The following is a 243,793-nucleotide window of genomic DNA, read 5'->3' as shown; positions in this document are numbered from 1 at the left end:
CAGGACCCTACATCATCTGCTCACTCCACCACCACTATAATCGCATCCCCTATTCTCCTACTGTCTCATTCATTCTCTTCCAGCCAGACATGTACCCAATTTAGGGTTCTTGCACCAGCTATTTCGTCTTCCTGGAAGGCTCCTTGCCATAGCCACAGTTGTAACACGTCCATCAAGGCTTGGCTCAAAAAAAAAAAAAAAAAAAAAGACTTGGCTCAAATATCACCCGCTCAACCAGGCCTACCCTGATTGCCCTGTAGTTAAATTTAGAAAAAAAAGCATGACCCGTGGTGGTGCAGTGGATAAAGCCTGAACCTGGAATGCTGAGCTTGCCAGTTTCAAATCCCAGGCTTGCCCAGTCAAGACACATAGGAGAAACAACTACTACGAGTTGATTCTTCCCACTCCTACTAGCTTTCTCTATCTCCTTTCTCTAAAATCAATAAATAAAAATATTTTAAATTACAATTTTTTTTTTAATTATCCTCTCCCGCTCCCTCAACTGTTCTGTTTTTTATGGTAGCACTTACACTTTCTAACACACTATATAATTTTATTACATTGCTGTTTGTCTCTCTTCCTGCAGGAATGCAAGCTCCAAAAGACAGAAATTTTTGTCTTGTGCCTAGCATATAATAAATATATAGGCATATAATAAATATTTGCTGACTGTATGAATGCAGGTTTTTTGTTTGTTTGTTTGTTTGTTTGTATTTTTCTGAAGTTGGAAACAGGGAGGCAGTCAGACTCCCGCATGCGACTGACTGGGATCCACCCGGCACGCCCACCAGGGGGCAATGCTCTGCCCATCTGGGGTGTTGCTCTGTTGCATCCAGAGCCATTCTAGAGCCTGAGGCAGAGGCCATAGAGCCATCCTCAGCGCCCAGGCCAACTTTGCTCCAATGGAGCCTTGGCTGCGGGAGGGGAAGAGAGAGACAGAGAGGAAGGAGAGAGGAGGGGTGGAGAAACAGATGGGCGCTTCTCCTGTGTGCCCTGGCCAGGAATCGAACCCGGGGACTTCTGCACACCAGGCTGACGCTCTACCGAGCCAACCGGCCAGGGCTGAATGCAGGGTTTGCAGTTAGATGACCTGGCTCTCCTTGTTCTGCTAGTTGCTAGCTGTGTCTTCTTAGGAAGTGGTTTCTCCTTGCTGACCCTGTTTCTCTTTCCTTATCTGTAAAATGGGGTAATAGTATCCACATTCTAGAGTTGTTATGAGGATTATGAGAGAGATGTGTTAACACTGAACACAGTACCTGAAATGTAGGAGGAAGTTACTACAAATGTTAGCTTCTTTTATTATACATCCATTCAACACTTAATTTGAGCAATTGTACTATATCAGTAAATATTTTTTTAATGAATGAGCTTAAACCTACAGCAGGTGTTTCTATCTTTACCCTTTGCACTTGGCCAAGTTAGAAATCTCTGTATTTTGTTTTAAAGCCTTCTAGAGCCTTTGATTATGAGCCTGTTGAGAGAGATGCTAGAGTTGATTACTGCTAAGATCCCCTTTTCATGACAAGGTATTACTGCAGGCTCAGCATTGTGCTAGGTACTTTATGCACATTATAGCTGTTAATCTTTGCAACAATCCCCTGAGGAGGCAGTTTTAATATTTCCGTCTTATCGATGAAAAAATTCAGAAAGGTTCGATAATTTGCCTAAGTCCCTGAGCTAATGAATGATGACTTCAGAACTGAAATCTAGGAGCACATCCAAAGCCCACAAACCTCACTATGCTACCAGGCATCCCCAAACTACGGCCCGCGGGCCGCATGAGGCCCCTTGAGGCCATTTATCCGGCCCCCCGCCGCACTTCCAGAAGGGGCACCTCTTTCATTGGTGGTCAGTGAGAGGAGCACTGTATGTGGTGGCCCTCCAATGGTCTGAGGGACAGTGAACTGGCCCTTTGTGTAAAAAGTTTGGGGACCCCTGCAAGTCCCTTCCAAACCCTGAGACTGTCTCCTTCTAAACACACTTTTCCAAGGATATTTATACTCACAGGTACCTTCCCAAGGACATCCTGGCTCTGATGATATAAATATTATCTCTGGCCCTGGCCAGTTGGCTCAGTGGTAGAGCGTCGGCCTGGCGTGCGGAAATCCCGGGTTCGATTCCCGGCCAGGGCACACAGGAGAAGTGCCCATCTGCTTCTCTGCCCCTCCCCCTCTTCTTCCTCTCTGTCTCTCTTCCTCTCCCGTAGCCAAGGCTCCATTGGAGCAAAAGTTTGCCCGGGCGCTGAGGATGGCTCTGTGCCCTCTGCCTCAGGTGCTAGAGTGGCTCTGGTCGCGACAGAGCGACGCCCTGGATGGGCAGAGCATTGCCCCCTGGTGGGCATGCGGGTGGATCCCGGTTGGGCGCATGCGGGAGTCTGTCTGCTTCCCCGTTTCCAGCTTCAGAAAAATACAAAAAACAAACAAACAAAAAATATTATCTCTAATTGTAGTACATCAATATAATGTAACACCATGGAACCATTAAAAAATGATGCAGATCTGTATTTATTGACAGGGAAAATACTCAGAGTACACTTGAGTGAAGAAGCAAATTATAAGGAATTGTACCATATCCATTTCTATAAATAAATAAACCCAACATGGGCTGAAGAATAAACCATGTAATTATCTTCGGGTGAGGTTGTTGAAGGTAATTTTCACTTCTAAACTCACTGGGAAATGAACTCAACCCTTGAATATAACATGGGGCTTTTCTAGGGCCATTCCAAACAAGAAAACTGAAGCCAGGACTCAAGGAGGAAGAGAGCTGTCTAGGAAGCTCCTGAGGAGGTCGGGGTGGGGTTAGGGGGTAGGAAGGGGAAGTGGGGCCGGAGCAGGACTGAGGTTCTGGCTGACAAGAGCAAGGAGGCCTGTAAATATGAACATGACCACCAGGGGGCAGTTGAGACCAGTCGCCAACTGCTAGTCCACCCCATTTAGCTGGGAGGGTTCTACACCCAAGGTGTTGTGCCAGCAAGTGGGGGTGGGGGTGTCTGGTCAATGCAGGAACACAGGCAGAGGCAAGCCTTGGGTTCATACTTCCTGTCTTTGCACTCAGATTGCCTTCTGAATGTTCCTTCTTCTCTCTGAACTTCTTTCCCGATCTGCAAATGAGTGTAAAACCACTCACGGGCCCATGTGAGGATGCCCTTGGGGAATCCAGGGCAAAACTGGTAGTGCAGGCCCTGACCCAGGCAGGGCCCAATAAGGCTGCTCCTCCAGCCTCCCCTTAGCAACACTCATGCAGGGAGCCAGGAGGACCTGCGCTCACAGACAAGTGTCTTGTAGGGCGGACATCCCATCCTCAGGGCATTTTGCTAAAGGGAACATGGATGTGAGTGTGGGAGGGTTTGGTCTCTCTTGCGGGACTAAGTTGTTATCTCAGGCCACAAAGAAAAGAAAGGCACTAGCACAGGTCAAAATAATGGCAAACTTTATTGGCATAAATCACAGGAATTGAAATGGGGAAAAGCCAGGTTAAAAGTTTACAGAGAAAAAAAATTAAAATAACATCATCAAATAACCACTGACCCAGAGGGTGGGCCTCGGAAACCCATCCATCCCTCTAGGGGAGGGCCAGGGGCAGGTCACTGTAAACAGAGCAATAAGGCCTGTGGGTGGAAGTGGAGACCTCCGGGAGGGGTCTGGCTGACCTCCTCACACCTGGCTGCTCCCAGCCTTGCCACAAAGGTGGGACCCTCACCTGGGACCCCAGCACATTCAGCCTCTGCTATGAAGCTCACAGAGTGGTCTGGATCTTCCTCACTTTAGAACCCACCAGGGCCCCTCTCTGCTGACCAGGAACCCCGGGCCTGCTTGTTCCTGTTTCATCCTTGGGGGAGAAAGCCCAGGGACTTTCCATGGGTTCAGCAGGATCCTGGCCCTCTTCCCAGAATCAGGCGCCTTTGAAACAACCTGGGCCCTTTTCCCCAGACCGCCAGCTTCCAAGGAGGGCAGGAAATCTGGGGAAGTGATGCACCCAGTTCAATCAACAAGACCAATGGTCAATATCAGACGCCAGCTTTCCTGAGGAGGCAGGAGGAGCCCCAGAGAAGCAATGAGGAAGCAGAGAATGTTTGGTGGGTTCTTTTTGACGCCAAAGAGTTCACAGGGGAGCGGATGCTCCTAATGGCTTAGACAGGAAACAGCACTCCCAAAGTATACTTTCCCCTCCTCCTCCCTCAGGAACAGGATGGATGAGGTTCAGAATCCTAGGCCCGAAAGGGCAAGACACCCTTAGGCCAATGTCGGTTAAGAGCTTGCTGGCCTGGGTAGTAAGTAAGGGTTTTCAAAATACAGCAGTTTATAAAACAGTCCTGGTGAGCCATGAAGTTAAAGAAGGGGAGTCTCAGAGCTGCTCCCACTTCACCTGCTTATGCTAAGAAAAAAGAAAATACAAATGGCTTCTTCACACTAAGCCCTCAGTACAAGGCAAACCCTGTCCCACAGCCACTGTCACCCTCAGGGTCAGCGGCGGTGGACAAGGAGGAGAGTACAAAAGGGGATGTCTTTAAAATCTCTTCAAAATCATTTTGTATAGAGGACTAAAAGCAACTCAGACAATATGAATTCAAACCTCAGTGTAGAAATCTATCAAAGTCGGTACAGTGTCCAGGCACGAGGTGAAACGCCGTACCTCCCGCCGAGCCCGGAGACGGAGGCAGTGACTATAAAACATTATTGCTGGAGAGGCCTTTCTCAGTAGAATCAGAGCAGTGATGGGGGCTGGGAGCAGTCGCCCAGGCCTGGAGAGACTAGGAGGGCATGAAGGGCACAAGGAAAACCTTCCATAGCCCCTGGGCACTTTGACCCTTGGATGGATGGATGGGTTTATGCTGGCATTGTCTGGAGGGAGCAGGTGTCCTCCAGTACTCTCAGAACAAGGAAAGTTCAGTCAGAGAGAAATAAAGATAAAAAGAGACCCCACCTGACCCTGCCTGCTCTCCCCTGGCTCCACTGCTGAAACATGAGTAAGAGATGGCTCCAGTGTGGGGTGCTGGCCAGGCCAGGCAGTCCGCGGGCGGGCCCTCCAGCACCCTCTGTCCCCGGGGGCAGGAAGAGCAGCCCAGAGGCTCAGGCAGAGGGAAGGAGAGCAGGCAAGGCCTTGAGGCCCTCCTGCCAAACGCACAGCCCAAGACGCGGGTTCCAGTTTCAGTGGGGCTTGGCCCTTCAGCGCTGGGCAAGGCCTCAGGGTCACAGTAGCAGGTGGGGAGGCTGGGCCAGGGCACGCCAGCCAGAGGGACGAGGGCACCTAGCAGAAGAGCTTGAGGAAGCAGTTCTGACAGTAGGGCTTGTCATTCTGCTCCTTGAAGGTGCCCTTGTTGAGCTGCTTGAGGCAGAAGGCGCAGACGAAGTGCTCTGGGTGGAACTTCTTGGCCATGGCGGTGATGCAGCGGCCAGTGATGGGCTTCTGGCAGCCAGAGCACAGCGAGCCGCGCCGCTCGTGGTAGTGCACCTCACAGTAGGGCTGCCCGTCATGCTCGAAGAAGCTGCCGTTGACAAATGGCGTGAAGCACTCCTGCCAGGCGGAAGAAAGAGGGTTCAGCCTGGGGTGGGGGTGGGGCTGAGGCCACTCCCAGGCCGATGGGCGGGAGACAGAGTTGTCACACTCCCCACTCGCTAAGGATTTCCGATGGTGTGCCTAGTGTGGTGCTAAACACAACTAAATTCTCCCAACTGAGGCATGGAAGTTAAGTGGCTTGCCCGAGGTCATACAGCTACTAAGTTGCACAGCCTGGATTAAACATAGGTCTGACTCCTGGGCTCTTAGCTGGGAGGCTGTAAGAATGTGTCCCAAACCTGATGCTGAAAAAAGGGTTTCCCGGTCAAACTCTGCATCTTAGATTGCTGTCTAGTGATTCAGATGCGCACTTAGGTATAAAAGGCCCTGAGAAGTCCTGCAATGAACAGTGTTTCCCAAACTTAATCTGTCAAAGGACCCTTGCTGGATCCCCAGTAATATCTGTGGGCCCCCCATGACCTCCAGACTGCAGTTTGAAAACCAACGGCCAATTCCACGGAGGCTGTGAAATGCTTGCATTATCTCGTTTAATTCTCACATGCCCTTATCCTGAACGTGATGGGTGCCACACAGGACAAGGTTGGAGACATTTCTGCCTTGCGGTTGGTTTCTCCCAGCCTCAGTACAAGCCCTGGCCCACAACTCACTGGACCTGAGGAGGTGGACTCTCTCTTCCTGTTCATCCATTAATAACCACAAACAAGGCCTCCAAGTTGTGTCCAGAGAACAAAGAGAGGGAGGCCCTTCTCACCCGGCTGCCCGGTGCCCTTCAGATGCGGGGACAGGGGACGTCTTACCCGGCACACAAAGCACTCCGGATGCCAGAGGGTATTGAGGGCCGAGATGTAGTTCTCCAGGATGGCCCGGGCACAGCCGCCACACTTAGGCGCGAACATGTCGAAGTAATCCTTCCGGCAGTAGGCCTTGCCGTCTTTCTCGTGGAACCCTGAGGGGCGTGGTTTGGGGGACAGAATTAGGGCCTCCAGGGGTGGAGCCCCCAACTCCAACATCAGCAAAGCCCCCGCAACCCAGCGCTCCCTGGGGTAGTGAGCCAGTCTGTCAGTCAGTACCTTCAGGACCGAAGAAGGCGCCACACTGGGCACAGAAGAAGTGCTCGGGGTGCCACGTCCGGTCAAGAGCTGTCACCACTTTCTGTAGAAGCGAAGCACAGGGTCAGAGCCGAACAGCTGCCCCAGTGGGCAGACCCACCACTGAGGCTCACAGGCAAGGCTGTCCTCCCTAGCCCACCCAGCCCTGCACCCAGCCCAGGCAAGACCAAACGCTGCCAAGATGGGGTCTCTCCTAGCTGTGCTCTGAACACACCAAGAATTAGAACTTATTGACGGAGGTGACATGCCACTCTCTCTTTAACCCTTACCTGCAGTCAAGGTCACAGGTTCTATGGTGACTCTCATTTTATCAATGAAGAAACTTAAGCTCAGAGAGGCTAGGCATTTCCCTAACATCACACAGTGAGAGAGGGAGCCAGCAATTCACCCACTGATTGGGCAGGTCTCCTAACCTCTGAGTCTCCACAGAAGGGCATCTGGGATGGGAGGTGGGTGGGAGGCAAGCAGCCTGACTTGCATCAGGCCTGGGTTTGAATCCCAGCCCCACCATTTACTAGCTTCACGAGCTCAGGACCTGTGACGACCTAAGACGGCACCACCTGACCCCCCCCCCCCCACCAGGGTGATGTGAGCTGCTGCTGCCCCGCCCCACCACGCTCGGGAACTCACATCTAGGATGGGACCATTGCAGTAGTAGCAGCGCGGGGAGAAGAGGGTGTGATAGTCCTTTTCACAGTAGGGCTGTCCGTCCCGTTCAAAGAAGTTCCGGGACCCGATCTCCTCCTGGCAGTGGGTGCAGACGAAGTGCTCGGGGTGCCATGTCTTTCCCATGGCTGTCACGACCTGAGGAGGGGGCAGGCTGTGGCTCACGGCCCTGGCCGCCATGAAGCACTTTTCCCAGAGGAGCACAGGTCGCCGTGCCCACCACCCCCACCGCTCATCACCTGCCCAGCGATGGGCTTCTTGCAGGCCCCGCAGACCCCTTTGGCAACTGTGGCGACTCCCAGTTTGTTGAGATCAGACTGGAGGCTCCCCAGCATGCTGTCCAGCTGGCTCCCGGGCTTCGGTGGCCCCCTCGGGGGAGAGCTGCTCCCCGCCTTCCCCTGGGCCATGAACTGTGGAGACAAGAGAGAGGCAGGTCAGGATGGGGGGCTTTTCTCCCTCCTGGACACATGGGCTGATGGAGGCAAGAAGCGCAGCCTCCTCCAGGGGCCTCAAGAGCCCTCGAGGTGGGAGTGATGTTGCAAGACATTCTGGGGGTTGGAGGGGCTCAGGGCACCGCCTTGGCCTGCCCGAGGCCCGGGAAACATGGCAAGCAGGACGCTGAGCCCCAGCCTGGCACTGACCCCTCCCTCGTCCTGCCCTTCGGGACCGCTCTGCCCGCTGTTCGGAGGCCAGCCAGCCGCCCAGCACAGCTCTCCGTCCGCTCTGTGTTCCAGGCCTTGGATCTTAAATAGGGGAGAAAACGAGGGTGAGAATATTTTTTAAATAAGGAAGAAATATAAAGAGACCTTGTTAATGGACCATTTCACAAAAAGGAATTTAAAATAAGAGGACTTTCCCCTACTGGCAGTACCAAAACAAGGAGAAACAGTCTAGAGCATCCCAAGGAGAGGAGAGAGAGAGGCAAGTGAGCTGACCAAAGGCGGGGGGCCTGGCGAGAAAGGGGACTGAGGCCAGAGAGCAGGGGCTGCCCAGGTACCGGCCTGGGGGCTGCAGGAGGAGGAACAGGATTCGGTTTCCCTCTGCAACTGGCTTCTTCAGATGAAGCCTGAGGCGGGACCGAGGGACAGCAGGAAGGGGCAGGCAGAAGGAAGCCCCATGGGCAAGCAAGTGGACAGCTGGCTCCGGGGGAGGGGGCGATCTTAGAACATCAGGTTAAGTGAGGGTCCAGGTTAAGGCAAGGTCTAGGAAGGGCTAGGGTACTGTGCTGGGTTTGTGGATGAAGGGAGATAGAGTGTGTGCGCACGTGCAGGTAGGGCTCACACTGGGACCCCAGGGCCTGCCTGCATCGGGGGGAAGGCAGGGTCCTCGTCGGTCTGGCAGCCCACGGACCTCACGGTGTGGGGCGCAGGAGGGGGAGAGGTGGGCCCCTGCACATCTTCTTCCTGTGGCCCTGCCCCAGCATTCTGAGCCCCAGGAGACCCCCAGGGGAGCGCTGAGGGCCCCAGGGTGGAGGGGGCAGGCAGGCCCAGTGGAGGAGCAGAGCTGCTGGCTGTGGCATCTCTGAGATGCTGGAGCAAAGGGACAGGAGGAGGAGGAGAAGGCAGAACAGAGAAGGTTCTTCTCAGGGGAATGGGGGAGCCGGGAGGAAAAATCACCTGGAGAGAAGGAAGGAAGGAGACAGGTGAAGAGGATGGAGGAAACAGCAGCTCAGCAAGTCAGGGCGTGGAGAGGCAACATCCCCAGGCTCCCCGGCCTTCCCACTCTGACCAGCCTCTCCAGGCCACAAGACACAGGACCAGCCCTGGCTGTCTGCCCGCTACCTTCTCTACCAGCTGCCCCTCAGCCCGCCTCCCTCGAGGCTGCACAGTGATGACGACACCCTCGGTCATCCAGTCCTCGGTGGAGGCCCCCGCCGCCCCTGCAGCCTCCTCTGCCTCCGGCTGGATACCCAGCCGGCCCTGCAGCTCTGCGATGAGCCTCTCCTGGGATGGGTTCCTGCTCAGGGTGGCGGGGTCCAGCCGGCGGCGAGGGGAGGGCTCCCGGGACATGGGGTGCGCGTGGCCCGTCTCCCGGCTCCTCCTGATCACTGAGCGGATCTGAGGGGGGAGGGGGAAGCTGTCATGGCCCCACTCTGGGCTCTGCCAATGCCGCCCAGTCCACACTCGGGTGGGCAAGGGGCACTGGACAACACTGCCAGAGAAGACCCAAGCTGAGGTGGGGTGGAGCCAGGGGCAGAGCAAACTCCCAGCACTCGACTCCAAGTCGGCCCTGACCTTGGGCAAGACACCTCACTCCCAGGGGCCTCAGCTCCTCTGTCTCTGAAATGGGGTTGCAGTATTTTCTTGGCTGCCTTACAGGGTGATTATGAGAATTACTGGAGAAGGTGTAAGTGGGCATTCTTAAAAAAGTATAAGGCTTTTCCTTTCTTTTTTGATTTATAATAAAAAATAGTCTTTCCTTCTAAATCTTTTAACCTCTTTCATTTCATGTTTATATTATAACCTGCTGGTTTGCAGTGGTTTGGGTTTTTTGCTTTGTTTTTGGAAAGGGTATGAGGTGGGGGTTTTTTTGTTTTTATTTTGGGGGGGGGGTATGAGGTTTTAATGAAGCAAGAAGCAAATACTAACAGTAACACCAGCCAGGACTTATGCAAGACCATGTGCTGTATTCTAAGCATGTTCCAGGCACGATCGCCTTTGATCCTCTGGACAACCTTGGGGGGAATGGTCTATTGTCACCCCCATTTTTAAGATGAGAAACTGAGACTGGTTGGGGTTGCCCAAGGTCACACAGGTAGCAAGTGATGGAGGCGGGGTCTGCATTCAGTTCTATCTGGTCTCGAAGCCCATGCTTTTAACCATGTCACAAACATCACCTAAGGATCCCAGGGGGGATTCAGCTAAAGGAAAAACCTTAAACAAGCAAGAATTGGGTTTTCACTAAGATTTCCAGGCCCAGGGAGTTCCACTAGCCCCACAGAGCCCAGTATTAAGAGCTGGTCAGGGTCCCAGGCCACAGTATCGCAGGATTTGCCGCCCAAGCAGACATGCACAGAGCGGGAGGCTGCATGCAGGTAGCCAGGAGCGGCCCACACTCAGGCTTGGCGAGAGCCAGGCCCAGCAGCCGTGCAAGCTTGCGCCTGCCTGGCCGGAGGTGGAAATCCTCTGGGTGGTGTCGGGCGTGTCCGTGACCACGGCCTGTGGAAGCTCCGGCTGCTCCCTCTTGGCCTCAGCAACAGCCTTGGTGGTGCCCTCTGGCCTCCTGGGTGTCTCGGGTCCCTGGGTTGGCCTGACCAGGCTTCCCCTCATGGGCGTCTCTCCACCTAACTGCTCCTCGTCAACTGGAGCAGGGCAGTTGCTCTCCGGCCCCGCTGGCTCTGGCCTTGCCCTCGCCTTCAGCTGTCCATGTTCCTTCGTGAGACTCCAGGTATCTGGGAAGGTGACCTGACGGTCTACGGCCATGACAGTGGGCTCAGTCGCTTCCTGGAAGCTGGGCGTAGCTCCGCGGGGAGCCTCAGACCTGAGTGCCTTCAAAGCCCATGACTGCTCCCATGTGGCAGCCAAGGCCTCCTCTGGGTACACAGGGTTGGCTGACAGCCCCTGGGGGTCTCCAGGCTCCTGGGGACCTGCACACCCAGCTTGGGGTAGAGTGTGGCCTGGGGAAGCCCTGGAGAACTCACTCGTAAGGTTTAGAACGTCCCTGCAAGCTCGAGCCTGGCTCTCTGCACCACATGGCCCCGGAGAACCCTCTGCACAGGGAGACTTTGAGTTGGGGATGTCAGGTGTCACCTCTAAACCAGGTGTCACCCCAAGGCCAGCCAAGTCAAGCCAGCTTGGGGCTATGGGAGGTAAAAGGCCCTGTCTGTTATCACTGTCCTCAGCGCAGAGGCCCTCTGAGGTGTGACTGAGGCCTTGAGGGGAGGGCTTAGTGGTGGATGGCAAGAACATAGAGGGCCCCGGAGGAGAAGGAAGTGTGTGGAGTGAAGACGGAGCTGAGGCGGGCAGCAGCCCCAGGGAGTTCAGGGCCACAGCAGAGGAGCTCGTCTGGTGGAGGAGGAAGACAAAAGGCAGAGGGAGAAGAAAAAGAAATAGGAGAGGTGAGGAAAGACGCTCACAGCGCGGGGTGGGCTTGACCTTAGGGCTCTGAGAGCTACCATCTCTACTGACCAGGGTGGCCGCAAAGCTGAAGCGTGAGGACGGGCCCTCACAGAAGACCTGGACGCCCAAGGTTTCCCTGGGCAACATGTCCTTGGCCCCCATCAAACCCAGGCAGCAGGAAGCAGCCTCTGAGCAAAGCCTGTGGAGCCACCCCAGTCAGAGCAGGTAAGAGGGAGAAAAGGCAAAGGGGAGATGGACATGGAAGACAGGTGACCAGGGAGGTCAGCCCAGGCACCATTAAGGGAAAGGCAGCCTCAGGCAGCCACTTGGACTCCTCCTACCCAGATTCGATGTTCGGCTCCGCCTGTCCCAGACAAACCCGGCTTCCCCATGTCTTATCCCCTGTGGACTTGCCCTAGGCCCCAGCTAGAACCAGCACAGCTTCCCATGGGGCAGCATGATGCCGGCTCTCAGACAGCAACATCCTTCTAAAGGAATCGAGGGCAGGGCTTCCTTAAGCCAGTGCCTGGGTCCAACAGACTTGCTCCTAACCTTGGCTGTTCAGAACTGCCAGCAGCTCGCCAACCCCTCCCAGCCCCACTCCCATCCCCCACCATAAAACCCCAGCTGAAGGGAGGTTTAGAGGCACCATCGGGCCCGAGATCGCGTAGATCACTCACTTCCCTTCTCAGATTCCCTAAGTCAAGCGCCAAAGGACGACCCACATGGAGAAGCGCAGTCAGCAACTATTGGAGAATTCGGTCAATATCAGTCCCTGTGGAGGCACCACATCTTCTCAACAAAGCACCTCAGGCCAGGCAGGCCTGGGGAGGCCTGGGGAGGCCTGGAGAGGCCGGGCGCCACCTGCAGGAATGGCCCGGTAGCCTGATGGGTTAGGTTTCCCACAGACAGAACTTGTGGGATTCAGAGGCCCAGAAAGGAAGAGGGGGCAGGAGAGGAGGCTGGCAAAGGAGGCCTGTGGATTCAGAAGCCAGAGGCAGAAAGAAAGAAGACGTGTGGAGGACAGTGTGCGCGTGGGAGACGGGCTTCAGGGCAAATGACCTTTCAGGCACAGGATCTCAAGTCCCACACGGCCCAGCAAAGAATGCCCTCCCCCATCAAGTGCAGCCATCAACACAGGGCCCTTTGTCCTGGCCTCCTGATCCCCGCCCTGGGTGGCTAGGAGCTGGGAGCACCCGAGAGGAAGGACTGTCCCTGCTGAGCACTTCTTTGCCTGCAGCAGCCTGGCCTGACCCTCCCTCCCCCAGACCCTGGCAAGGCCGGGGCACTGTGGGTCCCTAGCTCAGGAAAAGGCACCCAAACTGAGGGCTGAGTCCAGCTACTCACACAGTGAGAGGAGGAGAAGGGAGAGGAGACATGGGGCAGGGAAAAACTGGGGACTCGGGGCACCTTAAAGTCCGACAGGGAGGCCATCAGCTCGTCCAGCTCCCTGGTGGCAGAGGAGGCCGAGATTCGCGTCTGCTGCTGGCTGGAGGTGACTCGCTGGGGGCTGCTCATCTCGCCCTGGTTCACAGTGATGGCGGGGCTGCAGGGCAGGCATGACATCAGTGGGAAACCCAGAGTCCAGCCCTGAGCTCGCCAAGAGTGGCCCTTCCCTCCTCAGGAGATCCACAAGTCAGCTCTGACATTGGGGTCTCACCATCCCCAACCCTGGGGAGTCCGCCAGCTCCTGATCTCCTCTGGGGGAGGAGGCTACTGTCAGCCAGAGGGACAGAGCTCTGAGGTGAGCCGACGTGGGAGAAGAGAGGGGCTCAAATGGCAACCTTCCCAGAAGGACACCTCTAGTCCTCCAGCCCAGGTTCAAGCTAGCCTATTAAATAAGCCCGAGCACTGTGCATGCTCCTCAGCGCTGTATGTCCATGTGTGACTGTTCCAACATGGTCACAGCGAGAAGAGCTAACACTCAAAAGCATTCACCATGTACAACACCTGCTATGAGCCAGAAACCATTCCCTGTGCCTTACATGTATGATTGGGTCTCACTCCTATGGAGGCAGGTGGCCTTATCCCCATTATCCCACATCCTCTAATCTCATTTTACAGATAGAAAAACTAAGGCTTGAGAGCCACTTAGAAAGGCAGAGCCAAGGTCTGAACCCCACTGTGTGGCTCCAATTCCTATGCCAACAGCCACTGAGCTACAGGTGCCCTTGGAGTGCACGATGTCTACCTATTCTGATGGATAGTGTGGCTCAGGAAGGCAGGAATGGGGTCTGTGTGACTCATAACTATCCCCAGTGCCTGGTCAGACATCGGAGCATGGGCACCGGCAGAGTGAGACCTCCTGCCGGGTGAGCCCAGGCGGCACTCACACGGGGCTGGGCACGGAGCTCTCCAGCTCGTCCAGGAGACTCTCCACACTGGGCCGCACGTCCTCTAGGCCCCGGGCCCCATTCCGCTTGGGCTTCTCCTTCATTGGGGGCCCAGCTTTGACCCCCAGCAGGCTGTTATTCTCCGGGATGCCATAGTGAGGGCTCAGAGCTCCAGGCAGCGGGGGGCTTGAGTTGGCCTCGTCTTGGGGAGAGGGAGAAAGGAAGACTGCTCAACCCTGAGACCCAGGGCTACCAGCAGGTAGGCCTGGGGGTCCGGAAGGCCCTGGCCCAGGGGCAGTCTTACCTGCAGGGAAGCCCGGGGGGTTATGCTGCACAGCATTCAGTTCCAGAAGGAGGCGGTCAAGTTCTGAAAGGTTGCTGCCCAGGGAGGAGCTCATCACGGTGGGTGAGGGCTCAGCTGACTTTTGCTTGTTGGGGAAGCTTTGAGAGACAAAGGGACATCCACACTGAGAGACACTCCCCAGCTTCAGCAAGCCCCAGATTCTCCAGAATAAGGCAGAAGGGATCCGAGGTCTCCCACAGCAGCGAGAGGACTAAGAGTGGGACGGGAGGTGGTGAGAGGAGGGAAAAAGGAAGCCCTTCTCAGCTCCTTCACTACGTGGGTGACATGACAGCAGAAGAATGTATGCAGTGGCAGCAGATGGCAGTGATAAGGCCACCAGGCCAGTCAAGAGGCATTATGAGCTGGCCAAGAGCGTTGGGCCTTCTGAAGTTTAGCCCACTGACCCATCAGAACCCTCACGGGGCTGTGGCCATGCCTGATCCCTGGCCTCAGCTGCCCCCATCCCTGGCCGGCCCCCAGGACCTCCAATCAGGAAGGGAAGGTGCGCAGGCAGGAGCTGGGCAGTACCTGTAGACGTGGTCCTCTTCACTAGCTCGGGGACACGGAGGGCCGCCGCCGTCCTGGGGGACAGAGGCACCGGAGGCTTTGGCACTGGAGCTGTACACGGGTGGCGAGGACTGAGGCTGCAGGAAGGAGAATGCTCAGAGCCTCCCCAGGGCAGAAAACGGAACAGTCCGAGTCACCCCCTGGAGGCTGCTGCTCACAGCCAGTCTCACCAGGGAATTTCCACGTTCTGGCTAGAGACAGGTGATTAACACTTGGTCACTGCCCCCCTCACGTGGCGTCTGGTGGGCAGAGCTGGGCGTTTCCTGGCCCCTCTCCTCTTTCCCTGAGCCCGTTCCTCTCCTGGCACCAGAAGCCGCTGCCAGACAAGCTCCTTTACCCCAAAGCCTCTGGCAGCTTCAGTCCCTGTGCTCACTTACCTGCTGGTGGATGAATCGGGAGGCGCTGGGCTGCCACTGGTCTAAGGGGTCAAGGAGCGCGCCATTGAGGGCCTCGCTGGATGGGGGTGGAGGGACAGGGGGTGGCACAGCAATCTCTTGGTATGTGTGGTTTCCAGTTGGGTAGGAGTAAGGGGTCTCCTCGGACAGGAACACCGGCCGTTTAGAGATGTGGGAGGTGGTGGACTCCAAGTCCTCCAGCAGGGCGTCTGCAGAGAGAAGGCACGCGAGTGGGCTTCGAGAAGCAAGGATCCTAGGATCTAACTCTCCAATGACAGTGACCTCCCTTCCTGCACCCAGGAGTTATGATATAAGCAACTGCCCCACCCATGAGAGAAATGACTAGCCTCAGGTCAGGAAGATACCAGCTCAGCCCAACCTGGCCAAGAGCCAGGTCCCAAAGCTGCTCTCTTTACCCCAGCCCCAGACGGAAGCACTCAGGATATTCCCGGGGCTGCCCTTGAGGCTCTCCTACATCTGGGAGTCAGGCACCTGCGTTCCCTCCAGACTGGGTTAGGCAGCTGGCTGGCTGCGAATCAGAAATGCCTGCCTAGAACTCAGTGCTCTGACTCCGCCAGGCAAAGCAGAGAGAATGGGTGGGAGGGGCCCTACGTCATGGGGAGGGGCCCGGGCAGTGACCAGTCCCACTTAATTTCTAAGAGCCTAAGCTTTCTGAGCCCCCACCCACATCAGAGGGGCCTCTGGGGTGGGACCTGTATTCCTGACCATCTAGAAGCAGAATCCCAGACTCCAAGTTCCTCTGAGGCTACAGGTGAGGTGTGTGGGGAGGTGGGGGCTGAAACCAGGCTGGTGCAGTGTTCCCTACCCCCTTGGAAGAGCCAGGGGCGGGGGGGGGGGGAGGGGGGAGGGGGGACTGCTTCGTAGGCTGTTTCTGCAGAAGCCTGGCAAGCAGCCTGGCCCCGGAGGCTCCAGGGCCCCACAACCCTGCCTCTACCAGTAGCAAGGGAGCCACACTGGCCCTCGAGTGCGAGCTTCATTACTCTGGCTCCGGGCAGACAACAGAGGGGCCCTGAATCTCCTCAGTCTCCAGACTCTGGGATAGCAGGAGAGGCAGGAGTAAGAACTGCTGATCCCCTCACACCCACCCCAAGGACCTTCACCAGCCCCATGTGCCACACCCTCATTCCTGCCTTACTCTGGGACTTGCTCACATTCACCTCTCTGGTGACTTACTGGGGACTCAGTCCCTGGCCTCTGGGATAAAAACCATGAGAAAGCAGTGGCGGCACTGTTACCATTTACTAGAGACAGGCACAGTGCTAGGCTCGTCACATTCATGACCTCAGTTAGTCCTCCTACTACCCCTTAAGGTGGAATTCTGAACCTTCCTTTGCAGATGGGGAAACCAGCTTCGAGAACTGGTGGGCTCACCCTCTAGATCACAAAACCAGTGAGTGACAGGATGACCTGACCCCTCAGAAGCTTCAAAGCCCCAAAATCTGGCCTGCAAGGGGCTACTGTGATCACCAAAAGATGACATATTTAAACGGTACATCTTTCTGAAGAACTCGAAGTTCAGGGTTGCCAGTCTGATCCCCCCCTTGTGGCCCTGTCTCTAAGACCATCCTGACTTAAGAGAAAGTAAGAGGGAAGAAATGCCCGTACCAGGGCCTTGGTCTGTGGGCCCACTCCTTCTCCCAGCTGCCTGCCCGGGTCTCCTTCCCCCAAGGCCAGCCACACACACCTACCCCTGCTCCGACCCAGTGATTCAGAGGGGAAGCCTGTTCCAAGCCCCAGGATCCCAGACCCACGGCCCAGCACAGGTCTCCTGACGCCTGAGGAAGGTCAGTTTCTGCAGCCTCCTCCCACTCCAGGCCCTTTGGAAAAGATCTGGCTTCCTGTTTCTAGCAAACCGGAACTAGACTGAGTCAATGTGTGTCTAGGTAACAGCAGAAAAGGAACCAGCGGCCAGGGCCAATCCCAGTGGCCTCTCCACAGCCACACCTGCTGCCCTGGCTTCATGCAGAGTCCCCACTTCCTCTGGGCCCAATCCAGCAAGGGTGGGGTTCCTCCCCCTTCATCATGGGCAAAGCCAGCTGGGAAACTCCAGAGCAGGCAACAAGTTCCACCCCATAGGAGTAACAGGAGCAGCTGCCATGCTTAAACACCCAAATGTGCCAAGAGCTTCACCTGTGTCACCTCCCTCACAATACACAAGTTCAGATGGTAAAACTGAAGCTCAGAGGTGGAGTCACAACCCTACATTGCCAAAGCCAGCTAAAGGGACATAGCTGGGATAAAAAACTTGGGTTTCTTGGACCCCAAACACTCAATAAAAGACAGGTGGTTAACTTTCCCTGTCAAACCTTCTGAATCAGAGATGCCACTGCCCTCTGCATCAAACACTCTCTTGTGTCACACATGGTATGACTCCAAGTCTTGCTTATTGGTTTACGGACTGGATTCTGTTTTATGCTTTCAATGGGCTCTTTCAACACAGATACATCTGTTGGTCGGAAGGCGCAGGCCTGGAGTACAGAGTCAGAAGATCTTCAGTTCTGGAGTCGAGCCAGAGCTGAGTTCAAGTTCCAGCTGCTTTCTCCATTATCCATGGCCACACAGAAAATCACTTCGCTTCCCTGAGCCTCAGTTTCCTCAGTCAGCTGGGGTGGTTTATAAGAGATGCTATCGTCCACACAGGAAGCTGCGAACATCAGATCTTACTGCTTTGTGAAATTCAGAAAAAGATCTTCCTTCAAGGAAATCAGGGTAAGGTGCAATGTCCTGACTTCTCCTAAGTCTTCTATGGGCAGAATCTGGGCAAAACATTTTGAAAGGATGATCCCGAAGAGAAAAGCCAAGTAATAAAGCAGCATTCAGGCCCTGGCCGATTGGCTCAGTGGTAGAGCGTCGGCCTGGCGTGCGGGAGTCCCGGGTTCGATTCCTGGCCAGGGCGCACAGGAGAAGCGCCCATCTGCTTCTCCACCCCTCCCCCTCTCCTTCCTCTCTGTCTCTCTCTTCCCCTCCCGCAGCCAAGGCTCCAATGGAGCAAAGTTTGCCCGGGCGCTGAGGATGGCTCTGTGGCCTCTGCTTTAGGCGCTAGAATGGCTCTGATTGCAGCAGAGCGGCACCCCAGATGGGCAGAGCATTGCCCCCTGGTGGGTGTGCCGGGTGGATCCCGGTCGGGCGCATGCGGGAGTCTGTCTGACTGCCTCCCCGTTTCCAGCTTCAGAAAAATACAAAAAAATAATAATAAATAAATAAAGCAGCATTCAGACTGAAACATGTCTGCATGTCAGGGAGACGGCACATCATTTTCCAAACTTCTGAATGAAAGAGAGGAACCCCCCTCCCCCCAAAAAAAGAAAGAGAGGAACCCCAGTGAGGACACACACAGTCACAGGGTCTATGGTGTAGCTTCCTCCTTGTTCTCCAACCGTAGTCTTTGTTCAGTGACTACAGCAGGGGGTCTCAAACTCGCGGCCCGCGGGCCGCATGCAGCCCGCTGAACAATTTTGTGCGGCCCGCAGACTAGTCCACGAAGTTCAAAATATATTGGATAAAATTAAGTAAGCCTAGGGGCCTACTTGTATTTTTCATTTCTCTAGCATCCTAGCTAGATATTAGCTTAGTTAACAGCAGTTGTGATGCGAACTACAGTTTCTGGTCGTTTTGTGACACTGAGTAAACTGCATGTACAATTGTGCTTGTTGTACTGTGTTTTTTTTTGTTTTCAACTGCAGTGAGAAAAGTGTTGTGTAACAGTTGCCTTTTGTAGACCTAGTGTGGCCCGCCGAACGGCTGTGATCTTGCTCTGCGGCCCACATGCTGAGTTGAGTTTGAGACCCCTGGACTACAGGGCTTGGTGTCACTGTCCCCCAAAACCCTCTACAAATGCCTCAGGAAAAAGAACCAGGAATATGTGTGTGTGTGTGTGTGTGTGTGTGCGCGCGCGCATATAAACATATATATTTATACATTTTTAAATATATATTTTTATATATTTATATATATATATATTTTTTTCCTTAGAGAGACACGGACAGACAGACAGGAAAGAAGAGATATGAGGAGCATCAACTCGTAGTTGCAGCACTTTAATTGTTCACTGTTTCTCATATGTGCCTTGACGGGGGGGGGGGGGGGGGGGGCACCGCCAGCCAAGCTAATGATCCCTTGCTCAAGCCAGAGAGCCAGGAATACAGAAGGCAGCCATGTAGTACACTCTAACCACTGCAGTGAACTCCTATGGGTGAAGGAGTCTGCTATCTCCCCATGGCGGCACACTGATTACAGGACAAAGTTTTCTTACAAGTTTGGCACACTCCTCCCCTACTTGAGTAAACAGAGGTGGCTGCGGGAGGGTTGCACAGAGGAGTCTCCCTGCAGGCAGTGCCCCATAGGGAGGGGTCTCCCAGTTTCCAGCTACAGCTACTACCTAGCATCCAGCTCTAAATACCCCTGGGGTAGTCTCAGAGGTTCCTTTTCTTCATAGCCCAAAGAAAGTGCCAGCTGGAACACAGAATGGAAGCAGTCAAGGCTCACTCGCTGAGGCTGAGGAAGGCTCAAACTTCCTCAGCATCTCTCCAGGCCTGAGACCCTCCCAACAAGTCAGAGCCACCAGGATCCCCCCCGCCCCCCAGTCACACTGTGCAAAGGAACCTCTCCCAGGGGCTTCCCAGCCCCTTTCTGGAGGAAACTACCCTAGATTCTGAAAGCCTTTTGCCTCTCTGGGCCAACTGAAGCAGGCCCTGGCACTTCCCTTCCAACATGTGTGTGGAGGGAAAGTTTCTCTTCTTCGAACTGGGGGTCAAGAGGGGCAAGGGTGTAGAGTGCCAAGTCTCCAACAGGACAAAGGCCCCTCAGCTACACCCTGGTGACGAAAGGGTGTAGACCTTACACCGCTTCCCGCCAGAGGGCGCCTTTGGCCCACAGGCTCCTTGCTGTGGTGAGTAACCGAAGGTAATAGTAACTTCGTGCAATCACAGAATTGGGGGTGGAGGAAGACTCAGGGGCACCCTGCCACCCGTGCACAGGGTAACTTTCAATGCTGGGAACCTCGGCTGAGTTGAAGCAACAGAGCAGGTTCCAAAGAGGAGCATGAGGCAGCCTGGGTGGCCAGCCTCCAGCCCATATCTGGTGCACACTTTTATTTGAAGGTACGCCCCAAGAGTGATGTTGCCCATGGGGGCTCTGGAGATCCACAGGACCCAATGCCCTGGCTGCCAGCTTCCCCTCCGTACATCGGGGTGCCCCAGATTCCATCCTGTAGCCATGCCTGTGCCAGAGCAATGCTCAGAGCAGCAGCGGCTTCAGGCAGGGAGGCGGGTGGCTGGGCGGCAGAGAGCACCTGGGCCAGGCCCAGACGAAGAGGTCTTACCCCCACCACTGTGCCAAGAAGCATAATCCTGACAGGACCTGTTAGGAGCCACTGGATCTGCAGCCCCAAAGGGGTTAAGACACAGGTGTTGGTCTCACTGCCCCTGGAAGGAGGAGGCCAAGGGGCCAGTCTGCCCACATTCCAGGACCAATCAGCCCAAAGGTACAAGACAGAGGAGGAAGCCCAGGGGCCCCCTCATCCTCCCAAGGTAAGGGATGCCCCCCATATTGGGGCTCTGAGGATTTAGGCTGACCTACTGACACATGACAACCAGTAAGTTAGAGAATAAACCCTCTCCACCTCTAACCCCAACTAGTATATAAAAATAAGTCAGCATTCCTTCACAAAACTGCTTCCTCCTCTTACCCAAGCCCCAGGCACTTCTCAGTCTGCGATAAAGGCTATGGAGATGCCTACAACTAAACAGACCCAAGACAGTGAGATAAAGAGAGGTCCAACCAGGATCCCTCCAGTGTGTGTGTGGGTGGGGGTGGGGGCTGAGCCATTCCCTCCCCAGGCTCTGAGCACACTCTAGCTGTCACAACTCACACAGCAAGGGATTCTGAGTCACGAACTCTGCTCTGGGGCTGAGCTGCCCAGCCAGGCTGCTTGCTGTCCCTGTGCCTCGGTTTTCTTGTCTGTCCGATGGGAATTGCACCCCTTACTCAGAGGAATAAGGGCTATAAGAGAAAATGGATGCGCAGTGCTTGCCTAGCATAGTCCTGGGATAGGGCACATGCTCAGTACACGGGAATTACTAAGCAGACGGGAGCTCCCTTCCTGAGAGGTGGTTAGCCCTGAAGGGGAAAGAGAAAGGCCCACCCCATCCCATTCCATTGCTGGGACAAAGGATGCTGCAACCCCGGGTCAGTAGTAAGGGGCACCATTCTGGGGAAACCACGGTCACCTTGGAGAAGCCTGCCCAACAGGTCTCCAGAGATGGGACAAGTAAATGTGTGGCGTCGTTAGGTCCCAGAGTCTACGCTGCCATGCGTGCCCCAGAGCTGGGCTCCTTGACACTCCTCCACCCGGCAGTCCCACGTAGAACTAGAAGAGATGGGGCCCTCTGGAACCTGGCTGGTTAGCTCAGTTGGTCAGAGCATCATCCTGAAAACACCAATCTCCAGCCAGGGCACATATGGGTAGCAACCAATGAGTATACAACTAAGTGCAACAACAAATGAATGCTTCTATCTATCTATCTATCTATCTATCTATCTATCTATCTATCTATCTCTTCCCCTCTCTCCCTTGTCTCTCTAAAATCAATAAAAAATAAAATCAAATAAAAGAGAGATGGGGTCCTCTGGCCATCAGGAAGATCCCACCTCGACAGGCCTAGGAGAGGTCCACAGTGAGAACAAGATTATTTTCAAGACTCAGTCACTCATCTTTCTACAGGTCAGCTTCCCCTAGCTCTCATCACCCCTGGCAGGGGCTGGCAAGGTGTCCCCAGGAGCTGCCTGTGGAGGAAGGATCAGCCACAGCCTCCTGAGGGCTGTGGCACAGGCTGCAGAGCACTGCCAGAGCCCAAGGGCCTCCCAACAGCCCAGGCCAGCTGTCTGAACCTGACTGCCGCCTACCAGACTCCCAGGAAGACAGCACCAGCTTGGCAAGTCCTGGCCCCAGGTCCTGGAGAGGCCCAGCCTTCTGACCTATCTTGCTAGGCTCAAAACTCTAAGCAAGGGAGGTTTGGGGCTCCCAGCTAAGCACCTGCTGGGCCTTGGTGGCCTCAAGTGTTGGAGAAGCTGCCCAGCCTCCTTGCAGCTGCCTGAGCTCAGGGACATAAGCAGTGAGCAGGGCTGGGCCCTTCCTAAGGAAGAAGCTATGTAAACAGCAGGACCAGGGCTTACAGATGGTCTCATTTCAGCCCCTTTCCTGAAACTCTTCCACATTAGGAAGGAGAGCTGAAGGAAAGGGCGGGTCTCCCCTCCCCCAGCCCTGAGCACTGGAGCAGGCAGAGTAGAGGTAACTTAACCCGCAGAAGTGGGGTACTTCTGTTCAGTGAATAACTCCCCAGGAATGGGGAGCTGGGTATATTTATCCTGATCACTGTCCCAGGAGCAAAGGCAGATCTGTGACCAGGAAGAGCCAATCCACAATTAGGCCAGATCTGCTCTCCCTGACCCCAACCCCAGATGCAGGGCCTGGACACTGACTAGGAACTTAATCTCCTGGAGGGGCCTTTCCTGCCAATCTTGTCAACTTCCTCTCCAAGAACTCAACTCTAGAGAGCAGAGGCCTTGTCTTGCTCCAGGCCACATCCCAGCAGCTCGAATGAACCACTCACTGACAGAGGGACACTGAGGAGAAGGAAGACAGGGAGGGGCAGTGGGCACACGGAACAGCCAGTGAGAGTCACAGACAGGAGGCTACAGTTGCAGGCCCAGCCCACTGGGTGTCTGTCAACAGGTTGCACCACCTCTCTGGGTCGTCTTCTTTGTCTAAAATGGGCAGAACCCGACTTGTCCCCATTGCTGGTAGCAAGTTCTGAGGAGGAGATAATGCAATTTCGGGTGAGATTTATGTATAGAGTCCCTTTGGGCTCTTCAGAGTCTTTCTAAATCCAAAATACTGCTATCCCAGACAGGGACCGCTCCCCCTAAGGAGCTGGGTGAGAACCCATCAATGCTTTAGTCACTAAAGTTTAGTGTCATCTAAATATTTAATAACTGTGCCTGGAGGTTATGAAGTCTCAGCCACCATTCTTCTTGGCTGACTCATGCTTCACTCAACAGGAACTGCCATTCTGCTCTCCCGGCCCTAAAGGAAGTGTGTGCTGGGGTGACACACAGGAAACCAGGGGAGATGGCTGAGTCTTCCAATCTGCTGCCGGGAGCGGTGGGAGGTGGCCCTTTCTTCCCTGGGCTTCCCGCAGGCCGTGGGAGGGTGGCTTCCTGTCACTGAGGAGCCCTTCCTTGCACAGCTGACACAACTCCGAGTGTACAGGCAAGCTGGCTTTCTCTACTGACTGCCCAGCTTGTGCCTAAGGTCACAGAGCACAAGTAACCAGAGACTCAAGAGAATAGGGCAGCGAGGCAACTGCAGACACCACCCTGAGCAGCAGGCAGAAGGCGGGCCACACCAGGCCCATCTGCACCAGGCACCCACCCAGGGCCCCCCAGCAATCATCTTTCCCAATCTGATGGGGTTCCGGGAGGTTAAGCAGCAGCAGGTGGTGGGAGCTGCCCAGGTTTACACTTCCCACCTCCACCTCCCTCCCCACAGGCACAGGAGCAGGTCTGGCCTGGCAGGACAGCAGTCTCTATTGTAAATACCTCCTCTCTCTAACCAGGCTCAGTGAGCCCCACCCCCAGAAGTTCCAGAACACCGTGAACACGTTTCATTGGTCAGATTTCATCCATCTCTTTAGGTCACCCTGAGACTCCAGACTTTTTAAGGTCAAGTCTAGGGCACATCGCACACAGTTCCTGCAATGGGTAAAGGGCGGCTTTACATACAAAAAAAACAGCCTAGAACCCAGCAGGCTCAAGTGCTGGACACTTTCTCAGCTCCTGCAAATCCATCGAATCCAGCCCTGCAGTCCGGGCTCCTCCAGGCAAGTGAGCCCGTGGCAGAGCAAGCAGGGAGCTCCTGGGCCTCTCGCCTCAGCTAATCACCAACAGAGGTTTGGAGGGGCTCAGGAGTGAGTCATCCGCCTTCCAGAGACCCAAAGAGGAGCTGAAAAGTTTGCCTGTTCCAGGAATGAACTATAGTCTTTTCACAATAGTTGTCAATTTCATAGCACTAGTTACCCACTCGTCCAGGCAGGTTCTGACAAATGATCACAGCCCACGGTGGCCACAGAACAAGGTCAGTGTTCCTAGCCGCAGGCAGCTGGCTCAGTTCCCTCACTCGGCTCTCTCTTGCAGGCCCTTCCCAGCTCTCTTAGAGAACCCCTAATCACATCAATTCTTCCTTCATGAGGCCTCTCCCCATTACTTTCCACCCTGCCTTTTCCTAACAGGTGGGCAACAACCTGGACTGGCACAGCATCCACACTCGGCCCCTTCTCGAGCTCGCTGGTGGCTGCACCAAGCTCTCGCCCCCCCCACTCCGATCCTCTAAGGGGACACCCACAGTCTGAACATCTGGGAAGCCCAACGTTTTCGCATGCGTCTACCACACATCACTCTCGCCTCCCCCAGTAGACTGCACGCCCTCTGTGGACAGGGACCTCCCTCCCGCTCACCGGGTCCCCAGCACAAACACCCTCACAGACCTCTCATACAGCGAATGGCTGTGTGCCAAGCAAGGAAGAGTCACAATACTCAGCCACCGATGGCCCGCACTGCCCACAGGATAAGATGGGAACACCTGAGGCTGGCATTCTGGTCTGGAGCTTCTCAGAATATGGCCCCAAACTAGCCGTTAACTCTTCCTCAAGTCCCCTCACTGCAACCAAACTGGGCTCCCTCTTTCCGTTTCTGGCTCTGTGCCTTTATTTGCAATACCGATTGCCCCACCCCACCATCTACTACCAGGATATCCATACCCCATACCCCTCGAGGACAAGTAGGAGCCAGCGGCACAGGAACCACCTCAGGATAAACCCACCATACTTTCTGAGGATCAAATTTACTCAGGAGTGAGTAATTTAAACCATTGCCTTAAATTAAGATAAGCAAGGCTAAATTTATTAAATCAAAACAAGCAAGGTTATGGAAGTCAAATGCAAAATGCAAATGAATTGTCAGATAACAAGTGAGGCTTCAACAAGACCTTTTTTACACACGCACTTGGGGACTTTGGTGAACAATTTTAAACAGCATCACAAAGCCGCCCCTGTCCATACCACAGATTTGGCTGTTTTGGTGGCATTGGGAACTGGGACAGTGACATAGCTATATACCATTCTGCATCCCAGCCTGCATGGCAGTGTGGTAAAGTGGAAAGAACCAGCCTCCAAGTAGTAAGGCAGACAAGTTCAAGTCCATCACTCACTAGCCTGGGTGGCAATTTACTAGCCCATTCCGGGCTTGTGTTACCCAGAAACCTCATAGAGCCACAAAAGTGTTTGAAAGCCACTGTGATGGCTGGGGAGAGCCTCTGCTGCCCTCCCACTGTGACACAGAGGAAACACTGGGTAAATAAATCTTATCACTGATATTCATCTCCCTTAAGGACAGGAGCAGGAGGAGGTGGAGCCAGGGACTGAGGCCAAAACTCTTGGGAGCTATGACAGGCTCGTCACTAACTTGGGCCTCTTTTCTGAGCAAACCACTGACCTCACTCCTCCCTGCCTCGGGTTCATTCCAAGTCCTCCTTGGAGAACTCAGCTGAGTCCAGAAGCCTCCAACTCATCCTTAGCAAGGACAGGGAAGACAGAGGTGTTAGGACTCCCACGTACCCCCAGCCCCGCTCCAGCTCTGCTTCCCACCAGGAAGTCACAGCTGTCCAAGAGCCCTGTGGCTTTGAACTTGGACTCAGAACAATTGGAGGAGCTGCCCAAGCTCCACAGAAGCTCTGGGCCTCTGTTCCTGCCACGGGGGCTCCGAGTCCAGCAACGTGCTATAAAGGGAACCAAAGACAGAGTTGCATGGCCAGAGAGCTCCCGCAGGGGGAGAAGAGAAGAGTGAAGTAACCCTTACTGAGCATCTACCAGGGTCGTGGCAGGCACACCCCCATTGTATAGGGTAGGACAAGCGCTCAAAGATGTCCACTGAATGCACTCTGCAGGCAGGAGTCCCCCACAAGGACGGCTCTGCCTGGCTGCACAGCCCTTTACTTTCCTTCCATGACACCCCACAGGGAGAGGCTGTCAACAGCCATCCCTCATTCTGCCTGTCACCACACTCAAGCTTTCAAATCACCAGTCCCTGGAGTCCCTAGAGCAATCCCAAAAGGCTGACCACTGAGGTGCCCTTCCACCACTACCCCAGAGGCCCTGCTTCTCATGGCCCTTCTCTTTCCCACTTCCTCTCTTCTTCAACCTCTGTCTGAGGCAGGGTCCTGACCCACAGATGAACCCCTGGTGGTGGCAGGCGAACTCAAAATTCAGAGAAGGCTGGAGCTCCAAGTTCTAGGCTAACTTGCCACTGCACAGATCGACTTGCATGAGTGTTTCCTTCAGGTGTCACATGGCCTACAGCCCAGCCTCATCTAAGCAGCATGATGCAAGATGCGGCTGCCCCAGGCACTGACCTTTACCCCCTCCTACTGCCAGGCAGCTTTCTTATGTGGACAGGGGAGGAGCCTGGGCTCAGAGGGGCAAAGGGACTCTTAGCCAGATGTGCTAATCAGCCTCAGGTATGCCACCTGTTCTTAGCTAACAATCATAACCGCTTGTACGTAATTGCTTATAATTTTTTAACTTATTGATTGATTTTAGAGAAAGGAGAAAGAGAGGGAAATGTTGATTTTTGTTCCATTCATTTATGCATTCATTGGTTGATTCTTGTATGTGCCCTAACCAGGGATCAAGCCCAAAACCTTGGCGTACCTGGACAACATTCTAACCAACTGAGCTGCCCAGCCAGGGCTCCTTTTATTTTTAGAAAATAGACAGAAGCAGGTTCAAAATTACCCCATGACCATCAGCCTCAGCCACAAGTGTTCAGTATGCTTTCTTTTTTTTTTTTTAATTTCTTTTTTTTTTTTTTTATTTATTCATTTTAGAAAAGAGAGAGAAGAGAGAGAGAGAGAGAAGGGGGGGGAGGAGCTGGAAGCATCAACTCCCATATGTGCCTTGACCAGGCAAGCCCAGGATTTCGAACCGGCGACCTCAGCATTTCCAGGTAGATGCTTTATCCACTGTGCCACCACAGGTCAGCTCAGTATGCTTTCTAAGAGAAAGAATTCAGAAGTGCCCTCAAGATGGATGGACAGCACACAATCCTTTTCTGTCATGAGTGTCATCTGTAGAGTATGTCATTGCAGAACACAAATTAGAACCACTATCCACAATAGTCAAGAGCTCTGAGAAGGGCAGACAGAGGAACAGAACCAGGGCCGGCTGACCCCAGCTTCCCGCAGCTGACCCTCCATGACACCGCCACTTCCCCAGAGGCATCGACACTACCCAGCCCAGCTGACCCTCCATGATACCGCCACTTCCCTATAGGCATCGACACCACCCAGCCCTGGTCTTCTCGGTCTCACAAGTTTTGGAAGTCATCTGCTCAGTTCTGGGCAAGATGAGAGTTGGTGTCAGGACTGTCGGCACCTCCAGAGAAAGGGGTGGTCTAGGCCCAGGAAGGGCCCATCATATGACAGGAGCCTTCTCTCGGTCCCTCCAAGCTCCCTAAGCTCATTCCCCATGCTGGCAGGCAGCAGGCCTGACTGACCCGACACCCTGGTAGGATGGTGCCACTGATCCACAAAGGAGGGATGCCTACAGCCACTGTGCTGAGGACACAGATTTTTCCCAAAGCCCAGATCCTTGCCAATTCTCCACATTAGGAAACTGGCCTCTTGCTAGACGGGGGAAAGCAGATGGAAGCCACAGTCCTCATTGCCTGGCTAACCAGAGTCACACTACTAAACCACAAGGGGAAAAAAAGGAGAAAAGAGAGACTTTTCTGAAACAAAAAGCATCCAGAGAGATCTGGGCTGTCAGTGTCGCCAGCAGGGATCACACGGAGGGCCATCACAGTGTAGAGGAGGACTGGGTGGGAATAGAACCAAAATAAGACCCTGTAGTTGCCTGCAGGACACCCCCAGCCCCAGGGCTGAGGCAGTGAGCTGAAAGACAGCAAGGCTCAGACAGTAAGCCTCCTGGGAGAACTGAATGGGCAGCCTATGCCTGGGGCTCACGCGACAGACAGGGTCCTCAGGCTCCAGCTTAGCGTGGCATGGCTGGCCTTCCTCCGCCAGGGCCAGCTGGTTACACCAGGAGACTGATGGGGACAGTGGAGGTACCCACCTCAGTCCTGATTTGGATTTTACTGGCAGAGTCACAAGCTCTGGAAACTCACTTCCATAGAGCCAGGGCAGATGGCAAGAGCAGTGCCCAGCCGTAATGCCAAAATCATCACAGAGAAAGTTCCCAACGTATACACACAAAATGTTCCAAAAATCTGTTTGGAAGTTAGATTTTGAATAGCAGGGACTGTCTTCTAACAGAAGCAATGCTCTGAGAGGGATATCTGGGTGACTCCACCGGACCCTAGGTTCTGTGCAGTGTTTGCACGGAATGCTCTCGCACTCTGAGGGGCCCAGGAGGGCCACACACGGCAGGGGCAGGCCAGTGTAAGACAGCAGCACTGACCCCAATGATCTGCACCGCAGCACCTGCTCTGTGCCCGGTGTGCTGTGGCTGGGCCATACAGCTGCCTTGGACACTGCTGGTCCACACTTCCCAAGGACGAACAGGATTAGAAATCCTGTGCTTCCGTCCCAAACAACTGTACAGAGTGAGGGAGCTTTGTGGTTAACTCAGTAACCTCTGATCTGAACAAAACTGCCAGTTGGGGCTGCTGCCCGCCTCCAGCCAGGAAGTGGTCACCAAGGAAGCCAGAGAGCTGACTGAGCGCCACCAGCTACTGCCCTCTCCGACACCACATTTTTCTCTTTTTCATAAAAGTCCCTGTCCACCCCTCCCTGCTGTGCCCAAACTCTGATGTCGTCTTCTGTAGGCACTGCCCCTTGAGAGGCGTTGCCTACAGGCAAAGAGGGTGCCTGGCGCCCTCCACTGTCCTATCCTACACCTAGGTGAGGCAGGCACTGGGACAGCGGACTCAAAGCTTACTGATGAGGAATAGTGACTCCTGGGGACAAATTTCAAAATGCAGGCACAAAGGAGCTGTCACGCACTCTCCCTGAGTGACCAGGTCCCCCGAGGGAAGATTCCAGGGGCTGTGTGCCACCCTTAGTGCAAGGGCAGCTCAGTGTGCAGCGGCAGACAGCAGGAAGTCCTGCAGGCTCTCGAGCTGTGCCCAGGGAGCTGTGGCAGAGCCCGACTGCTCAGGCCCGTGAGCAGCAATAGCCGAGTACACATTTCATCCTCCCTCCTGCCTGATTCTGCAGTTCCTTAATTTCCCACCCTACCTATCTTTCTGTGCAACAGAAATTATAAATGGTTATGGGTTGGCCCAGATAAATCTTCCAAGATCTCTTTCAGCAATGAACTGTGGTTCTCTTCCTTCCAGAACGGATCTACAGGCAGCAGGACCCAGGTGGGGGTAGGTAACAGAGAATATGAAAGAGGTCACCAGCCTGGCCTGTGGTGGCACAGTGGATAAAGCATTGACCTGGAATGCTGAGGCCGCTGGTTCAAAACCCCTGGCTTGCCGGTCAAGGCACATAGTGCCTACCTCACCAGCTGACACCAGGTAAGTCGCTGACTACCCCACCTGAGCAGGTGTAAAGGAGCACCCAGCACAAGCCTCGAGCTAGTGCAGAGAAAGTTCTCTGAAAGGTATCAGAGGGCAGCAGAACTCTGCCACTCTGCCCCCTGACCCCCTTGGTTAATATAACAGCACCTTGTCACTGGTTTCTGCTCACAAGGAATGTGTGGGTAAAAAGCTGACAGGCTTGTGCAGGACCCAACCAAAACTGACCTCTCTCCCTGCTTCAAAGCCATCCCCAAGTTCAAAGACTTGCCAAGCGGAAGTGTCCAGAGGTCCCTGTGCTCAGGGTGCGGGGAGCTGTATACACAAAGCCAATGGGAGGAAGGGCACTGCTGGTCCTCCTAGGAGTCCAGTCCAAAGGCCAACCTCCCAGCCCCATAGTGCCATCTGCTCTGGCAATCCAAGCTCTGAGGAAGGTGTCTAGCAACAGGCCAAGGCCGTCCCTGCTGCACAGGATCTCCGATTCCTAACTCTGCCGGAGGCATCAGCCTTTGGGGCAGTACTGACACAGGCCACCCTAGACTTATTCCAGAGGCTCTGAGTGTCAGACATGACAGGCACCTGCTTGCACCTGGCCAAGCAATCTCTCGCCCTCTGCTGATTCAGTTGAGTCCCCACCTTTGGGCAAAAGGATTCCTCATCCCCCTTTCCAGAGCAAGAGAGGCAGAAAGCAAAGAAGCTCAACCTTACACCAGAGGTCTGAACCTGGCATTCACGGATGACCCTCTAGGGCCTGTGTGGGCCACTTGATAGGTCACACCAAACAGTGTGTGCATGTCCCTACAGCACTGCTCTGGGAAGGTGGTGCACAGTGGTCGTGGTCCAGAGGGACTGGGAATCTGCAGAGGGGAACCACTGCCCAGGACGGCAGCTAACAGAGCTGGGAACCGCCCTCACCTCTCAACTCACTGATGGGCCCCACTGGAGACAGGTCTGATCACTCAGGGCTGAAGCAGCCGCAGCTCTGCCCCGCTCCCAAGTGACTGGAACTTCTATAGCACCCAGGTAGCACACACACTCCTCTCCAGCCAAGCCCCCACCATGCCAAATGCACAGAGTGGCGGGCACCGCTTCACCTGGGTATCTAAGGCCAACATAGAAAAAAGGAGCACATCCACATGCCTGTCCCTGTCCCTGTTCCACCTGCCTCCTCCAGCCCTTCCTCTCTCTGCCAGTGGCGGCCCCGAGAGCACTGGGCACAGGAGCAGTGTCTTCCCCAGGAAGCACTAACTCGGGAGACTGCCATACCCTGGGCAGGGGACAGGAAAGGAGGGGCCTTCCGGGCAGAGGAAGGAGCAGGGACAGAGGTGAGAAGCAGCCTGGCAGACAGAGGGGGGGCTGGAGTACAGGGTACAAGTCCCAGCTTGGTGGAAGAGGAGTCAAGGACGAGGGCCAGCTGCGGAGTCTGGACTTAAAAGGGCAAGCCCCAAAAGCTGCTGGCGGCAGGACCAGGCTTGTGTGTTAGATCACGCAGGCAGTCTGTGCAGGGGAGACCGGAGAGAGGCGGGGCTCGGCCAGAGGAAGACCAAGAGTCACAATGCTCTAAATAAAACTAGTAAAATTGCCCTAGTTAGGTAGCTCGCCTGGTTGGAGCATCGTCTCAATGCACACCAGGGATGCAGGTTTGATCCTCGGTCAGGCCGCATGATGAGTTAGCCAGTGAGTGCATGAGAGAGTAGAATGACAACTTGCTATCTCTCTCTCTCCCCCCTCTGCCCCCCAAAAATCAATAAAACACTGATATATATATTTTATTGTTACAGGCCCTGGCCAGGTAGCACAGTTGGTTAGAGCATCATCCCGATACATCAAGATTGCAAGTTCGATCCCCAGTCAGGGCACATACAAGAATCAACCAATGGTCTGACCTGTGGTGGTACACTTGGAATGGTGAGGTTACCAGTTCGAAACGCCACGCTTACCCAGTCAAGGCACAGACTAGAAGCAACTGCTATGAGTTGATGCTTCTCACTCCTCCCAACCTTTCTCTCTCTCCTCTCTCTAAAAATCAATAAATAAAATCTTTGTAAAACAGAACCAACCAGTGAGATAAGCAAAGGGAAGAAGAGCTGGCTTTTCCTTTCCCTTTCCCTTCCACCACCACCTCCTTCAAGCCATCACTTTGCCCATGGCCCTCAGCAATGCTGACACGCAAAAACTGAGTACGCCTAGATGGCTTTTATTGAACAAGAAGCCAATAAAAAAGCAGAAGAAATAGATGCAAAAGCAGAAGAGTTCAACACTAAGAAGGGTGATCTTGCCTGACCTGTGGTGGCGCAGTGGATAAAGTGAACACCTGGAAATGCTAAAGTCGCCGGTTCAAAACCCTGGGCTTGCCTGGTCAAGGCATATACAGGAGTTGATGCTTCCAGCTCCTCCCCCCTTCTCTCTCTCTGTCTCTCTCTCCTCTCTCTCCCTCTCTGTCTCTCTCTCTCCTCTCTAAAAATGAATAAAAAAAAAATAAATAAAAAAAAACTTTAAAAAAAAAAAAAAAAAAAAAAAAAAGAAGGGTGATCTTGTGCAAACCCAGAGACTGGAGATTATGGAATACAATGAGAAGAAAAGCAGATAGAGCAACAGAAAAAAATTCAGACGTCCAATCCGATGAATCAAGCAAGATTCAGAGTCCTCCAAGTGAGAGGGGACCTTATTACAGACCTACTAGATGAAGCAAAATGGAGACTCTGCAAGGCAGTAAAAGATACAACCGGTGCTGCTGGACGGCCCGGTCTCCCAGGGTCTGTAGCCAGTTATCGGAGTCCCGGATGACTGTTGACTGCTAGAAACAGGATTTCCCTCTGGGAAACGCTGCAGTGCAAAAAGCAATCCCTATGTACAAAATTGCCACCATAACAGAGGTTGATATTCAAACTGATCAGGAGGCCCGCCTGCCTGAGGAGATCGCTGGTAGAGCTAAGACCTCTGTTGGGAATCATAAAATAAAGGTTTCCCATACCCTAGAAAGCCAACTGGATCTCAGAGCTCAGCAGATGATGCCAGAAGTACGGGGAAATTTATCTGGTACAAATGCCAACAGGAAGTTTCGGGACTAAGTAAGCCTATGGGATGTAGAAGTTTCTGATATTTGAAGAAACAAGATTATCTATGTAGCTTCCACTCTGCTGTTCTAATATTCTGTATTTATCAGTGGATATCATTCTGTACTAATGCCCTTAGTCTAGCTGTTAACAATGGGAGAGAGTTCCATTTAATATGATCAGGAAATCTACCTTTAGGTTATCTCCCTGGTCGGCAAACTGCGGCTCGCGAGCCACATGCAGCTCTTTGGCCCCTTGAGTGTGGCTCTTCCACAAAATACCACGTGCGGGCACTACCTCGATAAGGAACGTACCTACCTATATAGTTTAAGTTTAAAAAAATTTGGCTCTCAAAAGAAATTTCAATCATTGTACTGTTAATATTTGGCTCTGTTGACTAATGAGTTTGCTGACCACTGGGTTATCTGAAAGTAACACAACTTTCAGCTGGTTCTGCAGCATGAAGGTGAAGAAATCAGGTGCTAGTTGCATGGAGCTCACCTACTTTTCTGCTTTTCCTCTGCAGCTAGTTATCAAGTCGAGAGGTTACATGTCTGGTGTTCTCTGCACTTTAGGCTTAACATACATGTGGGGCATGTGTTCCTTCTAGCAGTTAAGAGCTTACCTGCTACCTGTTTGAGCCTACAAGTGCTCCTTGTCTGTCCATGTGACTTAAAATCTAAGCCATGATGCTTTATTAAAACAAAAGGTTTATGTGAAAAATAAATCAACCGACGTATGCATAAACAAGTGGAACAGATCAACGTTTCTCTCTCTCTCTCTACCCCTTCTCACTTCCTCGTTCATTAAAGTCAATTTTAAAAAGATTAAAATACATATCTATATATAGAGAGACATATCTTTATTAAAAAAAGAAAAACTAGGCAAAATCAATAAGACCTAGTAACTGAGTGGCTGTGGAGAAAGAGGGCAGAGTGCAGGATGCCTCCCTCGTGTTTCCTGTGAGAGGCTGGAAAACGCACCAGATGCAACAGGGAAGGCTGCAGGGGAGCAGGAAAGAAGGGGCAAAGGAGGGTCAGGGTGACAAGGGCAGTGAGCGAGGTCAGGCAGAACCACAGGATTACACAAGCCTGAGACCCCTCTTCTTTCCTCCTGGCCACAACACCTGTGAATCTCTCAGGGGCCCAGAGAGCAGAGGTTTGGGAAATGACACAGAGTTGCCACTCCAGATCCACTCTTTCTGACAACAGCAGTTCTCACAGCCTGACCTTGGGGAAGCTGTAAAGTGCACACTGCCAGCCCCAGGAATCCTCAGAATGCCCGGCATTACCATGAGTTACCCCCTCTGCTCCCTCAGGCTCGGTGCTGACATCTGCCAATCCCCTAACCAGCCCCCTCCAGAAGAAGGGTTAGGCCAAGCCCATTATCAAAGAAACCAGGTTCTTCCTGCCACATGAGCAGAGGGGCTCACCACTGGACCCGGTGGGCCCAAGACACAATCCCAGGCCCCAAACTCTCATGGAAATGCCCTTCAGAACTGGCCCAGGGTCCCAACCAACCACGCTGAGCTCAGGGAGAGTTTGCACAGACGGAGCTCAGCATCTGAGGATAACAGAAGTCCCAGCTGGCCCCACCTCAGCTGTCACACCGAAGCCACCCCCCAGGTCATTCCACTAAAGAAGCAAAGGCTAGCGATTGTCCTTGGCCTTGTAGCTCATGCTGAGAGTTTGTAAAATCCAAATGGAAGGACATAAGGAAATAAATCATAGCCAATGAACTTACTGGCACACACACATCCAAAAACCTCCTTCTTTCAGGCCTTCGCACATACTGTTCCCTCTGTCTAGACCACCTTCCTGTCTTCTTTCCGAGGCCAAGTCCTTTCTTATCCCTTGAAACTCATTACATTTCAGTTTCCTCTTCTGCAATATAAGGATAAAAAGATCCGCCTTGCCTATCTAAAAAAAAGGAAAGTGTAATTTTTATGCTGGGGACCTCTTCTGTAAGAGAATCCCAAATCTTAGTAGGGAAATCCTTATTTCATATATAGGATGATATAAAGGATGAAGGTTTAGGATTTTCTCTAAATGTCAAGATTCTAGTTAAGATGTACAACAGAGAGCCAGTTTAGGGTACCACTTCCTCCAGGAGGCCCTCCCTGACCAGGTTCCCTGCACAAGGTTGAAGACCCGTCTCCTTTGAGTTCCCAAAGTACTGTGCACTTCCCCTGAGAGCACCTATCAAACTGGTAGGAATTGTCTGCCTAAGTGTCTATGACCCAGCCTGTGACAGCTCAGCAAGGGCAAGGAGTGTGGCTTTATTATCTATCTTTACCTCCTCACATAGGGCAGTGCGTACACCGATGCTCCTGGACAACTACTGAATATGACCCCGCCAAACCCATGTGCTACAGAGATCTGCCCCACCACTTCAGCACGCTACTTCTGGTCTCCGTGAGTGCTCACCACATGCAGAGTACAACAGAGGACAGCAGTGCAGTTGTATGAACAAACAGTACCCAAGCCCTCCCTGCCCCTCTAACCCAGGAAAGAAACTCCCCTCTGCTGTGAGCTGGTTACCACCACCCCTCCCCAGCCTACACCACTCCTAGCCTTAAAAAAAATACCCAAAAATATATATATATATATATATCAAAGGAACACTCCACAACACTTTGTGGCCACAGCACAGCAGCCCCTTGTGGGTACTTAAGGTTTAAACTCACTGTGTGGCCTGTCTGGCTTCCTCTGTGGGTGGGGGAGGGCAAGTCCATGAGGTGGGCTAAGCTCACAGGAGTGAGGCACTGGGAGGGAGTTGGGGTCCCAGGCAGAGTCAGGACAGGGGAGTGGGTGGCATTTTCAGCTAGTGCTGGAGGAGGGAAAAGAGCCAGCCCAGTGCCCTGCAATCTCATCATGTCGCACCTCTCTGCAAGGGGCAGAGGAGGCGGGAGAGACGTAAACTGGAATGTGCCGATGCTCCTGAAACGTGCCTCACCGGAATGTGTTAGCAACACCAGCCACGGGCTCTGTAGCTGGGGGTGGTAGACAGCATCATCGATTATCACGACTAAGCCACAGATGAGATGAAGAATGCACTGAGGACTGGCGATGCTGAGAGAGGCTCCTTGGGAAGGGAAAACTAGCCAGATTTTGGAAGAGAAACTGAAAGGGAGAAGAAGGAAGCAAACTTCTTTTGCTCATTTCTTTAGACTTTGTTCCTTTGTAAAAAAAAAAAAAGTGTTAATATGGTCTGCCTGACCGGTGGTGGCACAGTGGGTAGAATGTTGACCCAGAACACTGAGGTCCTCAGTTTGAAATCTCAAAGTCACTGGCTTGAGCACGGGCTCATCGACACGATCCAAAGGTCACTGGCTCAGTTAGAGCCCCCTAGTCAAGGCACGTGTAAGGAGTAATCAATAAACAACTAAAGTGATGCAATTAGGAGTTGATGCTTCTCATCTCTCCCCCTTCCCTTCTCTCTGTCCTTCACAAAAAAATAATAAAAAATAAATAAAGCAGTCTCTGGATTCCAGTCCTGGCTCAGCCACTTACCAGCAACTCACCTCGGGCAAGTCATGAATCTTTAGCACCTGCATCTATAAGAATACCTACTTCCAAGGTCGTTGTAAGGAAAAAATAAGGTAATGCAGTGAGACACCTAGAATGGTGCCTAGCGCCGAGTACATTATGTTAATGCTAGCAGTTATCCCAATTATGGAAATACATGTGCACTGAAAAGATTTTACAGAGCCTGACCAGGCGCTGGTGCAGTGAATAGAGCGTCGGACTGGGATGCAGAGGAGCCAGGTTCGAGACCCCGAGGTCGCGAGTTTGAGCGCGGGCTCATCTGGCTTGAGAAAAAAAAAAAGCTCACCAGCTTGGACCCAAGGTCGCTGGCTCGAGCAAGGGGTTACTCAGTCTGCTGAAGGCCCACGGTCAAGGCACATATGAGAAAGCAATCAATGAACAAATAAGGTGTTGCAATGAAAAACTGATGATTGATGTTTCTCATCTCTCTCCGTTCCTGTCTGTCTGTCCCTATTTACCCTCTCTCTGACTCTCTCTCGGTCCCTGTAAAAAAAAAAAAAAAAAGATTTTACAGAAATACATTAAAATATTAATTGTGGTTATGGCTGAATAAGTATCTCTAAGAGTTTTTTATAATTTCCTTCTTTGTGTATCTCTGTAGTTTTTATTATTTTCTTTTTTTTGTATTTTTCTGAAGTTGGACACTGGGAGGCAGTCAGACTCCTGCATGCGCCCGACCGGGATGCGCCTGACCGGGATCCACCCGGCATGCCCACCAGGGGGCGATGCTCTGTTGTAACCAGAGCCATTCTAGCACCTGAGGCAGAGGCCACAGAGCCATCCTCAGCACCCGGGCCAACTTTGCTCCAATGGAGCCTTGGCTGCGGGAGGGGAAGAGAGAGACAGAGAGGAAGGAGAGGGGGAGGGGTGGAGCCAACCGGCCAGGGCCTGTAGTTTTGAAATTTTTGACAATGAACATGTATAACATCGGTATCAGTAAAAAAAAAAAGTTAAACCTTAAAGGGGACATGAGCCTAACCAGGCAGTGGCGCAGTGGATAGAACGTCAGATTGGGATGCAGAGGACCCAGGTTCAAAACTCTGAGGTTGCTGGCTTGAGCACAGGCTCACCAGCTGTGTTCGGGGTTGCTGGCTTGAGCATGGGATCATAGACATGACCCCATGATCGCTAACTTGAGCCCAAAGATGCTGGCTTAAGCAAGGTGTCACTCGCTCTACTGTAGCCCCCCCATCAAGGCACATAGGAGAAAGAAATAAACGAACAACTAAGAGGCTGCAACAAAGAATTGATGCTTCTCATCTCTCTCCCTTCCTGTCTGTCTGTCCCTATCTGTCCCTCTCTGTCTCTCTGTCACACACACAAAAAAGCGAACATGAATATAATTAGTTTTAATAGACATGTATAACATAGAAAACTTTAAAAATAATGAAAAGAGCCTGACCAGGCGGTGGCGCAGTGGATAGAGCATCAGACTGCGATGCAAAGGACCCGGGTTCGGGACCCCGAGGTCGCCAGCTTGAATGCGGGCTCATCTGGTTTGAGGAAAAAACCCACCAGCTTGAACCCAGGGTCGCTGGCTCCAGCAAGGGGTTACTCGGTCTGCTGAAGGCCCGTGGTCAAGGCACATGTGAGAGGCACATGTAAGGTGTTGCAACGCGCAATGAAAAACTAATGATTGATGCTTCTCATCTCTCTCCGTTCCTGTTTGTTCCTGTCTATCCCTATCCCTCTCTCTGACTCACTCTCTGTCTCTGTAAAAAATAAATAAAAATTTAAAAAAAAAAGAAAAAGAAAAGAGGCTGACCAGGCGGTGGCGCAGTGGATAGAGCGTCGGACTGGGATGCCGAGGACCCAGGTTCGAGACCCCGAGGTCGCCAGCTTGAGCGCGGGCTCATCTAGTTTGAGCAAGGCTCACAAGCTTGAGCCCAAGGTCGCTGGCTCAAGCAAGGTGTTACTTGGTCTGCTGTGGACCCCCCCACCCACCCGTCAAGGCACATATGAGAAATCAATGAACAACTAAGGAGCTGCAACAAAGAATTGGTGTTTCTCATCTCTCTCCCTTCCTGTCTGTCTATCCCTATCTGTCCCTCTCTCTAACTCTGTCTCTGCCACACACACTCAAAAAAAGATACAAACCCAATAATTAAAAACAGGTATTCAAATAAAAGTTTAAACATGAATGTTCACAGTGTACTGGTCCTCACAGCCGAAAGTAGAAACAACCAAATGTCTATCAACAGATGAATGGATAAACAAAATGTGGTCTATCCCTACAAGGAAATATTATTCAGCCATTAACAAGGATTAAATAATGATACATACTAAAACATGGATGAACCTCAAAAACATTATAACTGAAAGAAGCCAGTCACAAAACCCCACATACTATATGATTCAATTTATATAAAATATCCAAAATAGGCAAATCCATAGAGACAGGAAGCTAATTAGTGGTTGCCAGAGCCTGAGGGAAGGAGCAAGGGTAAGAGACTGCTTACTGGGTATAAGGTGGTGATGAAAATGTTCTGGAACTAGATAGAAGTGACAGCCACACAAACTGTGAATGTACTAAATGCCACTGAATTGTACACTTTAAAATGGTTCACTATATGCTATGTGTAACAAACGGTTGGAAAAGATACACACTGCCTGACCAGGTGGTGGCGCAATGGATAGAGCGTCGGACTGGGATGCGGAAGGACCCAGGTTCGAGACCCCGAGGTCGCCAGCTTGAGCGCGGGCTCATCTGGCTTGAGCAAAAAAGCTCACCAGCTTGGACCCAAGGTCTCTGGCTCCAGCAAGGGGTTACTCAGTCTGCTGAAGGCCCGCGGTCAAGGCACATATGAGAAAGCAATCAATGAACAACTAAGAAGTCGCAACGCGCAACAAAAAACGAATGATTGATGCTTCTCATCTCTCTCTGTTTCTGTCTGTCTGTCCCTGTCCATCTCTGCCTCTGTAAAAAAAAAAAAAAAAGATACACACTATTAGCAATAGTTACCCCTGGGGGAAAGAAGAAAGGACTTTTACTTTTATGCCTTTTTTTTTCTTACAATAAACAAGTATCTATCTTCGCTGACACAAAGACTTTAACAAGCCCTGGCCGGTTGGCTCAGCGGTAGAGCGTCGGCCTGGCGTGCGGGGGACCCGGGTTCGATTCCCAGCCAGGGCACATAGGAGAAGTGCCCATTTGCTTCTCCACCCCCACCCCCTCCTCCCTCTCTGTCTCTCTCTCCCCACCCCCCCCTGCAGCGGAGGCTCCATTGGAGCAAAGATGGCTCAGGCACTGGGGATGGCTCCTTGGCCTCTGCCCCAGGCACTAGAGTGGCTCTGGTCACGGCAGAGCGATGCCCCGGAGGGGCAGAGCATCGCCCCCTGGTGGGCAGAGCGTTGTCCCTGGTGGGCGTGCCGGGTGGATCCCGGTCGGGTGCATGCGCGAGTCTGTCTGACTGTCTCTCCCCGTTTCCAGCTTCAGAAAAAAAAAAAAAAAAAAAGAAAAAAAAAAAAAGACTTTAACAAAAGTAAATAACATCAGATACAAAATGGCACGAAAGCTCTCTAGGAAAAGAAACAAGGCTTGAGGCTACACTGTGGCAGACATGTAGTTCTAGAAATGAAGAAAACTAGAACCCCAGATATCCCCCACAAAGGGCTAGAGAGAGAGAAGAGCCTGGGCCTGCTCTGCCACTAAGTGTCCTGGGCAAGTGCTTTCTCCTCAGAGGGACTTAAATGGTCCCATAAAACAGGTGGGTCGACGTCCCAAGTGATTTCCAGATGTTCTTACATCTTTTATTTTCAGTCTTTTAAAAAGCCACAAAATCCCTTTTGCAATTGTAATCTTCAACGGAAGCCAAACGTGTAAGTAGATAAACAGTGAGCAGCTCTGACTAAAGAAGGTGATGTTTGGAACCCCACCCACCACCACAAGGGTAGATGACACCCTAAAAAGCTCCTTTAAGCTCTAGAAGTGTAGGGGTCTAAGAAAGACTGAATCAGACCAGAACCACAGAGAGGGGAGCGTTGACTGATCACACCCAACAGACTATTCCGAGGAAAACTCTCCCTGGCAGTAGAAGCAGGGAAAAGAGGAAGGGCACAGCTGGGGTAAAACGGGGGCCGATGACACCAAAAGGAGCTGCCACCAGCAGCTTTCCTTTTGGGAAAAAGCCTTTACTGGAGAAGCCCAGGCAGGGTGGAGGACTCTGGTGAGGTTGGTGATGTTTAATTTTTAGGTGTAAGGTTCTCTCAGCAGCTCCTGGCAGCTCTCAGATGCAGAAGAGACATGAGCTGCTGAGACCTCTAGGATCAGTATAATGAGATGATGATGATAATGATTCTATCAAACAGTTAGAGGTTTACTGCTTTACTAGGTGGCAGGTGCTGTTTTAAGATCTTTCCATACAGTCTCTCATTTCATTGGACACAGGCAGGTCTTAAAGTTGCATGAATTGTACTCGACGTCTATTGCAATGCAGCAATAGCCAGTGACCAGGAAGTCAGGGGTCCCAGGGGCAGGTGGACTGTGACAGCCCAGGCCCCCCACACCTCTGTCAAGGTCAGGCAAATAACAGCTGTCTCTGGATCTAGTGTTCCTGCTGCTCTAGGGGCACAAACAGGATGTTTGGAAGCAGATGACCAGAAGTGACCACAGGAAGCCGTGACAACCGCCTCCAGGTAATACTCCCCTTCTCCCTCCAGCTTTGTTTCCAGCATAGCTGTCTCAGCACACCAGGCAAAAAGACTTCAAGTGCCAACTCCCAAAGAGGGAGAAGGGGCAGGAATTCTTGGAAAGTTCAGGACACAGCAGAAGAAGCCATCCTAGGTGGTGAGGCAGGGAGGAAACAAGGCCACCCAGCCATCCCGACAGCAACCTAGCCTGAAAGATGCAGCCTGGCTGACACCATATGATTTGGAAACTCTACAACCACTCATGAGCACAGAGAACTTTCCAAGATGGACAGCATGTGACCGAATGAGCCCAGGAAGGCGACCAGGCTGGGTCTCCGAGGCGCACGGGGCATAGTATAGATTCCCGGGCACAGCCATCCCTCCACACCCACCTCCAGGAGCCAGCCCAACTCACCTGTCCTGGAGCTCACCAGCAATGAGAAACCACCCCAGGGGGCCAGCCAAGCCTGGAGTCCATGGGGAAGTGGCAAATCCAGAGGAAGCCAGATGCTGTGGGACACTCCCATTGCCAACTAAGGAAAAGGAACGTCCCTGGAAACTGAGCGAGGAAAAGCCTGGCCAGGTAACAACAAAAGGAAAGGCTTGGCCTGGCCTGTGGTGGTGCAGTAGATAAAGTGTCAGCCTGGAACACTGAGGTCGCCGGTTAGAAATTCTAGGCTTGTCTGGTCAAGGCACATATGGGAGTTGATGCTTCTGCTCTCTCTCTCTCTCTCTCTCTCTCTTTCTCTCCTCTCTAAAATAAATAAATTTTAAAAATTAAAAAGAAAAGAAAAGGAAGGCTTGGCCAGGACTCCCCGAGCTACTTCAAACCCCTAATGGAGCACAGGACTGACCCAACAGATCTGTTGCCCCTAGAAAGGTACAGAGGTGGCAGGGCAGCTCATCACTGGGTGGGCTTCTGCTAATGGCTTTGCCTACTCAACTGACAAAAACCACAGTTCATGGTCCATAAAACCAGTCTCTCCCTTTTTCTACTCCTGTCAGGAGCCTCGCTGGTCTAGACCCATCTCATGAGACTTCATGGATGTCATGGAGCAGCCTTCACAACCTGCCTTGACCACAGGAGGCCTGAGGGCTCTGGGAGAAGACCAGCGCTCCAGTGGAAGCAGATCCCACATGGCCCGCGTGGCAGCTCCAATGTTAGTGTTAGATGAGCGATTAGTATAAACCAAGCCACCAAACAACCTCCTCCCCAGCCACTTCCGCATCAAAGCCACCAAAGAGGCCCAGGGGAAAGGAAACATCATAAAACCAAAACCCAACTAACACCACTGTGCTGGGTTATGAGCCTTTCACCTGCACATCAGAGCCTCCAGCATGCCCAAATCGCATTCTCCCACAAGACAACCAAAGGCGATTCCTTCCCCAGACCCAAGTGCACAGCCAACCAGGTTCACATGCATTAGATGCCCACCACCAAGGCCACAAAACATAAGCAGTGGGTCCATAAAGTGAAGAGGTGAAAGAGGAAGCCAAACTCCCAGAGCAGTATCTAGACCAGTGGTAGTCAACCTGGTCCCTACCACCCACTAGTGGGCGTTCCAGCTTTCATGGTGGGCAGTAGCGGAGCAACCAAAGTATAAATGAAAAGATAGATTTAACTATAGTAAGTTGTTTTATAAAGATTTATTCTGCCAGCCTGACCAGGCGGTGGTGCAGGGGATAGAGTGTCAGACTGGGATGCAGAGGACCCGGGTTCAAGACCCCGAGGTTGTCAGCTTGCACTCATCTGGTTTGAGCAAAAGCCCACCAGCTTGAACCCAAGGTCACTGGCTCCAGCAAGGGGTTACTTGGTCTACTGAAGGCCCACGGTCAAGGCACATATGAGAAAGCAATCAATGAACAACTAAGGTGTTGCAATGCGCAATGAAAAACTAATGATTAGGCCCTGGCCGGTTTGCTCAGTGGTAGAGCATCGGCCTGGCGTGCAGGAGTCCCGGGTTCGATTCCCGGCCAGGGCACACAGGAGAAGCGCCCATTTGCTTCTCCACCCCTCCGCCGCGCCTTCCTCTCTGTCTCTCTCTTCCCCTCCTGCAGCCGAGGCTCCATTGGAGCAAAGATGGCCCGGGCGCTGGGGATGGCTCTGTGGCCTCTGCCTCAGGCGCTAGAGTGGCTCTGGTCACGACATGGCGACGCCCAGGATGGGCAGAGCGTTGCCCTTGGTGGGCGTGCCGGGTGGATCCCGGTTGGGCGCATGCGGGAGTCTGTCTGACTGTCTCTCCCTGTTTCCAGCTTCAGAAAAATGAAAAAAAAAAAAAATTTATAAAGTAAAGTTACTTCCCTACTTTATAAATCACCATTACTGTGGAGCCGGTGGGCGGTTAGAAAATTTTACTACTAACAGAGATACAAAAGTGGGCAGTAAGTATAAAAAGGTTGACCATCCCTGATCTAGATTATTCCAAGGATGCATAATAATGATAACTGTCACCTTTTATTGTGCACTTTACAGCATTTCAGGAACTACACCTGTTTCGAAAATCAGGGGACTGAGTCTCAGCATGTAAGGTCACGTGCCAAAGTCACACAGTCAGCAAGGGGCAGCAGTGACACAGACCCAGAAGTGCTGACAGCAGAGCCTGTGTTCTGTTCAGGGCACCCCGCTGCTTCCTCACCCACCTGGAACCCGGGGGGTTTCCCACTCAGATTCTCCAGCGGAAGAAGTGGTTTGCTGGAGGTTGGGCATCACAGTGGGTGCCCCAGTTCATATTCATTTAATCATCAACTACCATCAAATATTTATGAAGCAACTGCAGAGAGAAGAGAGCCACACTTGGTGGCAAGAGACACTCGAAAGGCAGATAATGTCCCTGTCTTTTAATGGGCTTACAGGGCTGGGGAGAGACAAAAGTAAAGAAGTCTGATTTATATAAATCTGTGAAGTATTACCAAAGTAGGAGAACCATGAGATCGGGGGTTTTAACTGGAAAAGAGTCTCCTGCAGAAGTAAGCTGCATCCCAGACCGTAAAGGCGGAGGGTGAAGGGAGGTGGACAGGGAAAGACTATTGCCTGCAACGAGGACAAAAATCCCCACTCCAGGCAGAGGTAAGCGCTCTGTGCAGTCAGAAGTCAAAGCTAACTCAGAGGATACAGTTCAAGAAATCCTCAGACTTGGCAACTGTGTTTCTGCTGTAAATATAGGGCAGAAAAGAGAGCATTCTTAGACCCTCCCAAATCAGGGCCAGGTAGGAATATGCTCCAGGGAGCTGGGCCCTCTACAGGCAGCAGAGAGCCAATGTGAGGGCTGGACCCATGGAGGTCAATGAAGTGGTACCATGGAAGACAGATATCCAGGGTACCCAACTCTGACTTTTCAAAAGAAATGACCTATGGATTTTGTAGGTGTGATCTCCTGATGCTTTAAACATTTGGAATATTTTTAAATACCATGAAGGTGAAGCAACAAAGGTCTGCAGGCCAACCAGTGATTTCCCATCTCTGCCTAAAGTTATCCAGTATGGGCCCTGGCCGGGTAGTTCAGTTGGTTAGAGTATCATCCCAATATGCCAAGGTTGTGAGTTCAATCCCCAGTCAGGGGACATACAAGAATCAACTGAGTGTGTAAACAAGTGGAACAACAAATTGATGTTTCTCTCTCTCTTTCTCTCTCCCTTCCTCTCTCTTTCTAAAAATCATTAGTTTTTTTTAAGTATCTAGTATGAGCCTGACCAGGCGGTGGCGCAATGGATAGAGCGTCAGACTGGGATGCCGAGGACCCAGGTTCAAGACCCCGAGGTCGCCAGCTTGAGCGCGGGCTCATCTGATTTGAGCAAAGCTCACCAGCTTGAGCCCAAAGTCAATGGCTCGAGCAAGTGGTCACTCAGTCTGCTGTAGCCCCCCAGTCAAGGCACATATGAGAAAACAATCAATGAACAACGAAGGAGCCGCAACAAAGAATTGATGTTTCACAAAAAAAAAAAGAATTGATGTTTCTCATCTCTCTCCCTTCCTGTCTGTCCCTATCTGTCCCTCTCTCTGATTCTCTCTGTCTCTGTCATAAATAAATAAATAAATAAATAAATAAATATATCCAAGATAAAGAACCAAAAAGATAATGGGTTGGGCACCACAAGAACTAAGATCAAGTGCTTGCATCATCATCTGTGGTGACACTGGGCATGTTCCCTTCCTCTGAGTCCCCTGGGTTTCAGTTTTTCTTCCTTATCTATGAAATGGGGAAAACTACCATCTGCCCCAAAGGATTGTTGTCAGAATCATGCAAAAGAATGATAAAGCATATGAAAATGTTGCCTAAACCAGAAGTGCCGCCTATGTGGCCACGAGTTTCCACAGGCCAAAGAAGAAAGGGGACAGCAGCAGAGGGAGCAGAAGTAGATGGGGCTGTGGGGAGAGAGTGAGAAGGAAATGAGTTGGGTCTTTGCTGGCGTGCAGACCGGAAGAATCTGGACAATGGAATCCACGTCAGGGGTGGAAACATAAACTTGAGAGTCGCCAACACACAGGGAGAAAAGAGGTCATGCAAGTAGATACACTGAGCGAGGTGCCCAGGAGAAAACCAGGGAGCCAAGCGAACGCCTTTGGGAAACCGCAAAGGCAGCGGATCTTAAGGAAGGGTGGGGAAGTATGGCCACTGAGGAGTGGGAGGTGTGCCTAGCAAAAGAGAATAATGGCCCAGGCTCTGTTAAAACCTGAAAAAGGAGCGAACGAAAGAAGTTAGGAAGGGCAGAAAGGTAAAAAGAGAGGACCAGAAGAGAAGAGATCAAGGTAAACCTGCAGATGGACTGATGGGAGATATGGGTGGGCGGGCACTGGGAGTTACAAAAGGTGTTGGGGTGGGAAAGACATGTGGGGGGATGAAGTACTAATCGACATAAAAAGGGCCTCATGGAGGGTCTGTCTGCTGTGTGCCAAGCGCCTTCATGTCACCTCATGGGGCTCCCCAACCTCGCAGAAGGCAGAATTCAGGCCCATTTTACAGCCTGCTTTCAACACGATTTTTCTATTGTTGCAAGAGGCCCAATTCTCCATGGCTAGTTCAAGAAGATATACGAACTGGGGGCCAGAGGAGAACCAAGCCACCTGAGGATCCCTGAGCCAACTGAAAGGAGCTCCCTGAAGGCTCCTGCCCACCTTGCTCTTGCTCCGCTGGGTTCTATTGTTCCACACAGCTGGAAATGTGTGCCCCGCTCTTCCCAATAAGAAAACAGAACAGAACATGGCTGATTCTGCCAAGTGGAGTTCTGAATAAGCTGCATTCCATTTCATTAAAACAATTACCTGAGTCCCAGCCAAGAATTACATAAAGCTTCCTCCCAGCACCACCCCTCCCCCCATAAAACACACATCACGCTGCTTTTCAAACAGGCAGAGTGAGTCCATGACACACCACGCTGAGACCACACTAGGAAGATCCCATGATCCCTACCAAGTGACCAGCATCTGTGTCCTGGCACGCTGACAGGCAGATGTGAGGCTCAGAAGACCTGCCCATGAAGCACTCTCCTTACAAGGGCCTCCTGGCTGCCCAAAATGTTTCTGGTAGGCAGCAGGGCCCTCCAAGCCAAGGGGGCCACTGCAGTTGGAATCCAGCTACTCCTCTCAATCGACGGGAGGCCCAAGTGGCCCAGCTTTGAGTCAACACAACACCAGACCAAAGAACCTAGGAGCAGGTATTCCGGGAGAGGGAGCCTGAAGTCTAGAGAACTAGAGGCCGCCAGATCTCAGCTGTAAGCCAGATCCTGGGGCCACTCTGGCCCATGCTGCCCACAGGCTTATGGCGTTCCTTGGGCCACAGATAAGAGGTTCATGACGTAGACTGAATGGCATCTCATCCCCGCCCACAGGCTCCATCTCATGCCCAGAGGCTGTTCTCTGCCTTTTGTAAAGCCTGGTTCTTCATCCCGCCCAGGCAACCCCTTTAAACTCCAACATCTCCCCTGTCTGGACCCTGGTCGCCACACCCAAAATAATCCCCACACCCAAAATAACCCCAGAGTCAGCCTCCAAACACTGGGAGCTCTCTGGCCATGGCTGGCCCTCTCTTTTTTCTGCACAGGTCATGGTGGCTGTGTGCCCATATCTCCAGCTGACAGTCACCCGTCACAAGCACACCAGGCCCACTTGGCTCCTGTCTCTGCCCACCTAGTGTTCACACCACCGCACGGAGTCACAGGAGGCTGAGAGTCATTGAAGTCAACCACAGGCAGACACTTAAGAGCAACCCTGGCTGAATGACGCTGAGTCCACTACAGAAAAGCAAGCGTTTCTTGCTTCTTCCAACTTTTTATAATGAAAATATCTAAACACATTTAAAGAAGTTGAAAAACATTACAATGAGTATTCACATACCTTCCACCTACAATAGTTTCAACGGTTACCATTTTGCATAAAAACTATAAGTGCACCCTTCCCTGTATATACAGGGCTGGGCAAAAGTAGGTTTAGTCATGAATATATAAAATAGCTTATTCTTATATTATTATTTATTAATTATTGTATTATTTTCCATATGAACAACTATAAACCTAATTTTGCCCCACCCTGTGTACACACACATACACACACATACACAGCTCCTTTTTTAAACTATATTATTTAAAACTTAGTCACAGATGCTCTGTTGGATAGTTCAGTTGGTTAGTGCGTCCTCCTGAAGCGCAAAGGTTGCCAGTTCGATTCTCGGTCAGGGCACCTACAAAAACAGAGCAATGTTCCTGTCTCTCTCTCTCCCTTCCTCTCTCGCTAAAGTCAATAAATAATTTTTTTTTAAATTTAAAACTTAGTCGCAGACACCATGACATTTTACTCCCAAATACTTCAGTCCGCACCTAACAATAACAATGTTTTCCCGTAAAACCACAATACCACAATCACACAAGAAATAAGCATTAAGAGGCCATCTTTAAGGGGAAAATTGGCCACCAGGGTTCTCCCGAGCCTGGCCAACCACACATTCTGCCTGCCACTGGCCCAGCGTCCAAGGCCTCCCTGGAGAGGCCGGCCCCAAGCCCCACTGGTTAGGCAATCAATTCGTTAGCTGGAAGACCTATTAGGATGCGAATGCATGCTTGAGGCCAGATGGGAGACTCCCAACAAGACCACAACTGACCAGGCAACGTGAGCCTGGGAAGCAGTGGAGGCTCCGTGCCCATCGCAGGTGAGATGATCCTGATGCCCCTTCCAATCAGCTGCTTTGTCAAGATTTCTGGGAAAAGTCAGCTTCCTAATTCTTCCTCTCCCTCTCTTCCTCCCACAGGACATCCTCAAGTCTCCACCTGAATAGTTGTCAACAACTTCCTCCTCGAAAAGGGAGCCATCCCTTTCCATGTACAGACACATGGACAAAGACAGGAGCGTGCCTATATGGGGCAGGGGCACAGAGGCATCTGATTCCACCCAGCAGGAGGGGAAGAGGGACCTCGGAGGCCTGCCCCACGGGCTCCTGCTGTGTGTGGTAAGCTCACAGCTCTGTCTCAAGGGTAACAGGTGACTAAATTGGTGACAGGTAAAGAAGTGGGGTCCTCCACTGAGCAAGAAAAACTGCTACAGGTGCCCAGCATCCCATCCGGAGTCCTCAAAATAGAACAAGGAGGAGAAGGAAGAAACCACAGAGAAGAGGAAAAGAACAGATATGGGAAATTGCACGGAGAATGGAAAACAATCACATCAATCAGCAACCAAGACCAGACCCAGTATCATGAACTGAAACGTAAAGAATGGTTACAAACCCAACTCTGCATTGAAATCCCAGGCCTGGGTTTAATCCCAGCCCTTCCACTCACTAGTTAAGCAACCTGGCAAGTGAGCTCACCGTCTCTGTGCCTATTTCATCTATAAGGGGAGGAGTAGCAATAAAACCCACGCCTTGGCCCTGGCCGGTTGGCTCAGTGGTAGAGCGTCGGCCTGGCATGCAGGAGTCCCAGGTTCGATTCCCGGCCAGGGCACACAGGAGAAGCGCCCATCTGCTTCTCCACCCCTCCCCCTCTCCTTCCTCTCTGTCTCTCTCTTCCCCTCCCACAGCTGAGGCTCCATTGGAGCAAAGTTGGCCCAGGCGCTGAGGATGGCTCCATGGCCTTTGCCTCAGGCACTAGAATGGCTCTGGTTGCAGCAGAGCAACGCCCCAGATGGGCAGAGCATCGCCCCCTGGTGGGCATGCCAGGTAGATCCTGGTCGGGCACATGCGGGAGTCTGTCTGACTGACTCCCCATTTCCAGCTTCAGAAAAATACAAAAAAACAAACAAACAAAAAAAAACCCTGCGCCTTTCATGGTCCATGTGATTCAATGAAACAATGTATGTAAGGCACCCAGCAGAGTGCCCGCATATAGTAAATGCTCAGTAAATATTATGGAAAAGAGTTCTGTAAACCCTGTAAAAGTGAAAAGTGTTCTACAGAGCTTTGTTATTATTAATGGAGGCAATGAGACTAGACAGCCCCGGGGAGGGCTGGAATGAGAGTGAAGCCAAGAGCAAGTTTTTTCAACATCCTGATCTTGGAACAAGGTAAGGGCCCAAGGGAAACTTTGGAGGGCCAACACACTTCATGCGTGAGGGCTAAATGGAGGAGGAGGGCTGGCTGCTCAGCGCATAAACGGTAACTCTAGTCTTTCCTCAGCCCCTCCGGCTAAGGGCCCACCCACCTCGCCAATGCATGGCGGTCTGGGGAAACTGAGAGACAGGAAGACTGAGATGTTCCCTCGGAAGACTGCAAACCCATAGTGGTGGGGTCCCGGCCCCCAGAAGCCCAAACCTTTCCACACGAAGCCGTGGCTGTCCAGATAACTGACAGCTTCACACAGCAGGAAGGGCACCTGCTAAGAATCACGGATATCAGCTCTGCCCCTGACTAGCGTACAGCCCAGGAGAAGTCCTGGCACCAACGCGGAGACCACGAGGAGCGCACATCACTCCAAGGCTGCCTCTGCCACAGGCCCAGCAGCTGGGTGCCCTGGCCTAACACACAGAGGCTCCACAGACAGGCAAGCTCCAAGTCCAGACTTTCCATGGAAACAGGGAGGCTCCAGAGCCCCAAATGCCCCAGGCAACTCCCCTACCCCCCCAGTACCCCTCCAAGGACAATGAAGCACTGTTTTCCAGAGGGTCAAGTCTGCTGAGAAGCTGAAAGAAGATTCCAGAGGCAACTGGGCATTGCCAACAGCTGGCTGTTCCCCCTGGGAGAGGGGAAGGCTGAGCGCTATCAAGGCCTGAAATGTACTCACCCCACCCTCTGTCAGAGAGGCCCTGTCCTGGGTATGGTCCCCAGGGCAGAAATTTTAAAGGTAACTAGTAACCACTCGGCAGGCCCCATTGCTCATCCCTCTGGTTGGTCTCCGATCACTATTACCTTATGATTAAAATGAGCAGATCCAGAATTGGATCAGTCTGGGTTCCAATCCCAGCTTCGCCAGTGAACTTTCCAGAGCTCAGGTTTCCACATCTGCAAAGCGGAGATAAAACACCTCCCTCTCGGAATGGTGGTGATAAAACTCATAAAGCACTGATTCCGGTGCCTGTCTCCCATCAAGCAGGAGTGATCATCTGTGGACCACAACTGTGTTCACAGGCCCCCCAAGCACACTAGGAATGGGAACAAGGGGAGAGCAAGGAGTCGGGTCAAGAAATGTAATTGGAGTACACCTCCGTGCTGCAGGAACTCTGTCCAGGAAAGTCCGGCCAGAGAACAGGGCGAACTCCCAGCCAAACCAGCATCTACAGTAAAATGAGAAAAGCCACCAGCAGCCACCCCACAGCACAAAGCAGAGAAAACAGACAAGGAAAGGCTGTGTTTATGTTTTTCTGCCCAAAGAGCTATAAATTAGTAACTTATTAAATAGCACATGGTGAGTCTGTCACTTGCAGCTCTGGGAAGGGGAGAGTTCCCCAATTTTTTTTTAACACCAAAAAACAAAGTCATTGTAGAGACTTCTGGCCCCCGCCCCAGCCTTGTCACAGGACAAATCGTAAGGGCCCCGTTTCAGGGACCAGGAGGCTCACAGCTGAGGGCACTCCCAGGAGAAAAATAAAAACAAGAGGCCTGGCTTTTGTGTCTACCCTAACTAAGGAAAACAGCTGACAGGCACGGTGCTGAGCAGTCAGCCAGACAGCTGATGGGGCCTGAGCAGAGGCAAATTCCTCTCCCCTCCTGCACGCCCCATTCCTCCCACCCACCCCAGGCTCCGGTCAGCCAGGCGTGGCTGGCCTCCTGGGAGCTTAGGCCAAGGAAGTTGGGCAGCCAGGATCCAAACAACTGCGGAGCTTGTGGTGGAAGGCAGCAGAGATTACAGGTGGCAGCCATCACCCTGCTGTGACCCTTCCTTCATGTGCAGCTCACCACCTCCTCAGAAAGAAAGGCCTCTGGGTACATAGGAGCAGCAGATGTAGAAGTAAGGGACTGGGTTTCTAGTCCTCGTTTTGTCATTTTGAGGCTGTGCAGCCCTGGGCAAGTGCATCAACCTCTCTTAGTCTCAGTTTTCTCAATTTATAAAAGACAAGTAGTAATGACAACAGTGGGCGTAAGGGGCTCTTATAAAGGGTTGCTGTGAGGACAGGACCAGTTGAAGTACAGAGAAGAACTCTATAAACTACAAATTTAAAGTCCTACAATCCCCTCTGCCAGTCCACTCTCTTTCCCTGCAGAGACTAACTTGTTTCCTGGCCCCACATGGAAGACTGTCAGAAGACAGGAATTCAGGACTTTAACTGAAAACTCAACAAAGACTTTCTTAGTCCTTCAAACAGCACAGGGACTGTGTAGAAGCAACAAAACCACATCAGCACCTTAGAAACTGTAACTGCTGCTCGGTTACCACTAGGAAAGCCTTGAGACATTCAGATCCTGATTTTAAAAATATCCCCCAGCCTCCTTTAAAGCTTACTTATTTTTATGTGAAAAAAAAAAAAAAAAAAAAACCTGCCTGGAAGCCATGCCAACCTTGAGTGTGTTGGAAAAATAGGTGCCAAGCCTGACCCAAGGGCAGAACTATGCTTGGCAGACATTGCACTCTGCAAAACAGGCATGATCGTACACCATCCCCAGCTCCAGGTTGGGGTGGGTGCATATGATCCCAAAAGAAGTTGCCAGGAAGCAGTGAAGTCCCAGCCCTCCTCCCCGCGCCCTTGCAAGTCCAGTGCCTACATATATTGCCAGTCTTAGCTTACAGCGCCCTGTGCACTTGAGAAAGGTTCATCAGTTCAGGAAGGCATGAATCCACTGCTCAGAGCCTGGGACAGAGAAAGCATCAGTGGCCACACAAGGCACGCACAGTCCAAAGAGGGAAGACACGGCACCTACAGAGAAGAAACTTTTCCCCGTTCTCACCTTCTCAGCTCAGAGGCCCTCCACCTACAGGCACAAAGGGGAGAAAGAGCGAATCCTCCCACTTCAGGGTTCATGCCACTCAAGGCATTCCTAGAACCCTGGCACCAACCCTCTTGGGTTCAGTATCTGGTTCCGGGAGACGCTCTCCCCTGCCCTAACAGCAAATCAAGGCCAGAGTGAAAAGAGTAGTTCTGGAGCTCCAATAACATGAAAACAGTACAACTCCTGTTCCGGGCATCCTGTCCTCCTTTCCTGTGTGGCTTCCAGCAAGGTCTGATGCTGAGGGTGGGTGGGGGTGGGTGGAGGGACTCTGCCAGCCAGGACAAGTTCAAAGATGGCCATACCTTGAGGCCCACTTCCCTCCTCATTCCCCTGGCCTTTCACCAGCGTCTGGGAGTGGAGTGAGAATCCTGTCTCCTCAGCTTACTCTTCTAACATTTGATTAGTCCAGAGACGGGCGAGGGCAGTCAGTGGAATGCAGTGACCGGTTCATGAAACAGGGTGCCCAGACCTGAAGTGGGGGGTTAGTGGGTGGGGCACATGGGAAACTTGTCTTTGTAGCAGCGGTGAGGCTCATCCCTAACTTGTGAATCTGACCAGTGACAAAAACGGGGTGGCCTCGGAGAGGCTATCCCCCTGAAGGGGGAGCGGTCTTCAAGGGGGTGGGAGCACGTCCTGGAAAAAGCAGCTGCTCCCCGAACCCGGCGTCCGATCTGTGAGGTGGGGGGGGGGGGGGCTGGGGAGCGGTCTGTGAAGTGAGGGCCCCATCGCTGGGGGGCCGGTCTGGGCCAGGCACTGAGAGACCTGCCGCTGAAGCGGACGGGGCGGGTCCCTGAGGTGCGAGCTGGTCCCCGGGGCTGTTCTGGGAAACCGGGGTGGCTCCCCAAGGTCGGGGGTCCGGAGGTGGGGCCGTCCCCGAGCCCTGGAGTGGCGGCTGTGAGAGCAGCAGCAGAGCCAACCTGCTCCGGGACTCAGGCCCGGCCTCGGGATCCAAGCCTCGAGTAGCCCCGGCCGGCAGGGACCAGAGAAGGGTCCCAGGCCACCGAGGGTGGGATCCCGCGGCCGCCGCCGCTCGCTCGCGCCCGCCCGGCCTGGGGCCGCGCGCCCTCCGCTGCCTCCTTCCTCGGCCTCCCACTCACTCACCAAGGTCGTCCATGGCGGGACCGCAGGGGCCGGGAACCGGCTGGACGTCGCACTCGCTGCCCGTCCCGGGGCCGCTCCTCTCCGCCCCGCAACTTTTCCGCCGTGAGCCTCGGCCCAGAACGGAACGCGCCGCCGCCGCGCGCGCCCGCGCCAGCCGCGCGCCCCGCCCCCGGCCGTCCCGGGAGCACGCGCGCCCCGCCCGCGGTCGCTCCCGCGAGCATGCTGGCCCCGCCCGCTGCGCACGCTAGCCCCGCCCCCTGCACCGCCCGCAAAAGCGCTCCCAGCCCAGTTGGTGGGCAACTCTGGGCAGGGCGGCGGCGCCCCCTCGCGGCCCGCGGGGAGGTGGGCGGCTCCCAGGCCAACAGGCCTTCTGCTCAGTCTATTTTTTTTTCTTTCTTTTTTTTTTTTTTTTACAGGGACAGAGAGAGTCATAGAGAGGGATAGACAGACAGGAATGGAGAGATGAGAAGCATCAATCATCAGTTTTTCGTTGCGACACCTTAGTTGTTCATTGATTGCTTTCTCATATGTGCCTTGACCGTGGGTCTTACTGAGTAACCCCTTTAACCTCTTGCTCGAGCCAGCGACCTTGGGTCCAACCAAGCTGGTGAGCTTTTTGCTCAAGCCAGATGAGCCCGTGCCCAAGCTGGCGACCTCAGGGTCTCGAACCCGGGTCTTTCTGCATCCCAGTCCGACGCTCTATCCACTGCGCCACCACCTGGTCAGGCACTCAGTCTATTTTCTATTTTTTTCTTCCTGAAGTTGGAAACCGGGAGGCAGTCAGACAGACTCCCGCATATGCCCGGGGTCCACCCGGTACGCCCACCAGGGGGCGATGCTCTGCCCATCTGGGGCGTCGCTCTGTTGCAACCAGAGCCATTCTAGCACCTGAGGCAGAGGCCACAGAGCCATCCTCAGCGCCTGGGCCAAGTTTGCTCCAATGGAGCCTTGGCTGCAGGAGGGGAAGAGAGAGACAGAGAGGAAGGAGAGGGGGAGGGGTGGAGAAGCAGATGGGCACTTCTCCTGTGTGCCCTGGCTGGGAATCGAACCCGGGACTCCTGCACGCCAAGCCGACGCTCTACCACTGAGCAAACCGGCCAGGGCCTGCTCAGTCTATTTTCAAAGTCACATGCCTGACCATCTGTGACAGATCCATCTGCCTGTCTTTTTTTTCTTTTTTTTGTGACAGAGTCAGAGTCAGAGAGAAGGATAGATAGACAAGAAGGGAGAGAGATGAGAAACATCAATTCTTCATTGTGGCTCCTTAGTTGTTCATTGATTGATTTCTCATATGTGCCTTGATGGGGGGGGGGCTACAGCCTGGCAAGAGAACCGAGTGACCCCCTTGCTCAAGCCAGCAACCTTGGGCTCAAGCTGGTAAGCCTTGCTCAAACCAGATGAGCTGGTGCTCAAGCTGGCGACCTCGGGGTCTCGAACCTGGGTCTTCCACATCCCAGTCCCACGCTCTATCCACTGCACCAACACCTGGTCAGGCCATCCTCTCTTGATACCTCAGTCTGACCTGTGTCTGTCCATCCATCAGTCACTTACTCATCGCATGCCTGTTTACCAGAGAATCAGTTTGTCTGCGTGTCTGTCTCCCAGTAGGTCATCCCCCAGGAGAACCCTAAATCAATACCAGGCAAGGCCAGGAAACTTTGGAGAACCTTTCCTGAGGTACCCTCTAGGCCCATGGCAGTGTAAATCGCAGCCCAGCCTTTGGAGCCAGATTTAGTAGTTTTTGGGGGGGGGTTTCTGTATTTTTCTGAAGCTGGATACAGGGAGGCAGTCAGACAGACTCCCGCATGCATCCGACCGGAATCCACCTGGCATGCCCACCGGGTGGCGATGCTCTGCCAATCCGGGGGGTCACTCTGTTGTGACCAGAGCCACTCTAGCACCTGGGGCAGAGGCCATGGAGTCATCCCCAGCGCCCGGGCCATCTTTTGCTCCAATGGAGCCTCAGCTGTGGGAGGGGAAGAGAGAGACAGAGAGGAAAGAGAGGGGGAGGAGTGGAGAAGCAGATGGGCGCCTCTCCTGTGTGCCCTGGCCGGGAATCGAACCCGGGACTTCCACACGCCAGGCCGACGATCTACCACTGAGCCAACCGGCCAGGGCCCAGATTTAGTATTTTATTTTATTATTTTATTTTTTTGTAGTTTTCTGAAGCTGGAAACGGGGAGAGACAGTCAGACAGACTCCCGCATGCGCCCGACCGGGATCCACCCGGCACGCCCACCAGGGGCGACGCTCTGCCCACCAGGGGGCGATGCTCTGCCCCTCCGGGGCGTCGCCCTGCTGCAACCAGAGCCACTCTAGCACCTGGGGCAGAGGCCATGGAGCCATCCCCAGCGCCCAGGCCATCTTTGCTCCAATGGAGCCTCGGCTGCGGGAGGGGAAGAGAGAGACAGAGAGGAAGGAGAGGGGGAGGGGTGGAGAAGCAGATGGGCGCTTCTCCTGTGTGCCCTGGCCAGGAATCGAACCCGGGACCTCTGCACGCCAGGCTGACGCTCTACCACTGAGCCAACTGGCCAGGGCCCTGATTTAGTATTTTAAAGGTATGTATCCCTTAATCTTCCAAATGTCCACCCACCGGAGACTTTCAAAACTTTGCATGGAGCAGAAGGGACTCCCACCTTAGACATTAAAAGAAAGACTACAGGGAAGTTACACCCTGTGCTGGGCACATTCCACTACCACTCACACCCCAGAGGGCTCTGCTCGCACAGACTCAGAAGTCAGGTTATAACAGCTATCATGTATTAAGTGTCAGATACTATATAGCTATTATCTAAATCAATTCTTCATAGAGGTAGTTATTACTATCAGCCCTTCCCCACAGTTTGGAATGGACCGTGGCAGTTTGTCAATTTTATGGAAAAATGCTCGGTAAACCCAGCTTTAAGCTCCCCTTTCCACCAGAATCTGACCTCCAAACCCTCTGTGTTAGGCCAGGTCCTCCAGGAAGGAGACGTTGAGATAGAGTTGCGGTAAGGCCTGTGAAAGAGAAAGGGGAAGAAGCAGTCTAGGAAAGGAGAGACTCAGATATGATGAAGATAGGCCAACCCACTGGGAGCCCCCCAAAAAATTCATTAGAGGAGTCCCATTGGACAGAGTGTCCAGGCCCCAATTCCTTACCATGTTCTGGGGACACCCAGGAAGAGAAAGGCCTTGGGAAGCTGTCCTTCCTTGAGCTAGATAACAAGCTCTTTTTTGAAGGCAGAACCAAGAGATTCACCTCTGTGGCTGCCACCTCCTCCTATACTAAAATTCAAACCTGACCTGTGGTGGCGCAGTGGATGGAACGCTGACCTGGAATGCTGAGGTCACCAGGTCAAGGCACATACAAAAAGCAACTACTACGAGTTTTTGCTTCCCACTCCTTTGCCCTTTCTCTTTCTCTCTCTCCTCTCCTAAAATCAAAAAATAAAATCTTTATTTAAAAAAGAAAGAAAGAAAGAAAGAAAGAAAGAAAGAAAGAAGAAAGAAAGAAAGAAAGAAAGAAAGAAAGAAAGAAAGAAAGAAAGAAAGAAAGAAAGAAAGAAAGAAAGAAAGAAAGAAAGAAAGAAAGAGGCTCTGGCCGGCTGGCTCAGTGGTAGAGCTTCGGCCCGGCATGTGGAAGTCCTGTGTTCAATTCCCGGACAGGGCACACAGGAGAGGTGCCCATCTGCTTCTCCACCCTTCCCCCTCTCCTTTCTCTCTATCTCTTTCTTCCCCTCCTGCAGCCAAGGCTCCACTGGAACAAAGTTGGCCTGGGTGTTGAGGATGACTCCACGGACCTCAGGCACTAGAATGGCTCCTGTTGCAATGAAACAAAACCCCAGATGGGCAGAACATCGCTCCCTGGTGGGCTTGCCAGGTGGATCCTGGTGGGGCACATGCTGGAATCTGTCTCTTTGCCTCCCTGCTTCTCACTTCAGAAAAATACCAATAAAAAGAAAAAGAAAGAAAAAAGGCCTAACCTGTGGTGGCACAGTGGATAAAGCGTCGACCTGGAATGCTGAGGTTGCCGGTTCGAAACCCTGGGCTTGCCCAGTCAAGGCACATATGGGAGTTGATGCTTCCTGCTCCTCCCCCCTTCTCTCCCCCTTCTCTCTCTCTCTCTCTCTCTCTCTCTTTCTCCCCCCTTCTCTAAAATGAATAAATAAAATCTTAAAAAAAAAAAAAAGGAAAGAAAAAAAAAGAAAGAAAAAGCCCTGGCCAGATAGCTCAGTTGGTTAGAGCATCGTCCCGAAGTGCGGAGGTTGCCGGTTCAATAACCAGTCAGGGCACATACAGGAGCAGATTAATGATGTTCCTGTCTCTATCTCTCCCTCTCTCTCTAAAATCAATACAATAAACAATAAAAGGAAAGAAAGAAAGTTAAAAGTGTTCATAATCTAAAAAAAGTGAGTGCCTAGTTGTATAGTCTTCTAGACTATTCTTTCTTTTTTTTTTTTAGACTTTTATTCATTCATTTTAGAGAGAAGAGAGAGAGGGAAGGAGGGAGGAGCAGGAAGCATCAACTCCCATATGTGCCTTGACCAGGTAAGTCCAGGGTTTTGAACCAGCAACCTCAGTGTTCCAGGTTGATGCTTCATCCACTGCACCACCACAGGTCAGGCTAGACCATTCTTTTCTTTTTTTATTTTATTTTATTTTTTTACAGAGACAGATAGAGAGTCAGAGAGAGGGATAGATAGGGACAGACAGACAGGAACAGAGAGAGATGAGAAGCATCAATCAACAGTTTTTCGTTGCGACACCTTAGTTGTTCACTGATTGCTTTCTCATATGTGCCTTGACCGTGGGGCTACAGCTAACCAAGTAACCCACTGATCGAGCCAGCAACCCTGGGCTCAAGCTGGTGAGCTTTTTTTTTTTTTTGCTCAAACCAGATGAGCCTGTGCCTTAGCTGGCGACCTCGGGGCCTTGAACCTGGGTCCTCCGCATCCCAGTTCAATGCTCTATCCACTGCGCCACCGCCTGGTCAGGCTAGACCATTCTTTTACACACATGCACACATATATAAATATCTATATCACATATAGAAAATGTTTAAATATGCGTTTTTATATTCATGCACACTGCTTTGAAACCTTTTTTTTTTTTCCACTTAATACTATTTTGTAAACAACTTTTCATGGCATTCAATATTTTTCTAAAACATCATTTTGGGGGGCAAAATAGCATTCTGTCATATAACTCCTACCAATGTTTACCAGTTCCCTCATTAAATTTTATTATTTTCAAGATTTCACTATAATTAGCAATGCTGAGAAGAACATCATTATAGTTAAATCTTGGAGCATGTCCTTAATTATTTCCTGAAGATCAATTCCTAGAAGTGGAAGTGCTGTATCAGGGGTTAAAAGCACTGTCGTTAGTCTTTTTGCTGGGTGCTGACAAAGTGCTGTCCATAACTACTATGTCTAGATAAATATATAATAGATGTTCTATGCACATCAATTTGCACATAATACTTTAGAATTCCCCCAAATGTGGTACAGTGCTACCAGGGAAATAAGAGACATGTAAATGGTACATGGACAAAAATTTCTTATTTTAATAGTTATGGGTCCTGGCCGGTTAGATCAATCAGAGCATTGTCCCAAAACACCAAGATTGTGGGTTTGATCCTTGGTCAGGGCACATACAGAAAGTGACCAATGAATGCACAACTAAGTGGAATAACAAATGAATGTGCTCTCTCTCTCTCTCTCTCTCTCTCTCACTTCCACTCTTGTGTCTCTAACAATAAATCAATAAAAAATAATTATGAATTAGCTCTGGCCTGTTGGCTCAACAGTAGAGCATCGGCCCGGCGTGTAGAACTCCGGGTTCAAATCCCAGCCAGGGCACACAGGAGAAGCAACTATCTGCTTCTCTACCCTTCCCCCTTCCTTTCTCTTTATCTCTCTTCCCCTCCCGCAGCCAAGGCTCCATTAGAGCAAAGTTGGCCTGGGTGCTGAGGACAGCTCCATGGCCTCTGCCTTAGGTGCTAGAATGGCTCCTGAGGCAGCAGGAGCAATGCCCCAGATGGGCAGAGCATCGTCCCCTGGTGGGCATGCCAGGTGGATCTCAGTCGGGTGCATGTGGGAGTCTGTCTGCCTCCCCACTTCTCACTTCAGAAAGATACAAAAAATAATAATAATAATTATATATTTATGTACATTAGAAAAATGCCTAATTAGTACATGAACCAATATATAGTTTAGGATGAGATTAAGTAAAAGAAATAAAAAGGAGAGTTGTTTACAGAAAAAACATTAAGCTATATAGTGCAGGTGGGTTCTTTTTTTTTTTTTAACTTTTTTTTTAATTTTTATTTATTTATTCATTTTAGAGGAGAGATAGAGAGATTGAGAGAGAGAGAGAGAGAGAGAGAGAGAGAGAAGGGGGGAGGAGCAGGAAGCTTCAACTCCCATATGTGCCTTGACCGGGCAAGCCCAGGGTTTTGAACCGGCAACCTCAGCATTCCAGGTCAACGCTTTATTCACTGCGCCACCACAGGTCAGGCAGGTGGGTTCTTAGTTACAGCAAAAACCATGACTGCAATCTGAGATACCTCCTGATGTGTGATCACTCCCCAAACGTATTGTGTAGTTGAAGAAGTTAAGCTGGAACCCTGGCTGGATAGCTTGTTTGGTTAGAGCACCGTCCCAAAGTGCAGAGGTTGCCAGTTCGATCCCTGGTCCGGGCACATACAGGAACAGATAGATGTTTCTGTCTCGGTCCTGCTCTCCCCTTTCCCTTCTCTAAAAATTAATAAAAGGCCCTGGCCGGTTGGCTCAGTGCTAGAGCGTCGGCCTGGCGTGCGGAAGTCCTGGGTTTGATTCTCGGCCAGGGCACACAGGAGAGGCGCCCATCTGCTTCTCCCCCCCTCCCCCTCTCCTTCCTCTCTGTCTCTCTCTTCCCCTCCCACAGCCAAGGCTCCATTGGAGCAAAGATGGCCCGGGCTCTGGGGATGGCTCTGTGGCCTCTGCCTCAGGCGCTAGACTAGCTCTGGTCACAACAGAGCGACATCCCGGGTGGGCAGAGCATCGCCCCCTGGTGGGCGTGCCGGGTGGATCCCGGTCGGGCGCATGCGGGAGTCTGTCTGACTGCTTCCCAGTTCCAGCTTCAGAAAAAATACAATAAATAAATAAATAAATAAAAATCAATAAAATAAACATTTAAAAAGAAGTTAAGCTGGAGCAGAGGAACACTCACGAAAAACTAAAGAACATAGCAACATAGCAGAAAATGAGAGCTGAGCTGGAATCCCAGCTTTCCTCAGTTGCCAGCCAGAGGAGTCCAATTATCCCAATGCTGACGATTTTTCTCAATGACTGACATTCCATACCTGCCTGGTAAGGGAGGGCTTATACACAATTGTTGGGGCCCTCCTCTTTTTTTTTTTTTTTTAATCAACTTATTGTTCCATTTTATTCATGCTGTCATTGGTTGATTCTTTTATGTGCCCTGACCGGGGATCGAACCCTCAACATCAGCATGTAGGGATGACTCTCTAACCAACCGAGTCACCCTGTCAAGGCAAACTGTTGGGTCAGTAGAGATCACGAGAGATTATCCAGTCCTTCTGGGGGTGAAGGGAGCTGGATTTCCCTCCACAGCTGCTCCACCCTCAGTCTCCCCTAGGTAGTTAAGGGCCCCACATACCAACTATGTGCACATCTGGCTGTCATCCCCGAGTCCTCCCTGTCTTCACCCTCCATAGTCTGTCCTGCCAACCAACCTGCTATGTATAACCTGCAACCCCTCCCCCCATTTTCACCACCCTATTATCTCTCTACTCAGTCAAGCCATCAATCATCAGTTTTTTGTTGCGAGACTTTAGTTGTTCATTGATTGCTTTCTCATATGTGCCTTGACTGTGAGCCTTCAGCAGACTGAGTAACCCCTTGCTCAAGCCAGCGACCTTGCGTCCAGGCTGGTGAGCTTTGCTCAAACCAGATGAGCCTGTGCTAAAGCTGGCGACCTCAAGGTCTCGAACCTGGGTCTTCCACATCCCAGTCCGACGCTCTACCCATTGCGCCACCACCTGGTCAGGCGCCAATGTTGTCTTTTTTTTTTTTTCCTGAAGCTGGAAACGGGGAGAGACAGTCAGATAGATTCCCGCATGCGCCCGACTGGGATCCACCTGGCACGCCCACCAGGGGCGATGCTCTGCCCACCAGGGGGCGATGCTCTGCCCCTCTGGGGCGTCGCTCTGCAGCGACCAGAGCCACTCTAGTGCCTGGGGCAGAGGCCAAGGAGCCATCCCCAGTGCCCGGGCCATCTTTGCTCCAATGGAGCCTTGGCTGCGGGAGGGGAAGAGAGAGACAGAGAGGAAGGAGGGGGTGGGGGTGGAGAAGCAAATGGGCGCTTCTCCTGTGTGCTCTGGCCGGGAATCGAACCCGGGTCCCCCGCACGCCAGGCCGACGCTCTACCGCTGAGCCAACCGGCCAGGGCTAATGTTGTCTTTTTAAAAGACTATTTATTCAATTCTTTTTTCAGAGAGGAGAGAAAGAGAGAGGGAGGGAGAGAGAGAGAGAGAGAGAGAGAATGGGGAGGAGCAGGAAGCATCAACTCCCATATGTGCCTTGACTGGGCGAGCCCAGGGTTTTGAACCAGCGACCTCAGTGTTCCAGGTCGACGCTTTAACCTACTGCGCCACCACAGGTCAGGCCAATGTTGTCTTTTTTAAAAATCAACTTTATTGAAATACAATTTACATCCAGTAAAATGCACCATTCAAGTAGACTAGTTTGGTGAGCTTTGACAGATGTGTATCTGCATGTAATACAACTTCAGTCAAAATAAAGAACATTCCATCATTCCTCCATGCTCCTTAAAGTTGATTTCCCCACCACAAGGGTCCCAAGTAACCACCTATTTGATTTCTGTCTCTATAGATTACTTTACACTTATATAAATGGAATCATACAGTATGTATTTTTCTTTCTTCTTTTTTCTTTTTCTTTTTTTTCAAGGCATGGGGTGGTCTGGCTTCTTTAGATTGGCATGTTCATGAGATTCATCTGTGTTGTTTGAATCAAGAATTGACCCTTTTTTGGCCTGACCTGTAGTGGCGCAGTGGGTAAAAGCGTCAACCTGGAACGCTGAGGTCACCAGTTCAAATCCTCGGGCTTGCCTGGTCAAGGCACATATGGGAGTTGATGCTTTCTACTCCTCCCCCCTTCTCTCTCTCTGTCTCCTCTCTCTAAAAAAAAAAAAAAAAAAAAATTAAAAAAGAATTCACCCTTTTTGACTGACCAGGCAGTAGCACAGTGGATAGTGTCAGACTGGGATGCGGAGGACCCAGGTTTGAAATCCCGAGCTCTCCAGCTTGAGTGTGGACTTACCAGCTTGAATGCGGGGTCACTGGCTTGACATAGGATCATAGACATGACCCCATGGTCGCTGGCTTGAGCCCAAAGGTCACTGGCTTGAGCAAGGGGCCACTTACTCTGCTGTAGCCCCCCCCCCGCCCCTGTCAAGGCACATATGAGAAAGCAATCAATGAACAACTATGGTGCCACAACGAAGAAATGATGCTTCTCATCTCTCTCCCTTCCTGTCCATCTGTCCCTCTCTCTGATTCTCTGTCTCTGTCAAAAAAAAAAAAAAAAAAAAGGCCCTGGCCAGTTGGCTCAGTGGTAGAGCGTTGGCCTAGCGTGCGGAGGACCCGGGTTCGATTCTCGGCCAGGGCACACAGGAGAAGCGCCCATTTGCTTCTCCACCCCTCCGCCGCGCTTTCCTCTCTGTCTCTCTCTTCCCCTCCCGCAGCCAAGGCTCCATTGGAGCAAAGATGGCCCGGGCGCTGGGGATGGCTCCTTGGCCTCTGCCCCAGGCGCTAGAGTGGCTCTGGTCGCAATATGGCAACGCCCAGGATGGGCAGAGCATCGCCCCCTGGTGGGCAGAGCGTCGCCCCATGGTGGGCGTGCCGGGTGGATCCCGGTCGGGCGCATGCGGGAGTCTGTCTGACTGTCTCTCCCTGTTTCCAGCTTCATAAAAATTAAAAAAAAAAAAAAAAAAAAAAAAAGAATTCACCTTTTTCGTGGATGAGTTGTACTCCATTGTATGAATGTACCACTGCTTGCTTCTCCATTGTCCTGCTGATGGATATATAGTTTATTTCTCCAGCATTGGCCACTAAGAATGAAGCTTCCATCACCATTCACATGGAAGTCTTTGTGTGGCCATATGTTTTATTTCTCTTAGATACATACGTAAAGAGTAGAATGGCAGGGTCACATGTAATGTTTTAAAAATGTATACTAAGTCTCATCCTCATTCCCCTGCTTAAACATTCCAGTGGTTTCTTGTTGTCCTTGGAATAAAATCCAGACTCTCCACAAGGATCTCTGAGGCCACGCCTTGGGTTTTGTCTTCTTCCTTCCTCCCCTAGTCATTACATTCCGGCCACACTGGCCTTCAGTATGTCCCTCGAGTACAGCAAGCTAGTTCTGACTTCGGAGCCTTCACAGCTCTGAGCCCCTTTCTGGAATGTTCTTCCCAGATCTTGGCACGGCTGTTCCTGATCATCACCAAGGTCTCAGTTCACGCATCACCTCTGCAGGTCCTGAACATTTTATCTAAACTCTTCCATCCCCCCATCAGGTCCTATCCCCTTAACCTGATTGAATTTATTTACTTTCACCTGCTGGGGATACCCCAATGTACAAAGAGATGCGTGGGCTGGACTGTGCAGTTAGTTGTAGGATCAAGATGAGAACCCTAGTATCCTGGCACCCAGCCCAATCCTCTCTCTTCTAATATATATATTTAGATTTTATCTATTCATTTTTAGAGAGAAAGGAGAGAAAGAGGGAGAGAGGGAGAGAGAGAGAGAGAGAGAGAGAGAGAGAGAAAGAGAGAGAGAGAAAGAGAGAGGGGAAGAGCAGGAAGTATCAACTCCCATATGTGCCTTGACCAGGCAAGCCCAGGGATTTGAACCAGTGACCTCAGCATTCCAGGTTGACACTTTATCCACTGCACCACCCCAGGTCAGGCCCCAATCCTCTCTCTTCTATCACAGGCCATCCACAGACCATTTTTTCTTCTTCTTCTTCTTCTTTTTTTCTAATTGATTTTAGGGAGACAGAGAGGGGAAGGAAGAGAGAGAAACATTCATTTGTTGTTCCCCTTCATTGGTCCTGTATGTGTCTTGACCAGGGATTGAACATGCAACCTTGGTGTTTTGGGACAATACAGTACTCTGACTGAGCTAACTGGCCAGGACTCACAGAGCTTTCTAGGATGCCAAGACTCAAGCACAGACTTAGCTGCAGTGCTGTTTTTAAGAGCAAAGAACCGGCCTGACCTGTGGTGGCGCAGTGGATAAAGCGTCAACCTGGAAACGCTGAGGTTGCTGGTTCAAAACCCTGGGCTTGCCTGGTCAAGGCATATATGGGAGTTGATGCTTCCTGCTCCTCCCCCCTTCTCTCTCTCTCTCTCTCCCCTCTCTATAATGAATAAATAAAATCTTTAAAAAAAAAAAAAAGAGCAAAGAACTGGAAACAACCCAAATATCCATCAATAGGTGATTGGTTAAATAAATTACATGTAGTTCTGCCATGGAAAACTATGTAGCCACAGAAGAGATGGAGGAAGTTACTTACCTACTGATATGAAACAGATCTAAGATTTAAAAATAATAAAACTGAAACAGTGTGTGTAAATGTGTATCTGTGTAGAGAAAAGTGGGAAACAATGTATCTCTTTATGAGACGCTTATACTTGCTGGAGCATCTCTGGGAATAAACTCTAGCGTCTCCTGGCAAGTGAGGGGGGTGGGTGGGGGAACAGGGTGCCTGGGGGCTGGAAGGGGAAGGAGATTTTATTAATTACATTTTGGAATATTTTGAATTTTGAATCACATATGCAATTTCACCTATTCCCAGAATTAATTTATATTTTCAAAATAAAATATAACTGCACCTGGCCGGGTAGCTCAGTGGGTTACAGTGTTGTCCCAGTACACCAAGGTTGTAGCTTCAACCTCCGGTCAGGGCACATAAAAGAATCAACCAATGAATGCATAAATAAGTGGAACAACAAACCAATGTTTCTCTCTCTACATTCCTCTCTCTCTAAATTCAGTAAATAAAAAAATTTAAATTATATTAAAATTATTTTCAACATGTAGCTGCATTGTAAAATGACATGCAGACATTAACCTGAATCAACTGCCTAGAAATGATTCAAATGAGGCTTGGCTTGGAAAATGGAATTTATTTTTTTGCTGAAGAAGAGCCAACTCTGACCTGATTTTGGAGGACAGGAGGCCGTGGGAAGGGCACTCCAGAAGGAGGAGTTGGTGTTCAGAAAAGTATGTCGAGGGCCCAGAATATGGGCAGCAAAACAGAAAGGTTCCAGCCTCCCCTGCTCATGTCAAGGATGAGCCAGGTGACCCAGAAAGTGGCTCCTAGCAGACACTCCAACCCTCTGGGGAAAACCCTTTAGGGTCCAGAGGTCCAGACAAGGGTTCAAATCCCAGCTCTGCCATCTGTCAACTGTGCAGTCTTGGGCATGATACTTCATCTTTCTGAGCCTTGGTTTTTTCATCAGTACAATGGGCATACGGTTTTGCAGGTTTGATACTTAGCTGGGTGATTTGGGGAAAGTGGCTTAAACACACTTAGACTCAGGTGCCTTAATTGTAAAATCTGGATAATAAAACATTTATCTATCAAGGTTGTTATAGGGATTCAACAACCACCAAAATGCAGGAGAAGGGCTAAGAAACTGTAGCTATAATTCTCATGGGAGAACCCAAGTGAAACTTTAGGGCTAGGACAGCAAAGGATAGATTTGGCTATTTATGCAGCCACCAAAGGGTTGCACAGTCAAGGTCATGAATATTATTAGTAATATTAATAATCATTACATAATTATCATATTAGAATAATCTTTTACATTATTATCTCATTTCAGTCTTGCAAAGAGCCAGTGGAGGTTTATGCCTCTTTCACAGGCTAGGCAGCTGAGACTCATACATAAAGTCACCTGCCCAAAGCCACACCCGTGCAAAGTAGCAAAGTCAGGATTCAAACCCAGGACTGTTTGACTCATTCACGAAGGGGAGCATGGGGGTTGTTTCAGAGCCCCTTGGCAAGTTCAAGTTCCCTAGCTGTCTTGGAGACAATGCCTTGAAAAAAATTACTGCTTCCAAACTTGGTGGTGGTGGTGGTGGGGTTCTGATCTAGGTCACTCATTGCCCTGCTTAAAACTTTCATGATGCCAGAATAAAGCACAGTGGCCTGACCAGGCAGTGGCGCACTGGATAGAGTGTCAGACTAGGACACGGATAACCCAGGTTTGAAACCCTGAGGTCGCCAGCTTGAGTTCAGGCTCATCTGATTTGAGCAAGGCTCACCAGCTTGAGCCCAAGGTCACCGGCTTGAGCAAGGTGTTACTCAGTCTGCTGTAGCCCCACGGTCGAGGCACATATGAGAAAGCAATCAATGAACAACTAAGGTGCCACAACGAAGAATTGATGCTTCTCATCTCTCTCCCTTCCTGTCTGTCTGTCCCTATCTGTCCCCCTCTCTCTCTCTCTGTCACAAAAAAAGAAAGAAAAAAAAAGCACCATTATTTTCCATGACCTCTGACCTCACTAGAGGACCCCCAGTGTGATGTGCCTTCTCCCCAGCTCTCCCTCTTTCCTTTCTCAGTTCCAGTCACAGGCAATACCTTTCAATTCCTTCAAGAGGCCACATCTTCTCGACTTCAGACCCCTGCAGGTGCTGTTGCTCCTGCTAAAATGCATCCTGTCCTTTTTTTGCCTCTCCTCCTTCAGTTTACAGTTCAGCTACCCCCTCCTCCAGGAAGCCTTCCCTGACCACCTCCCAGGCTTGGATAAATTGGTCCCACAACCCCCACCAAAGCATTTAACACTGTGTCAGATACCACCGGAAGCACTTTTTTTTTTATTATTAAAGACTTAATTTATTCATTTTAGAAAGGAGAGAGAGAGAGAGAAGGGAGGAGCAGGAAGCATCAACTCCCATATGTGCCTTGACCAGGCAAGCCCAGGGTTTTGAACCAGCGACCTCAGTATTCCAGGTCGACGCTTTATCCACTGCGCCACCACAGGTCAGGCTGGAAGCACTTTTATTATATTATCTCATTTAACATCTACAAAATCTCTACGGCAATGAGCCTCTTTCTTGGTGGCACATGAAGCCATCTAGAAAGATTTAAAATATATAATATTTTTGTTGTTTTGTGCCCAGGACTAACTTTCAGAAATTCTGATTTAATTGGCCTGAAATACAGCCTGGGCATCAGAATTTTTAAAAGCGCCCCAGGTGATTCTCGTGCACAGCCAGGGTGGACACCCATGGCCCCTCAGGTAGATACAATCCTGACATTTCTTTTACAACCAGAGGCACAGAAAAGTTAAGTAGATAGCCTAGGGTCACACAGCTAGTGAATAGTGGAGTGAGGATTTTTTTTATTATATATTTTTACATGGACAGAGAGAGAGTCAGAGAGAGGGATAGACAGGGACAGACAGACAGGAACGGAGAGAGATGAGAAGCATCAATCATCAGTTTTTTGTTGCGAGACCTTAGTTGTTCATTGATTGCTTTCTCATATGTGCCTTGACCGCGGGCCTTCAGCAGACTGAGTAACCCCTTACTCAAGCCAGCGACCTTGGGTCCAAGCTGGTGAGCTTTTGCTCAAACCAGATGAGCCCGCGCTCAAGCTGGCGACCTCGGGATCTCGAACCTGGGTCCTCTGCATTCCAGTCCAACACTCTATCCACTGCGCCACCGCCTGGTCAGGAGAGTGAGGATTTGAACCCAGAAAGTCTGACTTTAAAGCTTCACAGGGGGCCCTGGCCGGTTGGCTCAGCGGTAGAACGTCGGTCTGGCGTGCAGGGGACCCGGGTTCGATTCCCTGCCAGGGCACACAGGAGAAGCGCCCATTTGCTTCTCCACCCCCCCCCACCCCCTCCTTCCTCTCTGTCTCTCTCTTCCCCTCCCGCAGCCGAGGCTCCTCCATTGGAGCAAAGATGGCCCGGGCGCTGGGGATGGCTCCTTGGCCTCTGCCCCAGGCCTTAGAGTGGCTCTGGTCGCAACATGGCGACGCCCAGGATGGGCAGAGCATCGCCCCCTGGTGGGCAGAGCGTTGCCCCTGGTGGGCGTGCCGGGTGGATCCCCGTCGGGCGCATGCGGGAGTCTGTCTGACTGTCTCTCCCCGTTTCCAGCTTCAGAAAAAAGAAAAACAAAACAAAACAAAAAAAAGCTTCACAGGAGAGGGGAGGGAGCAATGGGCCTCAGTTAATTTTCCCGGTGATAGCAAGCTGTGAGCCAGCTCTCTTCTGGATGGACACTGAGGGCCCCTCGGGCATGGGCTATTTTTAACCTATAGAAGCTAGTGATTCTTGCAGACAATCCTGTAGTGACTGGACCGCTGAGAAGATTGTTTGGGGGCTGGTGTACCCTTTCCCTGATGAAATAGTCCTTACGGTCCCCCTTTTCCATCTCCCAGAGCAAGTGGGGTCCAGACTGGCTTGGGCTATCAGGTGGGAGGGCTGGGAGGGGATCAACTCCATCAGGGGCTAATGTTTTCTTTTTTTTTTTTTTTTTTTTTAATTTTTATTTATTTATTCATTTTAGAGGAGAGAGAGAGAGAGATTGAGAGAGAGAGAGAGAGAGAGAGAGAGAGAAGGGGGGAGGAGCAGGAAGCTTCAACTTCCATATGTGCCTTGACCAGGCAAGCCCAGGGTTTTGAACTGGCGACCTCAGCATTCCAGGTCGACGCTTTATCCACTGCGCCACCACAGGTCAGGCAGGGGCTAATGTTTTCAAGGATATTTCTTTACATGGAGGAGGGGGGAAAGGGTCAGGATTACCTCACCCAGCTCAGCCCCTTTTGCCTGACTGCCTGGGAAGGAGCTGGAGAACAAACAAGCATTAGAACTGGATGTGGTCTGGCGTGACCAGGCGGTGGCACAGTGGATAGAGCATCGGACAGGGATGCGGAGGACCCAGGGTTCAAGACCCCGAGCTCACTAGCTTGAGTGCAGGCTCATCTGGTTTGAGCAATGCTCACCAACTTGGACTCAAGGTCGCTGGCTCAAGCAAGCGGTTACTCGGTCTGCTGAAGGCCCACAGTCAAGGCACATGTGAGAAAGCAATCAATGAACAACTAAGGTGTTGCAACAAAAAAAAACAATGATTGATGCTTCTCATCTCTCTCTGTTCCTGTCTGTCTGTCCCTATATATCCCTCTCTCTGCCTCTCTCTCTGTCCCTGGGGGGGAAAAAAAATCCTTCACCTCTTTCTTTCTCCCAGTCCCTCAATCCCCTTCTCGATCAATCTGTTCTCAAAAAATATGTATAAAACACTTTGCCCTGGCTGGATAGCTCAGTTGGTTAGAGTGTCGTCCAGAGTGCAGAGGTTGCCAGCTTGTTTCCCGGTCAGGGCACATACAGAAACAGATCGATGTGCTTCTCTCTCTCTCTCTCTCTCTCTCTCTCCCTCTCTTCCTTCCTCTCTTTCTAAAATGATTATATAAAATAATTAAAATATGTAGAATGCTTCACAAATTTGCATGTCAAGAGCCATGCTGATCTTCTCTGTATTGTTTCCATTTTAGTATGTGTTGTGGAAATGAGTATAAGGGAACCACCTCTTAAAATGCAAAATATGTATGGCTTTTGTGCAGGCAATATGACCTATAAAACATTTTCCCTAGAAATACCCCACAAATAGGCAGAAATGCACATCTGAGGATGTTCATCATAGCATTGCTTACAAGGGGGGGGGGGGGGCTGTGAACACACACACAAACTAGAAACAACCTAAATGTTCATCAATAGGGAATTGGTTAGCTGTAGTGGAATATAGCCCTATGGGAAGAGGAAAGCTGTGTGCCGACATGGGATATATGTCCATAACATACTGTTCAGCCGAAATAAAAAGAAAGTAGTAGAACTGTATGTAGAGTATAACCCAATGCTGATTCATAATTATGTTGACATGAACATGTAGACAAAAAAGGGATTCTAAAAAAAAGGGGGGGTTCTATGGAAAGTAACCTACCAGGGTAATCTGATCATAAATTCATAATCGGGAAGGTCATGGTGGCTAGTCACACCCCAGGCCTATAACTTCTTTAGAGTGAGAGAGAAAGAAAGAGAGGAACATCAATTTGTTGTTCCACTCATCCATGCATTCATAGTTGACTCTTGTATGTCTGACCAGGGCTCAAATATGTAACCTGGGTCTATTAGGACAATGAGCTATCCAACTAAGCCACCCAAACAGGGTCCTTTGTGTAATCTTCCTTACTTCTCTCCTTAATCTCAAATGCATAAAAAGAAGCTACAAAACTGTTATTCTCTGGCCTGACCTGTGGTGGCGCAGTGGATAAAGCGTCGACCTGGAAATGCTGAGGTCACCGGTTCGAAACCCTGGGCTTGCCTGGTCAAGGCACATATGGGAGTTGATGCTTCCAGCTCCTCCCCCTTCTCTCTCTCTGTCTCTCCTCTCTCTCTCTCTGTCTCTCCCTCTCCTTTCTAAAATGAATTTTTAAAAAAAGCAAAAAACAAAAACAAAAACAAAACCCTGTTATTCTCTGGAGCATCTGAGATCTTGCTTACCAGCATATATAATCAGTTTGGCTCAAATAAACTCTTATAAAAATTCTCTACAGGTTTGGACGTTTCTTACACCAACAAATAGAACAATTTGGAGGAATAATCTTCCCTACCTGAGGCTATCTCCTCTAGCAATGGAGGTGGGATTATGGAGGGGGCTTCATCACTTCTTCACATATGCAATGTTTAGATTTTATATACAAACATTCAGTAATTTTGTAACCAGAAAAAAATTAGGTTGTGGAACAAACCAATACTATGCAAAAATCACACAAATCCACTTTAAAATGATTAATTTTATATTATGTGAATTTCACTTCAATTAAAAGTAAGTCATTGGCCCTGGCCAGGAGGCTCAGTGATTAGTGTGGAGGTCATGGGTTCGATCCCCAGTCAGGGCACATAGGAGAGGCAACCAATGAGTGCACAACTAAATGGAACAACTAAGTGGAAGAACGAGTTGGTGCTTCTCTCTCCACCCCCATCCCCATCCCCATCTCTCAAATTACTGTAATGGTAAAAACAGTCATTAGAACTCAACTACCTAGCCAAAGGGAGATTCCAGTAGAAATGAGAGCTCGGCACACAGTAAGTGCTCAATAGTTGTTGCTGTAGGAACTTGGTTGGTTTCCTGCATGGCTCCATCACATCACCCTGTTTGTTTTTTTTATAACACTGAAATAATCTGTAAGTATCTAGTTTATATGTTTGTTTACTTACTTGAGGTCTCTCTGGAGACTGTGAGGTGCCTGAAGCAGGAACAGGGCCAAGTGGTTTCCCCAGTGCTACTTTGAACCAATGGATTTGCCCGACCACCACCTTAGTGACCACATCCTTTCCCTCTTGGGCCAAAGCAGTATTTGATGGGTGGTGGCCTAAGCAGGTCTTGCTGAATCTGCCATGCCCGTGACTAGAACTCCTGAGGACTTCTGTATGGGAACACTTCTGATCTTCCCGGTGTAGGAAAGGTGCGCGGAGGAACTTCGAAGAATGAAAACCACGCATATCCTCTGAAGAATTCACCATGACGGACTCCCTTCGCTCGTCAGTTCTAGCCAAATAACGAAACATTACCCAAACCAAAAAAACCTTTAAAACCTCTTCTTAAAACAATTGAATGTTCAGTCTCCGTAGAGACTGTCAAAAATTGCCAATGCCGACTGTATTTCAAGTCGTCATGGCGGGGTATTGGGAAAAGTTTTCAATTAGCAATAATCGCGCCTCGGATAAACCTCATTGGCTACGATACTGCCACTGCGCAAAGCTGGAGGTTTGGTATAGAAACTACACTCTCCGACGGATGACAACAGCTTTTTCACTGAGGGTGAGCGACTGTCAGCGAGTTCGTGGATCTGACGCGTTCTCTTTCGAGCAGTTTTATTTAAGGCCAGTTTGCATGGGAGACTACTTGTTGTTGCACCATCCCTTGTAGAACATTCAGATTTTAGAAATGAGAGTACATTCGCTGGGGATGCTGGGGAACTTTATGCAAATCACCATAACGTCACAGAGACTGATGGTATTGACTTGAATTTTGAGTGAGATACGGAGGCAGGAAAACAGCGAAATCGAGAGATAGAGAGCATTTTCAGTAAGTTAAACCTCAGATGTTTGAGAGCATGCATCGGGGACAAAAGAGAACAGGAAAACCACTGTACGTAGATAGACTTGGAAAGTAGAGCAAGTCTACTAACTGATTTATAACCACGGAAAAAACAAAGCACAGTACACGTTTACACAAGAAAGTTATCTTACTTTTATTAACCAAATTATTCAGTCTCCGTAGAGACCGTCAAAAATTGCCAATGCCGACTATATTTCAAGTCGTCACGGCGGGGTATTGGGAAAAGTTTTCAATTAGCAATAATCGCGCCTCGGATAAACCTCATTGGCTACGATACTGCCACTGCGCAAAGCTAACAAGTAAGCATACAACTCATCATTCCCAATAAGCAGGGTTCCTATTTCAAAAAGGAGAATTTGAGTAGTATAGAAAAACCTCCCATTATTATTTGGATGACAATTATACAACCATACTAAGATCCCTTGGAAATGCACACGCTGTTTCTGAAGATATGCTTTATTTCACTGAACTAGTTTTTCGTAGAGCATAGAGCAAGGCATTATGGGAAAGGACATGCTAATTACCTAATGCAAAATTTGAATTGGGGAGGATGAGAAATAGGGTTCACTTGACTCCGCAATTCACAGTGTAACTATCCTCTCAGAAATAATTTTTTACTGTGGCAAAATATACATAACTTAAAATTTAACATTTTAACGATTTTTAAGCGTACAGTTCAGTAGCATCATGTATAGTTAGTTACATTGTTTGCAACCATCTCAAGAACCTTTTCATGATCCCAAACTGAAACTCGATACCCATTAATCACTAGCTCTCCATTGCCCCTTCCTCCAGCCCCTGGCAACCTCTATTGTACTTTCCGTTTCTATGAATTTGATTATTCTGAGCACCTTATGAGTAGAATCATTCAATATTTGCCCCTTTGTGTCTGGCTTATTTCATAACATATTTTTAGGGTCTATCTATGTTGTAATATATTTCAGAATGTCATTCCTTTTTATGACTGACTAGTATTCTATTGTATAGAATTTTGTAATCCATTTATTCTACAATGGACATGTATTGCTCCTACCTTTCAGCTATTATGAATAATGATCCTATGAATACTCTGGCATACAAGTATCAGTTTGAGTTCTTGTTTTCAATTCTTTTGTGTATATCCCTAGAAGTGGAATTTCTGGATCATATTCTAATTCTATGTTTAATACAAAAGAGTTTTCTGTGGGCATCTTAATTTAGAGGAGGGATGCTGAAAGAAAGTAGCTATTTCCACAGAAATGTTCACAGTTCATGAAGTTTGAAGTAACTTCTACTCTGTTTTCCCTCTGCAAGTGGAAAGCTGTTAAAAACCGCTGCCTGGATTTGTTTTCTCCTTGAAACATGTTCTTCAAAAATACTTTTGGTTTTTGCTACTCATTAAGATGCAGATAGGCCCTGGCCAGAGCAGTGAATACATACAGTGTCATCCTGGAGGTTTCGGGTTTGATCCCCATCAGGACACATAAGAGAAGCAACCAATAAGTGCACAGCGAGTTGATGCTTCTCTCTCTCTCTCTCAAATCAATGGGAAATTAAAAAAAAAAAAATGCAAATAGCCCTGGCCAGATAGCTCTGTTGGTTAGAGCATCAGTCTGAAGCACGGAGGTTGCCGGTTTGATCCCCAGTCTGAACACATACAGGAATGGATTGATGTTCCTGTCTCTATTGTGCTTTCCCTTCCTCTCTAGCTAAAATCAATCAATAAATTTTAAAAAGAAAAGAAAAAGATGCAATTAGTCTTTGAGAAAGTGACATTCCTAACACTTTATTATACAAAATTTTCAAATGAAACATTTAAAGTATTGCTCAGTGAATATTCATGTAGTCAGTATCTAGATGCAAAAATGAACATTTTTTTTTTTTACAGAGACAGAAACAGAGAGAGATGAGAAGCATCAATCATCAGTTTTTCGTTGCGACACCTTAGTTGTTTATTGATTGCTTTCTCATATGTGCCTTGACCATGGGCCTTCAGCAGACCAAGTAACCCCTTGCTCAAGCCAGTGACCTTGGGTCCAAGCTGGTGAGCTTTGCTCAAGCCAGATGAGCCCGCGCTCAAATTGGCGACCTTGGGGTCTTGAACCCGGAGTCCTTTGCATCCCAGTCCGATGCTCTGTCCACTGCACCCCTGCCTGGTCAGGCCAAAAATGAATATCTTTAAAAGACCTATATAATGCTAATGTGTAGTTAATTTTTTTCCTAGCTATGAGTGCCAAGGTAAGAAAAATCAGCAGAAAAAAACCAAAAAACAAAAAAACTCGGCCCTGGCTGGTTGGCTCAGCGGTAGAGCCTCGACCTGGCGTGTGAGGGACCCGGGTTCGATTTCTGGCCAGGGCACATAGGAGAAGCACCCATTTGCTTCTCCACCCCCCCCTCCTTCCTCTCTGTCTCTCTCTTCCCCTCCCGCAGCCAAGGCTCCATTGGAGCAAGGATGGCCCGGGCGCTGGGGATGGCTCCTTGGCCTCTGCCCCAGGCGCTAGAGTGGCTCTGGTCGCAGCAGAGCGACGCCCCGGAGGGGCAGAGCATCGCCCCCTGGTGGGCAGAGCATCGCCCCTGGTGGGCGTGCCGGGTGGATCCCGGTCGGGCCCATGCGGGAGTCTGTCTGACTGTCTCTCCCCGTTTCCAGCTTCAGAAAACAAACAAACAAACAAAAACAAAACAAAAAAAAACTCCACTAACAATCTGTTTGATTTACTTTGACACAATCGAGGACTTAGTTATTTATTCCTAATGTGGTAGAGTTGTGAGAAATACAAAGACTAGGGTTATTCAAATAACTTAGCTCTCAACTGAGAATGTCTTGATTGGGTGGCTCGGCTCATTGCATCCTGTCAGTAGCTATCAAGGGACATTCTGTTTCATTCAAGGGACATACATACCTTGAATGACCTCTTCATCCTTCACTGACGACTTTCCAGCACTATGAGAAAAATGGGAAACTCAGCTTTTTCCCAGAATGTGAGATTCTTTGAGGCCCAAAAGCACAAAAGTTATGTATTCCTAGTGAGTCTCTATTAATAATGCTCATTCTACTTGGAGAACTGAAAAATAGCATGAGTTGGAAATCTTTCATAATAAAATTTGGCTGCGGGCTCTGGCCGGTTGGCTCAGTGGTAGAGTCTGGGGTTCAATTCCTGGCCAGGGCACACAGGAGAGGCGCCCATCTGCTTCTTCACCCCTCCCCCTCTCCTTCCTCTCTGTCTCTCTCTTCCCCTCCTGCAGCCGAGGCTCCATTGGAGCAAAGTTGGCCTGGGCGCTGAGGATGGCTCCATGGCCTCTGCCTCAGGCACTAGAATGGCTCTGGTTGCAACAAAGCGACGCCCTAGATGGGCAGAGCATCGCCCCCCTGGTGGGCATGCCGGGTGGATCCTGGTCGGGTGCTTGCGGATGTCTGTCTGACTGCCTCCCCGTTTCCAACTTCAGAAAAATACAAAAAAAAAAAAAAAAAAAAAATGGCTGCGGTGGGAGGAATGTCACATTTTGGGCATTTCCATGGTTTTAATCAAATACCCATGTGTGCAGAAAACATTCTGGATTACAATTGTTTTGACTTAGTAAAAATTTCCAGTCTCTATTTTGGTCCTTTCTTTCAGCTGGTGTGGTAACAAAAGGCTGTCATGTCAGATGATTCTTCCAGCTTTGTCGTGACCTCTCTGAGCTGTTGCTAGAGGCACTGCTCCCAAACTACTTAGCTCCGTTACTTTACCAACATTTACCTCCATATATTTAATGAGAGGACCAGAAGTCAAACTGTGACTCCCACTTCTATACTGTTCCTCTGAGCTTCAGTTCATCTTAAACTGAGGAAGTGGTTTCTTAGGTGGTCTTCATAGTCCCTGCTAGCTGTTCTTTGATTATGTTCTTTTCTTTTTTAATACTTTATTTATTGGTTTTACAGAGACAGGAGAGAAAGGGGGGCATGGAATGGGAAGTATCAACTCATAGTTGCTTCATGTTAGTTGTTCATTGCTTCCTTGTTGTATGTGCCTTGACCAGGGAAGCCCAGGGTTTCAGACTGGCAACCTTGGCATTCCAGGCCGAAGGTTTATCCACTGAGCCACCACAGGCCGGGCTGATTATGTTCTAAAACACAAATTGATTCATGTCTTATTTAGGTGATGCTATAGAGCAGCGGTTCTAATAGGCTACATATTTGAAACAACTGGGAAATCTGTAAACCAATTTGATGCCCATGCGTTTCCCTAGACCAATTAAATCAATCTCTGGGAGTGAAAACCAGGCACTGTGTTGGTTAATTTAATTAAAACACAAGATAGAAAATAAAATTGGAGAAGCCAAGTGGGTAAACACATTAGTCCCTGTATATTAGATTTGGCTTTAATTTTCGTTAATATGTAAAAACATCAATTTTTCAGGTACTTATGGACGTACTTCTTGACAACCCACAGCAAGGTGGTAACTTGATTCTGTCACGGTGAGTGGAAAGGATCATAAACACTTAAGTTGGGGGTGAATCAAATATAAAAGAACCATTATTAAGGCTTCTATCTTAAGAGAGAATGAATTACTAAGTTAGCGCTGTTTGGATGTACAATTTTGCACACAGGACATTGGTGTGACGCTCTACTTGTCAGAGAAGACAGTGTATTGCCTGCCTTATGTGTGAGCAACACATCGCGGACCGAGATTCAAAACCTCTGACCGGGAAGAGCAGACCCAGAAACCGACCAATCTGGCTATCTCAACTGTGAATCCTAGAGCATTGTGGGACTTGTAGTTTTTCTTGCATTATTTAAGCTTCGTAAACTACATTTCCCAAAATGCAAATATAGCCAGTCAGTCCCACTGTCGGACTTGAAGTGTTCCCCTAAGGTTGTGAAAGGTAAGTGTTCTCTGGAAGGGTTGCAGTTTCTAGAAGTTGTGGATTTCTTGTAAGGAATTTAATTTCTCCTCTTTGCCCTTTGGTGGGACCTGGGAGAGCACTTGTTCTAATTAAGCGCATTTTCAGCGAGGTTTCCTAAGCCCTTAGGTCTCGGAATTAGGACTCTGTGTTTGTTTAGCTGTTCACATGGAATGTTAAGGAGAAGTCGGGGTCCTGAATGCAGATCTGGAAATCCAAGCATAAAATAATGTTTACAGGCCTTGGCTGGTTGGCTCAGTGGCAGAGCGTTGGCCTGGCGTGCAGAAGTCCCGGGTTCGATTCCCGGCCAGGGCACACAGGAGAAGCGCCCACATCTGCTTCTCCACCCCTCCCCCTCCCCTTCCTCTCTGTCTCTCTCTTCCCCTCCCGCAGCTAAGGCTCCATTGGAGCAAAGATGGCCCGGGTGCTGGGGATGGCTCTGTGGCCTCTGCCTCAGGCGCTAGAGTGGCTCTGGTCGCAACATAGCGACGCCCAGGATGGGCAGAGCATCGCCCCCTGGTGGGCAGAGCATCACCCCTGGTGGGCGGGCTGGGTGGATCCTGGTCGGGCGCATGCGGGAGTCTGACTGTCTCTCCCCATTTCCAGCTTCAGAAAAAAAAAAAAAAAAAAAAAAAAATAATAATAATGTTTACATATGCCATGCACATCACTAAAGAATGTCTGCTTTCTATCAAATAATGCCAAATTCTACCCTGGCCTGGTAGCTTAGTTGGTTAGAGAGCATGGTCCCTATACGCCAAGCTGTGGGTTCAATCCTCTGTCAGAGCACATATAAGAAACAACCAATGATGCATCAGTATGTGGAACAACAAATTGATGTTTCTCTCTCTCAAAAAAAAAGTTTTAAAACTATAAAAAAAGGAAACAACTGAAAAAATAAATAAACAATACCCCCACCCCCAAGATCATAGAGAACAGATAGGTGGTTGCCAAAGGCCAGGATAGGGTGGGGGGGGAAATGGGTAAAAGGCAGTCATAAGTTATAGAACTCCAGTTATGAAATAAATGTCATGGGGGTGGGGATCTAATGTACTGCATGGTGATTACAGTTAACAATACTATATTGCATATTTGAAAGTTGCTAAGAGAATAGATCTTAAAATTCTTCATCACAAGAAAAATGTTTTTTAACTGTGTGGTGACAGACATAACTAAATTTATTGTGCTGGTCATTTCACAATGTATACAAATATATATACATATGTTTTTATCTTTTATTTATTGATTTTAGAAAGAGGGAGTGCCTGACCTGTGGTGGTACAGCGGATAAAGTGTCAACCTGGAATGCTGAGGTTGCTGGTTTGAAACCCTGGGCTTGCCTGGTCAAGGCACATATAGGAATTGATGCTTCCTGCTCCTCTTGCTCTCTCCCCACTCTATAAAATGAGTAAATAAAGTCTTTAATTTTTTTTTATTCATTTCAGAGAGGAGAGAGAGAGAGAGAGAGAGAGAAGGTGGGGAGGAACAGGAAGCATCAACTCCCATATGTGCCTTGACCAGGCAAGCCCAGGGTTTCAAACCAGCAACCTCAGTGTTCCAGGTCGATGCTTTTATCCACTGCGCCACCACAGGTCAGGCTAAATAAAGTCTTTTTTTAAAAAAGAAAGAAAGGGAAAGAGAGACAGGAACATTGATCCATTCCTACATGTGCCTTGACCGGGGATCAAACTGGCAACCTCTGCATTTCAGGACAATACTCCAATCATCATGTTGCACACCTGAAACCAATGTTATATGTCAATTATACATAAAAAAATACATACATTGGTTTTTTACATAAGTTTCTTTCTCTAGAAGGAGGATGAACTTTCGGCTGCCTTTCAGGGCAGCGAAAGGCTGCTGGATGGTGAACCACAGCCAGCACTGTTCACATGGATCCATTGGGTTATTTGTGCCACAAAGTCCTCCCGTGGACCCTGAGAAAGTCAAAGAGTTACAGCGCTTCATCACCCTTTCCAAGAGACTCCTGGTGATGACCGGGGCAGGAATCTCCACTGAGTCAGGTATCCCAGACTACAGGTCAGAAAAGGTGGGACTTTATGCCCGAACTGACCGTAGGCCCATCCAACATGTGGATTTTGTAAGGAGTGCTCGAATCCGCCAGCGGTACTGGGCGAGAAACTTTGTGGGCTGGCCTCTGTTCTCCTCTCATCAGCCTAACCCTGCACACTGGGCTTTGAGCAACTGGGAGAGACTCGGAAAGCTGCACTGGTTGGTGACCCAAAACGTGGATGCCTTGCACACCAAGGCGGGGAGTCAGCGCTTAACAGAGCTTCACGGATGCATGCACAGGTGCAGAAAGCTCTAAATGGTTTGAATGAAGAAATGTGTGCTCTGTAAGGGCAGGGGCCTTGGGCTTCTTTATCACCACTGTCTTCCTTAGACTTTGAGAAAAGGATTCGGGAGCAAGTTGTCTCATTTGGAATTGATCCCAGCAAACTCAGTGAGGGAGTAGGGAAATGGAGAAGGGAGGAAAGGCAAAAAGGGTACGTTAATGTATGGGATACTGCTTTAGGAAGCTGGAGCTCTGTCCAGTGGGGGGCCCTCTGACTGTATCTAGAGCAAGCTTCAGAATTCTCACTGAAAGTCAGAGATCACTCTTGGGGAATTAACTCCCTAACATTGACTCTGCTCCTCCAGAGAAGACTTCCTCGGCCACAGGAAGTTGCTTAAAAGAGAACTATGTGCAGTGACCTCTAGCTGTCCTGAGGGGACTATGAGCATATGCTACAAACTGCTCCATCTCTGGTGCCTAGACACGTAGAATGCAAGTATATAATCAGAACCCAGACACACAGAATGCAGTATAGCCTGGCATATAGTCAGAACTGAATAAATCAACACATGCAGCCCTGGCAGTAACAAGCTAATTGGAGACCACTACCTTATCTTTAAGCCCCAGAGATCCTCCAGCCAATCATAAAATATTTATTGGGTGCCTACAATGTGTGGTGTGTATTGGTGTGCTGTTTGGTGTGTGATCAAAACCAAAGTGTAAAACTTGGTCTACTTTACACGTGAGAACTTTGTGATCTGCTTGGGCGAGGCCAAAAAAAAACATATTTAACGACAAACACTTCCACACATGATTGTTAAATTGTGTGGTCCCTGATAGACCTGCTTTACAAGTTTAGAGAAACAGATTTAGTAAAGATTGGAGAAATCAGGAAAGCTTTTATGGGTGAAGTGGGGCTTGAGACTGGCTCAGATTTGACTAGGCAAAGGAGGGGAAAGAGCTTTCTAACTGAAAGGAATTTGCAGAGTCCAGAAGAGATTAGTCTGGCCTCTGGGGAGACTAGTATGAAATCAGATGTCTGGGAAGTCTAGACCCAACTCATGGGTGCATATGAAAATCATGTAGTGCAATTTGGGTCTGTTGTGAGACCGAAGGGAACTATTAGTGGTTTCTGAGCAAGAAAGCAACATGATAAAAATAACATTTGAGGAAGGCTAGACAGGATTAGAAAGAGTAGCTCAGGGTCAGCCTGAAGGACCCAGACTAAGGTGATTGGCAGGGGAATGAGAGGACTAATGATGACTATGGATCTATTTAAAAAGCTTGTTTTTCCAAAATTCAAACATCCACAAAAGAGAATAAATAGTACAATGAACTTCCATATACCATTACCCAGATTCAAAGATTTTATCATGTCTACTTTATCTCTTCCTATCTCTTCTGAAATATTATAAAATATATTCATTGCAGAGGGGACCTTTTAAATTAAAAAAAAAAAATCAACATAATCTGATGGTTGAGGCCCTGGCCAGTGGCTCAGTGGTAGAGCATTGGCCCAGCACATAGACATCCCAGGTTCGATTCTCAGTCAGGGCACACATGAGAAGTGACCATTTGCTTCTCCCCCGCCTTCTCTCCCGCTTCCCCTCCCACAGCCAGTGCCTTGATTAGTTCCAGCATGGTCCTGGGCACTGAGGATAGCTGGGTTAGTCCGAGCACACTAGCCTCAGGCACTAAAAATAGCTCAGTACTCGAGCATCAGCCCAAGATGGGGTTGCAGGGTGGATCCCAGGTCAGGGTGGGTGCATGTGGGAGTCTGTCTCACTCTCCCCACCTCTCAACTAAACAAACAAACAAACAAAAACAACTGATGGTTGACTAGATAGAATAAAAGGAATAACAAGTTTTTCCCAAGGGTTTCAGCCCAAGTAACTGGACAAATGATGGTGATGGAGAAGTTGGGAGCTAGCAGGTTAAGCAGGAGTGTTTAGTAAGGAAAGAGATGTACATTACTTGTCCTAGAAGGTTGGCAGTGGAAGAAAGGTAAGACAGGTGATAGCTAAAGAGGTCATGGGAAGATATGCCTAAAACTGGGTGATAGGTGGCCTGACCTTTGGTGGCGCAGTGGATAAAGCATTGACCTGGAATGCTGAGGTCACTGGTTCAAAACCCTGTACTTGTCTGGTCAAGGCACATATGGGAGTTGATGCTTCCTGCTCCTCCCCCCTTCCTCTCTCTCTTCTCTAATAAATAAATTAAAAAAAAAACAAAACCCAAAACTGGGTGATAGGAACAGGACGCAACAGAGGAGCTAAAAATAGTTGGTAGTTGCGTGCCTCCCCAGGACAGACCGCTGTTCACTCAGCCTCCTCTTTGTTTCCAGGGTCCTCTGCTTGCATTGTGGTGAACGGACTCCCCGCGGGGTGCTGCAGGAGCGTTTTGAAGTCCTGAACCCCACCTGGGGCGCTGAAGCCCATGGCCTGGCTCCTGATGGCGACGTCTTCCTCACAGAGGAGCAGGTACAGAGCTTTCAGGTCCCATCCTGTGCTCGATGTGGAGGCCCCCTCAAACCGGATGTAGTCTTCTTCGGGGACACAGTGAACCCCAGCAAGGTCGACTTTGTGCACAGGCTCGTCAGAGAAGCCGACTCTCTCTTGGTAGTGGGATCATCTTTACAGGTATCTGAGTCGGTCAGGGTGGAAACCGCTCCTTTTGTGAGCCTCTCCAGGGCTCCCTACTTCTCTCTTCCTGAATCTAAAGATCTCTCACCTGTGACTTCTCCTCGTACAGGTGTACTCTGGTTACAGGTTTATCCTCACTGCCCGGGAGAAGAAATTACCAATTGCAATATTGAACATTGGGCCCACTCGGTCAGATAACTTGGCGTGTCTGAAACTGGATTCTCGTTGTGGGGAGTTGCTGCCTTTAATAGACCCACACTGATCACAGACGAAGTTCCTGAACCAGAAGCTCGGACTTTCACTTGTATCCTGCTGCTAATGGTAAATGCCTTCTCAGACACCAGATTCCGGTCCCATTCACCGGGGAGCACTGACAAAATATAGAAGGTTCTAGGCTTCTTAATGTATGGCCATTCTTAATTCATTTCCTAATGTACATTAAGCTATACTGTTGAAAAGACTATGATTTTCAAATTCTAGTCACATATCTAAAATCTGCCATAACTTTTTTCCATTAAAAAAAATTAACAGCTTTATTGAGATGTGTCACACACCATAAAGTTCACCCTTTAAAAGTATACAATTGGCCTGACCTGTGGTGGCGCAGTGGATAAAGCGTCGACCTGGAAATGCTGAGGTTGCCGGTTTGAAACCCTGGGCTTGCCTGGTCAAGGCACATATGGGAGTTGATGCTTCCAGCTCCTCCCCCCCCCCCTTCTCTCTCTCTCTGTCTCTCCTCTCTCTCTGTCTCTCCCTCTCCTCTCAAAAAAAAATGAATAAATAAATTAAAAAAAAAAAGTATACAATTGGCCTGACCTGTGGTGGTGCAGAGGGATAAAGTGTTGACCTGGAATGCTGAGGTCGCCGGTTCGAAACCTTGGGCTTGCCTGGTCAAGGCACATATGGGAGTTGATGCTTCCTGCTCCTCCCCCTTCTCTCTCTCTCTCACACACTCCTCTCTCTCTCTCTCTGAAAATCAATCAATAAAAATATATATATATAAAACATTAAAAAAAATAAAAGTATACAATTGTTTTTAGTACACTCACAAAGCTGTGTGCATCACCACTATCTAATTTCAGAACATTTCATCATCCCAAGAAGAAATCTTGTTCCCGTTACTAGTCATTCTCCATGTCCCTGCACCTCCCTCCCACCCTCTCACCCCCACCTAAGTTCCTGGCAAAAACTAATCTTTCTGTTTCTGCCTATTGTAGACCTTTCATATAGTATGTAGCCTTTTGTGTTTGGATGTTTTCAAGGTTCATTCTTTTCACAGCATGTGCAAGTACTTTATATCTATTTTAATCTGTGAGTACAACCCCTTAAAAATATAAACAGCTTTATTGAGACATAATTCACATATCACAGCTCGCTCAATGTGTACAATTCATTTTTAGTCTGTTCCTAGAAGAGTACAACCAGTTCTTTAAAAATAGACTTTTTTTTAGAGCAGATTTAGGTCCATGGAATTGAGCAGAAAACGAGGAGTTCCCATATTCTCCCTGCCCCATACACTCACACAGTTTCTTTATCATGCACCTACTGAAGGGTGTCTTTGTTGCTTCCAAGTTTTTGTCAATTATAAATAAAGCTGCTATAAACGTGTGTGCAGGCTTTGGCGTGGACATAAATTTTCAACTAATATGGGTAAATACTAAGCATCGAGACTGGTGGATCATATGCTAAAAATGAGTTTAATTTTGCCTGACCTGTGGTGGTGCAGTGGAGAAGCGTTGACCTGGAACGCTGAGGTCGCCTGTTAGAAATCCTGGGCTTGCGTGGTCAAGGCACATACAAGAAGCAACTATGAGCTGATGCTTCCTGCTCCCCCTCTCACCTTTCTCTCCTTCTCTCTCTAAAATCAGTAAATAAAAAAAAAATTTTTTTACAGAGACAGAGAGAGGGATAGACAGACAGGAACGGAGAGATGAGAAGCATCAATTATTAGTTTTTCTTTGCGCATTGTGACTCCTTAGTTGTTCATTGATTGCTTTCTCATATGTGCCTTGACCGCGGGCCTTCAGAAGACCGAGTAACCCCTTGCTCGAGCCAGTGACCTTGGGTTGAAGCTGGTGAGCTTTTGCTCAAACCAGATGAGCCTGTGCTGAAGCTGGCGACCTCGGGGTCTCAAACCTGGGTCCTCCGCATCCCAGTCTGACGCTCTATCCACTGCGCCACCACCTGGCCAGGCAGTAAATAAAATATTTTTAAAAACAGTTTTGCTTGGCCTGACCAGGCAGTGGCACAGTGGATAGAGCCTTGGACTGGGACGTGGAGGACCCAGGTTCAAAACCTCCAGGTCGCTGGCTAAGCGTGGGCTCATTTGCCTTGAGCATAGGGTTGCTGGCTTGAGCTTGGGATCATAGACATGACCCCATGGTCACTGGCTTGATTGAGCAAGGGGTCACTTGTTCTGCTGTAGCCCCTCTGGTCAGGCACATATGAGAAAGCAATCAATGAACAACTAAGATGCCACACGAAGAATTGATACTTCTCATCTCTCTCCCTTACTGTCCATCTGTCCCTCTCTCTGACTCCGTCTGTCAAAAAAACAAACAAAACTAGTTTCACCTGACCTGTGGTGGCACAGTGGATATATCCTCAACCTGGAATGCTGAGGTTGCTGTTTTGAAATGGTAGGCTTGCCAGTCAAGGCACATACAACAAAGAACCAATGAAATACTTAAGTGAAGCAACTATGAGCTGATACTTCTCGCTCCCTCCACCCTCTCCTCTCTTTGTAAAATCAATAAAATAAACTGAAAAAAAAGTTTCATTTTGTAAGAAACTGCCAAACTGTCTTTCCCACCAGTGGTTGTACCACTTACATTCCCACCAGCAATGGATGAGAGTTCCTATAACCACCACTTTTCAAAACTGTTTTGATTGAACTATACATACAAAGAAGTACACATATTGTAAATGGGCAGCTTGATGAAGACCTGCCGCATCTACATCAAGGAACAGATCATTACTAGTACCCAAGAAGTCCTCTTTTTTTTTTTTTCTTTTAAAAAAAGACTTTATGTATTTATTTTAGAGAGGAGAAAGAGAGAGAGGGGGGAGGGGGAAGAGCAGGAAGCATTAACTCCCATCTGTGCCTTGACCAGGCAAGTCCGGGGTTCGAGCTGGCAACCTCAGCATTCCAGGTTGGTGCTTTATCCACTGCGCCACCACAGGTCAGGCCCCAAGAAGTCCTCTTAGCACAAGCACTTTGTAACTAGCTCCTTATTACTAGAATACATATTTATTGTAGAAGTTTAGATGAGGCACTTAAGAGTTTAATACAAATTAGCCATAATCCCCCCAAAATTTAACATTCTGGTATAACTAAATCTGTTTTTACAAATATTGAATCAGTGTTTTATTATATCCTATTATACTGGCTGTATTTACATATCCTAGCTATAATTTTTTGAATGGTGGACAGATGTTCTCATTTTCCTCACCCCCCTCTTGGCTTATTTCCACATTAATTTGTTTCCTTTCTTTTCAGATCCCTTAGGATTCATCCTTCTTCTTCTAACTAATCGAAGCGCTCCAAGTGCAGCCGGAAGAGGGCAGCAAACCAACATCTCTCTGCCAGCTCATCTCAGAACTGGGCAGATTTCAGAGCCAAGGAGTTGAGATCTTCAGGCTGATGAGATGAGGCTCCCGAAGAAGGACTTTTTCAAAGCAGCAGCTTCTCTTGATAGGGAAAAATTCTTTCACTTCCTTTTTATCTCATCAGGCAGAAGAAATGGCCCAAGAAACATGTAGGTCAGAATGGTCTCTGGAGTTCTAACCCAAGGATCTCGCTCTTGTGTGTGTGGTGGGAAAGGGAGGGGATGGGGGAGTAATGGGAGTGGGAAATGAATTAATTTATGATTCTAAATAGATAAATGTCTTTAACTGAACCATTTTAGCATTTTTTTTTTTGAAAAGATGAACTATGCTATGAATTAATTTTTCATTAACTAAGGAAAAAAGGAATCATTTTCAAAATAGCACACCAGGTATGTGAGCTGTCATTTATATTTTTTAATCAACTAAAAGCAAATGGGACTTTAGGACATGGTTCTCTAAGGATTTCTGCTTCATTTCAGCCAGAATGAGGCACCTGCCTTGAACCTGGTCTGTAGAGAGGAAACAGTGAATCCCCAAGTGGGATCTTAAATTGATTTGTTTCTGCCGGGTCGAGCAGCAAGACTTGTTTGATTACTGCGTTAGCCAGAAAGAATCATTGTACTATGCTAAAGCTTTCTGCACAATCTCATCAAAAAGTGAAGTGGATGAAAGAATCACAGCCTATTCTGGGTAGTCTTTTGCCTCCAGTTAGGGCAAGCAATACATGTTCATCCTGCACCTGCCCAGGAAGCAAATTTCAGTTAACTGGGATAATCCAAGATCTTGAAAACACAGAGTTCTTTTCACCTGCACAACTGTAGGTGTGCTCATAGCCATTATTAATTCTGAAGAGGTGTAAGGTTGTTGTAAATCTTATTACAGCCTTTTTTGCAGGTATTTTGAACCAGATTTGCTCAATTATCCAAAGTCAGTACCTATAACTACTACCAATAATTGTATTGGATCTGGGGCTTTTGAATCTTAAGCCATTCTTATCTGCAAATCTCAAATGGTTACTGATAGATACTATTAATATAGTGTCTATAAGGTACTAAAGCTACAAAGATACAACCTCTTGCCCTCAAATGACTCATGGAGGATGTGCTATTTCCCCCACACTTATGCTCTACCAGAAAATAACAGGCCTGCATGGAATGACAGAATGAGAAAATTTAGTCCATTCCCATTCCTTTTTTTTTTTTTTTGGCATTTTTTTGGGGCATTTTTCCAGAGCTGGAAACGGGGAGGCAGTCAGAAGTCAGACAGACTTCCACATGCGCCCAACCAGGATCCACCCGGCATGCCCACCAGGGGGCGATGCTCTGCCTCTCTGGGGCGTCGCTCTGTTGCATCCAGAGCCATCCTAGCGCCTTAGGCAGAGGCCACAGAGCCATCCTCAGCGCCCTGGCTACTTTGCTCCAATGGAGCCTCGACTGCGGGAGGGGAAGAGAGAGACAGAGAGGAAGGAGAGGGGGAGGGGTGGAGAAGCAGATGGGCGCTTCTCCTGTGCGCCCTGGCCGGGAATCGAACCCGGGACTCTTGCACGCCAGGCCGACACTCTACCACTGAGCCAACCAGCCAGGGCCCCCATTCCTTTTTTAAAAAAAATTTATTTATTCATTTTTATTATTTTTTTTGTTGTTTGTTTTTGTTTTTTTGTATTTTTCTGAAGTTGGAAATGGGGAGACAGTCAGACAGACTCCTGAATGCGCCCGACCGGGATTCACCTGGCATGCCCACCAGGGGCGATGCTTTGCCCATCCTGGGCGTCACCATGTTGCGACCAGAGCCACTCTAGCACCTGAGGCAGAGGCCACAGAGCCATCCCCAGCGCCCGGGCCTTCTTTGCTCCAATGGAGCCTTGGCTGCGGGAGGGGAAGAGAGAGACAGAGAGGAAGGCGCGGCGGAGTGGTGGAGAAGCAAATGGGCGCTTCTCCTGTGTGCCCTGGCCGGGAATCAAACCCGGGTCCTCCGCACGCTAGGCCGACGCTCTACCGCTGAGCCAACCGGTCAGGGCCCCCATTCCTTTTTGAGGGAATTTAATATCCAGACTTACAGACTTAATCTAAGGCCACAGTACATAGTTTTAGAGCCAGGACTAGAATCTAAGTAGATTTTCCTCCCAGTTTTCTTTTTAAACAACAATGCATCTGAAGATCATAGTTAGAAAGAAGTTAACCTGAAGTAGGAGCAGAAGCCAGCAGTACACCTGGCCAAGGAGACTAGGAACAGTTAAATATAGGCAGTGGAGCCTGACCTGCGGTGGCGCAGTGGTTAAACCGTCGACCTGGAATGCTGAGGTCACCAGTTCGAAACTCTGGGCTTGCTTGGTCAAGGCACATATGGGAGTTGATGCTTCCCATTCCACCCCCTTTTCTCTCTCTCTTTCTCTCTGCCTCATCTCTCTAAAATGAATAAACTAAAACAAAAAAATCTTTAAAAAAAATTTAAATATAGGCAGTGGAGAGTTGGTGAGGTTGCCAGGGGGAGAAGTCCAGCTCTTTCACTACCTAATGTTGGCACAATTCATGAAATCAAGTCTTTAGGGCCTTAGGAATGTTCCTTTTCATATTTCCTCTTGAAATGGCATTCTTTCCAAATAATTTGTCTCAAGAGCAACTTGACACCTCCCTTGAACCTGTTCTTGAACTTGATAATTCCTGAAGCTGATGGTTCTCATGTCTCTTTATATCTTTAGCTTTCTACCAGCACAGCAGTTCCTATCCCACTATAAATGCCCTCAGTTGGAATAACAAACATGGTTACATGGTTCTAACTGCGTAAGCCCAGCTTTGGACATGTCTCAAAGTCATGCTTTCCCTCCACTGCTTCCATAGTTCTGCTCTGCTTTCATAGTTTCGGTAAGTAGGAGTCACAAAGGCAAACAGGTATATAACACACAAAACCTCCTTCCCACTAGCTCATATTTTCTTTCTTTTAAAAATTTTTTTCAGCCCTGGCCGGTTGGCTCAGTGGTAGAGTCGGCCTGGCGTGCAGAAGTCCAGGGTTCGATTCCCGGCCAGGGCACACAGAAGAAGCGCCTATCTGCTTCTCCACCCTCCCCCTCTCCTTCCTCTCTGTCTCTCTCTTCCCCTCCCACAGCCAAGGCTCCATTGGAGCAAAGTTGGCCTGGGCACTGAGGATGGCTCTGTGGCCTCTGCCTCAGGTGCTAGAATGGTCCTGGTTGCAACAGAGCAATGCCCCAGATGGGCGGAGCATCGCCCCCTGGTGGGCATGCGGGTGGATCCCAGTCAGGCACATGTGGGAGTCTGACTGCCTCCCCGTTTCCAACTTTAGAAAAATACAAAAAATAATAATTTTTTTTCTATTGATTTGAGAGGATGTGGGGGGAAGGGAAAGAAGGAAAGGGAGAGAGAGAGGCATCAACTCATTTCACTTAGTTATTCCACTTGGCTGTGTACTCTTTGCTTCTTATAGGTGCTTTGACCAGGGGTCAAACCTGTGACCTCTGGCACACTGGGTCGACGTTTTATCCACTGACTCACCCAGCCAGGGCTGTATTTTCTTTTCTATATTGTCACAATCTGAATATCCTTCTCTCCTCTCTCCCTTAAATAATAGCATTACTGAGTACACTTTACATATCACAAGCACCGAGTGAAAGCACTTTACAACACATCAGCTCAGTAAGAATTAACAAGAGATGCTTGGGCATGAATAAAGGCCAGTCTTCAGTGAATACTGAAATTTTCCTGAGAAGATCAAAGGAAGGATGGATAAGAAATTCAACACTCCTAGGTCAGGTGAACAGCTGTCCCAGATTGCCCCGTACTGAGGGGCTTGCTGAGATGCAGGGCCTGTGGTGCTCAAATCACGATGCATTGGGGGTCATCCTGCTGCTAGGTATATAATAACCAAGGTTGCCAACAGATATTAGTTAATTCCAGAAATATCCCTGTTGAGATTCAAAATGGTGCTCCAGGATCCAGATTTTTTTTTTCTCACAGAACAGATAAATTCCACTTCATGATGAAAAAATTAAACTCATCCCACAAAGGAGAGGTTTTTTTCTCAATTTATTGGAAAAAATATATAGCGTGGAATTGAAACTTTTAGGCTACAGACTTGGATTTCCATCTGTTTCTCCCTACATACTAGTTAGGTGAACTTGGGCAAGTTGTTTTTATCTAATCTTCAGTCTTTTTATAAGTGAGACTAATAGTAGCTACTTCACGGGGTTGTTACGAGGATTAAGCAGGGTAACGATTCGATTCATGAGAAGCTCACAGCAGTGCCTGGCACACAGTAAACAAATGCTCAGCCATTGAAAACAGGATGGGGGGGGGGGCAGGATGGTGGAAAGGGAAGCTGTCCTACCTGCCAAACTGTTGGGTCCAACCTATTTACTCTTTTAACTAGACTCACGGGACTCTTCCTCAAAACCACATTTCCTTTTTGTGTACCTGCTTTTTTTTTTTTTTTTTTTTTTTTTTTTTTGTATTTTTCTGAAGCTGGAAACGGGGAGAGTCAGTCAGACAGACTCCCGCATGCGCCCGACCGGGATCCACCGGGCACACCCACCAGGGGTGAAGCTCTGCCCACCAGGGGGCAATGCTCTGCCCCTCCGGGGCGTCGCTCTGCCACGACCAGAGCCACTCTAGCGCCTGGGGCAGAGGCCAAGGAGCCATCCCCAGCGCCTGGGCCATCCTTGCTCCAATGGAGCCTTGGCTGCGGGAGGGGAAGAGAGAGACAGAGAGGAAGGGGGGGGGGTAGAGAAGCAAATGGGCGCGTCTCCTATGTGCCCTGGCCGGGAATCGAACCTGGGTCCCCCGCACGCCAGGCCGACGCTCTACCGCTGACCCAACCGGCCAGGGCCCTGCTTATTTTTTAAACATTACAAAAGTCTTGTCTGATGTAGTAAATCCTTTCTAAAGAAAATAAAAAGTGAGCCTGACCTATGGTGGCGCAGTGGATAAAGCTTCGACTTGGAACACTGAGGTTGCAGGTTCAAAACCCTGGGCTTACCCGGTCAAGGCACATAAGGGAGTTGATGCTTCCTGCTCCTCCCACCTTGTGTCTCCCTTCTCTCTCTCTCAAATGAGTAAGTAAAATCTTATTTTAAATTTTTTCTTTATTTTTTATTTATTCATTTTAGACAGGAGAGGGAGAGACAGAGAGAGAGGAGAGAGAGACAGAGAGAAGGGGGGAGGAGCTGGAAGCATCAACTCCCATATGTGCCTTGACCAGGTAAGCCCAGGGTTTCGAACCGGCAACATCAGCATTTCCAGGTCGATGCTTTATCCACTGTGCCACCACAGGTCAGGCAGTAAAATCTTATTTTAAAAAGTCATTAATTTCATAGCTGAAAAAAATAAAAAGTGAATAGCCTTTCTTCATTCCCTTGGGAAAATATTTATTAAACATTTACTACACAACAAACACACCAACTCACCTAATTCCTCCAACTAACCCTACCTGCGACCCTACGCAGTTTCTTTTGAAAGTTGACGGCCCTGAAGCTTACATAACTTGCCCAAACGTCACCTAGGATGACCAGGTCTGTCCAGGTCTGAGCTCGCTCTCCTTCACCAATGCTGCAGACACTTGGGGTGGGGGGTAACTGAGCAACTGTACTTTGGGAGGGAAGTAAAGTAAGGCTCAAGACACTTCCAGAAGTGACCCAAATTAAGTCCTACAAGATGAGTAAGCATTCCCTAGGCGGCAAAAAGAGAAGCTTCCCAAACAGAAAGGACAACAAATGCAAAAGCATAGAGTTCAAACCTGCAAACCCCTTCACCTTTTTATTTTATTTTATTTACTTTTAATTTATTCATTTTTTAGAGAGGAGAGGGAGAGAGAGAGAGAGAGGAGAGACAGAGAGAGAGAAGGGGGGAGGAGCTGGAAGCATCAACTCCCATATGTGCCTTGACCAGGCAAGCCCAGGGTTTCAAACCGGTGACCTCAGCATTTCCAGGTCGACGCTTTATCCCACTGCGCCACCACAGGTCAGGCCCCTTCACCTTTTTATTTTTTTTTAATTTTTATTTATTTATTCATTTTAGGGGGGGAGAGGGGGAGAGAGAGAGAGAGAGAAGAGGGAGGAGCAGGAAGCATCAACTCCCATATGTGCCTTGACCAGGCAAGCCAGGGTTTTGAACCGGTAACCTCAGTGTTCCCAGGTTGACGCTTTATCCACTGCGCCACCACAGGTCAGGCCCCTTCACCTTTTTAAAAGAACTCGAGAAGATGGGGGCGGTGATTCAGTGGCACTATAAAGCTCCAGAGGCCCTTGGCTCCGCTCAAAATTCATTCGCCTTTCTACTTGGCCATTTTTCCGTTCTCGCCCCTTTGATTCCCAACACCCTACTTTCCCTCCCGACCCCCAGACCCCTCCCGGGATGAAAGCGTTACCAAACGGAAACTGGCAAGGAGCGTGCGCGCAAGGGATGAAGAACCCACAGAGAGACCAACACGGCAGGAAAGTGGGACCGAATGTGACATCTACGTGTCTTCGCTTTCTTTTCATTCTCAACCCGCCCACTCTGTCCTTCCGGAGCCTCACTTCACTCAGACACCACCTCCGGCAACCATTACCACTCAATGCGCCTGCGCCGGCGCGCGTCCCGCACCAAGAGGCGGGGCCTGAGTTTGGGAGGGGCGGAGGAAAGAAAAACGGAGAGCCACGTGTCCACAAGATGCCCAATCATATTTTTTGCTCTGAAATCTCTCCAGCCCTGGAGAGTGGCGGGTGGATTGATAGGGTTGGGCACGGAGGGGCACGTGGTTAGAAAAGGTAAATACGGCCACGTGGGGTATTTTTACCCTCGACTGGGACAAACCAGCGCACCGCACTGTATTTTTATTAAATAATTAACTGAGGTCCTGGCCAGGTGGCTCAGTTATAGCGGTTGGATCCCCACCAATGAATGCATAAATAAGTGGAACAGCAAATGGATGTTTCTCTTTCTCCCCTCTTCCCCTCTCTCTGAAATCAATTTTTTTTTCTGAAATCAATTTTAAAAAATTATTTAATGAGCGTGGGAAATGTGCTAGGCACTGTGGCTCCTATCTAACACAATGATATAATCCTGACTTCACATTACTCTGTCCAGTATATTTAATTATTTATTCATTTAAATCACATCAGCCATTGTGCTAGGGTTTCCTATTGCGTTCCGTGTAATGAGCAACCAGCAGATGCTCATTAAAAGACTGTTAAAGGAATTTGTTCTCTCCCTCCCCCTAACCCTTGGGATAATGGAAAAGAGGAAGGTGTTTACGTCAGAGGATATTTTTAGAGCCCAGCTTGAGTACTCAGGTGACTCTGTTCTCTCTCTTGTTTGTTCTATTATCTGGTGGGGGTGGGGGTGGGGAGGAATGGGAATACGCAGGTCTCCTAACAAATGGGGAGGGGAGGCTTGCAGTTTCTTTCTATTGAAGAAAGACATTTAACATTTACAGTTCGTTGAAGGCCGAGGCCAGGTTTAACTTAACTTTTTCATCCCTTGCAATCCTACTTTAACATACTGTGCACAGAATGGCCATCAATCTAAGTTTGTTGAAATTGAAAATATTCAAGTTATACGCTAGGGTGGTGCAATGTATAAAGCTTGGATCTGGAATGCTGACGTTGCTGGTTCAGAGCCTCCCACCCCGCCGCCCCGCTTGCCTGGTCAAAGCACATACAAGAAGCTTCCTGCCCCACCCCCCCGCCTCTCTCTCTCTCTCTCTCTCTCTCTCTCTCCTCTCTGTAAAATCAATAAATAAAATCTTATAAAAAGAAAGAAAGAAAATAGTCCCATTCTCGCCAATGAAGAGATCCTGAATGCTAATAACCAACACTTCATTAAGCATTTAGCAATTATTTATTTAGTGCCCCCAATGTGTCAAGTACAGTATTAGGCAGGTAGGGACACATCTCACTCTGGCTTCAGCGAGTTCACAGTGTGATTGCACTTGTACTCTAAGTTATCCAGATTTGGTTTCCAGTATCTATGCCACCTATGAGTGAGTGACCTTTGACAAATCGCTTGCCTCTTTGAGCCAGTTTTCTCATCGGTAAAATGAGGTTATAATTATGCCTGTAACTATAGAGCTGTTGTGAGGATGATGCTATAACTGTTCAAAGTGCACGGTACAGTCTGGAGCAAGGGTCCCCAAAGTACGGCCAGCTGCCGCATGCAGCCCCCTGAGGCCATTTATCCGCCCCCGGCCGCACTTCCGGAAGGGGCACCTCTTTCATTAGTGGTCAGTGAGAGGAGCATAGTTCCCATTGAAATACTGGTCAGTTTGTTGATTTAAATTTATTTGTTCTTTTTTTTTTTTTAATATTGTATTTGTTCCCATTTTGTTTTTTTACTTTAAAATAAGATATGTGCAGTGTGCACAGTTATTTGTTCATAGTTTTTTTTATAGTCCGGCCCTCCAACAGTCTGAGGGACATTGAACTGGCCCCCTGTGTAAAAAGTTTGGGGACCCCTGGTCTGGAGCATAAAGTATACGTGGCGTATATAATATAGAATACTCCAGTTTGAAGAGCAAGAAAGAAAGTCTCAAAAGATTCAACTGCAGGCAGCTACTAACAATAAATCATTATGTTGAGGCCAGCCCCAAATACATTGTATCCTCAGCATTTTGTACAGTGTCTGGCTCAGAATGAGTGTTTAATAAATAGTCATTGAACGGATGAATGAAATGAGGGGAAAACTGGGTCAAAAGACAAATCCACACACACTTCTTTGCTGCGCATCAGACACCCAGCAGCTGCTACTGTTCTGGCCGTGGTTAAAAACTGGGCAGTGGCTTCTCATAGCCCTGTCTCATCTTTGCTTTTCTAATTCCGTTCTCTTCTCTTTCCCTCCCCACTCTCTCTGGTGAATGTCAGGCCAGGGTAGTAGTCATAAATCCTAGTAGAGAAACGTGGCCAAGTAACTTCGTGGTTAAGATCTCAGACATTGCCATAAGGCAGATCTAGTCAAATCCTGACTCTGCCATTTGTGTGATCATAGGTAAGGGGCTTCTCTGAGTTTTTAGTTTATCCTCCATAAAATGGAGTAACAATATCAACGTCAGAGAGCTGGTTTGGCTGTTTAATGAGGTGAGAGGTGAAAGCCCTTAGCACAGAGTGATATGCAGTAGATGCTCAAAAAGTAGAAGCTGTTATTTTTTTTTACTATATTTGTTGACCGCAATGTAAAAGTCAGCTTGTAGAGTGTAGTGAAATCTTTGAAAGGTGTAGCAAAGAAAAGGGTGGTAGAGAAATGGGTTGACAGAGTTGGAAATGGAGGCAGAGACATGAGCGGAGGAGAGATCTGGCTTAAACTGAAACAAGAGCCCACTACTTTGGGCAGGGTGGGTAGTGGTTAAGAGCGTGTGTTCTGTTGGGTTCAGATCCCTTCTTTGCTACTTACTGGATGCATAGCACCAAGCAAGTGACCTCTCCTATGAGCCTCAGCTTAGAAAAAAGTAGGATTTGCTAATGGTGCCAAAACCTCCTGGGGTTGCCCAGAGAATTCTGCGATACACAGTCCTGGCACAGAGTCAATAATCAGTGGTTGTTAATCACTATTCAGGTCTCAGGGTGCTCACTTCCTGGAAATATCTGTGTGATTCAACTTCCAAGTCTGGAAGGAACAATGCTCACAAAGGACGGACAGAGAATAAAACAATCTCCAAATGCGAGGCCTTTCAACAAGGTGCTTTACTAGAGGGCACAGTGTAAGGTGAAGGCCATCGGGACAATGCGTTACAGAGGCGGAGGCAATACTGAGGCCTAACAGAACTTCTCGGTGTCCAGATTCTTGTGCTCCTTGTTGTATGGAGCCTTTGAGAAGCAGATGGCAGCCTCGCGGTCACAGTTGCAGATGAAGGCCTGGCAGTCTTTGTTTTTGCCTGGAAAAGAGCAAGAAGAGGGGACTGAGCCAAGATGGACCCTGTTTTATACAACACAGGGGCAGGGAAAATTAACTGGAATGATTCGGTAGCCATTCCATCGGTGCAAATTTAGGGTGGACAAATGAAGCAATTAAAATACCAGAATTTCAGATAAACAGTAAATGCAGTGTTTGGGACATAGACTAAAAAGTTGTTTATTGTCTGGTTTTGTGGGGTTTTTTAGATATTATTTATTGATTTTAGAGAGAAGAGAAAGTGTGGGGAGAGAGGAATGGGAAGCACCAACTCACAGTTTCTTTTCGTATGTGCCTTGACCAGGCAAGCCACAACAAGGTCTTGAACCACAACATCAGCATTCCAGGTCGACTCTTTATCCACTGCGCCACCACAGGTCAGGCTTGTTGTCTATCTTAAAGTCAAATTTAACTGGGCAGCCTGTGTTTTATCTGGCAATCCTAGGTGTGAGGGCTGCCCTTTGGCAAGTCTTGTCTATTTTGAACCCTTATATGAGCTCCCTACTTTGAAAACCCATATAGTACCACAACCCCCCCGCCAAAAAAAAAACCCATATAGCTACAAATCTCTGATAACATAGGCAAGCAATTATAAACCATGTGGAAAACACAAAAGCATACACTTCAGGAAGCAAACTATTTTACATTCAATTTAGTGAAGTTTAGTAAGCCAATTTTTCTACTTTAAAGCACATATTTTAAAAATAATAGGACATTATACAGACATTTAAACCTGACCAGGTGGTGGCACAGTGGATAGAGCGTTGGACTGGGATGCCGAAGACCCATGTTCGAGACCCCGAAGTTGCCATCTTGAGCGTGGGCTCATGTGGTTTGAGCAAAGCTCACCAGCTTGGACCCAAGGTCGCTGGCTCGAGCAAGGGGTTACTCGGTCTGCTGTAGCCCCACGGTCAAGGCACATATGAGAAAGCAATCAATGAACAACTAAAGTGCCACAATGTAAAACTGATGATGCTTCTCATCTCTCTCCGTTCCTGTCTGTCTGTCCCTATCTATTCCTCTCTCTGACTCTGTAAAAAAAAAAAAAAAAAGAATTAAGTATGTCTATATGTGGAAATGTTTCCAAGATATTTTGTTAAAGGAAAAAATAACTAGTAAATGCAAAAATTTTAAAGGGATATGTAGCTGACTGGTTATCTGTGGCTAATAGGATTATAGGTGCCTTCTATCTGGGACAAATATTTTTGTAGAGTCTGAAATCACATTACTTTGGCCTTGTTTGTTTTGTAACCAAAAGAAACAGCACAGTTAACATTTAAAATGCATTTCAATTTTATTATTCACAATTTAACTCTCTCTGCTATCTTCAAAATCTTGTTAAAGTTTTGTTTCTCTCTGTTCCTTTCTTTAAAAAACCATAAATGTTTGCCTTGCCCAGTGAACATCCATTAAAGCATCAATTAGCAATTAGAGTATAAAGTGCACAATGAGGTCATTATTTAGCGAGTTATTGTTAATTAATATGAATAAAAACCCTAAAATGCAGGCTTCTTGACCTGGTTAGAAGGGGAGGGCAGCTGTATTAAAAATAAATCATTTGCAAAAGTGTGTGTGTGTCTTTCCTCTGGGGAGAGGCTCCATAACTTCTGTCAGATTTGTAAAGGAGTCTGGGATCCATAGCAAGGAAATACCTAAATATATTATGTTGGTAAATTTTGTGGAAAAAACAAAGCTGAGAGAGAAGATAGAGAATGATGGAGAAATGGAGGGAATATGTACATGATTTAAAAGAATGCAGTGAAGGAAGACTTCAATGTGAAAGTGACATCTGAAGAATGACCTGGCCTGACCTGTGGTGGCGCAGTGGATAAAGCGTCAACCTGGAAACGCTGAGGTCGCTGGTTCAAAACCCTGGGCTTGCCTGGTCAAGGCACATGTGGGAGTTGATGCTTTCTGCTCCTCCCTCCTTCTCTCTCTCCCCTCCCTAAAAATGAATAAAGGCTTACAAAAGTTAAAAAAAAAAAAGAAAAAAAGAATGACCTGGAATGAGGGGGTGACCCACTGGTAGGAAGTGTTTCATGCAGAAGGAACAAAAGGCTTAGGGTTAGGGTTAGGGGCATATGCCTAGTCATGATTCAAATGAAATAAGCCTCATTCCAAGGGGAAGGGCAACAAGGAACATGGAGGCATGAAGCTGTTTATTTCTTACAGTGGTGGGATTCTGGATAACTTTTTTTCTTGGCATTTGTGGCCTTGAATTATGGTCGTGCTGATGTTGTTTGTACTGTAGTGACAATCCCTTTCACGTCTCTGAATTGTCTACTTTTAAAATATTATTTAGTTATTTATTTTAGAGAGGAGAGAGACAGAGAGAGAGAGAGAGAGAAGGGGGGAGGAGCAGGAAACAACTCCCATATGTGCCTTGACCAGGCAGCTCCATAGTTTCGAACTGGCAACCTCAGTGTTTCCAGGTCAACATTTGATCCACACTGCGCCACCACAGGTCAGGCTGAATTGTCTACTTTTTAGAACTGCCTTCGTGGAGGAACACATTTCACTATGAGTGCTGCTTGACTTACTGCTTAAAACCAGAGACTATGGAGTAAGAAGCAACTGAGTTCAAATGCCAGCCCTGTCCCTCCTTAGCTGTGTGATTTGGGGCAAGTGATTATTTTTGAGCCTGAGCTTCCATACCTATAAAATGGGATTTAATAAAACTTACCTCGCATACACACCTCAGCTAGTACCTGGCATGTAGTAAGGGCCTAATAAATGCTAGTTGTGATCTCTTTTTATGAAATAATTAACCAGTATAACATGGCAGTTAAGAGCAGAGGCTTTGGAGTCAGGCAGACCTGTGTTAAAAAACCAAACACCACCATCTATGAGTTTTATGCCTTTGGGCAAATGACTTAGCCTTCTGCACCTTAGTGTCTTTATCTGTAAAGTGGAGATAATAATGGTACACTTTCTGGCATCAAAAAATGATCAGTAGTCTGACTAGGTAGTGGCACAGTAGATAGAGTATTGGCCTGGAATGCTGAGGACCCAGGTTGGAAACCCTAAGGTTGCCAGCTTGAGCATGGACTCTTGTATGTGACCCCATGGTCGCTGGATTGAGCCCAAAGGTCACTGGCTTGAAAGCTTCTTGACTTGACCCCAAGGTCGCTGGCTTGAGCAAGGGGTCACTGGCTTGGCTTAAGCCCCATGGTCAAGGCACATATGAGAAAGTAATCAATAAACAACTAAAGTGCCACAACAAAAAACTGATGATTGATGCTTCTCATCTCTCTCTCTTCCTGTCTGTGTGTCCCTGTCTGTCTCCTCACATTCCCTCTTGCTAAAAGAAAAAAAAAATCATTAAATGGTAGCTATTATTACTATTATGTCCCCACATGCCTACTGAGCGCCTACAAGCCAGCAAGGGGGTAAACATACTGCTGCAGGTGATCTCTGAGCCAGAGCATGAGTATGAGTAGATTTTGGTGTAGGGGTTGTCCAGGAGGAATCTGCAGCTGTCTCGCTTCTTGGCTTGGCTGTAGCAGTGGTCATGTACCTGACAGCACCTGGGAGGAAGGGGAGGACAGAAACAGAAGGGGGCGTTTTAGCTGACATGCTCCAGGAGATTTTGGTTTTGTGGCTTGAAAAATGTTTAAGTCCTTTTATCATGTTTGTTGAAGGCGGTTTTTAAAAATGGTTGCAGGAATACAGTATGAAAAATATCCTGAGGATGACCATTTAGTCGTTGCTGGGATATTTTGTGTTACAAAGTCCTGCCACTAGAGGGCAGCAGCATCGACTACCTCACATCGACGTTCCTCTCTTCGTCCCCGATAGGGAGCGTTGAATTCAGGGTCCTCTTGAAACGTATTTTACATGACAAGAGGTGAACATTTGTTATCCTTAGCAAATATGCAAAACCTCTTTGTGTGCATCCTGGGGAGATCATTGGCTTGTACCCTCCCCAGACCCCACTCTCCCTGCACATCAGTCACTCACGCGTCCAGTTCATCCACAGGGGTACCGGATCCGCCAAGGCCACAGTAGCATCCGTAGTTGTTGTAATCTTTCAAGGGGTCGCTGTCAGGGATCGTGCACTTGATCATGTTGCGGAACTGCCACACTGCCCGCGGGCTGAGGCCGCTTCCCGCGGCGCCCACTGCACGAAGACACAGCCAGAGTTCAAATTCGTCCTGGTTGTCTCTGCCAGCGTCCCAGGGGCCGAACGGCCTGCCTGCTCCGCCAGACGCCACGCTGGCCCCCTGACAGCTGATAGCCTAGCCGAACAAACTGGCCATTTACAGCCAGATACAGAAGGCCACTTCACTAGAGATAACATCTAGGCCTCAGTTGTATGTCAGCTCCAGGCCCAGAAAGCAGCAAAACCAGGCGGGCACAGGACTCTCAAAATCACCTGGACTCCTCTGACCGGGTGGTGGCACAGTGGATAGAGCATCGGACTGGGATGCAGAAGACCCAGGTTCGAGACCCCAAGCTCGCCAGCTTGAGCCAGGACTCATCTGGTTTGAACAAAAGCTCACCAGCTTGAGCCCAGGGTCGCTGGCTCAAGCAAGGGGTTACTCGGGTTTTCTGAAGGCCCGCGGTCAAGGCATGTATAAGAAAGCAATCAATGAACAATTAAGGTGTTGCAATGTGCAATGAAAAACTAATGATTGATGCTTATCATCTCTCCGTTCCTGTCTGTCTGTCCCTGTCTATCCCTCTCTCTGACTCACTCTCTGTCTCTGTTAAAAAAAAAAAATCACCTGGACTTGTGTGGTGAAATCTTCCCTACAGGTAGTCAAGAACTACCGGCCAGCCCTACACAGGTCCGTTCAGGTTCAAGTCCCCTCTCCAGTGACAGAATCATACCATATGTGACCTTTTGTGACTGGGGGGTGGGGGGGGGAGTGAGACGGGAAAGGAATAGTGAGTAGGCCTTTGTGGCCTCCCATTCTCAACAGGTCAACCTCTTTTTCTGCCTCAGGGCCCACTCCTCTACAGTTCCCCCTGCCTGGCACACTTGTCATCTCACTTTTCAGAAGGCTGGAAGATCTTGATTTAAAAGCCACCTCCTCAAAAAGGCCCTCCTGACCGCCTGACCACCAACCTCAGTGGTTCCTCTGCTGTCACTTTTCTTTTTTTTAAAACCTTTATTTATTTTTAAGACTTATTTTATTCATTTTAGAGAGGAGAGAGAGAGAGAAAGGGGGAGGAAAAGGAAGCATCAACTCCCATATGTGCCTTGACCAGGTAAGCCCAGGGTTTTGAATCCGCGACCTCAGTGTTCTAGGTCAATGCTTTATCCACTGTGCCACCACAGGTCAGGCTCACTTCTTTCTTTTTTTTTTTTTGGTATTTTTGTATTTTTCTGAAGCTGGAAACGGGGAGAGACAGTCAGACAGACTCCCACATGCGCCCGACCGGGATCCACCCGGCACGCCCACCAGGGGTGATGCTCTGCCCACCAGGGGCTATGCTCTGCCCCTCCGGGGGGTCGCTCTGCCGCTACCAGAGCCACTCTAGCGCCTGGGGCAGAGGCCAAGGAGCCATCCCCAGCGCCCAGGCCATCTTTGCTCCAATGGAACCTTGGCTGCTGGAGGGGAAGAGAGAGACAGAGAGGAAGGAGGGGGGAGTGGAGAAGCAAATAGGCGCTTCTCCTATGTGCCCTGGCCGGGAATCGAACCCGGGTCCCCCGCACGCCAGACCGACGCTCTACCGCTGAGCCAACCGGCCAGGGCCCAGGCTCACTTTTTTATGTTCTTGGTTTCATAGTACTTCCCACAACCTGTATCCATCTGTTTATTCAATGCCTGGTTTCCGAGGCCCATCTTCAGACCCCACTCCTACTTCCCTGTTTCTCTCTCTGTGATCCCACCAGCTCTGCCTTTGTAGAGGCCAGACCTGCATAAAACTACTGTGTGTGTGTGTGTGTGTGTGTGTGTGTGTGTGTGTGTGTGTGTGTGTTTCTCATACAGGAAGCATGGCTCATTCATCTCAGTCCTCAGTCTTGACCCAGAGCCTGATACCATCAATGTTGAATGAATGAATGAATGATGGATGAATGAATGAGGTGGGCTTTGAATCCCAATGTATCTGATTCCATTTATTCATTCAATCAACGGTGCAAACAGCATTATCTCTGCTCTCATAGAGCTATGTGGGTGGGTGTGGGGTTAAAAAAAAAAAAAGAAGCAACAGGATACATATTGCAAGCCAAGAACGCTGGTGGGAAGATGGGACCTTGCACCAAGAGAAAAAGGAGAGGGGTCTGTCTTAGCCTGGATGGGTGGGCCCTGTGGAGGAGGGTTATCTGAGTTCAGACCTGAAGGTTGAGAGGTGCCAGATGGAAGGAGAGGGGATTAGAGGGAATCCCCAATATGGGAGCTCTTAAGCACTGCAGGGAGCCCTGAATAAAGACTCAAGGTCTGGCCAGGCCTGTGAGCTGTGGCCCCCATTTCAGAATGAGATCTTAGCCCAAGAAGTCAGTAGAACTGGAAAGACTCACCTACCTGTGAGCAGAGCGGCCAGCACAAGTAGTTTCATCCTGCTTTGAAGCTGGTGAACAGAAAGGAATGACACTGCCTAAATTCCCCTCCTTATACTTGCTCTGAGGCCCCAAGATAAGGCTGTAGTGTTTGCTTTGCTCCCTGCTAACTTTAGGTTGTCCTTGAATCTGTCTGTTTTGGGTGACCAATAAGTAAGTCCTGCTGGGAAGAGGTCGTGGAAGTAGTGTATGTATTGGTCATTAGCACTTTTGTGTGTGTGTGTGTGTGTGTGTGTGTGTGTGTGACAGAGACAGAGAGAGACAGAGAGAGACAGAGAGAGGAACAGACAGACTGGAATGTAGAGAGATGAGAAGCATCAATTCTTTGTTGCGGCACCTTAGTTTCTCAGTGTGATTGCTTTCTCATATGTGCCTTCACCAGGGGCTACAGCAGACCGAGTGACCCCTTTCTCAAGCCACCGACCTTGAGTTCAAGCTGGTGAGCCTTGCTAAAACCAGATGATCCCACATTCAAACTGGCAACCTCGGGATTTTGAACCTGGGTCCTCTGCGTCCCAGTCCGATACTCTCACCACTGCACCACCACCTGCTCAGGCAGCACTTTTTTTTTAAATTATTTTTTTCTTAAGTGAGAAGTGGGGAGGCAGAGAGACAGACTCCCCCATGTGCCCTGACAGGGATCCACTCTGCAAGCCCACTGGGGGCAATGCTCTGCCTATCTGGGGCTGTTGCTCCATTGCAAGGGGAGCCATTTTCTAGCGCCTGAGGCAGAGGCCATGGAGCCATTCTCAAAGCCTGAGGCCAACTCACTTGAGCCAATCGAGCCATTGCTGTGGGAGGGGAAGAGAGAGAAAGAGAGAGAGAGAAAAGGGGAATCAAACCTAGGACATCCACAAGCCAGCTGATGCTCCACCACTGAGCAAACCGGTCAGGGCCTCTTTTCCCCCCACTATACCAATTTCCCACTCATTTCCCACTGTGGGTTTGTAAGAAAACCCCCAAAGAAAAACCCCAAAAGACTTTTAGAATATAAAATGGTTTTAGGATTGTTGTATCAAATATCTATATAACATTTTGGGGGGCAAAATTCACATAGCATAAAATGAACCATTTCAGTTTTAAAGCAAGCAATTTACTGGCATTTTAGTACATTCACAGTGTGGGGCAACCATCATCTCCATCTAATTCCAGAATTTTCCATTCTCCCCAAAGGAAACCCTGGACCCATTAGCAGCCACTCTCTCTCAGCCCCAGGCAACTGCAATCTGCTTTTTATCTCTACGGACTTACTTATTCTGGATATTTCACACAATATGTGATGTTCTACAATTGGTTTAATTTGTGTTTTCCCATTGAGTGCCCATGTAATGTCTGCAACCCCCTGTGTTTTTATTTTATTTATCTATTCATTTACTTATATTTCTTCAGCAGAGTTTCCATAGACCCTCCAGCCCTCCCTTCCTCATCCTCTCTCATGGTTTCGACTATTATTATTAACAACTTCTCCTAGTAAAGTACATTTCTTATGATTAATGAACCAGTATTGATATATTAGTACTATCCAATATAGCATTCTTTTTATTTATTTATTTATTTTTCTTTCTGAAGCTGGAAATGGGGAGAGACAGTCAGACAGACTCCCGCATGCGCCCGACCAGGATCCGCCCGACCAGGATCCACCCGGCACGCCCACCAGGGGCGACGCTCTGCCCACCAGGGGGCGATGCTCTGCCCCTCCGGGGCGTCGCTCTGCTGCGACCAGAGCCACTCTAGCGCCTGGGGCAGAGGCCAAGGAGCCATCCCCAGCGCCCAGGCCATCTTTGCTCCAATGGAGCCTTGGCTGCGGGAGGGGAAGAGAGAGACAGAGAGGAAGGAGGGGGTGGGGGTGGAGAAGCAGATGGGCGCTTCTCCTATGTGCCCTGGCCGGGAATCGAACCTGGGTCCCCCGCACGCCAGGCCGACGCTCTACCACTGAGCCAACCAGCCAGGGCCTCCAATATAGCATTCTTAAACTCAACCCATAGCTTATTTACATTTTCTGAGTCTTTACCAAATGTCTTTGTTCTGTTCTAGAGTCCAGTCCAAGACAGCACATTATCTTAAGTTGTTGCATTTCCTTAGGCCCCTCTCAACTGTGGTTGCTTCTCAGATTCTCTCTCTCTCTCTTTTTTTTTAATTTACGGAGACAGAGAGAGAGTCAGAGAGAGGGATAGATAGGGACAGACAGACAGGAACGCAGAAAGATGAGAAGCATCAATCATTAGTTTTTCATTGCGACACCTTAGTTGTTCATTGATTGCTTTCTCATATGTGCCTTGACCGTGGGGCTACAGCAGACCGAGTAACCCCTTGCTGGAGCCAGCAACCTTGGGTCCAAGCTGGTGAGTTTTGCTCAAACCAGATGAGCCTGCGCTCAAGCTGGCAACCTCAGGGTCTCGAGCCTGGTCCTCTGCATCCCAGTCCGATGCTCTATCCACTGCGCTACCGCCTGGTCAGGCTTAGATTCTCTTGTTGATGACCTACCTTGACAGTCTGAGGACTGCTGGTCAGGTATATCACCTGAGGCCCCTCTATTGCACTGGGTCTGATGTTTGACTTATGATGAAGCTGGGGGTGGCTATGAGTTTGGGGGAGGAAGGTCACAGAGCCTGTCTCGGTGCCAGACCAGAGGTGGGTAGGGGCTGTGAGAGTTATTGGAAGGAGAGTAGGGTTAGCTCAGAACCCCACATTGGCCTTATGGTTCTGCCTCTTCAGCCTCCAGAATGAGTGAATGCTGCCTGAGGGCAGGGAAGGCTTGGCCAGCAAAATGCTAAGTCCCTCTTAAGTGGGTTCTTTAGGGTCATAATGAAACAGAGGATTAGGCACTGCTCCTGTACCATTTTACTGAGCTCTCTGTTCTAGGTCCCATGTTAGGAACTTGGCACAAACCTCTGAGGTGGCTCCAATTACAAACTCCATTTCACAGAGAAGATCGCTGAGGCTGAGAGAGGTTAAGGAACTGCCCCAATGTCACATAGCAGGACCAACACATGAGTTGGATCTGGTGCTGATACCACAATATCAGCTCATGACAGGGAATGTGTAGCAGTGAGTGGGAGTGTGGAAAGCCCCGAGAGGCCAGGAGGTTTATTCCTGCCTCCTCTCCCCCTCCTCCACTAGCTGGAGGCTTTCCACAAAGACAGGCTGCACTAATTCCCAAGTGCAATTCATGCTGTGGCTTGGGCAGGGCACTGGGTGGGGGAGGGGTCAGGCTGCTACTAGGACCTTCTCTGTCTGGAAAGAGATCTGCTAAATGTGACAATCCAAACCTCTGCAGGGGGCACAGAGGTGGTGGAAGATTGGACCCAGCAGGTCACTGGGAAGCCCACCAAGCCCCTACACTCTTTGTACCATGACCTTATGCTGCCGCAGATCCACACACAGGTGTTTACACCACGGCTTCTCCCAGCCTGGGAAAAACACATCCTCCAGTGGAAAAAAACAGCCAAGGATAGCTTCTCGGCTCCTTCAGGTGATGGTATACCCACACTCCAGCAAGGTCACACCAGCCCAGCCCATACAAGACAAGGCTCCTGCTTCCAGGAAATCCTTAAAAGCAGCTCCCATTTGGCGAGTGCTTCTGTATATGCCTGGCACCGTGCTAAGGGCTTTCTATACATTGTTTTCAACCTAAACACAGCTTCCAGCATAGCTATTATATATTATTTCATCATCTCCCCCTTTTCACAGATGCTAGAACAGGTGCAGAGAACTTAAGGAACTTGCTTAAAGTCACACAGCTTGAACTTGTTGGAAATAGGATTTGAGCCTGTGTGTACCTGCCTCTTAGCTCAGGGCTCTCTTTAATAGTAATAGTAATAGTAATAGTAATGATGATGACGATAGTAACAACAGCAAACATCCCTTGTGCCAGGAAAGATACTAAGAGCTTTACACATGTTAGCCTATGAGCAAATGCTATTACAGATGAGCAACTCGAGGCAGTACTCCACAGTACCCAAAGCCACCATCCTCGGCATCTGGATTTTTAGGACAGTCTCCTAACTTCTCTAGTGGCATCTATTCTCTCTACCTCCCTTATCCATTCAGAGAAAGAGTTCTTTAGATATCCTGGACATCAACCTCTTCTCAGACAGATAATTTGCAAATATTTCCTCCTATTCCATAGGTTGCCTTTCACTTTGTTGTGTCCTTTGATGCACAAAAGTTTTTTATTTATTTATTTTTTATTCATTTTTAGAGAGGAGAGAGAGAGAAGGAGAGAGAGAGACAGAGAGGGAGAGAGAGGAGAGAGAGACAGAGAGAGAAGGGGGGGAGGAGCGGGAAGCATCAACTCCCATATGTGCCTTGACCAAGCAAGCCCAGGGTTTCGAACTGGCGACCTCAGCATTTCCAGGTCGACGCTTTATCCACTGTGCCACCACAGGTCAGGCACAAAAGTTTTTAAATTCAATGCAATCCCACATGTCTATTTTTGCTTTTGTTGCCTGTGCTTTTTGATGTCCTTTCCAAGGAATTATTGCCAACTTCTATGCCATGAAGCTTTCCTCCTATGTTTTCTTCTAGGAGTTTTATAGTTTCCGGTCTTATATTTAGGCCTTTAATTCATCTGAGCTTATTTTTTTGTAGATGGTGTAAGGTACCCTTACCTCATTCGTTTGCATATAGATATCAAGTTTTCCTGACACTATTTGTTGGAGACTATCCTTTCCACGTTGAGTGCCCTTGGCACCCTTACCAAAGATCATTTGCCCATATTAGTGAGGGTTTATTTGAGTTCTCTATTCTGTTCTGTTGACTTGTTTCTCTGTGTGCCAATACCTCACTGCTTCGATTGCTATAGCTTTTGTAACATAGTTTGAAATAAAAACGTGTGAATCTGCCATGGCCGGATAGCTTGGTTGGTTGGAGCATTGTCCTGTAGCACAGAGGTTGCTGGTTTGATCCCCAGTCAGGGCACACACAAACACAGCGTCGACCTGGAAATGCTGAGGTCGCCAGTTCGAAACCCTGGGCTTGCTTGGTCAAGGCCCATATGGGAGTTGATGCTTCCCGCTCCTCCCCCCCTTCTCTCTCTGTCTCTCTCTCCTCTCTCTCCCTCTCTCTCTCTCTCTCCCTCTTTCTCTCTCCTGCTCTCTTCCTCTCTCTAAAATCAGTAACATAAACTTTTTTTTTTTTTGTATTTTTCTGAAGCTGGAAACGGGGAGGCAGTCAGACTCCCACATGCGCCCGACCGGGATTCACCTGGCACGCCCATCAGGGGGTGATGCTCTGCCCATCCGGGGCGTCGCTCTGTCATGACCAGAGCCACTCCAGCGCCTGGGGCAGAGGCCAAGGAGCCATCCCCAGCGCCCGGGCCATCCCTTGCTCCAGTGGAGCCTTGGCTGCGAGAGGGGAAGAGAGAGACAGAGAGGAAGGGGGGGGGTAGAGAAGCAGATGGGCGCTTCTCCTGTGTGCCCTGGCCGGAAATCGAACCCAGGACTTCCGCATGCCAGGCCGACACTCTACCACTGAGCCAACCGGCCAGGGCCAAACATTTTTTTAAAAAAGTGTGAATACACCAACTTTTTAAAATTGTTTGGATTATTTGGGGCTCCTTGAGATATTCTATATGAATTTTAATATGAATTTTTAGATTTCTGCTAAAAATGCCATTGGGGTTTGAATGGGTATTGCACTAAATCTGCAGATCACTTTGGGCAGTACGGACATCTCAACAATATTAAGTCTAATCCAGGAACATAGGATGGATGTGTCTTTTTCCATTTATTTCAACATTATTTTGTAGTTTTCATCATACAAGTCTTTTCACCTCCTTGCTTAAGTTTTATACAATTGCACATAGAATTATTTTCTTAATTTCCTTGTCTGATAGTTCATTGTTGATATGTAGAAACAATTGATTTTTCTGTGATTTTGTACCCTGCAACTTTGCTGAATTCTTTTATTCTCACAGGTTTTTACTTTTGGTGGAATCTTTACGGTTTTTTGTCTTCTTTTTTTAACATGTAAGATCATTCATGTCATCTGCAGAGAGATCATTTTACTGCCTTTCCAATTTGGATGACTTTTATTTCTTTTTTCTTGCTTAATTGCTTTGGATAGGACTTCTAAGACTATGTTGAATAGAAATGGCCAGATTGGGCATCCTTGCCTTGCTCCTGATCTGAGAAAAAGCTTTCAGTAGGAATTTTTTAAAAACATAATTACAGCCCTGGCCGGTTGGCTCAGTGGTAGTGTTGGCCTGGCGTGTGGAAGTCCCGGGTTTGATTCCCGGCCAGGATACACAGGAGAAGCGCCTATCTGCTTCTCCACCCCTCCCCCTCTCCTTCCTCTCTGTCTCTCTCTTCCCCTCCTGCAGCCAAGGCTCCATTGGAGCAAAGATGGCCTGGGCGCTGGGGATGGCTCCATGGCCTCTGCCTCAAGCGCTAGACTGGCTCTGGTCACAGCAGAGTGACGCCCGGGATAGGCAGAGCATTGCCCCCTGGTGGGCATGCCGGGTGGATCCCGATCGGGCGCATGCGGGAGTCTGACTGCCTCCCCGTTTCCAGCTTCAGAAAAATACAAAACAAAACAAAAAAAACATAACTACAACATCATGACTACACTTAACAAAAATAAGACCATTGTCAGAGGCCTTTGTCTCAAAATATCTTTATAGTTTTTCCAAACCATATCCAAACAAGCTAGTTTCCCTTTTCTTTTTCTTTCTTTCTTTTAAATGTATTTATTGAATTTATAGAGAGAGAAAAAGAGAAACAGAAACATCAATCTGTTTCTGTATGTGTCTGACCTGTGGTGGCGCAGTGGATAAAGCGTTGACCTGGAAATGCTGAGGTCGCCGGTTTGAAACCTGGGCTTGCCTGGTCAAGGCACATATGGGAGTTGATGCTTCCAGCTCCTCCCTCCTTCTCTCTCTCCTCTCTCTCCCTTTCTGTTTCTCTCTCCTCTCTAAAAATGAATAAATAAAATAAAAATAAAATTAAAAAAAAAAAAAAAAAAAAATGTTTACTGTTTCTGTATGTGCCCTGAACTGAGGATCAAACCCACAACTTCTGCATGTCAGACGATGCTCCAAGCAACCGAGCTATTGTTGGACCAGAAAACACGTTTTCTTTTTTCTTTTTTTTTTTTAATGAAAATGTCCATGTTTATTTATTTTTTACTTATTTTTTTGTATTTTTCTGAAGCTGGAAACGGGGAGGCAGTCAGATAGACTCCCGCATGCGCCCGACCGGGATCCACCCGGCACGCCCACCAGGGGGCGATGATCTGCCCATCCGGGGCGTCCCTCTGTCGCGACTAGAGCCACTCTAGCACCTGGGGCAGAGGCCAAGGAGCCATCCCCAGCGCCCGGGCCGTCTTTTTGCTCCAATGGAGCCTCGGCTGCGGGAGGGGAAGAGAGAGACAGAGAGGAAGGAGGGGGGGTGGAGAAGCAGATGGGCGCCTCTCCTGTGTGCCCTGGCCGGGAATCGAACCCGGGACTTCCGCACGCCAGGCCGACGCTCTACCACTGAGCCAACCAGCCAGGGCCAAGAAAACACGTTTTCTTATGTGTGAATCAAATATTGTTTCAGGAGGAAAATAAGAGAAGGGAAGGCAAAAGAGGATGTCACTGGGGTACCTAGATCTGAATGCACAGACACACAAAACACTCCCAAGCCTAGCACCGTTTTCAAATAATTTATTAGGAATTTAAAACTGAAAATAAAACCTGGGAAAAGAAGTTACAGATGTGGAGAGAAGAGACACCGGAGGGTGGTAACTTGCTGGCTTCAAAACACCGTGTAACATCTTTTAAAAAAATTCCCCAAACAAATCAGAAAACGGAATTCCAGGACCCTGAGCCCATGGGTGGGCCCAGTGGGGTGGGGGTGGGGGTGGGCCACAGGAAGGGAGTAGGGGGAAGCTAAGTCTCTCATGACTCAGCTCAGATGTGTAGAAAATTAAAAATAAAAACCAATAAAATTCAGCTTCTGTTTTATTAGGAAACATTTAAAAAAAAGAAAAAAAGAAAAAAAACGAACAGCCGCGCATCTCAGTAACAAAGATTATTGCTTTGTGTTCTCAGGGCTAATAGGTTAAGCACCTCACACAATTAACTCTCCCAAGGGGGTTTTAAGGGTGGGGGATAGGGAAGGGAGCTTAGGTCCCCAGCCTCAGACCTGGGGGAGAGGGACATAGAGGGGTTGACAGGTGGGCCTCAACCCTGCCACACCAACCAGGTCACTTGCTGTTCATGAAGTCAGACTGTGAGCCTCTTTTTCCGTTGAAGGGGGCTCAGGGGTTAGGGGTTGCCAAGGGGGCTCTGGCCATTGGACCATCCTGGTGGGATACTTCAGTGAGAGAATATGGGGGTTCCCTGAGAAGCCCTTTGCTTTCCCCTGGGGTCTGCCCCTTCCCAAGTGCCCCCTGATGCCCACTCATTGGGGGAGGGAGGGTGCTCAGAGCAGAAACCATGAAGGCCTGACCTGGGTAGGGGGCAGGAGACCTTTGGAGAGTTAATTCATTTCCAGCGGTGGCTCCGGGTAAGCCCTTCTCTTCCCTCACCCCTTGTTCCCACGCTGGGTTTCGGGGTGGGCAGGCCCAAGGCCTTGACCCCTAGGGGCCTGAGAGAGTGGGCCTGCCTGGGCCACAGATGAGGCCTGCAAGCTTACAGTAACGGTGTCTGAGGACGGGACAGGAACACTGAGGGAGACCGCCGGGAAGGGCCAGGCGCCACCCTCACCCCGAGGGGCCTTAAAGGGGGTGGGGGCTTCACCTCACAGTATTTACATATGATACAGGACGGGAAGGTTCCAGGGGCTCGGCCTGGCCTACGCAGCCCGGTCCCCCTCTCCAGGGCTGGAGGGAGGTGGCCAGGGGCTCACACCCACATAGACATTTTGTTCTCAGCTGGTGGGGGGGCACCTGGCCCCTTGCCCTCTGCGGCCTGGGGCTTCACATTCACAAACCTAGAAATAGTTTAAAAAACAGTTTCTTTAAAAAAAAAAAAAAAAAAGGAAAGAGAAAAGGAGGGGAAAATCAGGATAAAAAACCCGGGTCACGGCTGCAGCCTGGAGCAAGCCCCCTCTGCCCTCACACTAGCTATGCACAAATACAAAAGCCTTCTCGGGGAGGGTCCTAGGGGGGCGCGGCAGAGGGGGAGGGGCGCAGACCCGAGAGGGAAGAGTAGGGGCGGTGGGGGCAACCGGCTAATCCAAAATAAATAAAAGTGGGCAGGGGGAGGGGGCCAGGGCGGAAGACGGGGAGGTTAGTAGGGGAGCCAGACGTTGTCCAGGGGCAGCAGGGCAGGGGCCGGCGCCCCGGGACTGGAGGGCAGGCAGTAGCGGTCCGAGTCGCGGCGGGGGAGGGGCGGCGGCTGCGGCGGAGGTGTCCCCGCCCCCTGGCTGGCTCACTTATGGTCCTCAGTCAGCTGCAGGCTGGGGCGCTGCAACACAGTGGGAGGTTATGGGTTATGGGTGCCCCAGAGGCATCCTGCCACCGTAACCCTCTGCCCCCCCCCCCCCACTCTTTGGGGCCGCCAGAAACCAGGTATTCCCCATGAATAGGCCTCTATCCCTAATCCCCTCCTAAGGTGACCTTTGTTCACATGCTTTGCATGTTTGGTCCCCATTTGGAAAGCTCTTTCTCTTAATTTTTGATTAAAAATTAAAATATAGCCCCTGGCCGGTTGGCTCAGTGGTAGAGCGTCGGCCTGGCGTGCAGAAGTCCCGGGTTCGATTCCCGGCCAGGGCACACAGGAGAAGCGCCCATCTGCTTCTCCACCCCTCCCCCTCTCCTTCCTCTCTGTCTCTCTCTTCCCCTCCCACAGCAAGGCTCCATTGGAGCAAAGATGGCCTGGGCGCTGGGGATGGCTCCTTGGCCTCTGCCTCAGGCGCTAGAATGGCTCCGGTCGCAACAGAGTGACGCCCTGGAGGGGCAGAGCATCGCCCCCTGGTGGGCAGAGCATCACCCCCTGGTGGGTGGGCCGGGTGGATCTCGGTTGGGCGCATGCGGGAGTCTGTCTGACTGTCTCTCCCCGTTTCCAGCTTCAGAAAAATACAAAAAAAAAACCACACAAAAAAACTCCAAAAAACAAAGAAGCACATGCCTTAAATTAAAAAAAAAAATTAAATTAAAATATATTGATTGATTTTAGGGAGCGAGGATGGGAGAGAAAAGGAGAGGGAGAGAAACATCAATTGTTGTTCCACTTATTTATGAATTCCTTGTATGTGTCCTGATTGGGGATTGAACCCACAACCTTGGTGTATCAGGACCACACTCTCTAGCCAAATGGGCTACCTAGCCAGGGCTGCTTCCCTAGATTTTAAATGACTGGATTTATATAAATATCACCTTCTCAGAGACACCTTCTCTGAATCCCTACAGTAGCCCCCTCATACTTGAGAATGATCTCACTTGACCTTTGTTTGTAGTATGAGAGGAACCTTCTGTCGTATACATCCCCCTTTCCTGGGATACTGCTCAACAAAGTGGCTTGAATGAATGAATAAAAAAGTGAAAGGTCACTGGTTCACGTGGGTCCCCACCTGTCTCGCTCCACACTGCCTGATGACTGTGTGTACAGAGTTCTCCTCTCTCTGTATAAGTACACATGTCAACAGTCATCTGCTTTTTTTTTTTTTATTGTTTTATTTTTTTAAAATATTTATCTATTTTTTTAAGATTTTATTTATTCATTTTAGAGAGAGGAGACAGAGAGAGAGAGAGAGAAGGGAGGGAGGAGCAGAAAGCATCAACTCCCATATGTGCCTTGAGCAGGGAAGCCCTGGGTTTTGAACCAGCGACCTCAGTGTTCCAGGTCAAGGCTTTTACCCAGTGCACCACCGCAGGTCAGGCTTTAACAGCTGTGTAATATTCCATTATATGCACACACTCTCACATATTTAACCACTCTCCTTTTGATGGGCAATTCAGTTATTTGCAGTTTTAAAAATAAATGCCCAGAAGTGGACTCGCTGGGTCAAGGGGATGAATGTTTAAAGTCTGGGCAAACCCTGCCAGACTGGCTTTTGGAAACCCTGAGCCTATTTGCACAGTTTCTCCTACATCCTCATCACTGCTCAACATCAGCGATCTTTAAAAAAATCCTTGCCTGATAGGTGGGACGTGCTGCCTTACTGTTCTCATTTACATTTTTTAGGTAGCAGGTTGAGCAGCTTTTCATGTTCATTGACCATTGTTGGTATGAAGGTCTGGCCCTCCACTGGGCAATGGGTCCATGAAGGCAGGGACAAGGTCCGTGACTCAGACTGGGCTCCCAGTCTCCCCAGTGTCACCCCCACTCCAACACCCCTGCCCACCTTCTCACCTCCTGCCACCTGTCTCCTGCTTCAGTGGTACCCATTGGTGAAAGCTGTGGCAATCAAGGGGCCCTGGAAAGAAAAAAAATTGTCTCCTCGATTCCTGGGGGCGCGGTGGGGGGGGGGCAGAGAAAGCCAGTGGCTCCTTTTCTCTTGCAGGAACCCTGAGGTGAGGCACAGACACTGCTCTGGCCCTGCTCATGTCACTCCCACTGCAGACACACTGAAAGATTCTCCATGGTAGAGCAGGGCACCTGCATATAACCAGCAAAGTAGTCCCTGCCCCAAGCTAGATCTAGCCTCCATGGGGGCGGAGATGGTGAGTCTCATTTGCACAATATCCCCAGAGTCCACCTAGTGCCTGGCACACAGCAGGCAATCACTAAACACCTACTGAATGAATAAGGACTCCTGTCCTCCCCCCCCCCCCCGCCCCCGTGACACTCTTTCTCCATTCATTATCCTTCGCCTCCCTCTGCACCTGCAGACAGACAAGGTCTTTCCCTCTTCCAACTTCAGGGGTCCTCCAGGACCAGCCACTCACCCCAAGACTGTGGCCAAAGCCGGTGCTGGGGGCGGGGCTGGCAGCACTGATGTAACTGCTGACCCCTGAGTCCTGGTTGGCTGCCCCATAGAGCTCAGCCATGGGGCCGGGGCTGGTGGTCCCCAGAAAGCCCCCCGTGCGGCTGGGAGTCGAACCTGGAGGGGGAGCCATCGTCCAGGGGTGAGAGCCTGGCAACCCAGAAAGAAGAGGGTAATAGCCCCGGCGCCTTCACATCTGTCCCACCCACCCTGACCTTGACTCCCCTACCCAGCTTCACCCCATCGAAGTCTGTGAGTCCGCCTCCTGGCGATCCTTCCCAGTCCATCCACCCCTCCAGCCCTGGCCCAGGCCCCCATCTCTGTCTGACACTCAGCAGCCTTCTCACTGAGCTCCAGCCCCATCCTGAGCCCTTCATACCTTTCCCCATGCTGCAGCTGTGTGCATTTTCTAAAACCCACATCCCTCCGCTGCTTAAAATGTTCAGTGTCTCCCCAAGACCTGGTTCTTCCTACCTCTTTCTCCCCAGCCCGTTCCTGTACTGCACCCATACCAACTAACTGCCAAACCTTTGCACATGCTATGCCCTCTTCCTCTGCCTTCAAATTGAAAATGAAGTCCTTCCTCCTGGATGCCTTCCCTAGAGGCCTGTGAGCTCCTCTGGTACCTGACTTCCCCCGAGGAGCAGTATCATCCTTCAGAATTATTGCCTTTTTAACACCTGGTGCCCCCACCAGCCTTTAAGCTCTGGAGGGCAGGGACCTGTCTCCTGCCTGCTGGCTCTCCAGGTGCTCAGCTAACACTTGCTGAGTGAATGAATACATAAGTCCCTCTGGAAAGGGGTAGTGGTGGCTACCCCCTCCCCTCTAGACTTCTCTGACCCCTGCATCCCCTCACTTCTTGCACCCCAGAAGGTCTCACCTGTCCCCCGAACCACAGCCGCTGCTGCTGCTGCTGCTGCCATTGGTCCGTAAGCGGTGAGAGGAATGGCTGAAAGGAAAGATACAGGTACTTCAGTGTGACAGGTGAGGGGGCAGAGATGGATGATGGAGGCCCGCAACGGGCAGAGTCTCACCCCACCGCAGAGGAGCCAGTGTGGCCCCAGGGTCAAGGAAGAAAGAGCTCCCTTAGGTGCCATCTGTGCCCCAACAGGTAGGAAGGTGGATGGCTTCCCAGTGACCAGCTCAGCCTTGGTTTCTCCCCTGGACTCAAGGGACACACCTGAATAACCCAAAACTCATAGGTGGTGACAGTGGGGCATCTTACCCGGAGCTGCAAAGAGCATTGCTCACAGTTGTCCCCTACTTCAGAGAGTGCCCTTGGCCCAACAGGGGCCACCTAGCCAGAAGTAATGGGAGGTTATGTCCCTCTTCCCAACCCTAGTCAACTGGAGCCAGTGACCTGTCGGTTTTTGACATGGGGTCCATAAACCAGGCTCTTTGCCTCAAGGTACACCCGACTGTGAGGTACAGTCCCCAGAGCTCCCTGTGTGACCCGGCCGAAGCCAGACTGCAGTTGAGGCTGTAATTCTGCTTTGCTCCTTCTGCTGCCTGGCCTGCTCCCCTCCCTCCCTTTTGGAGAGCATGTCCTTAATAATTAAATAATTTGTTTAAAAAATTGTGTGCATCCAATGCCCTGCCTCAGTCTCCCATCCCTACCCCAACAACAGCCAGCCAGAAATGACCACATCCTCCTCTAAGTCTTCTCAGCTCCTTTTCTCTGACCTCCACAGAGTCTAGCATCCTGCCCGGTACAAAGGACGTGTTTAATATCTGCTAAAGGAGTAGAAGGGACCTTTGCTTAGAATGATAACAGGTTGGCTCAAGCCTGGAGCTTCCTTGGGCTGGGCGCCCTCTCCTGTTCAACTCTGCCACTGCAGCCCCCAAGAGGCTACAACTCTGCCCAGAGCCAGGGTCTGCAGAGTTGGCACGTGCCCTCAGGAACATTAGTCTCCCACCCTAAGATGCACTCTTTGGGGCTGTTTGAGTCACCCTGATCCTGAACTGGAGCTAGGGACCTCAGAAAAGGCCCCTGAAAATCCTCAGCATGGCCATTGGGCTGGGGATTAAAGTCTAGGACAAAGCGGTTCCCGCTCAGTAGGGGAGCCTTGCTGAAGAGCCTCATATAGTTGGCTTCTTCTCACTCAGATGTCACCTCCTCTGAGAAGCCTTCCCTGACCACTCTCACTAAGGCATCCCTCTACCTTCAACTCGAACGCCTCATCACACCTCCGTTTTATTTTCCTCATGGAATTTCTCACTCTCTCAAAGTATTTTGTTTGTTTATTTGCTTATTACTGTCTCCCTCCATTAGAATATCGGCTCCAGGAGGGCAGGGACCTTCCCTATCTCACTCTCTGATGTACCTCTATTGCTCGGAACTGCATTGGATATGCTATCTATTAAATGCGTGACGGAAACACCCAGGTCTCCTGAAGGCCAGAGAAAAGTTCAGACCCAGACCTCTAGGATAGACCTCCTCCCCTGCCAAGACATCTGCAGGGGGCACATTTCTTCCCTTAACTCTTTAAGGGCAGGGGCTGAGCTCTGAGGTCTGTTGTTAGGCATTTCCACAAGGCAAAGTCAGCATGGCCACTCTGAGCACATGCTTGTCACAACTGTAAGGGATTACTTATTTGTGTAACAGGTATTTGTTTCCCTCTCTAGACTGCAAGTTCTGTGACAGCAGGGCCTGGCAGAGTGCCCCACACAGCAGGTCCTCAGCGCAGAGTTCTTCAATGAGTAGAAAAGACCCCGCTGTCTGTCTCTCTCGTTGCTGGTCCAACCCTCACTCTACTCAGGGAAGAACCCCTATCACCCTCACCTCTAGGACTCTCTACTCCCTCCTCTTTCTTCACCCCATGTTTCTCTTCTCCCTTCTCCACTTTGAGGGACCCCTGACACCCCTTGGAAGGAAGGTCTCATCCAAAGCAGCATCCATCCTCCACACACGGCCAGGTTGGGAGGAGAGTCTAAGGGTGGGTGGGGGGGAAGCAGGTTGACAGAGAGACCCCTTGCAGCCCACCTCATCTGTACGCACCCTTCTGCTCCCCTTGGCCTCAGCCCCAGCTCAGAGCTGAGCCGACTGGCCCAGGTGAAAGCTCCGGCTGGAGAAATGGCAGCAGTGGCCAAGTGCCTCCATCCCACTTGCCCAGAAGTCCCAAACAGGCAGCCAGAGGGCTGCATTTGCCACTCAAATAGGTCTCATTTGGCCTGCAGTGGTTACAAAATTAGGACTTTGTTGCCAACTCTTGAAAATCATTATAAAATTCATTTAAAAGCAAAAGCTGGGTTTTTGGCATCTCTTGGAAAATGAGATCTGAACGTACTGGGTCTGCATCCCCTCCTGGCAAGGGTCAGCTCTGGCATGGCGTGCAGGCATGCCCACTCCGGCATGCCAAAGTCCCCACCTGGCCCACTCTGCCCTGAGTTTGGAAACCCCTGGCTTCACCACTGGGTCCTGGAGCCTACATGGCGCGTGGCACATGGGAAGTGCTAGATAAATATTTGTCAAATGGATGAATGCGTGACTTTGCCTCCATCTGCTGGGCTTGGCCGTATGCCCCACCTAAGGGCCATGGAGCTAAGGGCCATGGAGCACAGACTGGCCAGTGCCCAGGCAGAGCCTGCTGCATCCATCCCCACAGCTGTAGGACTGGCAGGCAGGGGAAAGGAGTCCCACTAACTTTCCCCCGGGGAAGGTCCCTGAGTCATTCTCTTTCTCCCCATGTGGCCTGTGAGGTGTATGAAATCCGAGCGACTGACCTGTAAGCTCGGGGAGGACTGGGGCGCTCGGGAGAGGGGTCCGCTCTACACGGAATTCTAAAATGAAACGTAAAACAGCTTAGGAAAATGCAGGGGAGGCCCCTCAGGCATGGCCCGCGGAGGACAAATGCACCCACAGGCCATGCACAAGACCCAAGAGCTGGGGATAGGGAGAGCATGGTCCCCAGCAGGCAAGGGTTAGGAAGAAGACACAGACACAGAGAGGTGAGACAGACAGACAGACAGACAGACAGAGGAAGAGTGAGCAGAGCTGCCACCTATACCCTGGGCATGGGCAAAGCTGGAGCTACCATTCCCAGTGTTTCTTAAAACGCTTGAGAGTGCACCAAAACATTTCCCAGAATCCTTCTCTTCTTTTTTTTGCAGGGGAAGGAGGAGCTGGGGAAGCAGCCTCGGTGAGAAATGATGACCCTAGAGCAGGTCAGGCTCGCATTGGGCTCCTGGCTCCAGCACTTTCTAGTTGAGTCACCTTAGCAAGTGACTTCTTCCCTTCCCTTGGAGCCCACTTCCTCACCTATAAAATGGGGATCATCAGTCCCCCCACCCCGTAAGATTGTTGTCTGGATCCAACAACATAATGTGTGCACAAGATTCTAAGCTGTCCAGCCTAAGGGGCAAAAGGTGCACATTCTTAGGGACCCTCTAAAAAATAAGACAAAAAAAAAATAAGTCTTGCAAAAATTTGATATTTGATATTTCAAAGAAAACATCATTGAATAGTCATCACGGGAGAGTTCAAAACTTTTTTGGGCTCCCTGCCACTTATTTGAAGGACTACTGTTATTTTTATTTTGAATTACAAATGAGGGTGGTGATCATCATGCTTTTAAATTGTTTTTCAGCATCAAGGTCTCAAATGGTTTTGTGGGCCTTGAAAGGCTCAGCGTAGCATGTGGTCACTATACATCATGTGTCCAGAAAGACACACGAATGTGCCCTCCGCCACCAGCCCAGTGCCCTCTTTGGTGGAAGTGGCAACTCTGGAGTGGGGTGGGGGACACAGAGAGACAGGAGGAAGACAGCGATTGGCCGGGGAGAAAATGGTGCCATGCAGGGCTACGCTGGAGCTCCCGCCCCCAGCTTCTGGAGGAGGAGGTGAGGAGGGGATGGGTGGGGAGAGGCACTCCTTCCTCAGACATGCCCTTTCTTCTAAGCCTCCAGCAGGCAGAGCCCCTCATCCCCACCCTGGCCCCAGCCATGCACCCCCAGACACCGCCCTGAGCAGTTAGACTGTCTGGGAACCAGGGACATGCTAGCAGCAGAGAGACACCGAACAGAACTTACCGGGGAACTGGTAGGTGTAGCCAGGGGCGAGGCCTGTATAACTCCGGCTGGCGTAGGTTGTGGCTTGGAAACCGGGGTAACCTGATGGGGCAAAGGGGCTAGTGTCAGGTGCCTCACCCACAGTTTGGACCCTGATCCATGGGGAACTCTGAGCCACTTATTTCCATCCTCACCCGTCTCACGAGTAACAGTCAGTCACACGTACCAAATACCTCCCGCATGCCAAGCCCTGTGCTAAGCATACTGCGCAATTTATTTTCTCTTTAAACCTCACAAGAATCCTTAGTGATTATTAATATTAGGAGACCTATTTTACAGATCAGAAAACTGAGGCTCAGAGAGACACTTATTTGCTAAGGATAATCCAACCCCTTGCCAAGGCCCTTCATGCTCTGGCTCCTGCCTCTCCCCCATCCTCATCTACCCTTTGCCCCTGGTCACTCTGCTCCAGACACATTGGCCTTCTGCTGTTTCTCAAGTTCACCAAGCTTCTTTCTACCTCAGGGCCTTTGCACATGCTGTTCCTGCTGCCTGGAACACTCATTCCCCCAGGTTTTCACATGACTGGGTCCTTTTCATTGTGTAAGGCTCAGCTTGAATGTCACCTCCTCAGAGAGGTCATCCCACAAGAGTCCTCCCTCCCATTAGTTACAATTTATTGTATCACCCTGGTTTCTCCCTTTCATGAGCATTATCTGAATTTATTGCAGGATTTCTTTCAGTGCTGATTTTGTTTTCCTCATCTTTTATTTCTGTGTCTCCAGAATCAGCATGGTGCCTGCTACTTAGTATGCATCTAATGGGTATTTGTATCTGTGAATAAAAATCATATAGTGAGGCCCTGGCTGGTTGGCTCAGTGGTAGAGTGTCGGCCTGGCGTGCAGAAGTCCCGGGTTCGATTCCCGGCCAGGGCACCTAGGACAAGCGCGCATTTGCTTCTCCACCCCTCCCCCTCTCCTTCCTCTCTGTCTCTCTCTTCCCCTCCCACAGCAAGGCTCCATTGGAGCAAAGATGGCCCGGGCGCTGGGGATGGCTCTGTGGCCTCTGCCTCAGGCGCTAGAGTGGCTCTGGTTGCAACATAGCGACACCCCAGATGGGCAGAGCATCGCCCCCTGGTGGGCAGAGTGTCGCCCCCTGGTGGGCGTGCCAGGTGGATCCCGGTCGGGTGCATGCGGGAGTCTGTCTGACTGTCTCTCCCCGTTTCCAGCTTCAGAAAAATACAAAAAAAAAAAAAAAAAATCATATAGTGAGAAATAATAGTGCAAATGGGATCAAATCCCGATCTGACCAGCTCCCAGTCACTTGACCGCCATTCTCACTATTTGTTAGAGGATTTCTATTCTGTTTTCACTCTTTAAATGGGGTGAAAAGTGAATCACCTTGAAAACTTTCTCAATGTTCCAGGTCAGAAGAGGCTAACGAGACGGGACAACTAAATGTAAGATTCTAGCCTGGCTCTTGTTCTGGAGGGCAAAAATAGGCTATAACGAACATTACTGGGTTAACCGATAAAATCAGAAATAGATTAAAATATTGTATCAACATAAATGTATAAAGTTGACCATTATTATGTGGTTTCATGAAAGAATATTATTAATCTTAGGAAATACACAGTGAAGAATTTAAGGGTAAAGAGTCATAATGCATGTAATTTACCCTCAAATGATCCAGGGGAAAAAATCACAAGTGTATTGTGTGTATGTGTGTACACACATGTATGTACATATACATATACCTGCAGAGAGAGAGAAAATGATAAAGCAAGTGGGATATAATGTTAATAATAGGTGAATCTGGTAACGGGTATATGGATGTTCTATGTGCTAGTTTATTTTTCCAACTCTTCTGAAAGTTGGAAGTTACTTCCAAATAAAAAGTCAACTTCCCCCCAAAACTTCAAGAGATCATGTGCCATTGGAGGGTGCTGTCCTCACCCACCCTGTCTGTGATCCAAGTCTGTGACCCTCTAGCCCACATTACACTCCCCTCCTCTGCATTCCTAAAGCACCCTGCCCCCACCCCATCATAATGACCCCCTTGTACTACACTCTTTCTGTGTGTACACATCTTGTCTCTCCAAGGAGACTGTGAGCTTCCTGGGGGCCAGGCTTAGATTCTCCACCCTCGATCATGGGCCCCAAATACTGCCATTACTGTTCAACCTCCAAGGCTCGTGGCAGCCTTCACCTCCTCCAGGGGGCCTCCCCGACACCCAGGCGGCTTTAGGTTCCTCCTAGGGCTCCAGAGTCTCCAATCCCACTGTGGTGACACTGCTGATATACTCCTGCCTCCCACCGATGAGGAGCCCAGTGAGGGCAAGTTCTGCCTCTCAGAACCTGCTCCATCAATATTAGTTGCACGAACAAGAAGCAGACTTCTTTTTGCCTTTCCAGAGGCCTTTGAGTTTTTGTAAATGCTATTCTCTCTGCCTGGAACACTTTTCCCTTCCCTTTCCCCCTGACCTCCCATAACTGGCTCCTTCTCAATCCACAGATGCAGCTTAAATGTCGCAGCTTAAATTTATCTTCCTTTCTGGCTTCTTCAGGTCTTGCTTGAAGTTCCCATGCTTCCTTGGCACCCTATAGTCCTCCATCCTAAAACTATTTATTTATGTTCTTACTTGTTTTCCATGCCAGATCATAAAGGTCCAAGAAAAGTCACTGTTGTACTTCTTGGCACAGTTCCTGGTATTTATAGTTGCTCAATAACTACTGGATGAATGAATGGATGGATGGACAGAAGGAACAATCAATGAGGAGCTGGACCATTCTTTTGGCCACCGCCAGAGGGCAGTACCCCACAACAAAACTGCCCCACCTTTGGTCAGCCTGCCAGACCTGAGATCCTCAGTCCCCACTCTCGCCCAATGATTCAGATAGGAGGGGAGACCACAGAGGAGATACAACACCCACGCAGCCCCTGGTAGCCCTGGGAGCAGCTCTGGGCAGGAAGAAACTGCAGGTGTAGACCTGGCACATACCCAGCATGCCGATGCCCAGCATGAAGGCGTCCATTCCATAGGGCATGACTCGAGACCTTCCCCGGGCTGAGCCCGTCGGTGACATCACCTCTTTTGGCTGAGCTTTCTTACATTCCACCTGCAATGAGACTTGGCGGTCAGTTCCTCCAACAGTCCTAGGATCACCAGCCCTCCTGTTGCCCGGCAGGCCTCTTTATTGTTCATTTCGTAGTTACCATTTACAGAATGCTCACTATGTGCTAGCCACTATGTAAGCGGCTTTGCAGGCAAAGTTCATGAATGCTTACACAAATCTAATGAGGAAGGTGCTACAGTCACTCCTATTTTATGGATGAGGAAACTGAGGCTTAAAGAGGGGAAATCATTTGCCTAATGACTAGACTAGCAAGTTGTACAATAAGGATTTTGACCCATACTTTTTTTTTTTTGAAAGAGAGAGAAGGGAGAGAAATAAGAAGCATCAATTCATACTTGCTTTTCATACATGCCTTGACGGGGGGGGGGGGGGGGGGGGGGACTCCAGTTGAGCCAGTGACCACTTGCTCAAGCCAGCGACCTTGGGCTCAAGCCAGCAACCTTGGGCTTGAAGCCAGTGACCTTTGGGCTTCAAGCCAGTGACCATAGGATCATGTCGATGATCCCACATTCAAGCCAGCAAACACACTGAAGCTGTTGAGCCTGTGCTCAAGCCAGATGAGCCCACACTCAACCTCGGGGTTTTGACCTGGAATCTCAGTATCCCAGGTCCATGCTCTATCTATACTGACACCACCAGTCAGGCCCAACCCATATTTTTTAACTGCCACAGGACACTGCCTTGCTATCCAGATTTTAGGGTGTGGGAGAGGTGGCTCTACTGCTCTCAGAGCTCCCTCTGCAAGGTCCAGAACCTCTGAGCACCCCTGAATGGCTCAGCCGGGAGCCTCAGTCTCTCTCTGCAATTCCACCCCATCCAACCCCAGCTCACCATTTTGTTGTTGATTTCATGGAAATGGATTTCACACACTTTCTCCACAATGTCTTCGCTCTCAAACGTGACAAACCCGAACCCTAGAGCACAAACGCAGGGTCAGAACTGGATTTGTGGTCAAAACTCAGTCCTGAGTCATACCATGACTACCATTCCTCTCTCACAGGTGTCTGAGAATGAACAAAAGGCTCTGCCCACAGCCCAGGTTCCAAATTACGGATGTGAAAACCGAGGCTCAGGAAAGTAAAAAGACTTGCTCGAGATCACACAGCAAGTTAGAAAGCGGCAGAGCTATGATGAAATTTCACTTCACGTGCTTTTTATCTTCCTCCGCCACTTTCCAAAGAGGGAAGAATGAACACACACAAACACTTACTTAACCTTACACTAAGCTGTACGCACCCAAATATATGTCTGTACACAGTCACAATCATATATGCAGACACACACACATATATACAGGTACCCATATATCACACACACACTCACCAGTGCTCCCCAAAACATGGAGACCCCTATAGACATGTACACGGTCACCCTGATACAACACACATACACAAATATTCAGATATTGACACCTTCACATGCAGATATACACACACAACAGCACATACCCCACTCCCAGTACAGGCTAAAGGGCCCAAAGGCCTGAAGCAACTGGAGATATAGCCCTGCCTCCTCCTGGGTGTGCCCCAGGGACTGGAATGGGATTCTAGAAGGCAAGGCCCTTGGGAGAAAAACAACCAGGCTGTGCAAACACTGTGGCCCAGATGCTCACAGGTTCAGGGGCAAGGGGGTGGGGTGCGGTGGGGGGTGGAGGGCAAGGCAGGAGCAGACTGCCTGGGGCTTTGAGTCAGCAAGTCAGCCTGACCCTGGGGCGGCCTGGCCTGAGCTCTGGTTACCAGGGACAAGGTAAACCCCAGCACAGACACTGGCTGGGCAGACACTGGGCCCGGTGGGGGTGGAGGGCTCAGTTAGGGGGGAATCTGCTCCTCTCGGGTGTCTGCAATTCTGCAAGTTTCTAGCACAGGAAACGGCGGGACAAAAGCCTTCTGTAAGGCCAGGCCCTGGAGAGGATGCAGATCCTCAGGGATAGGATGTCAGGAGGAGAGATGAAGGGGCAGCTGTGACCTACAGCCCCCGGCTGACCACAGGCCCCCCAGCCTGGCTGGGTCGGGGGAGGGGCCACACTCACCTCGGTGCCGGTTGGTGGTTTTGTCAAACATCAGCATGGCATCATCCACCTGAAATGGAGCCATTTTGTCTTTGGAGGACCCACCAGATAGCAGGGGACCCACCCCAACCCAGAAGCAGGGGCTCCCACACTTTCTCCCCTATTTCCTAGCCCAGGTTTTATCTTAAACCTGCTCCCCGTGCTGGGACCACTTTCTACCTGCAACCTCAAATGGATTCTCAGTGGACCAGCCTACAAATAGTAAGTGCCAAATGTGTGCCTGGCACTTTGTCCCATCATCCTCCCCACATGCTCTGCATGGTGAGATCCTCATTTTGTAGATAAGGAAATGGGCTCAGAGAGGTGAAGTCACCTGCCCAACGTCACACAGCAAATCCCAGATCAAGTCTGGGAGGAGGAGGCTGTGCTGAGTGGGTGCAAGAGGAGGAAATATGAGCTCAAGACCTGAGACGGGGAAGCAAAAGCCTCTTCCTTTTCTTTTACAAAAGGCCAGGAGGACAGCAGCCACTCCAGCCAGTCTCAACTCCCCTCTCCCGGTACAGATCTTTTCCTCTAATTGAGGTTTCCTTTTGCTAGAGGCTGTAATTAAAGCAAGTAGAGTTCAGTGCCTGGGCTGCTTGCCTCCCACTGATTGGGGGAGGGGACAGGGCTGAGGAAAGGGAAGGGTCTACACTATCCCCCCTCCCATGGACTCCAGACTTCTTGCTACTCCCTCAAGGCATCCCCTTGCACACATGGACAGCCAAAGGCCTTAGCTTCCCTCCCACGGTCCCACCTCCTTCCCTTTGCCTACATCTGGTATGTCCTCCTGGCCCTCTTAATTCTTCAGCCAATGTCAGCTAACTCATGGGGTAAAGCTAAGGTCTGATTCATTCTTGTTAGAAACCAAGTGTTGACTATGATACCCCTCCATTGCACTCCAGCTACTGACCCTCCCACCAACGGTCAGACACCCAAGGGATGAAGGGAAACTTCCTGAAGCCTTTAGGCACAGCTTCTCCCCCACTCTCCTTTGCTCTCTTTCCAGGCCTGTCATCCGCCTCCTTGAAGGAAAGGGCAACCCCTGAACAGGGTGGTCCTCCAGCTCTGCTGGGCGCCAAGCAGAACAGGGCCTCTGACTTACCCCTGGGAGAACCAGGACCCCACTCAGCCAGGAGGCAGCTGGGTCCCAGAGAATCTGAGAAGGAAATGACATCTTCCTCCCCAAGAAGCTTCCTGCCCCAGGGTCCTGAAGGAGTGTATCACTCTCATTCCCATCCTGAAGGACCCATAATGAGTCCTAATCCCAAATCTGCTTGACTCCCCAAACAAGACAGACACTTCAGGATCAGCAAAGCTTCTCCACCCCCTTGACCAATGGAAAGAGAAACCCATAAAGGAGGGTTGTGACAAAAGCACAGGCTTTTAATTGAAATCCTAGGTCCTGAGTTTGCTGGTGGGTAATCTTGAGCAAGTGACTGTGTCTCCATGACTCAGGTTACTCATCTGTAAAATGGGTGTAAGAGTTTCTTATAGGGAGGAGTTCAATGAGATGCTGTATGTAACACTCTTAACTCATAATACCTGGGATACAGTAAGTGCTTAATAAGGACTATTCTCATTACATTATAAAGGGGCTTGCCCACAGTCACATGGGGGAGAGGGGCAAAGCTGGAGACAGCAGCCCAACAACATTGCCTATGAAGGTTTCATGAGCACAGTGCCTGTATCAGCTATTACCATAACCAACTTATTGGAGCACCCTGACTTATGCTCGATAATTATTTTTTGAATGAATGAATGAACTAAGAACCAGCTTCCTCCCTAATCCTATAGCTTTGAGTTCCTGCCTGGCCCACAAATTGATTTCAGCCCAAATCCATAGCCCTTTCCGCCTTCCTCTACCCAACCTTCCAATCCACCATCCCTGGCCCCCCAGACCCTTCAACCCGGGCACTGGATTGGACAGACCCCTAGCGGGACAGTGGGGTTGAGGCCAGGGCAAAGAGCAAGGAAAGTGGCTGGGGATCCAGGGGACCCCCACCGGTGTCCCCTCCTGGGGCCAGCTGAGGGGAGGGAGGCTCCCAGCCGGGTGTCCTTAATAGGCTTTGGTCTCCATGGGAACCTGAGGGCAGGGGGGATCGGGCGGGGGGAGGGGAGGCGGTCGGGGCCTGCTGACCAGTGGGAGCCGCCAAGTTCGGCGGCCTCTAAGCCTGAGTGGCAGCCATGGCGGCTGACCATTGTTCCCCCTTCGGCGGCGGCCCCTCGATCCGGGCGGGGGGCCCCCCGCCGCAGGGCCCTTGGCATTCCCGGCTGTCCCCCTCGCTCCCTGGCAGCCTATTCTCCGGCTCCCCCTGGCCTCCCCGGGCCGGTTTCACATGCCAACGCCGATTTAGGCCCGAACAAAAGACGCGGCCGCTGACGGCTTCTCCTGGGGCCCGGTTGCCATGGCAACGCCGGCCCCGGGGGCAGGCGGCCTCCAATCACAGCTGCTGGATCAGATTAGTGCGAGCTCTAATGCTCGGCGCTCAGACACAAAGACACCCCGCCGGAGCAAGCGGGGCCTGCTGCTTCCCAGGAGCGTCCTTCCCTCTGGGGCCTAGGCCGCCGACCTGCCCTCCGTCCTGGACTCAGGTCCCCATGGAGGCGCCTGGGCCTTGGCCTCTGGCCCCCAAGCCGCCAGCATCCGCTGGCCAAGGGACCTCCCATCCTCTCCCCTTCTACCCTAGAGACAGGGCGCTGGGAACCCACCCAGTGGCCAACTCACATCCCATTTCCCAAGCCACCTTCTTTGCCCTTTGCCTTACACGGGACGGATGGAAACGCCTCGATGGGAGAGTAGAGACCCAACCTGCAGCCTGGTGTGGCCCAGGCACCCGAGCACTAAGCACAGCAGCCCTACTTCATCCTCAGATTAAAACTTGGTCCCCTCTTTGCCATCTCTCCATGGAACCTTGATGTTGACAATGCTCACCTTTCTGGGGACATCCTATTGTCTGATGACGCCACATCTCCTACTTCACCAACAGCCCAGACATTAAAACCTGGATGCACCTCTGAGCTGAGAGCCAATCCTCTGGGCCTGATTTTCAGCCCCACCCCCAAAAAGGTAGGGAGGGGATCAGATCAGCCCTCACCCCCTAAGCTCCCACCTGTGCAAGCAGGGTGCTCAGTGCAATTGGGAGTCCTATTTATTACCTCCTTATCATCCTCACCAGGAAGGAGTGGGGGAAGGTACAACCGCCCATGGCTCGGACAGGTGCAAACTCCCAGGAGGCCAAGGGGGTGACTGGATTGAACTGGCTACAGGAGAGTAACCTCCCTCGGGAGAATGAAGATAAGCAAGAGAAAAACACAGGGGCAGGGCAACAACAGAGACAGCTACTGTGTGGCTTCTGTCCCTGGGGATGTGTCCAGAGTGTGAGGCCCATAGACAGGCCAGAAGCCTGAACGGTGGGTTGGCCTTGCCTCACCCACAGAAGGACCCACCCCTCTTTCACCTTTTGCAGGAACTGGAATGACCTGGCTGGACTCCGCTAGCTACTGACCAGTTCTACAGGCTACTCACACCCCCAGCAAGCCCCCTAGATTTGACCCACCTTTCCAAACTGCTCAAAATATTGCTTCACGTCCTCCACCGTGGTATTCACTGATAGCCCCCCTACAAAGATCTTCTTCGTTCGAGTCACCATCTGTTAGGGAGAAGAATGAGAAAGTAGGCATCTGAGTCCTGTGGCCTACTGCCACCAGCAGGGGCTCCTGCTAGGGCGCCAGCTGACAAGCTCTCTGTGGCCCCAGCTACTCGGATGCCCTCCCCCTGAGCTCCTCGTTGGACCTGTGCCTCGAGGCCTGTCACAGGCAGCTGTGCACCCCACACCCTGGCTGACTCCAGTGTGCCTCCCTCCTGCCTCCCTCCCTGGGGTCTGTGTGGGGAAAATGTCTTCCCTAAAGACCACCACAGAGAAGGGGGAGGGTTAGTGATCCAGACTGACAGCCTAACTTAAAGACGTCATCAGTTTTCCCCTGGGAGAGGCCAACGCTCATCACAGGGTCCCCCTGAACTCCATGCTGACATTTTCCTCATCAACGTCCTCCCAACCCAACCTCTGGCAGTCCTGTGGCCCCAGCCCCGTTTTAGGAAAAACACATGGTCCTAATTACCCCAGGAGCGCATGGCTAATCCACGGCAATTCCCAGCCCCATCCTAACACTAAAGCACCTTCTGTCACCAAACTGCTTAATGGAATTAACCCAATTCCGACCACGTGCTCCCTGGTGCAGCTTCCTTCGAATACCTGCTCTGTAATTGCTTTCAGGCCCTCTGCTGGACCCTTTCAGAGATACCCCTTTCCTGTCTCTTATAAGTTGCCCCTCTCCCTTCACTGTGGTAGGAGGTGGGCACCATGGTCCAAAATCCTAAAGCATCTTAGTTCCCACCAATGCCTTTGCAAAGGGAAAACTAAGATCACCTGGAGAGGGACCTAGTCTTAGGATACTTCATAAGTCGGCAGACACAGGGGTCTTGCTCCCTGTTCTGTAATCAGCCTTTCTGTCTGTCCTTGCTTAAAAATTAAGATCTGGCTAGTTGCCCTGGGACCTGGAATAGAATCTTAGGCCTCTGCCTTGGACCCAACGTTTTGAGTGCTATATAGTTCAACTGCTCAGAAATTGGGTTTCTCTACAACCAGAAAAATTTGCCACAGCACCAGGGAAAGAGAGCACTTGGGAGGACAGCCATAGTCACCCAAGTTGAAAGACAACAGGTGACAGACAGACTCCATGGTCCCCCCTCCCCCACCAAGGCCAACACATTGCACTTATGAGCTCCCTGGCCTAACTCTGGCTCAGCCTCTGGGGGTAAGTCTGTCCTGGATTTGACCCCCAGCGTCACTGGGCACAGAGGCTGTGATCTCTGAGGTCAGAATTCAACTCAGGATCCAAACCATACCGGCTTCAAATATAGGGCAATAAGTCCCCTGAGGGGTTCCCCTTCTCCCAACACATGCAGCCCTCTCCCTGGTCTACCCCAGAGCACAGATGGGAAGATGATACAAGATGTCTTCACAGAGCAGGGATATGAGGATCCTCCCTTCCCCCACCTCAGTTCATACAGAGGGTCCAGAAGCATCTGTCATAGAAAGGTATGCTGGGAATATCACTGCCCTTTGTAACAGCCCCTTCCAGACAGAACATACCTACCTTAGGCTGTGCTCGCCGAGGAAATGCCACCTTGGGATCAATCTGAAAGAGAAGGGGCGTTGGTTATCACACTTCCGATGGGGGATCACACAGCCTTCATCCTTGAAGACCTCTCTCATCCCAGGACACAGCCTCTAGCAGGAAAGGATAGTGGTTAAGCATTTAGGCCCTTGAGCCAGGTTTCTGGGTTTGAATTCCACTTAGACTGTTTCCCAGCTGTGAGACCTTAGGCAAGTTACTTAAACTCTCTGAACCTCAGGGTCAAGCTCACCTGCGAAATGGGCAAATCGTAGCATTCCCCTCAAAGGGTCATCTGCAGATATTATAAGATAATACTTACAAAGCACTTGGCATAGTGTCTACCTGACAGTGAGAACCCCCCAAAATAAACAGTCTTATTCCTTTAAGCACCTGGTATATGGAGAGCCTTCCCAGCTTCACTGACTTCACACAGATACCTGTCTAGGTGAGGCATGCAATTCAGACTTTTGAAGCCTTGCGAATGGAAACTCTTTGCTTCAAGATAAGAGTTCATAAACCACCAGGAATGGACTCAGTTCTGTTTCCCCGATATTATCAACCTCTAACAGCTCTCCTTGTGGGTGCAAACAAACAGCTTCCTGAGAATGCAGTTAGGCTTGGGGTAAAGCAGAGCCCAGGCTTTGGTGACGTGCAAGGGCATGGGACTTGGAGTCAGAAATTCTGGGCCCCTGGCCAAGCTTGTGATCTTGGGAACTTGCCTGGCCCCTCTGAGCCTCAGTTCCCTCATCTGCAAACTGGGGGCACCCACTTTTCACAGGGGCAGCTGGAAGAAATCAAAAGAGATAATGTGGGTGAAAGCGGTCCTTTTTGAACTGCCCTTCATTGGACAAACAAAGGACTACCTTTGCCCTTGGCTATGAACAACTAGAAGGGAAAAGCACATGCACCTGGATATTCTACCTGCACTTAGAAACAGCAAAAAGCAGGGCATGAAACACTGTGATCAATGCAGGACCTATGTGGCCCAGTCATTCCAGAGTTTCTTGACACACACATGGGTGGACACCACTCAGAAGTTCACCAGCCAATCATGGGCAAGATCTATCTTTTCCCAAAGTTCCTTCCATTCAAACCTCAGCCTCATTCTAGGCGACTGCTCTGGCCCCTCTCTGCCTGAATGACATAAACCAAGGACCAGCTTCCTCCACATTCCCCCACTGGAATTGCCCACAGAGAAGAAACCTCCAAAATCCATGCTTGGCCAGTGCCTCCTCTCTCCCAAAGTCCCACTTGGCCCCAGGGAAAGTCGCAGTTCTCCATTTTCCCTGTCTGAAGGTATGATTCTGTACATCTGTGGACATTTTGATGCTTCCATTTCTCTTGGAAGCAGCCTCCTGTCCACCAGAGCACACCTCAGACAGTCCCCCTGTGCAGACCCTGACGGGGAGGTGGTACCCAAGCCATGTCCTGCAGACTCACGTGCACCCCATGCCTGACACGCCCCACCTCCACTCTGACTCACAGCTGGCAACATAAATAAACCCAACAAGTAAATAAAAGGTGAAAGTCAGAACCTAAAATAGACTCCCCACAATAAACCTCCCTCCTACCACCCCTAACTCAGAGAATGTCAAACACAAAGCCCTCACCCTTGAGTTCGAAATCTCAAAAGGATACCCATCTCGCTCTCCTTCCTCCCCTCTTCTTTGCCTTATCAATCTTCCATTCCCTACCCCCCAGCCCTAGCCCCTAAATCTCAGCTTCCTGAGCGCTGCAGAAGCCATCAGTGCATTCTGAGGACAGGGGATGGTAGGAGAACAGGCAGCTTGATGGTAGATAATCACCAAAAACAATAGGCCACTGTCTTTCCATTCCCAGCTTGGGTCACTCAGTCTGAGCCAAGAAGATCCTTTCAGAGCCCGCAAAGTTGAGGCCTGGCCTCATTTGCTCATTACTGGGAGCAGGAGTGGGAGCCACTGGGCAGAGATAACAGGAGCTGGGGACAGGCGGTAATTTAACAAATTCTTGGGCACAACCAGCTATTGTTGCAGGTAAACAGGAGCCAGTGACTAACCCAAGCAGGGAGGCCCAGGGCTGGAGGAGAGTGGGGGAGTGTGGAGAGAGATCACACAGTCCCAGCCCCTTGGCAAATGGTCTCCCCAATCATAGGTCACCGCCATCACGGAGTACCCCTCCTATGACTTTCTCCGTTTCCCTCTCCCCTTGAGCCAGGGCCTGGGCCAGCGCCCCCTGCAGGGCCCAAGACACTGGGGAGCAGTGGGACAACAGCAAAATGTTCCAGGAGTTTGAATACCAAACAAGCAGCTAAGATCTAGCCCTCAGAAGGGTTTTTCCAGACAAGATAGCTCCCTTCTCCATAAATCCCTTCCCAGGCAAAGCAGGTCTGGATCTTCTACACAAAGCAAGGAGCTCATTGACCAAAAGTCAGGGGAGGGTGGGGGGGGTGTGGTTCAGTGACGCTTTGCCATTGATCTGGAATGAGGGGGTGTCGCAGAGCCAAATACTAGTTACAGTTCAGAGAAGCCACGGGGTGGGTCACTGCAGCCTTGACTCACTCAATATGGGTTAGGGGAGGTACCGAGCTCCACCCCAACCTCCTCTCTGAGGCATTAAGATTAGCACGTATGGGGAGGGGGTGGTAGCTGATTCTTCCCTCACCATTACTGGAGGGGTTGGGAGATGTAGCATCTCACGGCAGGCCTGGGCTTTTTTTCCTCTCTTTCCCCTCAACTCCAGTGACAAAGTTTCTGAGCCTGGCAACCCTTCTCAGAAAATTACCTCCTTCCTTGAGGACCCCATTCAACTGTCCCCTGTGGAGTCCTGACCCTCTTCTCCGGCAGCTTCCCTCTCCCATAGGACCCCCGAAGCCCCGAGGGTCACTCACTGTTTTGGAGTCGAGCTCGTGCCGCGATTGCGCCAGCACTTTATCCACCCCCGCCTGGTCCATGAAAGTGACGAAGCCGAAACCCCTGCGCGCCGTAGTGAGGGAGAGGCAGATGGTTACAAGGCAGTGAGTGGCGGTAGAGGGGGGGCGAGCCAGGAGCAGGAGGAGGGGGTGAGGGGCTCACCTGGATCTCTTGGTCAGGGGGTCCCGCATCACCAGACACTCCTTCACCTCCCCGAACTGGCCGAAGTATTCGCGCAGCCCTTCTGTAACCACACACCCGCCTTCGGACCAGCTCGGGCCCCGCGCCCTTCCCCCCTCCCGCGTCCTTTGCCCCCGGTGACCCCAGCGCGGACCCGCCGCCCCCGCGCCAAGCAGCTTGAGCGCTCTCTACTGTCCCCCCCAACCTTCAGCCCTCACCCAGCTCGCGTGTAGCCTCCTGGCGCCCACGGGGGCCCCAGGAAGCCGAGGGCCGAGCTTGGCTGGAGGGGGGACGGCTCCGGCCGGGTTCCCGCCGCTCCGGGAGCTGCCTCACAAAAGTTTGAGCCGCAGGTGCGAGCGGAGTTGGCGCTGCCGCTGGCGGGTCCCGGGGGCCCAGCTCACCCCCAGATGCCCCCTGAACCCCTCATCTCCTCCCCTCCACCCGCTGGGCCGTGCGCACTCGCCGATCGCCCTGCACTCTCGGGGTCCCCGGGCGGGGCGCGAAAGAGAGCGCAGAGGCGCCCGGGGTCAGTAGGGCGCAGGGCCGGGCTGGGGTGTCCGGTTCCGGGGCGCCGGGGGGTCCAGGGTGCCCTGCCGGACCGGCGGGCGCTCCCAGGCTCGCTCACCCTGCGTAGTCTGCCAACTGAGTCCCCCGATGAACATCTTGCTGCGGGAGGAGGAGAGACACAAAGGGCCCGCGTGAGCGCCGGGAGCCGGGGCGCAGGGGGCGCGGGCCCGGGCCCCGGGGAGGCCCGGCCCGACCCGAATCGGCCATGTTGGCGGGGCCGGGCCGGGCCGGGCGCGGGCCGGGCAGGCCGGGCCGGGCCGGGCCGGGCCGTACCAGGGGTCGTGCGGCGAGTCCGGGGAGGCGAGGCCGGGCTGGGGCGCGTCAGTCTCCATCGGGAGCCGCGGGCGGCGCGGGCAGCGGAGCGGCGGCGGCGGCGGCGGCGGCAGCGCTCGGCGCGGGGCAGATGAGGTGCGCGGCGAAGGGGGCCGGACGGACAGGCCATGCTGCCCCCTCCCCCGACCCCGCTCGGGCGGGCGGGCGGGGACGGCCGAGGGGAGGGCCCGCCGGGGGCCGACCTGCCGGCTCCTCCCCCCGCCGCCCTGCGCGCATAAAGCCCCGCGCTCGCGGACGCGTCCGGGCGCCCGCGGAGGCGGCGGCGCCGGGACCCTGTTCCCGCTGAGCTCCCGGGTCCCCGAGGGTGAGAGGACCCCGAATCCCGATGCGGGCCAGGACCAAGGCTTGGCCGCAACCCCCACCCACCCCAGCGCGGGGGCCGGGCCACGGGACCGCCCTCCCGGAACGAAGCGCTTCCCGGTGCCTTCAAGGTAGCTTGGTTCCGGATCGGGGACCAGTCCACCCTCTCAGACCCCCGCTACCCAAAATCTGAGAGACCCCTGATCTCCCTGGGTCGGGAGGGAGATATATATCCTCATGCTTCCCAACCCCCTCACTGTTCCAACTGCTGAGAATCCCTTCATTCTCCCAGTTGGAGCGAGAAACCGCTTTCCAACCCCCCAATTGTTTCGGAACCTAATTTAGGGTTCCCAGTGTCCCATATCCCCCATATCCAATTTGGGGAACCCTCTCAGTGCCTCGCGTCCCGAGTGGGGAGCCTCCATCAGTACCCCAGTAGAAACAGTATCAGTTTCCGCAATCCCTCCTCAGCCCTTGCTGTCCCGAATGAGAATCCCCCTCAGCTTTCCCAGATCCTTTCCGTTCACAGAAGCCCCCCTGTCCCAAGACTGTGTTCCCAGTTTGCTACCACCTCCGATGGTAAGAACCCGATGGCTCAGCTGTGCACCTTCCCCCTCCGGATGACCCCCTTCTAAGCTCCACCCCGTCGGACTGGAAGAACCTAACTGCCTACCCACTGCGTTTGGAGTTCCTCCTCTCAGTTCGTTTCAATTTGAGATACAGCCCAGGAAGGCGAACGCCTTCAATTCCCGTTACTCCTCCCCATGTCCCTATCTTCTGGGTCTCTAAGATCCCCCAGAACGTTCACTGAAGGCTCCCGGGGCCGTCTCACCTACCCGAAAGCTTCCTCCTTCCAGCCTGGGAACCCTAAGAAAGTCCATGCTGGCTTCCACTTTGGAAGCCAGAGGCGGACCTCCCTATCCATATCCTCTCCTTAATTTCCCAACCCAGGAAGGGTTAAATTAGGAGGCTAAAGCATCCAGCCACTCCATCCCTCCCCTAAATTCCCATCCCTGCTGGGGGTCTCAGCGCCACAACAAGCCCCTCCCTCCCAACTCACCTCCCATTCCTTCCCCTGCTCTCTACCTTAAATCTACCCCGTGAAACCCAGCGGCAACTCTCGATGGCATCCCTTTACTTCTCACCTTGATATTCGTCCTCCAGACAGTCACCTTTTATTAATCTATGCAGCAGCTCTGGTCATCATAACCCTGACCTCTGGAAGGTGCCCATCCCCCTCCTCTTAGTATATTCCCCCCCACACACACACACACCCTACCACCACACTTAGAAGAACGTGAGAGACGCAAGTTAATGGTTTCCTCCGGACCTTCTGGGAACACTCAGCAGGTTTATCCTGCCACCCTGTGTGTATAACACAAGAAACCAACTCCCCCTTTCCTGTTTTTATCCTCCTACTGGCTCCACAGTTTCTCAGACTCCTCTGAACCATGGTTGTGGGGCACCCCATACAAGGCGTTTCTCACTATTTCAATACAAACTGGAACATCAGTGGTGTTCTGGAAGAGATACAGATGGAGATCAGTAGGTAGCACCTTGCATGTTATCCCTAGATCTAAACTTCAAGTTCCTTGTGTGTTAAATGGGACCAATGGGAGAGGTGAAGGGAGGGGAGAACCCCAAGTGTCCATGAGCATTGATTTGTGTGCTGGTGCTGTTGGGCAGGTGGCTTGGAGGGTAGGAAGTAGGCAAGGGTCCTTGGTCAGAGCCAGCCAAGCCTATGTGAGTAGTGGATTGAGATAGGACCTGTTTATTAGCATTCTCATTCAGGAGCTGAGGAGGAAGTGTGTCCTTATCACTCACTGGTGTGAAGTCCAGTAATGTGTAGGGTGGACTTATAGAAGTCACCTCTTACTGCAGGTTTATCTCAGCATCACTGCTTCAGTCCATTTTATGCACAATAGGGCAAGGAGTCCTCCTAGGAGTAGCCCTCACAGGACAATGCAGCTATAAATGCACGATCCTCATTGTAAATTGAGGATCTCAGCGGTATTAAGGAAAAATGATCTTCAGAGCAACTGGCCCAGACTCCAGAATTAGGAGATTAGAGGATGTGGTTCCAGCTTTCTCTCTCTCTCTCTCTAGTACTACACACACTGAGCATCACTCAGAGAATTAAAGAATAATTTGCTTTATAGTGTTTTTTTTAAATCCTTTCAAGAAAGACAGAGGGCAAATGACATAATGCCTAAGCACTAAGAGGCAACTTGGCACATTCATTCCCTCCACAAATATTTACTGAACACCTGCTACCCAGCAGATACGGTCTTAAGCGCTATATTCCTAGCACCTAATTTTGTGAAGCTTGCTTTCTAGAGACAGGAGTCAGATGATGATAGATAGATGAGATAGATAGATGATAGATAGATAGATAGATAGATAGATAAGATGTCAGATATTGGTATATGCTATGGAGAAGGGAGAGAGGGAGGGTGGGAGGTGTGGAGAAGAGGGTAATGTACAATTTTAAATCAGAAAAGTTTTCATAGGGAGGGGTGGTGTTTTAGCAAAGACTTGAAGGAAATGAGGTACATTGATCTACGGTATTATCCAGAACTCTCTCTCACTTATGCAGAATGTCTACATCTCTTGAGTGCAATGCTAATTGATATTCACAATTTGACTTTCACTGCTCTAAAACAATGATTCCCAGACCTTCATGTGCTTAAAATGTCACCCAGTGATTTTCAGCAGACACAGGGTCGATGGGGGCTCTGAAAACTGCCTTTTTAAACAAACATCTCAATCAGATGATGCTGATAGCTGAGGTTTTCCTTGGGCCACTCTTAAAGAAACATTGCTCTAAAATAAACTAAAGAGTCTTCTAGAATGACAACAACAAAATTAAAGATTAAATTATAGTCTGTGTGGTTTTAGTGTTGAGAGTATTTCACTGTGTTCTCATTCTTTGAAAATGCAATACCCAAACAAAACTCCGGATTACCCAGAACATCCCATCTCTTGTCCAAGCAGGAGAAGGGAAAATTTTTTATCATAAGCTGGTTAGGAGCCAAACATTTATAACTGGTCTGTTTTCACCCTCTCCCCTTTTTTTTGCCCTAATTTTTTCTTTCTCTTTCTATATTTTTTCCTTCCCAAATATCTTGACTCAGCCAGCAGGTGACTGGCTAGGATAATGAGAGTACTTGACCAAGAGTCAAAAGATTCACAGGTGGCTCCTGGAACCACCACTGTTTCTGGTTGAGTATAGGGATGTACCACTCAGCTTTCTGAGCTTCCATTTACTCTGAGTTACTGCTAGACGTGAGTAAGATCTTGAAAGCACCTTAAAATCTCTAAGGTACTATGGAAAGGGAAAGAACTTCTGTGACTGTGCATTCACAGATCCTGTTAATTTGGTCCAGTTCAAGCTCAGTTACCTTCAAGACAGTGTGGTACTGGCATAAAGATATACCTATATCAACAGAATCGAATTGAGACTCCAAAAATAAACCAGTCTCTTCAACAAATGGTGCCGGGACAACTGGATATCCCTATGCAAAAGAATGAAGTTGTACCTCTACCTCACACCATATACAGACACCAATTGAAAATAGATCAAAGAGCTAAAACTATAAAAAAATTGACCAATCGCACATTATTAAAATAAAAAACTTTGTGCTTCAAGGGATACTATCAAGAAAGTGAAAAATAACCCACAGAGTAGGAGAAAAAATTTTGCAAAGCATATATTTGATAAGGGAGTGTATCTAGAACATATAAAGAAGTCACACAACTCAATAGTAAAAAAGATAAATTATCTGATTAAAAATGGGCAAAGGATCTGAAAAGACATTTCTCCAAAGGAGACATACAAATGGCCAAGAAACACATGAAAAAATGCCCAACATTATTAGCCAAAACAAAGTGAAAATAAAAACCACAATGAGATACTATTCTACACCTACTAGGATGGCTATGTTATAATAAAAAATACAGATGATAACAAATGTTGGTAAGGATGTATAGAAATTGGAACCTTTGTACATGGCTGGTGGTGTGTAAAGTGGTGCAGCCACTGTGGAAAAGTCTGAAAAAGCAGGTCTTCAAAAGGTTAAACATAGCCTGACCTGTGGTGGCGCAGTGGATAAAGTGTCAACCTGGAAACGCTGAGGTTGTCGGTTCAAAACCCTGGGCTTGCCTGGTTAAGGCACATATGGGAGTTGATGCTTCCTGCTCCTCCCCACTTCTCTCTCTCTCTCTCTCTCTCTCTCTCTCTTTCTCTCTCTTACTCTCTCTCCCCTCTCTATAATGAATAAATAAAAAAAAGGAAAAAAAAAGTTAAACATAGATTTACTATATAATGTAGTAATTCTACTCCTAGGTATATACTCCTCTCCAGAGAAATGAAATCATATGTCCACACAAAAACTTGTACATTAGTCATAATTGCCAAAAAGTAGAAACAACCCAAATGTGCATATACAACAGAATATTATTTGGCCATAAAAAAGAATGATGTGCTCATATGATACATGCTACAACACAGATAAACTTTGTAAACATTATGCTAAGTGAGCCCTGGTCAGATAGCTTGGTTGGTTAGAGCATCGTCCTGAAGCACAGAGGTTGTCAGTTTGGTTCTCAGTCAGGGCACATACAGGAACAGATTGATGTTCCTGTCTCTCCCTTTCTCCCTTCCTCTCTCTAAAATCAATAAAATAAACATTAACTAAGTGAAAGAAGCCAGAAACAAAAAGTCACATATTGTATGATTCCATTTACATGAGATATCCACAGTAGGCAAATCCACAGAAACATGAAGTAAACTGGTGGTTGCCTAGGGCTTGAGGGTGGGGTATTTGGGGGAGATCTGGGATAAATGGGTACAAATTTCTATTTGAAGTGATGAAAATATTCTAAAACTGATTATGACGATGGTTGCACAATTCTGTGAATATACTAAAAACTGTCGAAGTATAGGCCCTGGCAGGATAGTTCAGTTGGTTAGAGTGTCATCTGGGTACATCAAGGTTCCATCCCTGGTCAGGGCTCATACAAGACTCAACCAATGACCTGACCAGCTGGTGGCGCAGTGAATAGAGCATCGGACTGGAACGTGGAGGACCGAGGTTCGAGACCTCAAGGTTGCCAGTTTGAGCGCGGGCTCATCTGGTTTGAGCAAGGCTCACCAGTTTGAGCCCAAAGTCACTGGCTTGAGCAAGGGGTCACTCGGTCTGCTGTGGCCCCCGGGTCAAAGCACGTATGAGAAAGCAATCAATGAACAACTAAGACGCCGTGATGAAGAATTGATGCTTCTCATCTCTCTCCCTTCATGACTGTTTGTCCCTATCTGTCCCTCTGTCTGACTCTCTCTGTCTCTGTCACACACAAAAAAAGAATCAACCAATGAATGCATAAATAAGTGGAACAACAAATCAGTGTTTCTCTCTTTTTATTGTCTCTCTCTAAAATCAATAAAAATAAATTAAAAATTTTAAACTATGTAAAAAACTATTGAAGTATACACTTTAAATGAGTAAAGTGTGTGGTATATGAATTACAGGCAGTTCCTAGGTTACAAATGGGATAGGTTCTGTAGGTTTGTTCTTAAGTAGAATTTTTTTTAAAGACTTTTTTATTTATTCATTATAGAGAGGGGAGAGAGAGAGAGAAGGGGGGAGGAGCAGGAAGCATCAACTCCCGTATGTGCCTTGACCAGGCAAGCCCAGGGTTTTGAACCGGCAACCTCAGCGTTTCCAGGTTGACGCTTTATCCACTGCGCCACCACAGGTCAGGCCTCTTAAGTAGAATTTGTATGTAAATTGGAACAGGTACATTTACCTATTAAATACTACTTAGACAGATGTTTGTCTTAACATAGTATTTATTTTTACCTTTCTGTGCATTTAAGTACTTAAACATTTTCAATCTAAAGAACCTATCTCATTCATAACCCGGGGACTACCTGTACATCTCAATCAACTTGTTAGCGAAAATATCACTTACCTGTTATAAAATTTTTTCTGATTCCAGTGCTTATTCATCAAAATAAGTTTACTTTTGCACTGGCCAGGTAGCTCAGTTGGTTGGGGAGAGTCCTCCAATACACCAAGGTTGTGGATTTAACCCCTGGCCCAAGCATATACAAGAATCAACTAATAAATGCATAGACAGGTGGAGCAACAAATCAATGTTCCCCCCTCTCTTTCTCCCCCTTCCTCTCTTTTTTAAGTCAATAAAAATTTTTTAAACAAAATAAATTTACTTTCTTTTCTCTTATAGCACTCATGTTTAACTGTATACACATGATCATCTATTGTAGAACTTGTTAAGTACTTTCTGTATACCAGACACTGTGCCAAACTCTTCTCAGCGATTTTCCCATTTTATTCCCCCAGTAATTTTTCAGGGTAGAAACTTTTATTTTACTGACCAGGGAAACAAGTCTTAAGGAAGATTAGTAATTTGCCTAAAGTCACATAGTAAATGAGAAAAGTAATAGCTAAGATTTACTGAACAATTACTATGTTCCAGGCACTATCCTAAGCACTGCTTTGGGAAACTCATTCAATTCTTACAACCCTATGACGTAGGTCCCTATTTTCCACACCTGGAAATAGAAGCATTGAGTGATAAACTTGCTAATAAAGATCAGAATGGTAGCAAGTGGGGAAGCTGAGATTTGAACTCAAGTCTGACGCCAGAATCTCCACTGTGAACCACTACATAACCTAGTCTACCTATTTAATGCATCACAACTCACTCATTATTATAGATGGTTCTGGACTCTCATGCTGGAATGAGAGCTATTTAAGGGCAAGGTCCCTGTACTAAGCCTCTTTGTCATATCCTCCACCACCACCCCTATCCTCAAAACCATATCTCACACTAAGTGCTCAATAGTTGCTTCTTAGGTGCTTGTCTGGAACCAGTCCCTGTGCTAGGACTGGAGGATGCAGTGGTGAATGAGACAGACAGCCCTCCCTACTCTCACAGTCTAGAGACAAATATTCACAAGAGTTTTATATACATCTTTTTAACCTTTTTAACCAAGTCATTTTAATCACTTCAATAATCCAATGTAATAGGTTTTATTACTATACCTGTTTACAGATGAAGAAACTGAGACTCAGTCATCTGAAATGACATGCCCAAGGTCATGCAGCTAGCAAGTGTGTGGGGCCAGTCTAAGAACCCAGCTTTACCTGATTCAAACATTATGCTACATTGTCTCCACTTTGCCCCCTGACTTGACTCCCTGCCAGGGCAGGGAGGGAATTAAATAAACTATTCTGCTAGCCCAGCTGAGAACACCCACAGTCTGTTCAGACCTGCTGACTCTCCCACTTTCTCACTGTCGCTTCCAATGACAGCCAGAGTCGGTTTGATATGTTGGTGAAAGGGGGATGCTTTCGGAGTTTTACGGTTTCAGCATCTGAAGTCGCCTCTCGGCTGTAATTAACTATTTGATTTAGTCTGGTCAGTTAATAACGCCACAATTCTGGGGCTGAAAACAAAGATGCTAAGAGCACGCCTCCTTTATGTTTTATTATTTTTTTTAAAATGTTTATTTTGGGAAACTGAAACTGCAGACCTGGAGAACAGAAACCGCAAGTCTGACAGTGGTGACTGTGGGGGAGGGGATGCCAGGCTGTTGGCAGGGGCTTTTCGTCACACTCAGGCAGGTCATAAAGCTGAGGGACTGGTTAGAGGAGGGTCCCATCTCTGAGCCCTGTCTAGGAGACAAAACACCCTCTGCCTAGAGACGAGGTTTTCAGGGATCTCAGGGAAATCATTTTTTGGAGTCAGTGAATGGAGTAGAAAAAAACATTAGACAGGGAGTCAGGAGCCTGGGGCTCCATCTCTGACCTTGAAGCAGGCTCTTCCCCTCTCTGAGCCCTAGTTTATTCATCAGCAAAATGGAAAGTGGCCAGGCTATTTCAGAGATGGGAAATTGGTTTCAGTTTTTCTACTGATTAGTGGTGACTAGGGCTGAGCAAGGATAGAAAACTGTGATTGATTAGCAATGTCTGCCATGGATACAGGTAATCAGGGAATACTAAAAGGAGCCCCATAATATTTACCCTCCCTAGACTATCCCTACATCTTTTCCTGTTTTGGTCTTCTAGAGACTTTAGAACAAGACAGGCAAGGATCGAGAGCTATGTAGCCATCCCTAGGGGTCAGACAGCCAAGGGAGGAACCACATTATTAATAAAACCATAAGTAATAGTTTTATTAATAATGATAACACATGATTATGTATATGGGAAAAAAAGGTGTGAAAAATGTACATTAAAACCATAAAGCATTAATATCAAACCATTAACATGGTGGAGGTAGGTGTATATTGTGGGTGTTAATATGGATGTGGATTTTTTCTGTAATGATTTATCTTAATAATCAAACATATAATAAAAATTGCCTTGGCTGGATAGCTTGGTTGGTTGGAGCTTCGTCCCAAAGGGAAGCTAGAGCTTGCTGGTTCGATCCCCAGTCAAGGCACATACAGAAACAGATTGATGTTTCTCTCTCTCTCTCTCATTCTCTCTCTCAAATCAATGGATAGAAATTAAAAAAAAAATTTTTTTAATCATAGAAAAAATAATTAGAATGAGAATATTTTAAAGATTTTTTTCAAGAACCACAAAGCATTATTCATAGTAGAAATTGGAAACAATCCGAATGTCTATCAACAGGAGAATGGATAAACTATGATATGGTTATACAATGGAACACTACCCAGAAATAAAAAGGAACATATGACTGACACCCGAATGAATTTCAAAAATATTATGTTGAGCAAAGGAAGCCAGATACCAAAAAACACATACCGTATGATTTTATTTATTGACATTCTAGAACAGGCAAAAATAATCTACAGGGAAAGAAGTCAGAGTATTGTTTATCTTTGGGGGGGGGGGAAGGAGCAGATACTGACTGGGAAGCAAGAGAGAATTTCCTGGAGGATAAACATGTTCTCTCCCAGCACTGTCCAATAGAAGTCAGGTGCAATCCGCAGCTGCGAATCACATATGTAACCTAAAATTTTCAAGTAGCCACATTAAAAAAAAAAGTAAAAGGAAACAGGTAAAATTTGTTAGTTGTATATTCAAAATAATAGATTTTAACATGTAATCATTATAATGTTATTAATTCTTTTTTTTTTTTTTTTGTATTTTTTTGTATTTTTCTGAAGCTGGAAACGGGGAGAGACAGTCAGACAGACTCCCGCATGCGCCCGACCGGGATCCACCCAGCACGCCCACCAGGGGCGACGCTCTGCTCACCAGGGGGCGATGCTCTGCCCCTCCGGGGCGTCGCTCTGCCGCGACCAGAGCCACTCTAGCGCCTGGGGCAGAGGCCAAGGAGCCATCCCCAGCGCCTGGGCCATCTTTGCTCCAATGGAGCCTTGGCTGCGGGAGGGGAAGAGAGAGACAGAGAGGAAGGAGGGGGGGGGGGTGGAGAAGCAAATGGGCGCTTCTCCTGTGTGCCCTGGCTGGGAATCGAACCCAGGACCTCTGCACGCCAGGCCGACGCTCTACCGCTGAGCTAACCGGCCAGGGCCTCTTTTTTTTTTTTTTACTTTCATTGGTATCCAATGTATATTTTGTACTTATGAGACTTCTTAGGTTGGACTGGCCACATTTCAAGTGTTTGGTAGTCACACATCAGAGGTCTGTATCTTACTTAATCTCAGTTGTTGTTAAATATAAAAATTCATTAAGTTGTACACTTAAAATGTGTGCATTTTACTTATGTAAATTATAGTTTAATAAATAAAAGAAGAATATTTTACTAAAAAGGCAAAATAATTTTTTTTTTTTTTTTGAGAGAGAGACAGGGACATTGAGGTGCTCCTGTATGTGCCCTGACCAGGGATTGAACTGGCAATCTCTGTGCTCCTCTCAGGGACGACACTCCAGAAAATAAAAATTTAAAAGGGAGATGGGATGAAAGAGTGGAGAGAGAGTAGCCAGGCAAAGAAAAGAAGCTACATTCATAAATCTATTGACCATCTTAGCAGGGAAATCTGTCCGCACTCAGGGCTCCCAAGACGGGGCTAGAAAACCATGGAAGATCCACTTTGGTGGAAGCTAATCAAGAACTTAGTTTTCAGTTTTCATCATTCTATTATTCTCTGACATGGTACATGTGACATGTCGCTAATAACAGTAAAAAGTAGATACTGACAACTTTACTGACCCTTGCCATTTGCTCAAGACAGTGCTAAGAACTTCCCTACACAATCACATTTATTTATTCATTTTTTTTAGAGAGGACAGGGAGAGAGAGAGAGAGAGAGAGAGAGAGAGAGAGAGAGAGAGGAGAGACAGAGAGAGAAGGGGGTTTGGAGCTAGAAGCATCAACTCCCATATGTGCCTTGACCAGGCAAGCCCAGGGTTTCGAACTGGCGACCTCAGCATTTCCAGGTTGACGCTTTATCCACTGCACCACCACAGGTCAGTTAATCCTCTGAGGTTGGTCCTATTATGAGCCTCCAATTTTACAGACCTGGAAACTAAGGTTCAGTAACTTGGCCAAGGTTGCTCCACTCAGAAGTGGGAAAGGGGATTTTCAACACGGGTCTCCTTGGTGGCTTTGGGCCTGGTATTCTTAACCCCTACCTCTACTGCTCGAAATGTTTTTATTTGCTTTAAAAATAAATAAATAAGTGAAGAAGAAAAAGAAATAAACAAATGAGGAAAAGAGTGGATTCAAGGTTATGTTTATAAATAACATCACTTGCTCCCTGGCCTTCAGACACGCTTTCCTGACTGGGGAGAGGAGAGCTGGGGTTATACAGAGCTTCAGGCTATCTTATCTGAATGCCCATGGAAGCGTGCGTCACATGGGAATGTCATTCCATCAGGAGTGTCCCAATTTCAAAAAGGTTGAGAACAGCTGCCATAGAGAGCCTCTGATGTCCCCTTCTTGCTTTACAGATGGAGAAACTTAAGAGATCCAAAGAGAGAGGTGTCTTGTCCGAGGTCACACAGCTAGTCCTTGGTGACTCCATCTTTGCATGACTCAGATATGCCTTTTCCATCATGTCAGGTACTTTGGCAGAGTCTAAACTTGAATAAGACTTGCTGCCAGTTCTTGGGGAGTTTCTGATCCAGTAAAGGGACAAAGTATATCAAGTCAGGTGTGTGGACCTTAAGAAGCTTTTGAAGGTTCAAGGAAGGGAGCACATCAGGTTGGATAGGAAAGGGAAGACTGAAATGCCATTTTAGCTGGATCAGAAAGCAGAAATAGAGGAGTGGGCACTCCCCAAAAGAAGAGCTGGTGGGCAACCGTGTCAGCTGAATTGTGTATTTTCCATCTGCCCAACTATTGCCCTACCTCTATTGTCCTGCATGATGTTGGGTCTACATTAAGGCTCAACCGTTGTTGATTGACTGACACAGGATGGAACCCATTCATCAAAATAGAAAGAGAGCCCTGACAGGTTAGCTCAGTTGGTTAAAGCATCATTTTGTAACATCAAGGTGGTGGGTTCAATCCCTGGTCAGGGCACATGCAAGAGTAACCAATGAATGCATAAATGAGCTGAACAACAAATCAATATTTTTTTTTCTTTCTCTCTCTCTAAAATCAATTTTAAAACATGTTAAGCCCTGGCCAGATAGCTTGGCTTATTAGAGCATCATCTCCATATGCAAAGTGTATGGTTTGATCCCCAGTCAGGGCATATACAGAGATCGATTGCTGTTTCTCTCTCTCTCCCTCTCTCTCTCTCTCTCTCTCAAATCAATAAAATAAAAAAATTTTTTTTTTAAGAAATGGAAAGAAAAAGGTGCATTCATTCACTCAACAAATATTTACTAAATGTTTATTATGTTTCATGAATAGCACTAAATGCTTTACCTGGGACTTGAGTCAAATGCAGTAATTGTCACCAAGTCCACCTCTCTCTACCTGACATAATAGAACAATAACAGTAGGAGTAGGAGCTATAATTACCATTTACTGCATGTTTACAATATGCCAGGTGCTTTGCTAAGCAATTTACATTAATTGACTCATTTGGTCTTCTCCTCCAAACTGATCTGAGTTACATTTATTATATTTGATAGAAGAGAAAATTCAGACAGAAGGACAGGTAACATCCTAAGGCCACACAACCAAGAACTAGGAAGGTGGGATTTGGACAGGTAAGTTCTAAATCATTATGGGGTTCAATCATTTATTTTCACCTTCTTGTCCACTATATAAATCTAGGTTTCATCTCTTTAGCAATATGTGTATAATAACATAGCCGATCTTCCAAGAGCTGCTGTTGCCCTCTGGCCTAGATAATAACCTTGCAGTGACTTCCCTGCTCTGGTAGAACAAAGTCCAGACCCTAACAGGGGCCTACAGAGCCCTACATGACCTGGTCCCTGCTTCTCTAGCCTCATCTCCCCACACCAACCTCCCTTCTTCCCTCAGATCGACTGGCCTTTCAGGTACTGGACATTAACATGCTCTTTCTCAGCTGGGGGCCTTTGAACAGGCTTTCTCTAGCCTGAATGACCATCCTGCAGCTTGGAACAGCACCCTTCCCTCTGCCTGGAACATTCCTCTTCAGTCTGGGGCACCCTGCCCAGCCTGTAGCCCCTTTGCTTATCCTGCCCAGCCTGTAGCCCCATTTGCTTATCCTGGAGCACCTTCACCTTAGCCTGGGCACCGGTCCCCAGCCTGATCATGCTTCCCTGGCTGACACAATCCGACTGTCCCTTCTGTGCCTAGTCACTTCCTTATCATTCAGATTTCAGCATCAATTTCACTTCCCTATGAGACTGTCCCTGATCTTTTATTCCTTTGCTTTTTCATGTATTTTCACTCGTAGCAATTGCTACCACGTGTATTTATGTGTATTAGCAGAGGTATGTGTATCTCTACGTCATAAGCTTCTTGAAAGTAAGGACCGTTTTCTTCTTGTTTCTCGTTGTATGAGCAGCACATGGTAGGCACTTTATAGATCTTGGTGGGATGAACAAATAGATAAATAATGTGGCAGACACATTAGGGCCTCAACTAATAATAATAATCACTGTTGTTTATGGAGTTTTATTGCAGGGCAAGCACTTCTTTACTATTTCAGTTACTCATTAGATAACGCTATGATACGCATATAATTATTATCTTCATTTTACAGATGAGGACTTTGAGGTTCAGAGAAGTGTTACCACTCAGCCAAGATCATACGGCTGATTAGAGTAAGAGCGGGGCTTCACCCCAGGCTTCCCTCTGCACTCCAGGCATGTCTCACCCATCAGGCCTTGTCCTGCCTCTCAGAGGGCAGGACCAGCTCATCCTCCCAGCTCCTCTCCTGTCCCTTTCTCCAATTTCTCCATGGAGCGGTTCTGGCCTTGGATCCTTTAGCTAACAGCCGATCACAAGATCTGACAGGACCTGGCTCCTTAATACAGTAATTGTGATCATTGTTATTGTTTACTGAGAGATTACCAGGTTCCAGGTATTATACTCACTCCTATCACCTCACCAAGCCCGCGCCACCCCCCTATGAAGTAAGGACTATGGTCTGAGGCTCAGAAAGGCAAAGCCGCTCACCTGAGGTGACACAACTAGGAATTAGAGCCAGGGTTCAAACATGTCCTTCTGACATCAGACTTTGTGACCCAGGAGAGGAAAATCAGACCAGACCTGCAGAGTTCACTCCCATGCTCCACAGCCACAGTCCTGGCTGTCCTTTTAGAAGGAATACTGGTCCTAGCTGGGCAGCTCTGTTAGGTGGAGTTTCATTCTGAAGCACAGAGGTTGCCAGTTCAACCCCCAATCAGGGCACATACAGGAACAGCTTATGTTGCTGTCTCTCTCTCTCTTCCTCTCTTGTGGCAATTAAAAAAATAAAATAAAATAAATGAAGGACCTTGCTTTGCTATCAGGATTAGCAGGCCCCAAGAGGTCAAGAGCCCTGGGAACACTCAAGCTGATGTACCAGGGTAAGACCAGACCTTCTAGATGTATTTTTTCTATTTCATCCTCTAAAAATTTCTTGTGTATATATTTTATAACAAAGATATTATTATAGTATAATTGTATATATATATATTATGAGTAAGTAAATTGACATATATTAGAGATATGGCCTCAAAGATTGTTTCCTCTTATGAATGTATGACCACAGAAATCTGGAGCTCATTGATTAAGACAGTAAGGACAAAGACAAAAACAATTATTACAGATTATCTACATACAAAAGAGTGAAGTTAGGCCCCTGCCTCACATCATATTCAAAAATTAACTCAACATAGATCAAAGACTTAAAACTATAAAACTCTTAGTAGAACACAGAGGAGTTAATCTTCATGACTTTGGGTCTGGCAATGGATTCTTAATTACATCACCAGGGCACAAACAATTAAAGATAAAGGGGACTAGCCTGACCAGGCGGTGGCACAGTAGATAGAGCGTCGGACTGGGATGCGGAGGACCCAGGGTTGAGACCCCAAGGTCGCCAGCTTGAGCGCGGGCTCATCTGGTTTGAGCAAGGCTCACCAGCTTGAGCCCAATGTCGCTGGCTCGAGCAAGGGGTCACTCGGTCTGCTGTAGCCCCCCTCCCCCAGTCAAGGCACATAGGAGAAATTAATCAATGAACAACTAAGGAATCACAATGAAGAATTGATGTTTCTCATCTCCCTCCTTTCCTATCTGTCCGTCCCTCTCTCTGACTCTGTCTCTGCCACACACAAAAAAGGAATAAATGAAGTACTTATACATGCTACAACATAGATGAACTTCAAATACATGCTAAGTGAAAGAAGCCAGACACAAGGGTCACATATTTTATAATTCAATTTATACAAAATACTCAGAATAGGCAAATCCAAAGAGACAGAAAGAAGGTTAGTGGTTGCTAGGGGTCAGGGAAAGAAGGAGTGGGAAGTAACTGCGCAATGAATATGGGGTTTGTTTTGGGGGTGATGAAAATGTTTTGGAACTAGATAGACGTGATAGTTGCATAACATTGTGAGTGTACTAACTGTAACTGAATTGTACACTTTAAAATGGTTAAGTTGCAGCTCTCCCTCCTGGGAGCATGTTGGCACCTTCCCCCCTCTCCTCTCTGCCCCCCCCCCCAGGCATGTTACCTTTCCTCTTTTCTCTTCTAAGCTCCACGGGCCCCTTCTTTTGCTTCTGCAACTTATCTTCTTTTTTTTATTTATTTATTTATTTATTTATTTATTTATTTATTTATTTATTTATTCATTCATTTTAGAGAGGAGAGAGAGTTAGAGTGGAAGAGAGAGAGAGAGAGAGAGAGAGAAAGGGGGGAGGAGCAGGAAGCATCAACTCCCATATGTGCCTTTACCAGGCAAGCCCAGGGTTTTGAACTGGTGACCTCAGCATTCCAGGTCAATGCTTTATCCACTGCGCCACCACAGGTCAGGCTGCAACTTATCTTCTAAAGCCCATTTCTTCTACCTCTGTGACTGCTAAATAAACTTTCTCTTATAAAAAATTGTTAAGTTAAACTCAACAAAACAAAATTAATTATAAAAGAAATTTATGATTGTGGTAAGAAACTTTTTTCCAAACAGCACAGAGTGGTACTAAGTGATCTCTTCTCACTCCCCACTTCCACTACCCAAAGGAAATAAACAGATATACAATTTATTATGTATTCTTCTTTGAATGTTTTCTGTCCATGTGAATGTGCAGTATGCATACCTGTGTGTTTGTGTGTTGGTACTTCTTTTTTCATGATACTTTCCTTTTACATGAATGGGATTGTATTACACCCAGTGTATTGCCTTTTTTTCTCTTGGCAATATATCAATGACCATTCCATAGCAATATATTCTTCTTAATGGCTCCTTTAGATGGAAGTCCCATATCTTCTCCATCTCTCCATCCTCAGAGTCCTGAGTTCCAACTCCTATTCTGTCACAGACTTGTCTGTGACTTTGACCTCAATTGTTGCTTCTTTACATGGCAAGGTGAGGAGTCTCTAATACACAGCAGGTGCCTGGCCCCTTGGGCATTCTGAAAATGACAGCTATTCACTCTGCCCTATTCTAGGACCAACTGAGGGTACTGAAGAATAATGCTCAAGAGTCTAGACTACCCCTCTTACTAGCTGTGTGACCCCAGGCAAGTTCCCGTAACCTCTCTGAGCCACAGTTACCTCCCTTGCATTGAGGATAGTAACAGTTTTCCAGGATGCTGCACGTGAAGCTCTGAGCACAGGGCCCAGTTCAGAGCCAGCTGACGTCATGTGATCTTTCCGGAAGAAAAGGTAGGCTGAGCCCTGGGTCTGTGGCCACCAGCCTTTGGGTACAGCTCTAATGTGGGGTGCTAAGGTGGGAAGGTGAGGCCGTGCTGGGCGGCCCTGGGAACCCGGGAAGGAGGCGAGGCTGGAGTGGAAACGATTAGAATGAGAACAAACTGGCTCCTGAATAGAAGCTTTTATTACTGCCGGAGAGGGCTTTGTTCCCCAAACACGTGATACACAAAAGCCTCTACTTGAATTCAGGAACCCTAATTGGTTCTCAGGTGGGGGAGGAGAGGGGTGTCCGGATTTAAGGATTCCTTAAAGGGACAATACTATGGAGAGCTGGGCTCAAGGTTCATTCTTATTGTCAGGGGGAGGGGCTGGAGTGGGGTGGAGGGTTGGGGAGAGCTGGATCAGTGGGACTGGGGCAGCTGTTCAGAAAGGAAGGGGAGGGGAGAAGAGGGGACTAGGGAAGAGAAGGAGAAGCAGGGTGAGACTCACAGGCCCTGAGCCCCTGGATCGGTGCCTGGAAAATAGTAGGCACAAGGGATGGGAGGGAGAGAAGGAGGGATAAAAGAAGGAAGGAAGGAAGGAAGGAAGGAAGGAAGGGAAGAAGGAAGGAAGGAAGGAAGGAAGGAAGGAAGGAAGGAAGGAAGGAAGGAAGGAAGGGAGGGGAAGGCAAGGAAATTCACACTTTTTTTTTTTTTTGTATATTTCTGAAGCTGGAAACAGGGAGGCAGTCAGACAGACTCCCGCATGCACCCGACCAGGATCCACCCGGCATGCCCACCAGGGGGTGATGCTCTGCCCATCTGAGGGGTTGTTCTGTTGCAACCAGGGCCATTCTAGCACCTGAGGCAGAGGCCATGGAGCCGTCCTCAGCGCCTAGGCCAACTTTGCTCCAAGGGAGCCTTAGCTGCGGGAGGGGAAGAGAGAGACAGAGAGGAAGGAGAGGGGGAGGGGTGGAGAAGCAGATGGGTGCTTTTCCTATGTGCCCTGGCCGGGAATCGAACCCGGGACTCCCGCACGCCAGGCTGACGCTTTACCACTGAGCCAACCAGCCAGGGCCAAAATTCACATTCTTACTAGTTGCCCTAAAGCCCTGACTGGTTAGGGCCCTTCTTCCCTTTCTAACCTCTTCCTATCCTCTCTCCCAGTGCTCCATCCAGCTGCACTGGCTGCTTTTCGGTCCTCAGATATACCAAGCTGGATCCTGCCCCAGGGTCTTTGCATTTGCTCTTCCTTCTACGTTGTATGCTTTCCTGCCCCCATCTCATCTTCTCAAGGATCACTTCTTCAAGAGAAGCCTTCTTGGACCCTCACCACTCTAGTCTGTCACCCTGTTCTGCTGTCTTCAAGGCATTTATCACTCACAGGAATCACTTGACTGTTGTCAGATTCCAACTCCAAGAGAGCAGAACAACAGCCGATCTTGTGCTCAGCAGTATTCCTAGTGCTCAGGATAATGCGGAACACACAGGACATGATCAAAAGTCCTGAGACTGGCTGGCTGAGTGGGAAGGGGTAGAGATAGCAATAACACCTGTCACTTCCTGGCACCTGGAGCCATTGTTTTTAGGGTCAGCTGGGCTCATGCTTCCCCTTGAAACTTTCTAGCTGAGTGGCCTTGGGCAAGTTACTTTGCCTAACTGACTTCACTGTCCTCTTCTTCAAAAAGTACTGAGCCCACCTTGCAGGGGTGTTACAGGGGTTGAAGAGAGAATTTGAACGGTGAGTGCAGACTGGCATATAATGGGCACCTGATAAACAACAGGCACATGGATAGTAATGCAGCAGATGTTTCTAAAGAAGGCGGAGAAGGGACTCCCATACTCTGAGCCCCAGCAGTGTGACAGGCACTCCCATACAATAATTTTTTTTTAATAAGATTGTAGTTTGTTTTTTTTAAAGATATTATTTATTCATTATAGAGAGGAGAGAGAGAGAGAGAGAGAGAGAGAGAGAGAGAGAGAGAGAAGGGGGGAGGAGCAGGAAGCATCAACTCCCATATGTGCCTTTTTTTTTTTTTCCCATATGTGCCTTGACCAGGCAAGCCCAGGGTTTTGAACCGGCAACCTCAGCGTTTCCAGGTTGACGCTTTATCCACTGTGCCACCACAGGTCAGGCCACAATAATGTTTTTTTTTTGTTTTGTTTTTGTTTTGTGGCAGAGAGAGTCAGAGAGAGGGACAGATAGGGACAGACAGACAGGAAGGGAGAGAGATGAGAAACATCAATTCTTCATTGCAGTTCCTTAGTTGTTCATTGATTGATTTCTCATATGTGCCTGATGGGGGGTGGGGGGGCTACAGCAGACCGCGTAACCCCTTGCTCAAGCTAGAGACCTTGGGCTCAAGCTGGTGAGTCTTGCTCAAACTGGATGAGCCAGAGCTCAAGCTGGCGACCTCGGGGTCTCGAACCTGGGTCCTCCACGTCCCAGTTCGACGCTCTATCCACTGAGCCACCACCTGGTCAGGCTTAAAGCAGGTTTTTATTGTCCCCATTTTACATATGAGAAAACTGAGCCTCAGAGTGGCTAAAAGACTTGCCCAAGATCATACGGGTAATAACAAGCAACAAAATTGGGATTCAAACCCAGCTCTCTTGCTATGCTATGTCCATTCTAACCCATGTGCCCTCCTTTGGCTTATGGTGTTAGGAGGCTGAAAAGGCAAGGAGGAGTTCGGGACCCTGGGGGTGGGAATGGGCAGGAGTATCCTTAGGGACCTGCAAAGATGAGGCTGCCTCAGTGTCTTCCATTAGTACCCCACCTCGGCCTTATTATGCCTGTGGCTACAGTCTTGATTTCTGGAGCCACAGGCTCCGTGCTTCAGTTAGTTATTTGAGCACCTGCTCTGTGCCAAGCACCAGGATACAGTTATGAACAGGACATATCCTACAGTGTATGAATGGGGCCTAGGACGATAGAAATAGAAAGCGCGGTGAAATCCCTGGTGAGGAGAGTCATTTTCCCTATGGCCCCGGGGTGTTGACATTCACACTTTGTCAACGCTGAAGGTATTGCTAGGCCCCTTTCCTTTTCCCAGCTCCACCCTGGGCCCTAGGTGCTGAAGCCCTTTAAGAAGATCGTGTCCCCACCCCTGCTCCCCCCCCCCCCCCCATAATTAGCCGGCTAAAGAAAGAGCTGGCTTGAAATGGGATTGTGCAGACCTAGCTTTGGGCCCCGAGGATGCTGGATCCGGGATTGTTATGCTAATCGCCTGAGATCAGCAGTTCCCGTGCCCTTCAGATAGCAGGTAGTGATGCCGGGCTCTGCCCAGCGGCTTTAGCTGCAGTTCTGAAAGGGGGCCGGGCTTTTCCCCCTGCTTCCTCCTTTGCCCCCACCCCCACCCCCCATCCCTACCCTGTCAGACTCGCCCTGCCTGTCCTCCCACCTGCCCGTGGCTGTGAGGCTTGGCCTCCCCTAGGAATGCTCAGCCCAGTTCCTTCCATTTTCCAAAGAGAAACCAGGTCCCTAGCCTGCTGCTTGCCGTTGGGTTGGGTGCTGCGGGGGGGGACAACACAGAGGCAGGAAGGAGAAGGCACCCAGCTCCTCCCTATAGCCCGCTCTCATTTCCAGGCACGAGCCTCAATCTTTCTGGGTTCCTCCTGGGCCCCCAGCTCTGGCAACCACACTGGATGGTAGCTTTGCCACTTACTAACTACGCCATGATGAGCAAATGACTTTGCCTCCCAGGGCTTCAGTTTCTTCATCAGGAAAACAGGTTGATAATAACAGGACCTACTTCAAAGGTTTAAAATGAAGATGGAATGAGAGCAGACATCTAAACTGCCCAGCTCACCGATCGCTACTGTCAGTCCAGGGCTTGATAGTAACTCTCGTGTGGAGCATCCATGACATGCCAGACCTGTGTTGAACCCCTTCATACAGCCTTACCCCAGTTTGCCTTTCAGCCATCCTGTGAGGTAATAATGAGTATCAGCACTCCTATATTACAGATGAAGAAACCATGGCTCAAAGGGTTTAACTCACCCAGATTCCACCCCGAGCTGGCTTTTTCTCTTAACTTCTATTCTGCATTTGGCATTGGCCGTGCAGAAAGTGAGTTTAGTTGATATGAAGATGCTTGCACAAGCATGTGTAATAGTTACTGTATTTTTTGCTCCAAAAGACGCACTTTCCCCCACCCCACCAAAGTGGAGGGGAAAATGCCCGTGTGTCTTATGGAGCAAAAAATACGGTATTTTATTAAATATTTTAACACACCATTTGGTTCAGAATATTTTTTTTCTTATTTTCCTCCTTAAAACCCTAGGTGTGTCTTATGGTCAGATGTGTCTTATGGAGCAAAAAATACGGTACATATTCAATGTGCAGGAGAAAAAAAGTAAAACTAACATTTCTTGTTTAAAATTTTTATGTGTTTATTTTTAGAGAGAGAGAGAGAGAGAGACATTGATTTGTTGTTCCACTTATTTATATATTCATTGGTTGATTGTTGTATGTGCTCTGACCAGAGATCGAACCCACAACCTTGGCCTATCAGGATAATGCTCTAACCAACTGAGACACCTGGCCAGGGCTAAAACGGGCATTTCAAGTTTATAAATCCACAAATAGTATCGCTTAGGTTAAATATATTGAAGTCCATACAACTAGTACAAGTCTGATCCTAGCAGCTTTGTTCACAGTAGCCAAAAACTAGAAACAGCTGAGACATCCATCAAGGAGAGAATGGATGCTCAAACTGTGGTCCCACCGTACAATGGGACTCTCCTCAGCTGGCAGTGAAAGGGAGCAAACTACTGATCCAAGCCACAGCGTGGGCAAATCTCACAGACATAACCCTGAGTGAAAGAAGCCAGACTCAAGAGAGCAAATACTAGCTTTGGGCCCCATAGGATTCCATTTATGTGAAGTTCAAGAGAAACTAAAACAAATCTATGGTGGCAGGAGTCAGAATAGTGGTAGCCATTGAGGCAGAGACCTGACAGGGAAATCATCTAAGGGAAACTTCTGAGGTGATGGGACGAAAAATCTTTTTTAATTTTTCCATTGATTTGAGAGAGAGAGAGAGAGAGAGAGAGAGAGAGAGAAAGAAAAGCATCAACTTGTTCCACTTAATTTTTCCATTTAGTTGTGCACTCATTGGTCACTTCTTATATGTGCTCTGACCTTCCAGGATGACACTGTATCCACTGAGCCACCCAGCCAGGGCCAGGACTATTCTATATCTTGACCTGGGTGCACATGGGTGTCATTTAGGTAAAAATGCATCCAGAGATACATTTAATATTTGTTCAAGTGAATGTGTGTAATGTATACATCAGTAAATCACTAATAATTTAAGTTAAAAAATAAATTTATTTCAAGAAAAACACTATTGGCCTGGCCTGTGGTGGCGCAGTGGCTAAAGCATCAACCTGGGACGCTGACGTCGCCAGTTTGAAACCCCGAGTTTGCCAGGAAAAAAAAACAAACTTCAGTGATGAAGTTGGGAGAAGCAGCAGCATAAGTGAACTGCATAAGGGGAAATGAACTTTATTTGGCTTTCCTTCTTGTAGGGTGCTAGATAAAATACAAGACTCCTAGTTAAACTTGAATTTCAGATTAAAAAAAGAAAGCCAAATACTTTTTTAGTATAAATATGTCCCATGCAATATTTGGGACATACTTACACTTAAATTTTTTTTTGCTTTTATTCGTTGTTTTTCAGCAATTCAAATTTAATTGGGCGTCCTGTACTTTTATTTGCTAAATCTGGCAATCCTACCCTCTGGGGACCCCGCCCGGTCTCGGTCTCGGTCTCGGTCTAGATGCCCGGTGCCCACCGCAGGCGGGAGCGCCCTGCGCGGTGCAGTCATGCCGGGCGCAGCCTGGCAACGCGGCCACAAAGGGAGCCCAGGAGGCGGAATCTTTCCACATGCCTGATCAATGGGGGCGCAGAGACGGCGGCGCAAACAGGCCTGAGACAGCCGCACAAAGAGGAGGCCCCTCTGCGGCTCCCGCCTTCCATTGATCCTGGTCCTTTGTGGCTCGGACAACGGGGGCTCCGGAGACACCTCGCAGGGACTTGGCCCATTCTTACCAGGGGTAGAAGGTCCGGGAGACCCCCCTCCCGCCAGTCTACCCTACCATTCTCTCTCCAGTGGTCTGCAGGTCTCAGGTCTGGGGTGCCCAGGTCCCTTCAGGGGGACAGGGTGGGGTAGGACCAGGCCGGGAAGGACCCTGTATTCCAGAAAGGTGTGGAGTCTGCCGCTGGGGCCAGCCACCCAGATCCCTCCTTCGTCTGCCCTGGTGGGCCTCTTCTATCCCCCTCGTTACAGTCAAGCCTTGCACTGTCCCTTTAAAAAAATTTTTTTTATTGAGCATTTGCCCCAAGCTGGTCCCACCCTCTTCTGCCCCCATGGTCACTTTAACTGGCCAATTCCTCCTCCAAATATCTCTGGGAAAGGATCCTTGACCAGTCTCCACCTCCTGGCCAGTTGGGTAGGGAGCCCCTCTGTATGTATGTGTGTATGCCCCTTCCCCCCAGCTCCCTACTCTTCAATTGTGACAAAACAGCTAACAATTATTGAACACTTATTCTACACCTATGCATGTGGTGCTGAGCATGTGACATTCTGGTCTTCTTTCATTCTCACAACAGTCCTCTAGGCTGGAGCTACTATGATTTCCATTTTCCAGAGGTGGAAACTGAAGCTTTGTATGTTAAAGGTGGTCACCCAAGATCATGCGGCTAGCACGTGGCAGAGTGGGCATTTGAGCACCAGAGACCCTCACCGTCTCAAGTTTCCCAGCTCTTTGCAGGATTCTTTACTGTGTCTGCTGAGCAGGTGCACAGCTGATGGCTCAGTTACCCCATCAGAAGGTTCACTACACTGTATCATTGTGTCTGCTTGCCCATTTCCTTCTGTTTTCCCCACCGGACTGATCGTTCTATGACCTCAGCACCAACACAAAGAAGGTGCCCGGGGTATATTTGTTGATCTGAACTACTAGGTTTGAGAATATTTTGCTCGGTTCTGGGCTTTTGGAAGTTGGGGGAGGACCTAAAGATGAATCTGACACAGTGTCTGCCCACTAATGAGCTTGAAATCAGACACTCAAATAATATAAGAAGGGTTGCAGGGTTCTGGAGTCCAAAGCCCAGTTTTCCCTCCCTCTTTTTAAAAGTCAACTTCATTGGGATATAATTTACATGCAATGAAATGCACCCATTTTAAGTGTTCAATGAGCATTGACAAATGAATGCACCCGTGTAACTAGCATCACTGTCAGATATAAAACATTTCCATCTCCCCCAAAAGTTCCCCTCTGCCCCTTCGCAGTCAATGCCCGCCATCCCTCCCGGTTCCCAGGCAACCACTGATCTGCTTTCTGTCACTATAGGTTAGTTTGCATTTTTCTAGGATTTCATATAAATGAAATCAAACAATGTGTACTTTTCTGTGTCTGGCTTTTTCTGCTAAACATTCAAGTTTGGAGATTCATTCATGCTGTTGACACCTTCATTTCAAATCCCTTCTCTACTCCTGACCTTGATCTTCAACCTCTTTATAAAACAGGGGTGAATGCTATGAGTTTAGTGGAGAGAATGTCTACAGCATATACAGGGCCTGCACCCAACAGGCATACAATAAATGTTGTAGATTAGAATAACTTTTGTGATAGACTGCAAACTCCATGATGTGATAGGCACAAGATTGGCACACAGTAGGCACTCAGTAAATGCTCTTGATTAGCATAACCTCTCTACTAGACTGTAAGCTCCAAGAGGACAGAGACCTTACCTGTTTTGTTCACTACTCTCGACTAATGGCAGTGACTACCGTTTATTACAGATGGTGAATCCAGAGGCTCAGAGAGGTACAGCAACTTGCCCAAGATCACACAGTAAGAAGCAGAGTTGGGTTTGAATCCAGGCAGCCTAGTCCTGGGGTCCTTACTTTTTTTAAATGACTATTATGGCAAAATATATGTGTCTCTACTCTTAATCACTATACTAAACTGCCTTACAAGTCATTTTCTCCTTTCCCACAATCTCCTTGAACCTTCTCTTTTTATTGCCCTTATCCTTTATTTATTTATTTATTATTAATTTTAATGGGGGGGTGACATTGATAAATCAGGGTACATATGTTCAGAGAAAACATCCCCAGGTTATTTTGACATTTGATTATGTTGCATACCCATCACCCAAAGTCTAATTGTTTTCCGTCACCTTCTATCTGGTTTTCTTTGTACCCCTCCCCTCCCCCTTCTCCCCCCCCCCATAACCACCACCCTCTTGTCCATGTCTCTGAGTCTCATTTTTATGTTCCACCTATTTATGGAATCATATAGTTCTTATTTTTTTCTGATTTACTTATTTCACTCAGTATGATGTTATCAAGGTCCATCCATGTGGTTGTAAATGATGCCCTTATCCTTTAGTGACCTCTCCACAGAGGCAGCATAATGTACAAAATGACAACTATACTATTGCTAATACATTTTTTGTTTGTTTGTTTTTTTATTTTTTTATTTATAGAGAGAGGGATAGATAGGGACAGACAGACAGGAACGGAGAGAGATGAGAAGCATCAATCATCAGTTTTTTGTTGCGACACCTTAGTTGTTCATTGATTGCTTTCTCATGTGTGCCTTGACCGTGGGGCTACAGCAGACCGAGTAACCCCTTGCTCGAGCCAGCGACCTTGGGTCCAAGCTGGTGAGCTTTTTTTGCTCAAGCCAGATGAGCCCGCACTCAAGCTGGCGACCTCGGGGTCTCGAACCTGGGTCCTTCTGCGTCCCAGTCCAATGCTCTATCCACTGCGCCACCGCCTGGTCAGGCATGTTTGTTTGTTTTTTGACTTTGGTGCCAGGCAGCATTCTAAGCACTTTGCAGTATTAATTCATGTACTGCCCCAATCACGTTGTAAGGTAGGTTCTATGTTTTTCCCCATTTTACAGGTGAGGAAATTGTAAGGTAGCTGAGAGGCTGTGGCTCTGGAATCAGGACATCTTCCTTCTGGAGCCCAGGTTGGCCACACTCTCCATGGGGCTTCAGGAAGTGTGCTCCCCTCTTCTGCCATTTTTCCGGACACTTCTCTTCTCTGACCCCTCGGCAGAGTTTTCCCTTCCTGCCCGTGCTAAGTATCTTTCCTCAGTCCCTCTCCAGGCTTTGGCAGGCCCAGGCTACAATTTCCAAAGGAGTTGAGTTCCTTCTGGAAAGGCGCTGGGACCGAGCCCCTCCCCTCCTGTCTCTTCCCATAAATACCCCCTGTGTGCAGCGCCCAGGGGCCCTGGGGAGCCAGGCGGCTGACCTGTAATTAGAAACTTTTCTCCCTTCCCCAACAAGGAGGAGGGAGCTCTGGTTTGAGCCAGCCATTTTGTTTGTCATGAATTATTCAGGAGAGGGGAACTTAAGTTGAGAGGGCCCCTCTGCTGACCAGACATCTCATGCCCTGCCCAAAGCAGCCTAGCCCACCCAGCTGTGTCCCTTTCACCCTTTCAGACCTGAGAATAAACAACCCGTGGGCCAGGCTTGTGTACAGAGGAGGCTTTCATCCAACCTTGTGAGGGGCGTGTGTTCTTCAGCTGAGGACAGTGGCAGGGACTTACCCACGGTCACAGTGCTAGGAAGAGGACAGCTGAGCTAGGATTCTAACCCAAGAGCCAGGCTGGACAGAGGAGGAGGAGGGGAAGAGAACTCAACAGCTGGCCAGGAGAGGAGAAGGGTGCTTTCTTTTCTTCCCTAGCTGTGCCCCTTGCTAAATTTCTGGGGTGAGAAGAGGGATAATGTGGAGAAAACTAACTTCTTGAATGGCAAGCAGGCATTATTTTGCATGTAGTGCCATCCTCACAGCTGTTTGAGGAAGCTGTTATGCCCATTTTGTGGCTGTGAAACTGAGGCATTAAGGGAGGTTATTAGAAGGCACGTACATCTGGCTAGGGGCAGAACAGAGGTTCGCTTTTTTGCCAACACTCCTGATGGGTAGGAAGGCTGAGGCACCATGGAATCCAGGCTCTTAAGTCCACAACAGTCCTTGGATTGGACTCCCCTTGTCAAACCTCTCAGTGTCCACACAGCCCAGGGCCCATGGCACCACCCCAGGCAAACCCTCTGAGAAACACGCAATCTGCCATCCCACACTGGGTAATTTTTGCAAGGTAGCCCTTTAGAAGGCTCAGAGCTTTCTCTGTGGCACAAAACTGGAAATTCTGAGACCAGCTCTAAACATAGTTCCCAGAGAAGCCAAGAACACAGGATTTGTGGTTTCACTCCTTACTATCTGTATGATCTTGGACTAGTTCTTAAATACTGTAAGCATCAGTTTGCCCATTGGTGAAGTTAGATGATGATGAAGAATAATATGAGGACTAAATAAGATAATGCATATAGAGCATTTAGTGCATAATGCCTGGCTCATAGTGAGTGCTCAATAAGAGTTAGGTGTTATCATTGTGATTTATCATCATCATCATCATTATTATTGTTGGTATTCCTGATGACAGCTTCTTCTTAAGCTTGGTTAAAAAAGGTAGGAACTTCCAGCTGGTGAACATATGTTTTCTTCTGAACTCTCCCTCCACCAATATCAGTATTCTACCTTGGATGGAGCTTACTCCACTCTTGTGATCCAGCCTGGCCACAGGATTGGTTGAAATATGGGCATGTGACCCAATGAGAGCCAATCAGAGGTAACCCTGAGATTTTAGCTGGGTAGAGGCAATCTCTTTTCCACTCTGAGAAGAAAGCAAGATTGGAGTTTTCAAGGGCCATCTTGTCAGCCTGGCAGGGAGTGTGTCTGCCTGAGAATGAAGCCACAGAAGAAGCAGAGCCAAGACATGGCAGGACACGGGTTTAAATCTTTGAATGCCTGGATCCAGTCATGAGCCACTAAGTAATAATTATTAACAACTATTAATTTTTTATTTGCATTCATTTGAGTTGAGTTTTCTGTTGCTTACAACCAAAAATTCTAACTAAATATGTCAATGATATTTTCTCTCTCTCTTTATGTACATATATAAATATATGCATATACATATGTGCATATATATTTTTGATTAAAATGACAGCATGCATTGAAGACTTACTTCTAATTATTACTTTTGCTTTACAAACTTAGGTCAAGAGAGAATGTCCAGTAAGACTTTAAGATTCACAACACCTAGGTACAAATTATGGGCTTTTTGACTCACTAAACTTATACCATCATGGAGTCACAGACTTAGAGTCATGGCTTGGCTTCAACCATGGTTTTCCTTTCTGCTTTCAGAAAAACATTTAATTTCCACTCTGGGCGTAGTCTATCCCAGCTTCCTTGTGGTGCGCTGTTTCTGTCTGCCTTTTGTCTGTGTGCTGGTGGTGTCAGAGCCGGTAACTATCTGTTTACAGTTTCAGAGAGAAGCATTAATTGCCTTTTGAACCTCCCATTTTCCTCTAAGAGCTCCCTACTCGACTGTCTCAACTGTCTCACTTGGGTTTCTTTCTTAGTCGTGTTTCTTCCTGCACAAAGAAGAACGCCTTTTTTAAAACCTAAGCTCTGACCACCTGCAAATCCTTCCATATTCTCTTGTGAGTAGGCAACATGAGAGGAAAACAAGAAGGCAGCAAAGGTACAACAGAGTTTATAAGACAAGTTGTCACACTCACAAGTTTCTAGGCCAAACAAGGAAGCAGCTGTGGGGTTGTAGGAAGAGCACTGGAATTATAGTGAGACCGACATTGAAAATCTGGTTTTGTCACTCACTTGCTGTGGGACCTGGGGCAAGTTACTTTATCTTGCTGAGCCTCAGTTTCCTCATCTATAAAATGGGCACATTAGCATCTGCTTCACAGGGTTGGATAACATAGCTACCCGACAAAAGCACTTTCCTCTGGAAAAGCACTTTCTCTGCCCTTTACTTATATAGTGAGGTTTCAAAATAATAATAAAACTAGCATTTATTGAGGACTTAGTGCAGGCTCAGCATTATTTCAAGTGGTATTTGACCTTGCAACAAACCCTCTGAAGGAATTTCTATTATTAGACACCCACTTTACAGGGGAGAAAGTAGAGGATCAGAGAGGATAAGTTGCTGAAGGCACTAAGCTAAGAGTCTAAGCTGGGATTCAAACTCCATAGCTTCACTCCACAGCCTTCTCTCACCCATAACTACATGGCCCCCACTGAGGTGATAGTTACCAGCCACCTGTACTGGAGGTCAGGCTGGGCGAAAGACTGTGATTGTTGTTTTTGATGCAAACCAATCATTCTCTGTCTTTCCTGCCCAGTTTACCAAGTCTATTCCACAAAGGGCTTAACAGTCCAACAGTTCAGACCCTGCCTACTTTGGGGAGGCATGGTGGGGATAAGGAAATGGCAATCCAGCTTTGGAATCCAAATCCTGCCCTCTCCTTGATCCCATACACATGCTCACGACTCCTGAAGGCGAAAGCAGAGAAACCAGGGAGATGGGTCCCCTAGGAATCTAAGCGTGGTCTCCATGGGCACATCCTTCCCCACAAGCTTAGCTTGGTCACCCTCATGCCAGCAGAGCACATGCTTACATGGGCATGCACCTGTGCCTATACAGTGAAAGCACAGGCACATGTGTGCACATGTGTGCACATGTGTGGCCCCCCACTCACACCTCCACCCACCCACCTCTGGGGTGAATTCCTGGGCTTGGTCTGAACCTCATTAGGCAGTGTATGTAATAATGTTCAAGTGCACAGACCATAATCAATAATATCTGGTTCCTGACTGCTGAGTTTGATTCCTGGTTCTGCCACAGGCCATTTGTATGACTTTGGGAAAATCCTCTCACCATTCTGTGCCTCAATTATCTCCTCTGCAAATGGGGTAATAAATAGTATCTACTCCCTGAGAGCCTTGTCAAGAATTATATATACAGCCTGACCTGTGGTGGCGCAGTGGATAAAGTGTTGACCTGGGAACACTGAGGTCTCCAGTTCAAAACCCAGGGCTTACCTGGTCAAGGCACATATGGGAGTTGATGCTTCCTACTCTTCTCGCCTTCTCTCTGTCTCTGTCTCTCCTCTCTTTCTAAAAATGAATAAATAAAAATCTAAAAGAAAAAATATATATATACAGGGGGTCCTTGGGTTACAACACAGTTCCGTTCCTACAAGAGTGACATAACCCGAATTTTGGTGTAAGTTGAAACATACCCTAGCCTAAGTCACTTATCTATCCTAACACAGTTGTAAAGTCATAATCTAGAACATAAAAACACAACTAAGCCACAGAAAAAGGAAAAGGACATAAATATACTGTACTATAGTAACAGAAAAAATAAGTGTAAAAAAATTCTTACCTTTATTCTTGTGGTTGGCTTGCACACTGGAAGGGGCATTGCAAGATGAGAGAGAGTGACTTATGAGGAAGAGGAAGCTGGAGAGGCAGGAGAACTCGCTGGAGATACTGGGTCAGGGGAGTCAGGATTGCTTAAGGAACATGCAGGAGATGATGGAGATGATTCTCCCTGTACTACAGGTGTTTCACCTCAAGAAGCAGCTGATGTAGAGGGTACAGGATCTGTTGCAGGCCTCTCTACCTTCTTTTTTTTTTAGGCCTCTCTACCTTCTTAAAGAATTGTTCCAGGCTAGTCTGAAAGGTTGATGACGTCTCTTCCAAAATCTTCCAAATCGTGACTGAATCTTAAGTCACGAGATTAAGGAAATATAATCGAGGCATCTATAACAGCTCTGTAGACTTTACTGAATCTGTCATCGCTGGGGTCCTCAGCCTGAAATTTTGCCAACCCATCCTCTACCACAGAAAAACCTTGGTAGTAAATCTCTTGGGTTCTGGGGTTTCTATCACTTTCTCTTCAATCAGATTCTTCTCCATCTGAATGAGATCCTCAGCAGACAGCTCCTCTCCATGTGATGCCAGTAGCTCTGTGACAGCCATCATGATGGCTTTCCTCTTCTTTGGAGCACTACCATCTGAAGACTCTGACTTTCATTTAGAAGCCATGATAAGGGCCAAAAATTTGCCAAACAAACAAAATACCTGCATTTTTAACAGTCCAAAATGGCATCAGTAAGCATACTGGGGGACACCAACTCTCTCACTCATATATGGTGTTACTACGTATTCTTCCGCCTCATGCAACCAAACTAATTCACCCACATAGTCCGTAAGTACGACACTAATGGTGTAAGCCAAAACACTCACATCTTAATTTTTTAAAGTTTATATGGGAGTGAGCATCATAAACTTGAAACATCGTATGTCGAGACTGTGGTAACCTGAGGACCTATTGTATATGGCACATGTGAACAGCCTTTAAGAGATGTATCTTTTCCCAACAAGTCAGATTCTATTATTGAGCAATAAAAAAGAATAAAAGCTTGCCATTTGCAACAATATGGATGGACCTAGGGAGTATTATCCTAAGTGAAATAAGAGAAAGATAAATACTGTATGATCTCTCATGTGGAATCTAAAAACAAGACAAAAGAACAAACAAAACCACACAGAAACAGACTAAAAAAGAAAAGAAACAGACTTATAGATTCAGAAAACAAACTGGTGGGGGGAAAAAGGAAGAAAAAAACCCCAAATTGATGGTTGCCAGAGGAGAGGTGGAAGAGGGGGTGGGTGAATAAAGTGAAAGGGAATAAGAGGTATAAAATTCCAGTTATAAAATATATAAGTCACTTGTCCTGGCCAGATGGCTCAGTTGATTAGAGCTCCTCTCGATGCACAGAGGTTGTGGGTTTGATTGCCGGTTGGGGCATGTGCAGGAACAGATTGGTGTTACTGTCTATCTCTCTCTTTCCTTTTCTTACTCTCTAAAATCAATCAATTAAAAAAATTTGCCTGACCAGGCGGTGGCACAGTGGATAGAGCGTCGGACTGGGATACGGAAGACCCAGGTTCAAGACCCCGAGGTCGCCAGCTTGAGCGCAGGCTCATCTGGTTTGAGGAAAAAGCCCACCAGCTTGAACCCAAGGTCGCTGGCTCCAGCAAGGGGTTACTCGGTCTGCTGAAGGCCCGTGGTCAAGGCACATATGAGAAAACAATCAATGAACAACTAAGGTGTTGCAACGCGCAATGAAAAACTAATGATTGATGCTTCTCATCTCTCTCCGTTCCTGTCTGTCTGTCCCTGTCTATCCTTCTCTCTGACTCACTCTCTGTCTCTGTAAAAAATAAAAAAAATTTAAAAAAAATTTAAGCTTTAAAAAATAAAAATAATCTTAAATCACGAGATTAAGGAAATATAATCGATAATATCATAATAACTTTGTACCATGAACCATGACAGATGGTTATTAGACTTCCATAGTGACTGCATAGTAAGGTAGAGAAATGTTGAGTCACTATGTTGTGCACTTGAAACTGATATAATAATGTATGTCAGCTATATTTAAACAAATCAAAACAAAAACATCAGGTTCTCTAGAAATCAGATACAGAGGTGGAGAACAGCATGCGGACCTTTATAAGGAGGTGTTCTTGGGGTCAACCCCTGTGGAAAGGAAGGGAAGGAAGCAGGAGTGGGTAAGGGGAAGAGCTGGGTTGTGACGGAGCCTCAGTGGCCTCAGCCAAGCTCACTTCACCGGGAGCTCTGAAGCTGAGCTGGTCCGGCAGCACTGCCCTGAGTTAGTATGAGAGGGCTGAGTATAGTCCCTTATGTTGACCAGTCTAAAGATATGAGGCATGCCTCTGAGAAGAGGCATGGCCTTGGTGCCATGGTTTCCTTTATCTGTGGGAAAGCCACAGACAGGGTCTCAGCTGTGAGCTGTCAACCCCTCTGACAGCTAAGGAAATGCATGCCTCTGTCCTAAAGGGCGATCAGGGCAGTGCACCATGACATTCGCTAACAGCCCCCCAGACCACAGCCGGGGATCCATTCTCCTCTTCTCTCATCTCTGGACTCTGAACAAGGAACCCAGAAACAGTGAATCAAGGAACAGGAGCCTCAACACTCCCTGACTTGGGCCTCAGACCAAGCTGTTCACTTTTGCTTCTATTTCACAGTATCTTATGCAAACCTCAAAACCCCCTTTAGTACCTCCTTAAATAATAAGTACTCAATAGATATGATTGAGTTCTAAGTACTTTAAATGGATTAACTCATTTAACAAAACAACATTGTGAGGTGGATACAATATTGTTATGTGTACTTTATAGAGGAGGAAATGAAGACACAGAGAGGTTAGGTAATTTGCCTAAGGTCACACAGTCTGTACTTGGTGGAAACAGGATCTAACTTGAAGAGCCTTGTTCCAGACTCAGTCTTAACCAGCATGTTCCTGTGGTTAGTGGTTAGGGGTTAGTATTAATGTAGATAATGGATATACATGGATAGACAGAAGGATGAGTAGATGGGTAGATGGGTAGATGGAGAGAAAGATTAGCAAATGAATGGACAAATTGATGGCTATATGGATGGATGGATGGATGGATGGATGGATGGATGGATGGATGGATGGACAGATGGATTCCTTGTGTCCTAGCCTTCTTGAAATTTTCCATCCTACTACTATAGTTACCTCCTATTCTTGGCTGTATCCACACAAACAGGGAACATGGCCCAGCTCCAAGCAAGGAAGACAGACCTAGATTTTCACCTTTTGGCTCTCACCTTCAGCCAAGAGATGATGGGACAATGTAACAGAAAGAGACCTCAGAAGCAAGGGTAGAATCCCAAGCCTGCTAGTTTAGTGGTCTGGGGATAGCCGTTCTCTCTCTCTCTCTCTCTCTCTCTCTCTCTCTTTCTCCCTCTCTGAGGCCTCTCCAGCCGCCACACCTATAAAATGCAGGGTCCGGAACTTGTAGGCCAGACACCCTACAATTCTTTGAAGTGGAAACTCAGGCTAGGGCATTTGTTCCTCTTTCACCTCTGGGGACCAGCTGACTCCCAGTTCGGGTCTTCCAGGCATCATCTCCTTCTCCACCGCTTCTTTGTACAGCCTTCCCCCACAATGTTATCGTACTTTGGGCATTTTTCTTCTCCACTCTCACTGTGTTTCCGTACATCTTAATGCTTCATACTCCGAACCATGGAGTAGCCATGGCTGAACATGTACTGGGGCTGCCCGATTTCCTCCCTGTCTGGGCATGTGAGTGCTTAACTGCTATTTCCTTTTTTTTTTAATGCCGGACAGGCAGCACCCAGCCCTGGAGGGGAGACGCACAGCTGAGCTGTGGTTCTGAGAGACTCTGAGTCTTGGAACCCAAAGCCCTACAGGAAGGCTTTCTAAGGCAAAGAATTTTGGAGCTCCTACAGTCCCAACTCCCTGGATTAGCAGCCTGGGACCAGACAATGCAGCACAGTGGGAACGATTCCAGCAGTCTGGGCTAGGCTTTTTCTCTGACTGTGGGTAAGTCACATCCCTTTTCCGCCTTAAATTTTCTCTCTGGAGAATGAGAGCTCAACCAGTTCATACATTCATGCAAAGGGAATCAGATTGCCTGGTTCATATCTCAGCTGCGCCACTTACCAGAAAAGACACTTACTTCTCGATCCATCGACCTCTGGGTTATGGGCCCAGCACGCTTCCGCTGCACCACTCTACACTTAAACTTCTCTAAGACTCAATATTCTCATCTGTAAAATGGGGATGATAAAACCAGCCACTTCACAGGGCTCTTTTAAGATGTAAATGAGATCATGTCTGGAAAGTGCAAAGTACCAAGTAAAAGCTCAGTGATTATTGGTGTTACTGCAATGTTAGAAAAGAGAAAGAAAGGGGAGAGCTGACAGCAGATGGGCAGAGGTATATATTCAAAATTTCCAGGTGTTCCTACCCAGTCTGGCTAAGCTGAACCCTCCCTTCGCATCTTTTCTCCTTCTCCAGAATGCCTGTGCCCAGCACACGGAATGAAATGGACAGGACATCTTACAGACTGCGGGTAGGGATATAAAGAGGGCCAACACTTGAGAAATGACTTGACAATGCTTTTTAAAAGTCTTAAAAATAGGTATACCCTTTAGCCTTAATAACACCACAGCTGAGATAGGAGGACAGTGTCTGATACAGAGAAAAAGATATAAGTATAAAGTGTTCATCTGAGTTGTTTGTAATCACAAAAGCTTGGAAATGGCTTAGCAGTAATTAAGAGGGGAATGTTTGCCTGGCCAGGCGGTGGCGCAGTGGATAGAGCGTCGGACTGGGATACGGAAGACCCAGGTTCAAGACCCCGAGGTCGCCAACTTGAGCGTGGGCTCATCCGGTTTGAGCAAAGCTCACCAGCTTGAATCCAAGGTCGCTGGCTCGAGCAAGGGGTTACTTGGTCTGCTGAGGGCCCATGGTCAAGGCACATATGAGAAAGCAATCAATGAACAACTAAGGTATCGCAATTAAAAACTGATGATTGATGTGTCTCATCTCTCTTCGTTTCTGTCTGTCTGTCCCTATCTATCCCCCTCTCTGACTCTCTCTCTGTCTCTGTAAAAAAAAAGGGAGGGGGGGTGAATGTTTGAGTGGAGGTTTTTTAGTTTATTTGCAAGTCGTTTATAATAACAGGGAAAGGCGTAAGAAAATAAGCAAATGAATAAAAAGAAAAAATATATTTACATATATAGAAAGAATGGTGTAAAAAAAACCAACTCCCCCAAGAAAACACTGCAGAGAAGCAAAGTTTATATGCTAAAATGTAAAAAGTGTTTATATCTGAATCGTAGGGTTTGAGTGGTATTTATTTTCTAACTTTTCTACAAGTATAACATTTGTGTATATTTTTTGTTAGTATATTTCTAAGTTAAAAATATATTTAGAAATAGCCTGACCTGTGGTGGTGCAGTGGATAAAGCATCAACCAGGAATGCTGATTGTCGGTTCGAGATCCCAGGCTTGCACAGTGGAGGCACAGACGATATGAGAAGCAACTATGAGTTGATGCTTCCCTCTCCTCCCCCCTCCCTTTCTCTCTGGCTCCCTCCTCTCTAGAAGCAATCAATAAAAATTTAAATATATATGTATTTAGAAATAAAACTAGAAGGAAGTAAACCAAAATGTTAGCAGCAATTGTCTTTGGATGGTATAGGGATTATATTTTCTTTCATCAATACTGTATTTCTTTAATAGATTTAGTGTTTACTTACTGAACATTGTATTTTTCTTTAATGAACATATATTAGAAGTATATGTAGCTTAAATACATTATTATTGGCTAGTTTTAAAAAATCACAAATATAACATGCTCACATTAAAACAATTCAATCTGTATACAAAGGTATAAGATGAAAAGTAAGTTTTTAAAAAATGTATTTATTGATTTTAGAGAAATACCAATTTGTTGTTCCACTTATTCATACACTCATTGGTTGATTCTTTTTTTTTTTTTTTTTTTTTTTTTTTTACAGAGACAGAGAGAGAGTCAGAGAGAAGGATAGACAGGGACAGACAGACAGGAACAAAGAGATGAGAAGCATCAATCATCAGTTTTTCATTGCGCATTGCGACACTTTAGTTGTTCATTGATTGCTTTCTCATATGTGCCTTGACCGTGGGCCTTCAGTAGACTGAGCAACCCCTTGCTCGAGCCAGTGACCTTGGGTCCAAGCTGGTGAGCTTTTGCTCAAACCAGATGAGCCCACACTCAAGCTGGCGACCTCGGGGTCTCGAACCTGGGTCCTCCGCGTCCCAGTCCGAAGCTCCGAAGCTCCATTCACTGCGCCACAGCCTGGTCAGGCTCATTGGTTGATTCTTGTGTGTGCTCTCAAACTTGAAACTTTGGTGTATTGGGATGATGCTCTAACCAATTCAGCTACCTGGCCAGGACCAAAAAATAAAGATTTTTGACTCGTTTTTACCCCTTAGTGTCCTTCCCCAAAGTAACTGCTACCAGTTTCATCTGTGTCTTTCCAGAAATTTTCTGTGCATATACACTTAGTTATGATTATCCATGTGTGTATATATGTATCCATATGTGTGTGTGTGTATATGATATATATATATATATATATATATATATATATATATATATATGGAGAGAGAGAGAGAGATTCACACACAAAAAAATGATCCTAAAACTTGCTTTGTTATTCAATGACTTTTGGGTATTTTTGCGTATATTATACTCTTTATATGCTATAATTACTGAAAAATGTTTCCACTGTAATATCACATGATGATTTTTTTATTTTTTTTTATTTTTTTACAGAGGCAGAGAGTGAGTCAGAGAGAGGGATAGACAGGGACAGACAGACAGGAACAGAGAGAGATGAGACGCATCAATCATCAGTTTTTCATTGCGACACCTTAGTTGTTCATTGATTGCCTTCTAATTTTCTTTTTTATTTATTCATTTTAGAGAGGAGAGAGAGGGAGAGAGAGAGAGACAGAGAGAGAGAGTAGAGAGAGAGAGACAGGGGGGAGGAGCTGGAAGCATCGACTCCCATATGTGCCTTGACCAGGCAAGCCCAGGGTTTTGAACCGGCGACCTCAGCATTTCCAGGTCGATGCTTTATCCACTGCGCCACCACAGGTCAGGCCTGATTGCCTTCTCATATGTGCCTTGACTGCAGGCCTTCAGCAGACCGAGTAACCCCTTGTTGGAGCCAGCGACCTTGGGTCCAAGCTGGTGGGCTTTTGCTCAAACCAGATGAGCCCGCGCTCAAGCTGGCGACCTCGAGGTCTCGAACCTGGATCCTCTGCATCCCAGTCCGACGCTCTTTCCACTGTGCCACTGCCTGGTCAGGCACATGATGATTTATTTAATCTTTTACTGTTGACCATCAAGGTGGGTGATGAACATCAAGGTTGTTGCTAGCTTTTGTTTTGATAAACACTGCTGCAATGAACATATTTATTTTTACTATATTACCTTTTCACATTAATGTCAGTATACTTGTGGAATAGAATTTTACTTTATTTACTTATTATTTTTTATTAATTAATTTTAAAGAGACACACAGAGAGAGGGAAGCATTCATTTGTTGTTCTACTTAGTTGTGTGTTCATTAGTCCCTTCCTGCATGTGCCCTGACTGGGGATCAAACCCAAAACCTTGGCATGTAGGGGCAACGCTGTAACCAACTAGGCTACCTGGCCAGGGCAGGGTGGTTTTATACTTTATTTTCTCAGTGTTTTACGTTGAGTATGAATTTCTTTTCTATTCAGAAAACAATGTTACAGATATTGTGAAAAAAATATTTTTTAATTACAAAAGGCAGTACACAGACATTGTAATTAGTAAAAAAATAAAATTTATACAATAATGTAAATAATGTCCCTCTCCCCCAAATTCAATCTCTTAGGTAAACAATTTTCAAGGTCAGATGAGACTATTTCCATACTTTTTTCTGAAGCCTGTTATTTTTACAACGGAAAAGAATGAGCAAAAGACCTTTTTAAGAAAAGTTTTTGTTATTGTTAATTTAAAGACTCCCCTGGCCCTTTGGCAAGCCATCCGTCCCTACCTCCCACTCTACCAAGCTGTTTGCTCTCTTTCCACGTCCAAACATCTTGCCCTCAAAGAAACCCACTTGGGGCTCTGCTCCTGGGAGGCACCTGCGTCTGTGCCTTGGCCCAGATTCACAGAAATCAAGGCCAGGCCTAGGCAGCGCCCACCCCAAACCAGCCCCAGCCCCAGCGGGACGGGGCCCGGGAGAGCCAGCGCGCCCCGGCCGGGAGCGAGGGGCCCAGGGCCGGCCAGGCGCGGGGCTCCCAGAGAGGCCTCCCTCCAGCGGGGTGGAGTCTGAGCCCGCTTTCTCCCGCCCCCCGGCTTTCACTAGGAGTAATTAAGAGTGAAATCCTCCTCCTGGTGACCCCGGTGCTCCTAGCCCGGGCTGATTTACACATGAAAGGTCTACGGAGGGCCTGGGCTTTCTCCTTTTCACATTCACAATGAGGAGGGGCCTATAAATAAAACCTCTCTGAGAAACAAGAGGCTTCAAAAATGTGTGTGTGTGTGTGTGTGTGTGTGTGTGTGTGTGTGTGTGTGTGTGTGTGTGTGTGTGTGACCTAAGAGGGTGAGGGAGAGCAAGGAAGCAGAGGGAGCCAGGGAGGGCCTGAGAGCAGCTGGTGTTGACTGAGCGCTTATTACTGTGTGCTAGGCGGCAACCTTGTGAGGGAGACGCGATGATCCCTATTTTATAGGTGAAGAAACTGAGGTTCAGGGAGGGGAAGGCCTGCCCAAGGTCCCACAGAGAATTATAGACTCAGAAAATGGATGAGTGTAAGATGCAAATGATGATCTATGTCTCTATGAAGATAGTGGTTACAGGGCTGTGCATGTATTTGTCATAGGACTGTAGAGCTATAATCTAAAAAGGGAGACTTTTACTCTATGTAAAGTATCTTGCAATAAACTTGACTTTAAAAAGGTAAAATATTATAAAATACATTTTTTTAAAAAACTGAGACACCAATGGGCTCTGAGTGGCCCATTTCCTTGGTGTTTTTTCCTCCAGCAAGGCTGTCTCCTTATTCACCTCGTATCCATGAGCTTGGGGCCTCATCCTGAAATGTTTGCTTACATAAATGAATGAATGAGCTAAATAATCCTCTCCAGACCTATTTCTCCATCCATTAAATGAAAAACTGATGAAACACTAAGGCAAATTCCTCCCAATAAGCTCAGAAGTCAACTCCTCCAGGAAGCCTTACAGATCCCCTTCTACTTCCACATTGGATCAGAAGCCTCTTCTGGGCCCCCAGAGCCAAGTTGCATTCCCAACCCTGCACTGATCATAATGTATAGTATTTGTCTGGTTCTGCAATTTCCTCACGTGAATATTCAAGTTCTCTGCAGTAGGACCTGCATCTGTTTTGCTCATCTCTGGACTACCAGTGCCTGGCACATAAAAGGTGGAATAGCTGGTGAATAATAAATTAATGCATTTATTAGTTCTGGTCTGAGGTTCAAAACCGAATCATGCTGATATTGGCCAGAGCTAGGCAAGGGTCTGAAGGAGCAGAAACGGACCAGGGGACAGAACCAGAAAACCCTTATGCAGCAGAGATGAGTTGAAAGGCCTGACTTCTAGAGCATGAAGAAAACAATCCTGCTGTGACCTCTGCAGGAAATCCAAGCACCCTCCTACTCAGGGCAGCCCCCCCCCCCCTGGCCGCCCCAGGAGAATAGCCAGACTCTTGAGGGCAGATGGTTTGGGGAAAGGAGGTGGCAGGCAGCACTGGGAGCTGGCAATCTGCCAGTATCTATTTGTGGCTGGGGATGGGGTGAGACATGTGGGGTACAGGGATGTGGTCAGGTCCCAGCTCTTCTACTACTCAGCTGTCATTCAGCCTCACCAAGCCTCAATCTCCATATCTGTGAAGTGGGTATGAATGTAATTATACATACCTCAACACGTTTTTTAGGAGGGCAAGGGGACATGTGAAGTCAGAGTGCCTGTATTATGTAGCAACTCAGGAAAAGTTTAACCTACTTAACATCTTTTCCCTTTTCTCCTGTTTTTCGTCCTAATTAGAGTTGTCACTCTTGAGTTCCTAATAATAATATTAACCATTCCTCATGCTTACTGGGCGCCTGCTATGTGTCAGGCACTGTCCTGTGCACTTTACAGAGAGATGTATGTGATTTTTCCAGAGAGGAAACAGGTTCAGCAAGATGCAGTGACTTATCCAAGAGCACACAGCCTCTAAGTAGTAAAAAGGGAGCACCGCAATCCCTTGGAGGGCTTGCTCAAATGAAGATTACTGGGCAACTTTCTGATGCCCCAAGTGTCCAAGTGTGAGGCAAGCCTGGGAATTTGCATTTCTAACAAGTTCCCAGGTGATGTTGCTGCTGCTGGCCCTGGAGCACACTTGGAGAATCATGGCCTAATACCAAGATTTCTCCACTGTGATTATCCCAATTAGGCATGTTATGTCACGTCCAGCCTATTACAATAGACTCAATTCAAAGAATTTGAAGTCTCGTATAATTCATTTAGCACTTGGCACATATACTTTCGTCCATTTTAAAGGTGCAAAAAATAACTAGAAATTATAAATGAAACGAAAGAAACTATAAGTGAGCAGAAAGAAGGACAGAATTAGTTCTGGTCTCACCAGTTACTCAGAGAGATGTCTTTTTGTTAGATGTAATTATGTAGCAGAAGCTCTCTGAATTAACTAACTCACTGGATTAAGAAATCAATGGAGCTGCTTACTGGATTTACCAACACTTGCCTTGCCTACTGTAAAACCCCAGAAAGTTGTAATGCCCACAGCAGTTGGTGGACCCAGCTCTATGGAATGAGTGTCTACTAAGTCCTCCTGCTGACTTAGTGATGTGACTGAGTGTTCACCAAGAGTCCATTGGGTTAGTTTTCTAATCAGTTGCTTTTGTTATTAAATCATATAATTGTATATGACAAACCAATGACATAGGAGTGGGAAAAGAAAACCAATGTTTCTATCAATGCAGCTGAATGCTTTGGAAAGACTCTTAAAAAGTGAGTTGGTATGTGTCCTCATAAATTTGTCCCATAGTACGGACACCAAGAGTGAACCCTCCTGTGATCGATGGACTTGGGGTGATAATGATGTGTTAATGTGATTCCTTCACTGTAACAAATGTAGCACTCTGGTGGGGGGTGTTGAGAATGGGGAAGGCTATGCATATGTGAGGGTGCAATGTATATGAGAAATCTTGGTGCCTCTTGTTAATGTTGCTGTGAATCTAAAACTCCTCTAAAAAGTCAATTGAAATGAAAGAGAGAGAGAGAAAGGAAGAAGGAAGGAAGGAAGGAAGGAAGGAAGGAAGGAAGGAAGGAAGGAAGGAAGGAAGGGAGGGAGGGAGGGAGGGAGGAAGGAAGGAAGGAAGGAAGGAAGGAAGGAAGGAAGGAAGGAAGGAAGGAAGGAAGGAAGGAAAAGAAATGGTGAGGGAGCAAAGCCCCCACATGACCCATGATGGCCATACTGTATGAGCCAAGGTAAACTTTTGTCATAAGCCACTGGGAGTGGGAGGAGTTAGTGGCCTAGACATCTAAAGCCTATTGAGTAAGAATGAAGGTGAAATTCTAATAATCTGAATGACTAGGGCCTTCAGATCTACATCAACTTTTAAGAAGCCCGAACTGAAACTCAGGGAAGTGGTTCATGCAAGAAAGATGTGGGGGAACGCCAACCAGCTGACTCAGATCAGGCTCAGAGAAAAGGCTTTGGCCCTACATCAAACGATTGGTGAATTAATATACAGTATAGCAATGGGTTTTTAAGTTAAAATAGAATATTTAGATCCTTTTGTAGTTCATAAGGGTGATGATTGGGTGTTCACGTTCTTATGTGAGATGAGCCTCCCTCATCCCTTGTTAGGACATCAACACATTACCTGCCTAATATGAAAAAAAAAGAAAAAAATAGAATATTTAAAGGTTGTGTTTTAAAAAATTATTTTCTGTTTCAATGGATTTTTTTATAAACTTACCAACTACCCTTCTGATTAGATGAGATAAAAAAAGCCCCTACCCTAGATTGTTATAAAAATTGAAAACAAGGAGGGGATGGGGCAGTTCTTATTTATTGATTTCTATTTCATCTCTCTCCAGCCAATTATGTCTAATTTTAGCCCAGTACTTTACAGTTTATAAAGCACTTTCAAATCTATTTATTTCCATCCACTCGTAACTCTGGGCAGCAGGCATTATCATTACCCTTGTTCTCCAGGTTGGGAAACTGAGGCTCAGAGGAAGAAAATACAGGGGGCCCTTGAGTTACGACACAGTTCAGTTCCTACTACACTGACGTAACGTGAATTTTGGTGTAAGTCAAAACACACCCTAGCCTAAATCACTTAGCCTAACATAGTTGTAAAATCATACTCTAGAACATAAAAAACAAAACATGCCTTGTTACTGCATATTCTTCTGCCACACATAACCAAACTAGTTTGCCCACGTAGTCTGTAAGTAAGATGCTAATAGTGTAAGCTGAAACACTCACGTCTCAATTTTTAAAAGTTTTTATGGGGGTGAGCATTGTTAACTCAAAATGCCATATGTCAAGAATGTCATAACCTGAGGACCCCCCTGTAAAGGCTTCAAGTAAAGAAAGCTACCAGTAAGGCATCCTACTGGAGCAAGAACCTTGATTTACTTGATGAAGTGCCCAACTGCCCCCAGGGCATCGTGTTAACAAAGGAATGAGAATAAAAAACACAAACTCTTACCAGTTGAGGAGGAGGTGCCTCGGGATAGGAATTAGGAAGTAAGGAATAAAGACTAAGACGTGACTGTGTCTGGTTCATCTCTGGATCCTGGCATACAGAAAGTAGGAAGTCAGGAAATAGTTGGTGCCTGGTAGATGAAACGAGGAGTGAATGAACACATCAATGAATGCAGTGAGAAACTTGGAGCCAGGCCCCCTTCTCTCTCTGGATTCAGTTTCCCCATAGTTAAGTAGTTGAAAGCTAACATTGTCCTTCTCGGAGAAGAGGACAGACAGCCCTGGCCCGATGGTTCGGTTGGTTAGAGCGTCATCCCGATCCGCAAAAGTTGCTCATTTGATCCTTGATCCAGGCACATACAGGAACAGATCAATGTTTCTGTCTTCCTCTCTCTCTTTCCCTTCCTCTCTCTCGAAAAATCAATAAACTTAAAAAAAAGAAAATGGACATACATAATTTTATATTCTATTTCTGGATGCTCATAGACCACCTTTTGAACACCCACTATAGATTCTGTAGCAGAGAGGGATCCATGGGACCCTGAGTCTTGGAGATTCTTCAAATTCAGGGATCTAAGGTCTCTTCCAGCTCTGATGTTAATAGTTGTAATGCTAACAATAATGACAATAATAGGATCCAAAAGGTTTTGGATGTTGACTCTAGCACCAGGCACTATGCTACGAACTTGACCTCATTTAATATTGTCACAGCCCTATGATGCAGCCTTTATTATTATCATCTCTGTTTTGCAAATGAAGAAATTGTGGCTTACAGCGACTAAACTTGCTCAGGTCACACAGCCAGAAAGTAGGGTCCTTGGTTTCTGATCGAGCCCTGTGATACCAGAGCTCTGATACTCCCCGCTCTATTCCAGGGAAGTATAATCTTATGACCGGTATGTGGCTTTTTCAAGACCAAACTCAAGTTGCTGTGTTTGGAGAACATATTGTAATGCTGGCAACCATTTGTTCATTCGAACATTTATTCAATAATCATGTTTGAACATCTCTTATGTGCCAGGCACAGATTGGCTAATGGAGACTCATGGTGATTGTGGTCCTTTCCTTCAAGCAGCTCCATTTATGGTCTTGTTCCTCTGATGCCTTCCACACCAGATTCATGGTGTGAGCAGTCACAGTGCAGATTCTCAGGCCCTACGCCAGATGTAGAATCAGGCTCTCTGAAGTTGGAGCCTGGAAACCTGCCTCTTACACGCTCCCCGTGTGTCTTACAGACACTGAGGTGTGGGAATCCCTGGATAGAGGGTGAGGCGACCTAGACGAGCAAACAAAACAATTGTTACACAGAGAAAAGTGTTTGATACAGATAATGGGGGTTGCCAGGGAAGGCTTCTTGGAGGAAGTGACCTTTAAAGTGAGACCTCTGAGATGAGTAGGAGTGAACAGACCGAGAAGAAGGGAAAGAGATACAGCCTGGACTGCCCTAGGGATGCTCACAGTAGGGGAAGTGGGGGCTGGAGGGAAGCAGGGGAGGGGGGGGGGGAAGAGCACCAAATCAGAACGATGTGCCCAGGGGGCTGTGGGAAGCTGTGAAGAGTTTTCCAGTGCTTTCCCAGATACAAGCTTCTACTTCATGCCACCCTTTTTTAAAAATTGATTTGAGAGAGAGAAACATTGATTTGTTGTTCCACTTATTTATGCATTCATTGGTTGCTTCCTGTATGTGCCCTGACCAGAGATCCAAACCCACAACCTTAGTGTATCAGGATGATGCTCTAACCAACTGAGCTACCCGGCCAGGGCTTTGTGCCATCTTGGATGAAGAGAATAGGTGTGGAAGGGAATCAGGGCTGGCTGGGAGGAGATGTGGTCTCCCAGGATGTTAAAAGCCTCTTATCTGCCGACTAATGGTGGGCGGAAGCCCAATCCTCCCTCCTTTAATCTGAATGCTGTTTTCACCTCCATTGTCAATGCTAAGCCTTTGTTTGTTTGAACTAAGTCCTTCTATCTAGAGTCCTTAGTGCCAGCAGTAAATGGTGACATTTGAATAAGTGAAGGAGAATTCCTTTGTAATGGGACCCGGAGAACACCTGCTTCTTAGATCCACCGTGTCACAGAGGAATCGCAGGAGCTCTTCCTTCTTGGAGTAACCCTCAGCCATCCAGGTGACTCATGATTAGGTGGCAGTAGGACTCTGGCCTTGGCCAGCCTGGGTTCACATTCCCTCCTAGCCACTTTCTGTCCCTTCCAATGCCTCAATTTCCTCCTCTGACCAAAAAAAAAAAAAAAAGCTAAAAATAGTACCTACTACTGTATATCCAAAGCAGCACTGTTTTGAGAATGGAAAGAATTTTCCTGTGAAATGCCTAGAAGAGTGCCTGGAACACAGTAGGACTTCAGAAAATAGTGGCTATGACCACCTGACTCCCTTCCATAGGTTGGCCGCCCCCCAGGTCGAGCTGGTTGAATATCTCTTTGAAAGACCCCCTCAAGCATGACAGAGGACTTTGAGGGGCCCGTCTGCATCCCCCCCCCCACCCCGTGTCTGGCTTTAGCCTGAACCTTTCTCTGCATCCACTCGGCAGCCTTTTAACCACCCTGGAGCCCTCTCCTATACATTGGATCAAATGGAAACAATAAAGCTTTATGCAGGAAAGGAAAGGAAAGGAAAGGAAAGGAAAGGAAGGGAAGGGAAGGGAAGGGAAGGGAAGGGAAGGGAAGGGAAGGGAAGGGAAGGGAAGGGAAGGGAAGGGAAAGGAAAGGAAAGGAAAGGAAAGGAAAGGAAAGGAAAGGAAAGGAAAGGAAAGGAAACAAAGAAGAAAGAAGGAAAGGAAGGAAGAAAATGTTGAGTATTATTCAGGCCCCAGGAAGAGTGCAAAGTGTTGGAGATACAGCAAAAAGAAGTTAAATGTTCTCATGGAACTTATACTTTAATGAGAGATGATTAACACAATAAAGGGAAACAACACAGATTGTGATTTGTGCTATTAAAAAATAAAATACTTGTGGCCCTGGCCGGGTAGCTCAGTTGGTTAGAGCATCATCTCGCTACACTAAGATTGTAGGTTCGATCCCTGGTCAGGGCACATACTAGAATCAACCTCTGAATGAATAAATAAGTGGAACAACAAACTAATATTTCTCTCTCTCTCCCTTCCTTTCTCTCTAAAATTGGTAAAATATAGTTGGATCACCCTGGCTGTTGTGCGGAGAATAGACTGGAGATGGGGAAGCTGTAAGGAGAGAGACCAGCCCGGAAGCTACTGCAGTCAGCTGGGGAGAGAGAACAGTTACCATGACTGAATAGGGATGGAGAAGATTAGAGAGACATTTTAATGTAAAATCCACTTGGTTGTTGATTGTGAGAAAGAAAGAGGAGACAATGAGAAAAACTGACTCCTAGTTTGTTAGCTTAGGGACTGGGTGGATGGTGGCACCATTATAAGCTACCCACCCAATGATAAGAGACACCTGAAATTAATAATCTCATAGGGAGAGCCAGGCATGGAGACAATGGTCCATCTCACACAGTGCCATGAGATGTACTAAAACAGAGATGCCAGGCCTGACCGGGCAGTGGCACAGTGGATAGAGCATCGGACTGGGATGTGGATGACCCAGGTTTGAGACTTTGAGGTCGCCAGCTTGAGTGTGGCTCACCAGCTTAAGCCCAAGGTTGCTGGCTTGAGCAAGGGGTCACTCAGTCTGCTGTAGCCCCCCGGTCAAGGCACATATAAGAAATCAATCAAGGCCCTGGCCGGTTGGCTCAGTGGTAGAGCGTTGGCCTGGCGTGCAGAAGTCCCGGGTTCGATTCCCGGCCAGGGCACACAGGAGAAGCGCCCATCTGCTTCTCCACCCCTCCCCCTCTCCTTCCTCTCTGTGTCTCTCTTCCCCTCCCGCAACCGAGGCTCCATTGGAGCAAAGATGGCCTGGGCGCTGGGGATGGCTCTGTGGCCTCTGCCTCAGGCGCTGGAGTGGGTCTGGTCGCAATGGAGCAACGCCCCGGAGGGGCAGAGCATTGCCCCCTGGTGGGCAGAGCGTCGCCACCTGGTGGGCGTGCCGGGTGGATCCCGGTTGGGCGCATGCGGGAGTCTGACTGTCTCTCCCCGTTTCCAGCTTCAGAAAAATACAAAAAAAATACAAAAAAAAAAAAACTAAAAAGAAGAAAAAAAAAAGAAATCAATCAATGAACAACTAAGGAACCGCAAGGAAGAATTGATGTTTCTCATCTCTCTCCCTTCCTGTCTGTCTGTCCCTATCTGTTCCTCTCTCTGACTCTCTCTCTGTCTCTCCCATAAGAAAAAAAAACCCCAAAAAACAGAGATGCCAGCAAGGCCTTTGGGACAGAGAGGGGGAGGGGTAAATTCTGGCTGGGGAGACTCGAATGGGGAGGAGATCACGATAGATGAAGCAGTTGGAGAGAAACAAGAGACCAGGAGGATGGGGTGATGACCACATGATACAGAGCTTGGAGAAGACCTACGTGGTTGACACAGAGTGTGGATGGAGTTGCCCCTGAGAGGCCCTCCATGCCAATCTGAGGAGTCAGTGAAGAGAAATTACTTTGGCTCTAGAGAACTTAGTCTTTCCTATATTTTATTTTAGTATTATTAATTTTTTTTAGAGTGAGAGAGGGAAAGAGAGAAACATCGATTTGTTGTTTTACTTACCTGTGCTTTCATTGGTTGATTCTTGTATATGCCTGGGGATAAAGCCACAACCTTGATGTACTGGGATGATACTCTAACCAACTGAGCACCATGTCCTCTATATTTTAGAAGATCATTGGTGAATGTGTGAGAGGCAGTAAAACAGGTGTTTGTCTCTGCAATGAATACCTCTAGAAGGTTCAGCAGAAAACTTTAGTACGGTAATCTTTGGAGTAAAACTGGGTGGCCGAAGGCTAGGGATTAAGAAGCTTTTCCTTTTTTATTTTTTTGTTTGTTTTGTTTTGTAATTTGAACCATCTGGATGTTTTACCTAGTCAATACTTAAACAATTATTATGAACAAAAATATACTGTTGAAAGAAAGACTTTGGGGTCATTGTAGGTGCATTTGACTCTTGGCTCCGTCAAGCTTGTCTCTAAATTTTTTTATTTATTTATTTTTTACAGAGACAGAGAGTGAGTCAGAGAGAGGGATAGACAGGGACAGACAGACAGGAACGGAGAGAGATCAGAAGCATCAATCATTAGTTTTTCATTGCGCGTTGCAACACCTTAGCTGTTCATTGATTGCTTTCTCATATGTGCCTTGACCACGGGCCTTCCGCAGACCGAGTAACCCCTTGCTGGAGCCAGCAACCTTGGGTTCAAGCTGGTGGGCTTTTTCCTCAAACCAGATGAGCCCGCACTCCAGCTGGCGACCTTGGGGTCTCGAACCTGGGTCCTCTGCATCCCAGTCCGACGCTCTATCCACTGCGCCACCGCCTGGTCAGGCCAGGCTTATCTCTAGCTGCATCAAAGATTGCTTCTCCAAGGCTATTTCCTCATCAGTAAAATGGGATAATTTTGTGGGTTGTTGGAAGGTTTAAATGAGATAAGATATGCCAAGTGCCAGCACTGTGATAAGGATAGAGTAAATAGGTGCTATTAGTATTAATAATTAACAATGGTCAGTTAGCCCTGGCTAGATAGCTTAGTTGGTCTGAGTACCTTCCCGAAGTACAGAGGTTGACGGTTCAATCCCCAGTCAGGGCACGTACAGGAGCAGATCAATGTCCCTCTCTCCTTTACTCTCTCTCTAAAATCAATACAATAAGCATTAAAAAAAAAAAAGTTTTTTTAAATAGGTTAGATGAGGCCTGACCTGTGGTGGCGCAGTGGATAAAGCGTCGACCTGGGAACGCTGAGGTTGCCAGTTCAAAACCCAGGGCTTGCCTGGTCAAGGCCCATATGGGAGTTGATGCTTCCTGCTCCTCCTTCCCTTCTCTCTGTCTCTCTCCTCTCTTTCTAAAAATGAGTAAATAAAAGTCTAAAAAAAATTTTTTTTTTAAATAGGTTAGATGAGGCCTGACCTGTGGAGGTGCAGTGGATAAAGTGTTGACGTGGAACTCTGAGTTTGCCCGTCCAAAATGCTAGGTTTGCCTGGTCAAGGCACATATGGGAGTTGATGCTTCCTGCTCCTCCCCTCCTTCTCTCTCTTTCTCTCTCCTCTAAAATGAATAAATAAAATCTTAAAAAAAAAAAAAAAGTTATATGGGGCCTGGCCAGGCAGTGGTGCAGTAGATAAAGTGTTGAATTGGGATGCGGAAGACCCAGGTTCCAAACCCTGAAGTCACCGGCTTGAGCGTGGGCTCATCTGGTTTAAGCAAGGCTCATCAGCTTGAGCCCAAGGTTGCTGGCTTGAGAAAGGGGTCACTTGGTCTGCTGTAGCCCCGGGTCAAGGCACATATGAGAAATCAATCAATGAACAACTAAGGTGCTGCAATAAAGAATTGATGCTTCTCATCTCTCTCTTTTCCTGTCTGTCTGTTACTATCTGTCCCTCTCTCTTTCTCTGTCTCTGTCACACACACACAAAAAAAGTTAGATGGATGGGCACACACTCCAAGGAGGTCTTGGCTTGACACACTGTGGTCAAGGGAAGGAATTTGGAATCAGACCCAGCTGAGGTCTGTCCTTCTAATTGGGCACTACCTTTCTACCGCCCAAATCTGCAAAATGGGATGCTAACATACCCCCCCCCCCCCAATCAAAGACTACTACTGGGTGGGGCCAGTTAGTCAACTGCCAAGCTCATTGCCCTGTAAGTATGTTATGAAGATGAATATTTTCAGGACGGCCTCTCTCTCTATTTGTCTCCCAGGCTCAGGGGACTTTTCAGTCTCTCCTCTCTGCTCCCCACTGGAGCGCGCGCGCGCGGGGTGGGGGGGTGTTAAGGTAGGGGGCATTCTTTAGGAAGAGAAGTTTTCTTGTTCTAATCCATGGAAGATTCAGGAGAGGTCTCAGAGGCAATGCCTTAACAGGAAGTCCCTGAGGTACGGCCTGGTTCCGTCCACTCCCCTTGCATTTCCCACCGCCCTCCCTCCTTAAGGATCCTGGGCCCAGACAGCCGCCACGTTGAAGGTCGCAGGCACCACTCATCTGCGGCCAGACTCGTGGGCGGCACCCGCACATGTGGAGCCTGCCACCCACAGGGAGAGAACGGTACTGCAGACGCGGGCGCTGGAGAAGCCCCCATCCAGTCACCTTTCTGTCAATGTTGACTCGGTGCCTTTTCTGCTCAAAGCAGAAGGGATCCCTGCCCTGATGGAGCTTACAGTTGAATGAGACGAATACCAGCAACGGACGTGCTGGTAGTAACCTCATAATCTGCTTTTTGGTGAATGCTTTTGTTTTATAGCAAGTTAATGTATATTCATTGTAGAAATTTTAAGAAGAAAGTTAAAAGCCAGACATAACTTTTGTTAACACGTGAGTATAACCCTTACAGTATTTGCTATGCATTTTACAAAAACGAAAACATATGTGTCATAATATTCTGTAGCCTGCTTTGTCGTGTTTAATAACGTCATTGAGATACATTTCTCATACTATACATCCATTCTGTTTTTAACTCAATGTAACAGTAGATGATGGATAATATATGAATTGATGCTATTTGTTGAGCATGGTGTTAAGTATTATTACACACATCATCACATTCAGTCCTCCCAACAACCTTATTTGGTAGGTGCTATGATTTTCCCTGCTGTTACATGGCAAGGCAAAAGTTTAAAGGTATCTTCGTAGCAAAAAATGATGCAGGCAACTCCATAAGATATAACAATTTATTTATAAGGTAATTTGCTTACAGGAATGTGGTTGGAGCAGTAAGATGACCCAGCAATTCGGCACAAATTATTCTCCACTACCAGACCCCTCTTACAGTACTTTTTCTTTAAAATTCTTATTTATTGATTTGAGAGAGAGAGATAGAATCATTAGTTTGTTGTTCCACTTATTTATGCATTCATGGATTGATTCTTGTATGTATGTGTGCCAACCAGGGATCAAACCCTCAACCTTGGTGTATCAGGATGACACTGTAACCAACTGAGCTAACCCGCCAGGGGTTTCAGGGGTTATATATAGTATAACTCAGGTACTAATGACTGACAAAACAAAGGGACAAAGAATGCAGTACGTGCCAGGTGCCAAACCTCCTGGTGGTCTTGTGAGGGATGATTATAACCAATGCTATCACTAGTTTGATTTTGATTTTCATGCCAGTCCCCCTTACTACATTTTATGGAACATAGATAATCATCAACTAGAAGGCTTTCATATGTTTCTAAAAACAGTGAAGTTGGTCAAAGGTCACAACATGAAAACTTAAAGTTGGAAGAAATTTGGGAACACAAAAATGTAGTGTTGTTCACATCTATATCAATACACTCATTCTACAGATGAAGAGACTGAAGCACAGAAAGGTGAGTGATTTGTTCAGCAAAAGTAGGAGAGCCAGCATTTTAATTCAGCTTTGCCTGAGGAAGTGAAGTTTTCTTTTTTAAAAATTTTTATTTATTGATTTAAGAGAGAGAGAGAGAGAGAGAGAGAGAGAGATAAGCATTGATTTGTTCTTCCAGTTATCCATGCAATCAATTGGTTGATTCTTGTATGTGCCCTGACTGGGGATCAAACCCCAAACCTGGTGTATTGGGAGGATGCTCTACCAACTGAACTACCTGGCCAGGGCAAGAACCTGAGTTCTGAACCATTTTTTATGCCTTTTCTGTGCCAGGCTGCATGGGAATTCAGAGGAATCTGAATCAAATGTGTGGTGTGTATTGGGGATCTCCTGGAGCTCAGAGTGGAAATTGGAAAAAAAAATGGAATAGTCTTTGAACAAGGTATAGAGAGCTTAAACGTCACCAGGGGCCCAGAAGCAAGGGGGCATGGTGTATCCAGGAAAAGGCTGCCTGTGAGGACTGGGTGGGTTGTGTGCAGATGGAGATGAGCAGCAGGGTGGGAAGGACATTTTCAGCCAAGAAGGACCAGCCTGAGAAAAGCCTTGGGTCTAGACAAGTGTATGAGCATAAAAAGGAACCAGAAAGGACAAATAATTAATCATCAAGTTATACGGTGTTAGATAGATGGATGATGCTTGGAGTCTGCCCTCCAAACACTGACAATCTAGCTAGGTGGAAAGTTGTGGAGGAACCACAGAAATGAGTAATAGTTACCCTTCACTATGCACACTCCTCACCATGCTAGGTTCTCTTCCTATACTACCACTTTCATGCTCAAACAGTCCTGGAAGATTGGCAGTTATGAGTCCCATTTATAAATAAAGAGGAAGGCTCAGAAAATGGCTTTGTCCAGATCTCCCAGGTAGGGAGGACTGGGGCCAGGAGACGTAATCCAGGAGGCTTGGTGTCTAAATTCAGTGCTCTAACCTGCACAGCTACACTATTCTGCTGGCCCTGAACACCTCCTCTCATCCCCAAAGAAATAGACTGTTACATGCAGGCCCCTATGCAAGCCTCTAGGTGAGCTGCAGTCAGGGATTTTTCTAAATTGCAAAGCTGATCACCTCTCTCCTTGCTTAAAATCAAAGCTCCTCAGAGCCTTTAGATAAAATTCTAATTCAGCATAGACCAGGGGTCCCCAAACTACGGCCCGCGGGCCACATGCAGCCCCCTGAGGCCATTTATCCGGCCCCCGCCGCACTTCCAGAAGGGGCACCTCTTTCATTGGTGGTCAGTGAGAGGAGCATAGTTCCCATTGAAATACTGGTTAGTTTGTTGATTTAAATTTACTTGTTCTATATTTTAAATATTGTATTTGTTCCTGTTTTGTTTTTTTACTTTAAAATAAGATATGTGCAGCGTGCATAGGGATTTGTTCATAGTTTTTTTTTTTTATAGTCCGGCCCTCCAACGGTCTGAGGGACAGTGAACTGGCCCTCTGTGTAAAAAGTTTGGGGACCCCTGGCATAGACCACAAGGCCCTTGAACTTCTTGCTCCCTCCCTCTCCTTACACCTCCAGCTTTAAGTCACTGTTTGGGATTCTGGATACATTACCTATATTATTTGTCTGTGGTGATGTCTGCCTGGAAAACTCATCTTTCTCTCAACCCTCATACAGTCATGGAGAGACAGGCCCATGACTTAGATATCACTTCCTACAGGAAGCCTTCCCTGACTGTCCCTCCAGAGTCCAGCTGAATGTCTCTCTGCTTTGCTTCCACAGACTCTTTATCCCCTATTGAGCACTTACTATGTGCCAGCACTTTGCTAAGGACCCTTGAAATGGGTTTTGTTTGTTTGGGTTTTTTTGTTTGTTTGTTTTGTTTTTTTTAGGATCCTTGAGTTATTGAAGCAGTATCACATAGTGATTAAGTGAGGCAAGCTTTGAGGCCACACTTCCTGGATTTGAATCCTGGCTCAATCACCTAAAGCAGTGGTCCCAACCTTTTTGGGCCACGGACCGGTTTAATGTCAGAAAATATTTTAGGGTGGGATGGATAAATGCACAAAATAAAATTATACAACCGGCGTAAAAACTATGGTATTTTTAAATATAACTGTCGAATTATATTTAAAGAGTCAAGAGTGAGTCTTAAAAAAAAAAAAAAAAAAAGAGTGAGTCTTAGACGGATGTAACAGAGGGAATCTGGTCATTTTTTAAAAATAAAACATCGTGCCTGACCTGTGATGGTGCAGTGGGTAAAAGTGTCGACCTGGAACGCTGAGGTTGCCAGTTCGAAACCCTGGGCTTCCCTGGTCAAGGCACATATGAGAGTTGATGCTTTCTGCTCTTCCCTCTCTTCTCTATCTGTCTCTCTCTCTGTCTCCTTTCTCTAAAATGAATAAATAAAATCTAAAATAAATAAATAATTAAAATAAATAAATAAAACATTGTTCAGACTTAAGTATAAATAAAACAGAAATAATGTAAGTTATTTATTCTTTCTTTGCGGACCGGTACCAAATGGCCCACGGACTGGTACCAGTCTCGGCCCGGGGGTTGGGGACCACTGCCTTAAAGGGCTCTGAAACTTAGGCAAATGATGTAACCTCTCCTTGTGCCTCAGTTTCCTCATCTGTAGAGTGGGGATAAGAATAACATTTATCTCATAGGAATCTTGTAATAACCAAATTAATACATGAGAAGGACACACTACATAGTAAGTGCTTAATAAACGTTAGCTAATATTTATTATCCTGTTAAATTCTTGTAATAACTTCAGTTCACAGGTGAGACGCTAAGAGATAACTTGACTTGCCCATGATTGCACAGCTAAGTAGCAGACCAGCGACTTGAACTTGATGCCAATCCCATGCTGTATTGCCTCCTATCGTAGAACACATCACAGTGGTAGTAATAGCTGTTTACTTGTCAGTCTCTCCTTCTAGGCTGGGTGTTCTATGAAGATCACTGCTGCCTTGTCCCCCCCTCCCACTGACAGATTTGAAACCCTAAACCCTAATTGAATGAATTAACAATGCTGAGCAGCTCAGACAAGTTATTCAGAGGGTTGAGGTGGTAGTCACAACACCTTGGTTTCCCCTGCAAACTACATGGAAAAATGTCTCTGTCCTGGCCAGATAGCTTGATTGTTTAGAGCAGTCCTCAACCTTTTTTGGGCCACGGACCGGTCTAATGTCAGAAAATATTTTCACGGACCAGCCTTTAGGGTGGGATGGATAAATGTATCACGTGACCAAGACAAGCGTCAAGAGTGAGTCTTTGACGGATGTAACAGAGGGAATCTGGCCATTTTTAAAAAATAAAACATCGTTCAGACTTAAATATAAATAAAACGGAAATAATGTAAGTTATTTATTCTTTCTCTGTGGACCAGTACCAAATGGCCCACGGACCGATACTGGTCCGCGGCCTGGGGGTTGGGGACCACTGGTTTAGAGCGTCATCCTGAGGTACAGAGGTTGCCAGTTCAATACCTGGTCAGGGCACATACAGAAACAGATTGATGTTTCTGTCTGTCTCTCTCTCTCCCTTCTTCTCTCTCTAAAATCAATTTTTTTTTTCAGAGAGAGAGAGGGATAGACAGGGACAGACAGACAGGAACGGAGAGAGATGAGAAGCATCAATTATTAGTTTTTCATTGCGCGTTGCAACACCTTAGTTGTCCATTGATTGCTTTCTCATATGTGCCTTGACCATGGGCCTTCAGCAGACCGAGTAACCCCTTGCTGGACCCAGCGACCTTGGGTTCAAGCTGGTGGGCTTTTTCCTCAAACCAGATGAGCCCGCGCTCAATCTGGCGACCTTGGGGTCTCGAACCTGGGTCCTCTGCCTCCCAGTCCAACGGTCTATCCACTGCGCCACCGCCTGGTCAGGCTCTAAAATCAATTTTTAAAAATTATAAAAACAAAAGAAAAATGCCTCTGTGCCTTCTCCTAGAGTTAGTCTCTCGGTGGACACAGGTCCTGGAGCCGCAAGTGCTCTTAGCAGGGAGAAACCCACAGTAGAAGTAGCAAGCAGGATGCCCCAGATAAGCTTTCCCTTAAGCAAGCCCTGTCCTTGACTAGCAGCCTCCCCCAGTCTAGCTCCAGTGCCTCCCCCATCAGCAGCTGTCCCTAATATTGAGGTGCCCATCCACCAGCTCCCTGTTCCAAGGAAGTCAAGCACCAGAGAGAGCCTTAGTGGGTTCAGTAGGAAAGTAAATATCACCAGCTGCCGGAGAGGATGACGTCAAACCCTGGGATGGCTGGCCTCGGCCTTGGGGCAGCTCTCTGCACAGAGAAGCCAGACACCCTGGGGGTCATGGTGAGGGAGGGGCAACACCAGCTCAGAACTGCCAGCTTAGTGCCCTGAGGACACATTTGATGGTTCCCTCCATTATCAAAGACCCCATGACTTGGAATATTTTTCTTTCTAAACCCACTGAAGTCAGAAATTAAATAGCTGTTCCTTTTCTTGCTAATCCCTAGTCAAAGCATTCTATCAGTGTGAGTTTGACAGGGTGGCTTCTAAGAATTGGAATCATTCTACCTAAAGCAAAGTCCGTATGGTTTTGAGGTTAAAAGAATTAGTTTGAGCCCCCAAATGCCTGGGTCCACTATTTGCGTAAAGCTTTGTAACCTTAGGTAACTTCCTGAACATCTCAAAGTCTCAATTTTCTCATCTGAAAAATGGAGAGAATAATATCTAGCTCACAAGATCATGGATGGGATTAATGTATTTGCAGTGAGTATCCATCATGTGTCAAGTGCTGGGGTCATGCCAGTGAACAAAATATAGTCTATGAAGAAAGGTAGAAAATAAAACAATAAATATTTAATATGTCAGATGGCGGTAAGTGCTGTGAAGATAGGTAAGGCATAGTAAGGAGGATAAAGTGTCAGGGTTGGGAAGAGTTATTTCACTTCAGGGTAGTCTAGGAAGGTCTTTCTGATAAGATGACTTCTGAGCAGACCCCTGGTTGAAATAAGGAAGCAATTCATGGGGCTATCTGGGGGAAACTCTTCCAGACAGAGAAGTGAGCATGTGTCAACATCCTGAGGTAGGGGAGTGCCTGGAATGTTCCAGGAAAGGCAAGAAAGCCAAGGTAGCTGGAATGAAGTGGGCAGTAGGGCAGGTAGAAGGGATGATGTCAGATGCCTGACCAGGCAGTGGCGCAGTGGATAGAGTGTCAGACTGGGATGCAGAGGACCCAGGTTCGAGACCCCGAGGTTGCCAGCTCGAGTGCGAGCTCATCCAGTTTGAGCAAAAGCTCACCAGCTTGAACCCAAGGTCAATGGCTCGAGCAAGGGCTTGCTCAGTTTGCTGAAGGCCCGTGGTCAAGGTACATATGAGAAAGCAATCAATGAACAACTAAGGTGTTGCAATGCGCAATGAAAAACTAATGATTAATGCTTCTCATCTCTCCGTTCCTGTCTGTCTGTCCCTGTCTATCCCTCTCTCTCTGACTCTCTCTCTGTTTCTGTAAAAAAAAAAAAAAAAAAAAAAAAAAGTTAAAAAATAAAGAAGGGATGATGTCAGAGAAGTGACTGGGGGCTGGGGGCAGGGTATGTAGGGCCTGGTAGCCCACTGTAAAGACTTTGACATTTACTTTAAGGAAGATAGGAGTCACTGGAAGATTTTGAGCAGAGGAGGGTGATCTGACAGGTTTTATTTTTTATTTTTTAAATTTTTTTATTTTTCTGAAGCTGGAAACGGGGAGAGACAGTCAGACTCCCGCATGCGCCCGATCGGGATCCACCCGGCATGCCCACCAGGGGCTACGCTCTGCCCCTCCGGGGCGTTGCTCTGTTGAGACCAGAGCCACTCTAGCGTCTGGGGCAGAGGCCAAGGAGCCATCCCCAGCGCCCGGGCCATCCTTGCTCCAATGGAGCCTTGGCTGCGGGAGGGGAAGAGAGAGATAGAGAAGAAGGAGGGGATGGGGATGGAGAAGCAAATGGGCACTTCTATGTGCCCTGGCCGGGAATCGAACCAGGGTCCCCCACACGCCAGGCCAACGCTCTACCGCTGAGCCAACCGGCCAGGGCTGATCTGACAGGTTTTAAAGGGAGAATAGACTGTAAGGGGACCAGGTAGCAGGGAGACCAATTAGTAGCTGTTGCAGTTGTCCACGTGAGAGATAAAACATTTGATTAAATTTGTAGCAGTAGGTAGTAAACAGTGGTCAGATTCTGGATATGTCTGAAGGAAGAGCTGTCAGGATTTGTAGATGAATTATAAGGTGCGTGTAGAGAGAGAGAGAATAGAGTAACCATTTTGAAGTGGGGAAGACAATCTGGGTACAAAATAAGTGCTCAATAAATATTATTCTTTGTATTGATGAGTTTGGTTCCTGGGTTGTCTAAACTCAGTGACCCAAGGCTTTGCCAATGTTGAGCATACCTGACAATAACACCATAGGCATTGTGCCTGAGCATGTACTCTGTGCCAAAAACAATAGACAGAATTTTTATTTAGGAGTATCACCCTGTATAGTATATGAAAGCCCTATGAGAAAATGAACACTTATTGAATTTTTTTTTCTTATTAATACAGTATTTATTTGTCTTCCCTCTGTCAAACCCTGAGCCAACCATTTTCCCCAGGCTTCCTGGGGAGGTATAGGAAAAGGAACACACAGGGCAGGCAAGTCACGGGAGAAAGAACTAAGGGAGGTGGAGAAAGCTCCTTCACATGGCGAAGAGGATGAGAAAGGCCACCATCAGGCAAAAGAGCACCATGGCCTCTGAGAGGGCAAACCCCAGAATGGCGTAGGAGAAGAGTTGTTGCTTCAGAGAAGGGTTCCTGGCATAACCAATGATGAGGCTCCCAAACACAGTCCCAATTCCAGCCCCAGAGCCTGCCACCCCCACTGTGGCAGCCCCAGCCCCAATGAACTTGGCTGCTGTATCAATGTCCCTTGAAATGGCACTGGTCTGGAAGCTGCGGCTAGAAGTAAGTGAGGTCGGGGTATGTGGGGCTGCCCAGCTGCCGAGGCTCTCATCTGTCAGTGTCTCTGGTCTGTTCAGCACCACTGCAGACAGTGACCGGGTCAGCAGCTAAGAGGTGTTCCTGACCAAGGAGGGGGTGGAAACAAACTTGGTGCAGGCGTACATTTTCAGGGGATGAGGGGCTGTGGCAGGAGCTGCTCCTACTGCGGAGAAGACCGAGAGGGGTAGGGGCCGGGGGCTGGGGCATTTATTGAATTTTTAACACATTCTAGGCTTTAAGTACCATATTTTTCACTCCATAAGGCACACCTGACCATAAGACACACCTAGGGTTTTAAGGAGGAAAGTAAGAAAAAAAAATATTCTGAACCAAATGGTGTGTAAAGCGTTGACCTGGAACACTGAGGTTGCTGGTTCGAAACCCTGCACTTGTCTGGTCAAGTCACATATGGGAGTTGATGCTTCCTGCTCCTCCCCCCTTTCTCTCTTTCTCTTTTTCTCTCTCATTCTCTCTCCTCTCTAAAATGAATAAATAAATAAATATATTAAATAAAATACCATACTTTTCCTCCATAAGATGCACGGGCATTTTCCCCTCCACTTTTGGGAGAAACAAGTGCGTCTTATGGAGTGAAAAATACGTTATTTTTCACTTAATCCTGTCTCCACCACTAGACTGTAAGCTGCATAGGAGAGCTCTTATAGCTCTGTATACTACTGCACACATCTGGAACATAGTGGGAACATTAGTTATTATTTATTAAATGAAACTTCACTACTATAGATGGAGGTTGAATTACTTCCCAAGGTAGGGTGGGCTTTAATAGATATTTGTTGGATAAAAATGAGTGTTACATTCCCATTTTAGAGAAGAGGAAACTATAGGTGGCAGACAAGAGATCTGAACCCAGAATTTCCTGATGCCTGAGTTTGGATCTTTCCCATGTCCACACAGTGGGGCCTCATACACCCTCTGGCTGTGTTTGAAGCTGCATAGGAATTTGATGAACCTGGTTAAACCATAACATGCAAAACCCTAGTGTACTCAGGGAAAGATCTAATGATAGGTCAGATTGTGAAGCTCTAGTAATATGATCCTAAATTTTTGTCTTCATGAAATGCATGACCTTAAAGTATCCGTTTTATCTAACTGGCCCCAGGTGACACAGACTAAGGGAAAGAAACAAGATATGAACCCAGTCTTGCTACATTAGTGCTCCTATTTTTTCCCAACTCAATGGTTCTTAAGCTGGGGCATAACAACTCTTAGGGAGTCTCTGGAGGTACTTTATGGTACCTTCTTCCCCAACATTGTCTGCTAAACTGTGTGCTTAGGAGCAGGTGTATTTTGGGGTGTATAAAAAAACTTTTATTTTTAAAACTGTTTTTTGGATGAGTAGAAGGAAGAAAAAGTAAGAAATGGGTGGGAGAGCGATTTTCAAACCAAAATACAGCAGATGTGCCCTGGCTGGATAGCTCGATTGGTTAGAACATAATCCCAAAGTGCAGAGATTGCCAGGTTCAATCCCCAGTAGGGCACATACAGGAGCAGATTGATGTTCCTGTCTTCCTCTTCCTTTCTCTCTGAAATCAGTAAAATTCAAAAGTTGTATATAAAAATATATAGCAGCCTTACCAGGCGATGGGGCAGTAGATAAAGGGTCAGCCTGGGATGCTGAGGACTCAAGTTTGAAACCCCAAGGTCGACAGCTTGAGGACAGGGTGGCTGGTTTAAGCGTGGGACCATAGACATAAATGAGCCCAAAGATCGCTGGCTTGAGCAAGGCCCCGGGTCAAGGCATGTATGAGAAGCCATCAAAAAACAACCAAGCCTGACCAGGCGGTGGCGCAGTGGATAGAGCGTCGGAATGGGATACAGAGGACCCAGGTTCAAGACCCTGAGGTCACCAGCTTGAGCGCGGGCTCATCTGGTTTGAGCAAAAAGCCCACCAGCTTGAACCCAAGGTCACTGGCTCTAGCAAGGGGTTACTCAGTCAGCTGAAGGCCCGCAGTCAAGGCACATATGAGAAAGCAATCAATGAACAGCTAAGGTGTTGCAACGCGCAATGAAAAACTAATGATTGATGCTTCTGATCTCTCTCCGTTCCTGTCTGTCCCTCTCTCTGTCTCTCGCTAAAATAAAAATAAACAAATAAATAAATATTAGCAGGCGCCAATTTTTGTTTCCCGTTGCTGTTCATTCATTCAGCAATTTTTGCTAAACACCTGCTACATTCCTGGGCATGCTGCAGTGGGACAAACTCTTGGCATCAGAGTTTACATTCTATCAAAGGAGACAGAGGGGGGACTGGCATTTTAGATAGGCTTGGAGCGATCACGGAAGCCATGGTGCCCTCCATAAACCTTTCTTTTGTGCTTAGCTTCACCAAGGTAGGGACAGTAGGGAGAGGGAAGTACAATCTGGAGGCACACAACGCAAGAGCTTTTTCTTTTTTTTCCCCCAGAGACATAGAGGAATAGCTAGAGACAGACAGGAACGGAGAGAGATGAGAGCATCAATCATCAGTTTTTCGCTGCGACACCTTAGTTGTTCATTGATTGCTTTCTCATATGTGCCTTGACCGCAGGCCTTCAGCAGACCAAGCAACCTCTTGCTCGAGCCCGCGACCTTGGGTCCAAGCTAGTGGACTTTTTACTCAAGCCAGATGAGCCCGCGCTTAAGCTGGCGACCTCGGGGTCTCGAACCTGTGTTCTCCGCATCCCAATCCGACGCTCTATCCACTGCGCCACCGCCTGGTCAGGCGGCAAGAGCTTTTTTTTTTTGACAAGTACATGGTATGTCAGAAAAAGAGTGCGCAGGCTCCTAGGATTAAAGGACACGGTCCAATATGAACTTCTTTTGAGGCTGGAATCCCGCCTCCACAGCCCGTCCTTCAGTTTCCGCTTCCGGCGTTGTGGAGATCTTGATCAAAAATGGCAGCCGCAGCTGGGTCCCGGGCGTCTGAGCTGCTGAGTCGGTTCCGGCCGCAGCTGGCGCGGTCTATGTCGAGTGGTGCCCACGGCGAGGAGGGCTCAGGTATTGGGGCTGCGGTCGGTGGGGCGGGCCTCAACCCGTCTCCGGCGAGGCGGGCGGTACTGTGACCTTGGCTTGAAGCCTTGGGGGAGGAGGACGAAGCCCTGCGGCTCTGCCGCAGGTCTGAGCCGCCTTACCCCTCCACAGCCCGCATGTGGAAGGCCCTCACCTACTTCGTTGCGCTCCCTGGGGTGGGAGTGAGCATGCTGAACGTCTTTCTGAAGTCGCGCCATGAGGAGCACGAGAGACCCGAGTTCGTCGCCTACCCCCATCTCCGCATCAGGTCCAAGGTACGTCCTTGCTTTCTCTTGGAGTGTCTGTTGGCCTTTCATTCCAAATGCCCTCATTCTCTGGAAGCGTGGATTCCGGGTGTATACAGTTTTTCTTTTTTTAAAAAAAGATTTTATTTATCCATTTTTTTATTGGAGACAGAGAGAGAGAGAGAAAAGAGATAGAGAGAACAGGGGGAGGAGCAGGAAGCATCAACTCGCATATGTGCCTTGACCAGGCAAGCCCAGGGTTTCGAACCGGCGATCTCAGCATTCCAGGTCGACGCTTTATCCACTGCGCCACCACAGGTCAGGCCAGTTTTTCTTTTAATAATAACCAATTTTTATTTTCTCCCATTTTGCGGAAAGGAACCTGAGACAGGGGAGGGGTGTCACTTCTCACTTTTTTCTTCAAAGTCATACAATAAGTGCCCATCAGTTTTCCTTTTCTGATTCAGCCTTCTGATAGCTGTTCTGAAACAGTTGTCAGTTGTATAAAACTTGGAAGTTTGGGAAACTTTCTTAGAGTGACAAAGTCGGAACGTGGTTCATCTTGCTAGGATCTGGGCATCTGGCAGGTGCTAGCTACATGATGAAGAGACTCACACCCTTTATTCTCCTCTAGGTTATATATCTTCTCAACTATTTTATTCTTTGGCTGTTGATGTAGATTTATTTGTTTTTCATTGTTTGTATTTTTAGCAGGAGCCTCTTCTGTTTTTTTTATTCTTTAATAACTATTACATTAAATTCTTTAGTCCAGGTAGAACTGGCCTCATAGGAACTTTTTTTTTTTTTTTAATGTTATTTTATTGATTTCAGAGAGAGAGACAGGAACTTATGTTCCTCTACATGCCCTGACTGGGGATCGAACCAGCAACTTCTGTGCTTTGGGACGATGCTCCGAACCAACTGAGCTATTTGGCCAGGGCTGGCCTCATAGAACTTTAGATTCATAGATTCAGAAATAATTTTTTGAGTCTTTGAGCCCCACTCGCAACCTTGTACAGTAGAATTAGAAGCCATACAGCAAAGTTTCTCAGCCTTCGAAGTGTTCACATTTGGAGCTGGATAGTTCTTGTGGGAGCAGGCCATTCTGTCAGTTGTAGGATGTTTAGCAGCATCCTTGACATCTACCCATTAGATGGTACTAGTACCCTCCCCTCCCCTAGATGTCTCCAGATACTGCCCAGTGTCCCTGGAGAGGCAAAATCATTCTGGTTTGGAAACCACTACCCAAGAACAATGCCTTTCAAAGGTAGAATGTGAATAACTTCTCCCCCATACCCACCTCTGCCTTTTTGGTAGTGATAATTAGCACTGATATGCCAGTTACCAGGGAGGTGGTTGTGAATAACAAACCTGAACTTGCTTTTCCTCTTATGCCCTGGAAGTTATAAGAGCACTCTTAAATTACAGGAAGGCCTGACCTGTGGTGGCACAGTGGATAAAGCGTCGACCCGGAAATGCTGAGGTCGCTGGTTCGAAACCCTGGGCTTGCCTGGTCAAGGCACATATGGGAGTTGATGCTTCCAGCTCCCCCCCCCTTCTCTCTCTCTGTCTCTCTCTCTCCTCTCTAAAAGGAATAAATAAAAAATATATATTAAAAAATTCTAGGGGCCCTGGCCGGTTGGCTCAGCGGTAGAGCGTCGGCCTGGCGTGCGGGGGACCCGGGTTCGATTCCCGGCCAGGGCACATAGGAGAAGCGCCCATTTGCTTCTCCACCCCCGCCCCCTCCTTCCTCTCTGTCTCTCTCTTCCCCTCCCGCAGCCAAGGCTCCATTGGAGCAAAGATGGCCCGGGCGCTGGGGATGGCTCCTTGGCCTCTGCCGCAGGCGCTAGAGTGGCTCTGGTCACGGCAGAGCGACGCCCCGGAGGGGCAGAGCGACGCCCCGGAGGGGCAGAGCATCACCCCCTGGTGGGCGTGCCGGGTGGATCCCGGTCGGGCGCATGCGGGAGTCTGTCTGACTGTCTCTCCCCGTTTCCAGCTTCAGAAAAATAAAAAAATAAAAAATTCTAGGAAGGCTGAAACATGCTAGTAGTTAAAGGACTAATTTCTATTTTGTTTTATATATTATCTGTCACCCTATCTATTTTAAGTAGTTCATAGCAGTGCTGTTTCTGAACTGTTTTCTGGGAATGTATTAATTGCCATCTTTGCTCCACAGCCCTTTCCCTGGGGAGATGGTAACCATACTCTGTTCCATAATCCTCATGTGAATCCGCTCCCAACCGGCTATGAAGATGAATAGAGAACCGGGACCACTACCCAGTGGGGACCACAGCACTGGTTTGGACCATTACTCTGCACTAGGACCAGAGAAGTGTATGGGACCTTAAGCTGACCTTTCCTTATATCAAATGATTACTAGAGTGTACTAACCTTCTGTCTCATTCCTTATGGTAGGAGATGGCTTAAATAAATTAGATTGGTCATGAGCTGTGATCTGCATTCTTTGGTGGTATTTTTCCCTCAAAAGTTAGCATTAATGTTATTCCTTTTTCTGCAATGAAGGTCTGTGGCTGCTGTTTAGTTTTTAAGTTCCATTCAAGTCTCTGAATAACAGGGTTTATAACAGGCCTGCCCTCGGTTTCTTGTGCCTGGAGTATGTAGAGCAAAGGGAGTAGAGCCAATTAAGTAACATGGGTCCTGACAGACATTGAGTGGCCAGCAGAATGGCTGCAGTTTCATCTAAAAGGAGGTGTTTGTGATTCTCAGAGGGAGTGCTTCCTCTGTGCCATTCCATCAGCATTTGAAGTAACTGAAATAGTTGGAAGTTGAAGTCAAAATAGCATGTGGAGCAATTTTTAGAAAATCCTCAGTAGCAATTACAGTAAAAGAACATGGTTGGCTTGGAGTTGATTTTATTTATTTTTATTTTTTTGTGGCAGAGACAGGGAGAGTCAGATAGGGACAGACAGACAGGAAGGGAGAGAGATGAGAAACATCAATTATTTGTTGCGGTTCCTTAGTTGTTCATTGATTTCTCTGTTGTGCCTTGACTGGGGGACTACAGCAGACTGACCCCTTGCTCGAGCCAGTGACCTTGGGCTCAAGCTGGTGAGCCTTGCTCAAACCAGATGAGCCCACGCTCAAGCTGGCGACCTCAGGGTCTCGAACCTGGGTCCTCCACATCCCAGTCTGACGCTCTGTCCACTGCGCCACCACCTGGTCAGGTGAGCTGATTTTATTTTCAAGGCTTACCCAACATTTTTGTGGTAAGATTCAAGCTACAGGTTTTGGTGTCAGCACATACAGGAAACTGGTACTGCATGAAGGTGAGGCACGTAGAAACACAGGGTGTGAAAACCATTTACAATCAAGAAAGAATCCCTGTTATCCTTGCCATTTCATGATACAATCACAGCCTGTGCTTCCCCTTAGAACTGTTATGCTTGTGGTCAGCCTGAGTTCAGGAAAAAGGTACTTATCTTCAGCTTGCTGTCTGGCTTCCGTTGGCCAGCTTCCAACTATCTCTTATAATCCTTGTAAAATGGACCTTAAACAGCCAAATATAAATGCAGAATGTTTTGAAATGACATTAAGGACTGCTCACATTAAATGAGTAGTAATTGGTAAAGTGTAGAGAATAGAATTTAGGCTTTTAAATCAAGTTTCATACTATTGAACCAAACTACTCAAGATAAGCAGTTGTGAGAAGTACATGACATTCCAAAGTATGTAAATACTCACCTGATCCTGACTTTTTGTGTCATTATATAAGCATTTTTAAGATATTTGTGTAGCCGACATAAATTTTATAAGTCAGTGAAGTTTCTAATTGCTGGGCCATACTGCCTAGCTTAGCTAAAGCTTACTTTTCTCCCTTTTAAACATACAAAACTCCCCCCCCCCCCCCCGTGTGTATCTAGGGTAATAACTGTTCTATACAGTACACCAAGTTATAAGGGGCAAATAATGATAGAAATTAAATGTTACAATTTATTGTCTTCATGATTACAGACATTACAAGGCAAGAAAGCAAACTTCTTTCTAACCGTTTTACCAGATACAGCATTTTGGCACTTTCATGATAATACAGGTTGACATAATTCATTGACTTAGGCTGAAAGCTGGCAACACCTAATCTTTCCAATTTAGGGTCTTCTTCCATAGCATACTCCAAGGATCTTAATGACTGAAGTACATTATGAGCTCTGAAATGGTGTTCTAGCATTCTTGAAGCTTAATCTGAGATCTGACACCTCTTGTTAAAACAGGGAACTGTTAAAAGCTTCCTCTTGGCTAACATAGTCCACCAGCAATCTTAACATTTGTTACTACATAAACATAAAACTGCTCCTAAGCATTGACTGAAACCGTTGTGCTGGGATCCCTTTTCAGAGTATTAGTTCCCTGAGAGAAAAAGAGGTCCTAACCAATTGCTTCCATGGACAATGACCCCAGTACAGTATACCAAATGTCCTTTGAAGCATAACTTGAGAGGTCAGGCAACCGTGATCATCCTGACAAGTTTATCAGTATTTACATACAAGATATATTTAAAGCCGATATCAGATGAAGTATTGCAATCATAATCCAAAAAAATCATTCCGTTTTAACACAGTTCCTGCAAGATGTCAAAGCAAGTGAGAAATCATCCCAAAGTAAAAAGTGATAATGGTTCATCATCTTTTCCAAGTGAGAGGAAAACATCTAGAAGGAGGGGGAAAAACCCCTAAATTCATTGAATTGATGGCTATGTTCACAACCCTAATTGAGAAAATCCCCAGTGCTCAATTTTCCTGATTTAAGGAATCCATTTTCAACGTGACTGTCAGGTCAAGAAGAGCTTTCAGGCTTTTCTCTGCCATGGCCCATGAACTCCAGTCCTTCAATGGGAATCTCCTTTTCCTTTATTGCTTTCTGATGGAAGAAAACACATTATAAAGATCAATATGAAGCTTATTAGTTCTGAGCAAGTCTCACTTTTCCTGTCTGCAAATGGAATAAAGACAGCAACTGGAGGGAGGAAGAGGGGAGAGAAACCAGACCAATGAAGGGATAATAAAAATAAAACCCTCATTAATGTCTAGCAGACCAGAGAAAGGCTAACACCCAGCCTTGCCCCTGAACAGTAACAGTGGAACGAAGAGTGCACCACCACAAAAATAAAGGCAACTTGATTCTAGTTGACTTGGCCTAATCACTTCCTATTTCTGGGCGTGACTGTTCCGTTTTTCAAATACAAAGAGCTCCCACTTTGCAAATTTTAAAGTGAACACCAAGTGAACCAAAGAATATTACCGTGCTCCGTAAAAAGGAAATAAAGCACTACAAAAATATTTAACTTTGTCATCTGGAGAGATACCAGGCGGCCTTGGCGGTGAGAGGAGGAGAAAGAACTGCCAGTGGCCTCGGTAACAGAAGGAGAAAGAACTGCCACTGGCCTCGTTTTCTCCACCCTCCCGGTCCCAACCCCCGCAGGATACGAGACGGGAGGCCGGGGACACCGCAAAGAACGCGGGGCCTAGGCGTAGAAGCGAGGGCTGCAGCTCACCTGAACACACTGCTGGTAGCGCTTGAAGAGGTCGGTGCATGGGTCCCCGGAGCTGTCCCCCTTGAGGAACTTCTCGGCAAACCAGCGATTAAAACACTGGTCATACTCGCGTTTCATGTCAGTGCATCCCTCCCCTACGCTGTTCATGGCGGCGACACTGGCGGCGCACTTTGACGTCATCACTTAGACACGTCGCTCGGCTTTGCGTGTGGGCGCCGTACGGAGGCCGAGAAGAGGAGAAATGTGGGCTCGAGCTGTGTGGCGGATCCTTCGGGCCCCTGTTGCCGGGCGCCAGGGCTTCACTTCCAAGGCAGTTCCTTCAGTAAATACCAGGAGGCGGGGGTGTCTACGCGGGTTGTGCAAGCGGGCCGGGAGGCGGAGCAGGCTGAATGCATGACCCATACCCTCCCTCACGCGTCCTCCCCAGGGAAGTGAGAGAATCACCGCCGACGTGATCGAGCACCTGGAACGTCTAGCGCTTGTGGATTTCGGCAGCCAAGAGGCCGTGGCACGGCTGGAGAAAGCCATCGCCTTTGCCGACCGGCTTCGCGCGGTGGACACGGAAGGGGTGAAGCCTATGGAGTCAGTACTGGAGGACAGGTAAGCTCGCTACTGCAGCCCCAAAGCCTTGCCTGTGGCGCCTTCGCATCCATTTAAGGTGACGATTAGTTCCAAGTCCTTTCATATTTTGATGCTCAGGTCTAGTTTAATTTGCTCAGATTTACACAGCGTTTCAAAACAAATAATTCTCTTACCCAAACCCTTCAAGTGGCTTTATTTACTGACTGGTTAATTATTTGAGAGAAAGGGAAAGAGGCACACACAGATTTGTTCCTGTGTGTGCCCTGACCCTGGCTCGAACCGGTAGCTTGGGCACGACGCTCTAGGCAGGTGGCTGCATAGACAAAAGCTTCACCAAAGCAGGCAGGGCATTACTTGACCAAAGCCCTACCCACTTCTCTAAAATGAAGCTAACTTTAAATTCCTCTAGCTTTCCATTCTTTTTGCTTCTTAAAGGCCCTTGCCCTTACCCTCAATTTATCACACGTCCACTCCTTTTTTGCCTGCGTAATTTCTTTCTTCAGATTTCAACTGCTACTTCCTCAGGACCTGTGGTTCTCTCGTGGTATTCAATAGTGCTGCAATCTAACGTGTATTTTATACATCTATCCGAGGGGTACTGGATTCTCTGCCTTTCCCCTTCCTCTCATGTTTGTTATTGCTCGTCATGTTCTCAGCATCCAGTACTGAGCCCTCAGTAAATGTTGACTATTCTTTATTACAATCTTTGGGAAAGTAGGGAATAGAAGCACAAATTCAGAATTTCCCCAAGTCATCTAGAGGGTAACTAAAGAAATGCAACAAGTATTCAGAGAATAGTTTTTGAAAAAGATGAAGAGGGATTTGGATCTGGTAGCTGGAATGGTGACTTGATATTCAGTGATTAGCAATCTTGCCATAAATTTGGAGACCAGTTTGGGTTAATGATTCCATTTTAGAAATATGACATTTGTAGGACTTTAATGTTTTGAACAGCTGCCTGACATTTTTTTTATGTGCATGCATGAGAGAGAGACAGGAAGTGAGAGATGAAAAACATCAACTGAAAAAAAAAAAGAAAAAAAAAAAAAGAAAAACATCAACTGAGTTGCAGCACTTTTTAGTCGTTCATTATTTCTCATAAGTGCCCTGGTTGGGGGGGGGGGGTCCAGCTGAGCCAGTGACCCTCGCTCAAGTCAGCGATCTTGGGCTCAAGCCAGCAACCATGGGATCATGTTGATGATCCCACACTGGAGCTGGCAACCTGGGACCTTAGCATCTCAGGTGGATGCTCTATCTAGTGTGCCACCACTGGTCAGGCATGTTGCCAGACATTTGAAATGGAACCTAGGGTGTTAGGCGATAGCCACTGTTGCTGTAAAAGCCCCAAATGGCTAATAGAAATCCCCACCCCACCCCCAAGCTAGAAGCAGGGAGGCAGTCAGACTCCTGCATGTGTAGGACTGGGATCCACCTGGCATACCTACCAAGGGGCGATGCACTGCCCATGTGAGGTATTGCTCCTTTGAGGAGGGAGCCATTCTAGCACCTGAGGTGGAAGCCATGGAGCTGTCCTCAGTGACCGGGCCAACTTTGCTCCAATGGAGCCTTGGCTGTGGGAGGGAAAGAAGAGGGGGGAAGGTGGAGAAGCAGATGGGCACTTCTCCTGTGTGCCCTGGCCAGGAATCGAACCTGGGACTTCCACATGCTGGGCCAACACTCTTCCGCTGAGCCAACCCACCAGGGCTAACAGAAACCTTTAGGCATGTTAGTAACCTATCATTTGGTTTGAACTAAAAAGCATTAACATGCTTATGTGTTAGGCACTAATGGTTATATGCATTAACTCAGTTGTTACGTACAACCCTGGAAGGGAAATACTAGTATCTCTTTTAGAGATAAACAGACTCAGAAAGGTTATATAACATGTCCCTAAGTTTCACTGGGAATAAGAGATTTCACGGTTTGGAACTCAGAGCCTTACTGCTTTAGATATGCCATCTAAAATCAACCCCTAGTGCCTGACCCGCGGTGGCACAGTAGATAAAGCGTTGAACTGGAATGCTGACGTTGCTGGTCCAAAACCCTGTTGCTTGCCTGGTCAAGGCACATACGGGAGTTGATGCTTCTTGCTCTTCCTCCTCTCCTCTCTCTCTAAAAATGAATAAAATCTAAAAAAAATAATAATAATAAGCCTGACCAGGCGGTGGCGCAGTGGATAGAGCGTTGGACTGGGATGCCGAGGACCCAGGTTTGAGACCCCGAGGTCGCCAGTTTGAGTACGGTCTCATCTGGCTTGAGCAAAATGCTCATCAGCTGGACCCAAGGTCACTGGCTCGAGCAAGGGGTTACTCGGTCTGCTGAAGGCCCATGGTCAAGGCACATATGAGAAAGCAATCAATGAACAACTAAGGTGTCGCAACGAAAAACTGATGATTGATGCTTCTCATCTCTCTCCGTTCCTGTCTGTCCCTATCTGTCCCTCTTCTTTGACTCTGTCCCTGTAAAAAAATTAAAAATAAAAATAAATAAAATCAACCCCTTAAAACTTCTCTTTAATCTCAAATCCAGACTAACTCAGGTGACATCTAATTGCAGTCAAATACTTCAATGCTTGGGATGTCCATTAGAGCCTTATTTGAACTAAACACTCATAGTCAAAATGATTAGCTTTCATTCCAGTCTGCACCAAAGTAGAAATAAATTAGGAGGAAAGGAAACGACTTGTAGATGATGAAAGTAAGGCGGTCTGAGAGTAAACTAGTTTTCTTTAGAAACTAAAACCGCAGAACTGTCCTATTGCCAGTCCAAGGGCCAGCAGAGCCACTTCTCCTTCCTTCCTGCTGTTTTCCATTAAATTAAACGCTTTTTATTTGCACTTCCCAGTTACTGGTTTAAATACAGGTCTGTGGGCTTTAGAGGGCAGGGATTTTTAGTTTACAGTTGAAGCCTTTCTCACCCAGAGTTTTTCATCTGAACTAAAATACAAAGATCCAAGTGACTCTTTTCAATTCTCCCAAGAATAGTTCATGACTAATATTAGCCAAGATACACCAAAGTCGATTATCAAAATGGGTGTCCTCCAGTATCTGGGCTAAATTCTCTTATAGAACTCAGACTGAGAAAAACGATGTGAGGTAGACATTTAGTCAATCTGTAGTTCACAGGCTCCTAAAGAGCTCATCAGTTCCTGGTTAGTGTTTTATGCATGATTCCAAAGTCAAGAAAAATTAAGCAACTTGTAAAGAAAAAGGTTTGCTTGGTGTACCACTCAGACTCTGTGTTCTCTGTAGCTTATGATGAAGAAAAAAGGGAGGTGTGGGTTTATTCTAAAAATAACTTCATTATAAACAGTAATTAGGTGGAAATGTGTGATATTTAAATGGGGTGAATTTTGTTTTATTGAAAATGTCACAAACAGGAAATCTGATTACGAAATGAGTGAATAAACCAGTTGCTATTAGATCAGCTGTTGGGAAGCAGTACCATTTAACCTGCTGGCGGTAGTCGAGAATCTTGAATCAGAATCTCCAAGCATCCAGGAACAATTAGCACCCCTCCAGTCTGTAGGGACTAGGTAGGTTAAGCGTGATTACAGCAGGTTAAGTGCACAGTTATACTCTGAATGAATGGTGAAGATGGTGGTGTACCAGGGGTCTACTAACGCCTACCAAAAGGAGCAGGTGCTATTTAGCATCCATCTCTTACTGACCTGAGAATACATCCCAGCATTATCAGATCTTTTTTTAATGTCCTTTTATTTAATCTTCCCATCAACTACATATATGAAGCATTCTACATACAAATAAGGATACTGATACACAGATGATAAGTAATTTGCACACATGCTATGTATGTTAAGGTGGCTGTGGTGGAAAAAACGCTTATCACTGGGGTGTGAATTAGCTGTGATTCAGGACCCAAGATATTATCCATTTTGTTCTAGTGCCCAACAGAAATATAAATTCCAGAAAGTCCAATGGTCACCTTTATGATAGTTTTTATTTTTGTTCTCAAAGTTTTCTTAAATAAACACATAATCCTTGTATGATTAGCAAGAAAAAACTAGTGCAACCTTCACTTTTTTGGCAAGACACTTAAGGTCTGGGAAGATCACACCTGTTCAGAACCGACCACACAATTAAGACAGTACCAGATCCTGGAATGGACTCTTCATACTATGAATAAGTGTTTACTCTGTCTAGGTTTAGGCTGGGTCACACACACACAAAGAACTGTTCCTTTTCTAAAAGAATCATACACCTTAGCCCTCTAGGCAGCCTCTGCCCAGATGTTCATGTCACATCCTTGCCCCTTTGTCCCACTGGGTTTAGCCTTAGGTCTATGCCTGGCTCAAAGCAGAAAGATTGGCTGCTCCCATCAGTGATCGAGCAGACTGCTTATTCTTCAGCCAGAGTATCTGGAAGCAGGTTCAGACCTCCTGTCATGCACTCTTAAACCCTGAAACAGTAGTGAATCCTCATAAGATATTTTTAGCTCCTGTTTGGTTTCACTAGTTTGCCATCTGGATACTTGAGTGGAGCCATAGGCCCAGTGAACAGTGGGAGATTCTGAAACTATGTAGTACATCTTACAAGGAGCACTTTTATCTCCACAAGGGTGGCTGCAGTGACAAAAGCACTTAGGAGCATCCGAAGTGGGCGCAGACCCCAGTCCTATCACTGAGGAGCTAGTATTCTAAGTCGCTTATAACCACTCTTGAGCAGGTTACCTGCTAGGAAGACGATTTGCCATCCTTCCAATCCAGCTATTTTTTGCCCATCCTTTAGCATTGACATCACCTGTTCTGAGTTCTTGTTCCTCTACCCAGTCTGGGTCAGTGTCCTTTTCTACTCCCTTGGCAAGCTGTGCTTACCTGTTAGATTTAACACATTGTATTTTAATTGTCTTTAATTACCTATATCCACCAAAAGCAACTTACCCATGGTAATTATCCAAAAATATATAAACATCTCAATCCCAAAGATTAATAACCACTTACCGCACAGGGTTGTTGGGAGAATCTATAAACTGTAGACTGTCATTTGACTTAATGTTGACCATAGCTCCTCCACTTTTGAGCAGTGACCAGAACCTTAAGAATATGCTGTGCCTTGTTCTCCCATTCTTGACCCTCTCCACCTATGCCCTTGAAGCCGTGTTCTCCCACAAGGTAACCTTAAGCTTCTGGTTTTATAGATGTCTATACTTGAGATCCGACAATGTGGTAGAAGGCAACTGTGCTGAAGAGCTACTACAAAATTCCCGTCGGGTTGTGGAGGAGTATTTTGTGGCCCCCCCAGGTATGTGTTTCCCAAAGTGGTTTAACAAGATTGTCCCACAGTCAACTATAAACTAAGAACATAGTAGGAACTGCGAGGCCCAAATTTGGTATGTGAAAGCACTCCAAGAAATATAAACTGAGAATTAGGTGAAAGTGGTTAAAAGGTACAAAATTCCAAGTTATAAGATAAATAAGTCCTGGGGATGTAATGATAACTACAGTTAACAATATTGTATTTTGCCTGACCTGTGGTGGTGCAGTGGATAAAGCATCGACCTGGAATGCTGAGGTTGCCGGTTCAAAACCCTGCAGTTATCTGGTCAAGGCACATATGGGAGCTGATGCTTCCTGCTCCTCCCCCTTCTCTCTCTCTCTCTATCTCTCTCTCTTTCTCTCTCCTCTCTAAAATAAATAAATAAATAATTAAAAAAAAACAATATTGTATTTTATATTTGAAAGTTGCTGAGTAGATCTTTAAAGTTCTCACAAAGAAAAAACTATGAGATGAATATTAATAATATTCATCCAGGTCCGATGAATATAATTCCAGTTATTGTGGTAACTGGCAATATGTACATATATCAAATAATTGTTGTACACCTTAAATTTATACAAAGTTATATGTCAGTTATACCTCAATAAAACTGAAAGTAAGTAAAAAAGATTAACAACTTAAAAAAGTATAAAGTGGCCCTGGCCAGCCTGTCCAGGCAGTGGCGCAGTGGATAGAGCATCGGACTGGGATACAGAGGACCCAGGTTAGAGACCCCGACGTCGCCAGCTTGAGCGCAGGCTCATCTGGTTTGAGCAAAAGCTCACCAGCTTGGACCCAAGGTCGCTGGCTCCAGCAAGGGGTTACTTGGTCTGCTGAAGGCCCGCAGTCAAGGCACGTTTGAGAAGGCAATCAATGAATAACTAAGGTGTTGCAACGCGCAATGAAAAACTAATGATTGATGCTTCTCATCTCTCTCCGTTCCTGTCTGTCTGTCCCTATCTATCCCTCTCTCTGACTCACTCTCTGTCTCTGTAAAACATAAATAAATAAATAATAATTAAAATAAATAAAGTGGCCCTGGCCAGTTGGCTCAGTGGTACAGCGTCAGCCTGGAATGTGGAAGTCCCGGGTTCTATTCCTGGTTAGGGCACACATAAGAAACTCCCATCTGCTTCTCCATCCCTCTCTCCCTCTTTCTCTCTTCCCCTCTTGCAGCCAGGGCTCAATTGGAGAGCTTTGGCCCTGCACACTGAGAACAGCTCCATGGCCTCTGCCTCAGGTGCTAAAATGGCTCAGTTGCTGAGCAATGGAGCAGTGCCCCAGATGGGCAGAGCATCACCCCCTAAGTGGGCTTGCCCGGTAGATCCTGGTCTGGGCAAATGCAGGAATCTGTCTCTTTGCCTCCTCTCCTCTCACCGAATTAAAAAAAAAATTTTTTTAAGCATAAAAGTGCATATAGGCGGTACATTAAAATAGTAGTGGAGTCTAAGTGTTATGCTCACCTATAGGGGCCAGTCCAGAATAAGCAAAACAGAACTGGGGCGGGGAGTGTGGACAGCAGCAAACCTGAAGCTCAAGCCCTGCCTGAAAGGGCGCATTCCCTGCTTTCGCTGCTTCTCATTCAGTGCCAGGCAGGAAAGTGAACCCATTTAACCAAGGAACCTAGACATCTGGCATTGTGTGATACTTCCCAAATTTTAAGTACTAGCAACTAATTCAAAATTTAATAAAAGACCATGCACATAAAACATACCTGCAACCCAGATGCATCCTATGAGCCATCAGTTTGCAACCCCAGGTATAAAGATCAGCATCTTTAAACCTCCCTGCAACTATTTTAAATGGAAACTTTAAAATAACTCTGTGCCAGCCCTGGCTAGGTAGCTCAGTTGGTAGAGCATATTCCTAATATGCCAAAATTGTGGATTCAATCCCCAGCCAGGGCACACACAAGAATCAACTAATGAATGCATAAATAAATGGAGTAATTTGGTATTTCTTTCAAATAAGTAACTTAAAAAAAATTTTAAATAACTGGGCTGGCCTTACCTCTGGTGGTGTAGTGGATAAAAGTGTCGACCTGGAATGTTGGGGTTGCTGGTCCAAAACCCCGGACTTGCCTGGTCAAGGCATATATGGGAGTTGATGCTTCCTGCTCCTCCCCCCACCTGTCTCCCTCTTTCTCTCTAAAATGAATAAAATCTTAAAAATAAATAACTGGGCCTTCAATAATAAAATTCAGAACCTTGGGTGGGTTGAATTGTTTTCATCTATTCTGCAGATAACGGGTCCTCATAGCTTCTGTACATTAGATATTTGGGGATAGGACTAGCATAAGCACTTGGGTAGACAGATTTCCAAGTGCCAACTTCAGAATCAGGAGATCCCTTTAGAGGAGAAAATTCTGAGCAGCCTCCAGAGACAAACATCACCCTGCCCACTGAGGGGTTACCTCTTTGGTCAGGACCAACCAATTAAAGGAAAGCTCTGGTTGAACCAAGGATGTGAAGGAAAGGTAAAAAACTTAACCATGCCTCTGATTCACTAAACCACCTCAGTTAACTGTGGAGAAAAATAAAGATTTCATCCTCTATCTTAAGGCCTGCTGGTTGTCACTGTTTCAGCAGAAATATCTATTGAGCACATGCTATCTCTAAATAGAACCTTATGTCAGACTTTGCTTCTTGGGACAAAGTGAGTTCACAGTCTCCTTCTACTCCTATATGCATATAGATGGCTAATTTACCTATCTCTGCTCCTTATTTAAAAGTGCATTCCCCTCGGCTTCCTGTACCTTGTGAGCAATAAAGTTGGACAACGCGAAAAAAAAAAAAAAGTGCATTAATGAGGTTTCACTTATAACTGATTCTTTCAGCTATTCAGGTAGAAAAACAGGATAGTACTGCCTGACCTGTGGTGGCGCAGTGGATAAAGCATCGACCTAGAATGCTGAGGTCGCTGGTTCAAAACCCTGGGCTTGCCTGGTCAAGGCACATAAGAAGCAACTACTAGGAGTTGATGCTTCCTGCTCACCACCTTCTCTCTCTCCTCTCGCTAAATAAGTAAAATCTGTAAAAAAAGAAAAAACAGGATATTAGCTACACTTGTTTCTATGACAAACCAAGTGAGAAGTCAGCTCAGTAGAGCCACTTGGGAAGCTGGCTCAGCAATAACATTCTTTTTTGTTACTGTTTTCAAACAGGTAATATCTCTTTGCCAACGCTGGATGAAGAGCCTCCTCACAGAGCTGAGTAGCTATTCTGGGAAGGGGTGCCCTATGAAAACTTGGAAACATGTGAGAGCATTTTGTTATTATGAACACTAAAGCTCTAATTCCTTCAGTTACCTAAAAAAGATCCTTTTTCTTTTTTTTTTTTTACAGAGAAAGAGAGTGAGTCAGAGAGAGGGATAGACAGAGACAGACAGACAGGAACAGAGAGAGATGAGAAGCATCAATCATTAGTTTTTCATTGCGCATTGCAACACCTTAGTTGCTCATTGATTGCTTTCTCGTATGTGCCTTGACCGTGGGCCTTCAGCAGACTGAGTAACCCCTTGCTGGGGCCAGCAACCTTGGGTTCAAGCTGGTGGGATTTTTGCTCAAACCAGATGAGTCTGCACTCAAGCTGGCAACCTCGGGGTCTCAAACCTGGGTCCTCTGCATCCCAGTCCGACGCTCTATCCACTGCGCCACCGCCTGGTCAGGCGGTAACTAACTCTTCTAAAGACAGAATTGGGGCTCTGGCCAGTTGGTTCAGTGGTAGAGTGTCGGCCTGGCGTGGAGTCCCGGGTTCGATTCCCGGCCAGGGCACACAGGAGAAGCGCCCTTCTGCTTCTCCACCCCTCCCCCTCTCCTTCCTCTCTGTCTCTCTCTTCCCCTCCCACAGCCAAGGCTCCATTGGAGCAAAAGATGGCCCAGGCGCTGAGGACGGCTCCATGGCCTCTGCCTCAGGCGCTAGAATGGCTCTGGTTGCGACAGAGCAACGCCCCAGATGGGCAGAGCATCACCCCCTGGTGGTTATGCCGGGTGGATCCCGGTCGGGCACATGCGGTAGTCTGTCTGACTGCCTCCCGGTTTCCAACTTCAGAAAAAAAAAAAAAAAAAAAGGCCCTGGCTGGTTGGCTCAGTGGTAGAGCGTCGGCCTGGCGTGCAGAAGTCCCAGGTTCGATTCCAGGCCAGGGCACACAGGAGAACCGCCCATCTGCTTCTCCACCCCTCCCCCCCTCCTTCCTCTCTGTCTCTCTCTTCCCCTCCCGCAGCAGAGGCTCCATTGGAGCAGGGATGGCCCGGGCTCTGGGGATGGCTCTGTGGCCTCTGCCTCAGGTGCTGGAGTGGCTCTGGATGCAACAGAGCGACGCCCCAGAGGGGCAGAACATTGCCCCCTGGTGGGCATGCCTGGAGGATCCCGGTCGGGCACATGCAGGAGTCTGTCTGACTGCCTCCCGTTTCCAGCTTCGGAAAAATGAAAAAAAAAAAAAAAAAAAATGACAGAATTCAGAATGAACTAGCCAAAATAAGGCAATGAGTTCCTGATGCTAGTGGAAGTAAAGGTATTGTCAATTAAAAAAAAAAAATTCAATTTGGAAGACGTTATCTCCTTTTATCTTCTCCCAAAAAGACTTTACCAAACTGCACTTAAGTGGAATTTTTCTATTTATAGAACTATTAGACATTGCATATGATCACTATGTGACAACCTGAGTTGTCTTTTTTTAGTTGCTGTTTCTGTTGACCTGAGCAAACTTTTATCTTCACCAAACACTTGAATTTGTTCTTGGGTACCCACTTTGTTCTGAACTGAGGGCTAACTTTCTGCTAAGGTTTGAAGTGTTCAAAGTAGACTACAGCCTTGGAACAAACACCTGATCTAGAACCATCTACCTTCCCACAAAATGATTATATGCAAAAGGGCTATTAGCCACACCTACAGTTTCTCTTTCTAATAAGAACTTATAAAAAAATAGTCTTGGGCCTGACCAGGCGGTGGCACAGTGGACAGAGCGTCAGACTGGGACACAGAGGACCTAGGTTCAAACCCCAAGGTCATTGGCTTGAGCCCAAAGGTCACTGGCTTGAACCCAAGGTCACTAGCTTGAGCAAGAGGTCACTTGTTCTGCTGTAGCCCTCCTCCCCATCAAGGCACAACATGAGAAAGCAATCAATGAAGAATTAAGGTGCCTCAATGAAGAATTGGTGCTTCTCATCTCTCCCTGCCTGCCTGTCCCTATCTGTTCCTTTCTCTATCACCAAAAAAAAAAAAAAAAAAAAAAAGTCTTGGGATAGCTAACAATACTTACTGTATATTAAAATTTTGCTGAGCCTGACCTGTAGTGGCGCAGTGGATAAAGTGTCGACCTGGAAATGCTGAGGTCGCCGGTTCAAAACCCTGGGCTTGCCTGGTAAAGGCACATATGGGAGTTGATGCTTCCTGCTCCTCCCTCCTTCTCTCTGTCTCACTCTTCTCTCTCTCTCTGTCTCTTTCTCTCCCTCTCTCTCTCATCTCTAAAAATAAATTAAAAAAAATAAATAAAAATTTGCTGAGAGGATAGATCTTATGTGAAATATTCTTCCCTTATATGGGATGGATATGGTTATGGCCTTGGTGGTGGTTTCATGGGTGTATACTTAACCCCAAACTCATTAAGTTGTACTTATGAGCAGAATCTAACATAGTAGAGGGTCTTGCTTTTCAGGTTTTTGTTTTTTTTTAAAGCTCACATAGCCCATAGACACAGAGTGTGGACTGGTGGTGGCCAGAGGGGAAGAGCATTGGGGAACTGGGTGAAAAAGGTGAAGGGATTGTTGCAAAATAATCACAGGGACATAAAGCACAGCATAGGGAATATAGTCAATAATATTGTGATGTATGGTGCCAGGTGCATACTGGAAATACCAGGGAAATCACTTTGTAAGTGTATGATTTTCTAACCACTATGCTATACACCCAAACCAATACAAAAATACAAAATAGTATTGAAATTAAATTGTAATTGGAAATTGAAAAATTTTTTAAAGCTTAGATAGCAAGGAGAAATGAGACACATTTAGAAATAAGTGATTGAACAAAGGCCCTGGCCAAGTAGCTCAGTTGGTTAGTGTCCTGACAAGCCAAGGTTGCAGGTTCGTTCCCTGGTCAAGGCACAGACAAGGATCAACCAATGAATGAATAAATAAATGGAACAACAAATTGATGTTTCTCTTTCTAAAAAAAAAGAATTATTATTATTTTACAGAGACAGAGTCAGAGACAATAGATAGGGATAGACAGGAACGGAGAGAGATGAGAAGCATCAATCATCAGTTTTTCGTTGCGACACCTTAGTTGTTCACTGACTGCTTTCTCTTATGTGCCTTGACCGCGGGCCTTCAGCAGACCGAGTAACCCCTTGCTCAAGCCAGCGACCTTGGGTCCAAGCTGGTGAGCTTTGTTCAAACCAGATGAGCCCGCGCTCAAGCTGGCAACCTCGGTCTCAAACCTGGATCTTCCACATCCCAGTCCAACGCTTTATCAACTGCGTCACCGCCTAGTCAGGCACAAACATTTTTTAAAGTGATAGAACAAGAACTTGAGAGATTTTTTTTTGGTAACAAAACCGTCAACTTTGTTTTTGGCTAAGAGTTTCCCAATGATCTTCATGCTGCTGCCCATTCCCTTCCCCTATTTGCAGTGGGTTTTTTTGCTTGTTTGTTTGTTTTTAAAGCAGCTTAATTTACAAACTTGGTCTTGAACTTTAAGAGAACCCTGAACCTGCCCTTGGAATGGAAGTTCTCCAACCACCATCAGAGCAACTACCTTTATCCCCCAAATAAAGTTATTCACTCCTGCACCTTACCAAGTGGGTACAACAACTCAGTGTTGTTTTTTAAATTAGCGTGCCTGTTTGGTATAATCTATGAACTTAATCAAGGACAACCACACACATCAATTACTAAACGTTTAAAATATATTTCTAAACAGACTGGGCCCACTCAGTCACAGTAACTGCTTATCTCCATAGCAGAGCAACCCACAAAGACACAGCACTGATTTTTTTTTTCTCCCATAATCAAGGGTGAAAAATATACAACTTGTTTCTGAACCAAAACCACAATTTCTGCAGCTGAAAATGTTTCACTGCTAAAATGGCCCTGGTAGAAATTATGTAGTTTTATTTCTTTAAAAAAAAATTAAAAAAATTTCCTAAGACACTAAATCAATCTGGAATGTAAATTCTGAGCACAAAGCAGCTCAGTTCGCCTAAAAAATAAAGAAAAAATTCCCGTCACCTGTTTCAGTAGGGCCTGAAAGGAGAGAAGTAGTGTGGGGAACCCCTGCTTTGGTATGGAGAATCACGGCCTCTTGACCCAGACCGAGACCGTGAGTAGCCATAGCTGGTGCTTCTCTCTGGATAAACTCGGATGTAGGAAGTTTCTCCCTGAAATTCAAACAAAAAGTATAGGGAATAATGAGACACAGACGAACAAAATATACCAACACTTAGCATAGCTGCCTAACAATAGTTAAGCCTGACTAGGCAGTGGCACAGTGGATAGAGCCTCGGCCTGGGATGCAGAGGACCCAGGTTTGAAACCCCAAGGTCCAAGGTCGCCGGCTTGTTATGCTGCAGCCCCAAACCCTACCCTGTCAAGGCACATATGAGAAATCAATAAATGAACAACTAAGTTGCTGCAACAAAGAGTTGATGCTTCTCATCTCTCTCCCTTCCTGTCTGTCCCTATCCCTCTCTGTCTCTCTTGCAAAAACAAAACACACAATAACAGTTAAGTACTAAGCACTAACTAATTGCCTGGTACAACGTTATTTCATCAAGCCCTCACAATTCTATGAGGTATGTACTCTTACTAGCCCATTTCAAGAATGCTATCATTGGCCATGGCCGGTTGGCTCAGCGGTAGAGCGTCGGCCTGGCGTGCAGAAGTCCCAGGTTCGATTCCCAGCCAGGGCACACAGGAGAGGCGCCCATTTGCTTCTTCACCCCTCCCCCTCTCCTTCCTCTTTGTCTCTCTCTTCCCCTCCCGCCACGAGGCTCCATTGGAGCAAAGATGGCCTGGGCGCTGGGGATGGCTCTGTGGCCTCTGCCTCAGGCGCTAGAATGGCTCTGGATGCAACAGAGCGCCGCCCCAGAGGGGCAAAGCATTGCCCCTTGGTGGGCATGCCGAGTGGATCCCGGTTGGGCACATGTGGGAGTCTGTCTGACTGCCTCCCCGTTTCCAGCTTCGGAAAAATGGAAAAAAAAAAAAAAAGAATGCTATCATCTGCCCAAGGTGACACAAATAATAAATGGCAACTTGATATGTGGTAAATGCTCGAATACTAGCTACTACTGTTAACATATCTATTTTTTTTTTTTTAAGATTTTATTTTTCGGTTTTTAGAGAGGGGAGAGAGAGAGAGAGAGAAGGGGGGAGGAGCAAGAAGCATCATCTCCCATATGTGCCTTGACCAGGCAAGCCCAGGGTTTCAAACTGGCGACTTCAGTGTTCCAGGTCAATGCTTTATCCACTGCGCCACCACAGGTCAGGCACTGTTAAGATATCTAAATTACCACGACTAATCCCTAGAGTCTGAGAACTCAAAAGGATCTTAGAAGTCATATACAGAGTGAGGCAAATGTAGGTTTACAAGTTGTTTGTATGGAAAATAAAATAATTAAATAAAAATGCAAGAATTAACTCTTTCACACAGTCACAACTGTAAGCTTGCTTCTGTCTCAGCCCTGTATAGTTCAATCCCCTGCCTCCTCCTATGCATCCTTTGATGGCACCTATGAAAGGAGGTAAGCTGTACTCACTATCTCCCAGGTGTCAGGACCTGGGCTAGTTGCTCTAGTTATTTTCATAATTTATTTCCTAGCAAGTCTTACAAGACAGAGCTATTATTGTGACTATTTTGTTTATGGAGGAACCAGGGTTGAGAGTAGCTCAGCTAAGAAGCAGGAGTCATGTTTAGGCCAGCCTTTCTCCAGGCCCTTTGCCATCAGCCAGCATTCTCAGAAGATCTAAAGATGCTAAAATGAAAGAAGCCAGATGCTTTTTTCCTAGATGAAGTCAGTAATTGGATTTACCCTGAGGCTCTGCTTTGCAGTAAATTTGACCAGGTGTTGTTTTGTTTCTCCAAATTCAAGTCCTAGGGATTAGTTTTAGCAAAAGCATTTTTAAGCCATACAGCCTCCAACTCAAAATTAGGGAAATATATGAATTCTTAGAAAAAGAACTGGGCCTAGATATCATATCCCCAGACTTCCCTTAACCCCAAAACAAGTCAGGACAGAATAATCAGAAAAAAACAAACAAAAAAGAAAACAATGTCCAATTGGTAGTCTAGTATCTGGTCTCAATGGCTGGCATCAAAGGGATAGTCACTACCCAAATCAGACTGATAGGTCCAAAGCAGCAGCTGCCTTCTTGAAAGGAAGGACATCCAAGAAGGACATTGAAAACTAAGCCCTGAGTGTGAGGTGTTCAACCACAAGGAAATAACAAGGTAGCTCAGGTTTCAAAAAGAATCCTGCGCTACCCTTTGGGAAAGAAAAGTGAAGTGACAGCTCAGCCGTAGTAGCAGTACCTAGAAGAGCTGAGATGAAGAAATTGGCTTGCAGAGCCCAGACTAGACCCAGAGGAGGGACAGCCATAATATTTAGGTTCGAGAGACATTGCAGATAAGCCAGTCATGAAAGGGATGTTATCACAATAGCTCATCACATTATGACAGACTGCACCAGTATTGTCTCCAGGTTAAAAATACTATGACTGCAGACTTCTCTGTTATGACCCTGCAGGGCTTAGACATGATGAATTCCTTGGCTCTGTCCACTTAAGATAGATTTTTAATGGTATTGTGAGGTCATCAAATGGCAAACGCATGGCCTGTTGCTACTTCTGCTAGGTCAGCTTCAGGTGGAGTGGACTGGGTACAAGCTCCTCAACAGAAGGTGGGGACCCACCTCATGAGAGCGGAATTTGGTGTCATCCAGTTTACGCAGGGCATATTCCATGTCTTCTTTTCTGAGATACTCAACCATCCCCATTCCATCCTTCTGCACATCTGCATAACAGACATCCCCAGCTTCTCGCATGTGATCCTTCAGGTCCTGCCAGCTTCCTGAAGGAGGAAGTCCTAGTCATGGAGAACATAAGAGAAGAAGCCATATCCTTCAGCCGTGTAAAATACCCTGTTAAGATCCAGCAATACCTAGAGTCCCTTCTCCATTAATCACTACTTTTTAATCCTGAGGGTCCCCAAATCACAACTCTTGATAAGGGACACAAAACCAGAGAAGAACACTAAAGTATGTGTGGTAAACCACCTTAAGAAGCTAGTACTACCTAATCTTCCAGAACAAGCCTTTCCAACATAAGTCCACCTCATTATAGATTTAGAATCTCTTAAGTATTCATAGCCTCTCTCTTTGTTCTTCATAATTAATACCAAACTCCCAAGACTTTTGAGTTTTTTTCCATGTGAAATTTATCAGTACCAATGATTTCTTGCCTAACTGGGTTCCCAGGACATGGGAATTTGAAACCATCCAATGAAATAACCAAAGCCTAGCAGAAGATAACACAACAAAAATGTAAAGTTTGTTTCTTTGTAGGTGTGATTAACTGACAAACTAGACAAAGTACCTCTTAAAAGATCAATATTCTCCAATACAGTGAGGGAAAAGGTAAGACTCAGACGCTAAAACTAGTCGGGAGTCATACAACCCTACCTGATGTCATGAAAGGGAAATGTGCTCCTGCTCTCAAAGGCTGTGTTTACCGCTCACAGCTCAGGACTGCAGCCATTTCCTAATAGTTTTCTAAGCAGGATTTCAGAGCAGCATGGAGAGAAAAAAAGATATGTATGACATCCTGAAGGAGGGAATAGAGTCCTGGGGTTAAAAAATTACAAAGGGGCACAAGATAGGCAGATACTGACCATATCACTCTTAAGCACCAATGTGAGTCAGTTGTGATTGTGATATTCACATCTAAAAAGGTGCCAGACTCAAGACATTTCACTCCACCAAAGCCCTAAAAACACTCCTGAAATGTGCAAAAGCCCCCAGGTCTTGACCAGTATGTTAATATTTTGAAAGATGCATAAACCTCAGAGTTTATCATTTCATCACTTGTCAACACTAGACATTTCGGTCTACACTTTGTAATACAATCCCTAAGACATCAAGTTGTTCTTTTTTTATATATAAGTCCAAAATCACAAAAACTGGCTTTTTTAGGGATCCAAGACTGGGTTAAGTTGTTTAAATCTGGCTCCTGGAATATCTTTTCTATTAAGTCCAATATGGTACATTCCAAAAGAAAACATCTTTAGAATTCCAACTCCAGGGGTTTTGCCATCATCTCTCCTTGCAACACTAGAAAACTCCTTTATAAGAACTAGTTTATGTTCTAACAAGGTGCACTACTGGTGCAATTCATTTGCAAGATACCTGTCTCACTGACAAAATAGGGCAAGGCTTCAGATTGTCAGTGTGCACAGGCTATGGAAAAGGAAGCCCCTGAATGCCATGCACTGAAGAGTAACAGTTAACATTTCTTGGAGGCCAGACTATGCTAAGTATTTCACATGCATCATCTCATTTGGTTTGAAAGGAACATACCTGAGACAAGAACTCGGAAATCAGATCTTCTTGTAGGAGGCCCATTCCTCCCACCACGGGGCCACCCACCCCGACCTCCGTAAGTTCTGGGGAACTCCACACGAAGCCGACACTGGCCATAATCATAACCATTCCTTCCATAAATTGCATCCTCAGCATCTCTGCAAAGAAAAGTTTGGCATTAGTGAGGGGCATGAATAACAAGTATCAAAGGAAAACCTAGATTGAGGGGAAATAAAAAAGGATTTTGATGCAATACTGATTTGGTTGGAAGACCTTTCATAAAATTGGAACTAAACTTTACAGCTGTCACAGGGTTTTCTGGTGATGAAATAATAGTGAATGGGAAAACATTGCTTACAGGACTAATTCAGAAAAAAAAAACCCAAACAACAGATGACTGATTTTGCCAATAAAAGAGTGCTTCTCTAATTTTGGTGGGCACTTTCTCAAAATGCATACCATCCATTAGTCCTTTAATATTTTTTCAACAAGGCCTAGTACCATCAAGTCTACAGAAAGAAAAGCCCATTTAAGAAGAAAGCTGAGCCCTGGCCGGTTGGCTCAGCGGTAGAGAGTCGGCCTAGCGTGCGGAGGACCCGGGTTCGATTCCCGGCCAGGGCACATAGGAGAAGCGCCCATTTGCTTCTCCACCCCTCCGCCGTGCTTTCCTCTCTGTCTCTCTCTTCCCCTCCCGCAGCCAAGGCTCCATTGGAGCAAAGATGGCCCGGGCGCTGGGCATGGCTCTGTGGCCTCTGCCTCAGGCGCTAGAGTGGCTCTGGTCGCAATATGGCGAAGCCCAGGATGGGCAGAGCATCGCCCCCTGGGGGGCAGAGCACCGCCCCTGGTGGGCGTGCCGGGTGGATCCCGGTCGGGCGCATGCGGGAGTCTGTCTGACTGTCTCTCCCTGTTTCCAGCTTCAGAAAAATGAAAAAGAAAAAAAAAAAAAGAAGAAAGCTGAAAAGACAAATGCAAATTGTCTCAAGCTTATGTTTTCCTGGTAGTTTGGAAAAGTTGTCAAAACCACTATCTGGGTACAATTTCACCAAAAAAGGTAGTTACTTTTAGTCTTTCCTAGGGCTCTAGGAGAATTGGGAATGCCAATTTGATTCTCCAGTATTGGATGGCAGAAAGAATGGCCTCAGAGCTTGGGTGGACAAGCAGAGCTGAAGATAAACTAAGGAAGGCTTCATTCAGTTGTCACAGGCACAAAATCACTTGTCAAAATTTTTGCCACAGGATTAAAAGCAAGGAGGACCATATTGCAGTGCAACCCTGGCTATATTTATCATGCAGTAGGAGAGAGGCAGGACTGCTAAGGTGTAAAGCAAACTTTGAATGCAAATTGAATTAAGTTCAAAATTCTTCTGCTCTTTACTAGCAGAGGTGTCTGGGTAAATGGTCAAGTTTTCACATCTCTAAATATAACTAATGTCTTTCTCACAAGAATACTGTTAGGCCCCGGCTGGGTGGTATAGTTGGTTAGAGCACTGTCCCCACAGGCCAAGGTTGCAGATTTGATTCCTCAGGGCACATGGCAAGAAAGAATCAACCAACGAATGCATAAATAAGTGGAACAAATCCATGGTTTTTTCTTTCTAAAATCAATAAAAAGTTACTGTTAGGATAAAATAAGATACTGTGTGTGCAGTGCTTTGCCTGAAATTTGGCATCTAGTAATACCAAATGATAGCTTTTTTATTAGCAAAAAACGAGGGAAGAGATAACCATGGAGCATATTATACAATAAGAATGTATTCTGAAAGGGCAGAACAGGGGGTTGAAATTCTACCTTGACCCCTTACTAGCATTCTCTTTTAGCAACTCTCTGAAACCTTAATTTCCTCATCTGTAAAACGTGATTAACATTACCTACTACATAGGTTAAAAAGGCTAAATAATGCCTACATGGTACAGGACACAGAGGAACTGCTCAAAAACCAACACCGGACCTGAATGCCCAGTTCCACTTTTGAGGCAAATTGGCAATCAAAGCCTCAGGGTGCTACCTCCCTCCCCATCCTCAAAAGCTCTCCGTGCCCCACACTACTACCCTCCCGTTCAGGGTCAGGGAAGACACCCACGGTCATTCCTTAGAGAAGCCTGCAGGATACAGACGGTAAAGCGTCCCCTGAGACAATGACAATGCTGGGAAACAGAACGGGGTTCCTATTCATCCCGGGTTGAGTAACCAGCAACGTCAGTTTTGAAAGTTCCTAAGTCTTTTCCCGGCCAGCGGCCCAGCAATGTTTACAAAATCACAAAGACCCCTTTAAGCTGGTGTGGGGATCGAGAGCTTCCAAGTCCTTGGGTCCCTTAGCAGCTAGCGGTACCTCACTCGTTTGGGGGCGGGGGTTCACACACACCCTCCGCGGGTGTCAGTGTCTTCGGCTCCCGGATACTTTTAGAGGGACGAAGCCCCGGCCGCGCGGGGCGGCGCGCGCGGACGGAGATCTGTCCGGTCTCAGAGACCCCGTTACGACCTCCAAAGGCATCTACAGCCCCGCAGTCCGTACCCCCCTTAACGGCGAGGCCGGCTGGGGCTGCGGGCAGGGAGGGCGACGGGCCACTCCTGCTCTTTCTTCCCTGAGTCCTCTCCGGGCCGGTTGGAGGGCCAAGTTCCCCTTCAGGGTGCCTTTCCGCCGCGAGAGAGAGAAAGGTCATCGGTACCAATCCTGAGGCAGGTTTCGGCGGGCTTGGGCCCTCCGAAAGCCCAGCTTTTGTGTTAAGTAAAAAAAAAAAATAATAATAATAATAGAGGAAGTGACGACGGCGCCAAGGGCGGCCCGGAGCCTTCTCTTGTGAGAGGAGGCCACAGCCTCCACCCGGGGGCGCCGCGAGGGGTCTGCGCTGAGAGGGGGAGGGGAAGACCGGGGGGGGGGGGGAGAGAAGGAGGCGGGGGAGGGCGGGGGCCCGGGGCCTCCGGTCGGAGGGGGCCGGGAGGAGCGGGGCCTCACCGGGGATCCTCGAAACGCACGAAGGCAAAGGGCACGAGGCCGTGCCGGTTCTTGAGCTCGATCTCGCGGATACGGCCGTACTTGTAGAACAGGTCCTCCAGGTCCTTCTCGCGCACGTCGGTAGGAAGGTTCCCAACGTAGATGCGCCCGTCGCCCTCGCCGCCGCGATCGTCCGCCCAGCCCGACATCCGCACCGCCCGACGCCGCGGGCCCGCCGCAGCCCACGTCGCCGCTGCAGCCGCCGCCTCAGTCGGGGTGCCCCCGCAGCGTCCCCGCGGGCTCGGAGGCGCTCAGCCGCACAGCATTGTGGGAACGCGGAGCGGAAGCGAAGAGGTCGGAGGAAGCTAAAGGAATCCTCTTAAAGGGGACGCGGCTGAGAGAAATGCGCGTGCGCGCAAGCCAGCGCCCCCGCCCCCACCCCTTGTAGGTGAGGGCGGGCCCCTGGGCGCCAAAAGGGAGGCCATAGAATCCAGCTAATTGGGTTCAGTTCTCGAAAGCAATTCACTCACCAGTTGCGTGGAGGTGGACAAGTCGCTCAGCCTCCCTGGGCCTCAGTTTTATGCCTCTGTCGCGCCGCCTACCTCACAGGCACTCGTGAGCACTCACTGAAGTGACGCGGGCTGCGCCCAGAGTGTGCCCGGAGGGCTGTCATTCTGCTTGTGGGGCGTCGGAGGGAGGAAGCCGGGCCGCAGGCTGACCCCGCTGCGCCAAAACTAGACCTGGACGGCTGGGCTGGGCTGGGCTGGGCCGGGTGGGGCCATGGCGGCCCTCAGCCTCAGGTCAGTAGCTCGCTGGGCCAACTTGCCCCCATTTTAAAACTGCTTAGACTGAGGGTGTAAAATGGACTAAGATGGATGTACGAGGCCTGCGGTGGATTCTATAGCTTGGACTTGGAAGGTCATCCGAGACTTGGAGGGAATAAAAGAGTCGTAACTATGGCAACTATCATTCTAGAATGCGTCCGTGGTTTATGCTTTTAATCCTCATCAAGGATGGAGGGATTCCGATGTTACAGGTGAGAAAACTGAGTCTTATAGAGGGATGAGGATTAGAAGCTGGGCTCCCACCTTGGCGCTTTTTCACATTTACGTTCCTTAGTACAGGGCGTTGCATTTGGGGACGTTACAGAAATGAAGCCTTGCATCTGAAGAGTTTTGATCTACAAAGATTTGTCATGAAACCTCTAGGGTAAATATAAGAAAGCAAATAGAGCAGAATGTAAATGTAGCATCTAGATGGTAGGTGCAGTCAGCGTATTCACGAAACCATTCTTGAAACCTTTCTGTATGTATGAAATTTTTCATAATAAAATGTTGGGGGAAGGCATAAAACTTGTTAAAAACTAACTCTGTTAATGCTAGTAATAGGAAGGAATAAAACCAAATATTTATTCTGAAGGTAGCTGACTTGCAATTATACCACCTTTGAGTCTTTTAAAATCAAAACTGACAAAAAATTAGACCCCTATACATAACTACTGAGTGTTTAACCTTTTTGGGAGGGTAGTTGAATGGCATACATCAGGCCCTGATAATATACATGCACCCATTGGTCCAGTAAATCCACTTGAAGGATTTTATCATAAGGAAATAAGAAAAATCTTCACAATAAATTATGTTCATTGTGTTTGGGAGGGGGAGATTTCCCCTCCACTACTCGGGGGTCTTATGGGTGGACCAATAATAAAATGGACATAAGACCAGATTAACAGGAAAAAATACACTTTAGTATGTGCACATGGGAAATCATGAATAATAATGCTCTCTGAAATGATGTTCCAGCCAGCTTTTTGTACTTTTTAAACAACGAAACAGTAAATTTGTAAAGAAATGACAGGACAGCCCTGGCTGATTAGCTCAATTGGTTAGAGCAGTATTTTCCCAGGCCCCATCAGTGCCAGTCTGCCAGAAATTTCTTGCCCATCTGCAAGAGCATTAACCACTCTAATGGTGTATGAAGATTACAGAGTCTATAATCATTGGGTCTATAATTTTCATACACCATTAAGTGGTTAACTATTTCATGGACCTGCACACAAACTTGGACGGTCGGGCACCAGTCCACAAACCATTGGTTGAAAAACACTGGTTGTCCAGAAATGCCAACGTTGCAGGTTCTATGCCCTATGACCGGTGAGGGCAATGTATGGGAGGCAACCAGTGAATGCACAACTAAGTGGAACAACAAATAAATGCTCCTCTCTCTCTCTCTCTCTCTCTCTCTCTTTTTCTCCCCCTCCATCCCTTCCTCCCTCCCTCCTCCTCCTTTTCCTCTGCCCCTCCGTTTCTCTTCCTTTCTGTCTTTCCAAAATCAGTTGATTAAAAACAAACAAATAGGTAGCTCCATTGGTTAAAGCATTATCCCAATACACCAAGGTTGTGGGTTTCATCCTGGGTCAAGGCACATACAAGAATTAATGGCCTGACCAAGCGGTGGCGCAGTGGAGAGAGCATTGGACTGGGATGCGGAGGACCCAGGTTCAAGACTCCGAGGTCGCCAGCTTGAGCGCGGGCTCATCTGGCTCACCAGCTTGGATCCAAGGTCGCTGGCTCCAGCAAGGGGTTACTTGGTCTGCTGAAGGCCCATGGTCAAGGCACATATGAGAAAGCAATCAATGAACAACTAAAGTGTCACAATGAAAAACTGATGATTGATGCTTCTCATCTCTCTCCCTTCCTGTCTGTCTGTCCCTTTCTATCCCTCTCTCTGACTCTCTCTGTCCCTGTTAAAAAAAAAAATGAATTAAACAATGAATGCATAAATATGTGGAGCAACAAATTGATGTTTCTCCTTTCCTTTCTCTCAAATCAATTTTAAAAAGACAGGACAAAGATACTTAGGTTTGGATGCTTATTACTGAGGAATCTAAACAAAATTTGGGCTTGGGTAGTAAATTAGTAAAGGAATAACAAGGTTTGCTTATTCATGCTTTGGGCCCTGGATTTCTTAATTCTAGAGATAGAGGGTTTCTCTTCACTCCCCTAAAGCAAGGAGGGCACCTTTCACAAGGAGATTTATTCCTGCATTCAAGGAGACAAGGGAGGGTCAACGATGCCCTTCTTGTGCTCGCTGTTTGTCAAGTAACTTTATTTTACAGTAATTAACATTGTAGGATATTTGGGGGCAGCCTACCCTGGGCCCCTACAATTGCATTTTCTGAAATAAAAAAAAATTAAACTCCTGATAATAAGGGAGTGGTTCAATGCAATGATAATGAATATTACACAATTACTAAATGTTTTGAAAGATATTAAGGTCACGCTAATTTACTTATAATTAAAATGAATTTCAAATGGTGTTTAGTATGTAGTATACGCAAGTATATATTCTGAAAGTCTATTTAAACTGGTTGACACCAATTGTCCCTAAAGAATGCAATTATAGGAACTTTTCACTTTAAATGTCATATATTTCTGTGAAGTTGAAGATTGTTATTGCAACTATGCTTCATTTTTATATTAAAAAAAGGAACAAAATTTTATGAATTCCTATCTAGTTCTAAACAATACTATATATTGTATTTATACTTATATGTACTTTTATTATACCTATATATACTTTTCATTGCTTGTAACAAAAAAGCATGGAAGATAATTTTTTTTTTTTTTTGTATTTTTCTGAAGCTAGAAACGGGGAGAGACAGTCAGACAGACTCCCACATGCGCCCGACCGGGATCCACCCGGCACGCCCACCAGGGGTGATGCTCTGCCCACCAGGGGGCGATGCTCTGCCCGTCTGGGGCATCGCTCTGCAGCAACCAGAGCCACTCTAGTCCGGGGCTTCGCTCTGCAGTGACCAGAGCCACTCTAGCGCCTGGGGCAGAGGCCAAGGAGCCATTCCCAGCGCCGGGGCCATCTTTGCTCCAATGGAGCCTTGGCTGCGGGAGGGGAAGAGAGAGACAGAGAGGAAGGAGGGGGGGGGTGGTGGAGAAGCAAATGGGCGCTTCTCCTATGTGCCCTGGCCGGGAATCGAACCTGGGTCCCCCGCACGCCAGGCCAGCACTCTACCGCTGAGCCAACTGTCCAGGGCCCTGGAAGATAATATCTTGATGATACCTCTTGATGGAAATGATTTCTCTATTTTTATTTTTATTTATACTTTTCTGCATTTATCAGATTGTTTGTAATTAGTAGGTACTACTTTTATAATTGGAATAAAACATAATAAATTATTGCTAAAATAAAACAATCAGGACTTTCTGTTGTATTCTGTATTGTGTAAAGCTTCTAGTTCTTTGCTGGCCTTCAGAATATAAGCAGGAAAGAGTCCTGAACAATTGTGATCTTGAGTTTAAGTACATAGCCTTATAGGAGCTTACATATCCTAAAAGCACCCTAAAGTCCAGATGCTTCCTCACTGGGGGGAAGTGGGGGTTAACAGCAGTTTCTGAGTTCTACCACTCCTACACAATTGTTACCAGGAAAGACAAAAAAAAATGCTATCTGAGACAATTGGGTAGTTTTCAAGGGGGAGGGATGAGTGGAATCAGCTAAGTGACCACTCTAAGTGGAAGACTGCTTATGAATAATAATGATTCAGTTTGTATTGTGCAAAATGTTGCAGCATGCAGTCACCAAAGGGATTCTTACCTGGCCTAGAACATGTTGTGCCCAGATACGGGATGTGGCAATTACTGCCTCTGAAATAGAAGGAACACAGCTAAATTGCTAGGAGGCATTTATGATCATCCATAGATGATCATCCTAAGGTGGATTTTGTGGTTTTTTTGTTGTTGTTTTTTTAAATAGTTTATTCTTGGCCCTGGCCAGTTGGCTCAGCGGTAGAGCGTCGGCCTGGAGTGCGGGGGACCCGGGTTCGATTCCCGGCCAGGGCACATTGGAGAAGCACCCATTTGCTTCTCCACCCCCACCCCCTCCTTCCTCTCTGTCGCTCTCTTCCCCTCCCGCAGCCGGGGCTCCATTGGAGCAAGGATGGCCTGGGCGCTGGGGATGGCTCCTTGGCCTCTGCCCCAGGCGCTAGAGTGGCTCTGGTCGCGGCAGAGCCACGCCCCGGAGGGGCGGAGCATCACCCCCTGGTGGGCAGAGCTTCGCCCGGGGCGTGCCGGGTGGATCCCGGTCGGGCGCATGCGGGAGTCTGTCTGACTGTCTCTCCCTGTTTCCAGCTTCAGAAAAGTACAGAAAAAAAAAGAAAAAGAAAAAAAAATAGTTTATTCTTTTTTTAATACATTTTAAAATTTATTTATTCATTTTAGAGAGGAGAGAAGGAGAGAGAGAGAGAGAGAGAAGGGGGAGGAGCAGGAAGCATCAATTCCCATATGTGCCTTGACCAGGCAAGCCAGGGTTTTGAACCGGCAACCTCAGTGTTTCCAGGTTGACACTTTATCCATTGTGCCACCACAGGTCAGGCAAGGTGGATTTTGTTTAATGAACCCAGGTACTAACCCAGTGGTAGTCAACCTGGTCCCTACCATCCACTAGTGGGCGTTCCAGCTTTCATGGTGGGCGGTAGCGGAGCAACTAAAGTATAAATAAAAAGATAGATTTAACTATAGTAAGTTGTTTTATAAAGATTTATTCTGCCAAACTTAGCGAAAATCCGACATAAAGTACTTGGTAAGTAATTATTATTATGTGCTTTAACTTGCTGTAATTCTGCTTTATAATTTTATAAAGTAAAGTTACTTCCCTACTTTATAAATCACCATTACTGCCCTGGCCAGATGGCTCAGTGGTAGAACGTCAGCCTGGCGTGCAGGAGTCCCGGGTTTGATTCCCGGCCAGGGCACACAGGAGAAGCACCCATCTACTTCTCCACCCCCCCCCTCCTTCCTCTCTGTCTCACTTCCCCTCCATCTCTCCTCCCCTCCCACAGCCAAGGCTCCATTGGAGCAAAGTTGGCCCGGGCACTGAGGATGGCTCTGTGGCCTCTGCCTCAGGCGCTAGAATGCCTCTGGTTGCAACAGAGCAACGCCCTAGATGGGCAGAGCATCGCCCCCTGGTGGGCATGCCGGGTGGATCTTGGTCGGGCACATGCGGGAGTCTGTCTGACTGCCTCCCCGTTTCCAACTTCAGAAAAATACACACAGACAAAAAAAAGATATCACCATTACTGTGGAACCAGTGGGCGGTTAGAAAATATTACTAACAGAGATACAAAAGTGGGCAGTAGGTATAAAAAGGTTGACTACCCCTGTACTAACCTTTGCAGGTTAGAACACAAACGAGGCCAAAATTTTTGCTTCATGCTCAAGGGGCCTATGGACTCCATCTTCTGCTAAGGCCACAGACCCTGGGCAGGGATGCCCTTTTGAGTTTTTGCTCCTCTATTCAGCATCACCAAGTGCATGCTATAATTTAGGCCCTGTATGAAGCTCATGGCATGCAGAACTCTGTCCTCAAGATCTGTCCTACAGATCTGACTCAGTCTGCTGTAGCCCCCCCCCCCCCCCCCCCGTCAAGGCACATATGAGAAAGCAATCAATGAACAACTAAGGTGCCACAACAAAGAATTGATGTTTCTCATCTCTCTCCCTTCCTGCCTTGTCTGTCCCTATCTGTCCCTCTCTCTGACTCTTTCTGTGTCTGTCACGAAAAACAAAACAACAACACCAAAAAAGAGTTAATGCATTTCCCACAGCAAGCCATTTACTCCCTAATAAGGAGTTGGGCAGTGCCCAGTAAAAAAAAAAAAAATAATAAAACACTTAACAGTGAAGATAAAACATTCTCCAAACCTGCCCATCTGGTTTTCTTCCTTTCCCTATGACATCAGTCCCCTCTGGCATCCAAGCAAACAATTTCTTCTCAGTCGGGCTCAGTCATGACACTGGCCCTGGGAGCAGTGGGCAGAGGAGGAAGAGATGGGGAGTAGACCATCAGTGGGAAAATGACTCATGTCAGAGAAACGAGTCCAGGCTGGCAAGGAGAGCTGTGGGCTGGGTCGCTGTGCAATGAGTTCCTGGGCACAGCACCGTGGGAGCTTTCTCTCTGTCGATCATTGCCACTATATTTGTGATGGGGTAAAAAAGAACATCTTCTGGAGAGCTCTGTAATAAAGAACTTGCCATGCAGGGGAGGACGGGGATCAGCAGCAGCAGAGCTAGGAGGTTTGGGAAGAGTTTGGATGGGGGTGCAGGGAGCTTTAGGGAAGCAAGTGCCTTGTGTGGGAGGATGAAAAGAGAAGGATGGGAAAGATAATGCAGGAAGAGTTTCAGTGTCTTGTGAATATTATTCCCTTTGGGTGTTTTCTTAAGAGGCTGTAGAAAATCTTTAACAGTGTTTTTCACATTATTTTTGGATATTGAACTGATTTTTTCTTTTTAATGTGGCCAGACAGGTAGTAACCCAAGGGCCTGGTTTTATATGAGGTACATGTACAGCAGTGAGCATACTGAGTTTGTAGCAGCTTTATTGCTCGATTTTTGCCAACTTGCGGTATTCTGATGGAATATAGCTTGTCATATCAGGCCCAATAAAATACAGCATTCCTGATATGAGGATAAGAATGGCTCCAATGACCCTGGCCGGGCAGCTCGGTTGGTGCATCCTCCCGATACACCAAGGTTGTGGGTTCGATCCCTGTTCAGGGCACATACAAGAATCAATCACTGAATGCATAAATAAGTAAAACAACAAATCGGTGTTTCTTTCTCTCCCCCCGCCACCACTTCCTCTCTAAGATCAATAAATAAAATTATTTTCAAAAAGTACATCTTTCTCAAAAACAAAACAAAACCCAGCCCCAAAATGCTTGTCTTCAGATTGAAACAGTCTGCTAAGGTCAAAGGCTTCCTTTTCTTGGATTCGTGGGTTTCAAGGACCAGTGAACCATTGCCTAAATAGCAGTCCCCACCCGAATCCTACAAAGTTGTAGAAGTTATAAAGTTGGATCCAAAGTATTGCATATGAGCAGGAAACTATTTATTCTGGGAGAATATCCATGTAGTGCTACCAATAGAACTTTGGATAATGATGGAAACATTCTATATCTGGGTTCTATGTGGTAGCCATTTACTATACGCAGACATTAAACATTGAGAATGTGGCTACTGCAACTGAGGAATTGAACTAGTCATTGGAATTGATTTTAATAACTTTTTATTTTATTTTATTTTATTTATTTTTTTTTTAGAGAGGAGAGAGACAGAGGAGAGAGAGACAAAGAGAGAGAAGGGGGGAGGAGCTGGAAGCATCAATTCCCATATGTGCCTTGACCAGGCAGGCCCAGGGTTTCGAACCGGCGACCTCAGCATTTCCAGGTCAACGCTTTATCCACTGCGCCACCACAGGTCAGGTCTGGAATTGATTTTAATTTAAATAGCTAAGTGTAGCTAGTGGCTACCATATAGGACAGCGCAGTTCATCACTCTTAGTCGTGTGTGAACCACACCCCCACTGCCCCACTGGGACCAATCACTTCCTGTTACAGCTCTTTTGAGTTGGCACATAGTAGGTGCTTCAAAACACCTGTTGATTTTATTAACTAGTACTTAAAGAAGAGTTACTCTAGCTTCAGAAAAAGGGAACTGAGGTCAAAAAGGACAAATGGGTTCCTTAAGTTCACCAAGTTTTATTTTCTAAGCCCCAAATTCCTTACCCTTAACACAGATCTTTTCCCTAAACATTTTCCACTCTGTCACATACCTTGGAAACTTACTGTATAGCAGAGTAAACCAGAAACACAAGCAAAGGCTTGAAGGGATTGTGAAAAGATAAATAACAGTGCTAATAATGTTTTTTGAAAGACAGGGCCTTAATTTAATAGAATCCTAATGTTTTTGGACTCAAATCAATTTTGTACTAAGCAGATTTTTAATGAACTCTGTTAATATATATATATATATATATATATATATATATATATATATATAAAATTTGGCAATGGTACCTTAAAAGTAAACACGTTCCTTAAAGGTAAAAAAAAAAAAAAAATATATATATATATATATATATATATGGAAAATATCTGGAGGTTCTTTTTGTGTGTGTGTGTGTGACAGAGACAGAGAGAGAGAGACAGAGAGAAGGACAGATAGAGACGGACAGACAGGAAGGGAGAGAGATGAGAAGCATCAATTCTTCATTATGGCTCCTTAGTTGTTAATTGATTGCTTTCTCATATGTGCCTTGACCAGCCAGTGACCTTGGACTTTACGCTAGAGACCTTTGTGCTCAAGTCAGCGACCATGGGGTCATGGTTTTGATCCCACGCTCAAGCCAGGGACGCCGTGCTTAAGCTGATGATCTCACACTCAAGCCGGATGAGCCTATGCTCAAGCTGGCGACCTCGGGGTTTCGAACCAGGGTCCTCTGTGTCCCAGTCCGAAGCTCTATCCACTGTGCCACTTCCTGGTCAGGCCTGGAGATTTTTTAAAAGTTAAAAAAATGAAAAGAGTCAAGAAGCTTGTAAGTTATACATCCCCCAGTGTTAACACATGCACAGTAACTGAAGTTCCTTCTGTCTGGCTGAGGCTGGCTCTCCTCAGCCAGCACATGTGCAGGGCTTCTGTGAATGTCACATTGACAAACATTCCCTGCATCTAGGCAGCTGGGGACCAGTTTCTTTTGTTATTGCATCCTTCTCATGGGTTGCCAGTTCGTCTTGTCATGGCACACTCTTTGACGGGGCCTGCAGGAGCCCAGAGTTTTTCCCTCTTTGAATGCTTCAACCCCAGCTCTAAGAGCCCAGGGCTTTTTACCTGGCATCTGGGATTTGGGTGGCTTCCCCACTCCTTGTCCACTCAACATTTGTTCAGTCATTCAACTTTTACAGAGCTACAAAACGCCTGGCTCTGTGCTGGGTGCCAGAGATATAACAGTGAGCTAGAGCCAAACTCTGCCCTCACACCATTCACAGACTACTCAAAAGACAATTACCGGCCCTGGCCGGTTAGCTCAGTGGTAGAGCGTCGGCCTGGCGTGCAGAGGTCCTGGGTTCGATTCCCAGCCAGGGCACACAGGAGAAGCGCCCATCTGCCTCTCCACCTCTCCCCCTCTCCTTCCTCTCTGTCTCTCTCTTCCCCTCCCGCAGCGAGGCTCCATTGGAGCAAAGATGGCCCGGGCACTGGGGATGGCTCCTTGGCCTCTGCCCCAGGCGCTAGAGTGGCTCTGGTCGCGCCAGAGCCACGCCCGGGAGGGGCAGAGCATCGCCCCCTGGTGGGCAGAGCGTATCCCCCTGGTGGGCGTGCCGGGTGGATCCCGGTCGGGCGCATGCGGGAGTCTGTCTGACTGTCTCTCCCCGTTTCCAGCTTCAGAAAAATACAAAAAAAAAAAAAAAAAAAAAAGACAATTACCAGCCCCGGTCAGATAACTCAGTTGCTTCTCTCCCTCCCTCTTTCTTTAAAGTTAATAAATTAAAGACAATTAACACCCCCCCAAAAAAGACAATTACAAACTCTATGTGCTTTGAGAAAAACAGGGTGCTCCTCAATCTCTTAACTAGGGAAGACTTCTTGGAGGGAGTGGCCTTTAAGCAGAGATCTGAAAAACCAGATGGTGTTAGCTAGATAAGTGAGAAGAAAAGAAAAGCATTCCAGACAGAAGGAAAAGCATGTGCAAAGAAAGCCAAGAGGACAGAAAAAACAAACAAACCACGCTTGGTGCTTTGGGGAAGCTAAATAGCTCAGCACAGTTGGGACATGGGGTGGGAGTGAGGGGTGTTCTTTCTCACTCTACAGCCACAAGTGACTTAGGGTGAGATGCCCTCATGTAAATCAGAGCCTGGCTAAGTTAGAGTATACATGTAAGTCCTAAGTTTTTCAGCTGCTCAATGAAATCAGTGTGAGTTGCCTTTACCGTACAAGTATTTATTGTATACCCCTGAATAGGGTGATTGTAAAGGGGATGAGATGCACAAGCTGGGGGGAGGGAAGGACCTGAGAGGGGTACAAATCTCACCATCTCCTAGAGGAGCGAGTGGTGAATAGCAAAAGGTTGCTTGTTTGGAAGCCAGAAAGAAAGCAAAACAGGACTAAGCAAAAATCCAGTGATACCTCCCTGGCCTGAGGAATAAGGGCCACAGGGTGCGCTGTATTCAAAATGCTGAGATGTTTATTAATAAATCTGATGACCCCTAAAACTGAAAAGGACCACAAGGTCCATCTAGAAGGAACTTGTTACATGGAAAATGTGCAGTTCTGAATACCATAAAGACCTTAAAACAGGGGTTGGGAACCTATAGCTCACGAGCCAGATGTGGCTCTTTTGATGGCTGCATCTGGCTTGCAGACAAATCTTTAATAAAAAAAAGTAACGTTAAAAATATAAAACATTCTCATATATTACAATCTATTCATTTCCTACTGCTCATGTTCATGGTTGCAGGTGGCTGGAGCCAATCACAACTGTCCTCCGGACAACACCAAATTTTTATTGGATAATGCGTAAGGGACACGGGTCGTTGTATGGCTCTCACGGAATTACATTTTAAAATATGTGGCATTGCCTGACCAGCCGATGGCACAGTGGATAGAGCATCGGACTGGGACGCAGAGGACCCGGGTTCGAGACCCCGAGGTCGCCAGCTTGAGCGTGGGCTCATCGGGTTTGAGCAAGGCTCACCAGCTTGAGCCTAAGGTCGCTGGCTCAAGCAAGGGGTCACTCGGTCTGCTGTAGCCCCCCAGTCAAGGCACATATGAGAAATCAATCAATAGACAACTAAGGAACCACAACGAAGAATTGATGTTTCTCATCTCTCTCCCTTTCTGTCTGTCTATCCCTATCTGTCTCTCTCTCTCTGACTCTCTCTGTCTCTGCCACCAAAAAAAAAAAAAAAAAATGTGACGTTCATGGCTCTCTCAGACAAAAAAGTTTCCGACCCCTGCCTTAAAAAGACCAAGTTCAGACCTGTGGTGGGACAATGGATAAAGCGTCGACCTGGAAATGCTGAGGTCGCTGGTTCGAAACCCTGGGCTTGCCTGGTCAAGGCACATATGGGAGTTGATGCTTCCAGCTTCTCCCCCCTTCTCTCTCTCTGTCTCTCTCTCCTCTAAAAATGAATAAATTAAAAAAAAAAAGACCAAGTTCATATATATGCATGCATGAAAAGATCTCCAAGCTATTTCTGGAACGCTTACTGTGTGCACTGTGCTAGATGCTAGGGACAGAGTAGTGGAGGAGACAGAGTGTCTGCCCCCCTGGAGAGAAGCCCCATCTCCACTGCCTTCATAATTTGCTTGCACCAGCCCCATCTCCCACACCTCTGCCAGTTTCCCTAGGATCCACTGTGTCTGAAGCCTGTACTAGGTTTTTGCAGGGGCTACTTCTCCTTGGAACATTGATTTCTCCACCTCTACCTCTTTGGAGAGGAGAGAGAGAGAGAAAAGCATCACTTCGTCGTTCTACCTAGTTGTGCAGCCATTGATCACCTCTCTCGTGTGCCCTGACCAGGGTTCCAACTGGCAACCTCAGCTCCAGTGGGACGCTCTATCCACTGCACCACTGGCCAGGGCGCATGCCTCTCCAGTCTTTTGCCTGGCCACACCCTCCTTGGCCTTCAAGTCCCTGATTTGGTGAGTTGGTGTTAGTGGTGCCAAGACCTGTGTGACCCAAGTCTAGAACTTTTAGTTTGTACCTCTGTAAGCCCTAGTTGTTCCCTATTGCTGCTTTTTTTCCTTCAGTATTTATCCTGGTTGATTTGTCTAAGCACATTCTAGAATCTTTTTATCAAGTTCTGTATGGCATCTTGTCAGTGTTTTAATTGGAATGGTGTGAAATCTATTAATTTACATGGGGAAACTTTTTTTCATTCTTGCTGTTTTTGGCCTTCCTAGCCAGTCTTGGTATCACTTTCCATTTATTCATGTTTTTTTTTCTATTTGTGGCTTTTAACTTTTATATTTATTGAAGTCTATATATCTAGCACTGTGCTAATACTCACTGACTTCTTGTGGTGTCTTTTTTTATATTACCTCTGACAGCAAAGGTGTCATTTTTCTACACCAATTTGCCAAAACCAGCTCAGTGTCCAACAGCTTGATTCTAGCACTGCCCAGAGTGAGTGCAGACCCCCTCAGGTTAAGGGCTTAGTACCACAAGACTCACCGTCACTGTCACTTCAGATACTGCCTGCAGATGAGGTTCTTAGTCTACGCACACTTCTAACTGGCTGACTACAAATGTAGGGGTTCCTATAGACTGCATATTTATTTATTTCCCAAAATTCATATATTGTCCCAACTGCCACACTGGCTACCCGGCCCTCTCTCTTCAGTGACCATTTGATCATGTGAGCCCCCACCTATAGTCTTTCAGGGCCAGTAGTGGTCCCAGGACAGAATTCATGTGTCTTAACCAGGTTCACAAGGCCTGGAAGGTCTAGCTACTGCCCACCCCTCAAGCCTCATCTCTCCTGTTCCCCCCGATCACTTCTCTGCAGCCAAGCTGGCCTTCCTTTGGTTGTCAACCTCCTTCCAGCCTTCAGGCCTTTGATCATGGTATTCCATTCCTTTCATCTGAGAAGTTCCATACACTTCTCCTTAGCATAGGCTCCTGGTCCATTAGGTTGCTGCTCAAACATGACTTCCCAGCAAAACCTTCCCTGCCTTCCAGGCTAGGGCAGAGCCCCATTACCAGCTCTCATACCAGCCTACCTTCTCTGTCATTGTATTTGTCACAACTGTAATTATATCATTGTGTGCATCTTGTTCATTGCCCACCTCTTCCACATGCAAAATGTAGACTCCATTAGGACAAGAGCCATATCTGACTTATTCCTTTTCATGTCCCTAGTGCCTAGATGGGGGCCTTATACTAAGTAGGTGCTCATCAGTTGTTAGAAAAATGAATGAGTAAGAGGCAGGGCAGGAACTCTCAAGTTTATCCTCTAAGTAGCCAAAGCACTTAGGCAGGAAAAATTAAATAAGTAATGGAGTGTCTCTTGGAAAGGTGCCAAGCACCTAACTCAGGGTCTGGCCTGTGGTAAAAGTTCAGAGAATGTTGCTAGCAGAATAAGTATTACCTCTTCCATCTGTAGGTACTCCTCTCTTGGAGATGATCTCATCCAGTTTCATGGCTTTAAAGGTCATCTATAAACTGATGGCTACCCAGATTATAGCTCTAGCCTAGGCCTCCTCCCAGAACTCATGTACAGTATATCCAATTGCATATTTGACACCATTTGGAATGCATCTCAGACTTACTGTGGCCAAAACAACTTTTTGTTTCTGTTTTGGCCAGCACTCTTCAAACCAATCTATTACTCTTGTTGTTCAGGCTGCAAGTCTTGAGTTATGTTTGACTCCTCTCTTTCCCTCACACCTTATATTAATCAGCAAATCTGTCAGTGTCACCTTCAGAACATAACCAGAATCCAACCACCTCTCATCCTACCTCTGCCTGGTCCAAACCTCCATCACCTTTGGCCTGGACTGTTGCTATAGCCTCTACCTGGCCTCTCTTCTCACACTGGTTTCCCTATGCTCTATCCTCCGTCCAGTAGCCAGGGCATCAAATCTTGGCTCAAATGGCACCTTCTCAAAGAGGCCTGCCCAGAAACTTCTATTTGAAACAAGACTCCCTGCCTGTCACCCTTGGTCTCTACTTTATTTTTATCTTCTCAGAGTTTTATTTTTTCTTTCTTTTTTTTTGTATTTTTCCGAAGTTAGAACCGCAGAGGTAGACAGATTCCCACATGCACCTGACTGAAATCCACCCGGCATGCCCACCAGGAGGCGATGCTCTGCCCATCTGGGGCCATTCCAGCTCCTGAGGTGGAGGCCATGGAGCCATCCTCAGTGTCCGGGCCAACTTTGCTCCAATGGAACCTTGGCTACAGGAGTCTTGAATGCCGGAGGGGAAGAGAGAGACAGAGAGAAAGGAGAGAGGGGAGGGTGGAGAAGCAGATAGGCGCTTCTCCTGTGTACCCTGACCGGGAATTGAACCCGGGACATCCACACGCCGGGCCAATGCTCTATCCCTGAGCCAACTGGCCAGGGCCAGGGTTTGATAATTTTTTATTTTTTACAGAGACAGAGAGTCAGAGAGAGGGATAGACAGGGACAGAGAGAGATGAGAAGCATCAATCATTAGTTTTTCATTGCGACACCTTAGTTGTTCATTGATTGCTTTCTCATATGTGCCTTGACCGCGGGGCAACAGCAGACTGAGTAACCCCTTACTTGAGCCAGCAACCTTGGGTCCAAGCTAGTCAGCTTTTGCTCAAACCAGATGAGCCTGCGCTCAAGCTGGCGACCTCGGGGTCTCAAACCTGGGTCCTCCACATCCCAGTCCAACGCTCTATCCACTGCACCACTGCCTGGTCAGGCGGGTTTGATATTTTTGCTTGTTATCTTTATTCTGACAAAATGTAAGTTCCATGAAAAGGGGACTTTGCTTGTTTTGTTTTCTTGTGCATCCCTAACAGGGCTGTGGTCCCCAATTATTGTGTGTGGAGAGGGGCAGGGCTTCTTTCACACCAACCAGCAATTCTCCAGACACCAGCTGAGTGGCCTACAATTTCAGCTCAATTCTGACACCTAGAGATAGTATCAGCTTCCTCAGGTTAAGGGTTCAGTCTCATAAGACTACCCTACCCACCCTTCTTCAGATGCCAGTTGCAAGCCCAGGTTGTTACCTGTATTTCTGACCGACTGGCTATAAATCAGAAGTTCCCATGACCATGATTAATTTGTTCGAGCAGCTGACAGAACTCAGAGAAACATGTTACTTACTAGAGTACTGGTTTATTATAAAAGGACATAAGTCAGGCATAGCCAGATGGAAGAGATGCACAGAAGAAAGAGTGGACAGCTTCCATGCCTTCCCCAGGGGCATTGCCCATCCATGTGTTCACTAACCTAGAAGCTTTCTGAACCCATCTTTTTTTTTATTTTTATTTTTTGAGATTTCATTACATAGGGATACTTGGTTAAATCTTTGGTCACTGGTGAGTGACCTCAGTCTCCAGCTCACTCTCCTTTCCAGAGACCAGCCCCTACCCTTAGGTGCTTTCCCCAAGTCACCTTATTAACACAAACCCAGTTGTGGTGGGAAAAGTCTTGTTATAAATAGCAAGACACCCATTTCACTGTATGACTTTGAAGAGATTTCAGGAACTGAGGACAAGAGACCAAATACTATTGTGACAAAGGATGCTCCCATTGCTCTTATCACTCAGGAAATTCCAAGGGTTTGGGGAGCTGTGAGCCAGGAACTGGGATGAAGACCAAACATATACTTATTATTATAAATCACAATATCACAATCCCCAGCACCCAGAACAGTTCTCTTTCAAAAATGTCTCAGCAATCATGAATGAAGGTCTAAATGAAATCTTAAATGCCAGAGAGTCAGGTTTTCTCCTAGTCAATGAATAATAATGGAGATGCCAAAAATCAGATACCAACTACCTGTCCCTTTGGGGCCCTAGAATAATTGAGATTTAACTCAGGGCCACTTTTCATATAATTAAAGAGTGACACAGAGGTCACCTAGTGAGTCAGAGGGGGTCATTGGCCTCTAGAGCAGACTCAGGTCTTGCCTCTGAATCATGCCGGAGGGAGCTTTTTCTATAATCATTAGACCTCCCATCCCCTCCCTTGTAAGTGCCTTGTGGTCTTTTTTTTTTTTTTTAAGCAAGAGAGAGAAAGACAGGGACAGACAAGGTGGGAGAGATGTGAGAAGCATCAATTCTTTGTTGTGGTTCCTTAGTTGTTTATTGATTCCTTCTCATATGTGCCCTGATGGGGGGAGGGGCCTCCAGCAGAGCAAGTGACCCCCTGATCAAGCCAGTGACCTTGGACTCAAGCCAGTGACCTTGGGCTTCAAGCCAGCAACCATGGGGTCATGTCTATGATCCCACGCTTGAGCCAGCAACCCCGTGCTCAAGCTGGTGAGTCTGTACTTGAACCAGCGACCTCAGGGTTTCAAACCTGAGTTTTCAGCATCCCAGGCCGACGCTCTATCCACTGCACCACCGCCTGGTCAGGCTGACTTGTGGTCTTTACATGGGGCTGTGAGCTTGGAAATTGTGACATTTGGACTCAGTCCAGAATATCTAGGGCAGGGGTCCCCAAACTACAGCCCGCAGGCCACATGTGGCCCCCTGAGGTCATTTATCCGGCCCCTGCTGCACTTCCGGAAGGGACACCTCTTTCATTGGTGGTCAGTGAGAGGAGCACATTGACCATCTCATTAGCCAAAAGCAGGCCCATAGTTCCCATTGAAATACTGGTCAGTTTGTTGATTTAAATTTACTTGTTCTTTATTTTAAATATTGTATTTGTTCCCGTTTTGTTTTTTTTACTTTAAAATAAGATATGTGCAGTGTGCATAGGGATTTGTTCATAGTTTTTTTTTATAGTCCGGCCCTCCAACGGTCTGAGGGACAGTGAACTGGCCCCCTGTGTAAAAAGTTTGGGGACCCCTGATCTATGGCAGTGGTTCTCAACTAGGGTCAATTTTCACTCTCCAGAGGACATTTGGCACTGTCTGCAGACATTTTTAGTTGACAACTGGGCATGAGGTGCAATTGGCATCTGGTGGGTAAAGGCCAGGATGCTGTTAAGCATCCTCCAATGCACAGGATAGCCCCCCACAATAATAAAAAAAAAACTTTCTGGTTCAAAATGATAGTACCAAGGTTGAAAAATCCTGGTTTAGGGTAACATTGTGGCATCGTTGACTTTCTCCATGCACAGAGTTCTGAACCATCTCAACTTCTAGATTGTCCCTGAGAAACAAGGACTATGGCAATACCCATTGTACAAATGAGGAAACTGAGGCTCAGAGAGGCAGACTCACTTATCTAAGGTCACACACCTTTGTAGAGTAGACCTAGGTCTGCCTGTCCTCAAAGTCTGTACTTTGTCTCTCTTCTGGCTTGGCCTGCCCACTGATTGGGAGCAGAAGGGGGACTTACTAGGCCTATCTGTATGTGCCTGAATTTACCTATTGCCCCATGGACAAGAGGCTGAGCACTGAGACTTCAAAGGTATCTGTCCACGCAGGTGTGGCTTGGCTGTTGGCCAGAAGGGAGATTTTTCTTCCCTGAGTTGTCCCAGCCTGTCTGACCTCACTCTCCCTGCACTGCAGTACAGTAATTGGCTCCCAAGCTCAGTTTTCTTGCCAGCACCAGGCTAGTGCCAGTCCTTCTCTATCAGGATCAAGCTTCTGACGTAGGAGCACTTTCCCATGGAGTCCTTCCTTTCTGGGTAGGGGCCTTTGAGTCAACTCTAGGGGTTGGTGATAGAACTCATGGTCCAAGAAAGGGCCTGAGATCCCAAAAAATCTTGAAAAGTGATTGCTGGACAGGGCTGGGAACAGTGTCATCCTGGGCTAGTGGCAGGGTTCAGGTAGAACAAGCTGTGGTCCTGTCTAGCCTGTTTGCGGAAGTAAAGCTCCAAGCCCTCCAAGGAATCCCTCAACCTGCTTATGAACAATCCCAAAGGACTTCCTTAAGGCCCTGGGAAAATTTGATAGCTAAAGTACAAAGGTAATTTGTCCAGGGAAACTCAAGACAGTTAAGGATCATTCCACAGTCAAGTTTGAGAGGAAGCAATGCTGAATTAATTTGAAACACCTATCCATTCATCTCCCCAACATATATTTAGGGAGCTCCTGCAAGGGACCAGGATACTTACAATCTCCGGGGACACACATCAGCTCTCCTTGTCTGGGGAGGTAGGGCAGCTCAAAGATTCCAGCTACCACATGGGACTGTGGAGTCAGACCAGACTTCAAATTCCAGCTCTGTCATTCCCTAGCAGTGTGACTTTAGGCAAGGGACTTCACTTCTCTGAACCTCATTTTCCTTGTCTATGTAATAGAGAGACCACCAGTTCTTGAACTATACCTTATAGAGGTCAATGAGATAATGTGTCCAAAAAGCTTGGCACATAGTAAGGTGTCAATACCTAAGAGCAAGAGCTACCATTTTTGGGACCTTAGCTAGGTCTTTAGATGCATTATTTAATATAATCCTGTCCACCAGCCTATAATGAATGTATTATCTCCATTTTAAAATCAGGGACCTTTCCCTCTGAGAGGTGAACTAACTTGTAGGAGGTCACACAACTTAGGCTTTCCCAGGTCTGTCTGATTCTAAGGCCTATCTATGCTTTCAGAAATGTTGCCTCCTTCTAATTTTGGTTTTCTGTGATAAGAATACAAAATGTGTTTTTAGGCTCAGAAGGCTTTTCTAGCAAATTTCTAGCAAGTAGGAGTAGAACAGCATGAGTTGCCCAGATATGTGTGCTATGGAACCTCAGATGGGCCACTTCAATTGTATCTGGTGAAGGAATCTTACATTCATTCCAGGAGTTTGATTTATTCTAGAGCAATTATTCTTTATCCTCTTTGGGCTCTGAATCCCTTAGTGCATCTCATGAAAGCTATAGATATTCTCCCTGGAAAAATACCTGTAGGTACAACACACTCTTTGGCTTGTGAAACCTTTGAAATCCATCTGTGGATCCCCTTTAAGCCTTCCTATAAGGCAGCATTTCCCAAATACGGGACACATATCACTCGTGGTGTCCAAGATCAGTTTAGCAATATGAGAACAAAACTTTTTATATTCTAATAGTTATTTATATTTTATAGTTACCTTCTCCTTATGACAGATGAGACTGGCTTTCTATTTATGGTGATGATATAAGTTTGCCTTTTTTTTTTTTTTTTTTCTGAAGCTGGAAACGGGGAGAAACAGTCAGACAGACTCCCGCATGCGCCCGACCAGGATCCACCTGGCACGCCCACCAGCGCTCTGCCCACCAGGGGGTGATGCTCTGCCCCTCCGGGGCATCGCTCTGCCGCGACCAGAGCCACTCTAGCGCCTGGGGCAGACGCCAAGGAGCCATCCCCAGCACCCGGGCCATCTTTGCTCCAATGGAGCCTTGGCTGCGGGAGGAGAAGAGAGAGACAGAGAGGAAGGAGGGGGGGGTGGGGGTAGAGAATCAAATGGGCGCTTCTCCTATGCGCCCTGGCAGGGAAATCGAACCCGGGCCCCCGCACGCCAGGCGATGCTCTACCGCTGAGCCACCTGGCCAGGGCCTAAGTTTGCCTTTAAAACTACACATTTTTAAAAGAAAAGGGAGTTGAGCCTGACCAGGCGGGGACGCAGTGGATAGAGCATCGGACTGTGATGCGGAGGACCCAGGTTCGAGACCCCAAGGTCGCCAGCTTGAGCTAGGGCTCATCTGGTTTGAGCAAAGCTTACCAGCTTGGACCCAAGGCTGCTGGCTCGAGCAAGGGGTCACTCGGTTTGCTGACAGTCCAAGGTCTAGGCACATATGAGAAAGCAATCAATGAACAACTAAGGAGCCGCAACAAAAAACTGATGATTGATGCTTCTCATCTTTCTCCGTTTCTGTCTGTCTGTCCCTATCTATCCTTCTCTCTGACTCTCTCTCCTGTCTCTGTAAAAAAAAAAAAAAAAAAAAAAAGTAAAGGGAGTTGAGCCTGACGAAGCAGTGGCGCAGTAGATAGAGCGTCTGACTGGGATGTGAAGGACCTAGGTTCAAAACCCCGAGGTCGCCAGCTTGAGTGTGGGCCTGTTTGGTTTGAGCAAGGCTCACCAGCTTGAACCCAAGGTCGCTGGCTTGAGCAAGGGGTCACTCGGTCAGTTGTGGTCCCCTGGTCAAGGCACATATGAGAAAGCAATCAATGAACAACTAAGATGCCATAACGAAGAATTGATGTTTCTCATCTCTCTTCTTGTCTGTCTGTTCCTATCTGTCCCTCCCTCTGTCTCTATAAAAAAAAAAAAAAAGTAAAGGGAGTTGAAAGGAAAAAATCGAATAAGCCATAGTAGCAGTAGGGTACAGGTATGGTAAAAATGATTCATACTGGGTTTACTTTAGCGTCATCTGAACCATCAGAGGACCTGGAACTGAACTATTCTGAGGCTCTCTAAATCTGATGGGATGGTTCTGATCAACCAAGGGTACCGTTGAATCTCCACTTCCACCTCTTCCCCTGAATCCTCCCTACTGCCTATCAAAACTACAGCAGACATAGTCTTCATTCAGCCCTAAGTGCAGGCATTTTGGGGTTATACCTATTCATTTACTCAGTACTCATTCAGCAAACATCATGTGCCAAGTGGCAAACATAGGCCATGCTCCATTCATTCATTCCCAGAAAGTATGAAATCCCCAGCACCCACAGATAAGCCAACCTGTCTGATGTGATGGAAAGTGCACTAGATTTGGAGTCAGAGAATCTTAGAAAACAGCTCCGCAGGTCCCTTCCCTTTTGTGTTCTTTTTCCCTAACACCAAATGCTTATTTTTCCACAACAATCCCCAGCATTGACTGGGTGTCCAACAATTCAATTTAATTTGGAGACTGACTCACAGAGTTAGCGTAGATCCCACAGACTAAGGTTTCAGTCTCACACGACTGTCCCCACTTCTGATGCTAGCTGCCAGTGGGGTTCCCAGCTACCCTCACTTCGCCCAGCTGACTACAAATTTGGAGGTTTCCACAACCGCCTCCTCGGGTTCAATAATTCTCTAGAATGACTCACAGAACTCAAGAAAATATTCTACTTACTATGACAGATTTATTATAAAGGATACAACTCAGGAACTGCCAAATGGAAGGGATGCATAAGGCAAGGTATTGAAGATGGAGGTGGCACCCATGCCCTTTCTGGGTGCAGGTGCACCAGCCTCACAGCACCTCATGGCTTTGGAGTTTTATGGAGATTTCATTTCATAGGCATGGCCCCTGGTGATTGAACTATCTCCAGCCCTTTGCCCCTCCCAGGAGGTCAGGAGATGGGGAGGGTGAGAGAAGGGACATGGGCTGGGATAGAAGGCTGAAAGTTTCAACCCTGTAATCACATGGGGGTTTCCTCTGGTGACCAGCTATCTAGATATTTGAAACTATCTAGCCCCTCGCCCCCTAAAATAGTCACTTTGTTAGCATAATCTCAGGTGTAGTTGTTAGGGACTTATTATGAAAAATGAAAAAGATACTCTTATCAGAAAATTCTAAGGTTTTCAAGAGCTCTGTGCTAGGAACCCTGGACAAAGACCAAATATATAGATATAAAATATATATATATATATATATATATATATATATATATATATTTTTTTTTTTTTTTTTTTTTTTTTTTTTGCCTGACCTGTAGTGGCACAGTGGATAAAGCGTCAACCTGGAATGTTGGGGTCACTGCTTCAAAACCCTGGGCTTGCCTGGTCAAGGCACATATGGAAGTTGATGTTTTCTGTTCCTCTCCCCTTCTCTTTCTCTCTCTCTCTCCTCACTAAAATAAATAAATAAAGCATTTTTTAAAATTAAAACAAATATATATATATTTTAAATTATATCACACCTTTGAATCTTCTTAACCACAAAAAGAGAGTATTCAACTAGATAAGAGGTTGAGTAGACCATATCTAGACTGCACTACATTTTAAAAAGTGATTATGTGCCTGACCTGTGGTGGCACAGTGGATAAAGCGTCGACCTGAAGATGATGAGGTCATGGGTTCGAAAGCCTGGGCTTGCCTGGTCGAGGCACATATGTGAGTTGATGCTTCCAGCTCCTCTCCCTTTCTCTCTCTGTCTCTCTCTTCTCTCTCTCCCTCTCTGTCTCTCTCTCTCTCCTCTCTAAAAATTAATAAATAAAATAAAAAAGTGATTATGTGCCTGACCTGTGGTGGTGCAGGGGATAAAACGTGGACCTGGAACACAGGCCGTAGGTTTGAAACCCTGGGCTTGCCTGGTCAGGGCACATACAAGAAGCAACTATGAGTTGATACTTCCCACTCCTCCCCCATGCCTTTCTCTCTCTTCTCTCTAAAATCAATTAATAAAACTTTAAAATAAAAGAGAAGACAGAAAATGAATTTGTGATCAATGTTTAAAAATATTTCTCATCAGCCCTGGCCGGATACCTTGGTTGGTTAGGGCATCATCCTGAAGTGCAGAGGTTGCTAGTTCAATCCCCAGGCAGGGCACATAAAGGAAAAGATCAATGTTCCTGTGTGTGTCTCTCTCTCTTCCTCCCTTCCTCTCTCACTAAAATCAATCAATAAAAAATTTAAATAAAATATAGTTGATATATTATAGTGTATTAGTTTCAGGTGAACAACATAGTGATTCAAGGAGACCTGGTCTTTTTTTTTTTTTTTTTTTTTTTTTTTTTTTTTTTGCATTTTCTTTTGCATTTTTCTGAAGCTGGAAACAGAGAGAGACAGTCAGACAGACTCCCGCATGCGCCCGACCGGCATCCACCCGGCACGCCCACCATGGGCGACTCTCTGCCCACCAGGGGGCGATGCTCTGCCCATCCTGGGCGTCGCCATGTTGCGACCAGAGCCACTCTAGCGCCTGAGGCAGAGGCCACAGAGCCATCCCCAGCGCCCTGGCCATTTTTGCTCCAATGGAGCCTTGGCTGCGGGAGGGGA

General features: G+C 47.8%; 8 protein-coding genes, 4 non-coding genes and 2 pseudogenes across 27 annotated transcripts; 5 read left to right on the top strand and 9 right to left on the bottom strand.

Moving 5' to 3' along the window:
* Window positions 1-3,415: 3,415 nt before the first annotated feature.
* On the bottom strand, window positions 3,416-53,466 carry PXN (paxillin). 4 transcript variants are annotated; one of them, XM_066370775.1, is made up of 15 exons: window positions 53,281-53,466; window positions 14,974-15,200; window positions 14,558-14,673; window positions 13,991-14,127; window positions 13,687-13,888; window positions 12,764-12,899; window positions 10,400-11,299; window positions 9,077-9,352; window positions 8,597-8,911; window positions 7,937-8,038; window positions 7,535-7,705; window positions 7,260-7,433; window positions 6,591-6,672; window positions 6,318-6,466; window positions 3,416-5,517 (listed from the first exon to the last, which is right to left on the bottom strand). In XM_066370775.1, exons 1-15 carry the CDS (start codon window positions 53,291-53,293, stop codon window positions 5,251-5,253), a joined length of 3,267 nt encoding a protein of 1,088 aa, XP_066226872.1. In that variant the 5' UTR covers window positions 53,294-53,466; the 3' UTR covers window positions 3,416-5,250. The 4 variants fall into 4 exon arrangements, with proteins under 4 accessions (XP_066226872.1, XP_066226873.1, XP_066226874.1 ...); XM_066370776.1 differs by lacking the exons at window positions 9,077-9,352; window positions 10,400-11,299; XM_066370777.1 differs by lacking the exons at window positions 8,597-8,911; window positions 9,077-9,352; window positions 10,400-11,299.
* Window positions 31,751-32,675, top strand: LOC136393358 (V-type proton ATPase subunit E 1-like; annotated as a pseudogene).
* Window positions 53,467-69,782: 16,316 nt separating the features above from the next.
* LOC136396570 (U6 spliceosomal RNA) lies at window positions 69,783-69,885 on the bottom strand. The gene has a single exon (XR_010749831.1). It is a non-coding gene; the product is annotated as a U6 spliceosomal RNA (small nuclear RNA).
* A 2,098-nt stretch (window positions 69,886-71,983) lies between these two features.
* On the bottom strand, window positions 71,984-72,124 carry LOC136396366 (U4 spliceosomal RNA). The gene has a single exon (XR_010749675.1). It is a non-coding gene; the product is annotated as a U4 spliceosomal RNA (small nuclear RNA).
* A 511-nt stretch (window positions 72,125-72,635) lies between these two features.
* Window positions 72,636-72,776, bottom strand: LOC136396367 (U4 spliceosomal RNA). Its single transcript, XR_010749676.1, has one exon. It is a non-coding gene; the product is annotated as a U4 spliceosomal RNA (small nuclear RNA).
* A 4,483-nt stretch (window positions 72,777-77,259) lies between these two features.
* SIRT4 (sirtuin 4) lies at window positions 77,260-86,180 on the top strand. 2 transcript variants are annotated; one of them, XM_066365976.1, is made up of 5 exons: window positions 77,260-77,325; window positions 79,159-79,656; window positions 81,984-82,119; window positions 82,391-82,602; window positions 85,781-86,180. In XM_066365976.1, exons 2-4 carry the CDS (start codon window positions 79,166-79,168, stop codon window positions 82,541-82,543), a joined length of 780 nt encoding a protein of 259 aa, XP_066222073.1. In that variant the 5' UTR covers window positions 77,260-77,325; window positions 79,159-79,165; the 3' UTR covers window positions 82,544-82,602; window positions 85,781-86,180. The 2 variants fall into 2 exon arrangements, with proteins under 2 accessions (XP_066222073.1, XP_066222072.1); XM_066365975.1 differs by having other exon boundaries at window positions 81,984-82,278.
* A 9,347-nt stretch (window positions 86,181-95,527) lies between these two features.
* Window positions 95,528-102,389, bottom strand: PLA2G1B (phospholipase A2 group IB). Of its 2 annotated transcripts, none has more exons than XM_066370769.1 (4): window positions 102,233-102,389; window positions 99,720-99,879; window positions 99,159-99,286; window positions 95,528-95,742 (listed from the first exon to the last, which is right to left on the bottom strand). In XM_066370769.1, the coding sequence occupies exons 1-4, from the start codon at window positions 102,264-102,266 to the stop codon at window positions 95,624-95,626; spliced, it is 441 nt and encodes a 146-aa protein (XP_066226866.1). In that variant the 5' UTR covers window positions 102,267-102,389; the 3' UTR covers window positions 95,528-95,623. The 2 variants fall into 2 exon arrangements, with proteins under 2 accessions (XP_066226866.1, XP_066226867.1); XM_066370770.1 differs by having other exon boundaries at window positions 102,229-102,349.
* Window positions 102,390-109,896: 7,507 nt separating this feature from the next.
* MSI1 (musashi RNA binding protein 1) lies at window positions 109,897-133,595 on the bottom strand. 10 transcript variants are annotated; one of them, XM_066370748.1, is made up of 15 exons: window positions 133,400-133,595; window positions 133,185-133,225; window positions 132,542-132,623; window positions 132,358-132,442; window positions 129,471-129,512; window positions 127,871-127,963; window positions 124,293-124,341; window positions 123,095-123,177; window positions 122,128-122,245; window positions 119,148-119,228; window positions 117,843-117,899; window positions 115,000-115,068; window positions 114,082-114,269; window positions 113,538-113,609; window positions 109,897-111,658 (listed from the first exon to the last, which is right to left on the bottom strand). In XM_066370748.1, exons 1-14 carry the CDS (start codon window positions 133,456-133,458, stop codon window positions 113,568-113,570), a joined length of 1,089 nt encoding a protein of 362 aa, XP_066226845.1. In that variant the 5' UTR covers window positions 133,459-133,595; the 3' UTR covers window positions 109,897-111,658; window positions 113,538-113,567. The 10 variants fall into 10 exon arrangements, with proteins under 10 accessions (XP_066226845.1, XP_066226846.1, XP_066226844.1 ...); XM_066370749.1 differs by having other exon boundaries at window positions 113,546-113,609; window positions 114,082-114,236; XM_066370747.1 differs by having other exon boundaries at window positions 113,546-113,609; window positions 133,400-133,594.
* A 41,458-nt stretch (window positions 133,596-175,053) lies between these two features.
* On the top strand, window positions 175,054-175,157 carry LOC136396197 (small nucleolar RNA U13). The gene has a single exon (XR_010749596.1). It is a non-coding gene; the product is annotated as a small nucleolar RNA U13 (small nucleolar RNA).
* A 15,713-nt stretch (window positions 175,158-190,870) lies between these two features.
* On the bottom strand, window positions 190,871-191,525 carry LOC136393356 (ATP synthase F(0) complex subunit C2, mitochondrial pseudogene; annotated as a pseudogene).
* Window positions 191,526-194,168: 2,643 nt separating this feature from the next.
* Window positions 194,169-197,028, top strand: COX6A1 (cytochrome c oxidase subunit 6A1). Its single transcript, XM_066370773.1, has 3 exons — window positions 194,169-194,324; window positions 194,469-194,611; window positions 196,758-197,028. Exons 1-3 carry the CDS (start codon window positions 194,222-194,224, stop codon window positions 196,839-196,841), a joined length of 330 nt encoding a protein of 109 aa, XP_066226870.1. The 5' UTR covers window positions 194,169-194,221; the 3' UTR covers window positions 196,842-197,028.
* Window positions 197,029-198,509: 1,481 nt separating this feature from the next.
* Window positions 198,510-200,270, bottom strand: TRIAP1 (TP53 regulated inhibitor of apoptosis 1). The gene is made up of 2 exons (XM_066370774.1): window positions 200,091-200,270; window positions 198,510-199,456 (listed from the first exon to the last, which is right to left on the bottom strand). Exons 1-2 carry the CDS (start codon window positions 200,268-200,270, stop codon window positions 199,373-199,375), a joined length of 264 nt encoding a protein of 87 aa, XP_066226871.1. The 3' UTR covers window positions 198,510-199,372.
* A 21-nt stretch (window positions 200,271-200,291) lies between these two features.
* On the top strand, window positions 200,292-212,742 carry GATC (glutamyl-tRNA amidotransferase subunit C). 2 transcript variants are annotated; one of them, XM_066370771.1, is made up of 5 exons: window positions 200,292-200,412; window positions 200,518-200,690; window positions 205,830-205,933; window positions 209,112-209,204; window positions 210,170-212,742. In XM_066370771.1, exons 1-4 carry the CDS (start codon window positions 200,332-200,334, stop codon window positions 209,162-209,164), a joined length of 411 nt encoding a protein of 136 aa, XP_066226868.1. In that variant the 5' UTR covers window positions 200,292-200,331; the 3' UTR covers window positions 209,165-209,204; window positions 210,170-212,742. The 2 variants fall into 2 exon arrangements, with proteins under 2 accessions (XP_066226868.1, XP_066226869.1); XM_066370772.1 differs by lacking the exon at window positions 210,170-212,742 and adding an exon at window positions 209,292-210,148.
* A 94-nt stretch (window positions 212,743-212,836) lies between these two features.
* SRSF9 (serine and arginine rich splicing factor 9) lies at window positions 212,837-220,801 on the bottom strand. Its single transcript, XM_066370766.1, has 4 exons — window positions 220,474-220,801; window positions 217,517-217,677; window positions 215,855-216,027; window positions 212,837-213,325 (listed from the first exon to the last, which is right to left on the bottom strand). Exons 1-4 carry the CDS (start codon window positions 220,659-220,661, stop codon window positions 213,182-213,184), a joined length of 666 nt encoding a protein of 221 aa, XP_066226863.1. The 5' UTR covers window positions 220,662-220,801; the 3' UTR covers window positions 212,837-213,181.
* Between the last annotated feature and the right edge of the window lie 22,992 nt (window positions 220,802-243,793).

This window comes from Saccopteryx leptura, chromosome 2, assembly GCF_036850995.1.
Source record: "Saccopteryx leptura isolate mSacLep1 chromosome 2, mSacLep1_pri_phased_curated, whole genome shotgun sequence".
Classification (NCBI taxonomy): domain Eukaryota; kingdom Metazoa; phylum Chordata; class Mammalia; order Chiroptera; family Emballonuridae; genus Saccopteryx; species Saccopteryx leptura.
The sequence above is the reverse complement of the archived record's forward strand: the minus strand, read 5'-3'. Positions and strand labels throughout refer to the sequence as shown.

What these genes read in the sequence shown, in the direction of transcription:
- PXN (XM_066370775.1), bottom strand. An exon ending in GGATTTCCACCTCCGGCCAG is followed by an intron (nt 9,353 to 10,399) that starts GCAGGCGCAAGC and finishes CTCCCCCCTCAG; the next exon opens with ATCCGCTCAGTGATCAGGAG. An exon ending in AGAAGCCCATCGCTGGGCAG is followed by an intron (nt 7,434 to 7,534) that starts GTGATGAGCGGT and finishes CCCCCTCCTCAG; the next exon opens with GTCGTGACAGCCATGGGAAA.
- SIRT4 (XM_066365975.1), top strand. Translation starts at nt 79,166, where the DNA reads ATGAACTTTCGGCTGCCTTTCAGGGCAGCGAAAGGCTGCTGGATGGTG. An exon ending in CTTCACGGATGCATGCACAG is followed by an intron (nt 79,657 to 81,983) that starts GTGCAGAAAGCT and finishes CTTTGTTTCCAG; the next exon opens with GGTCCTCTGCTTGCATTGTG. An exon ending in TAGTGGGATCATCTTTACAG is followed by an intron (nt 82,279 to 82,390) that starts GTATCTGAGTCG and finishes CTCCTCGTACAG; the next exon opens with GTGTACTCTGGTTACAGGTT.
- PLA2G1B (XM_066370769.1), bottom strand. Translation starts at nt 102,266, where the DNA reads ATGAAACTACTTGTGCTGGCCGCTCTGCTCACAG. An exon ending in CCTGTGGATGAACTGGACGC is followed by an intron (nt 99,287 to 99,719) that starts GTGAGTGACTGA and finishes CCTTCCTCCCAG; the next exon opens with GTGCTGTCAGGTACATGACC. An exon ending in CTCAGAGATCACCTGCAGCA is followed by an intron (nt 95,743 to 99,158) that starts GTATGTTTACCC and finishes GCTCTTTTCCAG; the next exon opens with GCAAAAACAAAGACTGCCAG.
- MSI1 (XM_066370748.1), bottom strand. Translation starts at nt 133,458, where the DNA reads ATGGAGACTGACGCGCCCCAGCCCGGCCTCGCCTCCCCGGACTCGCCG. An exon ending in ATTTTGAGCAGTTTGGAAAG is followed by an intron (nt 124,342 to 127,870) that starts GTGGGTCAAATC and finishes GCTCCATTTCAG; the next exon opens with GTGGATGATGCCATGCTGAT. An exon ending in GCTGGGCATCGGCATGCTGG is followed by an intron (nt 119,229 to 122,127) that starts GTATGTGCCAGG and finishes TTGCCCCATCAG; the next exon opens with GTTACCCCGGTTTCCAAGCC.
- COX6A1 (XM_066370773.1), top strand. Translation starts at nt 194,222, where the DNA reads ATGGCAGCCGCAGCTGGGTCCCGGGCGTCTGAGCTGCTGAGTCGGTTC. An exon ending in CCACGGCGAGGAGGGCTCAG is followed by an intron (nt 194,325 to 194,468) that starts GTATTGGGGCTG and finishes ACCCCTCCACAG; the next exon opens with CCCGCATGTGGAAGGCCCTC. An exon ending in ATCTCCGCATCAGGTCCAAG is followed by an intron (nt 194,612 to 196,757) that starts GTACGTCCTTGC and finishes TTTGCTCCACAG; the next exon opens with CCCTTTCCCTGGGGAGATGG.
- TRIAP1 (XM_066370774.1), bottom strand. Translation starts at nt 200,270, where the DNA reads ATGACGTCAAAGTGCGCCGCCAGTGTCGCCGCCATGAACAGCGTAGGG. An exon ending in GCTACCAGCAGTGTGTTCAG is followed by an intron (nt 199,457 to 200,090) that starts GTGAGCTGCAGC and finishes TTCTTCCATCAG; the next exon opens with AAAGCAATAAAGGAAAAGGA.
- GATC (XM_066370771.1), top strand. Translation starts at nt 200,332, where the DNA reads ATGTGGGCTCGAGCTGTGTGGCGGATCCTTCGGGCCCCTGTTGCCGGG. An exon ending in GAGTCAGTACTGGAGGACAG is followed by an intron (nt 200,691 to 205,829) that starts GTAAGCTCGCTA and finishes CTGGTTTTATAG; the next exon opens with ATGTCTATACTTGAGATCCG. An exon ending in GTATTTTGTGGCCCCCCCAG is followed by an intron (nt 205,934 to 209,111) that starts GTATGTGTTTCC and finishes GTTTTCAAACAG; the next exon opens with GTAATATCTCTTTGCCAACG.
- SRSF9 (XM_066370766.1), bottom strand. Translation starts at nt 220,661, where the DNA reads ATGTCGGGCTGGGCGGACGATCGCGGCGGCGAGGGCGACGGGCGCATC. An exon ending in TTTCCGAGTTCTTGTCTCAG is followed by an intron (nt 216,028 to 217,516) that starts GTATGTTCCTTT and finishes CTCCATGACTAG; the next exon opens with GACTTCCTCCTTCAGGAAGC. An exon ending in CCAAATTCCGCTCTCATGAG is followed by an intron (nt 213,326 to 215,854) that starts GTGGGTCCCCAC and finishes TTTGAATTTCAG; the next exon opens with GGAGAAACTTCCTACATCCG.